This window comes from Xyrauchen texanus, chromosome 19 (assembly GCF_025860055.1).
Source record: "Xyrauchen texanus isolate HMW12.3.18 chromosome 19, RBS_HiC_50CHRs, whole genome shotgun sequence".
In the NCBI taxonomy this organism is placed as follows: Eukaryota; Metazoa; Chordata; class Actinopteri; order Cypriniformes; family Catostomidae; genus Xyrauchen; species Xyrauchen texanus.
The window spans coordinates 33,309,896-33,598,253 of record NC_068294.1 but is presented as its reverse complement, the minus strand read 5'-3'; the positions used below and the strand labels follow the sequence as shown (position 1 = coordinate 33,598,253).

Below are 288,358 nucleotides of genomic sequence, written 5' to 3'. Positions count from 1 at the left end.
TCTATATTATATATAAATTATCAGTGGATAGGACTCTTGAACTGGAAAGTCAGACGTATGACGCCATTTAATTTCCTCCTCCTTGGTAAGTCTGACATTATTCAGTTCCTCATGCTAATGTGTCTCATCAGTCCCTGTACTGGCTTCTACCTCAACCTCATCTACTACGTCAAGTTGTTCTGTTGTGCAAGAAACCTAAACCAGTGAAAAATAAGTTGCCTTACTCACTTGTAAACTATTTTAATATTTAACATTGATATTTACTGCTAACTTCTAAACTTACTATCTATTTCACTCATTGTCTCATCATCTGCTTCATCTTCTGAATCCAAGCAGTCATTATCTGATAGTTAATATTCTACCCCTGTATATTCTAAAAGTACATTTAATAAGAATTTTATCAATTTTAAATCAATGACAATAAACATGTTGTCAAATAAAATTTTGTCCACAAATGTCCCAACCTTGGTATACTGATTCTAAATAATGAGGTTCCTTCTGACGTGTTTTAATACGTGATTCCATTGGGATGGAAATTAATCTTTAAATAAATTCTATGCTCTAGAACTTTTAATTATCTTCAAATTTACCTTTGATATCATCACTTGATTATGTTAAGATTATAACCTGTGTGAATTGATGAAGCAACCATGGACATAAATAGTATTTAAAAGGTGAAAAGGGTGCTTACGCCTCCTCTTGTCTAGTCAGTGAGATATGGCTGTGTTGTGTGATTCCTGAAGCTCTCTCAGATTTAGTTAGGGGTGATAACTTCATTGTGATTGGTTGATTAGGGACTAATCAGTGACCTGGCATTGTTCAAATTATGAAAGCATACATTTTTATTGGTTTACAGAGAAAAACATGCCATGTACATTCCAGTGGATGCAGGGTCTGAAGGGTTTAAAGAAAACAAATTTAAACAGTTACTTAAATAGTGGCACAATCTAACTGAACAGAAATGGAATCAGAAATTATTAAATTTGATAGGTGTGGGTGAGAAACAGATCAATATTGAAGTAATTTTTACTAGAAATCTGATTGTCAAAAAATGATTCAAATATTGATCTGTTTCTCACCCACACCTATCATATTGCCTCAGAAGACATACTATGTTAAACCACTGGAGTCATATGTATTAATTTGATGCTGCCTTTATCTGATTTTGGAGCTTAAATGGTCTGGCCAGCATTCAATTGCATTGAAATGACCCACAAAGCTGAGATCTTCTAATAAAAATCTTTATGTTCAGCAGAAAAAAAAAAAGTCAAACACATCTGGGATGGCATGAGGGTGTAACGAATCCCGCCTCTTCGGCTCAACCCATTCCCTCGTGTTCCCACACTAGTTCAGTTTCCCCGAGCGTTCATGCTCGCTCGCATTCTCCCCCCTCGGGCACTCATGCCCGCTCCCTATCGCCAGAGTATTAGACGCTTCCGCACTCGCCTCTCAGCCCCTCATTGCACACACCTGCCACAGTCCCAATCACCTGTCATTCGTTTCACCTGCACCGCTGCTTTGGTTCACTATATCTACCACTACACATTCATTTCGCATTTGTTGGTTATCGTATAGTTTACCCCTGCACTTTGCCAGCTACTAGTGATCCCCTAGTTTATCCTTGTCCTTTCTACTTGCTAGATTACCCTGCTATATATTTGATTACCCGGCTTGACCCCTCGCTTCCCTTGACCACTCTATTTGTAGATTTGCCCTTCTGTTTCATCCTGATTACCCGGCTCTCGACCCTACGCTTTCCTCGACCATTCTCTCTGGATTTTCCTTATTGTACCTTCGCCTGCTCTTATAAAAATAAAAGCAGTTTTGATATACATTGTGACTGTCTCATCTTGTGTGTGCGAGTGTGGGTTACAGAATAACCAACCCCACCGCAGGCAGTCACAATGGAAACCGCTGAAGATTTCCGCAGCTCATTGGAGCGGATTTGCACGGCGCTTTCCGCCCAGGGATCTACGGTCGGCCAACACGACCGAACTCTCGCGGCTCAGGGACAGCAGATTCAGGAGATCCTGCAGACGGTACGTGCTATTTCTACTCAGTTTTTATCTGTTCCGCCTGCACCTGTCCCTGTGTCCGTTGATGTTCCCACTGGTGATGTTCCCAATGCATTCCCCAGCGCCGCGAGCTTTCAAACCCCGAGCGGTTTGACGGTTCGTCGGACGCTTGCCAGGGGTTTTGATGCAATGCTCTGTGTACATGATGTATCACCCCTTTTGCAAACCGACTGTGAGAAGGTGCACTTTGTTATTTCACTGCTCTCGGGCAAAGCACGGCAATGGGCCACCGCATTGTGGACGGCGCAGAGTCCCCTGTTGTTATCATACAGTCAGTTCTGTCACCAAATTGCCGTGGTCTTTAATCACCCGTCAGCTGGCCGAGATCTCGGCAGCCGCCTCATGTTTTTAAAGCAGGCGTCGCGCACGGCCGCCGCCTACGCACTCGATTTTCGCACCATTGCTGCGGGTAGCGGGTTCAACGACCCGGCATTATTAACTGTTTACCGCCTGGGGTTGAATGATCGACTCCAGATGGAGTTAGCGTGCCGCGGGAGTCGCTGTCACTGGAGGACTATATACAGCTCTCTATCACCGTGGATAATCTGCTTCGGGATCGTGCTTTCGGAGCCCTTCTGTAGTCCAAGAGCCTCCAACAGCTCGCAACCCATCGAGACCCGTAGCTTCCGACGCTCTTCCGCTATTGAGCCCATGCAGCTTGGCGCGCCCCACTAACTCTGGCGGAGCGAACCAGACGGCTGAAGCTGAACCTCTGCATGTACTGTGGCAACCCGGGCACAGCGTTAATTCCTGCCCGCTCTGCCCTCGGGCTCTCTCTGGAAGCCAGGTGAGAACGTCTGTTTTTCTCAACATTACCCAAAAACAAGTCTGCCTCCCAGTAACGTTGATTTTTAACAATGTCTCTTTCCCTACCCCAGCCCTAGTGGATTCCGGGCGGCAGGGAATTTTTAGACGATGGCTTGGTCCAGGAGCTGTCCATCCCCCTCTGTCCGGTCGTACCACCCCTCAGAATCAATTCTCTGGATGGGGCACCCCTCGGAACAGGTCTCATCACCCTCCGGACCATGCCATTGTCCCTCCAAGTGGGCCTTTTCCACACGGAGGTAATCCAGTTTTTTATTATACACTCCCCTAGGGACCCTGTGGTTTTAGGCCACCCCTGGTTAGCGCTCCATGACCCCCATATTTCCTGGCGCACGGGGAGCTGTTGCGCTGGACAAACCACTGCCTATCCCACTGTATTTCCCTTCCTGTGTCCTCCACCTCCGTAGAGAGCCCCGAAGTGGAGTCGTCTGTTACCATCCCACCTGACTATTCTGCGTTTGCAGACGTGTTCGCAAGACCCAGGTACGCCTTCCCCCCACCGTAGTAGTGACTGTGCCATTGAACTCCTCCCGGGGACTCCACTCCCCAAGAGCCGAGCCTACCCTCTAACATTGCCCGAAACCAAGGCCATGGAGGATTATATCGATGAAGCACTCAAGCTGGGCATCATCCGGCCGTCCACATCCCCGGTGGCGTCCGGTTTCTTCTTCGTGGGCAAAAAAGATGGCGGACTCCGCCCCTGCATCGACTACCGGGCCCTAAACAAAGCCACTGTGAAATTCGCCTACCCCCTACCTCTCATCCAACCGTCCCTCGAGCAGGTCAGTAAGGCGAAAGTCTTCACAAAACTTCGACCTCAGGAGTGCGTACAACCTCGTGCGCATCCGCAAGGGGGACGAGTGGAAGACGGCGTTCATCACCACTAGGGGGCACTATGAATATTTGGTGATGCCGTATGGCCTCGCCAACGCCCCCTCAGTGTTCCAGTCGTTCATGAACGACGTCTTCCGAGACATGCTAGACCGCTTTCTTCTCGTCTACATCGACGACCTGCTGATCTACTCCGCCACGCTCTCCGAGCACACCGTCCACGTCTCGAGGGTGTTGCAGAGACTACGTGAGCATGATCTCTTTGTTAAGGCCGAAAAATGTGCCTTCCACCGCCCCTCCGTCTCATTCTTGGGCTATGTCCTATCAGCAGGAACCATGGAGATGGAGACCGACAAGGTGGCTGCGGTTCTGTCTTGGCCCGTGCCGAGCACGCTCAAGGAACTACAGCGGTTCTTGGGTTTCGCCAACTACTACCGGCGTTTTATCAGGGACTTCGGCAAAATCGCCGCACCCCTCACGTCCCTCACACGGGGCAACCCGAAGTTCCTCACCTGGAACACACCTGCCCAGCAAGCCTTCCAGGCCCTTAAAGAGGCCTTCACGACCTCGCCGGTCCTTCAGCAGCCCGACCCCACTCTCCCGTTCGTGGTAGAGGTAGACGCCTCTGAGGTAGGGGTGGGGCTGTACTCTCCCAACCCCACGGAACTCCTGCCAAGTTAAAACCGTGTGCGTTTTATTCCCACAAGCTGTCTCCCCGAGGAAAACTACGACGTCGGGAATCGAGAACTGCTGGCCATCAAGCTGGCCCTGGAGGAGTGGCGCCATTGGCTGGAGGGCTCAAGGTTCCCCTTTGTCGTCTTCACTGATCATAAGAACCTTGAGTACCTCCGCGCAGCCAAGAGGTTAAACCCTCGGCAGGCCAGGTGGGCAATGTTCTTCACCCGGTTCAACTTCACCGTAACCTTTCGTCCGGGCTCCCAGAACCTCAAGGCGGACGCCCTGTCTCGCCTGTTCGACCGTGGTTCCGAGACTCCCGGGTCAGAGAACATCCTCCCCATGTCGTCCGTCGTAGCACCCGTCCAGTGGGAGCTGACGGAGGCCATCCTACAGGCCCAGGGTGACGAACCGCGCCTCCTCAGACCCCCCAACAGAGTATATGTCCCCACTGCTATCCGCCCCCAGCTCATGCAGTGGGTACACACCTCACTTTGTTCTGGCCACCCGGGATTACCCGATCCACCCAACTGCTCGCTAAGAGATATTGGTGGCCCTCACTCGTTGACGACATTTCTGACTTTGTTCTCTCTTGTCCAGTTTGTGCCCAGTCTAAAACGCCCGCCACCTTCCTGCAGGTCTCCTCCAGCCATTGCCCGTACCTGACCGTCCGTGGTCTCACATAGCCATGGACTTCATCACAGATTTGCCCCCTCCGACGGCCGGACCGAGATCCTGGTGGTCATTGACCGTTTTCGAAGATGTGCCGTCTTATCCCTCTGCCCGGGTTGCCCAATGCTACACAGCTGGCCGACCTGGTGATAACCCACGTCTTCCGGAACTTTGGCATTCCCGAGGAGATCACCTCTGATCGGGGCACCCAGTTCACATCCCGCTTCTGGCGAGCTTTCAGCGACAGGCTGGGCATCCAGCTCAACTTCTCCTCGGGATACCACCCTCAAACCAATGGCCAAACCGACGCCTCAACCAAGAGGTAGGCAGGTACCTAAGGTCCTATTATGCCCAAAACCAAGGCAGCTGGCACACCTACCTCCCTTGGGCCGAGTATGCCCAGAACAGTCTGGTCAGCTCCTCTACACACCTCACCCCCTTCCAGTGCGTCCTCGGCTACCAACCACCTCTATTTCCGTGGGAGGCTAACCCCAGTGACGTTCCAGCGGTGGATGCCTGGGCCCAGAGAAGCGCCCAGGTCTGGAGGGCCACCCATGACCGCATACAACGCTCGGTCCAAACCCAGAAAGCTAAGGCAGACCGCCGACGCCGTCCCTGCCCCCTGTTCCATCCGGGCCAAAGGGTTTGGCTCTCCACCCGTGACATCCGACTCCGGCTGCCGTCCAAGAAGCTAAGTCCGAAATACATTGGGCCCTTTAAAATTATGTCACGTATTAACCCCGTCACCTATAAGTTACTTTTACCACCCCGCTACAAAATTTGTCCTGTGTTTCATGTGTCCCTTCTCAAACCAGTGCACTACAGCCCTATGTTTCCACCCACGGCAGCCCAGACACCCCCTCCACCACTTTCGATGTCGGTGGCCAGCCCGCCTATACAGTCCGGGCTCTACTTGACTCCCGACGTCGAGGAGGCGAGTTGCAGTACCTGGTCGATTGGGAGGGCTACGGACCTGAGGAACAGTCATGGGTGCGATCTAGGGATGTCTTGGATCCAGCTCTCAAACTGGACTACCACCGCCAGCATCCCGATCGCCCTGCACCACTTCCTAGAGGTCGCCCCTCGTAACCGAGCGCGCCGTCAGGAGCCGCCCGTAGCAGAGGGGAGTACTGTAACGAATCCCGCCTCTTCGGCTCAACCCATTCCCTCGTGTTCCCACACTAGTTCAGTTTCCCGAGCGTTCATGCTCGCTCGCGATTCTCCCCTCGGGCACTCATGCCCGCTCCCTATCGCCAGAGTATTAGACGCTTCCGCACTCGCCTCTCAGCCCCTCATTGCACACACCTGCCACAGTCCCAATCACCTGTCATTCGTTTCACCTGCACCGCTGCTTTGGTTCACTATATCTACCACTACACATTCATTTCGCATTTGTTGGTTATCGTATAGTTTACCCCTGCACTTTGCCAGCTACTAGTGATCCCCTAGTTTATCCTTGTCCTTTCTACTTGCTAGATTACCCTGCTATATATTTGATTACCCGGCTTGACCCCTCGCTTCCCTTGACCACTCTATTTGTAGATTTGCCCTTCTGTTTCATCCTGATTACCCGGCTCTCGACCCTACGCTTTCCTCGACCATTCTCTCTGGATTTTCCTTATTGTACCTTCGCCTGCTCTTATAAAAATAAAAGCAGTTTTGATATACATTGTGACTGTCTCATCTTGTGTGTGCGAGTGTGGGTTACAGAGGGTGAGTAAATGATGAGAAAATTGTCATTTTTGGGTTAACTGTCCCTTTAATAGAACAGAAACAGAAATATACACAAATTAAATTCACAAATTCTGTTAGTATTTAAGTGTTTAAATAAGAATATTGTACAGGAAATAAATGGGATGTGTTGGTTGGGAGAAAAGAGGATAATAGTCTTTTGAATATGTACAGAAATCACTGTAGCATATTTTTCACAGGGAACTCAAATGCTAATATAAATCAAATGTTGGCGTAAACCATATTCGATCATCTTTAATTGCATGTCATTTTTTAAATCTGTTTCCTGTCTTTTAAAACAAAAACAAAAAACATACAACATTTGATCACACTTGAATCCCTTGGATTCAACAAACAGATTGCTCTCACAGAATAATTAATCCGATCATTGCTTTCGGACATCATACATTTTGTGACTTAAACTATTGTTTTCTTGTTCTGCACAAGCACCAAAGGTTTTGCTCTGTTACCATGTTTCTTGATTATTGTCATCCAAATCATAAACCCATTCATATATCCCATCCTGCTCTGCACAAGACTCGTGATAGCAGGCCTTACAATTGCTGCATCTGATCCACACTTCAGAAGCTTTTGGATCATCATCAGAGCCACATTTACTAAAGCAGCCCCTGCATTTGTAGGAGCATTTTGTCCTTTTATTCAGAATTGTTTTATTCTTTTGTTTTGAATTTTCATAACAAAGAAAGTGATCTATGCTTGAATGTGTTCTGATACCGTCTCTTTTTGGCATAACAACAAAGTCTTTGAAGGATGCCTCTCCAACAACAGAGCTGTTCTCAGCGCTGGAATGGCCGTTTGCTTCAGTGGGCACTGTGTTACTTTGCAAATGGGAAAGGATGCTATATGAGGCAGGAGGAAGTTCATGTTCAATTGTGGCACTTGGTGTAAACACTTAATTCGAGACCACAAATGGATTTATTGGGAACATTCCCATTGCACTAATCCCATATGGGAATTTTCCACAGTGGCAGTCTTCTTCCAGGCCTCCAAGAAAACATAATGATAATGAGCTTTGGGCAACTTTATACCTGCGCATTGCTGATTCAATTTTTGATGTACCTCACACCAGTTGTGCTTTAGACTCCCAAAGAGAGCTCTGTTTGCTGAGTTCAATACAGGATAGCATATGACTTCCACATTGTTTTCCTTCATGAGACTGAGGAAGTTGAGGTTGAAGACTTTGGCCATCAAGCAGCAGTAAGTGGCGCCTTGAATCTTCCTTTTGAGAGCTGTGCAATAAACATCCCCCCCACTCAATGAGCATCTCTGCTGTTATCCAGCCATTATCAGATGCTCTCACGCACAAATTTTCCAGGCAACCATTCAACCACTCAATTCTCACATTGTTTCCTTTAAAAATTATAAGTGGAGGAGCAAATGTACCAATGGCATTGAATGCTGTCAGTAAAGTTATGGAAGTTTCTTTCCTCCTCTTCAGCTGTGGTCTCAAAGCAGGGCTTTACATTGGTCTATGAAGAGAAGCCTTGAAGACCTTATGTCACACTTCCAAATGTATGATGGGACATCTTTAATTCCCAAAGCATCGAAGGAGGATTCATTAGTTCTGAACCATGCTCCTCCTCTTTGATCTTTAATGTAGAAGTTGGGGATAAAGCATATTGATTCTTTATTTTCAGACCTGGGATTCTCTTCATAAAGCCCTCGAACCAGTAATAGCCTGCCTTTTGTTTTTCTTCAGAAAACCCTTGGATGCCATTTTTCTTGGCAATCTTGAAAGCAAAAGACTGAACATTAGTCTTCTTCAATGGGAAGTCTTTCTGTAAGAGCGAGGTGAGAAGGATGGCTAAGCCCTTTCACTCGCCTCTGAAGGGTTGTCTTCTGCACCTTCCATGTCCTTGCAAGTAAGCGTATAGCGCAGGCTTCCTCCCTGACTCGACCTGCTCTTTATATGCTTCTATTGCACCTTTCATTCTGTCCTCTGTCCATTGATTAAGACATCTTGAGACATTTTCTTCATTTTTGCTCTCTGTCCTCTTTCCAATTTTACTGACTGCTTCGGGTTATGTGCCATTTTTCTATGAAAAGTTAAAAAAACTAAGAATTATCTTCACACAACAGCTTACTAATGCAAAACTTCAATACATAAAACAAATCATATAGGCCACATTGGCATGGTTGCTTGTTGTTGCTACATCACACTGGGGCTGGTAACACAGTACATTTAAATAAATGTAATTCCATTTGCTTCAATATACTGCTAAAATTATGATCAAAGACAATCTTTAGACAATTAAAGTTAATTAAATGATTTTGACAACATATTTTAAAGATTTATCAGTCACAACTTAAAGGGGACCTATTATGCAAAATTCACTTTTACATGGTGTTTGAACATAAATGTGTGTTGGCCTATAATGTTAAAAATCCACCCAGTCCTTTTTTTTTAATCCCCATTAATCATAAGCACAGTCTCAGAACAAGCTGTTTGCAGATTCTGTACAAAGTGACATCACTTTGTACAGGCCCTGCCCACAACTGTTGACGAACACTGCTGACAGACATGTTTGTTTGTGTGTTGTTTCGTTATAGCGAATGTTGTAACAATATTTGTGTGTGTGTGTTGCTCATCCATCATTGCAAAACTGTTCAACTGCTCTACTCTACAACAAATAAATAAATGTATCCAATCGGAAACTGTCAGTCATATTGCTTATTATGTCTAGTTATTGCAAGCAGAGACGTCAAAACTCCGCCCTCTTCTGGATATAGGGCATGGAGCACCAGCTCATTTGCATTTAAAGAGACACATACATGTCACATGGCGTCTCCAATTTAAGAAATATTTAAGATTCCACATAATTTTGCGATCAGTAATCAAATAAGCAAATTTGTGACATTAACTGTTTTAACTCATTTTGTACAAAAGAACAGGTTTTCTTTCATTAAAACACTTTCACAAGATGGTTCACAAGGTGGATGTCAGCCATTAACCAGGAAAATAGAAAATGGCTCTCCATGTCAAAAAGGTTGCCGACCCCTGCTCTTGAAGAACCCTGCTGGAAAAACAAAAATATAGCTGCAAGCAGCAATTCCTCCTCAAAATGGCAAATCATTTAAAAATTGATGAGTAGAGTGTTGGGGTTAACCCCCCCATAACCCCCAGATGGAGGAATCATAAAAAATATGTCTTTCTGTCTGAATTCTAAATTATAATTTATGGCTGTGGCAGAATTTGAACCACTGACACTTCACTTAACAGAACAACATCTTAGCCAAGTTAGCTATTCACATTGCTGAGTATTTCTGCTTTAATTTTATATATAAAAAGCATTGTCAGATTTGGTCCAAGTTCAAACAGCAGTAATTCAGTCAGCTTTTGACATAACAAGGTGAAATTGAGTGATGTCAGGTTTGAAAAACCATTATTCAAAATGACATTTGATTTATTGACACATATATATTGAGGCAATGTGGACATTTACATAAATATGCCCATTTCAGCCATTTTGTATTGTATTCATTTTTGCTAAGTAACAAATTGAAAGACTTCAATTCTACACATGGGTTCCAAATATCAAGTCAATTGGATCTACAGTTCAAGAGAAGAGGATTTTTGTAGGTTTTTCCCAAATTTCAGTGAGAAATGTACACCAAGTTTCAGAAGAATTGGACAAACTGGGTGGAAATTTCATCATTTTGAAAATGGAACTTTTTTTAGGTGTGGTCTGTAGCGCCCCCCTAAGGGTAAATGTTGTCCATTCTTGGTGTGGGGGTTCCTGGTGGCCTGTAGTATCAATGTGCCAAATTAGAACCATCAATAACAATAGGTTTCCTCCTACTGGAGGAATCCTAATAATAATAATAATAATAAAACGACCAATAACAATAGGTTTCCTCCTAATGGAAAAATCCTAATAAAACCACCAATAACAATAGGGAATCCTAATAAACAACTAAAACTAGCTTGTTGGTAGGTTATATTCTCCGAGCCTGGCCAGGCTAGTACTCATCTTGTTTTAGTATTGCTCAACCCCTCTAAAACAAGCCTTAATCCTAAATCCATCAACCTTGCTTCCATTCAAAATAATTTATCCTGAATTAAACTGCAACACTGACATTAAACATAAGTATTAACCTGCATGATCTAATATGTATACTTTTAGTTTGCAGGAATCCATTTGAATATTATTATTTTTATTACACCTATTGTCTCTTTCTGTTCCTTGTCATTTGTCTTCTTGGTGTATACATGTATACAGTTATGAATTGTAAAATTTACTGCAATCAAAATACCATTCCATAATGCCTGAAACACAGTATTCCTTTCAGTACAATTCTGGCAACCACAGCGGTCAATTTTAAACTATAAATTTAGCAATATTTGTTTTTGCAGTCGAATCTACTCTTAGTTAAACTTGATTGTCATCAATAATAATAATGGAGTGGTGGTAGCATAGTGGGCTAAAGCACATAACTGGTAATCAGAAGGTCGCTGGTTTGATCCCCACAGCCACCACCATTGTGTCCTTGAGCAAGGCACTTGAGCAAACTCCTGGTTGCTTTTAAGTTGCTTTGGATAAAAGCCTCTGCCAAATGCATAAATGTAAACGTAATAATATAAAGTTGCTTTGGTTACTCTGTCTTGAGGGGTATCGAATGTATGAGATTAGCATGGCTGTTAATTAAAATGTGATTTATACATATCACACAATATTATAAAAATGGCCGAACACTGTCTGTAAACATGAGTATTTAAAAGTGACAAAGAATTTCTGTCAGAGACTTTTTAGAATTTTTAAAGATTTTTTAGCTAAACCGACAGTAAACATAATGGTCAGCAGATGGCGCAATAACACTTAACTAATAGTTGTATTAATGCTGTTTTAGAGATGGTCTTAGGATCCACTGAAATAAATACAACTGGCTTCATAGCTTATAGTCATTCTCTGACTGAAATTCTATGTCACTTATAAATACTCATGAATTTAGAAGTCATCAGCTCTGATCTAGGACAATAACCATCTAGACATTTTCAGAATTGTGGTCAATCAATAATTAATGTTTTTTTTCAATAAGGTCGATCAATTATCAATCCTACTTTTTCAAAAGATGATTCCCAAAGTTCTACATTTGGTCCTTCATTCATATTTGTTTATTTCATTGCTCTGATCTATATTATCCTTCAGGACAAAGTTAAATTCAGGACATGGGATTCTCACTCATGTAAAAATAATTCAATAAATAAATAGCACATTAGAAATCAGTGTGAGAAAATCTTCAAAACCATTCTCAGGAGAAGGCCATTTCAATTTCAAAATTTATGGATTACACTCCACATTCAAGACATATTTTTCAATATATTAGTCACAGTCAGAAATTCTCACACTTGTTTACAGTGAATGCAAAGAGATCTGAAATGTACACTTGTTTGAACAGTTTTCCCCACGCCTAAGAGAGGTGTATAAACTAATGTAATTCACTGACAGTCACTGATGTGTCACAGAAAACAGAACAGAAAAGGCCCATCTCAGCCCAAAACAGACAAAAAGCAAGATATGGGGAAAACTGAATTTTCTCTGAAAGCATTAAAGCTCAGGTCACAGATATAATAAACCTTTGAGAGGATAGAAACAGCCTATTCAGTTTCCATTCCCTGTGTGCCATGGAAGTTACTCTATTATACCTGATGAAGGAGGCACTTCACACAGCATTCAGAATGTAATCAGTGTTTCAGCCCCTTCAGATAACTCCCTCAGTGCAACTTCTGTAATCGACCACAAACCCAAGAATCACAAAAGGAAATGGTGGGTCAACCCGATTTAGCGATAATGGCCACAATCGTGCTTATAGCATTCTTCATGCTTGAGTTAGCAACTTGAATAAAGTACTATGTAATGTGCACTCATACAAATGTGTCATGAAATATTCAATCCCCGCCTCGGATAGTTTGTAACGTCTTTGATCAGAAGTTGTAGCTGATCACGTAAATACAGTCAGTAAATACTCTATTTTTTGTGCTAAATATGTTAGCTATGTATTTTAATCTTGCTGTAGCTTTGGTTTTATCGTGTAATATGTCATATAGCACACCATTAATAGATTGATGTATTTTCATGCATTAGTCTGCATAAATCTTGATGCGATATTGTAGGATTTCTGACAAGGCACCTATAGAATAGAATGCCCAAAATAACTGCTTTTAGCCAATGGAATTGCTTAAGGGTCCAAGGGGGACATGATTTAAATTGGGTACTGAATATTGCTTGACACCAGCCAATATGGCATTCTAACCCATACTGACATCTAGTGGTGTGGATGCAGCATCATGCAAAAGCATTTTTTTTCTGTGACTGGTGCCATTGTAGAAATATTGTCTTTATAGTTAGCCATGTTTAATTTATTCTGTGAGTGAAATTGTTTGATAGTAGGGGGGTTACCAAGATTTTTGCTGGTCATGTGATCCAACGTCTTTCTAGCAAGTCACTGGTCCACTGGTGGCCAACTTTAAAATGCTCCAGGAGAACACCAAAATCTCATAAATGGTTGGTCAAGATTACAATCAAACACATTCAAATCAGCAGTAAAAATTGACAACACTGGAATACAAAATTGTGCTTCTTTATCTCAAATTACTTAAAAAACATAAAATGTTCCTGATTTATATATCTAATGCGCATGAGCATTCTCTAGTTCATTGACAGGCGACGTCTGTATCTAAAAGGTGAATGTCTCTTTTACCTGTAAGGCGAGACATCCTTTCTACATCCGATGACCACTGGGCATTCCAATTTCTCCCATTAATTTTAATAGAAGTGGCCCATCTCTGCTAAACATCTCTGGTGTGATATCAAAATGGCAGCCTCCATGAGGCAACCCGGCTCCATTTAAAATAATCAGCTTTTATTGGTTTACTTAAAAGACTGCAGTCTTCATCTCATGTGTACATGATTTTAAACATTTTGAAAATAAACATCAAAAGTACCATTCATTTCCTAACTGGTAAAACTTTTTTAATAACGAAACCATTATTGAGCCTTTTATTCAGTAACAATTATTACCATTACGCACAGACTTGGAAATGTTGTCGCATGCTACTAAAATATCCATAGATGCCATAATGTCAAGGTTAAAATTCAGAGAACGAGACACAGGGGAGCTTTTAAAGCAGTTTATGGTCCATCAGATTGGTTAATGGTCCATTAAATTGTTTAACTTTGGTCAAACATTTTGGTAGCCTTCCACAAACTTCTCACAATAAGTTTTGGAGCATTGGCTTCTTTCTTGCTGAGCAGCCTTTCAGGTTATGTCAATGTAGGACTAATTTTACTGTGTGTGCGTGTATATTTATATATATATATATATATATATATACAGTGAGGAAAATAAGTATTTGAACACCCTGCTATTTTGCAAGTTCTCCCACTTAGAAATCATGGAGGGTCTGAAATTGTCATCGTAGGTGCATGTCCACTGTGAGAGACATAATCTAAAAAAAAATCCAGAAATCACAATGTATGATTTTCTAACTATTTATTTGTATGATACAGCTGCAAATAAGTATTTGAACACCTGAGAAAATCAATGTTAATATTTGGTACAGTAGCCTTTGTTTGCAATTACAGAGGTCAAACGTTTCCTGTAGTTTTTCACCAGGTTTGCACACACTGCAGGAGGGATTTTGGCCCACTCCTCCACACAGATCTTCTCTAGATCAGTCAGGTTTCTGGGCTGTCGCTGAGAAACACGGAGTTTGAGCTCCCTCAAAAGATTCTCTATTGGGTTTAGGTCTGGAGACTGGCTAGGCCACGCCAGAACCTTGATATGCTTCTTACAGAGCCACTCCATGGTTATCCTGGCTGTGTGCTTCGGGTCATTGCCATGTTGGAAGACCCAGCCTCGACCCATCTTCAATGCTCTAACTGAGGGAAGGAGGTTGTTCCCCAAAATCTCGCAATACATGGGCCCGGTCATCCTCTCCTTAATACAGTGCAGTCGCCCTGTCCCATGTGCAGAAAAACACCCCCAAAGCATGATGCTACCACCCCCATGCTTCACAGTAGGGATGGTGTTCTTGGGATGGTACTCATCATTCTTCTTCCTCCAAACACGGTTAGTGGAATTATGACCAAAAAGTTCTATTTTGGTCTCATCTGACCACATGACTTTCTCCCATGACTCCTCTGGATCATCCAAATGGTCATTGGCAAACTTAAGACGGGCCTTGACATGTGCTGGTTTAAGCAGGGGAAACTTCCGTGCCATGCATGATTTCAAACCATGACGTCTTCGTGTATTACCAACAGTAACCTTGGAAACGGTGGTCCCAGCTCTTTTCAGGTCATTGACCAGCTCCTCCCGTGTAGTTCTGGGCTGATTTCTCACCTTTCTTAGGATCACTGAGACCCCACGAGGTGAGATCTTGCATGGAGCCCCAGTCCGAGGGAGATTGACAGTCATGTTTAGCTTCTTCCATTTTCGAATGATTGCTCCAACAGTGGACCTTTTTTCACCAAGCTGCTTGGCAATTTCCCTGTAGCCCTTTCCAGCCTTGTGGAGGTGTACAATTTTGTCTCTAGTGTCTTTGGACAGCTCTTTGGTCTTGGCCATGTTAGTAGTTGGATTCTTACTGATTGTATGGGGTGGACAGGTGTCTTTATGCAGCTAAACAGGTGCATCTAATTTAGGATAATAAATGGAGTGGAGGTGGACATTTTAAAGGCAGACTAACAGGTCTTTGAGGGTCAGAATTCTAGATGATAGACAGGTGTTCAAATACTTATTTGCAGCTGTATCATACAAATAAATAGTTAAAAAATCATATATTGTGATTTGTTTTTTTTTTTAGATTATGTCTCTCACAGTGGACATGCACCTACGATGACAATTTCAGACCCCTCCATGATTTCCAAGTGGGAGAACTTGCAAAATAGCAGGGTGTTCAAATACTTATTTTCCTCACTGTACATATATATATATATATATATATATATATATATATATATATATATATATATATATACATATATATATGTGCTTTATGAATTTTGTACTTTTAAATAATCAGTTGGTAATATACAGTACCATACAAGTCTAAGGCCCATAAGATGTTTCTCAAAAACATTCATCTTAAGATGGTTATTTATATCTTCGCTTTAGTGTATCAATAGGAAATATACATTTTAGACTCCCAAACATTCCAAATAGAATAGAAGAACAGGGAGCTCTGCAAAAGATGGCATGGCACCCACAGATCCCCAACTGAACATCAAATCAGTCTGGAATTTTATGAAGAGACAGAATCAATTGAGACAGCCTAAATAGATAGAAGAACTGAGGCAAAAGCTTGAAACATCCTATCTGCCAACAACCAAGGTGTTACATTGGATAATTCATTTTTAAGCACCAAATAATAACTTATGCCATTATTTTGGAAGAAATACTTACTATGCAATTTTTTTTCATAAATGTGATAACCTAGTAATTTCAGGCTTTCCTGGCATTAGTGGCTCTCCATACTCACTGATGTATGAAAATGGGAGCAGCTATAACCTAAAACTAGTTAGATCTGAGCTTTACCGTCTGCCCAGTTATGAGCAACAAGTTAACAAGGAGTTAAAATTTCGTAAAGTGAAAATAAATGACCAACAGTGAAAAAATATGTAGAAATGAATCACAATTATTGGTAGGGAGAAATATAGGATTTTGTTTTACATTGATGGACATTTTCCTTCCAATGTTTCCTCTAAGCAGCATAAGTTCAGCTCTTCTGATTTTGCTCCCATGAAGACATTCTATGCAGAAGGCAGACTTAAAAATGTGTGCGAAAAGCTAGAAATGTCTTGAATCAATGCTAAATGAATGGACAGCAATTGAACTGGAGTCCATCTACATGTCCACTCTGTAACAAGGAGACAAAGAGACCCAAGAGCAGACCAGTTCAAATAATTTATTAACAATAAATTATAACATAATCTGGGCTGGTGAAGCATGGAGAACCCGGCACTGTCTGCAGTAAGAAGGTGATAGGTGTGTTCATCAAGGTGTGTGCGCCATGGCCGGGCAGTGAGCAGATCCCTGAGGAATCCTCCGAGAAGAGTACAAGAGCACAGCAAACAGGAAGGTAACCACATTCCCGACATGCGGGCAGAGATGGGCAACCAAAACAGATGCAAGAAACAGGATCAACTAGGCAGAGAGTGAGGTGAGTTACTTTAACACCAAACATAAATCTAGTAAAGAACATGACACAATGAAAGGATTAAATGGGTAGTGTATCAGTGGAGAAACAGGTACTGCACGCAAGCTAATAAGTGGCATGGAAATGCTGATCAAGCACGCCGACTGCACCTGAGACACACGAGGGAGAGAAATATCAAAACAAACAGAACAGACCAACGAACTCACCAGAACCGTGAGAGTAGCCTACCCCCACCCCAAGCGATGCCTCCTGCCAAGCAGGGAGAAGAGTGCATAATCCAAAGGTTTTGTCCAGGGGTGTTGCACTCGCCAGTAACCCCCTGCCTACTGATGAGCGGTGTCATTTACTGGACAGGAGGCTTTGACATGACCAGACTGGCCACAATAAAAACAGAGTCCTTGAATGAGGCGTCGCCGCTTCTCCTTATGAGAAACCCGGGCCCTCCCGTCCAGCATGGGCTCTGCGTTGGACCGTGATTCCAGTGATCTGGCTGAAACTGTGGTATGGTGGTCAGCTGCCTGGTTAGGTGGAGAATGGCAGCGGCGTAGGGCCAGACATTGATCCACTCGGATGGGACAGGCTTCGGAAGGCTGCCGGAGTTGTTGAACGACAGAGGTGAGCTGGGCGAGCTGCGACGCCATCATCTCCAGAGCCCGGTTAGAAGCGGAGATCTGATCCTGCTGACGTCCCAGTAAAGCTTCCTGCTGAGACAGGGTGGAGCGGAGAGTGGATTCCTCCACTGGGTCCATCGTGGCTAGATTGTTCTGTCACAAGGAGACAAAGAGATCCAAGAGAAGAGGAACAGTTCAAAGAATTGATTAACACTAAATTATAACTTCAAGTGGGCTGATGAAGGAGAAATACACAACCTGGTTGTCTCCTTCCTTCACAGGTGTAGTGTATCTGTTTGGCCTTCTACATTTCTGAATTGATAAAAGAAATAAGCATTATTGACGAATTTAAAAGCTAACTGGTTGATCTTCTTAGCTTCTTTCTAATGTTGAAACCCTAAATCTTTTATGCCATCTCACCTTTATTACCATCAGTTCCTTTGACAAATAAATCTCGATCTCTTTCCCGTTTAAAGTGGCAGGATTACGCTGGTAGTAATTTGCCATGGCCAAAGCTTCCTCATGTGTCTGGAGCTCCAGGAAAGCCTTTGAAAAATATAGATATAATGAGTGCAAAAAAATAATAATGTAATTGCATTATGTTATTAAGGATATACAGAGTGCCCAAAAATTATTTGGGTACACAACAGCAGAAACACACTTTAAAAATAGTTACAATCAATAAAAGAGGTCTGTTTGGTTTCACATTCTAAAAAAATAGATGTGTAATGAACTACAACTGTGGTCACTCAGCAAGAGCACCTGTGTGAACTTGAGGGGAAGTACTAAAATTACCTTGAGACCAGTAGATTCAAAGTAATTAAAAAGCAGCTAAGAAAGAGGGAAATTTGAGGATTTTAAAGATATGTGGTTGCCTTTCTTGCGCCTTGTAAAAGCCTGTGACATGTAAACTATATTTGTTTTTGATGGAGTGAGCATGGGGTTCTAGGGTGGGGGGAGGCTTTGTCTTTTTTTCTTTTTTCTTTTTATGTTTCTCTTTGTACATCCTTTATTTTGTATGTCCGAAAAACGTTTAAAATTCAATAAAGATATTTGTGGGAAAAAAAAAAAAAAGCAGCTAAGAAAAGTGTAATTAGTTCTCAGAAAAGGTCTAGCATAATTTGCTTGTAGATTCCACTTGGTTTATATTTTGTCATGTAATGCAATGATTCATACATTTTAAATTGTGACAAAAGTGTCCAAATACTTTTGGGGGCCACTGTAAACAGGTTAAAAAAAACCTGAATGAAATACATATACAGCTATGGGCCATTACCTTGTGATTCAGCACAATATGCTTATGGATGGTGCCAAAGGGTTTTGCCAAAGCAAACAGAGTGTTTGATGAAAGTGGTTTCCTGTCATATTTTACCACAACCACTCTACTTCTTATCTAAAATTAGGAAATAAATATTGATGAGTACACAAGTGACAAGTTAACTTTATCCACTCCCATCAAAAGCTGCCATTACTAAAAAGGACACTACAATCAAGTATATGTCAGTGTTTCTAAGCAGCAAAAATTGCAGGTACATTTTCCAATAAAAATAAAATTTAAATAAAAGTAAAAGGTGAAAAATCAATTTTAACATTTAAAAACAAAGTAACCATAACTGGAATAGTGCCTTGACACTTGCCATAAGATAACTTTCAGTATATTATTACCTTTGGAGCTGCTGCATATGATGAACTTTTATTTGTCATTCCCATACTGGAATCAGACCCTTAAAAAGAGTGATAACAATTAGCCAATATTTCATAAGAAAAGTATTTGTCATCTTGGAATTCTTCAGAAGGTAGCTGTACAAGTTTAAGTAGAATATGACTTCTCATATAGCTGTAAATCTTTTCAAACATATTTGTCAAAAGTTCATTATTTTAGGGATTTTCTTTTTTTTTTTTAGTAGTAGAAAAAAGTTGTAATAAACATTTTCTAAATTCTGCAGTTTGACAATTTCATGAAAGTGAATTGCGGATTCATCAAAACAGTCCTTTTGTAAAAAGATAGCAAAAGGATGTCCGCCAAGGAAAATAACTGTTGCTTTATCAGACTACATTCTCAGAAAGATTTATTACCCCAGTTGGAGCTCATCCCTGATCTTTGTTGACCAGCACCCATTGGAGCTACTCCCAGCAATGCATCTTGACGACTCTTTGTGTCCAGTGAAAGGGAAGTTGCCCTAAGAGAAATTACATTTTAATGCTCTTTTCTAGGGGTGGGATAACGTTATCTAACAAATCCGAGCGATGTACGATATGATGTTCACTATTCAATATAACAACAAATAAATGACAAAGTATGACAGAAATAATTGTATTTTTGAGGACATTTTTAATTGTATTTTCTCATCATCAGAATAAAGTTCTGTAATATACATTATAAATGCTCAAAGTTTAAACAATATTTTTTCATATGCCTTTCGCTGTAAGAAAGATCACAAATAAATAAACCTTAAAATATATTTCAGTACATTAAGGCTGATCAGGTGCAGGAAAAATATGATGGGTTGAACTCCAAAATCCTCTATAACATGCAAGGGGCATCTGTAAATTTTTCTATCCTTAGCCTAACTCATATTAAAGCCCAGGAGTGCCAATTAAAAAAGAATGAAGGAATAAATGATCAATCTATTAATTTGAAAATACAAACTTGAATAGTCAATTTATAAACGGACAAATAAAAAGATACATTTAAGTGTGTTTATTTATGGCATTTGCCAGTGGCTTTTCTTTTTCATTTTCCTTTTCTTTCTCCAATTGATAAAAAATATAATTTGTAAAAAAAAAAGAAAAAAAGAAAATGCCATTAGGCTGTTGACTCATTGGGAGCTGGTATTCCTGATGCTGTAAAAAGAACCAGCCACCCGACCCATAGCCTGAACTGAAACACATGCAGCAACCGCCACTTGCCTCACCCTACTTAACCACTTGAGGTACAGAACCAATGATGAATAGTGCCAGATCCTGTACTAAAGCACCTCTGAGAAGTTGGCACTAAAGCTGAAACGATTAGTCTACGTTATCGACAATAATTTGTCTACAAAAATTTTCATTGTCGAACAGTCATTTGATCTCATTTAACGTAACATGAGATCACATTTAACTCTGATGACGTGCGAGAGCAGCACTGCAGTTCACGCCTGACTGAAGAGAGGAAGAATTACATAGCTCACAGCCCAGATGCACTCTAAACTTTCCAAACAGCTTCAGGTGTTGTAGATACCAAAGTATGAGGGAATTATAATGCAAAAAATACAAAATGAGCAAATACAGCACTCTCACTGTGGAATAAGTGGAACTGGAGCTGGAGCTGCCACTCCGCTGAAGTGAAACTTGCATGTTGAGTGTGAAGTATTATACATGCAGAAGAATTGCAGCAACTTGATTTGAATCTAGGAAAACCCCAATCTTAATCCTGGAATTCCACAACGACATAAATTAAAAGTCAGTGAGTCTCACATCTGGCCAATAAAATTAACAAAGAGACTTGTCTAGATCCCATATGACTTGAAAACTTCTCTGCAAAGAGGCCGTAAGTTCAAAGGTAAAAGCAATAAAAGACAGAGAACACACACTCTTGGAGTTCCTGAGAGACTCGGGACACACAAGATTCTGTCCTCAGATATAAACAATTTGCTTCACTTAGACTCACCAGATCATGTGACATCGTGATCATTCAGCAAACAGCATCTTAAAAAGGACATTCCTTAATCCAGAAACATCTCACACAAAGTCACAGTACTTTGCTGAATCAATCCTATAAATATACAAGACCGCATGGACCCACAGGATAGCCAGCCTTGCTAGATAATTCTTAAAATTGCTTTGAAATGTGGTAACTTGTATAACTGACAATTTAATGATTATAGCCCGATATAACTCTTTAAAATGTGTGTAATGTTTTATCCATGTTGTATAACCAATAAATTAACCAGTATGATTTGTAACCAGGGATTTTCATGTTTTGTTAGCTACACATATAATATGTATGAAAGAATGTCATATTTGGTATGCAAACGCTTGCTTGGTTACATAGAGGAAGCTGATGACAACGAATATCATGTCTCTTGTACCATTCTCAAGATTTAAAAGTTCATGATTAAATATACACTATTTTTGAGCGGGAGATTTGTAAGAATCCGAAACAAAGGACCATAAAATCAACTGTCAGAAAGGACAGCCTAGTCGACCATGTGACTCTGAAAAGTCACTTCTGATTGGTGCTGGACACCTTTGGAGATGCAGACAATTTCAGTTCAAATGTTTCCAAACAGGAAGAACACACTCTCTTCTCTTGTCTCTTCTTCTGACCACTGTACTCTCTGCTCTGACTCTTCGTTTGTGGTCTTCTCTGGATCTCTTCGGAACCAGATCCATGCCATGTGAGGTCCAAGGAAGAGGATGCCTCTCACTCTCTACGGTTCACACATCCAACGGAACGTAGGATTATTTTCTCAAATAATCTCATCCCTGTTTCTAAAAGATTTCGCTTCAAAACTGTACTTAAATACGTGTGATATTATTTTCAATAAGCCATGATAATAATATTACTCCAATAATTGAATTAATCATAATTTCCTTATTAAAAATAATTTCTTACAGTAGAAATTGTGAGCGGATACAACAAGATTGCATTAACTTATTTTATTGTATTTATTGTTGCATTACGATTTTAATGGTGGAGAATTTTATTTATATGATTTAGTTATGTCATTTATTGAATTTATAATGGTTGTCGATTGCGACTAATTATATATATATATATATATATATATATATATATATATATATATATATATATATATATATATACACTCACCTAAAGGATTATTAGGAACACCTGTTCAATTTCTCATTAATGCAATTATCTAATCAACCAATCACATGGCAGTTGCTTCAATGAATTTAGGGGTGTGGTCCTGGTCAAGACAATCTCCTGAACTCCAAACTGAATGTCAGAATGGGAAAGAAAGGTGATTTAAGCAATTTTGAGCGTGGCATGGTTGTTGGTGCCAGACGGGCCGGTCTGAGTATTTCACAATCTGCTCAGTTACTGGGATTTTCACGCACAACCATTTTTAGGGTTTACAAAGAATGGTGTGAAAAGGGAAAAACATCCAGTATGCGGCAGTCCTGTGGGCGAAAATGCCTTTTTGATGCTAGAGGTCAGAGGAGAATGGGCCGACTGATTCAAGCTGATAGAAGAGCAACTTTGCCTGAAATAACCACTCGTTACAACCGAGGTATGCAGCAAAGCATTTGTGAAGCCACAACATGCACAACCTTGAGGCGGATGGGCTACAACAGCAGAAGACCCCACCGGGTACCACTCATCTCCACTACAAATAGGAAAAAGAGGCTACAATTTGCAAGAGCTCACCAAAATTGGACAGTTGAAGACTGGAAAAATGTTGCCTGGTCTGATGAGTCTCGATTTCTGTTGAGACATTCAGATGGTAGAGTCAGAATTTGGCGTAAACAGAATGAGAACATGGATCCATCCTCTGATGGCTACTTCCAGCAGGATAATGCACCATGTCACAAAGCTCGAATCATTTCAAATTAGTTTCTTGAACATGACAATGAGTTCACTGTATTAAAATGGCCCCCACAGTCACCAGATCTCAACCCAATAGAGCATCTTTGGGATGTGGTGGAACGGGAGCTTCGTGCCCTGGATGTGCATCCCACAAATCTCCATCAACTGCAAGATGCTATCCTATCAATATGGGCCAACATTTCTAAAGAATGCTTTCAGCACCTTGTTGAATCAATGCCACGTAGAATTAAGGCAGTTCTGAAGGCGAAAGGGGGTCAAACACAGTGTTAGTATGGTGTTCCTAATAATCCTTTAGGTGAGTGTATATATATATATATATATATATATATATATATATATATATATATATATATACTATATCTCACTACATAATAATGTAATAATAAAGGACAGTTTAATTTAGTTCGTAGCTCACATATTTCAAGACCCTAATTTCCCTTACATATAATGGTGTGAGAATGAGGGCACTTTAACTGTTCCCTTCTAAATTTAGCATATCAAATACCCTACAAGCATTTTTAAAGGAAACATACAGGCGTTACATCTTAAATGCAGTTATATTTAATGCGTTATTGTTACATCCCCCTGGAGTAGGACGCAACAAAGTAAAGGGAGGTGTGCTCCCCACACAACCGTCTAACCTAACCCGAGACAAGATCATAGATACAATATTTATTTTTATTGGAAGAAGATAAAGCATTTAAGATGTAATGCAGCAGGTATTTGGGATTCAGGGTGACCCCTAGCCCAAAATAATAAACAAAACAATCTAGAGAGTAAAAGGAGAAAATGGAAATACAATTAAACTAACCTGACTTCACTATCAGAAACAGAGCAAACAATATCAAATAAACGGCAGGTCACCCCTACAATCCTAACCGCTATAGTTCAGAAAACACTCACTATGGAACATAACAGTTATAGCTTTATTAAAGTTCAAATAATACAGAAGCAAAGCATGTAAATAACTACAAACTCTGAAACTGGCATTTCTCTGTGCGGTCAACACCTCTTCCATGTGAATGTCCCGATCTAAGGGTAGAGAATTAAACTACATCCGGCTGATTTACACAGGCAGCCGACCCGCTCTACCACCTGAGCCACAGCCGCCCCATGATATCACTTCATTTATGATCACATGGATGGAAAACAATGTTGCAAATTCCAAAATATCAAATTTTACTTCGATATGGTTTGTCATTTATTTTGGTTCATAAAATTTCTAAATTCTATATATTGTCCCATCTCTACTCCTTTCTACACAGAGATTCAAAAAAATTTATCAAACTCAGTATTTTGAAAAATAATATGACAGTGACATACATGCGAGTCAAGGGCAAGTGAGGATCCCAGTCTGGGTACCTGTAAAACAACAGAAAACTGTTTGCAGTTGCTTTACAATGCTTGCTTTAAATCCTGAAGACAGAAATTTCAGTGGAAGCATCCTCTTTAATACACTTAATAGTTTCAAATGGGATTTGATCCCAACAAACAAGTACCAAAATAAAAATTCTGTCATAATTTACTCACCCTCATATTGCTCTAAAACAATTATTTAAAATAATAATTATTATATATTTTTATATTCAAACAATGAAAGTGACAGGGAATGGATGCTAAAATCACCATAAATGAAATGGCTTTGTGTAAGGAACAGACTGAAATTTAACCGTTACTCACTGAAAGACTTGCTCTCAAATCTTTTTTGCATTTATTTATATGTTGCATAATGAGATGTGAGAGCTATATTGGAGGAGAAGATAATAACAGAAGAATGGCTTAATTTAGGTTCCACACAAAGTGAGTCATTTGGACTCTGTATTCTTTCATAGCATAAAAAAGGTTGCAAATCAACATTCTGCCGAAAATCTCCTTGTGTTTTCTACCAAAGATTATTTGGGATTGAAAAGATATGATGGTGGGTAAAAAGGATGACAGAATTTAGTTTTGGTTTAACTGTTCCTTGAATGATTAATCCAATGGGATATTGTAACTAGAAAAGAACAAACTGGAGCTGAAGCCAATTTGAAACCCCCAAACAGATAAGAGTTTATGATTGTAACATTGTAAAATGCTTCCAAAAGTCTATCAGCATGGCTTAAACATTTGAACAGTACAGTTTACAAACAGCAGTCCACTTACATTTGCAGAAGGAGTCTGCAGTTTTCAGAATGACGAATCCCAGTTGTGTGCTGAGTCCATTCCTTCACAAACACAGGAAAGGATAAAATAAATATCCTGAACACTGCACCAATATGGATTGTATAATTACTGCTAGAACTAAACAAGTGAAAAATGTTTTCTATTGGATAGGGATGCACAATTAATCGTATTTTAATCGCGATCACGATTTCTGCCTCTCATGGTTAATTAAGCATAATCGTCTGCGATATTAATGAGCTAGCAAACACCTTCATTTTCATTATAGGCTGTGTCTATGTATGTTTGACCAAATCACAAGCTCTTTCGTAGTTCATTTTCACCTCAACTGACCAATCACAATCTCTTCAGATGTTCGTTACTGACCAATCACTGTTTCTCTTTCGAGCATGCACTTGTTTAAAATGAGAGTTACTGTTTAATGTAATTTTATGTTTTTTGTTCTTTTAGATTTGTTTGTAATTAACAAAAGTTTTCAAATAACAGAATAATTGTGATTACAACTGAGCAAAATAATCATTATGACAATTTTCTCCATTATTGTGCAGCCCTACTATTGGAGTAAAGCTGCCTTGACAAGATAAAGTTTTTGTCAAATTATCCCTCAGCTCCACTTCAGCTTTGATTATCGTCTTTAGGTGTTAATGACAGATGAGTTCAGAAATGAGGCAAGCAACTTTAAGTACTCACCATGTCAGAGTGAACATCAAAATCACAAAGGGCACACACACAGGGAAACATGGAGGGCATGACTCCCAATAAATCTTGCACTTTTCCCTGGGACAGGGAACCCATTCTTCTCTGCATGAACATGTCGTCAGATGCCGATGACGTGGACATGCCAAGGCTGCGGTAGGAGTTCTGGGAAAGCTCAGAATATTGTCCCTCTCTGCTGCCACAATCTAACATGTCATACCCTCGATCAGAAGTATCGCACATGGAACCAAAGTCACCTTGTGAACGGCTTTGATTCTGACCACTGGAAATGTCCAGTCTTCCACCCTGCATGTTGCCCCAATCCTCTCGGCTACCTCGGTAGGAAGTAATCTCTGAAGAAAATCTTGAGAGTTCGCCACCCATGCGGTGGCCTGCTTCCATCTTGCCGCTCTTAAGTTGCATGATAAGTTGGGGCAAGGTCTCCATGCTGATGTTATCCTCTGGAACCTGTGCCAGGGCATCCAGGTCAGTTGGTGACAGACCTAGGCTGGCGATGAGTTTCACTGTATTGCTAATGTGACTGCCTGCTCGGTGGGGCAGCTGAGAGTCCCGGTAATTTCCCTCCCCTCCAATCAAACCAGCCATGCCGCTATGGGACTGGGAAGAGGAGGCATAGGGATCAGAGTGCGTCTCACCCACACTAAAGTTTAAAGTCTCAGTGGCTACCAAAAGTCCACGTCCAACAGAAAATCCTTTTTGAGCTCCATCATTGTTCAGTTTCTGGGACATGGTTTTGAAATGACGGAAATTCAAATCAGTGAGAAAAGAGAGGAACAAAGCAATTTAAAAAGTCCCCAGAAGGACAATCCGTCAATGCAAGTCTGGATCTCAAAGACACACAGAAATCATTGGCCCTCCAGACTGAAAGAGGTCTGCAAAAACACAATTGGAGCAATGATTTCAAGGATGCTCGCAAAATGGGTTAGCAGTGGCACAGGAAAGCAAGACAGTGAACTCCAAATGGTACAATGCAAGTAATAGAAGCAAAATATTATTTACAATGAAGACTGTTTGGTCTTCATTGTAAACAATTAGACCATAAAATGAAGATATACAAGTGCCATGAAGAGTTATTAGCACCATTTATTGGGAAAGTACAATTGAGCTTTGAAGGAAAAATTAATAAAAATCTAATTTAGATCCTTAAATGTGGATGTAAAAGAAAGGGATTGCACTGCACTTTCTTTTCCAGGAGAGAATTTAAACATCAAGTTGTACTATGTGACTGAAAACTACAAATAAAACAATTAGGAACAGAAATAAATTTAATGGAAATTCATTTGAGGTAGAGCTTATCCTTTTTGGAAACAATCTTAGAGCTTAACTGAACTTGATTTGGTATTAAAAGGTCTTCTTAAAACAGACAAGACAATAGTCGGGCTACAAGTGAAATACATGGGGTCGCAAAGAAAGAGTTGAACAACCTGAACAGAACAAAATTGGTGAACAAGATTTGTATCTTCATCCAAAGAAACACATTAATGGCTAGTGGTAACTGTGGTCGATTTTATGGAAAAGACTATATAAAGGTGGCCAAAAAATTACATATCTTCACACTTACCAAGCTATTCTGAAAATATATATATATATATATAAGTAAACAAATCATTCAAAAGCTGTTGTTTTGGAAAATTGAAATGGCATTGTTTAAAAAATAATACTTCTAAGAAAACAGGCAGATGCTTCAATATTATAACTTTCTGGATGCACCGATTACAGTTGTTTGTGATTACTGCATAAATATTTTAGAATTTTCATTTGTATCTCAGGTACAATCCTCAAAATTAATAGATTTAAACAGTTTTTTGTGTACACATTTTTTTTCTATGTGAATTAAAAACATCTTGTTTATCATACAGAGCATTTAATGGAGGATTCAGCTTTTATGGCCGGTGAGTGTCCACTCACCAAATTTGTTTTAGAAACCTTGTAACTCTTAGCAAACACTTAAGGTGAAGTTTTACAACCCTTAAAGTTTACTTAGGAAAATGGCAGTTAAGGGGCTTTATGCACTTAAGGGAATACTAGTAAAAATACATATTTAAGGGAAATTGTAGGGGATTATGACATTTACCTAAAGACCATAAAGTAAAACTTAAAAGTTGTTTTCTGCAACACCATTCAATTTAAAGGAACCTTTAGGGCAATCTTAATGGAAAATTTCACTTAAGGTGCTTTATCAGGCCCGGACTAGCCATCGGGAGCACCGGGACAATTCCCGCTGGCCTGGCGACTAAGTTGGCCTGCTGCCAGCCAGTGATCTTTACCAGTGATCATTTTGGAATTCGTCATTCAATAAAATTATTATTAATATTAATAACAATAAAAAATAAAAAAAATCATAAATCTGTTAGTCTTGACTGGCAAGGCTACGATTCGACTTTACGCCTCAGACAAACGGTTAAACAGAAAATACGAGCAGCACCCGATGATGGAGAGAAAATGGCCATGTGGAGCAGAGAGGGAAAGGACAAAAAAAAGAAAGCACTCAAGAAGAAGCAGCAAAATGTTGCAAAATTACTGACCTGTTCAGGGCTTCAAGTGCAGGTCAGTTTCATCTGTAAATACTGTACTTTTTTCTTCGTTAACTTAGTATTGAACTGCTAGCAAATGTAAGCGGTAGCGCCCGTCTAACGTTACATTCGTGGAGAAATCAAAGCAAATGAGTGCACACAGAAAACTCACAGAAGAAATGTACTGAGGTAAAAATTCTAATTGTTGTTTTTTTTATTTATAACATAAGATTTAGTTTAACATAACACAACTAAGGGAGCTGTTTTGCTGAATATTATCAGGATTGAAAATGTTACATTGAATTTATTGTTCAATAAACAAGTAGTGTAGTTAATATTTATAATTAAGTTACTTACATTTTAGACACAAACCATATTAACTGTTTTTGTTCTATTTCACCGACTAAAATAGTTCCAAAGTGAAAGCTACAGCAGTTACTGAATGATTCAGCGTTTTGAACGAATCTTTTGTATGATTGACTCACTAATTAAGACGGTCACTTGCCGCCACCTATTGGCGGTTTAGTTTAATGTTTAAGTATTGCATTTTTTTATATTCAAACATTTATTTAAAACATCAATCTCATAACATTATTTATTGCAGTTGTAATTGCAGTGCACATTTTTTAATTTGATGGGTAATAGCCCTATAGTGTCTTATTATTATAACTGAATTTATTGATCAAATGTAAGAATTTGACATAAATGCTTGTATGTACGTTATGTGCAGACCCATTTGATATTAGGACTGCTTTACTTCTAGGTTGGTTGTTTATGTTTTTATGTTATGGTCATGCTGTGAAATAAATGTAATTTAGGGGGGAAAAAAACAAGGTTGTCCATGTTTCTAAATTTTATTTGGGTGCATAAGATGGCCTGGATGGGTGTAGGATTTCCCGGCCTGAAATTGTGTCCCAGTCCGGCCCTGTGCTTTATGCAACCAGGCACAAAATGAGGGTGGACAGTGATCATGTTTTACAAATGTATTACTGTTTTAAGAGCAAAAAAGATAATCAAAATAATATAAATGGCACATCATGACGCCCTTAAGGGAATGATATAACACAGTCACTTCTCAGTTAGTTTCTAATGATTATTCTACATACAGAAATATGAATTGTAATATGAATTGCACACTATAAAGAATAACAGCATTGTAGACGTGGCATTAACACTGAACTATCCTCAGTTTCGGTACAGATTAGGGAAAGGAAAAAAATATAAGGGACAGCAATGAGCGAACTGACAAAAATTGAATCTTCATCCCACAACCTTTCTACACGAAGCTCCTTTACTTGACTGAACATGCCTTCAAGTTTAATGAACATGTTATCAATTTCTAACAACAAACAGCTTAAATAATTAAATAAATTGTTAAATAAGAAGCTGCATAACGATATTCCTGCGAAATATTTAATTTAGGCGAATATTTCTGAAATATGAGAATATGCCCAAGAAAACATCCACGCAAAATACCAGATACGCACAAAGAGTAACGAAAGAAACAGCAAGGCGCTGCAGGAAGGACTAAACATGCAAGAGTAGGCCAATGTATTTGTTAGTTTTTAAGTAGATCAAACCACAACTCAAGTTTATTATAGCTTGTTCAAATAAGTGTATTATGTCCTATCTGTCTTTGGACTGGAGTGTTCATACTTACATTGTTGCTTTTCTTCGCGTTTTTATGTAATTAATATTTCGAACTGCAAGACATGAGTCTCTGGCTGCTGCTACTATGACAACGGCGAACAACATGAAGGCGGAAGCGATCATGATAACATTTCTCTAACTTCCGATATACGTTTCACAGTAATCAAAACAATCAGACTTTAAACAAACATTTGTTATTATACGTAAAACAAAAAGTCTGCATGGTGGTCTAAAAAGGGAGACATGACAAGGCACCAACAGTTCACATTTACAAGTATTTCTTTTAAAGAATAAATGTAAACAGATACTTAAATAGTGCACGGAAACAGATATAATTAAATATGATATGTGTGGGTGAGAAACAGATAAATATTTAAGTCATTTTTTATTTTTTACTACAAATCTTATTAATAGTAAAAAAAAAAAAAAAACAGGATTTAAATATTAATCTGCTTCTCACCCACACCCATCATATTGTATCAGTAGACATACTATATTAAACCACTGGAGTAGTATGAATTACTTTGATGCTGCCTTTATGTGATTTTGGAGCTACAATAGTCTGGCCAGCATCCAACTGCATTGAAAGGACCTACAAAGCTTAGATCTTCTAATAAAAATCTTTGTTTATGTTCAGCAGAAAAAATAAAGCCATACACATCTGGGATGGCATGAGGGTGAGTAAATTGTCATTTTTGGGTGAACTATCCCCATAATATAACAGAAACAGAAATGCACCACACAAACTCAAACTCAATTCACAAATTCTGTATTCTTACATTCTAGTATGTAAGTGTTTAAAATTTGAATATTTTACAGGAAATAAATGGGATGTGTTGGCTGGGAGAGAAGAGGATAATAGTCTTTTGCAAATGTGCAGAAATCACTGTAGCATATTTTTCACAGGGAACTCAAATGCTTAGTTTAAATCAAATGTTGACATTCAATCATCTTCAAGTGCACGTCTCTGTTTTCTGTCTTTAAAAAAAAAAAATACAAAATTTGATCACACTATTCTCTGGATATAATACAAATACATAAACTTTGTTAATGTGTTAAAGCTGTTTTGCATCATGTGATTATTTATAACAAATGCATTCCCTTAGTTTCAACAAACAGATTGCTCTCACTGAAAAATTAATCTAAGATCATTGCTTTCGGACATCATACATTTTGTGACTTAAACTACTGTTTTCTTGTTCTGCACAAGCACCAAAGGATTTGCTCTGTTATCATGTTTCTTGATTATTGTCATCCAAATCATAAACCCATTCATATATCCCATCCCGTTCTGCACAAGACTCGTGATAGCAGGCCTTACAATTGCTGCATCTGATCCACAATTCAGAAGCTTTTGGATCATCATCAGATCCATGTTTACCTGTATTTGTAGGAGCATGTTGTCCTTTTATTCAGAATTGGTTTTTTATTTTTTTATTTTTTATTTTTCATCACAAAGAAAGTGTTCTATGCTTTAATGTCTTCTGTTCTTGTCTCTTTCTGTTATGACAACAAAGTTTTTGGAGGATGCCTCTCCAATAACAGAGCTGTTCTCAGCGCTGGAATACGTGTTTTCTTCAGTGGGTACCGTGTTACTTTGCAAATGGGAAAGGATTCTAAATGTGGCAGTAAATACTTCATTGGATACAGCAAATGGATTTATATGGAACATTCCCATTGCACTAAACCCATCTTGGGCATTTTTCACAGTGGCAGTCTTCTTTCATGCCTCAATGAATACAGAATGATAATGAGCTTTGGGTAACTTTATCCCTGCACATTGTTGATCCATTTTCAACGTACCTCACACCAGTTGTGCTTTAGACTCCCAAAGAGAGCTCTGTTTACTGGCTTCGATACAGGATAGCATATGACTTCCACATTTTTTTCCTTCATGAGACTGAGGAAGTTGAGGTTGAAGACATGTCTACTTTGGCCATGAAGCAGCAGAAGCTGCAATAAATATTTCCCCCCACTCAACGAGCTTCTCTGCTGTTATCCAGCCATTATCAGATGCTCTGACGCACACATTTACCGGGAACCATTCAACCACTCACTACTCACATTGTTTCCTTTAAAAATTATAAGAGGAGGAGCATATGCACCAATGGCATTGAATGCTGCCAGCACAGATATGGAAGTTAATTCCTGCTTTTCAGCTGTGGTCTCAAAGCAGGGCTCCCCTGCTTCTCCAATAAACTGGTCAGAAGAGAAGCCTTGAAGTCCTGATATGTCACACTTCCAAATATGTGACGGGACATCTTTAATTCCCAAAGCATTGAGGGAGGTTTCTGAAGTTCTGAACCATGGTCCCAGTTCCTCCTCTTTGATCTTTAATGTACAAGCTGGGGATAAAGCATCTGGTTTCTTTATTTTCAGACCTGGGATTCTCTCCTTAAAGCCCTCAAAGAAGTAATAGTCTGCCTTTTCTTTTCTTCAGAAAACCCTTGGATGCCATTTCTTTGTAAACTCAGAAGCAAAAGACTGAACATCAGTCTTCTTCAATGGGGAGCCTTTCTGTAAGAGTGAGGTGAGAAGGATGGCTAACTCCCTTCAATAGGGATGAATGGCTTTCTTCCAAATGCATGCCAAGATCCCTCAGCTAGCCCTTTCACTTGCCTCTGAAGGGTTGTCTTCGGCACGTTCCATGTCCTTGCAAGTAGTGCAGGCTTCCTCCCTGACTCGACCTGCTCTTTATATGCTTCTATTGCATCTTTTATTCTGTCCATTGATTCATCTTGAGGTCTTTTCTTCGTTTTGGCTCTCTGTCCTCTTAGCAATTATACTGACTGCTTTGAGTTATGTGCCATTTTCTATGAAAAGTCAAACAATTTCAGAATTATCTTCACACAACAGCTTACAAATGCAAAACTTCAATGCATAAAACAAATCATATAGGCCACACTTGCATGGTTGCTTGTTGTTGCTACATCACACTGGGGCAGGTAACACAGCTACCATATGTATCCTAAAGTAATAAATTTACTGATTTAATACTTATTAATATTCTGAATCTTTATATGAAATTAATAATTTTAGAATAATTATAAAATAGTAATAAATACATTTATGGCAAAGTGAGGCCCACATTATACAAAAACAACCTTTGATAGAAGCTACAAGTGGGTCGTACTTTAAATATAATTAAAAGCAATTTTGCAACATTTATTTGAACACGTACATTCCAATCATCATAATTTAAAATAAAATTACAAAACGACATTTTATCGAAAAATATTTTCGTGGAGGGTTTTATATGCATTACTTACCACGCGATGTTTGTTACCGTAAAGTGCGCATGCGTCAGCATCCAGGTGGGAATTCATCAGTTTCAATGGGACCCGAGAGTGTCGAGCTGCTGGAAAGATTTTTGTTTAACGTGTTGCTGTGTATGATATAATGAACGCAAATGTTGACTTATTTAATGGTAGGATCTTTTACAAGATGTGTAGTCGGTGTGCTTCTGTGTTAGACCAGGAATGTAAGTTTATAGCCTTCTCTACAATTTGTTGTCGGTCTGTAGGGTCCAAAATTGGCACCTGCAAATGCCTGTAAAAATCTACATGGGTGATTATTATATAATCGTAATCCTTTTATTGTCATTGTAACCTGTACAACGAAATTTAAAAGTGCCAAACAGTTGGTGCATCAATAAAATCAATATCAATATAAAAATACACACACACACACACCACCATTCATTCTGTCATAGTTATTGCACAATCTAACTATATAGTATTGTTTTATGAATGTTTTTTTATGGCATTAAGGGTGGTTATTGCTGTTGGATAAAAACTGTTTTTAAGTCTGTTTGTTCTTGATTTGATTGTCCTGTATCGTCTGCCTGATGGCAACAGTTCAAACAAGAAGTGACCGGGATGGAAAGTGTCTTTAATAATGCTCTGGGCTTTTTTGGCACAGCGAGCACTGTGAAGGTCAACCATTGTAGGGAGGGGGCAACCGACTATCTTCTGGGCCATGTTAATGACCCGTTGGAGAGCCTTTTTCTGGGCTACTGTGCAGCTACTAAACCACACACATAGGCAGTATGTTAAGATAGATTCTATGGAACACCTGTAAAAGGATAACAGCAGTTTCTGGTTGATGTCGTTTCTCCTGAGGACCCTCAGGAAGTGCAAACGTTGTTGGGCCTTTTTTAGCACCTTCACACTGTTTACGCTCCATGTCAGACCCTCCTCAATGTACACACCCAGAAAACAGAAGTCCGACACCTGCTCCACCCGATCCCCGCCGATGATGAGTGGTGTGATGTCAGTCTTTTCCCTCCTGTAATCAATCACCAGCTCCTTGGTCTTTACAGTATTAAGGAGAAGGTTATTCTCCCTACACCACACCGACAAATGTTTAACCTCCTCTCTGTAAGCTGATTCGTCAGCTCCAGTGATGAGCCCCACCACTGTAGTGTCGTCCGCAAACTTCACTATGATGTTATTGTGGTGGGTGGAGGTACAGTCGTGCATGTATAGAGTGTACAGCAGGGGGCTCAATACACAGCCCTGTGGGGAGCCGGTGCTGAGACTAAGGGCCGTAGATGTATGATGGCCAACTATTACCATTAGCTTGATGTGCATAGCTGAAATTAGTGAAACCGTTAGCGAAGCTGCTTTAATGAATGGCCGGTGGGAAACTGAACAGCAGTTTGCACGCAAACACAGGCTAGCAATTCTCTGTGAAGCTCTCATGGTTTGCTTTTGGGGTCTTTAATTTTTAATGAATCTTGGCTATGAAATTTTTTGCTTATTTTTTCTTGTGGGAGCTCTGCTAATTCATGTTGGCCTTTTTGCATATTTGAAGCTTCCATGTCCTTCATGGGATGATAATAATTAATGTAACATTTAAACGCAGGGAGAAATGTAGGTATTAAGCCCAAGACATAACTTGTTGTCTTGTACCGAGCGAAGAGTTGAAAAAGTTGAATGCAGTTAGCATTGTTTGAAACACACCACATTCCATTTGCCCTTTGAGTCAGATAAGGGCTTAAAGGACTTTTCATGTTTGTATTGTTTGAGATGTCATGTCCTCGCTGGATAAGGGTTTTCACTTAATAGTAACTTCCATGGCACACAGGGAATGGAAACTGAATAGGCTGTTTCTATCCTCTCAAAGGTTTATAGCTGTGACCTGAGCTTTAATGCTTTCAGAGAAAATTCAGTTTTCCCCATATCTTGCTTTTTGTCTGTTTTGGGCAGCTGTTTGCTACATGAGATGGGGCTTTTCTGTTCTGTTTTCTGTGACACATCAGTGACTGTCAGTGAATTACATTAGTTTATACACCTCTCTTAGGCGTGGGTAAAACTGTTCACAAACAAGTGTACATTTCAGATCTCTTTGCATTCACTGTAAACAAGTGTAGTGTGTGAGAATTTCTGACTGTGCCTAATATATATTGAAAAATATGTCTCGAAAATGTTTAAATTGAAATGGCTTAGGAATGGTTTTGAAGCTTGTCTCACACCGATTTCTAATGTGCTATTTATTTATTGAATTGTTTTTACATGAGTGAGAATACCATGTCCTGAATTTAACTTTGTCCTGAAGGATAATATAGATCAGAGCAATGAAATAAACAAATATGAATGAAGGACCAAATGTAAAAGTTTAGGAATCATCTATTGAAAAAGTAGGATTGATAATTGATCAACATTATTGAGAAATAAAAAGTATTAATTATTGTTCTACCACAATTATGAAAATTTCTAGATGGTCATGGTCCTAGATCAGAATTTTTGACTTCTTAACTGATGGTCTTAGGATCCACTGAGATAAAGATAACTAGCTTCATAGTTTAGGATTAAAACAGCATTTATACAACTATTTGTTAAGTTTTATTGCGCCATCTGTTGTCCATTGTGTTTACTGTCGGTTTGGTTAAAAATCTTAAATTCTAAAAAGTCTCTGACTGAAATTCTTTGTCACTTTTAAATACTCATGTTTACAGACAGTGGTGGGCCATTTTTAGAATATTGTTATGTATAAATCACAATTAACAGCCATGCTAATCCAATACCCCTCAAATCAGAGTAACCAAAGCAACTGTACATTATTGATGACAATCAAGTCTAACCGAGAGCAGGGTACACTGTAAAAACAAATATGCTTGTTAAATGTATAGTTAAAAACTGACAGCTGTGGTTGCCAGAATTGTATTTGAAAGGAATACTGTGTTTCAGACATTTGTTATATATTGAGAATGTTTCATATTTATTAAAAATATGTCAAGGTTGGTCAAGATTACTTTCAAAGAACACATTTTAATTCGGCAGTAATATCTGACCACAACGTTATCATAAGATAACATCAAATATATATATATGCTGCATGAAATGTCTATTATGTTTGCCTCTCGCACTCTTTCTGTACAGACAAGAAAACCGAAGATCTTACACACACCGGTTCCTGACTTCCAAGGTGAGTTCTTCCCTAAGAAGAAACCAAAGACAAGGGAAGCGTAAGTTTTAGTTTCTATAAGTTTGTTTTTCTATAATCAGTTTATAAACTGTCATTTAGATTTTCTCTCTCTCGTTTAGTGTGCGGACAAGAAGAACTGCCTAGTGGACAGCAGATTTTTCACTCATCTCTTCCTAAATCTCAAGGGGATGTCACCAGTGAGAAGAACGTCTTGGCAAGACCAAGAAAAAAGTATGAATTTGCTATTTAATTATTTATTCAACCTGTAAAATGTTCTGTTATGCTTTGTTCTGCAAACCACTCCAGTAACATTTATTTATTAGAGTGAAATAACATAAGATAATGTTGATTTGTCTGTCATTAACTTGTGACTCAATTCTTTTGAATTTGTTCACCAAACAGATTGATTCACTGATTTGTTAAGTGGCTGTTTTTGTTTAAAGGAATGGTTAAAAAGGGAAAATCTCAATTTTTAGGTCCATACAATGCAAGTGATTGGTTATGAGAACCTTGAAAGTCCAAAAAGGACATAAAATTAAATGGTTAAATCCAACAGATCAATATTTAAGTCAATTTTTACTGTAAATCTACACTTTCACATTCTGGTGTGGAAGTCATTCAGCCACATACTGGTCGGGGCTTGTTAAAGGTGGAGATTTATTGTAAAAAATAAAATAAAAAAAAAGGACTTAAATGTTGATATCACCCACACCTATCATATCACTTCTGAAGACATGGATTTTACCACTGGAGTCATATGGATTACTTTTATGCTGCCTTTAATAACTTGTTCTTCAAGTTTCTCATCACCATTCACTTGCATTGTAAGGACCTACTGAGATTAAATATTCTTCCAAAAACCTTCATTTGTTAATTTGTTTTCTGCAGAAGAAAGTCAAACACATCTGGGATGGCATGAGGGTAAGTAATTTTTCTAACCAACTATCCAATTAAACCATTGACAACTTACTGAGTTAATTAATTTTTGCATGTCTATAAATCTACCACGAGAATATAGCAGTGTTTAAGCATTATAATTGTTTTATTTACAGTGGATCCGGAAAGTATTCACAGCACTTCACTTTTTCCACATTTTGTTATGTTACAGCCTTCTTCCAAAATTGATTAAATTAATTATTTTCCTCAGAAGTTTGATTGAAATCTTTTCAAATTTATTAATAATAAAAAACGAAAAAATCTCATGTACATAAGTATTCACGGCCTTTGGTATGACACTCAAAATTGAGTTCAGGTGCATCCTGTTTCCACTTATCATCCTTGATGTTTCTACAACTTGATTGGAGTCCACCTGTGGTAAATTCAATTGATTGGACATGATTTGAAAAGGCACACACCTGTCTATATAAGGTCCCACAGTTAACAGTGCATGTCAGAGCAAAAACCGAGCCATGAAGTCCAAGAAATTGTCTGTAGACCTCCGAGACAGGATTGTGTCGAGGTACAAATCTGGGGGAAGGGTACAGAAAAATTTCTGCAGCATTGAAGGTCCTAATGAGCACAGTGACCACCATCATCCGTAAATGGAAGAACTTTGTAACCACCTGGACTCTTCCTATAGCTGGCCGCCTGGCCAAAACAAGCGATCAGGGGATAAGGGCCTTAGTCAGGGAGGTGACCAAGAACCCGATTGTCACTCTGACAGAGCTCCAGCGTTTCTCTGTGGAGAGAGGAGAAACTTCCAGAAGAACAACCATCTCTGCAGCACTCCCCCAATCAGGCCTGTATGTTAGAGTGGACAGACGGAAGCCACTCCTCAGTAAAACACATGTCGAGACACCTGCGTTCTGTTTCATTTGTTGCGCTGCGTTGATTATTTTTAGTGCATGTGTCACTAAGATTTAACGTTCTGAACAAGTTCAGGCTGCAAAGAGGTGACTGTTACAATTTTTTACATTATTCCAGATTATTCTGCACCAAGCAAAGTTTCAGCGCTTGATAAATGGCAATGTTTTTGTTTTGATTCTTTTTTTTCTTATGCTCTAGTGTGCTGAGGGGCCGCCATGTCTTGTATGTTTACTGTTACAATACCGTAACGAATGTTGCCAACGTTGCTTAGCCTAGATAAAATACAGCCTTTTCCAACATGAGCAATACACTACAGCGTTAGAATATAAGCTCCAGGAGAAAGTAAATAAGAAAGAACTGTATTACTACTTTAATCAACAAATCCTAAAGTAATAATAATAATACTGTATCATATTATAATGACAACCTGGACAACAATAATTAAGTGTTGGTTTATAATATTAATAAATAACAACTGAATTCCAAAATGGAAGTAGTAGGTTTTGCACACCCTGTTCACACACGCGCACACACAAAGTGTTCTGTAAACATATATGTAGGTAAATATTGCTTTTTTTTAATCAATGTATTATAGAAAAACTGGAAAACATGTATGTGGCAGCAGGGCGTGGTAGAGCACCCGTCCGGAGAGAGAGAAAGCAGTAAGGGCAATTGCACCGGAGCTAAAATGTGTCTAACACCTGTCTCTAATTCCAGTGTCAATGGGGAGAGTGGCATATAAATGGCCAGACCACTGCCAGATGGGAGTGAATGAATGACACAAGTGAACAGTGACTGGCGTGTCTTATTGAGGAATTTAGATTATTGTGAAGCTGAAGACTCATTAAAGATTATGATAACAAAGTACCTGTTGTGAAGCTCAAGACTCAGAGAATTTATGTTGACAAATTTGTGTTACACTGATCTGATTAAACTGAGAAAACCACAGATAAGTGTGCATTGCAGTGTTGAAGACAGAGAAATAAAGAGCCTTACTTGACTGCATCACTGCTCTCCGTCTCCCTTCCATCTCCGAGCTTGAACGTTTTACAATGTATTAATTATCTTTAACTTTATTTTAATTTCATTAAACATTTTGAATGTGTTTGGCTACCATGGCTGATAGGAAGAATTTTAAATGATGATTTAAAATAAATGTTGTCTTTTTTTTTTTTTTTTTTTTAGCAAAATCAAAATGGGGCCCGGGTTGGTCGGTTGCTTGGGGCCTCAGAAATCGCTAACCTGTCCTTGGGATTAAGGCTGGTTTTAGAGGGGTTTTGAGCAAGAATAAAACCAGATGAGAACTAGCCTAGCCAGGCTGGGAGAATATAATCTACCAACCAGTTTAAGCTGGTTTTAATTGTTTATTTTGTTTTTCAAGCAGGGTTTATCTAGAGCAGAGGTCGCAACCTTTTTGACATGGAGAGTCATTTTTTTATTTTCCTTGTTAATGGCTTTGCCCCCCAAAGAAATAACCTTTTACTCAAACACATACCTATAAATAGTAAATCCAGAGAAACTAAACATTTGGTGTCTTAATTTTCTCTTAATTTTTTGCTTTATTCTATAAACTACTGACAATATTTATCCCAAATAAAAATATTGTCATTTAGAGCATGTATTTTCAGAAAATGACAACTGGTCAAAATAAAAAGATGCAGTGTTTTCAGACCTTGAATAAAGCAAAGAAAACAAGTTCATATTTATTTTTAAACAATACAATACTAATGTTTTAACATAGGAAGAGCTCAGAAATCAATATTTGGTTGAATAACCCTGATTTTCAAGCACAGCTTTAATTGTCTTTGGGTATGTTAAGCAGGGATAGGAGAAAGTATTTATATATTAGAAATATCACACACTTCACCTTTAAATCAGATGGAAAGCTTAACACCTTGTGTATTCCAGCACCCTGTGAAATGATTTGAAACCAGCTGGAAAAACTACATTTGTGCATCTAGATGACCTATATACAGTATTTCTTCCTTTGTTAAACTACTGACGCAGAACATATTGCCCTACTGTTGCACACTGCTCAGCTTCCTCAGTCTGTAGCCGCACCAGCCATGAACTCCCATTACTTACAGGCCAAGAAAAAAAATCATAATCTCTATTCATAAACAAGCAAACTCAAGGCAATTGGGCATGAAATTTACCTGGGAAAATTCCGGGATTTATAAAGGAAACGTCCAACATCTTTTCAATGAAGAAGAACCCAAAATCTCTGCCACATTGCAGTGTTCTAACAGTACTGTTTGCCATAAGATGGCCCTGCACGAGCCTGCAAACATACAATACTCCCCAATACACTTCAGTAATAATGTATTGATCCTGCTGGTGCATCCAATCTAGAAATTAACTGGCTGTATTAGGAGAGCTCATTAACTTAACATGGGCATTAGCTTTGGGTCTTACACACAAAGAGATAGGATCTACATCACTCATTCGAAGGACTTCATTCTTAATTATGCGTGCCTGATTTCCTTTTCCCCCTTGAAAATATTTTAGGAAATCATCTGTAATAGAAATAATGTGCACATATGCATTTACTTTCTTATAAATCTCTCCCAGCAAGCTAGGAAGCTAAAATTTGGATTTGTTCATGTCAGGGAGCCCTCTTTCTAAAGTTGAATGATCCTGGGATATTCCTACACATCATTAACCCGCCTGTAAATTACACTGAAATATACATTTAAAAAGAGGCCTAAAATAGTTGCTTTGACCTTCATAAATACTTTCCCAGTAAGCTAGAAGGCAGACATTTAAGTATGTTCACCCCAGAGCCATCCTGTGACATTAAAAAATCCTTTTAAAATACTGTATTTGTTGGCAATTTACTGAATGAGCCCTGTTTGTGTTAATTACACTGAAAATAGTTGACACAATGGTGCATTTGTGTAATATTTGGGAAAATTGTCTCAATTGTAATGATATTCCCATTCATATTTTTTAAATTGCTTTAAAAAACGGTTGTGACAATGGGTGTCTGGAGGTCAAACATTACATAGTTTTTTTTACTACATATGAATACTATAATAAATATATAGGTTTATTCACCTAAATGCTGTTATATATACTACTTTACGGTTTATCAAAAAAGACAACAGCTATTGTGTTTCTTATATGTGGTTTATATGACTAACTGAGTCATAAAACGTATTAAATTGATACAGTACTGTGCAAAAGGCACATAAGATGTTTAGCAAAATATGTATCTTGAGATGGTTATTTCTATCTTCAGCTTTAGTATATAAAAATATATTTTAGACTCCCAAACATTCCAATACAATAAAAGAACAGGGAGCCCTGCAACAGATGGCATGGCACCCACAGAGCCTCCCACTGAACATAGAATCAGTCTGGAATTACATGGAGACAGAGGCAATTGAGACTAAAATATAATTTATCCTAAATATATAGAAGACCTGTGGCAAATTTTCTAAGATGCAAAAGTTTTCATAAATGTGATAACCTAGTAAATTTCAGGCTTTTCACAGCAATTGCATTGGAGTCGTATCTGCATGTCCACTCTGTCACAAGGAGACTAAGAGACCAAAGTGCCGAGGAACAGTTAAAATAATTTATTACCAGTAAATTATAACATCAACTGGGCAGGTGAAGCATGGAGAACCTGACACTGACTGCAGTAAGAAGGTGATAGGTGTTTTCGTCGATGTGCGTTCACTGTGGCAGGGCAGTGAGCAGATCCCTGAGGAATCCTCCATGAAGAGTGTGTTTGTAGGCGAGTATATGCATTGTGGTAGTCAGTAGCAGATCCGTGAGGAATCCTCTGTTGAAGAGTCGTGGGTACAGAGAACAAGCACACAGCAAACTAGAAGGTAACCACACTCCCGACATGCAGGCAGAGACGGGCAACCAAAACAGATACACGAGACAGGACCAACTAAGCAGAGAGAGCGAGGGGAGTTAATTCAGCGCCAAACAAAAATCTAGGAAAGAACATGTCACAACAAAGGCATTAAATGGGCAGTGGGACTGAAACGCTGATCACAAATGCCGATAGCACCTGATACACATGAGGGAGATAAATAACAAAAACAGAACAGACCCCCCCCCCCCCGAGATGCCTTCATGCATAAAGCATGCATAAATCCGGGGGTTTTGTCCAGGGGTGTTGTGCTCGCCAGTAACCCCCTGCCTACTGATGAGCGATGTCTTTTACTGGACAGGAAGCTTTGACATGACCAGACTGGCCACAATAAAAACAGAGTCCTTGAATGAGGCGTCGCCGCTTTTCCTTATGAGACACCCGGGCCCTCCCGTCCAGTATGGGCTCTGTGTCGGACTGTGATTCTGATGACCTGGCTGAAACTGTGGACTGGGTATGGTGGTCAGCCACTCGGGTAGGTGGAGAACGGTGGCGACTTAGGTCCAGATGTTGATCCACTTGGATGGGACCGGCTTTGGAAGGCTGTCGGAGCTGTTGAATAACAGAGGTGAGCTGGGCAAGCTGCAATGCCATCATCTCCAGAGCCCGGTTAGAAGCGGAGATCTGATCCTGCTGACGTCCCAGTAAAGCTTCCTGCTGAGACAGGGTGGAGCGGAGAGTGGATTCCTCCACTGGGTCCATCGTGGCTAGATTGTTCTGTCACAAGGAGACAAAGAGATCCAAGAGAAGAGGAACAGTTCACAGAATTTATTAACAATAAATTATAACTTCAACTGGGCTGGTGAAGGAGAAAAGCACCACCTGACTGTCTCCTCCCTTCACAGGTCTAGCGCCTCTGTCCGGTCTTCCAGATTTCTGAATTGATAAAAGAAAATAAGCTTTATTGACCATTTAATAGCCAATCTTTTTAGCTTCTTTCTAATGCAGAAACACAAAATAATTTATGCCATCTCACCTTTATTACCAGCAGTTCCTTTGACAAATAAATGCGCACCTCTTTCCCATTTAAAATGGCAGGCTTACGCTGGTAGTAATTAGCCATGGCCAAAGCTTCCTCATGTGTCTGCAGCTCCAGGAAAGCCTTTGAAAAATAACAGAGATAATGAGTGCAAAAAATAAATAATACTGCAACTGCATAATGTTATTAAGAATACACAGAGGCCCCCAATATGATGTAGACACACAACAGCACACACACGCTTTAAAAATAAATGAATAAAAGAAGTCTGTTTGGTTTTACATTATAAAATAATAGATGTGTTATGACCTACAGCTGTGGTCACTCAGCAAGAGCACCTGTGTGAACTTGAGGGGAACTACTAAAATTACCTTGACACCAGTAGATTCAAAGTAATTAAAAAGCAGCTAAGAAAAGTGTAATTAGTTCTCAGAAAAGGTCTAGCATCATTTACTTCTAGATTCCACTTGGTTTATATTTTGTCAAGTATTGCAATGATTCATACATTTTAAATAGTGACAAAAGTGTCCAAATACTTTTGGGGGACACTGTATACCAAATATGTGCAATCTTATTGCAAACTAAAAAATATAATGTATTGTCATGAGCAAAAATACAAAAAACAAACTGTAAACAGGCTTAAACTGAACTAAATACATGTACAGCTATGGGCTATTACCTTGTTATTCAGCACAAGATGCTCATGGATGGTGCCAAAGGGTTTTGCCAAAGCAAACAGGCTGCTTAATGAAAGTGGTTTCCGGTCATATTTTGCCACAACCACTCTACTTCTTATCTAAAATTAGGAAAAAAATATTGATGAGTGCACAAGCGACAAGTTAACTTTATCCACTCCCATCAAAAGCTGCCATAACTGAAAAGGACACTACAATCAAGTATATGTCAGTGTTTCTCAACAAATTGCAGGTGCATTTTCCATTCAAAAAATTAATAAAAGTAAAGGTGAAAGATCAATTTTAACATTTAAAAACAAAGTAACCATAACTGGAATAGAGCCTTGACACTTGCCATAAGATAACTTTCAGTATATTATTACCTTTGGAGCCGCTGCATATGATGAACTTTTATTTGTCATTCCCATACTGGAATCAGACCCTTAAAAAGAGTGATAACAATTAGCCAATATTTCATAAGAAAAGTATTTGTCATCTTGGAATTCTTCAGAAGGTAGCTGTCATAAGTACAATTTATAATTTTAGGGATATATATATATATATATATATATATATATATATATATATATATATATACATACTGTTTTGTAGTAGTAGTAGGGGAAAAAAAAAAAAACTTAGTGGAGCCTTCACCAAAGAACCCAGTAAGCCATGAGTGAAATCCACAGAGAAAGACAATAAAAATTTTCTACTTTTCTAAATTCTGTAGTTAGACAATTTCATGAAAGTGGATTGCTGATTCATCAAAACAGTCCTTTTGTAAAAAGACAGCAAAAGGATGTCCGCCAAGGAATATAACTTTTGCTTTATCAGACTACATTCTCAGAAAGATTTATTACCCCAGTTGGAGCTCATCCCTGATCTTTGTTGACCAGCACCCATTGGAGCTACTCCCAGCAATCCATCTTGACGACTCTTTGTGTCCAGTGAAAGGGAAGTTGCCCTAAGAGAAATTACATTTTAATGCTCTTTTCTAAGGGTTGGATGATAAAGTTATCTAACAAATCTGATCGACGTACAATATGATGTTCACGATTCAATATAACGGCACATAAATGACAAAGTATGACAGAATTTTATTTTATTTCTATTTTCTCATCATCAGAATAATGTTCTGTAATATACATTATAAATGCTCAAAGTTTAAATAAGTGTTTATCATATACTTTTCACTGTAAGAAAAATCACAAATAAATTAACCTTAAAAAATATTTCAGTACATTCAGGCTGATCAGGTGCAGTTCAAAGCAATTTAACTGAACAGAACATGTCCTGAAAAATATGACGGGTTGGAATCAATATTCCTCTATAACATGAAAGGGACAGCTGTAAATTTTTCTATCCCTAGCCTAGGTCAAAAGAATGAAGGAAATAATTATCAATCTGTTTATTTGAAAATAAAAATGTGAAACCAATTTATAAATGAACAAATTAAGAGAAACATTTAAATGTGTTTAATTTATGTTTTAAAATGTACTTATATTTAGCAATAAAACAGCACATTAGTAAGTCATTTTTAAATGGAGTTTTATAAAACCTTTGGCAATTGCTTTTATTCATTCATCATTTGAAAATTAAAACCTAAATAAATAAGTCAATTTATAAATGGACAACTAAAAAGACACATTTAAATGTTTATTTAATTCATGTTTAAAAATGTCATTAAATTTAACAATAAAAAAGTTATTTCATCGTTAAATTGTAATTAAATATAGCAATAAATGAGTACATTGAGACTTTTAAATGCACTTTAAAAGCAACTTTTAAAATCTCATTTTAAAAAGGTATTTGGCAATTTCTTTTCTTAATTAATTTGCCAATTGCTTTTCTTTCTCCAATTGAGAATCGATTAAAAAAACTATGGAGACAGGTGAGAAAGATTGACATTGGGTTTAGCCTGCATGATTTCATGGCTCCCAAAAGCTATCTCGTTTAATACAAATAAAGGAAAACATTATGATGATTATTTTGACAGCACAAATAGAGCACAAATGAACGACATTGGTTTGGAGTGATCTGGAGTGACGTCACAGCTCCCGAAAAGTTTCTTTCTATATCGAAGTAAGAGAGATACTTAGTGTTTCTTTTAATGGCACAAGTCAGCACAAACCGAGGACAAACAAACGGCAATTTGGAGCTCATGGGCAGGGACGGATTAAGGCTTGAAAAAATGCTTGGGCATGAACAACGGGCGGGGTGGGGGGGCTTGGAGATAATTGGCCTCAGTACCTTTGCGAGTCATAATCTGTCCCTGCTCATGGGGTGGAAAGAAACATAACACAGCCAAAAAAATTATGTCCATCTCAAACACCGAACCAGCACAAAACATTTTAGAATGGTATTGATTTGGTAAAGATTTTATTATATGGGTTGCCAACTTCATGGAGGTGCTTTAGTACAGGATCTGGCAGTATTCTTCATTGTTACCTCAAGCGGTGGCGTAGGGTAAGGCGAATGGTGGTTACTGTGCGTTTCAGTTTAGGCCGGGAGGCTGGTTCTGTTGACAGCATTACGATTATCAGCTCCCATCCTGGACACATTACACTACACGCTCAGGTAGGGCCGCGTTCAGCATTTCACAGCAACAATGAAGCCACCATTAATTTCTGATAAGCTTCACATCCGTTTCTTATGTGCGGGATTCACAGATCCAATAAAGTACAATTGCTTTTACCATAGTCCAATAAAACACGTGGCATGTAGGAGAGGGGGGTGTGTGTCTTATAACTGAGTCGAAAGTTCATTGGTTGCTCCCATGAATTGACAGTCCAATGGCATTTTTTTAACATGATTCTCAATAGGAGAAAGAAAAGAAAAAACTAAAAAGAAAAGCCATTGGCAAACGGATGAGGAAAAGCAATTTCCCAATACCTTTGCAATTTAAAAGGCGCTTTTAAAGTGCATTACAAAGTACATTTAAAAGTCTCATTAATGTACTCATTTATTGCTACATTTAAATGACATTTTAACCATGAAATAAATATGATTTATTAATGCACAATTTTACGTTTAAATATAATTATATTTTTAAACATGAATTAAATAAACAAATTTAAATGTGTCTTTTTATTTGTCCATTAAATATTGACTTATTTATTCAAGTTTTTATTTTTAAATGAATAGATTTATAAGTTATTCCCTAATTTTTGTGAAAATGGCACTCCTGGCTTCCAAAAGCTCAGGGACATATTTTTATGCAAGGAAAATAAGTATTTTTTTTATTATTATTTGTTATCATTATTATAATCACATTTTATATTTTTTTAAATGTTAAGTCTTCATTCTATCAATTAATATTGTCATGAAACTGCATAAATACTAATGATATGAGCGGTCACTGTTTGAAATGTGTACAATTTCCAAGAATTTACATTGAGGTTACATTAATTTGCATTACACCACTAAAATTGTACTGTATCTTTAAGAATGACAACAGTTCAGCGAGCAACTCAGTGCATTGTTTCAGCACACATTAACAAGAGACATTGCACAGTTACTTTACAGCTTCCTCGCTATGTGATATAAAGATTATTTTTTATAATAATTTGTTTATTTTTACTTTCTGATCAACAAGGATATTAAAAGACATTACTCTATGAAATTGGAATGCGTAGATCTAATCATTGATGGACACACATTACACAAAATAAATTCTCCATTTTAATTTCAAGCACTTTTCAGCACTTTTCAACAAATCAAGATGATTATCTAGGTATACCAGTACTTAAAGTTCTAAAAGCTAATTCCAAGCACTTGCAGGACATGTGTGAACTCTGTAAATAGTGTAGAATTTTTTTAGATTTTGATATGTTTGACAGGTCATTTTATTTATGATCACATGAATGGAAAACAATGTTCCAAATTCCAAAATATCAAATTTTACTTCAATATGGTTCCTCATTTATTTTGGTTTGCAATATTTCTAAATTCGATATATTGTCCCATCTCTACTCTTTTCTACACAGATATTCAAAAAATATCTTAAACTCAAAATTTTTAATAATAATATGACAGTGACATACATGCGAGCCGAGGGCAAGTGAGGATCCCAGTCTGGGAACCTGTAAAACAACAGAAAACAGTTTGCAGTTGCTTTACAATGCTTGCTTTAAATCCTGAAGACAGAAATTTCAGTGGAAGCATCCTCTTTAATATTTTCAAATGGGATTTGATCCCAGCAAACAAGTACCAAAAAAAAAAAATACTTGAAAGTTACAATGGATGGATGCTAAAAAATGCAGTGGCTTTGTGTAAGGAACAGACTGAAATGTAACCGTTACTCACTGAAAGACTTGTTCTCAAATCTTATTTGTATTAATTTATGTTGCATAAGTGAGAGCTATATTGAAGGGGAAGACAATAACTGAAGAATGGCTTTAATTTGGGTTCCATACAAAGTGAGTAATTGTGTCCTATTTGGAGCTCCTTAGCCATGGACACTGTATACTTTTATAGCATTCTCAAACATTGAGAATCAACATTCTGCCTTGTGTGTTCTACCAAAGGTTATTTGGGTTTGGAAAGACATGATGTTGGGTAAAATGGATGACAGAATTTAGAGTTTCAGTTGAACTGTTCCTTGAAGGTTATTAAATTCAACACTTATGGTTATCACCATGCATTGGTTAACAATTCATCCAAAGGACATTGTACCTGGAAAAGCACAAACTGGAGCTGAAGTCAATTTGAACCCCCCCAACAAAAAAGAGTTTAGGATTGTGAGATCATAAAATGTTTCCAAAAGTCTACCAGCATGGCTTAAACATTTGAACAGGACAGTTTACCAGTTTACACACAGCAGTCCACTTACAATTGTAGGAGTTGTCTGCAGTTTTCGGAATGACGAATCCCAGTTGTGTGCTGAGTCCATTCCTTAACAAACACAGGAAAGGATAAATGGATAAACCAAAATGGCTTGTATCCGACTGTAGAATTACAGCTAGAACTAAACAAGTAAAAACCTTATCCTATTGGACAAAAGCTGCCTTGACAAGTTGAAATTTTTGTCAAATTATCCCTAAGCTACCCTTCAGCTTTGTTTATTGTCTGTAAGTGTTAATGACAAATGAGTTCAGAAATGAGCCTGGATTATGTACAAGATACGTGACCTTTGCCAAGTGTATACTATAGACATCCATTGTGTTCTTCAATCAAATTTTGTGCAATATTAAGCAACACTGACTCAAATTATATAAAAAGAAAAAAACAATTTCTATCAAACATGTGGAACACTTGGAAAAAAGGAAGTGTGTGCAAGAGGCAAGTGATTTAAATACTCACCATGACAGAGTGAACATCAAAATCACAAAGGGCACACACATAAGGAAACATAGGAGGCATGACTCCCAAGAAATCTTGCACTTTTCCCTGGGACGGGGCACCCATTCTTCTCTGCATGAACTTGTCGTCAGATGCCGATGACGTGGACATGCCAAGGCTGCGGTAGGAGTTCTGGGAAAGCTCAGAATATTGTCCCTCTCTGCAGCCATAATCTAACATGTCATACCCTCGATCAGACGTATCGCACATGGAACTACAACCATAGTGACCTTGTGAACGGCTTTGACTCTGGCCGCTGGAACGGTCCAGTCTTCCACCCTGTATGTCGCCCCAATCCTCTCGGCTGTCTCTGTAGGAAGTCTCTGAAGAAACTCTTGACAGATTGTCAGCCATGTGGTGGCCTGATTCCATCTTGCGGCTCTTAAGTTGCATGATAAGTCGGGGCAAGGTCTCCACATTGATGTTCTCCTCTGGAAACTGTGCCAGGGCGTCCATGTCAGTTGGTGACAGACCTAGGCTTGTGAAGAGTTTCATTGTATTGCTAATGTGGCTGCCCGCTTGGTGGGAAAGCTGAGAGTCCCGGTCTTTTCCTTCCCCTCCAATCAAACCAACCATGCCGCTATGGGACTGGGAAGAGGAGCCGTAGGGATCAGAGTGTGTCTCATCCACACTAAAGTTTAAAGTCTCAGCAGCTACCAAAAGGACACGGCCAACAGCAATGCCTTTTTGAGCATCGACATTGGTCTGTTTCTGGGACATGGTTTAGAAATTACGGAAAAGAGAAGAACAAAGCAATTTTAAAAGTCCCCAGAAGGACACTTCTTCGATACAATTCTGGATCTCAAAGACACTTCAGTGCAGAGAAAAGTTTTTTCCTCCAGAATGAAACAGGTCTGCAGAAACACAAATGGAGCAATGATTTTGAACATGCTCGTGAAATGGGTTAGCAGTGGCACAGGAAAGCAAGACAGTGAACTTCAAATGGTACAATGCAAGTAATAGAAGCAAAAATTATTTACAATGAAGATTCAGTTTGGTACACCGACCAATTAGACCATAAAATGAAGATTTACAAGTACCAAGAAGAGTTACTAGCACCATTTATTGATAAAGTACAATTGAGCTTTGAAGGAAAAAGAATTGGAATCAAATTTGGATCCTTAAATGTGGATGTGAAAGACAGGGAATGCACTGCACTTTCTTTGCCAGGCGAGGATTTAAAACATCAAGTTGTACTGTGTGAACGAAAACAACAAATAAGACAATTAGGAACAGAAACAAATTTAATGGAAATTAATTTGAGAATATATAATATATATATATATATATAAACATAAACTCAGCAAAAAAAGAAATGTCCTCTCACTTTCAACTGCTTTTATTTTCAGCAAACTTAACGTCTACATATTTGTATGAATGAACATAAAAAGATTCACCAACCAAGACATAAACTGAACAATTTCACAGACATGTTACTAACAGAAATGGAATAATGTTTCCCTGAACATTTCCCTGGGGGGTCAAAATCAAAAGTAAAAGTCAGTATCTGGTGTGGCCACCAGCTGCATTAAGTACTGCAGTGCATCTCCTCCTCATGGACTGCACCAGATTTACCAGTTCTTGCTGCGAGATGTTACCCCACTCTTCCACCAAGGCACTTGCAAGTTCCAGGAAATTTCTGGGCCTAGCCCTATCCCTCCGATCCAACAGGTCCAAGACGTGCTCAAGAGATCCGGGCTCTTCGCTGGCCATGGCAGAACACTGACATTTCTGTCTTCCAGGAAATGGCGCACAGAACGAGCAGTATGGCTGGTGGCATTGTCAGGATGAGCCTGCAGGAAGGGTACCACATGAGGGAGGAGGATGTCTTCCATGACAACAAGCTCAATCCAATGATGCTGTGACACAACGCCCCAGACCATGACGGACCCTCCACCTTCAAAATGATTCCGCTCCAGAGTACAGGCCTCGGCGTAACGCTCATTGCTTCAACAATAAACGTGAGTCCGACCATCACTCCTGGTGAGACAAAACAATGACTAGTCAGTGAGGAGCACTTTTTGCCAGTCCTGTCTGGTCCAGCGAAGGTGGGTTTGTGCCCATAGGCGACATTGTGGCCGGTGATGTCTGGTAAGGACCTGCCTTACAACAGGCCTACAAGCCCGCAGTCCAGCATCTCTCAGCCTATTGTGGACAGTCTGAGCACTGATAGAGGGATTGTGCATTCCTGGTATAACTCAGGCAATTATTGTCGCCATCCTGTACCTGTCCCGCAGGTGTGATATTCAGATGTACCGATCCTGTGCAGGTGTTGTTCCACGTGGGTTGCGAGGATGATTGGCTGTCCTTCCTGTCTCTCTGTAGTGCTGACTAAAGCTGCGTACACACTGCCAGCGACTTTATCGCTGCAGGTCGCCAGTGGCTGGCGGTGAAGTCGCTAGTGGGCGTTCCCACTACTGGTTGCCTAGTAACGTTTATAAATGACATTCACGGATGCCTTTCCATTGCTGTTGACAGCGAATCTCTTTTCTTGCCACTAAAAACAAACATTTTGGAGGGAAAAGACTAAATATAAATGGAATCAGTACATAAAATGCTTTATATCAAAGATGAATGAGAAACAAGTCGTGCTGTTTGCCAGAGTGGCTGTTTATCTGCGGCGAAAATGCAAATGTCGGTCTGTCTGGGTCCATAAAATCCCCGCGATCTCAGATACACCTTTCCACGCAGTATTTTTCTTTAAAATGTCCTTGTAAGGGTGAAGAGACATATCATAGAGCACTGGAAAATTTCTAACAGCAAGAATTAGCCTTTCATCCATCTTTCCGTTACTGCAGGAGAGAGAGAGAGAGAGAGAGAGAGAGAGAGAGAGAGAGAGAGAGGATCACGTGAGCTCTCCCGTCGTCTCTCCTATTGGCTGTCGCTTCCGTTAGTCGCTCCAAAGTTGAACTTTTCTCAACTTTGTCGCGTCGCTGGACACGCCCACATCTAGCGCCAACGGTCGCGACAGCTCGTGTCGCCGGAAGTCGCTGTGCTCGCATTGAAAATGAATGGTATTGAGTCGCTGTCGCGATGCCGCTGCCGATGTCGCTGGCGATGTCGCTGGCAGTGTGTAAGCACCTTTAGGCGTCTCACAGTATGGACATTGCAATTTATTGCCCTGACCACATCTGCAGTCCTCATGCCTCCATGCAGCATGCCTAAAGCTGCGTTCACTATGCCATCGACACGCAGCAACAAAACAACCTCATCTCATTAATTTTCAATGAGAGCTGGTGATCATAACACGAGCGACGGCGACCGGATGTGGGCGTGTCCAGCGACGTGACAAAGTTGAGAAATGTTTGCATTTATGCAAAGTAAGAGCAACTTATGGGAGCGACAGCCAATACGAGAGAAGATGGTAGAGCTCACGTGATCCTAATATTTTAAAGGGCACCTATTACGGAATTTTGAAAATTACCTTTCATGTAGTGTGTAACATAGATTTAAGTGAACAAAAACATCCTGTAAAGTTTTATATATGAAAGTTCACCGTAAAAAAAGTTATTGTCTCTCAAAGTAGGAGTCGACTCTGAGTCAATTTAATGAATCGTTTTTCCAATGAGTCATTTTCCTTTTCATTGTGACGTCAAGACAAAAAATGATCAAACTGGCCGCGCCCACTCATTGCGCGCGCAGACACCAGGGAAAACTTGAAAACATCATGTCGACAACAAGACGCTGTGCTCTGAAGTGCATATCAAAAGCGACCTTTTTTTCACTGCCCAGGGACGAGCATGTGAAGAATCAGTGGCTGGAGTTTATATTTACAACTATACCACACAAGTATAGCCCGAACCTTGTGCGGTATAGTTGTAAATATAAACTTTAATGACGATTGCTTTATGAACATGAATGCTTTCAAGTGTGGATTCGCGAGCCGGTTGATACTGAAGGAAGGTTCAGTACCAAGTTTATTTGGATCAGCTTCCTCCTCCGAATCACAACCTGTAAGTATTATTAATAATTGTTGCTTTTATGTGTTTTTTAGCATGCTTAATAAGTATTTGTGTGTGTTGTGTAAGTTACACTCAGCACAGCTTCTAGGTCTCCAATGTCAATTTTTTTGAAATATGTGAAATGTTTGTCGATGTTATTGGAGTTGTCATAAAGAATAGAGCAATAACTTGTAGTAATGCAGTGCTTTACCAATATGTTTATGCTTTGGGCTAACGCATACAATAACTGATTGGGTGTTTACCACCGAACTTTGGGCTATGATCGCTCACATAAATCAACTCAAATTCCTTCTCTGATTTAGATTTTTTTACTACAAAGCGGTGATGGGCGTTCCGTTTCCGACAATCTCTGCACAGAGTATACCGATCACAACTGCTGGGTCATCTGACCAATCACCGCAGATTAGCATCACGCAAAGGAGGAGTCTGGAAAAATGAGTCGTTGAACGAATCATTTGGGAGTCGGTGAGCAAATCAGGTAAACATAAATGCATATTATAAGACAACAAAAGTGTTTTTTGTCATTGCATGCATGTAAAACTGTTGTTGGGGACTCCCAAAACAATATTAGGAACATTTTAAATGCCATAATAGGTGCCCTTTAATAATAATATTAATTGTAAAGAAACAGTGCTGTTTAGACTCCCCATCCACACCATTAGCAACCTAACCACCAGCCACTGGCGACATGCAGCGACAAAGTAGCTGGCAGAGTGAACGCAGCTTAAGGCACGTTCACACAGATGAGCAGGGCCCCATGGCATCTTTTTTGTTTGTTTTCCAGAGTCAGGAGAAAGGTCTCTTTAGTATCTTAAGTTTTTAGAACTGTGACCTTAATTGCCTACCATCTGTAAGCTGTTAGTGTCTTAACGGCCATTATACAGGTGCATGTACATTAATTGTTTATGGTTCAACGAACAAGTATGGAAAACATTGTTTAAACCCCTTACAATAAAGATCTGTGAGGTTATTTGGATTTATGTATACATACACACAAATGTATATGTATATATTCACGCGCCAATGTGAATTTGATTTGTACAAAATAGCAATAAAGTAATTCAGCTTAACTGTTCTTATATTTCAGGAATCACTGTCATTGTTATCGTGTCTGCTCCCGGAAAAAGTGCCGCTCACAGAGGCCGCCAGAGCACGCGGACTTCAGTGACGTCACGCCGGGCAAGTCCCCGCGTGCTTCACCACTACCAAAGAACTCCCCCGTTTTCTGCTTGTGTCACTAAGGGGTCACATGTCCACACTAAAGTGCGCATTCCCACATATCAATATTGTCCAAACAGTGCCGAATACTTCCCCAGCTCCAGCTGGACGTCCCATAAATGTAGATCGTGTGCCTATTGTCATGTATGCACCACTACACACAAGCACTGTTCCCACAGTTATAAACACTTCCCCAGTAAAAGCGGGAAATACTATAAAGGTAGCACGCATGCCTGCTGTCATGCATGCACCCCTACACACAAACACTGTATGCATGGCCAGAAACCCCCCGCCGCGAGCGGGAGGCTTTATGAAAGTGGCGCGTGTGCCTACTACAGTATATGCACCCCCACCCATAAGCGCTGCCCATACAGTTTCAAACAGTTCTCTGGCTCATGCCGCGAGCATCACAGATGCCACGCGCGAGCCAAGAAACTCCCCGCTAAGAGCGGGAAGCTTTATGAAAGTGGCGCGCGTGCCTATTACAATGTATGCACCCCCACCCGTAAACACTGTCGATACAGTTTCAAACATTTCTCCAGCTCATGCTGCGAGCATTATGGAGATAGCACGTGTGCCTGTAATCTCACATGCACCCCTGCACTTGGCACTCAACAAAGCTGCTCAGCGCGCGCCCGCGCTTCTGAGAGCTGTAAGCTCAGTGTTAGCACAAGGCGATTCGCCGGTGGGGCCCATACGTCACTGCGACACGCCCCCAGCCAGCATTCAGCCCATATCTGTGCGAGCAAAAGCCTGGGAAAAAATCCCCGACAGCACAATCAGAGTGTCAGTTGACAACGCACAGATCTTGGATTATCAGCCATCTAGAATGCCTGGGTCTGAGAATCAATTTTGCAAAGCGCGTGCTATCCCCCAGCCAAAATATCTCTTTTCTGGGAATAGTGCTAGACTCAGTGCAGATGACAGCGCACCTCTCATCAGAGCGCGCGCTCTCTATTCGGCGCCTTGCAACATCATTCAGCGCGGGCGCACATGCCCCCGTCAAACGATTTCAAAGGATGCTCGGTCTCATGGCCTCGGCATCGGCTGTACTCCAGCTAGGATTGTTGCACATGCGTCCTCTCCAACGCTGGCTCAAGAGCCATGTCCCCACTCACACGTGGCGCTCGGGCCACTTTTTAATCAGAGCGAATCACGGCTGTATAAAAGCCCTGATGCCCTGGAAAGCCGTCGACTGGTATCAAACCGGCGTGAGTCTGGGCGTGAACACACAGAGAAAAATGATCACGACAGATGCCTCCAAAATAGGATGGGGGGCCCTTTACGAGGGCAGGCCTGTCTCCGGCTTTTGGTCAAACCCGGAAATGTGCCTCCATATAAACTGTCTGGAAATGAAAGCGGTCGCCTTGGCTCTCAGAGCCCTGCTTCCGTACCTGAAAAACGAACACGTCCTGGTCCGAACGGACAACATGACGGTAGTATCGTATATAAATTGCCAGGGTGGACTCAGGTCGAGCTCCCTGCACTCTATGGCCAGGGAGCTCATCTTATGGTCACAGCACAACCTGCGCTCGCTGAGAGCAGCGCATGTGCCAGGCGTCCTGATCCAGGGAGCGGACATGCTGTCCAGAGACAAAGTTCTCCCAGGGGAATGGTCTCTCCACCCCCTGACGGCTCAGTGGTTATGGCAAACCTTTGGCGAGGCAGAGGTCGACATCTTCGCCTCCAGGGAAAATGCGCACTGCCCTCTTTTCTTCTCAAAAAGCACGGACGCGCTCGCCCAAGTCTGGCCGAACCGCCCCTTGTATGCTTTTCCCCCGATGGTGATGCTACCTCAGGTCATCAGTCGGATCAGGGAAGTGAAATGTGCAGTGCTCCTGGTAGCCCCACTCTGGAAGAACCACATGTGGTTTCCAGAACTGATGCAGATGATACAATCTGCCCCATGGCCGATTCCGTTGAGGCTGTACCTCCTCAGGCAGGCCAACGGGATGATTCTTCATCCCCGCCCCGATCTGTGGGCCCTTCATGCATGGCCCCTCAACGGGTTCCCGAGAACCTCCCCAGTGGAGTGTTGAGAACCATCACTGAGGCGCAAGCGCCTTCTACGAGGCGCTTATATGCCCAAAAGTGGAAAGTGTTCAGTGACTGGTGTGATACCAAGAGCTTGAACCCCAAATCGTGCGAGATACCAAGTGTACTCACCTTCTTGCAAGAGCTGCTGGAGGCGGGCCGCACACCCTCCATGCTCAAAGTCTATGTGGCTGCCATAGCGGCGTCACACAATCCTGACAAGGGACGCTCATTAGGGAAAAACGATCTAATCATTCGTTTCCTAAGAGGCGCTAGGAGGATGAACCCTCCTCGCCCCCCCCTCAGTGCCGATCTGGGACCTGGCCACGGTCCTGGACGCACTCAAGAGTGCCCCGTTCGAACCTCTCCGAACCGTGCACCTTAAACAGCTCTCGCTCAAAACTGCGCTCTTGCCGGTGCTCGCCTCAGTCAAGAGAGTGGGCGACCTGCACGCGCTGTCATCAAGCGCTGCTTGCCTGGAATTTGGACCTAACGACTGCAGAGTTGTCCTTAGGCCAAAGCACGGGTATATTCCTAAAGTGCTCTCCACACCCTTCAGAGTACAGGTTATATCTCTGGCAGCGCTATCGCCTCCAGCAGACGAAAGTGACGCTAATTTACTCTGCCCGGTCAGGGTGCTCAGAGTATATTTGAAATGTTCTGCCCCGTTCAGACAGACGGAACAATTATTCGTATGCTTTGGCGGCCGCACTAAAGGTCTCGCAGTTTCAAAGCAAAGAATATCACGCTGGATAGTGGATGCTATAGCGCTGGCTTATGAAGCCAAGGGCCTTCAATGCCCCTTAGGCGTCAGAGCTCACTCTACGAGGAGCATGGCCTCCTCGTGGGCGTGGTCGAGTGGGATACCCATTGAAGATATTTGTGCGGCGGCAGGCTGGGCCTCGCCTTCGACATTTATCAGGTTTTATAACCTACAGGTCCCCTCATGGCATTCCAACATTCTATCAGCCTGACTGTAGTATGAACTGGAGTATGTATTTGCTGAGCATTATCTCCTCCCTTATAAGGTCCGTCTCTGACTGACTTAGAGGGTTTTTTATGCATATCAGTAAGTAAAAAAATCAGTACACAAGATATGTGCTTATGTTTTTACAATGAGCGCCCCACCATGGGCCACCTTGGGGCAAAGGTGCTCTGTATTATCCCATTATATAGCTCGCCGTTGGCCGGCTCGTTGAATAATCACTTTGCTTTAAGGTTCAGGCATCTGCCTCTGGCTTTATAGACCGAAGTCAGCACGCACGGCCTTTTGCATGGTGTTCCCATAGCGTAAGCTATTTACGCAATAGGAGAGACCTCTCGAGAGGGAACGACTCGGTTACTAACGTAACCTCGGTTCCCTGAGAGGAGGGAACGAGTATTGCATAAGCTGCCGTGCTTGTGCTTGGTCAGTTCGCTTCAGTCGATTGAACCTAAAGAACTCTCATGACGGGGCGCCTAATATAGCCCTAGCCACGCCCATCTTGGCGGGCTCTGAGAACTTGAGCGCGAAGCGCGCGCCCATTGGTCGCGCGTTCAGAGTCGCCCCGCCATTGGTTCGAGCAAGTAGCCGCAGCACAGCCAATGACCGAGCTGCCTCGCTCATTGCATGTGCAGCTGCAATGCGTTTTACATAAAGACTTCAATATTTCTCGAGAAACTGAGTTTTCCCATAGCGTAAGCTACTTACGCAATACTCGTTCCCTCCTCTCAGGGAACCGAGGATACGTTAGTAACCGAGTCGTTTTAATCGACATTTACAATATCAAGGGCAATACTCAACAATGATGATTTTTGCTATAATCGTGCAACCATAATACACACACACACACATACACACAAGAATATACTTATTACTGGTGGTCTTAAAACACTACTAAAATACTACTTAAAATAGCTACTAAAATAACCAAGCAAAAAGCAGTGAAAAGTTGTCTCGTTTTCTTGATATTGTTGTTTGATTATTATTAATGACATAATAGACAGAGGTAGAATTGCAAATGTATAATTTAAATATTTTGATAAAACTCAGCCTTTTTCCCCACTGTTTACATTTAATTTAGAAATAACTCTCTATATTTACATTCATACCTCGATAAGTCACCAGCGTTTTTGAGCATTCTTGCGCCAATCCGCATCACGAGCACCCTTTAAACGCACACACATAACTGCTGGCTAAAGAGCCAAGAAAAAGTTGTACTCCGTCAACATGTGCTACACGGACGGATTTAGCTGTTACGCAGCATCTCCGTGTTTACATCCGCTTCTCCTGCTGTAACGTTAGATGCACCCCACTCGTAAAACGCCAACTGGGAAGAAGGACGTCACCCCTGATCAGCACATTGTTTTGCAGCGCCGTTCATGCAAAAAAAGCTGAGAGAGAGAAACCTAGTAATAAAAGGATTCACGTTAATCAGACCCTATCCATTGCTGTTAAGAATCGATATTGAATCGACCAAATAAAAAAAATAATTACTTTTGCCCAGCCCTATTGTTACTAAAGGTTATTATAAAAGTATATTTATGGTTTACATTGAAGAAATGTATGTAGGTTCTTTCTGAACTATTCCTGTCATTTAACAGGTTGATGTATACACATCCTGGCACATTTAATGCTTCAAATGCCTGAAAAATTTGGCAGAAAACTAACGTAAGACAAGCAAGGTGTCTTTACTGCTTACATTTTTGGTCCACATACAGTAAATAATAATATTTTACATATTCAATAGTCAAACTGTACAGGCGATTTAAATTGAACTTCTTTACTGCAATTAAAATCCTGTATTGTGATCTTGATAACATAAGATGATGCTTAAATCATATTTGGCCTCCTTTCAAAGCGGTTGCACTTTGGAAAGTAACATCAGCCTGTTTGCAGTTGTGTGATTTGTTCAAATTTCAATCTAACAACAGCAATTGTGGGTCAAATAGGCATTTATTTGAGAAGACATGATAATGATGATGGTCTGTGTAATTTCAAGACTTTTTCTATGTCCAAAACAAACTGACTTCAAAACTACTTTGTAGCTTGTCAATACAAAGTATTGATATCATCAATACAATTATTATTCTTTTTTTGTACATACAAAAATTGACCAACCCAACAATATTCAAACTCTCCTGTTCTGCACTCACAAATGCTCTTATAATAAATATAGCTGTTTAAACAACACAATAAATCACTTATTGATTATAACAGTCTGGTATCATTTTAGTTGTTGCGTTGCTCGTTAGTGGGTGGTTTACCTATGATAAATAAAATGGGGCGACATTTATAAAATTGAAAATATATTAAAAAAAAAACTTTGTTCTACAGCTTTTTTTCGAGTGTCATGTGAAGTTTCTATGCACTAATTGTCGTGTGCCATCGCAAACCGAAATTAAATGCACTGAAAAGCAAGTATCTGGATGTCAGATTATTCAAAACTTGCTCATAAGGATTGGTTGTCATTACTGATAGGACTGTACTGTAGACTCGCTGCATCTCTGATTGGTCATTGCCATTTCATTGTTCAAAGCACATATTTCTTAGAAAACAGGCAGATGCTTTAATATTATAACTTTCTGGATGAACCGATTACAGTTGTTTGTGATTACTGCATAAATATTTTAAAATGGTCATTTGTTTCTCAGGAACAATCCTCAAAATTAATAGATTTAAACACTTTTTTGTGTGTACACATTTTATTTCTGTGTGAATGAAACAACATCTCGAGTTTATCATAGAGCAATTAATGGAGGATTCAGCTTATATGGCTGGTGAGTGTCCACTTCAGGAAGTCACCTTTTACAGTGAGTAGTGTTGAGTAGTGAATTTGAGGTGCTGAATGTGATATTAGATTGCCTTTCATCATATGTTAACGATTCCCCATAGTAGTCCTGCATATGTTTATTATTGCTAAGATGGTCCAAAATGCTCTCCCTATTATGAAACATTTACATTGGTATACTGTACTCTTCAACTGGTTCTAGAAATTTATTTTTTGGAAAACATTTAACTCTTAGCAAACACTTAAGGCGAAGTTTTTCTACCCTTAGAGTTTACTTGGGAAAATGGCAGTTAAGGGGTTTTATGCACTTTAAGGGAATACTAGTAAAAAAATTATATTTAAGGGAAATATGTGGGGATCATAGACAGTAAAAAAAGATGGACGACGCCCCTTCGCTCTTTTCCATTGGTGACAACTGAAGCCGTCAGTGTCCCGATATGGCGCTGACATCTTGGGACTCGAGTCTGCGCAGTTGCGATTTCGGGACCAGACCTGCGCAGTAGTTAGCAGGAAGTAAAGCCGCAAAATCAAGGCCCCGACCTCACTCTCGCTGAATCAATCGCAAGCACACGCCCCTGCACTTTTGACTTATGATGGTGTGAAATAATTAATTATAGAAATTTTGATATAAAATTTAAAGCTCCAATCTCCTCAGTCCTCCGAAGATCCCGAAAAAAAAGTCAGTTGGTGCTTCAGTGACTACTTCGCTCAGAGAAACTGTCAATCACAGCTGTCAATCATGATGTCACAGCACCGTTTTGATAGCAGCAAATAACTAACATCAACGAAATTACATCAATGTGATAGAAACTACAGTAAATGACAGAAACTATCTTTGGGAAAAATATATGTGAAGTGTAATTTAATTGTTTAGTAGGTCTCACGTCCCGTTGAATAACATGGGGAGGCGGGGTTTATGACCTATACTAGGACCAGTCACCGGGGGGCGATCGAGACGTTTTGGCTTCACTTTTGAGGGCTTGTGCGGCACACTTGGTGGGGATTATGAAGTTTACCTATAAAGACCCTCAAGTAAAATTTAAAAGTTGTTTATGATTCTCCAACACCATTAAATTTGTGCTTTAAGCAACCGGGCACAAAATGAGGGTGGAAAGTGATCATGTATATGACTGTTATAAGAACAAAACGAATATAATATTTATAGTTATATTATAACTAATATAATAAGTGAGACTCAAAGAACATCAAAATAATATAAATGGCACATCATGACGCCCTTAAGGGAATGATATAACACAGTCACTTTTCAGTTAGTTTCTAATGCTTATTCTACATACAGAAATAGGAACTGAAATATTAATTGCACACCACAAAGAATAACAGCTTTGTAGACGTGGCATTAACACTGAACTATCCTCAATTTCGGTACAGATTAGGGAAAGGAAAAAAATATATGGGACAGCAATGAGCGAACTGACAAAAATTGAAGAAACATCCCACAACCTTTCTACACGAAACACCTTTACTTGACTGAACATGTAATCCTACATTTCTAAAGACAAACAGCTTAAATAATTAAATAACAAGCTGCATAACGACAACGAGTATTTATGGCAAAATACTTTATTTAGGCGAAAATTTCTGAAATATGAGAGAACATGTCCAAGAAACATTCACGCTAAATACCAGATACGATACGCACAAAGAGTAACGAAAGAAACGGTAACGTTAGTTATTAAGTAGATCAAACCACAACTCAAGTTTATTATAGCTTGTTCAAATAAAAGTATATTAAGTCCTATCTGTCTTTGGACTGGAGTGTTCCTACTTACATTGTTGCTTTTCTTCGCGGTTTTTAGTAATTAAGGTTTCGAACTGCAAGACATGAGTCTCTGGCTGCTGCTACTATGACAACGGCGAACAACATGAAGGCGGAAGCGATCATGATAACATTTCTCTAACTTCCGATATACATTTCAAAATAAAAGTAATAAAATAATAGTTTCTACGTATAAAACTCCACAGTAATCAAAATAGACTTTAAATCAACATTTATTATTATATGTAAAACAAAAAGTCTGCTTGGTGGTCTAAAACAGAGACATAACAAGGCACTGACAGTTCACAAGTAAAAGTATTTATTTTAAAGAATAAATGTAAACACTTACTTAAACAGTGCAATTTAATTGAACAGAAACTGAAAAAGAAATAATTAAATATGAAAGTTGTGGGTGAGTAACAAATCAAAATTGAAGTAATTTTGTTTTACTATAAATCTGATTAATAGTTAAAAAAGTATTTAAATATGAATCTGTTTCACACCCATACCTATCATATCACCTCAAAGACATACTATATTAAACCACTGGAGTCGTTTGAATTACTTTGATGCTGCCTTTATGTGATTTGGAGCTTCAATGGTCTGGCCAGCATTCAACTGCATTGAAAGGACCTGTGAAGCTGAGATCTTCTAATACAAATCTTTGTTTATGTTCAGCAGAAAAAATAAAGCCATACACATCTGGGATGCATGAGGGTGAGTAAATAATGAGAAAATTGAAATTTTGGTTGAACTATCACTTTAATAGAACAGAAACAGAAATACACACAAACTTAATTCACATATTCTGTATTCTTACATTATAGTATGTAAGTGTTTAAAATGAGAATATTGTACAGGAAATAAATGGGATGTGTTAGTTGGGAGAGAAGAGGATAATAGTCTTTTGTAAATGTGCAGAAATCACTGTAGCATATTTTTCACAGGGAACTCAAATGCTTAGTTTAAATAAAACGTTGGCTTAAACCATGTTCAATCATAATCAAGTACATGTCATTGTTTAAATCTGCTTCCTGTCTTTAAAAAAAAAAATACAACATTTGATCACACTATTCTGTGTATATAATTATAATATATAAACTTTCTTAATGTGTTAATTCTGTTTGGCATCATGTGATTATTTAAAACAAATGTGCATACCCTTGGATTCAACAAACAGATTGCTCTCACAGAATAATTAATCCGATCATTGCTTTTGGACATCATACATTTTGTGACTTAAACTATTGTTTTCTTGTTCTGCACAAGCACCAAAGGCTTTGCTCTGTTATCATGTTTCTTGATTATTGTCATCCAAATCATAAACCCATTCATATATCCCATCCTGCTCTGCACAAGACTCGTGATAGCAGGCCTTACAATTGCTGCATCTGATCCACACTTCAGAAGCTTTTGGATCATCATCAGAGCCACATTTACTAAAGCAGCCCCTGCATTTGTAGGAGCATTTTGTCCTTTTATTCAGAATTGTTTTATTCTTTTGTTTTGAATTTTCATCACAAAGAAAGTGATCTATGCTTGAATGTGTTCTGATACCGTCTCTTTTTGGCATGACGACAAAGTCTTTGAAGGATGCCTCTCCAACAACAGAGCTGTTCTCAGCGCTGGAATGGGCGTATTCTTCAGTGGGCACTGTGTTACTTTGCAAATGGGAAAGGATGCTATATGTGGCAGGAGGAAGTTCATGTTCAATCTTGGCACTTGGTGTAAGCACTTCACTGGAGACAGCAAATTGATTTATTGGGAACATTCCCAATGCACTAAAACCATCTTGGGCATTTTCCACAGTGGCAGTCTTCTTCCAGGCCTCCAAGAAAACAGAATGATAATGAGATTTAGGCAACTTCGTCCCTGCACATTGCCGATTCAATTTTCGACGTACCTCACACCAGTTGTATTTTAGACGCCCAAAGAGAGCTCTGTTTGCTGGGTTCATTACAGGATAGCATATAACTTCAACTTTGTTTTCCTTCATGAGACTGAGGAAGTTGAGGTTGAAGACATGGATACTTTGGCCATCAAGCAGCAGTAAGTGGGGCCTGGCATCTTCCTTTGGGAGCTGTGCAATAAATATTTCCCCCCACTCAACGAGCATCTCTGCTGTTATCCAGCCATTATCAGATGATCTCACGCACACATTTTCCGGGCAACCATTCAACCACTCACTACTCACATTGTTTCCTTTAAAAATTATAAGTGGAGGAGCATATGTACCAATGGCATTGAATGTTGCAAGCACAGTTATGGAAGTTTCTTCCTCCTCCTCAGTTGTGGTCTCAAAGCAGGGCTCCCCTGCTTCCCCAATAAACTGGTCAGAAGAGAAGCCTTGAAGTCCTGATATGTCACACTTCCAAATGTGTGACGGGACATCTTTAATTCCCAAAGCATGGAGGGAGGTTTCATAAGTTCTGAACCATGGTCCCAGCTCCTCCTCATTGAGCTTTAATGTAGAAGTTGGGGATAAAGCACCTGGTTTCTTTATTTTCAGACCTGGGTTTCTCTTCATAAAGCCCTCAAACCAGTAATAGCCTGCCTTTTGTTTTTCTTCAGAAAACCCTCGGATGCCATTTCTCTTTGCAAACTCGAAAGCAAAAGTCTGAACATCAGTCTTCTTCAATGGGAAGCCTTTCTGTAAGAGTGAGGTGAGAAGGATGGCTAACTCCCTTTCAGCTTCAATAGGGATGAATGGCTTTCTTCCAGATGCATGCCCAGATCCCTCAACAAGCCCTTTCACTCGCCTCTGAAGGGTTGTCTTCGGCACATTCCATGTCCTTGCAAGTAAGCGTAGTGCAGGCTTCCTCCCTGACTCGACCTGCTCTTTATATGCTTCTATTGCACCTTTCATTCTGTCCTCTGTCCATTGATTCATCTTGAGACCTTTTCTTCCTTTTAGCTCCCTGTCCTCTTGCGGTCTTCTTTGCAATTTTACTGACTGATTTGGGTTATGTGCCATTTTTCTATGAAAAGTTAAAAAAAGTCAGAATTATCTTCACACAACAGCTTACTAATGCAAAATTCAATACACAAAACAAATCATATAGGCCACATTTGCATGGTTGCTTGTTATTGCTACATCACACTGGGGCAGGTAACACAGCTACCATATGAATTCCAATGTAATAACATTACTGATTTAATACTTATTAATAATTATGAATCTCTATATAAAATTAATTATTTTAGAATAAATATTCAATAATAATAATAAAATGCATTTATGGCAAAGTGAGACCCACATTATACTTATTTTAAATAAGTTTAATTCATTTTGCTTGAATGCATTGCTCAAATGATTATCAAAAACAATATTTAGACAATTCAAGGTAATTAAATAATGTTAATAACATATTTTAAAGATTTATCAGTCATAACAACTTAAATTTCATAATGGTTGCATATTGCCTGTTTACTCTACCACAGCTACAATTAGGTTCATATGAAATATCAGGTTGAATAATATTATTCACGACATACTTCTCACAGTAGTATAATGAATGATCCTAATTAATCAGAAAAGCTCTGAAGTGTCCTATTTTATCTAGCATGTTATGCTAAGACAAGTGTGTCGTCCTTTAAACATAACCTTACAGATAATTAAAAGCAATTTTACAAAATGTATTTGTAACTGACACTCCAACCATCATAATTTAAAATAAAATTACAAAACTAACGTTTCTTCATCGAATAATATTTTCGTGGAGGCTTTTATATAGAGCATTCCTTACCACGCGCTTGTTGTTACCGGTTATGTTGACGCATGGCCACGCCCACCATGGGATGTCAGGCGAATGAAAATATTACGATGTAGAAATTGTACTAATTATTCATTACTGTCCTAATTTGATTGGTTTCCGATATTTAAAGGGCAACCCAGTATGAAATGTAACGCGTGACCAATTATCGTATCCCCATTAGCGGAACTCACTTTAAACATAGTCCTGCGATACGGGTTTCTGCAGCGACAGGAAACTAGACTGCAAGACGGCAAGTCCATTCGTAAGGATTTCTAAATTACACAATCAATGTATCGGCCAGTGCACTATTTGCACGGAAAGTCCTTCTAGAACAGTGCACTGTAAAATATATTTTTACAGGAAATGTTCTGTATGTTTTTACAGATTTTCCCTTTTTTCCATAAAACAAAGAAATGTCTGTTGTTTACAGATATTTACCGTAATTTTAAATTGTATCCTGCAGGTAATTAAGTATAATTTAAGATTACATCCATATTATGTTTTTAATGGCAATTTATAGTACTTTTACAGAATCATATTTTACAGATTTTCCTGTTCGTGATAACAAATAAATTAATGTAAAATTACAGAAATTAGTAGTCGTTCAAAGTTTTTTCCTTAAAATAGCAGGTCATTAAGCAGGTGGGGTTAAAGTGAGTTTATGTTTTTAAGGATAATTAATAGTATTTGTACAGAGACTAAAGTAATTGACTATAAATCACTGAAAAGACAATTAAAAGATTATTTTACAAAGAGCACTATATTATTTTACAGTTTTCTTTCTGTTTTTCTAGATATTGAAGAAATTACATAACTTACAGAAATGTGTGGTGATTACAAATATTTTCCTTAAAATTTACAGATGAGTCATAAACTGAGATAAATTAATCTGTTTATATTTGGCTAGTGATTAAGCACATTATCCCAAAGCAAAATTCTAATGCTTTTGCACTGATTAACTATTGTGATAAACCAGTTTTTCCAAGCTCACTTTCAGTACACATATGGTGATCAAGTTGCCTATTTCCTTCTTTATATTTAAACACATACAAAATAAATTAATCTGGAATCACAGTCCTATTTCTCTTTTGGTCATCAAAAATACCAAAATTGTCCAGAAATCTGAGTCACCAGGGCCTTGTTTTCCAAAAGCATCGTGAGCCTATGTAAGTAGATCGTAGAATCCATTTTGCGGCCTGTTTCCCAAAAGCATCGTTCATAGTATTTGAAAATGTTCGTAGATTAACGAGTGCTCTGGAATAATTGTACAGCATTAAGAACATCACATAGATTTATGCACAACACGAAATTACACCTGATACAATTTAAACACATATATACAATTTATGCTAGTTTAACCTCAGTATACATACGTTTTATTTTATTTATTTTCTAACCGAAAAAGGTTAATAATAATAAATGCATAAAATGGTTAGCCAATATTGGATGAACAAGATAAATTAATAAGTAAACAAATAAAAGTTAAAGTTAATTGTATACTAGTTGGTAACAACAAAATGGCGGCATGATTTTTGCAGAGAACTGTAAAAATTGCAAGTAGAGAGAGAAGGGAAAAGTCAATAACTTGCTGCTGTGCATGAAAATCGTCTGTACAGTGGCCTATTGGCTCCTCGTCTCATCTACTATGGCGGGTTATGGTGCTTTGAGCGTCCTACACTGCGTAACCCACGTGATGACCTGACGTGATGTCAACGTCTTGAAATTAGCTTGTTTTTAACTAGAAGCCAAGCTGTTGTTTAAAGACTATAAAAAAAACAATACAGGCACACGATGTAGATATTTTATATCTAAAACAATACTCAACAATTTTTCCTGCATCCTGCTGTACTTCCCTCAATAACCATTCTGAGAAAGGTGTTGTAGGGTATTCTATGTCATTCTGAGTGATGATCAGATAGCTATGAAAAAGCTACCACCTGTTATCATGACTTTCTCTGATAATTTTGAAAGAAACTTATCACGTAACACATTCCTCGACAGAAGGATCTAAAGTTCTATTTTCATTTTTCAAAGGCAACCTGTGTCTGTGTGTGCTTGTGAGTTACTTAAAATACTGTGCATACATACATACTAATTTCTTTCTTTCTATTTTTTTGTATTATTTTATTATTCATACATGTATAATTTTTATAGAATCCTTTTTACTCATTTTTCATAATGTTATTTAAAAATGTCTTAATTTTATGTTATGTGCTAAATTGTCACACAAGTTAGAGACAAAGAGTTTCAATTTCAAGGTCTTCAATGTCATGGGATGATGTTGTGAAGAAGTAATTGTCCATTGACTTTTCTTGGTATAGTAACGCTTGTTGAATTAGTGCTAGTCAGACTGAGCATTGAGAAAGACACAATTAAGATTATTCAATAAACTTTGCTAAACCAAGGAGCTTGTGGTGGACTTCAGGAAGAAAGATGGAGAACACAGCCCCATCACCATTAATGGAGCATCGGTAGAGAGAGTCAGCAGTTTCAAATTCCTCGGTGTCCACATTACTGAAGAACTCACATGGTCTGTCCACACTGAGGCCGTTGTGAAGAAGGCTCACCAGCGCCTCTTCTTCCTGAGATGGCTGAGGAAGTTTGGAATGAACCACCACATCCTCACACGGTTCTACAACAGCACTGTAGAGAGCATCCTGACTGGCTGCATCACCGCCTGGTACGGCAATAGCACCGCCCACAACTGCAAAGCCCTGCAAAGGATGGTGCGAACTGCCAGAAACATCATCGGAGGTGAGCTTCCCTCCCTCCAGGACATATATACCAGGCGGTGTGTGAAAAAAGCTTGGAGGATCATCAGAGACTCCAGCCACCCGAGTCATGGTCTGTTCTCACTGCTACCATCAGGCAGGCGGTATCGTAGCATCAGGACCTGCACCAGCCGACTACATGACAGCTTCTTCCCCCAAGCAGTCAGACTGTTGAACAATTGATCTCCCATGATCAATAATTTGCACTGCACTTTATTAACCTATAATCTCACACTGGACTGTCAACATATTCTCCTCAATACAACTACTTTATATATATATATATATATATATATATATATATATATATATATATATATATATATATATATATATATATATATATATATATATATATATATATATATATGTATACTCTTTACTTATTGTATTGTATATTGTGTATTCTATATTGTGTGTATTGTTTACTGTACATTGTATATAATTATTGTGTTGTGTAAGTATGTGTACATCTGATATGTAAATTGTGTTGTGTAAGTATGTTGTTTACTGTAATTGGTATATGTCTCGTCACTGTCATGACTGCTATGTTGCTTGGACACAAGAATTTCACCTACTGTTGCACTTGTGTACATGGTAGTGTGACAATAAAGTGATTTGATTTGATAATTTTTACCATCACGGCCTTCTGATGTATTCCCCCTGGTGATTCTTGGGCTGGTAGGTGAGTGAGTTAACATAACAAGCTTATGATGTTGACTGGTTTTGGATATCAGACAGAACTCTGACATATTGATATCTTCTGGCAGAGAGAGAAGTCTTGTGAACACTGTATCTAACATGCATTTTCTCTGCCTCATGTTTTCATATTCTAAACATATCATTGAATGCTGTACATGGCATCACATCTCTGTCTATAGGCTATATACATAGGTGGTGGGTGAATTATTTGCAGGATAAGGGTACATAAATATATTAAGTAAAAAATAAATAGATAATAATTAAAATGCAAATAAAAAATTACCACCTGTATATCCATAAATTAATTAAATTCAAGATTTTCAAATGGCAGGTTCTGCCTCCTTTACAATGTTCACACTCCATACAAAACACTCCAAATGAATACATTTTTGATTATTGTTATTTGCACATACACCAGTATTCATATTGATAATTATATATCTCAAATTGATGCCTATCAATCCATCGTTCTTTATATAGTCAGTCTCTGTATCCCTCTTTCCAGGAAATCTAGAGAATATCCAAATCATGTCGTGCAGCTTTAAGAGAACATTTAGAGCCTTCTTTCACAGTTTCTTGGTCAGACAACCTTTCCTTCCTCATGGATCTCTTCTTAACTTCCGAAGTTTTGTCTGTAAAACATATTCATATATACCCCCATTTAAAAAATAAATAAATAAATCAAATCCCTTTATTGTCACTCAACCATATACTGTATACAGGTGCAACAGTGGGTGAAAGTTTTGGGTGCAGTTCCAAGCAACATAGCAGTATGACAATTACAATAAACACACAGTTTACACATATACAATATAGTTTCTGCCTGTAGGGAACGGATGAGTGGTCAGATTTGCCAAATGGTGGGTGGGGGAGGGATTTGCAGCCATCCCGGAAGGGAGAGTAGCAATGGTCCAAAACCCGGCCCTCTCGTGTGTTGAATCTGATGTGTTGGATGTATTTCGGTGCTATTGACTTAAATTGGCTTTGTTAAAGTCCCCGGTCAGAATGAACGTGGCCTCGGGGTGCACGGTTTCCTGCTTGCTTATAATCTCATACAGTTCCTTGAGTGCCCGGTCTGTGTTGGCTTGTGGGGTGATGTACACAGCTATGATAATGACCCCTAGGAGTTCCCTAAGTAGCCAGAATGGTTGACACAGAAGCATGAGAAGTTCCAGATCAGGAGGGAAGAAAGACTTGATAGAATGTACATTCCTCTGATCACACCAGGATTTGATGATCATAAAACATACACCACCTCCTCTGCTTTAACCTGAGAGGTCTTTTACTCTGTCCACTCAGTGCACTGAGAAACCCATGGTTTCGATGTCTGAGTCTGGAATCTCCGCAGACATCCAAGGTTCTGTAAGGCAGATAATGCAGCAATCCCTCATCTCTCGTTGGAAAGAGATCCGTGTTCTCAGATTGCAGAGCTTGCTGTCCAGAGACTGAACATTTGCCAGTAGAATGCTGGGTAGCAGGGGTCGTTTTGCGCAACGTCTTAGTCTGACAAGAACGGCGACTCTCCTTCCCCTTTACCGGCTGCGTTTCCATGGCCGGGCAGCGCAGACAAAGGGATCCACTGTCGTATTTGAAAACAGCAGGTTGGCATTGAAGTATTTAAAGTCTGGTTTTCGGGGTGCTATTGAAGAACCAATGTCCAAAAGCGTTTGTCTATCGTAGACAATGTCTTTTATTTTGAAAAGTTTAGTTGCTGTTCATGTCATGTGTTCCCCTAGTCATGTGATGTCCTGTTTTTCCCTCCATGTTCATGTGTCTTGTTTTCATTGGTTTATTGTTTCATTATGTTGTTATCAGTTCTAGTTATTTCATTGGTTCATGGTCATTGTCTTGTTATCTTGTTTATTAGTTCAGTCTTGTGATTGGTTATCTTGTTCATGTGTTCTCCCAAGTCCATGTATTTATACCCTCATGTTTGCCGTTGTCCTTTGAGTATTGTTAATGTAACACAATTGTTTTATTCTAATCATAGTCAAGTTTATGTTTAGTTCTCGTTTATTGTCAGGGTTTTTGGAATTCATGTTTTGTTTAATAAACTGCACTTGGGTTCGTCTACACTTCATGTCATCGTCTTCGTCCTTGCCAGCAACGTTACAATCAGTCCTCCTTTCCTGTTTAATTAATCAATCGCATGATCATGCAGAACATATCAGGTTTTTAAATCCATAAGGATCTCTTCTCAGTGGCGATACCAGCAGTGATGACAGCCAACTTGTTGCTTTCAAATTGCATACATCACTTAAAGCATGATTGCATCACTCAAGGCCAGCTAGAAGGCCTGGACTGGGACATATCCTAAAGACCACACCCACAATTACAAATAAATAATTTTGATTGGATGATGTATCTGACTTTAGATGCTATTCCCTTCATAGGGTGGAGCTCAAACTCATGCGCTGCTTTGGCATCGGGCATGCAATTTGTGAAACAGTTGTCACACTTTGCTTGTAAGCATCGATGAATAAATTCTGATTGGATACATTTTTTTTGTTATTTGCTATTCATTTGTAAATTAATTAGGAGTGGATAGCAGTTGAAAATACATATGTAAAAAGGTCAATGAGATTGAAAGGATGAAAAAATATTATATTTATTAGGCATGTTGCCAGCAGAGAAGGCTTTGCTGGCCCTGAGAAATCGCCACTGAGTTTAAAGTAGTTCAGAATCTTTTCAGGATTAATATCAAAGCTAATAAATACATTAACACCATCTTCTGGACAATAAAGGCTCTACATTATATAATTGAACAATAATATAATTCTTAACTACAGTATATCATATTCATAAGGTAAAATGGTAATATCCCTGCTAATGCATGACATACCAGCAGTGGCAGATTTAGACTGCCCAGGGCATCTTGCACCACCACCACCCGCAAAACCCCACCCACCCGTGGTCAACAACTTTGGGGGCGTGTTGAAACGGTTTTCGCCCAGGGCGCCAAACAAGTTAGAACCGCTACTGTGTACCATTAAGTAATTTATTCGTCCTTTTTGTAATTTCATGACTTACTAATAGGCAACTTAACTGCATTTCCTTACCATTAATTTCCTTACCATTATATTACCAATTCACAACATTGTCTCCTAATGTTGCAAGTTTACCCAGAATGGCCCAGTTACATAACATTTTGCAGGGTTTGGAGGGTTACTTTTGAAATGTATTCCACTACAGATTACAGAATACATACTGTAAAATGTAATTTGTAACGTATTCCGTTAGATTACTCAATGTTAGTTATGTTTTCTAAATACTTTGGATTACTTCTACAGCACATATATATATATATATATATATATATATATATATATCACACACACACACACACACACACACACACTGGCAGCCAGAAGTTTGGAATAATGTACAGATTTTGCTGTTTCGGAAGGAAATTGGTACTTTAATTCACTAGAGTGGCATTCAACTGATCACAAAGTATAGTTAGGACATGTAAAAAACAGCACCATCACTATTTAAAAAAAGTATTTTTTATAAAATCTAGACAGGCCCCATTTCCAGCAGCCATCAGTCCAACACCTTATCCTTGAGTAATCATGCTAAATTGGTACTAGAAAATCACTTCCCATTATATCAAACACAGCTAAAAGCTATTTTGTTCATTAAATGAAGCTTAACATTGTCTTCGTGTTTGTTTTGGAGTTGCCACAGTATGCAATAAACTGGCATGCCTGAAGGTCAATATTAGGTCATAAATGGCAAAAAAAAAACAGCTTTCTCTAGAAACTCATCAGTCAATAATTGTTTCAATTGAGGAATCAATTGAGGAATGAAGGCTCATAGTATGTTATGTTTAGATTTGGCATTTTTAGAAACTGTCATCTTTTTGCACTATTGTGTACTGGTTGGCGCTGCACTGTCTCTCACTGTGCCCATTTTCCTGTTAATTTTTAGCAATTTATTGTACTGTCCCGTACTTTTTGCACACATTTGCACATGCACTTTATATAGGTATGTTATTTAGTCTGTGTAGTATCATGTGGTTCTGTGTTTGTCATATGTTGTTTTTATGTAGCACCATGGTCCTGGAGGAACGTTGTCTCGTTTCACTGTGTACCGTACTAACTGTATATGGTTGAATGACAATAAAAACACTTGACTTGACCTACAGGTGAACAAATTAGTAGTGTTAGTGTGAACTTGTCATGTGATCTGGCTAGCTCTTTGAATACCAGAACCATGAGGAGATGCACACAGATGGAGGAGGACAGTTGGTGACGGCTGGATTGTGAATGGAGCGCTGATGAAATGGTGGATGCGGATAAAGAAGGAAATGCATGTAATGAATGGAAGGTGGTAGAAGCTAGGAAAAGAAAGAATTGTTGGGGACAAATATCAGAAACGGACAGTGAAAAGGTCTGATTTTATAAATATCATCAACCCTTTGAAATGAACAAAAGCACTGAAAGAAATAATAGGGACGATTGAAAGTGTTAAGACCTTAAGGGATGTAAAGATGATGCTGTAATTGCGAAGGTGATCATAGCGTGGGATATGGAGGTAGTTTAGTGAGGAAAAATGCAGTGAAAGTTCAAAATGTCAGAATGGAAGACGAAATATCAAACGCTGAAGCTCTCAAGAAGGTAAAACAAACAACCAAAGTAATAGAAGCTGAGGCAACAATTCCATAACAAAAAGTTAAGCTGCAAGAACAAAGTAAAGAGAAAGAAGTGATTGTAGATGAAGTGTCATTCATAGCATTCATGGCAGAAGTGGTGAATTGTTCTACACAAACCGAAAGTAGGACAGAAAGAATTCAAATCATTATCAGAGCTGCTGAAAAGTACTTGGAATTAGAGGATGTTAATGTAGATATGATAAACGAAAGGCTTAAGATGCAAACAGCAAAGAGTCAGACAGTAAATAGTCAGACAGCATGTGGTGGTTCATAATGGTGATTACAATCTTGCAATGGAACGCAAGAAGTTTAATTGCCAATGGACAAAAATTCAAGAAATTCATAACAAACCAAGAAAATGATTCTGACATTATTTGTGTGCAAGAAACATGGATAAAACCACAATTACATTTTTTAATGCTTGGATACAATACAATTAGAAGAGATAGACAGAAGGGAAATGGTGGTGGGGTGGGGTAGCAACATTTATTAAACAAGGTATTGGGTATAGAATAGTTGAGGTAAATGGGGAACAAGAGGCAGTGGTGGTGGAAATTTTGGAAGGATCACAGAGTATTAGAATAATACATTTTTATAATCCATGTGACAGGCTAAGTAAGGATACATTAGAAAATATTGGAGGGAATGGAAATTATAAAGTAGTGTGGTGTGTTGACTTTAATGCACACAGTATATTATGGGGTAGTGCAATAACAGATAATAACGGACAGATAATAAAAGACATGCTAGAATGGAGAGGGATTGTATGCATTAATGATGGAAGCTATACAAGAATTGATTTGGCACAGGGAAAATATTCAATGTCAGACTTGACACTTGTTTCTGAAAATTTAGCAGAAAAATGTGATTGGAAAGTTTTAAATCAAAGTACACTATGTAGTGATAATTTTCCTATCAGTAGTAAAATCGGTGTGGACATAGCTCAAACAGTGGTGGAAAGATGACCAAGGTGGACATTTAAAACAGCCGACTGGGATAAATATAAGGAATTATGTCAAAACAAAATGGCAGAAATTAGCAATTCTATAGAGGATGTAGAAGTTTTGAATTATAAGGTAAATGAAGTTCTTCGGAGTACAGCTGAAGAAGTAAGAAGAGGACAGGAAGCAGGAGAAAAGCTGTCCCATGGTTGAATGAGGAATGCAATGAGGCAATTAAAAAAAGAAATAAAGCACTTAAGAGTGTAAGAAGATCTTTAAATTATAATGATTTTATTAATTATAAAATAGCACAGGCTATAGTGAGAAGAGTAATACGAACATCTAAGAAAATATATTGGAGGGAATTTTGTAATAATATAAAAAGTTTGGAGTATGATAAGAAAGACAGGAGGGAAACAAAGAAAAAGTAACATTCCTGTCTTAGTATATAAAAATAGATCAGTCATATCAGACAGTGAAAAAGCAGAGGTGTTGGCAGAAACATTTGCTAATGTACTGTACATAGTAATTCAAATATAAAAAAGAAATGAGGAGATATTGGAATCTGAGCTTGAGTAAGAACCCTCAAATTCTGGAGGAAAAAGGACCATCAGGATGTATTTTAGATTGAGAGTTTACCCTGTTTGAACTGAAGAAAGTGCTTGCTGGGGTAAAACAAATTTCTCCAGGTAGAGATGGCATCTGTTATGAGATGGTAAAACACCTATCAGAAACATCTCTAAATATTATTTTGAATCTTTTTAATAAGGTGTGGGAATCAGGGAAATTACCAGATGACTGGAAGCATGGGATCATAGTGCCAATACAAAGCCAGGGAAGGAGCATTCGCAGCCCACTAACTACAGGCCCATAGCATTAACGTCAAATTTATGCAAACTAATGGAGCGTATGGTTATGAACAGATCGATATATGTTATTAAAAAGAAAAACCTTTTCTCTGCATTCCAGAGTGGTTTCAGAAAGTATGTTTAGACGTTGAAAAAGCACAGCACTTTGTATACACTAGTTGTTCTTATATGTGCGACATAAATATATTGACCTTGACCTTTTTAACAATTTTTTCGCAATTCACTCAAATGACTTTTCCCCTTCTGTCACTCACTCAAAGTTGTGTCGATGTAGTGACACTAGGCGTCACTCTTGAGAGACCCAAACACCTCCCATTCTTTGAGAAAAGGCCAATGAGAATTGGTGAGTGGAATTTGCATGCCACTCCCCCGGACATATGGGTATAAAAGGAGCTGGAATGTCATTCCATTCAGATTTATTTCTTCGTAGCCGAGCGGTTGTACTATCAACGAGCTGAATACTACTGCTGTTCCACTCACCTCTTAAGAAGCGTATGCTTTTGGATATATGGCGCATTTCCAGCGGCTTTCTCTCCTTCTGCACATCGAGTGCAGATTTCACCCCTGGACACTTCGACAGCGCTAAAAGTGTGTATATTCCTGCTGAAGAGTATATTTTCTCTATTAGTGTGTCTTTATAAAGATACCTTTCCGTCTGTGGCAGGGCGGAGGGCGGGGGCGGGTGGTGATTCTACACACCCGGTTCCTTATCAGGCTAATCAAGCCTCCAAGAGGGATAAAGGCCGACTGCAGAAGATGGTGCGGGAGAGAGAGAATGTTTACAGGCATCTGTGGGCATTACACGTTTGTGTCTTTAGTTGAAGTTTCTCATTAAACTATTATTTATATTGTCAAGCTGGTTCTCGCCTCCTCCTTGCCCATCCAATTCCCTTTACACTGGTGCCGAAATCCGGGAAGGAGGAGGGATGCCCGACGCGGAGTCCTCGACACTGCCGTCCACCCGTAGGAGCCGCTGCCGTCCGCCGGGGGATGGAGTAGCCCGACCGCCCGGACGCGGTGAACGGCTGCCATCTGCGAGGCGAGTGGGGACTGGACTCCCTGACTGCCTGGAGCGATGGAGCAGCTGCCAAGGGCGGAGGTGAGCCCTGCCATCCCCCAGAAATGCGGAGGGGTCAAAAGAAGACCACCGTCCGCGAGGGGAGGAGGGAAGTGACTACCGACCGCCTGGAGTGGTAGGGCCACTGCCAGGGGCGGAGGAGTGTCCCCATGAGTCGCCGGGAACGCAGAAGGGTGTTCTGTCCACCGGGGGTCGTGGGTCTGACTCCGGTCCACCCTGGGAGGAGCGGCTGTCGTCCACCTGAGAGGGTGGAGGAGTGATCAAGGACCATGCGACAGTGTATCAGAGAACCGGCGAATATGTTTTTTTTTCTATCTCTCTCTCCTCTCTCTCTCTCTCACTGCCACTCCGCATTGGCCTTTTCCCTCTCTTTTAAATTTTACAGAGATTTTTGGGGGTACTACGATGTTACAGGTAGTACCCCCCTTATTTTAATGATTTCTATTTTCCTCCCCTTGTCCCCTCCCTCATACAGGTAGACAGGGACGACCTGCCGGCAGACGTGGCGGAAGAAATCCCTCCCCAGGGAAAGGGGGTGTACGTCATGACGGGGGTTCCCCTGCCTGAGAGAACGAGGGAGGAATGTGGTAGGGCGGAAGGTAGGGCCGGGTGGTGATTCTACACACTCAGTACCTTATCAGGCTAATCAAGCATCCGAGAGGGATAAAGGCCGACTGCGGAAGATGGTGCGGGAGAGCGAGATCATTTACGGGCATGTCCGTCGTGTGTTTGTGTCTTTTGTTTAAGTTTCTCATTAAATTTATATTGTCAAGCCTGTTCTCACCTCCTCCTTGCCCATCTAAATCCCTTTACACCGTCTTTGTGTGATTCCTGGATGTGGTCGTTATCTCTCTGCTTCCAACAGTCACGGGCGCTGCCTCACGTGTCTGGGCAACGATCACAATGAGGCAGCGTTTGTGGATGGTTTATGTTCTCATTGCAAGTGTATGACCATGACCGCGGCTTTCCTTCCATGGGAAAGCCACTATAGCAGCCCCCCGTGCTGCGCCTTCAACCCACGGGAATGAGGCTGGCCCGGCTGGTGGGGGAGGCGATTTGGGGAGTTCAATGGGTGCGGTTTCACCGGGTAATGCCCCGTGGACCTCCCATTCCCCAGCATGATTGTTTGCTCCTGTCTGGTCCTGAAATGAGACCAGCCTGCCTCACGGCCACCATGACATGTCTTTCGGAGCATTGGAGCATGATGATGCTTCGATCGCTCCATCGGAGTACACACTGGCAATGTCGGACTCCGATAACTCGAATAGGCTGCCACCTTCGGGTCTGCCTGCCCAGTCTGAGGCTGATGCAGAGCTGACCACCATGCTTGCCCAGGCCACCATGAGCATCAGGTTGAACTGGAACCCTCCACCCTCCACCCTCCCCTGAGCGTTCATAGCTTGATGATTGGTTCCTCGGTTCCCCTCCGGTGCTCCCACCAGAGCCTGTAGGACTATGTTATCTCTGGCAACCAAAGCCTACAGTGCCGCTGGACAGGCCGCCTCCGCCCTGCATGCCATGGCCATCCTGCAGGTACACCAGGCCAAGACACTAAAATAACTGCACGTGGGTAGACCTGGTCCCGATGTGCTGCAGGAGCTCCCCGGTTCAGCAGCATCCGCTTCACTTCGGTGGAGGGCGAGAACGCCAATCTTGGACCAGCAAGTTCTGAACCGGACCTTACACAGACTCCCGTTCAAGATGCTAACGCAGAAACACATTTTGACGTGCATTCAGCATCAAGATAGGTTTGCGGCGGTAGACCTGAATGATGCGTACTTTCACATCTCGGTTCTACCTCGACACAGACCCTTCCTACGGTTTGCCTTCAACGACCAGGCGTATCAGTACAAGGTCCTCCTCTTCGGCCTGTCCCTGTCCCCTCGCGGCTTCACGAAAGTCGCTGAGGCAGCTCTTGCCCCATTAAGGGAAGTGGGCATCCGCATACTCAACTATCGCTAACACACTCTCGAGAGTTGCTGTGCGTGCACAGGTATTTGGTGCTCAGGCACCTCAGCTGTCTTGGGCTTCGGGTCAACTGGGAAAAGAGCAAGCTCTCCCCGGTTCAGAGCATCTCTTTTCTCAGCATGGAGTTAGACTCAGTCTCAATGATAGCGTGCCTCACAACTGAGCATGCAAAATCAGTGCTGAACTGCCTGAAATCATTGGCTTCCTCAGCTGCAGTAAAGCCGCTCTGGTTCATACCACTTCAGCACTGGCTTTAGACTCATGTCCCGAGATGGGCATGGTGCCGCAACACATTTCGCATAGCTATCACGCCTCTCTGCTGCCACTTATTCAGCCCTTGGTCAGACATTGCGTTTCTACAGGCAGGAGTTCCCCTACAGCAAGTGTCCAGACGTGTCGTGGTCACCACAGATGCCTCCTAACTGGGCTCCTGATGCGGCCGCCGGTTCCTGGTCAGGACCACGACTGGATTGGCACATTAACTGCCTAGAGTTGCTGGCTGTACTACTCGCCCTACGGAGGCTATTGCCATTGATCCAGGGCAAGCATGTGTTGGTCCAGTCCGACAACACAGCGACTGTAGCATATATAAATCGTCAAGGCGCAGTACGAGCACGTGGCATGTCACAACTCGCTTCCACTCGCTAATTCTCATTGGCCTTTTCTCAAAGAATGGTAGGTGTTCAGGGCTCTCAAGAGCGAACCCTAGTGTCACCATAATCAAGTAACCAAGACGTTTAATGCCATAAATTAAAAGTAAATATTCAGTGTTTATACATTGTGTTGTAGGTAGATGGGGTAGTTGCATAAAGTAACTACTGAATATCCTTAATTTACAGAGAATAGCCTTAAATGTAGCTATTTTTGATGCATTATGCTTGTTTTTCTACTGTCCAATCAACTTTTACAAATATAACAGTTCTGAAATGACTGATTAATACTGTAAATGTGCCGATATTGTCTTTGATTTGACTTATTGTGTTTTTATACATTATTTCTTAGTTATTGTTTATGAAAAAGGAAATTACAGTAGATAGTCTGGGTAGTTTCAAAAAGTAACATATAACTACCACTTTTGATTAAACTGAAGTCATCATGTGGCCTTTCAATGCACCACATGTGTTATTATGGTGATCATCGTTACATTTAATTGTATAAAGCAGATTTTGTAGTCCAAGTTGGTTGGTATATTTACATGACATCATGAAATAATGTATACAGTTATGAATTGTAAAATTTACAGTTATCAAAATACCATTCCATAATGCCTGAAACACAGTATTCCTTTCATTAAAATTCTGGCTACTCTCGGTTAATCTTAATTGTATTCAGTAATGTACAGATGCTTTGGTTACTCTGACTTGAGGGGTACTATGTATGAGATTAGCATGGCTATGTGATTTGTACATAACAATATCACACAATATTCAAAAAATGGCCCAACGCTGTCTGTAAACATGCGTATTTAAAAGTTCTCCCATTTTCTCCCAATTTGGCATGCCCAATTCCCAATGCGCTCTAGGTCCTCATGGTAGCATAGTGAATCGCCTCAATCCGGGTGGCGGAGGACGAATCTCAGTTGCCTTTGCATCTGAGACAGTCAATCTGCAAATCTTATCATGTGGCTTGTTGAGCTCATTACTGTGGAGACCTAACGCTTGTGGAGACTTCATGCTGTTCTCCTCGGCATCCATGCACAACTCACCACATGCCCCACTGAGAGCGAGAACCACATTATAGTGACCATGAGGAGGTTAACACAACATGACTCTACCCACCCTAGCAACTGGGCCAATTGTTTGCTTAGGTGACTGGAGTCACTCAGCATGCCCTGGATTCAAACTTGCAACTCCAGGTGTGGTAGTCAGTGTCTTTACTTGCAGAGCTACCCAGGCCCTCTATCAGAGGCTTTTTATGATTCTTAAAGATTTTTAACCAAACTGACAGTAAACAGGATGGACAGCAGATGGTGCAATAATACTAAACTAATAGTGGTATCAATGCTGTTTTAGGCCTAAGCTATAAAGCCAGATGTCCTTATCTCTGTGGATCCTGAGCCCATAAGTTTAGAAGTCAACAGCTCTGATGTAGGACCATAACATCTTGTGGTCGACCAGTAATTAATATGTTTTTTCAATAATGTTGATCAATTATCATCCTACTTTTACAATAGATGATGCCTAAACTTTTACATTTGGTCCTTCATCAATATTTGTTTTTTCATTGCTCTGATCTATATTATCCTTCAGTACAAAGTTAAATTCAGGACATGGTATTCTCACTCATGTAAAAAAAAACAATCAGTAAATAAATAGCACATTAGAAATCAGTGTGAGGAAAACTTCAAAACCCCCTTCTCAGGAGAAAGCCATTTCATTTACAAAATGTATTTATTTCTCCACATTCAAGACATATTTTTTTATACACAGTCAGAAATTCTCACACACTACACTTTTTTTTTTACAGTGAATGCAAAGAGATCTGAAATGTACACTTGTTTGTGAACAGTTTTCCCCATGCCTAAGAGAGGTGTATAAACTAATGTAATTCACTGACAGTCACTGATGTCTCACAGAAAACAGAACAGAAAAGCCCCATCTCATGTAGCAAACAGCTGCTCAAAACAGACAAAAAGCAAGATATGGGGAAAACTGAATTTTCTCTAAAAGCATTAAAGCTCAGGTCACAGCTATAAACCTTTGAGAGGATAGAAACAGCCTATTCAGTTTCCATTCCCTGTGTGCCATGGAAGTTACTCTTAAGTGAAATCCCTTATCCAGTAAGGACACGACATCTCAAACAATACTCACAATAAAAGTCCTTTAAGCCCTTATCTGACTCATGACAACTCCAGAATAAAGGGCAAATGGCATGTGTTGTATTTCTAACAATGCTAACTGCTTTAAACTAGCATTACATTATTCTACCTACAGTGACTTTTTCAACTCTTTGCTCGGTACAAGAAAATTAGTTAAGACTTGGGCTTAATACCTACATTTAACCCCATGTTTAAAAGTTACATTCATTATTATCATCCCATGAAGGACATGGAAGCTTCAAATTAGCAAAAAGGCCAACATGAATTAGCAGAGGTCTCACAAACACATTAAGAGCAGGGAAAATAAGCAAAATAACCTTATAGCTAAGTTGCATTAAAAATTAAAGACCTGCAAAGCAAACCATGAGAGCTTCATACAGAATTGCTAGCCTGTGTGTTTGCGTGCTAATTGCTGTTCAATTTCCCACTAGTCAGCTAGCACTCTGCTTAGGCTTTCATTAAGAGAGAGAGAGCTCACCAAGCACAAAGGCCGTTATCCCACTTGACATTTGGGGTTGTGTAAATAACGCATTCTGAGATTTTCACCTAAAAACTGCCAAAGTCTGTTCTTCATGGCTGATGAAGGAGGCACTTCACACAGCATTCAGAATGTAATCAGTGTTTCAGCCCCTTCAGATAACTCCCTCAGTGCAACTTCTGTAATCAACCACAAACCTAAGAGTTGCAAAAGGGGGCCATGGATCGCCCCGATTTAGCGATAATGGCTGCAGTGATGCTTTTAGCATTCTTCATACTTGAGTTAGCTACTTGAATAAAGTACTATGTCAGTTTTCTCTGTGAAAATCTGAGATAAATGATCAATTCTACAAAACAGAAAGCTTCTGTCCTAATTTTAAGGTGCACTCAGAAACAAAGGTGTCATTAAATATTCAGTCCCTCCCTTAAATCATATTTCCTTTGGATAGTTTGTAATGCCTGATCAGAAGTTGTAGATGATCATGCAAATACAGTCAGTAAATACACTATTACTTTTGCTGAATATGTAATTTTCTTGCTGTAGCTTTGGTTTTATCATGCAATATGTCATGTAGCACAACATTATTTGATTGATGCATTTTCATGCATAAGTCTACATAAATCTTTATGCGATATTGTAGGATTTCCAACAAGGCACCTACAGAATAGAATGCCAAAAAGAACTGCTTTTAGCCAATGGAATTACTTCGGTGTCCAAGGGGGACTGAATATTGCTTGACACCAGCCAATATGGCATTCTAACCCATACTGACACCTAGTGGTGTGGATGCAGCATCATGCAAAAGCATTTTTTTTCTGTGACTGGTGCAATTGTAGAAATATTGTCTTTATAGTTAGCCATGATTAATTTATTCTGTGAGTGAAAGTGTTTGATAGTGGCGGGGAATAACAAATTGGGCTTCTATAACTCAGATTACTTTAAAAAACACTATTTTCCCAAGTTATATAGCTAATTCGCATGAGCACCCTTGAGTTGATTGACAGGCGATGTCTGTATCTAAAAGGTGATTGGCCCTTTTACCTGTAGTGCAAAACTCCATTGACCATTGGGCGTTCCAATTTCTCCCATTAATTTTAATAGAAGTGGCCCATCTCTACTAAAGATCTCTGATGTGATCTCAACATGGCGGCCTCCATGAGGCAACCCGGCTCCATTTAAAATAAACAGCTTTTATTGGGCTACTTAAAAGACTGCAGTCTTCATCTCATGTGTACATGATTTTAAACATTTTAAAAATAAGCATCAAAAGTACCATTCATTGCCTAAAGGAAAAAACTTTTTAATAATGAAACAGTTATTATTATTATTCAGTAACAATTATTACCATTACGTAAATACAGACATTGAAATGTTGACGCATGCTCCTAAAATATCCATAGATGCCATAATGTCAAGGTTAAAGTTCAGAGAACGTGACACAAGGGAGGCATGAGGGAAGCTTTTAAAGCATTATATTGTCCATCAGATTGGTAAAGGGAAATCAGCACTGGCATGGCCAAAGGTGAATGCTGAGCTGTATACTCTAAAGGGAGTAGACCTGAGCAGTCTGCACCTCATTATTGCAGGGCTCACTGCCAGTCCGTTGTTTTTCAGAGTAAAATAATTCAAAGCTGTGCTTACTTATCTGAACAAGATAGACACATAGTTTGAAAATCTTGTATGTGATAGAGCATAGAGAGAGGAAGACATTGCAGACTTTTAGAGGGTGAAATCTAAAGGAAATTGGCAGGATGTTTATAGGGGTGACAGACAGGAATAATGAGCAATAAATAAATATGAAAATTAGGTTAAAAATTACATTCTCTTTAACTGAGGAAAAAATTGAATGCTTTTCCAGCTGTTTCTGCTCAAGATCACATGAAAAAATCCAGAGCACGATTATCTATTTAGTCTACTCTGCACATGCGGAAAACAAGATGTTTCCTATACATATCCTATATACAGTATCTGTCAATGTCCGTGAAAATAAATAGGACCATGTGGAGAAGAGGTTTACTCTCATGATTACTGTCAGATTTCTCACTGTGGGGTTCAAAAATACTATTCGACTTTATTATGAAAATGAGAAAGTTGCATGTTGTCTGTCTGTCTGTCTGTCTGTCTGTCTGTCTATCTGTCTATCTATCTATCTATCTATCTATCTATCTATCTATCTATCTATCTATCTATCGTCTCCCCTCTTTATATTCATCTTGCACAGACTCATTAAATAACACTTAATTTTAACAATAGACCTTTTTCACATATATTTTTTAAAAGAATTGCCACAGCTGCGAGGGGTTTCTATTACAGCTCCTGAGAGAGTGACAGTAAATTTGGCATCTTCTCCCAATTTACTGTCTTAATCCATCACTCTCTATTTTTGTTCCTCTTCTGGAAAGTCATTTCAAATTAATAGTGTGTTTTTTATTTTGGTCTTGGAGCAAATGGGTAAGTGATGTGTTGTGATCTCCCATTCACTGCTGTCGAAGTTACCCTGCAAAACATTTACTTCCACATTCCAAAACGCGGGGTGTGAAAAAGGTCTATTACTTTCCATGTCGAGTCCCATGCCAAGCATGCTGGGAACTAGAAATCCTCTGCCCAGTTTCAGTTAATCAAACAAAATGTTTTGTCCAAACACTAATGAATTAAGTAAAGCTGACAATACACTTTTTAGTTGAATCAGCTTTTATTTAAGTTCCCTTGGTTACTTGAATATTTTGGGTAATATGAACAAGGGAAGATTGAGTAAAACTGATGATAGTAAAAATTTTTTTTAGTGTAGCTTCTGTAGTTAAAGGTGCTGTAAGCGATTTTGTTCATGGAAACGTAAGCAAAACATTCCTACTCCCTTAAAAACATGAATGAAATAAGTGTCCTGAGATATCTCACAGGTCTCTAAGACAGCTTTAGACTTTGTAAACAGCAAACAAAAATGTGTCCGTGGACCACTGTAATTGGCGATTTTCACCTGTAAATAATTTTGCTCGTTTTCATAGGGTTGTATTTAATGTTGTTTGTCAGTTGAGGGCGCTATTGTGCCACTGTATAATTTGACAGCCACAGGAACAAAAAATCCTGCTCTTTTGCTCAGTTTTGGTCTCAGAATTATCTTTGGAGGGCGGTGTTTAGGAATGAGGGGGCGTGGCTAATTCAATGGCTCAGACATGTGAAAGCTTCAGAATGATATAATCGCTTACAGCACCTTTAACTCTAGCTTATTCGCTTGAATCTCAGCATTGTGGTCCTATGAATATTGATGTTGCCTATATGGTTGTACATTTTTTAATCACAATGGATGAAATTGTCTGTTAAATGATTAAAATGTCATTGTGAATGATAGTATATTGGTTTGACGATTCGATGTGATATTTTGATTAAAAAAACAACACACAAAGGTTAATAACATCTTGTAGTCTTTAATTAGCTTTTTTTATTTAGAGTTGTCACATAGCAACAGAAAAAGTTATACACATAGCTCCCTGAAAGAGAAGCCTTACATGAAAATATCGATCTTAAATCCACCAAAATAAATACTGAGTTTACAAAAGTTCTACAACTTGTTGGGAGATTTACAACACATTTATGCCTAGAACTTTTGCCTTCAGGGCTTTGAGGTGTTATAGAATGGTTTGTATGTGAGGCTGTGCATGAAAGTTCTAAGGAGGCTGGGGGCATTAGAATAGGGAACAATTTCACATGAAATTCTGACTTCAATTACTACCCTGAAGGTCCAGTATCTGGGCATGAGGGTTTTGGGAGAGCTCTGAATGATACTTCTGTCATACCTGACACACCACATCTTTTGGCCCACTCTTTTAGAAGCAATAATGAACGGCTCATATAGGAGTTTTTTTAAGTACTGTCATGGCTAGGAAGTTTAAATTTTTTCCCCAAATCCACACATATCCGGGCTCATAACACAATATATTCCCTTTTCATAACTCAAAGGAGATCTACTATCTGCTCTTAGTTCACTTAGTCACAGTTCCAAATCCTAATTTAAACAAAGTGATGAGATCCAAACAGTAATTGACAGGAAATTGTGCAAGCTGTTTGCTCCTGTAACCAACAAAGCTGCTTACAGTTAAAGGAATATTGCACCCAAAAATTAAAACATTTTGCCATCATGTATGTTTTCTAAAAACAAAAAACATTTATGCTGTTCTAAAACTTTTGGGGGGGGGCTGGGTAGCTCAGCGAGTAAAGACACTGTCAACCACCCCTGGAGTTCGTGAGTTCGAACCCCAGGGCATGCTGAGTGACTCCAGCCAGGTCTCCTAAGCAACCAAATTGGCCTGGTGGCTAGGGAGGGTAGAGTAATATGGGGTAACCTCCTTGTGGTTGCTATAATGTGGCTCGCTCTCAGTGGTGAGTTGTGGGTGAATGGTGCGCGGTAACACGCTAAACAAACCACGTGATAAGATGCACAGGTTGACAGTCTCAGATGTGGAGGCAACTGCGATTCGTCCTCCGCCACCCGGATTGAGGCGAGACACTATGCCACCATGAGGACTTAAGAGTGCATTGGGAATTGGGCATTTCAAATTGGGGAGAAAAAAAAGATCAGCTTAGACATTCAACTAATGTTCACATAAGGCATTCAACAGAAGTTAGAATGTTTTTAAGTTTGGAATGTCATGAAGGTGAGTAAATAGTGACAGAATTGTAATTTTTAGGTAAACAATAATGGCACATTTCCTTTAAATCAAAGGATGCTACATAACTGAGAGTGTAAAAATGAAAACTGAAGGTCAGTAATTTAGACATTAAATATCTCTATCAGACCCTTGTGGGTGATAGAGATACAATCCTTTGATTGTATGTTACAACCTTACAAAAAACTTTTTCTGCAATATTTTCAACCACTACCAGCATTTAATTGTGTTAACTTGCACAGTTTCACTGCAAATCACAAAGATCATGTACATCCGTGAGATGGTCGTGAAGGCATGACCATCCACGTGTTGGATTGTTAAAAATCTAGAAGCCTGACAGCTTATCTGGACATTGCTTTGAATGGCATTGTGGAATTCATGGTCAGCGTTTGCTGATATACCAACTGGAAGAAGAGATGCATCAGACAAAAGCATTTAAAGGAACACACAGACCATCAAATTTCTTGCATAAAAATATATTCCTATGTACAACAAAATCTAAACAGACTTCAAACAAAGCTCTAGCTTTAGAAATTAAATATCAGTTGATAAAAACATATGAACATGAAAAAAGAAACCAAAAGTTGGCATTCCCTGGAACTGGGTAATGTAGCTAGCTTTGTTTGCAGTACAGGTCAGAATTAAATATAAAATAAAGCCATAATAGATTCTTCCATTGGTTGAACATATTTCTCTCTTTCTCTCGTTCGGTCTCATTTGTTACTTCATCGCATTACCACGCATATCACTCCAACAAAGGATTACAATTATGAAAACTGATCACCGATGTCATATTCATTCAACTTTCATATTCTTCAAATATTAGTTTGGTCTGCAATAACATATTTGTGACCAGAATACTGAATGACTTGTGGATACAATAATCTTTATATTATAAAAGTGCTACAATGCTTTCTTTGCAGGAGAGGTCGCCGTTTGAAAATAATAAGGACAATGATGCACGAGGATAGTGCTGAGATGTACATGTTTGATATTTTTCTGTTGTTGTTGTATGTATTATTTTGACGTTATTGTCATAGATGTGTAGCTGCTAGTACTTCACTGCAAAATAATGAAAACCTTCACTTTTCCATCATGAAACTTGCTAACATATAAAACATAACTTTTTAATTTTAATTGTACAATTCTTAGATCAATTCAAACAACAATTTGTGTTCTGTAAGGCAAATGCTAAAATTAGAAATTGTTCTGTGTCAGTACTGATGTGTTGGACTCTTTAAGGAACAAATATATTGAGGCCCTCAGCTCTGGACGTCAGCTTTATTAGCACTGCTTATGGAGTACTTAGTTTAAGAAAAAATGTATTTGTGAAATGTATGTATGTATATATATATATATATATATATATATACTGTATATATGTATATATTGATAGCTCTCTATTTAACAAGTCTTTTAAGGGCATTCAATAGGTTTGTGTGAGGAACAGGCAGAAATTTGTGTCATTATATGCACAGAAAATCTCCCCCTCAATCACAGCTCTTAAATCACATTTGCACTTCCACATATTCAAACTTAGCATCTCAAGACGTGTCGCTAATGCCTATCTTTGGTGTCTCGTGACTAATTTGAATACAGAAAAGAAATTTGGTCACTCTCTATGGTCATTTTATGTAGAAAAGTGGCTTGGAAGAATAAAGTCAGTCAGACAGAATACAATTTTTGGCTGAAAAATATAATTCATTTATCCTTTTAAAAATGTCTGCAATAACAACTTCAGATTTCAGTACATATTTTTGCCCAAAACCATTGCCACCACCTCACGGTAACCCATGGTAATTTTTGGACGAGGCCAGTGCAGTTTAGTTGAAATTTGGCCCTGGTTGCTGTCACCAAAAGTTTTGTTTGGAGACCCTGACACATTCTCAGTAATAGAGAGTCACCAGGTATCATGTAGCTAAAGCACTCTTATAAATACTGTGCATGCTAGTGACTTGTAATGCATGGGAAGCACAATCCTGACCTGACTGAGAATGGTTTAATATCCAAAAGCATGACATTTTTGTCTGTGACCTGTACTGTACACCTCATTGCTCAAAGAGCCTTAGATGTCTTACAGTACATAAAGGAGCTTTCAATTCATATCAAGGATAAAACATTTCTCTCAAAAGCCATTTTCATGCCTAGAAGAAAAATATGTTAACTTGCCAAAATCCTAGGTAAAAAGATGATGCGTTTGTGTCTAAAACTAAAAAAAACAAAAATATACTTAACATTATATTTTTATAAATTAATTTGGTGGTGCATCTTTGGAATAGATTGTATTCACCAACAGGTATAATTTCTGCCACATTCCTCGTCATGCAAGTGTGCACGCAGACACTGGAAAAATCTTTCCCCACCAACATACAGAATCTCAAAATTTAATTAGATTTTTTTGTCATTAAAGGCCTTTATTTTGGTGAAATTCCATATTTTTTTTAAAGCATCAACTGTTGGTTTTAGATTCATTGCTGAAAAGATGAAAAACCAATCCCTTATCAGTGCTCCCAGCTGTACCTCTTAATACTGTGGTATGAAAGTTTTTGAGCCTTAACTATCTTTTATTTAAAGAATAAACTAATCTGGAACTTTTGAACAAATTATCCTCTTAACTACTGAGTTTTTGTGCAGTACCTATTAGAAAGTATAATCCTGACTCTGGATCTAATGAAAGCCTCTCCAGATAAAGCTTGTAAGATGTTTTTGGTTTGGAAATTTTATTCCCAGGAGAACCAAAAGGGGGGAAAAAAAATACATATTGGGGAATTTTTCACCACCATTCCTTTACAATGGAAATACTCATATCCTAAAATATAGACCAAATACCTTTGGCAACATTGTTCTTTCCTTTATTGCTCACCAGCTCTTTGAGCAAATACTTTAGTCTGACTCCCAGAATGTAAGTCCTGAAATACTCAGATCAGGTTTGAGCTGCAGGCAGGGCGGTATGTAATGGAACCTTCCAGTGATGGTCCTCATTAGAGGGTGATCTGTGTCAGAAACATGATTCCTGGGACTCTGTGTCATTCTGTACTGACAGTTTCTCATGTTCAGTGTGGTTTCCATTGTGAAGAACTGAATACCTGAAAGGAAAAAAAAGAGACATTACTTAAATTCAACTGTAACATTTATAAAAGCACCTTCCAAACACATTCATCTCTGCTTGCTTCTAGAAGAATGTTGAAGTGAACTGGAAGAGTTGATCAGCAGATGTGTGGCATAATATAATAAATCACATAACCTCTACATTGCTGAAGAGCTTTGTTGACACTGACAAAAACCTCAAATATATCTGAGACAGTTGGTTTTGGCTCTGGTATTTAATTATATTTTCCTGAAGAGCTATTGTTGTAAATATAATAGCTCTATAATAAATAAATAAAAAATGTTTTTTCAGCAAGTATACAGTCATTAATGCAGTCACTATTGACAATGGTGTTCATTATATATCAGTATAAGGTGCATATAAGAGCTTTCCATATTAAAGGGATTTATTCAGTAGCTATACAGGGATTCAGATCAGATAAGTGCATAGAGTGTAAATATTTATTTGTTATACTTACAGCTGAAGTGTGTAATTTTTGTGCCACTAGGATCATCAAGTGGAATTGCAAAAATAATGACTGCATTCAAAGAGGTTTCACAAATACTCGCCTTCGCTCTCATTGGTCATCTAAATAGATTAGTTGAGCCAATGTTGCTGTGTCGATCTGGTTGAGATGCTCAAACAAACAGAGCAATGTTTTCATAGCACCACAGAGCCACACTCTGCGTCTGAAATCGAGTACTGTGAGAGTATGTACTGTATTTGATGGAGAACACACTTCTCGGCAGTTAAATATTAATTTCTTTTAGATATGCATGCAAGTATTATAAATAGATAAATAGATAGATTGACATAGATGACATAATAACAACAATCGTGAAAATAATCAACTCTGGTTTTGTTAAACAAGCACCATTTAAGCACAAGAAACAACTTTCTTTGTATATACAACTTAAAGTTGAAAAAACCCATTCGACTTGAAGTTCACCTCCTTTCTTTTAAATCCAGCAGAGTCCTGCTCAGTGGTGGGTACCCGCAGGCACTCAACAGGTGAATTGCTAATATTTGATGTAACAGGTAGAAAACTATTTACATTGTCCGTTGCGGTGTGGGCGGGTCATATACCCAAGGCTATTTATTTTAAATGTCAAATAATGTTAATCTTTCTCATCTTTTTCCTGTTAATTATCACCACAATGTTGGGCTATATGTCTATTTTTCTTAAATGCTCCAACTAAGATTGCCTAATGTTAGTTTGATATATTTTTTGTCTATAGTATATTTAATTTAATGTGGGTGCGTTTCGGGTCGCGGTACTTATGTTAAACGGGTCAGGACAGGTACGGTATTAAATTATTGCTGCTGTTGGATAATGGGTCAGGTGTTCTGTTAAGCACTGCGGGTGCAGGGGGGTGCGGGTTTATAAAACAGGACCTGTGCAGGACTCTGACGTAACGTCTCCTCAGCTCCCGATTGATAATGGAATAATAAAGTGTCCAGTCAGTCTGCTCTTCAGAATCTCACCAAAAAAAGCAGGTCTTTCAGATATCTCTCACATACTGTTTTATGAATACTAAGGATTCGGACATACTACTCCATTGGCATACTACATACTGTAGTAGAGAAGTATGGATATACGGACACAATGACAGGGTTTACAATTTTGATAGAATCAACATAAAATTGTATAGCTTCTAGCTGGGCATGTTCAGCGGGGATAGGAGAAAGTATTTTTATATTGGAAATATTAAATACACACTTTGCCTTTAAATCAGATGGAAAGCTTAACACCTTGTGTATTCCAGCACCCTAAAAGAAATGGTGAACCTGTGAAATGATTTGAAACCAGCTGGAAAACTACATTTGTGCATCTAGATGACCTATATACAGTATTTCTTCCTTTGTTAAACTACTGACGCAGAACATATTGCCCTACTGTTGCACACTGCTCAGCTTCTTCAGTCTGTAGCCGCACCAGCCATGAACTCCCATTTCTTACAGGCCAAGAAAAAAATCATAACAATCTCTATTCATAAACAAGCAAACTCAAGGCAATTCCTGTGGGGCAATTGGGCATGAAATTCACCTGGGAAAAAGATTAAAAAGAAAAAGCTCTCAAAAGTCACCAATGTTCCGGGATTTATAAAGGAAATGTCCAACAGCTTTTCAATGAAGCAGAACCCAAAATTGCTGCCACATTGAAGCTTTCTAACAGTACTGTTTGCCATAAGATGTCCCTGCACGAGCCAAGAAAAGCCTGCAATCATACAACACACTTCAGTAATAATGTCTTGATTGTGCTGGTACATCCAGTCTAGAAATTAGCTGGCTGTATTAGGAGAGCTTTTACATGAGCATTAGCTTTGGGACGGACACACACACACAAACACACACACACACACACACACACACACACACACACACACACACACACACACACACACACACACACACACACAGGGAAACTGCAGTGCTAGTCACACAAGCAAGACTAAATAGATCCCTGAAGAGTGACAGGAGAGAAACAGTGGTGTAAGTTGGACTTAACAACCAGAGACACAATCATTGATATTAATTACATATTTCATTTTCCCCCTTGAATTGTTTTTAGGAAATAATCTGTAATAGAAATAATATTTATCCATCATGCATATGTTGTAGTGAAAATGGAAAAATGGGTTAACATGGTTACAAAATTTCACTATTTTTATAATTACGTACACAAACACATATGCTTTTACTTTCTTATAAATCTCTCCCAGCAAGCCAGAAAGCTGAAATGTGGATTAGTTCATGTTAGGGCAGACCTCAGACACTCTCTAAAATGTAATGTTCCTTGGATATTCCTACACATCATTAACCCGCCTGTAAATTACACTCAAATATACATTTAAAAAGAGGCCTAAAATAGTTGCTTTGACCTTCATAAATACTTTCCCAGTAAGCTAGATGGCTGAAATTTAAGATTGTTCCCCCCAGAGCCATCCTGTGACATTCAAAATCCTTTTAAAATACTGTATATTGTAATACTGTAAATATTTGTTGACAATTTAATGAACAAGCCCTGTTTGTGTGAATTAAATTTGTTGATCGCAATGGTGCATTTGTGTAATATTTGAGAAAATAGTCTCAATTGTAATGTTTTATTGAGATTTTGCCTTTCGCTATTCACGGTTGTGATTTTGCTAGAGTGGGTGTCTTGAGGTAAAACATTACATAGATTTTTACTACATACGAATAGTCCTATGTACGAAAGGATATGAATACTATAATAAATATATAGGTTTATTCACCTAAGTGCTGCTATATATTACTTTATGGTTATCAAAAAAGACAGTAGCTAGATAGTTTTCTTGTATGTGCTTTATATAACTAATTGAATATTTATAATATTTACAGTAATGTGCAAAATCTTAGGCACATAAGATGTCTCACAAAAACCTTTGTCTTAAGATGGTTATTTCTATCTTCAGCTTCAGTGTCTCAATAGGAAATATACATTTTAGACTCCCAAACATTCCAAACAGAATAGAATAGATGAACAGGGAGCCCTGCAACAGATGGCATGGCACCCACAGATCCCCCTACTGAACATCGAATCAGTCTGGGACTATGTGGAGACCGAAGCAATCGAGGCGATTTGTGGTTTACTGGACTTTGTATGATGTTAACCGATAAATGAAAACTATTTATGGCATTATTTTTTAATAAATCCTCACTATGCAAAAGTGATGAGCAGCTATAACCTAAAACAAGTAAGATCTGAGCTTTACCATCTGCCCAGTCATGAAGAGCAACAATGTAACAAAGAGTTACAATTTTGTAAAGTGAAAATAAATCACCAACAGTGACAAAATATGTATGAATATATCAGTTATTGGTAGGGACAAATCTAGAATTTTTTGACATTGATAGGCATAGGACATGCCAAAATATTCCCTATAAGCAGCATGTGTCCGTTTGCTCCGGTGAAGACTTAACAATGTGTGGGAAAAGATAGAAATGTCTTGAATCATAGCTAAATTAATGGACAGCAATTGAACTGGACTCTATCTACATGTCCACTAATTTTCAGAATGGAACTGAAGCTGTGAGCATAGATATGCAGCAGCAATGATTCATTTGTGCGACATGGACCTCATCTTCAACAGTTAGAAGACTCCAAGTTCATAGCAGCACCATACCTGAAAACTAATGATTGTGTCCAAACATACAGGCCACAGAGGCATGCATTATTATTTTTCTGCCTTGCTTTCTCGAGGTCATTGCTTATTTTTCTCGTATTCTCGATGAAACAAGTTTGCGACAAGGACGAGGGCAGGGCTGGGCCATGACTATGCACGCCCGGCCCTTCATCGTGGCTATTCAGCCGAGGAGAGGGATAAGTGCAGCGAGATGTGGCAGTTCGAGAGAGAGAGAGAGAGCCACATGCAGCTGAAGTGTTTGTTTTGTTGTTGTGTGTTGTTGTTTAAATTAAATATTATTTTGACCGTTCAGCCTGTTCCCGGCTCCTCCTTTCACATTTTTAACCTTGTGCCGAAGCCCAGGAAGGAGGAGGGATGCACTGTATTGGAGTCCTCGCCACTGCCATCCGCCCAAAGGAGCAGCCACCTGGAGTGGTGGAGGGGCTCCCTATCGGCCGCCAAAATGTGAAGAAATACTGGTCTGTGTTTTGCACATGCTTTGCGATTTAGAGTGGCTCACTGTTGCTTTCGACATATTTAAACCCTTTATATGTTATACACATAGAAACTTTGTGTCAGAAATGTGGCATATCATTATTTATTTTTCATTATATTCTTATTTGCATGCTTATATATATATATATATATATATATATATATATATATATATATATATATATATATATATATAGTTATGTTATTTATTTATTATGTTCTATATTTTTATTAAGATTATATATAGGTATACCTAATAGCTCCCAGTTTAGTAAATATCAGAGACATTCTTAGTATCAAAAACAAAACAAAAAACTAAATACTTAAAGGGGCACTCAGTAACTTTTATTTTAATTAAAAAAGTTTAACTCCTAAAGACATGAATTGCAATATATGCAATACATGAAGGAAATCATGACCACTCACATTCAAATGAAGACTCCAGTCATATCAGTAACTTTATAAAAGTTGTTTTATTCTACACAGACAGGGTCCCCTCATGGGGGCAGCAATGTTAGAATAACATGACCAGCCAAATACTACTCACTTAATCTCAGTAACAGTTCTGTTATTTGACACTTTCACTCATTGATTAAAGTAATTATGGCTGACTGTGAACACTACATTTCTGAAACTGAAAACTATTAATTTTAAATTATGCTGCATCCAAGCCGCTAGGTGTCAGTGTAAGTCCAAGATGACACAAAGACAAAAGTTACATATACATTAATGAGGGTTTATTACAGCCTGACAGTACAAGGACTGGTACAACAATCTGGTTCAGTGTTTATGCTTCTGTTTCTTTCATTTTTAATTCATAATTTTGTGCCTGGTGCTGCAGAGAAAGGTGGGGTTGTTCATTGTGGGGACATTGATAATATAACATATAACAGCATACAAGAGCTGATCAAATAATGTCTATATAAATAGGTAATTAAAGTCAATCCTCTTCTTTTACTTGTGAGTAATGCTTGTAACCATATTGTTTGATAACAAAAGTAGGCGAAGACCTTGTATTGCATATTGAAGCATTTAATTTTCATTCTTAACTGTTTGGCATTTTGGGACACTCCTACTGCTTTTATTCTCTTATATATGAGGTAAACTCTCTGGTTCAGTCCAATGGACCTTATTGACATAAGCACCATCTTTAATTTTTGAAGAGAATTAGGACAAGGCTGTGAGTGACAGACTTACAGTCTCTTCTTTGGGTTGTACTGTTTTTTTAAGTGTTTAAAATCATTCCACTGAAATTATAATTTGTTTTTCTCCAAGAAATGTTGTTAAAAAATCTCCAGAAAACATGGAAAATTAGATGTCATCTAGGAACTTTATACAGCTTTACAGTGCATGCCAAGAGATGGTAAGTATATCCCTCAGAGCCTCTTTTTCATTCACGTCAAAAATAAAACAAGGCGCTACTGTGAATAAGGTATATTCAGGTTTGTTTCTTTCTCCTCAAACACTTAACATTCATTTTGTCTTACTCTCCAACCTCACAACACTGCTATTTTTCTACCATTTTCTGTGAGGTTGACAGCTCTAACATTAGTGATTGACAGCAAATGAATAACCTGTAAAGTGTCTCAGGCAATACATATGTCAATCATGCAAATGCAGATAATTTCATACAGCACACATGAACCAAACTCATTCACAAAATTTGCTTGTAACTCCTTAAAATTGAAGGGAGTCACTTTGCTTATAGAATGCTGTTACCAAACTGTGTGAACAGATGTGTATTCAGAACTCAAAACAGGCCTGACAATCCTATTTTACTGCAGTGTGAATGTAGCCATAATTTGTGGTCTTGAAAGGACATGGCGTTTACAGAGGCAAATGTTGATACAAAGTGAAAATGTCAGAATAGGTCTGCTCAATTAAAATCCCCCTATTGTTACAACTTAAACAGTACAACTGAGCACAGACTAAAATGAATGCTTCCATTAAATAACAGGCTATTGTCTCCATAATATATCATTATAAGTAGAGCAGTGAAAGAAAAGCAGTTCTTCTCTTTAAAACAAATACACATCTCACAGAGGTGGTGATAACGGAAGACTTATTTAATTGAATCAGTAAACGATGTTTATCAAGCCATCTCATCTGATCAAATTACCTCTTTGTTATATAGTTTGTGACATGCACACTATCATTTTATAGTGATAGAGGACGCAATTCAGGAAAATCTCCCTCCACTGAACTGTTTAGGATTAACCAGCAAAGGCAGGGCAAGATAACTTTCTTTGCTGTCTGATATCATCTGCAATTCTAGGCTCACTTTACAGGAAGAAAGATTGGGCAATCTATTCAAATCAAGTCAGTGCAAGGCATGAGTCCAATCTCAGTGGCTGATGTATCACTGCTCTCATTCAGTGACAAAATAACTGGGCCTAATTCTGTCAGACCTCAGAAAATACCTAAAAGTCTATTCATTTAATACGTTAATACAATGTTGTCATTGATTGTGATCTGTGCCACTTGCTATACTACTTCCAAATGGCTTCCCATGCTGCTACAATGAGTGCTTCCAAGGATGAGATGGTTGCCCTTCCTCGTACGGTATATGTTATTCCAGGACACGACAGCACTCGTGGAACACAGACGATTCCCTTGCAGCTCGCATCGCACCTTCCCCCCTCCCACGCCATCTGAAAATTGCAGAGCTTGTAGGGTATCAATTTGACCAGCACCAGCCATGTTTAAGATACTTAGAAACAAGCAAACAACACATCAATGAAGACACCTATACATTCCTACTTGGCCTCATAGAAACATATTACTATAGATACATTTTTGCAAAATATTTTTTTCACGGCAGTTTCCTTGTAAAACGAACACTAGAGGCACTGCAAAAACAATGATTTTATTCCCTTTCACACAAATCATGAGTAAAAGAGCATATTTCATAAACACACAAACCCAAAAACTGCTTTCTTTTGACATCAAAACACTTTTCACAATTTTCGTGAGATTAGGCTTGAATAGTCTAACGCGTTAAGCCTGCTTTCAGATATACCCGACCCTTGTAGTGGTGGTTCACTTTACATGTCGGTCAGATGGCCCCTTCCTGTTTAATTGCATTCTGGTTGATTTGGTCTTTTCAGTAAGGCTGTCAGCCAAAGGGTGGTATCAATCTACGCTGGAGCATGTCATTTCTTCAAATGGCATATATGTGTGTGTGTGTTTGTCTGGACAAACCTCTCTGAGGAAAAGCGCCAATGCCAACGTTTACCTTAGAAACAAAACCTGTGTGTGTATTCCTGTGCAAGTCTGTCAGAACTCAGGCAAAGAACCAAGACCACAAGGCAGCGAAAGTCCATTTTGCTCAATGTTGGATTAATTTTCCATTACATGGAATAAACTTCATATTAGGCAGAAAAATCTACTAATAAAATTTCAAAGGCCCCTCTGAGAAAAGCGAAAGCTAAAGTTAAGGCAAGGACAGCATCGATAAAGAATTGCACTCACATCTCTCAAAATACTGTTTTGTTCAAAAACACTACATAGCAGAGATTACTTCCAATCCAATCATGCTTTTTGTGGTGAAATTCTTCACATCAGACCGTGATAAATTCCATTAGGTTAGAATAAGCAACTAGCACATGAATAATGGAATTGGCTGGACTAGTCTCTGATCAGTGGGGAAAGCCCTGTAAGCCAGACAGAATAAGATAGCAGCTGGTGTTTACCTGCTTATTCTGTCTCAGGTGACAGCTTATTCTTGGTATTCATAATTCATAATGATGCATGTGCATGTGCATGCTTGTTTTGCATTTGTGAAGTAATTTCAACCATTAAATCACTTATTATATAAGGTTAATATATTTTTTCCAAAATAAAATAAATCTCCTGTTGCTTGATATTATTTTATCAATCACCCCTAGAGGTATTCCTTATCATTCAAAAAGTTATTTGAGAAAGCATCCATATACTTTAAAAATGGACTATTCCCATAGCAAAGACAAATCACAAATGAGATCTATTAAACATCTCCATATCTAAATGACTCATATCGGAGTTTACATTCCCCCCAGCGCTAGCGCTAAGGAAGCGCTCTGTGAACTGTATGGGGCTATAAGCGAACTGCAGAACGCTCACCCCGACGGACTGTTTATTGTCGCCGGAGAATTCAACCATGCGAATCTCAAGACAGTGCTCCCTAAATTCCATCAGTATGTGGACTTTGCAACGAGAGGGGCGAACGCGCTTGATCTTGTTTACACAAACATCCCAGGCGCGTACATCCCCCGCCCCCACCTCGGCTACTCAGACCACATCACTGTTATGTTCATTCCAGCATACAGACCGCTCGTCAGACGCACAAAACCGCTTCAGAAGCAGGTGAAAACCTGGCCAGCAGGAGCCATCTCTGCTCTTCAGGACTGTTTTGAGTGTACTGACTGGCACATGTTCAGGGACGCTGCAACATATGGCGATTCTACCAACTTGGAGGAATACACAGCATCAGTGACCAGCTACATCAGCAAGTGCATTGATGATGTCACTTTCTCCAAGACCATCACCACGCGCTCCAACCAGAAGCCGTGGATGACTGCGTAGGTGCGCACGCTGCTGAGGTCCTGAGACTCCGCCTTCAGAGCAGGTGATAAGGCAGCCCTAAGAACAGCTAGGGCCAAACTGTCACGGGCAATCAGAGAGGCAAAGCGCGCACACGCCCAGAGAATCCACAGTCACTTCCAGGACAGCTGTGACACGCGGCGCATGTGGCAGGGCATCCAGGCCATCACCAACTACAGGACAACATAAGTTGCCTGTGACAAAGATGCCTCCCTTCCAGATGCGCTGAACGACTTCTACGCTCGGTTTGAAGTGCAGAACGACGTGGTGGCGAGGAAAACCACCCCTCCTCCCAACGACCAGGTGCTCTGTCTTACCACGGCAGATGTGAGGAAAACTCTACGTAGAGTCAACCCACGGAAGGCTGCTGGACCAGACAACATTCCTGGCAGAGTGCTCAGAGGATGTGCAGACCAGCTAGCCGACATCTTCAACATCTCTCTGAGCAGCGCCGTCGTTCCAACGTGCTTCAAGGCCACCACCATCATCCCCATGCTAAAGAAGTCTTCAGTGTCCTGCCTCAACGACTACCGTCCCGTCGCACTTACACCCATCATCATGAAGTGCTTCGAGAGGCTCGTCATGAGGCACATTAAGACCCAGCTGCGCCCCTCACTAGACCCACTACAGTTTGCGTATTGTCCAAACCGTTCAACGGACGATGCCATCGCCACAACCCTCCATCTGGCCCTCACCCACCTAGACAATAAGGACTCATACGTTCGAATGCTGTTCATAGATTTCAGCTCAGCATTCAACACAATCATTCCCCAGCACCTGATTGGAAAGCTGAACCTGCTGGGCCTGGACACCTCCCTCTGCAACTGGATCCTGGACTTCCTGACTGGGAGACCTCAGTCAGTCCGGATCGGGAACAGCATCTCCACCACCACCACACTGAGCACTGGGGCCCCCCAGGGCTGTGTGCTCAGCCCACTGCTGTTCACTCTGCTGACTCACGACTGTGCAGCAATGCACAGCTCGAACCACACCACATCATCAAGTTCGCCGATGACATGACCGTGGTGGGTCTCATCAGCAAGAACGACGAGTCAGCATACAGAGAGGAGGTGCAGCGGCTGACGAACTAGTGTAGAGCCAACAACCTGTCCCTGAATGTCGACAAAACAAAAGAGATGGTTGTTGACTTTAGGAGAGCACAAGGTGAACACACTCCGCTGAACATCGACGGCTCCTCTGTGGAGATCGTCAAGAGCACCAAATTCCTTGGTGTTCACCTGGCGGAGAACCTCACCTGGTCCCTCAACACCAGCTCTATCACCAAGAAAGCCCAGCAGCGTCTCTATTTTATTCGAAGGCTGAGGAAAGCACATCTCCCACCCCCCATCCTCACTACATTCTATAGAGGGACTATTGAGAGCATCCTGAGCAGCTGCATCACTGCCTGGTTTGGGACTTGCACCGTTTCGGACCGCAAAGCCCTGCAGAGGATAGTGAGGACAGCTGAGAAGATCATTGGGGTCTCTCTTCCCTCCATCAAAGACATTTACAAAAAACACTGTATCCACAAAGCAACCAGCATTGTGGATGACCCCACACACTCCTCACACAAACTCTTTACCCTCCTGCCGTCTGGCAAGTGGTACCGAAGCATTCGGGCCCTCACGGCCAGACTGTGTAACAGCTTCTTCCCCCAAGCCATCAGACTCCTCAATACTCAGAGACTGGTTTGACACACACACGTGTCCTGAGTTGCACTTTAATTACTGTCACTTTATAACTGTCTGCTACCTCAATAACTGCTATGTGCATAGAACACTATCTCATAGTATGTTATGTGTACATTTTTAGAAACTGTCAACTTTTTGCACTACTGAGTACTGGTCGGCGCTGCACTGTGTCTATTGTCCTGTTCATTGTCAGTAATTTGTTGTACTGTCCCGTACTTTGCACATGTTTGCACGTGCACTTTATATAGGTATATATATAGGTATTTTATTTCGTTGTGTTGTCTCATGTGGCCCTGTGTTGGTCCTTTGTTGTTTTTATGTAGCACCATGGTCCTGGAGGAACGTTGTCTCGTTTTGCTGTGTACTGTACTAACTGTATATGGTTGAAACGACAATAAAAACCACTTGACTTGACTTGAAATGGATATTTTTGGATATAATATTAAGTCTCCTTGATCTAAAATTTTTCTCCTGGAAAAACAAAACAAAACAAAAACTGTAATATCACAAGTGTCTCCAGTAGAATTTCAGAAGATATCAAACGTCTCAAACTGTGCTTAAATCTGACAAGATTTAAGAAAGTCTACTATCAAAAGTCAATTTCAATATTAACTCCACATTTCTCAATTATATTATTTCAAGATCCAATTATCTGAACGTTAAATTAAACATATCTAAGAGCTCCATTTAGTCTACAAAGAGAGCAACTTGAAAGAGGGAAAAAAGCATTTGGGTTTACATGCCACAAAAAAATGAATATACATCACAGGGGTTACCAGAGTAATTGGCACCTGTGGAGCACCTATCCCAGTACAGAGCTCCAACCTCTCCTGCAGGAAGGAAAGCACTGACCCGACTGTGCATCTCAGGGGGTCTTAGCTTGGAAAAGAACACCAGTTCGCGAAAAGGTGCCACTTCAGGGCATAAAGCTGCCTTGTAGAGGGAGCTCTGACCTGAGTGATCGTGTTTACCAATGCTGGTGGTCGGGCACTTATATCTTCCGCATCCCATCCAGGGGCCAGACGTGGAGGTCCCAGAGGTCTGGGCGTGGATGCCAGAGGGTGCCTGTCCCTGAGAGAGAAGGTCCTTCCTCAGGGGAATTCGACAGGGAGGGGCTGTCGCGAGGAGCACGAGATCCGAGAACCAAGTTTGAGAGGGCCAGTAGGGGGCCACCAGAATGACTTGTTCCTTGTCCACCCTGACCTTGTATAGCACCTGTGCAAGAAGGCTCACTGGGGGAAATGTGTACTTGCGCAGGCCCCTGTGCCAGCTATGTGCCAGCGCCTTGGTCCCGATTGGAGCCTCCGTTCGGGAGTACCAGAGCGGGCAGTGGAAGGTCTTCCTGAAGGTGAACAGGTCTACCTGTGCCTTACCGAACCGTTCCCAAATCAGCAGGACCGACTGGGGGTGGAGCCTCCACTCTCTGCTGGGCATACCCTGTCGCAACAGAGCATCCGCTGCACATTGAGGCTGCCCGGGATGTGAGTGGCACGCAGTGACTTGAGTTGTTACATGTGACGGGAGGGACAGGACATGTGACCTTGGCGATTTATGTACGCTACCGTCGCAGTACTGTCTGATCAGATCAAGATGTGCTTACCCCGAACTAGCAGGAGAAATCTCCGAAGGACAAGAAGTACAGCCAACAACTCTAGGCAATTGATGTGCCACTGCAGCGGGGGCCCTTTCCAAAGGCTATTTCGAAAGACATTTGTGGTGACAAGAACGTGATGGGACACCTGCTGCAAGGGGACTCCTGTCCGTAAAAACGGTCTGTCCAGGGTTTGAAAGTCTAGCGGCAGGCAGGGGTGATAAACACACGATGCGTGCTGCGGCGCCATGCCAGTCTCATATGCATCAACCCCAGCAGCGCGACTGCCGCGGAGGACGCCATATGCCCCAGAAGCTTCTGGAAATGTTTTAGAGGGACTGCCATGCCTGGCCTGAACAAGGTGAGGCATTCCAGCACTGACTGCACGCACTCGTTGGTGAGGCACGCTATCATTGAGACTGAGTCTAACTCCATGCCAAGAAAGTGATGCTCTGAACAGGGGCGAGCTTGCTCTTTTCCCAGTTGACCTGAAGCCCTAAGCGGCTGAGGTGCCTGAGCACCTGGTCCCTGTGGACGAAACAGTAACTCTTGGGAGTGGGCCAGGATGAGCCAGTTGTCGAGGTAGTTGAGTAAGCGAATGCCTGCTTCCCAAAGGTGACAAGCGAGGGGATAGGGACATGCCGAAGGGGAAGACCTTGTACTGATACGCCTGGCCATCGAATTGTAACTGCAGAAAGGGTCGATGTCGAGGCAAGATCGAGACTTGGAAGTACGCGTCATTGGCTGGAGTGGAGTTCATTTTTAGGAATGAAAGTCGTGGCTGCGACGTTGCCATGGTAAGGTTCTCACAGTGAGAACACGAACCATCCACAAACGCTGCCTCGCTGTGACCATCAGGAGCGGAGAGAACCCGACCACATCCAGGAACTACACAGGGGCGGAAGGGTATCTTTATAAAGATGCACTCTGAAAAGGACGTTCAACACCGCTGTGTATTGCTCTTTTAGAGAATCAAACTCTTTTACAACATTCTCTTTTAGAAAGCGCAGTCGTAGCGCCCAGGGGCAAAGCTGCGCTTTCAGCAAAGCTGAAAATTTCTGAATGAACAGATGCATTTCCCTCCCTTTATACCCATATGTCCGGGGGTGGGACATGCATGCACAATTCTGTCTGCCAATTTCTCATTGGCCTTTTCTCAAGTTCAGAGATGCGTGAGGCTCTCAAGAGAGACCCCTAGTGTTGCTTTTTCAACACAAAGTCGAAGTGAGCGACAGACGAGGAAAGGAGGATAATAAACAATATTTTTTTTTTATAAAAAACAACTTCAATGTTTGGCTCTAAGTAACTCTTAGAAAAAGTATTGTTTAGAAAAAGTATTAGTGGATGAAAGCAAGAAATGCTGGGCAAGGCTGGACTCTTCTAAGTGCCCCGTTATTCCCATGCAACGATTGCTGTTACATAATCTATTAGAGCTAATAATAGATCTGGGGGTTTGTTTTTACTTTATGACTTGATATAGAAGCACTCAGCCACAAAAAACCTCTTAGTCTATCAAATTTCATTCCATTCTGCATGACATAATGCACTCAGTGGAAATGAAGAGAATTTAACATTTACCCCAAGTTCCCGTTTTTTAACTGCGGAGACTTTATGTCATTTTGGGCTGTTTGCTGTGAGTGATCCTTACGTCGCATTGATCTGTTCCTCTTGAATACATGTTTGTTTACATTAGTGAGCAACAGCATTTAACACACTCACAAAAACAAACATGTTTGTTTTTCTATCACCCTCCTGCAAAAAACAAACCCTCACTTCCACGACTTTAACTTTCAATTAAGACACTATTTATTATGTATATTAAGACACATCTTTGGAGACTGTGCCTAATGTGAAGTTTATTTCAATTTTACGACAGCATACAAGTTGTTTCTGACAATATAAGCAGAACCTGATACATACACATGTAGACTCAGCTTCTGTAACATTGGCTGGCAACAAGGTAAACGAAGAAACTATGATGAAGTGAGATGATCCCAAGTGGAGTTTATTAACAAGGTGTATTCCAAAACATTAATCCAAACATAAACAGACTAAACTAGACTTGACTAAACTTAACTTGACATAACTTGGCTTGACTATGAAACAAAAAATAAACTTAACTTAACTTGAATTGACTTGACTTGACCATGGAACCAACATTACATGAACAATACTCAACCGCAAACATGAGAGTTAAATATTAGGACTTGGGAGAACATATGACAATGATAACCAATGAACACTTAGGACTCTAAACAAGATAACAAGACTGCTAACAACCTAATAAAACAATGAACAAATGGGGACAAGACACAAGAACATGGAAAACACATGACAAGGTCACATGGCACGGAAACAGGAACAAACATGACATGGAACTAATTTAAAGTAAAAGACATGAACAAAAACACATACAATCCTGACAGCTACAGTAAAAGTATGTGAACATATCATAGATTTCTACCGTTTCTATATAAAGCTATTTATAATTAATACTATACACTAAACATAATCCACATGCTAATTCTACCCTTAAAATAAAGAAAAAACGTTTTGCCTGTTATACAGTGGCAAGAAAAAGTATGTGAACCCCTTTGAAAGACCTGCATTTATGTATACATTTGTTAATCTAAAGTACAATGATGAACAAACACAATCGGTTTCACCTAGTAACACACATAATATTGTACTGTTCTTGCACATATTGAATACATCATTCAAACTTTCACAGCATAGGTTAATGATGTTAACAAAAGCTAATTAGTGTCAGGAGTTGGCAAACCTGACATCCAATTAAAGAAGTGATGTGGGTTAGAGCTACTTTGACTTATAAAAAGCACTCAAACATTCGACCCGAATGTTTGAGTTTGCTATTCACATGAAAGCATCTGCTAATGTGGACCATGCCTTACAAAAAAAGATATCTCAGAAGAAAAAAATTTGCTTTGCATAAAGCTAAATAGGGTTACAAAGTTATCTTGAGATCTTAGATATTCAACAGTCCACAGTTAGACAAATTGTCTATAAATGGAGACGATTTAGTACTGTAGCTCCTATCTCTAGAAGTTGTCGTCCAGCCAAGATGACTCAAATGGCACAACGTAGAATGCTCAGTGAGGTAAAAAGAACCCTAGAGTGACAGCTAAAGACTTGAAGGAATCATTGGAACTAGTTAACATCTCTGTTCATGAGTATACTATATGGAAATCATTAAACAGTCATGTGTCCATGGAAGGACAGTTAGACAAATTGTCTATAAATGGAGATGATTTAGTACTGTAGCTCCTATCTCTAGAAGTTGTCGTCCAGCCAAGATGACTCAAATGGCACAACGTAGAATGCTCAGTGAGGTAAAAAACCCCCTAGAGTGACAGCTAAAGACTTGAAGGAATCATTGGAACTGGTTAACATCTCTGTTCATGAGTATACTATATGGAAATCATTAAACAGTCATGTGTCCATGGAAGGACACCCCGAAAAAAGCTGCCGATTTCCAACAATAACATTGCGGAGTACCTGAAATCTGCCAAAGACCACCTTGACACTCCACAACATTACTGGGAAAATGTTTTGTGGACTGGTTAAACAAAGGTTGAATTGTTTGGGAAGAACATGCAGCACTACGCATGGTGTAAATAGGGCACCGCAAATCAACATAAAATCTCAATGGTGATGAGGACAATTTTGTCCCCACACAATAGCTAAGTGTTATGCACCTGTGGAATGCAGGAGAAGGCAGACGGGTGGTTTGGATCCAATTGCGGTTTTATTAAATAATAATAGAAGGAACACAAAACACTGGAACAAAATAAAAGGTCCACAATGGGAAAAGGAAACTAAAACACAGGGAGACCTCGAGCGAACAAGATACAGGAGCAGCGAACATGAACAAACATCAACATTCAAACAACGATCGACAAGGACTGAACAAAGAACCAGGGTTTAAATACAAGAGGAACAAACAAGGGAATGAGGGACACCTGGGGGAAATAATCAGGGAAGGAGAAGCAGTCAGGGGAACACCAATCATAAAAAAAGAAACTACAGAGGACTACAAAGACCAAACAGGAAACAGGAACTAAACTAAACTTCAAAATGACAGCACAAAACAAAAGACAACAGTGAACGTGACAGAATCCCCCCCTCAAAAGGACCGGATTCCAGACGGTCCTAAGAAACAAGAAAATAGAAAAAATAAACAAATTTTCAAGGAGAGAGGGGCTAGAAAAGGGGGAAAACAGACAGACAAAAGGGGGCACAAGGGGCACAGGGACAGTCCAAGGAGGCACAAGGGGCAATTAGGCACTCCATGGGGGCGTAAGGGGCAATCAGGCAGTCCACGGGGGCATAATGGGCAATTAGGCAGTCCACGGGGGCATAATGGGCAATTAGGCAGTCCACGGGGGCACAGGGGATAATTAGGCAGTCCACGGGGGCACAAAGGGCGGGCAGGCAGACCCGGGAGGCTGAAAAGGCGGGCAGGCAGTCTATGGGGCCAGGGTCAGGTGGCCTGGGGGGCATCCATCGGGTAGGGACAGGTTTAGGAGGCCAGGAAGGTGGCCACAAGGTAAGGACCGGTTTAGGGGGCCTGGGAGGAGGAGTGGCCACTGGGGAAGTTGGCAGAGCCAAGGAGGATTTTGAGGCGGAGCAGTCGAAGACTTGGGTGGCGGAGCCGTAGAAGGCTCGGGAGGCGGAGCCCTGAAAGACTCGAGGGACTTGAGAGGAGGAGCCCTGGGAGGCTCGGGAGGCTCTGGAGGCGGAGCCGTAGGAGGCTCGGGAGGCGGAGACTTGAGAGCGGAGCCCTGGAGGGCTCGAGAGGCAGAGCCCTGGGAGGCTCGAGAGGCGCTGGCTCCTGGACGGGCACGACCACTGGCGCTGGCTCTTGGACTGGTGGACTGGTTAAACAAAGGTTGAATTGTTTGGGAAGAACATGCAGCACTACGTATGGTGTAAATAGGGCACCGCAAATCAACATAAAATCTCAATGGTGATGAGGACAATTTTGTCCCCACACAATAGCTAAGTGTTATGCACGTGTGGAATGCAGGAGAAGGCAGACGGGTGGTTTGGATCCAATTGCGGTTTTATTAAATAATAATAGAAGGAACACAAAACACTGGAACAAAATAAAAGGTCCACAATGGGAAAAGGAAACTAAAACACGGGGAGACCTTGAGCGAACAAGATAAAGGAGCAGTGAACATGAACAAACATCAACATTCAAACAACGATCGACAAGGACTGAACAAAGAACCAGGGTTTAAATACAAGAGGAACAAACAAGGGAATGAGGGACACCTGGGGGAAATAGTCAGGGAAGGAGAAGCAATCAGGGGAACACCAATCATAAAAAGAAACTACAGAGGACTACAAAGACCAAACAGGAAACAGGAACTAAACTAAACTTCAAAATGACAGCACAAAACAAAAGACAACAGTGAACATGACAGAATAAAAGAAACTACAAAGGACTACAAAAACCAAAACAGGAAACCGGAACTAAACTTCAAAATAACAGTACAAAACCAAAAGACAACAGTGAACGTGACAGAATCCCCCCTCAAAAGGACCGGATTCCAGACGGTCCTAAGAAACAAGAAAATAGAAAAAAATAAACAAATTTTCAAGGAGAGAGGGGCTAGAAAAGGGGGAAAACAGACAGACAAAAGGGGGCACAAGGGGCACAGGGACAGTCCAAGGAGGCACAAGGGGCAATTAGGCAATCCATGGGGGCGTAAGGGGCAATCAGGCAGTCCATAGGGGCATAATGGGCAATTAGGCAGTCCACGGGGGCACAGGGGGCAATTAGGCAGTCCACGGGGGCACAAAGGGTGGGCAGGCAGACCAGGGAGGCCGAAAAGGCCGGCAGGCAGTCTATGGGGCCAGGGTCAGGTGGCCTGGGGGGCATCCATCTGGTAGGGACAGATTTAGGAGGCCAGGGAGGTGGCCACAAGGTAAGGACCGGTTTAGGGGGCCTGGGAGGAGGAGTGGCCACTGGGGAAGTTGGCAGAGCCAAGGAGGACTTCTGAGGCGGAGCAGTCGAAGACTTGGGTGGCGGTGCCGTGGAAGGTGTAGGCGGTGAAGGCACGGAAGGCGGAGCTGAGGGAGCCACTGGAGGCGGAGCCGAGGGAGGCTCAGGAGGTGGAGCCGAGGGAGGTTCAGGAGGCGGAGCCGGGAGAGGCTCGGGAGACTCCGGAGGCGGAGCCGTGGATGGCAGAGCTGTGGAAGGCTCAGGGGGCGGAGCCGTGAGAGGCTCAAGAGGCAGAGCAGAGGGAGGCTCAGGAAGCGAAGCCGAGGAAGGCTCAGGAGGCGGAGCCGAGGAAGGTGGCGCCGTAGGAGGCTCTAGAGGCGGAGCCCTGGAAGGCCCTGGAGGCGGCGCCGTAGGATTCTTTAGAGGCGGAGGCCTGGAAGGCTCTTGAGGCAGAGCCGATGGAGGTGGCGCCGCAGGAGGCTCCAGAGGCGGAGGCCTGGAAGGCTCTGGGGGTGGAGCCCTAGAAGGCTCTGGAGTTGGAGCCGTAGGAGGCGGCGCCATAGGAGGCTTTAGAGTCTCTGGGAGCAGAGCCGTAAGAGGCTCCGGAGGCGGAGCCGTAGAAGGCTCTGGAATCTCTGGGTGAAGAGCCGTAGGAGGCTCGGGAGGCGGAGCCATAGGAGGCTCGGGAGGCGGAGCCCTGAAAGACTCGAGGGACTTGAGAGGCGGAGCCCTGGGAGGCTCGGGAGGCGGAGCCATGGAAGGCTCGGGAGGCTTGAGAGGCGGAGCCCTGGGAGGCTCGAGAGGCGGCACCCTGGAAGGCTCGAGAGGCGGCACCCTGGAAGGCTCGAGAGGCGGCACCCTGGAAGGCTCGAGAGACTTGAGAGGCGTGGCCCTGGAAGGCTCGAAAGACTTGAGAGGCGGAGCCCTGGAAGGATCGAGAGACTTGAGAGGCGGAGCCCTGGGAGGCTCGGGAGGCGGAGCCCTGGAGGGCTCGAGAGGCAGAGCCCTGGGAGGCTCGAGAGGCGCTGGCTCTTGGACGGGCACGACCACTGGCGCTGGCTCTTGGACGGTCATGGCTACTGGCGCTGGCTCTTGGACGGTCATGGCTACTGGCGCTGGCTCTTGGACGGTTGAGGCTACAGGCACTGGCTCAGGGACGGTCGAGGCTACAGGCGCTGGCTCAGGGACGGTCGAGGCTACAGGCGCTGGCTCAGGGACGGTCGAGCCTACAGGCGCTGGCTCAGGGACGGTCGAGCCTACAGGCGCTGGCTCAGGGACGGTCGAGGCTACAGGCGCCAGCCCACTGACATCGGGGGCTAATGGCTCTGGCTGGTTGACCATGGGTGACGCGGGCTCTGGCTCGCTGACCATGGCTGACGTGGGCGCAGGCTCGCAGACCGTGGCTGACAAGGGCTCAGGCTCGCTCACTGTGGCTGACGAGAGCGCAGGCTCGCAGACCGGGGCAGGCGTGGGCCGGGAGGCGGAAGCCCGTCTTCTCTTCCTCCTCCGGGCAGACGAAGTGGACCGTGCAGGCTCATGGGAAACGACTGGTGTGGGGGTTTGCTCGCTGACAGGTGGGGCAGGCGTGATGGGAAGAGCCATGGGCGCGTGGAAGGTCACCACTGCGGGAGGTGAGGTAGGGTCCTCCTCTGCCACGCCCACAGTGAGTGGCGAGTCGCTGACCAGCAAAGTCTCTTCCATGATCTCCTGCAGTGTCCAGCCGCGCGACGCAGGTGGCAACCGCTCCTTCAGTGAGGGGTTCAGGTTACCCCAGAAGAAAACCACCAAGGCCGAGTCCGGGAAGTCAGAGATGTTTGCCAGCTCAAGGAAGTCCCGGACGTGGTCTTCTACCAGTCGGTCCCCCTGCTTCAAACAAAGCAGCTGGTAGTTGGCCTGCTGGACCGCTGGATCCATTTCTTGGTTGATCGTTCTGTTATGCACGTGTGGAATGCAGGAGAAGGCAGACGGGTGGTTTGGATCCAATTGCGGTTTTATTAAATAATAATAGAAGGAACACAAAACACTGGAACAAAATGAAAGGTCCACAATGGGAAAAGGAAACTAAAACACGGGGAGACCTTGAGCGAACAAGATACAGGAGCAACGAACATGAACAAACATCAACATTCAAACAACGATCGACAAGGACTGAACAAAGAACCAGGGTTTAAATACAAGAGGAACAAACAAGGGAATGAGGGACACCTGGGGGAAATAGTCAGGGAAGGAGAAGCAATCAGGGGAACACCAATCATAAAAAGAAACTACAGAGGACTACAAAGACCAAACAGGATACAGGAACTAAACTAAACTTCAAAATGACAGCACAAATCAAAAGACAACAGTGAACATGACAGAATAAAAGAAACTACAAAAACCAAAACATGAACTAAACTAAACTTCAACATAAAAACACAAAACAAAAGACAACAGTGAACATGACAGAATAAAAGAAACTACAAAGGACTACAAAAACCAAAACAGGAAACCGGAACTAAACTAAACTTCAAAATAACAGTACAAAACCAAAAGACAACAGTGAACGTGACACTAAGTACGTACACACACCTAAATACACACTGGAAGTGCCCCTTTGGCTGGAAGTTGAGTTTAAACCCACTAAGCTGTTGCACAAGAACTGAAACATGTTACAGTTGTATATACTTTTGAGCATGTGCTCATTAGGAGGAAAACAGGAACCTGTCTCATGGAAACAAGTTGTAGGCAAACTGCACTTCAATAATAATACTTACTTCTCTTTTTAATGTTCTGATTCAAAGTGATGTGTGCTAAAATATTTCTGACAAGATTTTTAACACCAATGGACATCCTGTAATTATGTCTGGGTTGTGAACTGATTTTAATTAGAGAGACCTGACACTAGCTAAAAAAACAGACATTTCAACTTAACTTTAAATCGCTGTATGCAAAATAGTTTACTAAACAAGATATCTACATTTTCGGAAGATAATAAAAGTGGCATATGCCTGCGCAATACTCGGCGCCATGATGCATAAGTATTGTATAGGTATAGGTGGTTGCCAGGGCATTGCTTTGCAGTTGCTAGTGGATTGCAAAGTGTTCTGAGTAGTTTCTAGGGGATGATAAAGTGGATTCTAGGTAAGTGAGTTTAAACCCACTAACCCTTAGCACAAGAAGCTCTGAGAGATGTTACTAAAAAAACCTACTTTCAAATAAAAAAAATTTAAAAGAGAGAAATAAACTAATTAAGGATGACAGAATCAAATAAAGTAAGATATAATATACAATTATTTCCAGAACCTTTAGAATAAGATACAAAATGTGGAGTTGTTCAGGATTGAGATGCTGTCAGTTCAGAGCATATGGCAGTACCATTCAAAGAGCTATGACAACGATCATGCTTATAGCTCTGTAAATGGCGCTGCTATCTGCACCACACAAGTTCTTCCTGGGCACCTTCCTGTGGGTCTTTGCTGTATCTTGGGTGCAAAAAAATTAATTAACAGCCATGAAAACAAAAAAACATAAATCAAGTCTGGTACACCAAGGTTATGTTTGCCCTTTCAAATCTATTGGAGTTTCACAGAGCTATAAGAGAAAAAAGTTAATGAAAGCTGGACTTTTCCCAGTTGAGGAAGTGAAAATGAAAATTTGTGAGTTATTTTTAATCTATCATGTACACCGACTCTAAGGCTCCCAAAATCCACACTGCATTCCCAACTGTTTACAGGTGCAAATGCACAGAGCTGAGTGTGGAATTATATTCTGCCAGAAAATATTCTAGCTTGTATTAAACAAATACAATTAAATTATTAAATATTTTGTGTTCACTTAGCACTGTTACCAATTATTTTACCATAAGAAACCATCAAATACCACCCACCCAAGTCAACATGTAAGCAACTGAGCAGTACTTAAATTTTTCCAGTTTAAAAAAAAGGTCATATTTTTTTAAAGATGTAGTTCAACAAATCTCATTCTATAAATTGTGACTTTATTATACTGACAATTAAGCACATACACACTTAAATTGTGAAATATATATATTTATATACAGTATATTTTATGTGTGTATGGAGAACCTGGAGCTTATGTGACCTGGACATCTTTCTGACAGATTTTGTGAGTTTCACACAAGATGATGTTTGAATGGTGTAGCACAGATAATGGAAAAGAAAGCACTGCTGTATTTTTCATAGATGTCTCAAAGGCAACTGCAGTATGGGGTTTTAATTGCCGTTATTAGACAATGTTTTGACCAGTGGGTCAGATTCACCCACTATCAGTTTTTTTCATGACCCTAATGTAACTCTCCCTCCTGAAAAATAAAATCTAGTGGTTTCCTAAAGGAGCACCTCTTAGTTGCTACACTTAATTACTTGAGCACTTTATACAAGCCAATGTTCTTCTACAGTCAAGAGATAAAATGCAATTTTAGAGTGAAATGTGTCTTGATAAACAAGTCACTGGCTCTATAGTCTCATAGTGAATTTCCTGAATGTTACTACAAATATTATGAAGTCTATGATTGAATGTTGCTGTTTTTGGTGGAAAACAAAGTGGTTTATTGTTAAACTATCAGGTATTTATTAGGGATGGGTCAAATAGTTTTTTCTAGCACCAATCAATATTTTAGCGAAATATTGCCTTAAATATTGCACAATAACTTAAACGGAATTAATAAAGAAAATTACTAAGTTCCGGAATGAAACTGAATGGCGCAAACTTATTGATCTGTTTGCCAATCAGCTAACTCTGTGTGATGTCAAGTCAACTGGCTCATATGGAGTATGCATTTGACGTGTAATCAGGTAGCCAATCAAATTGTATACTCTCTCTTTGCCTACATTTAAATTTGCTCAGTTTACAAGTAAGCAGGTTTCACTGCAGCACGCTGTGAGAGATTACTATTAAAATGCTATTAGCTGAGGTGGTTGCAGGGGCTTTTTCTAGGGGTAATTGTGGAGAAGCATGTCATACAGCAGCAGCAACAGCAGCAGCATGTCCATATGCTTAACTTATTATGTCTATGTATGTTCTAGCAGAAGCAAGTCTCTGTAATTGCTCTGTTGTTGCAATATCAATGTCCTATCAATACGTCTTACCCACAGTAACATTCTAAAAGTTGTAATTATTGAAAGTTCAGGCATGAAACTCTGGATGGCACATGCTGAAAGGTTGTTTGTACTTCTTATCTGTTAGCCAGTCAGCTCGTTCACATGTGATATGTCAAGCCAATCGCCTCATATGTTGTAAGCTGATAGGTCATTTGAAGTGTAATCGGGGAGCCAATCAACTTGCATACTCTCTCTTTGCCTATCCCAGTCTCCAAGTGATCGCAGGGCTGAATGATCTAACTCTAAGAATCAAGAGAGTAGTATTGTTTATTCAAGGAGATTGGGATTTTTTTCTCTTCATCCTGTTCAAACTTTTAAAAACACATTTTGAGACACCAGCAATGTTTTTCTTTTTATTCTGTTGAACTCCGCCTAGTTGTTTTGTATGTAAGAACGCATCATATGTGAATGCCCCCTAACAAACACCTCTATTCTCAAATGACACACTACATCACTCTTAATAAGACATTTGCCTCACCGAACATCTTATTAGGTGTGACAGTCTCTCGGCTCTGGTTTGGTTTAGATCCTTTCTCTCCAATAACCTGGGTAGCATAGCCATTGATTTGCTATAATAATGGTCAAATTACCACAAGCGCAATGCTCTGAATGCTTCATAGCTCTTAATACATCAGCCTAGACAATTAGAAGAATATTGACATCTATTGTGGATACACCAGCAGCCCTGCAAGGTGCTGCTCTGAGGTAAGTTTGTGCACGTCATGTTGAACAAAGCCAGTTCCTGTGGTACAGGGAAGAAATAATTCACTCTCGATGCAGAATAATAATGCTCTCATACACCAGCTGCATCTGAGAATTCCTGTCTAAAAGCCACCTCCTCAATTTATTGCACCTATTGATTTTGAGAAATTTGGCAACTGAGAAGAAAAGCCTCAAAAATTTCAGAGGTAAAGAGACATCATTTCTGGATGTAAACATGAGCGAAACTCCAATTACTGGTGATTGATAATTTACTGCAATGTGTATGTGAGGACTGCAGTCTTAACATGGTGGACCAAGCGAATGCATGCTCATTAGTAGGAAAGCCGGAGCCCGTCTCATAGAAACAATTTATGAGCACACAGTACCTCAATTATGACATCATGTAATGAGTTATTAACAGTAAATATTACAAATTAATGAAAAGTCTGGCATCGGTACAAAAACTGCTGCTAAATTTATTGATCACTCGAGTTAAAACACAAAACAGTTCCACTCCTGAATGTTGATTCGACAACATAGACTGGTCAAGGGATTGTAAAATAGAGGATTTACACATACAAATATGTGACCACACATCAGTGGAATTCTATATTAATGTGTCCTATATGTTCAGTCATTGAAATCCAGTAAAGGCACGGTCAATTTACCTTTACGGCAAAATTCCACAGGGTGAAGAAGACGTGGGCGGATGTTGAGCGTGTGTGAAACCAACAAAAAACTGCCACACAGCAACTTTTTGCTGCACATTATACTCTGGGAGAATTAAGTTAAAAAGAAACTCGCTGCTAAAATTATATCCTTGTCTTCTGGGAATATTTCAGGTAGCTGTGTACTAAGCACTATCCACACAGAGGCATTACCAAACCAAGCAACTTCCTATTGGTCACACAATGAATTCACCTGTTAAAGTTCACCAAACTTGAACTCGACACGAAGTCCGCGAGGGGAATTTCTTTGCCACCGGAACTCCTTTGCGCGAATTCGCGAACACGTGGATTTCCATTTAGAAGACTGTATTTATTATTAAATACAATACTTTTTTCTATTTTTTTTTCCTATTTAATTTTCTCACAATTTGGAATGCCCAATACCCACTACTTAGTAGGTTCTCGTGGTGCCTCCGCTTCTGAGACTGTCAATCCATGCATCTTATCACGTGGCTCGCTGTGCATGACACCGCGGCGACTCACAGAACGTGGAGGCTCATGCTTCTCTACTCGATCCACAAACAACTTACCATGTGCCCCATTGAGAACGAAAACATCTAATTGCGATCACGAGGAGGTTACCCCATGTGACTCTACCTTCTCTAGCAACCAGGCCAATTTTTGTTGATTAGGAGACCTGAGCTAACCATGGTCCCTATTAAGTAGATTTTACATTTTCTGAAGAAAATTTCATCATGAGTACTTGCTCATGCAAAAATTCCAAAATTCCAAAATTCAGTTGCATCATTAGTGACTATGATTCATATGTTTTAGTATACTAAAATAATTGCCATTCACAGAGCCAGCTGTAAACAAAAAAGCTAACCAACATAAGTGTCATTATTTTCCAGGCTCACTAAAACATGAACGATATGTGATGAGTCACTGGATCACACAATGTACACCCAGCATAGAAAGATTTGCAGTGATGGGACAAGAAAGGACTCACTTGAGAACTCCCTATAGAGAACTAGACAGGAACAGGCTTAGTGTTGCAGAACCAGAGAAGCAGTTTGGAGGCAGAGGAGCAGCCACTGGAGAAGAAAAGGGCAGCGGGGAAAGGCAGCACACATGGAGGACAAAAAGGGAGAAGAGGAGAGAACAGGAAAGCAGGTTATTTCAGTTCCAGTTGATTAAATCCATAATCAAACAATGAGAAACCAATAACTAGAAAAGGAAGAATGTAAGTTAAATGTAAGTTTAAGAAAAGACTAAGCTAGAGAGAGAAAGACAGACAGACAGACAGACAGACAGACGGACAGACAGACAGACAGATAGATAGATAGATAGATAGATAGATAGATAGATAGATAGATAGATAGATAGATAGATAGGAAAGTTTGAGACTGAAAGTAAAAGTAAAAGAGAAATCGGTTATAATTAGGAAAAACCTGTTTCACTGTAACAGAAAGAAACTACACCACTTTCACAAATTCTGTTGATCATGAAAATAGCTTGACAGTTTGAGGTCAAAGTTTGAGATCGATTTTCAATTTACACAAATAATTTGAGTGCTAGTATATCCATAAATAAGAAAGTTAACACATTTAGCACAGTTTAGCCAATATTTGTAATGTAAACAATTTTCAGTAACCAACTGGGTTGACAGATCGCAGTAGCTTTTATGTACTATGTCAATACAGCTTTTTTCCTGGTTTTAAGTAGTTGACAGAATTACAATTACAATTTACTCTATCTATGGTTCCTCGTTTGTTGGCTTGATAACAGGTTCACAATGCAAATTAATCAAATAGACACAGAGGCACGCAATAGCCTCAAGAATGATTGCATGACTCACTGTGCTGCCTCTCATAAAGGTTCTGGATCAACATTCACTCTCCAAGCTTTGAATAAAGACACCATTTATGTGTGTGTGCTATAAAGCAAACAGAGCTGACGTGTAAACTTCTAGACCCTTGTAATGAAATCCTAACCTCAGTCTTTAAAAGTCCAGCATCAATAAATACAAGTGCAAATCAACTATTCCTGCAGAAACTATACAGGTGTAATTAAAATCAGAGGGCACATGCACACTAAAATATTCTAAAGGTGCATTGAGGGTAAATTCCTCCATCTCAGATATCACACATTAGATTGGTGCACTTTAATACCAGGTGAAAGCATGGCAACTAAATTTGCATTTCAGGAAGGAAATACCAGTGCTTGCAAAATGAAATAGTGTTAGGTTTAGGTTTAGTTAATATAGGTTTTAGGTTTTGATTATGTGTCAATGAAATGTTGCAATGGAGCAACCATAGCTGTTTTTATGAATATAATATAAAGAACACAAACACAATTCAGTATGCAAATATTACAATGAATGAATTACTGTTGGTCAGATTAGAATTTTATTTCTAGGTAAATCTGACAAAATTTGTGAAGAACATGTCTGGTTTATATTTCACAAAATAAACAAATAAATAAGGAAAAAAAATAAAATATATATATATATATATATATATATATATATATATATATATATAGAGAGAGAGAGAGAGAGAGAGAGATATATATATATATATATATATATATATATATATATATATATATATATATGTTTTTGAGCTGTAGAGGTGGTCATGAACCTTGGAAAACTTGCTTTTTTCCCAGTTGACCTGAAGCCCCAAATGGCTAAGGGGCCTGAGAACCAGGTCCCTGTGCACACACAACAGGTCCCACGAGTGAGAAATGGAAGTACACATCCTTCAGGTCTACCGCCACGAGTCAATCTTGATGCCGAATGCTCTCTAAAATGGGTTTTTGCATCCTCATCTTGAACAGGAGTCTGTGCAAAGCCCGGTTCAGAACTTGCATGTCCAAGATTGGCCGCAACCCGGCGTCTTTTTTGGGTACGATGAAGTACGGACTGTAAAACCCCTTCCTCATCTTGGTTGGAGGAACAGGCTCTATCTCCACATGCAAGGCATTGCCGTTCTCAACTTTCACTGCAGTGAAGCGGACGACGTTGAACCTGGGTGGGCGCCTGGTGAACTGAATCGCATAGCTGAGTCGGACAGTCCTGATCAGCCATCGCAACGGGTTGGCAAAGGCGGGCGGTGCCTCGCGAAAGGGAGGAGCTTGAGGTACCACTTTTTGCCGTGCCGAGTCCAGGGACATCAAAGAACTTACCTGGCTCCTTGTGACCACTCCCAGAACAGACTGGGATGGGAGAAGAAGAAATTTGTCCTTGTGAACTGTGGAGGATTTGTGCCATAGCTGGGCGCGCAGGGCAGGAAATCCGCCTCCAGGGTGCCGAACCTGCCAGAGAGAAACGGTGTCTGGTGCTCGTGATAAGGACAGCCGTGGACACCGAGTGTGGGGCCCAGGAAGTTAGGAAACTGCTTTTTCTTCCCGTTGGGCATGCAGCAAAATCAAAAGAAAAGAAAAATAAGGATTCTCCACCCGACCCTCCACCGGGGGAAGGAGTGGTCTTCGGAGGGTTCCACTCCAGCCCGACACACATGGCTGCCCGGGCAAGCATTGCGACTGGGCAACCGCACCTGAGGGTGGGAGTCCAGCCGAGTCTTCCACGTCAGACATGATGAGCCGGCTCTCCGATGTTGCGATCGTTAGATCATCCTCCTCGCGAGCCCCTGAACTCGCCCTGAGACGGGACCGCAGTCTCATTCCAGAACTCACCTGGGGCATACAAGCGTAGCCATGGTCATGCTCTCGCAATGAGGGCATGAACCATCCACGACACTGTGAGTGACAGAAGGGGAAAGGGCATTTGATGGCCCCTTTAAGAATAATGGAGGAACTCAAAAGTAAAATGCCTCGATAATGTCACAATAGAAAAAAATATTAATATGTTTAATTAAAACATTTTAAATGGGGGTAAAATGGACCTTGACATATTACAGTAATAAGGTCAATTCTTAAATCATCTTGATTAAGGAAGTAGTACATGTGACAAATATTTACCAGATTTAGTAAGAGCACAAACCAAACGATAAATTCAAAATCGCATCAGATTAACCATTCACTATAAAGCCATGGGAGTGTCTGGTGGAGCATGTGTACAGTTAATCAGTTTTTGTAGCATTACTGCACTGACAGCACCAATCTGAATAAACTAACTAAAAATGACAGAAATTATTTTCGTCCTCTATGGGCATTTAGTTTGATCTGTTCTGCCAGTTCCTGCTTCATTTCGAGGAAGTTTATGGTCAAAAAACAAAACACTTGTGGCGTGCTGCTCAGCTGTATCTGAAAACTGGTAAGAGTTGACATATGTGCGGTAATGCTTCAGTCTGAGGTTTGTTGAAGAAAACATCCTGTCCCAAGTGAGACAGTGTTGAGTGATAGCGTATGCCAGATAACATGTGCTTATCATCAAAATCTAGAACCAAGTTTGGCAATAGCGGGAAAACCCTTCATTAAATACAAAACCAATACGATGGCCTAAAGATAAGGAAAATCTATGCCAAGGACCTGTATGGCCTATACAAAGATTTTATAGTTCTCTCTTATAATGCACAGTGATAATCTGTTGCATAGTCCATGACGTAAGTCATCAAAAACATATTTTATAATTTTCCTTCATGAAAACCGTGGGTAATACGTCAATATAAATGTAAAAAAAATTACAGGGAAAAGCACTGCAAACTGGTCAGTATTTTTGGGGGACTAGAGACAAGAATCGTAATTTTTAAATATGAGGCATGAGTTTGAACTGGCATGCACTCGGTGGACATGGAATGTTCCATTAGACAGAGTGTTGAGTTTGCTTCTGAATGGAAAATGGCATGAAAAAAGCCAGCTTTCATCCCCATGGTGGTGTGTTGTGACCTGAAACGCAGGTCCATCCTTTCAGATAGGACTCATCATACTTGCGCACAGAAAGGCCTCATTAAATCCCATAAATTAATGTAGCTCAAGTGCAGCTAACACATAAAACTGCTGTTAGTTTTAGAAACACAGGTGTTGTGTAGCTAACCTCTGCTTCACATGCACTCCTTGTGCTAATGTTTGCACAGGGCAAAGCTTCCCGGCCCATCAAGACACAAGCTTTCAGATCTTGGGATATGCACAGGCCCTTAGGAATCAACCTCCTCCTCTCCACATGCCTTAAGTGTGGCATCAAGATGCATTTTAAAAGTTGAACTTGACATGGAATCTTAAAAACTGTTATGCTTATGCTATAGCCACTGAGACTTATTGCAACAGTCAAGGATACCTAGCATGTGTACTTTACTTAGAAAAACAATAAAAAAAAGATTTCACCAAGCTTGTTGCCATGCATTCAGGGATAGAAATTTCTGGGAAGATTACACGCAATTGCTGCCTAAAGGCCATTCAAACAGAACATGCTCTGGTATTAAAAAAGCTAGACACTGCACAACAAATGGAACAGAATGCAGGTGTTCCGAGAAGAGTTTTAAAAAGTTTAACTGTTTTTAAGTTGACAGGGCGAACGTGTTGAACTGTTTTTAGCTTAACACAGTGATTAAAAATGTGCCGCTCATGTACAAGATGCTGAAAAAACAGCGAGATGCAGCACAGTGGTCAAAGACATCTGTCTAGTGCATGAAAACTTAGATAAACTGTTATAAAATAGTGCAGATGGATGCAAAAATGCCACCTGTGTGAAAGGCCCCTCAAAATTTGGATACCTTATAAATATTCCGTCAAAAGTTTGGAACAACCTTCAAGTAAGGAGTGTGCCTATGATGCCATTAAATGCTGTACAGGTAGTTAGCAAATAAGTAACTAGCAACTAAATAAGTTTTGTCTACTTTACAAAAAAGCAAGCAGCAAAACTAGAATGTTTATGTATAGAATCAATGCAGTTGCATGCCATCAGTGTAGGCAGCTTCATTGATTGTAATGAGAATGTTCTAGTTTTGTAATTTAGATTGGGTGTCTCTCTAAGAACAAGACACATCCTTCAAGAAGAAAACTGCCTTTAAACAGATAAGAAAGAGTCAGTGAAATTTGCTGACTGGTTCATTGTGATGTGCCCTATCAGATGTTTGATGAATACCAGCAAACTGAGTTAAGAATACAGGCTCCTGTGTTATGTCTAAGTCTCATGCCTCTCTAGACCTCATTTCAAATACACGTCAATGGCCTCATCTCTCACAACCCGCTAATGTGATGAGTGCATAATGTGTTTATACAATCACACAATCTCTCTGCAAGTTGCTTTATGGAGTAGATGTTGCGGTAAACAATCAGTGGAACAAACTTCGATGCAGTCTGTCAGAAATGATTGGCCTTCCTCAGTAAGCCAACCATAACTTTCACATATAAATCTTAATAGGGATAATTTATGGCATGCTGTAAGAGCCAGAGACCATGACTCAACACAAACAGGCCCTTTCAGGGCAGCAGACACAACTCTGCATTTTTCTAAATCACTGTTGTTTTCTTTTATAAGAAAATATTATAAAATATTATAAGAATATTTATAATATTTATTTGTAATTAGCTGCTCAAACATTGCAAGATGCAAACCACATCTTTCCAAGCAGCAAGTGCTAACTCAGTGAGTATTTTTACTTTCCTTGTGCTCGATCAGTTAAAAAGCATAATCAAATTAAAAAAGAGCTACTCAACAGAAAAACAGAGCCAGAATGTTTTGTATGTAAAAACGTCTTCATAATATTTCATCAAAATTACTACCTCTGCCTTTGACACTATTTAAATTTACAGCTGATGTCACCAAATCTCTTACTGTATTCAGCCGCACTGCTCCAACCACCTGGCTCCATTCTGTTATGTAACTTCCCCTTTCACAATGCAATCAATTCCCAATAGAAGGCATTTACATTTTTTTAGTAAGCCCTAAAATCATACAATTAGTTAAGACAGAGGATGGCAGTCTGGATCGCTTAAACAAAAAGAGCAATGTTTTGAAAGCACCTTAGTATTTCAAGGAAACCATGAATGCCTTGCTATTATTAAATTGGGAAAGGATGAACTACATTCACTTAGCACTTTTTTTTAGGAACACCTATACACTGACTTATTCATGCAATTATCTAATCAATCAATTGTTTGCTGGTAGTGAAATGCATAAATCATGCAGCAGAATGGGGAAAAATGTGATATCAGTGATTTCGACCCTGACATGATTGTTGGTACTAGATGATCTGGTTTGAGCATTTCTGTAACTGCTGATCTCCTGTGATTTTCACACACAACTCTACAGTTTACCCAGAATGGTACAAAAAACATCCATTGAGCAGTAGTTCAGCAGACGGAAATGCCTTGTTGATAAGAGAGGTCAACGGAGAATGGCTAGACTGGTTTGAGTTGACAGAAAGTCTATGGTAACTCAGATAACCACTCTGTCCCAAGGGTGTAGGTTTGGTTTGAATTATCATGGTAATATAGATAACAACATTTTACAAGGTAATAAAAATAACATTATTATCTCATAAAACAAGTAGTTTCTTATTTCTCTGCCCCACCATACAAAATATTAGCCTTTTAAAAATAATAATTTCTAAAGAATAAACAAATTAAGAATTGACCACTAGGGCTGCACGGTTATGAGGGATGCAATACACCTAGTTCCCCTTCTGTAACTCACTCAACGTTGTGTTGATGTAGTGACACTTGGGGTCTCTCTTGAGAGCCTCGGTTACCTCTATCTTTGAGAAAAGGCCAATGAGAATTGGCAAACAGAATTTGCATACCCCTCCCCCAGACATACGGGTACAAAAGGAGGGAAGCGTGCATCTATTCAGACAGATTTTTTCTTCTAAGCTGGTTGTGTTTCAAGGAGCTGAAAAAATCCACTGCTGTTCCACTCACCTCTAAAAGAGCGTATGCTGTTGGCGATATTTACGCTGCAAATCAGCGGCTTTTCTCTTCTCTGCACCCCAGTGCAGACTATGACCTTGGGCGCTTCGACAGCCATCTAAAAGAGTATACAGTCAAAAGAGTACATTTCTCTAAAAGAGTACAACACTTGGACGTTGAATGTCTTTTTAAAGATGCATCTTTTTCAAGATGCCCTTCCGTCCTTTTGTTATTCCTGGATGTTACCTCTCCACTTCAGACGGCCACGGGCACTGCCTCACGTGTCTGGGCAGAGAACACACTGAGAACGGACTCATACGCTGAGGACTCGACTGGGCTGGCGCCTTCTTGTGTGCCCGCTCAGTCTGAGGCAGATGCCGAGCTGTCCGCTATGTTTGCCCGGGCTGCTGCGAGTGTTGGGCTGGACTTGAACCCTCCGTCTTCCCTTCAGCCCTCACAGCAAGACGATTGGCGCCGCTCATAGCCCCCCCCAGTTCGTTTCTTCTCAGAGGTGCACGATGTGGAGGACACCTTTTACTGCCCGAAACCAACTTCCTCAATCATCCACTCTCACTACCCTTGACAGCGGGGCATTCCACGGGTACACGGAAGTCCCTCAGGTGGATAAGCCTGTTGCGGTGCACCTATGCCCGTAAAACGCCACCACCTGGCAGGATCGCCCGTCACTCCCCTCTAAGGCCAGTTGGTTGACGTCGTCTCTGGCAACCAAGGCCTACAGTGCCGCTGGACAGCCTGCCTCCGCCCTGCACGCCATGGCCCTCCTGCAAGTCCACCAGGCCAACACACTAAGATATCTGTACTTGGGTAGTCCTGATCCTGATGTGCTGCATGAACTGCGCTTGGTGACAGACCTCACCCTCCGAGCCACGAAGGTCATGGCGCATGCACTCGGACAGGTAATGGCCACCCTCGTGTTCCAGGAACGCCATCTATGGCTGAATCTGGTCGAGATGCGGGACCCTGACAAGGCTCGCTTTCTCAATGCCCCCATCTCTCAGATTGGCCTATTCGGCGACATCGCAGAGGACTTTCCCCAGCAATTTTCCCGCATGTCTTATGCTTTCCAACCTGTCGCGGTGGCTGGCCCGAACCATCCGACTCGGCTACGCGATTCAATTCGCCAGGCTCCCGCCCCATTTCAGTGGTGTCCACTTTAACTCTGTGCAGGACAAAAACGCCTCCACCCTGTTTGCGAAATAGCAACCCTTCTTCGCAAGGACGCGATAGAGCCTGTCCCTCCAGGCGAGATGGAGAAGGGTTTCTATAGCCCATACTTCATCGTACCCAAGAAAGGAGGTGGGTTGCAGCAATCTTGGAGTACAAGGTCCTCCCCTTTGGTCTGTCCCTGTACCCTTGTGTCTTCACGAAAGTCACAGAGGCAGCTCTGCCCCATTAAGGATAGGGCCCTGGCTGGGTTGGCACATCAACTGCCTAGAGTTGTTGGCCATATTTCCTGCGCAGATTTCTGCCATTTATAAATGGCAAACTGGTGTTGATTCGTTCAGACAACACAGCGACAGTAGCATATGGACACCACTCATATGCTGGGCAACCTCAACGCCACAGTGTATGCACTGTTATAGCAGGTAACGCTCAGCGGAGAGTGGAGACTCCACCCCAGAAGGAACAGCTGATTTGGGCTCGGTTTGGCAAAGCATAGGTAGATCTGAAACACTGAAAATATTTCAGAGGCTCCTGGGGCATATGGCATCCTCAGTGACGGTTGCGGCGCTCGGGTTGATGCATATGAGACTGCTTCAGCACTGGCTTCTGACTCGAGTACCGAGATGGGCATGGCGCCACGGCACATACTGTGTGACCCTCACCCCTTCCTGCCGTCACTTATTCAGCGCTTGGACAGACCTCTGTTTTCTACGGGTAGGAGCACTGAGAACATGTGTGCCATGTGCCACGTTTACGCGCAGCTTCAGAAGAGTTAGGACAATAATTACACATTAATAATTATACTAAGGACATTTAATAGTTGTTGAAATTAAAATAAAAACATAGTATAAAGTATTTTTTGTGTGGTAAATTGCCCAAATGTTGGTCGGGACATTTCCGATTAACTGTACAGGGACATGTCCATATCATCCCAAAATAAAATTATGCCTCTGCTCTGTACAATTAGAGTGAGCAGAATAGCATCTCAGAATGCACAACACATCGAACCTTAAGGCAGATGGGCTACAACAGCAAAAGACCATGCCAGGCACTTTATTAGGACCATAGTGTTCCTAATAAAGTGCTCAGTGAGTGTATTTTAACATAAATAAAAAAATTACACACTTCAACTTTAAATCTACATATTGAAGATGGAAAATACCTGCACTTTGATCTGAGAATGTTGAATTGAGATTAACAAACTAAACCCTTACCGTTAATCCATGGCAGAGCACAGGACAAGCATTAATTTGATCAGGACTTGAGGACTCCCCATGTGATCATAGACTGATCTACATGTACAGTAATGCTAATTAACATAATTGCTGCTGATGGCCAATTATTACACAGATATATTAGTAACAAAAAAAACATAAGAGTATTAGAGCATTAAGTTTACACATGTATTTATTATAAAAACAGATGTTGAACAGCAACACCACGCTTACAGTGCAATAACTCACTATGTGTACAGACAAGTTATTTTCAGTCCACTGCACTGCGAGAACATTCAGTGCTCTCAGATTATAATCCATCAAAAAGATGTCTGTTGTATGTCTTTACAAAATAGCAAGATTTGGAATTACAGAACAGTAACTGAGAGAAAATATTGAGACAATTTTCAACCATCTACAAAACAGTGAGAGTCTGGGGAAGTATTCTGGAATGCGGGTGTTGATATACTGTTGCATTATTCTAATTGCACAAAATTATGTTTGTGCTTGGTTAAATGACAAGTGAGGATTTAAAATTTTTTACGAAAAATTAAAAAGGAATGTGTCAACTTATGTGTTCTTAGAAATCTTTCTATTCATGTTGTTTCATACAAAAATGTTCTTATTTAATCACTCTAAACATTTAAAGTGGTATATATTTCCTTACAGGTTGAATACACATGAATGTACATTACACATTTTAATCATTATTTAAAAATATTTTTTTAAATAAATGTTTTTTCAAGGTAAAAATCAGCTTTTGCAAATGGTAGTATAAATATTGAAAGTCTACGTTACGGATGTTACGGAGGGAACGAGGCGTTGTGTCGAAGAAGCAACACTAGGGGTCTCTCTTGAGAGCCTTTCGGATCTCTGATCTATGAGAAAAGGCCAATGAGATATTGGCAGACAGAATTTGCATGTCCTGCCCCCGGACATATGGCTATAAAGGGAGGAAAATGCATCTGTTTCATTCAGAATTTTTCTGAGGAGCTGACAATGAGGTTCGGCCGCAACAGTGACATGGCCAGGAGGACACAACGTCTCGTTCCCTCCATCAGGGAATGGAGGTTACATCTGTAACCTAGACGTTCCCCGTCTGTCACTCACTTCGACGTTGTGTCGAAGAAGCAAAAGGTGTCCAATTTAAATCACTCCATGCGCTGAACCATGTACGTGCGCCGCTGACACAGGTGCGGGCAGGTAGCTTGCGTGCCAAAACAACAGGCTGTGTGTGCCTGGCTGCTCATCAAAAGGTTCTTTACACCCCGATAGGAGGAACAATGTGACATGCCAAGCATGGGAGCAAGCTGAGCCAGTCGTCCCTTTTCTCTCTCTACATTTCTCGCATCGAGTAAAATCGGCTGGGGCCATCTTAACGCTATCACACGCATCGGGGAAGGTGTATTTTCCCAGTTTTCCTATTCTTTCAGGGGGGAAAGACTCTGCGGAGACCACACCTTCCCAGACTGGACTGGGAAGGTAAAGAGTGGTGAAATACATCACATGGGCTTTTAGGTCACATGTGGAGAATGGTAGATCCTATGTCATTGGGAGGGAGGAGTTGCTACAAACACGGCGACCGGGGGTCCGTGAGGACTGCCCAAGGGAGATGCGTGTCCGCTCGCAAGGGGACCGTACCGCGGAAAATACACACAGGGGGAAAAGAGGGTTCCAGTCCAGCCCCACGCTGACGGCGGCCCGGGCAAGCATGTCGGACATCTGGGTGTCAGCCTCAGACTGGGCGTGCTGGCCCGAAGGAGGCAGCTCAGTCGAGTCATCCGCGTCAGACGCCGGACCACTCTCCGATGCAGCGGCGAGCTCATCCGGCTCGGGGGGCTCAAGAGGATAGGCAGGCTGGCCGTGAGGTGAGCCGCTGTTGCCTCGAGCCTGGACGGAAGTCAACGAGAGTGTAGGGGGCGGGTGGTTTGTGGGGACGTACCCGGCAAAACCGAGCCCCGCTGCCACCCCAAATCGCCTTCATCGCCAGCCGGGTCGTCCTCAATCCCGTGGGAAGTATGAGCGACACGGGGGGCGGCTGGAGTGGCGTTCCTTATAGGCAGGAAAGCCGTGACCGCAACGTTGCCATGGTAAGATTATCGCAGTGAGACCACGAACTAACCACAAACGCTGCCTCGGTGTCATCGCGGCCCAGAAACTTGAGGCAGCGCCTGTGACCGTAAGGAGCAGAGAGCACTCGATCTCATCCAGGAATTACACAGGGGCGGAAAGGCATCTTTATAAAGACGCATCCTGAAAAGGACGTTCAACGCCGCTTTGTATTGCTCTTTTAGAGAAAATTTCTCTTTTACTAGCGCTGTCGAAGCGCCAAGGGGCAAAGCTGCACTGCTGTGCAGAGAAGGAGAAAGCCGCTGATATGCACCATAGATCCAACAGCAATCGCTCAGAGATGGGAGGAAACAGACTGTGACTCGCAGCTCGCTGCATACACAACCGATCGGCTCCGAAGAAAATTTCGGAATGAAACAGACGCATTTCCCTCGATTTATACCTGTATGTCCGGGGACGGGACATGCAAATTCTGTCTGCCAATTTCTCATTGGCCTTTTCTCATAGATCAGAGATGCGAAAGGCTCTCGAGACCGACCCCTAGTGTCGCTTCTTCGACGCAACGTCATGTTTTAATAAAAACTATGTATATTCTAAAAAAAAATATAAGGGTTAAATTCCTATTTGACAACCTAAACAAACCTGGCCATGACATAAAGAGGTCAAATAATCAGATATTTTTAAGAGACCTATTGACCATTAAATGCGGTCATGAGGGTCTGCAGTGGTTCTCACTACAAAGTAATTTCCTTTTGATGATTTTCTTGTCGCAAGACAACAAAATGGATTCCTGCCTGTTGGCTACAATATAGACTTGATTTGGCAGACAAAACCTTTCAAAACCAAGACTAAGAAAGACAGCAGGCCTGTGTTTAGATCTATGTCATCTGTGTTAATCTGCCTGGATCCTCCAAAAACTAATTTGCCTGTCCCAGAGCTCATGTCTCCGGCGCCTGCAGCAGAGCTACAGTTCTTCAAATCAGCTGCCCCCGAGATCCCTACATACTTTACTCCAATGTTTATCAGCCATATTAACATGCTGACAGTTAACTGTTCCACAATTTATGTCCCAGGCAGGTTTCCAAGGGCTGTGGAAAACAAAGAATAGTAGGACAGAGTAAAGGGCCTACATGGTCAAAATGTAATCTGGACCTGTTTTCAGTAGGTATGCAAACATTGTTTATTAAAGGAATATTTCACCCAAAATTGAACATTTGTTTGTTATTTAAAGTTATGGTAATGCTTCAGAAGACTTGGAATTTATGTTTCAATGTTTAGTGCAATTTATAATTTATTTTTAATCAAGATGTTGTTGTTCATGCATAGTGCTAATTTTTCATACGAATAACAGGTTCAAATGTTGTTCAAGCTTTTTTTGAAACCCCTATGAGGGTAACTGTAGTGACTTTCTCAAGGAGGACAGGAACACAGGGGGTCTGGCACAAGGTAAGTCTTTTTAATTGTTTTTTTATAACGTGCACACACACACACGTAAGCACAGAAACGCTGAGTGGCTGTACGTCCGTCTCCCTCTGCTCTGTGGCTGCTGGCTCTTTATCCGCTCTCCTCGCTCTACTGAAATTAGAGACAGGTGTTAGACATAATTTAGCTCAGGTGTGAGCGCCCTTACCGCTTTTCTCTCCCGGACGGGCGCTTGACCACGCCCCCGCTGCCACAGTAACATTTGCGAAACCCCCCACAGACAATACATTTCATGTGTCATAGGCTTTATTTACTAATATAAATGATACTACTTTTTGAATAATCGATTAGTTAGAGTTCTCGACTATAAAATTACTTGAAATGCCCATCCCTAGTTTTCAGTGGGACATGTTTAGACAACAACTGCTTTGGTGGAGAGGCCTTTGAAGAGTTTGAAACATCTGTAGGTTCATTGTTCAAGCTGCGACTACATCCACATTAATCTGCATACGTTTAAAAAAAAACATATTTTTTTCTACCTTTTGGTCTTCTGTCTACACTGAGACTATAAATCATTACACATGCTCAGAAAGGGGATTTAAAGGTTTTCAGAAGTTTCAGTGTGGATGAGCAATTTTTTAAAAACATTTGAAAACGGCAGTGTGGATGTAGAGCATTTTCAAGCACCTCATCTTGAATGTAGACAAGAGTAGGCGGTTTAAGTCATGGGAGGACAAAACTGTTAAGTGGGAGTCTTCCCACTTCTCGTAGCTGACCAGCAATCTACGCATGCAAAGGCAAATGTTGCTGCTGATAAAGCGGTTGCAATTGAAACGCATTGCTTTTACATGAATATGGATTTTAATTGACAAGAAATTGCTCTACCTATTATATATTTCTGAAGAAATATGTGTCTTTTTAAATTCAAGAATTAAGTTCAATAAAGATACATATATATTTGTCTTCCTAAACAAGCAGTGCAGTAACTAAAGTCTTATTCATATGTGAGAGTGTACAGTTTTAACATATTTGTCAAAAGCACTTTTTCTTTCTTTAGGAGAAATGTTTTTAAGTGGAACAAAAATTATGTGCACTTTTAATTTGGGTATCCAGGATGGAAAGGACAAGGAGAAAATGTTTTAAGTAAATTGCGACATGAATGTTATGACATGTAAATGACAGTGACATGCCACTCTGTAATTTTTGTCCATCTAAGACCCACACTGTTGACATTGCAGTGTGTCTCATTCCCATGAATCATTTGATTGGAGATGGAGAGTCCTGAAGCAAGGACATTGGACAATATCAAAACATGTTATTCTGACCATGTCGAACAAGTGTGTCACAGATAAGGGAAATAGCAAATACCTTTCCTGGACATTGACGATGTGCTGGAGAATCAAACAAACAAAGAAATATCTGGGTCATATTTCACCCAAAAAACCTAAAAGAAAAACTATAAATTATATTTTACACAAAGGAAATGTTAAAATTTGTGAATTGTGACATTATTTTCATGATATTTGTGCACATTTTCCTCCAAATTCTCATCACTGTAAAGCAAAAAAACAGCAAAAAACAAAACAAAAAACAAACAAAACATCTCATTCTCATAATTTAATACAGTAATTAAAATCATTCATTTCTGACACAATGTTTAAAAATGAAAATCAGCAAATACCTGTTTTGTTTTCGGGCCTCCAGTTTTTACACTTGCATTAGCTTGTGTTCTTAGCAAATAATATGACGTTTATATGATGTCTTATGACAGCCAACAACTGCACAAGTTGAGCCTGAACTCATTTTTACTCCAAATAACATTACACTAGGCTCATGTGTTTTATTGTCATGAAAATAATGTCACAATGCAACAAATAGGTTTTAAATGGTCATAAAATAGGTTTATATTTTCTTTCCTTTCTTTGTGCAAAAAGTTATTTCTCCCCAATTTGGCATGCCCAATTCCCAATGCACTCTAAGCCCACATGGTGTTGTAGTGACTCGCCTCAGTACGGGTGGTGGAGGACGAATCTCAGTTGCCTCTGTGTCTGAGACAGTCAATCTGCGTATCTTATCACGTGGCTTGTTGAGCACGTTACTGCGAAGACATGGCGCGTGTGAAGGGTTCACGCTATTCTCCGCGGCATTACCCACCATAGCAACCAGGCCAATTGGTTGCTTAGGAAGCCTGACTGGAGTCACTCAGCATGCCCTGGATTCGAACTTACGACTCCAGGTGTGGTAGTCAGTGCCTTTACTTGCTGAGCTACCCAGGCCACCCTTGAGTGTGTAGTATTGTGTTATTCATAATTTTTAGTATTAAGGCCCAGATATACTTCCTATGAAATTGAAGAACGAAGTAATGAATGAAGAATGAATTAATAAAATAAAAAGAAGGCCAAAAATAATAATTTTTTGCGTTCCTTTTGGCGGCTCGTAACAGCTCACTGGGGTGAACTTTTAGGACAAATTCTTACCAGCTTCTAACACCTTCTTACTGCCATTGGTCCATGTCATCAGAATGTGACCTGGAACTCCACCTACCTTGAGGCTGACAACTGATCTTGTTTATGTTGTTTAGTCAATTAAAATCAGTCAATGTGAACAGTAGATCAGTCAATGTCAAGGTGTAGAGAAATTAGCGAGCTGGTGAAAATTTGCCTACATCTGTTCGATAATTCGCTTAGAGACATTTTCCAAGACCATGTTATGCGATTTTTGTTTTTGTTTTATTGTTTACAAAAAGGAATTAAATCTACTCAAATAGAATTTTATAAAATGTATATACTGCTTTACTCAAGTGCCATCTGCAGCAAAAGCCATTCATCTGCCTCTATTATCATTCTTTTGTCTTTATTCTCCACATTAACACTTTTATGCACTCATCTTTGCAATAGTATCAGGGTCATCATAAATTATATTAACAGAGTGTAATCGGCACATAGTATAGCATGTTAGTGCATTAACATCTTGAATTAATAATGTAAACAAGACCAATTAAACTGGTAGATTTTCTTTTCTACTGCATATTACTTTAAATCATCGGGTTGTTAAAATAACTTATTTTACTGACATCATGTGAATTCTGCCCATAGAATAAGGCATTATGTCACTGATAACACATTTTAATGCCACGTTGGTTATGGTTGTACTGAGTGTCCTCATATTTAAATATTTAACTTCTAAATGTCTTCTACAGTGGTGTGGTGGGTGTCTGAATATTCGGAAACAGTATACTGTCGTTCAGTTGTTTAGAACTTCTTTTTACCTCTGAAAGAAGATTGAAGAAGAACCTCTACGGAAGTATATCGGGGCCTTTATATCTGCTGACCAAATTCTGTCCATTTGGTCTCAGAATCATGTCAATTTCATCTGGGCACACATTCCATTTCACTTGCTCTCTTTAAAATTTTAAATGTCTGTAGATGTACAATTGCATTATGACTCCTTCTCTGTGACAAAGCGTACTGTGAGATGGCCAAACCCAAAGGCATTGTCTAAATGGAGGTAATCCATTTGTGTTTCCATGGAAACAAAATCCACAGATCACTTTTGAGAAAGTGATTTAAAAGACTTGCATCATATGATTAGGATGAGAAGAAACAGCACACCAATATTCACTGTGCTCATTAACCTACGAGTACAAGAATCTGTCAGAACTGCGAGGAAAATGCGAAACCCAAGCAACTTCAAATTAAACTTTCGGCTCTACAGCTCTGGTGTCGATGACAAAGCTCACAGAGTGGGATTTAATCTCACCTCTATATTTAGTCATTTGCAAGAATGACTATGCTTCAAAAACTGCAGCACATGAAACATAAAAGAAACTCGTTGAATCAAATTGAAAGCACTAGCAGTGAAAACAGAGCAGAGAGGCACTGATCAGAGGATATGTTTACATGAGGTGCTGACATCAGAATATTTTTATTTGGCCTCTTGAAAGTTTGTCTTCTCTTCCCAGCAGGATCACCTCTAAATGTCACCAACAAGCCATGCATAAAAGCACTCTTATAAAAATGGCAAACTACAATAATAAATTATTTAAAAAATAAATCATCTTTTATTGATAGTTTGCTTATGCTTTCTTAAGCATCTTGAATTGTGGCTTAGAATGGCTAAAGTGTAATATTACAATTCATAATAAAAGTCTAGAAAGAGGATCAGTCAAAGCATATAGTAATAGATAATTTGAGTATCTATTAAATGCATGAATGTGAGTATCACAAAAAGTTAGAGATCTTTTCACCTGAATATTTGTGGAACACTGTAATTTCTACAACCCGAAAGGAAAGTATCTGCAGAGCAAAATAAGCATGAAATGTGGTGAGAAATGCACTTCAATCACAAGAAAAATGTAAATATTTATATTTTAAATGGAAAATATTTGTCTGTTGTTGCCACTTGGTCAATATAATTGTATTAATTCCTCTCAAAAATGTTACATCATATTAATGTCTTTTATATATACCTTCTTCAATTGTGCTCAGCACATTGCACATCTGTTCTCCATGTCTTGTTGAATTAATAACAACAGACACATGCTTGCATTTTAGATTTCCCTTGAGGGTTATGAGATCACATAGACCAGCTGGCTTAAATCTTTAATCTTCACTGTATCAGAAATAACATGCTATGCTGTGGTTAAAGCCTGAGGGAGATCCCCTCAGTAGACCATTTACAGCAGAGCATCTCTCTCTCCTCTACAAATCTCATCCATCAGAGCACTTCAGCTACAACGTCCAACAATCACAACCATGTTGTGTTAGGTGAAGGTAATCTGGGAATCATTGTGTTCTGTTAATGCTGACACTGTAACCTACATTACCAGATGAACATTTAAGTGGTCACATCACATCATGACAAATCAAACTCTCCTTGATCTTTTGTGATAAGAGTTTATTGTACTATGAAAACTTACTATATATAAAAAAGTTATTTAAGCTGCAAAAATGGCTTGTTCTGTACTTCGGCAACTTGTTCATGTCAGACAGAATAATACTCTTGAATGCTTGAACACACGTCTGCCCACATTTACACATCAACAACACATTCAGTATTCAGAAACTTGGCTCGCCCATTTACTTTTAAGTAATACACAGAAAGCTGGATAGACACTAATATTTCTAAGCGGCAGAATAACTAAGAATTAAGAGTAAAATATAGGAAAATTCAGCCAAACCTTGAGCTGTTCCTGGCTGTGTGTAGAACCTCCCAATCTGCATTTCTTTCTCAATAATCCCAACAATAGACACCTTAACAAAGTCCCTGAACATTTCAGTCCATCCTTCACAGTTTCAAAAGCACATTTCAGCATGGATTGTTGTGTCACCCTGTCACAATGTACTGCAGGATTTGCATAGAGGCAGTAATTGAAGGATGAGTTAGTTAAAACTAAACTCAGCAAAAAAAGAAACATCCTCTCACTTTCAACTGCTTTTATTTTCGGCAAACTTAACATGTGTAAATATTTGTGTAAACATAAAAAGAGTCAACAACTAAGACATAAACTGAACAAGTTTCACAGACATGTGACTTACAGAAATGGAATAATGTATCCCAGAACAAGGGGGGAGGGGGCTCTTCGGGGCTCTTCGCTGGCCATGGCAGAACACTGACATTTCCTTGCAGGAAATCATGCACAGAATGAACAGTATGGCTGTTGGCATTAACATGCTGGAGGGTCAGCTTGCAGAAAGGGTACCACATGAGGAAGGAGGATGTCTTTCCTGTAACACACAGTCTTGAGATTGCCTGCAATGACAACAACCTCAGTCCGATTATGCTGTAACACACCGCCGCAGACCATGACAGACCAACCACCAAATCGATCCCACTCCTGAGTGGGTGTAACGCTCATTCCTTCGATGATAAAAATGAGTACGACCATCACCCCTGGTGAGACAAAACCACAACTCGTCAGTTAAGAGCACTTTTTGCCAGTCCTGTCTGGACCAGTGAAGGTGGGTTTGTGCCCATAGGCGACATTGCTGCCGATGATGTCTGGTAAGGACCTGCCTTACAACAGGCCTATAAGCCCTCAGTCCAGCCTCTCTCAGCCTACTGTGGACAGTCTGAGCACTGATGGAGGGATTGTGCATTCTTCCTTCCTGTCTCTCTGTAGCGCTGTCTTAGGTGTTTCACAGTATGAATATTGTAATTTATTGCCCTGGCCACATCTGCAGCCCTCATGCTTCCATGCAGCATGCCTAAGACACGTTCAAGCAGATGAGCAGGGACCCTGGGCATCTTTCTTTTGGTGTTTTTCAGAGTCAGTAGAAATGTCTCTTTATTGTCCTAATTTTTGTGACCTTAATTGTCTACCATATGTAAGCTGTTTGTGTCGTAAAGACCGTTCCACAGGTGCATGATCCTTAATTGTTTATGGTTCATTGAACAAGCATGGAGAACATTGTTTAAACCTTTTACAATAAAGATCTGTAAAGGGATTTTTACAAAATTATCTTTAAAATAAAGTGTCCTGAATAAGGGACATTTCTTTTTTGCTGAGTTTATATTGGACCTGACAGGAAGCCTGTAGCTTGTGAGCAAAAGTGAGCTCACATATATATATATATATATACAGTATAATTTTTATTGTTTTAAAATATTGCCTTAGTCTTTCTTTACTGTTACCGGATGGCTCCAGACGCAGAGACTACAAAAGTGCAAAATGAATGAAATCCCAGATGCAGTTTAATGGGCAACTCCAATCCCAATCAATAGTTACCAGTTGAAAAAAAAGATGCCCAAAAATAAACATGGAATTCTTATTTTGAAATGTCTGCGCTCCCAGTTGTGAGCACACTGACTGCTGAGAAAAGGAATCTGATTCATACTGCTAACCTAAGGCTCATTTGTTCACAACTCTCTCGCGCTGGGTTTGATGCTGTATGCATTGCAGTGAGCTCGTCAGAAACAGAACAGGTGAAAAGCAGTGGAGGCACTGGTTGTGCACGTTCTAAAAATATATTCTATAACTCACAAGATGATATCTGATGAAACCGCATATGAACGCACACATCCTGACTGTCGCCAGTGGTGACTAGTTTTTAAATTATTGTTGCAATCAATTATTTTTGGTTGCACTTGCGACCATTTTAGTTGCAGTCTGGAGCCCTGCTGAGTTCATTGTGGTGCATTCTGGGATTGCTTACCTGGGAAAGGATACATAGGATACTACCTTAGGAGATAGCATTATTAAGTTACCTACCTTTTAGAACTTTTTTTGTGTCAGAAGCATGCCTATGATGCGTGATATTGCTCTCTCTGGAGGCAGCTCATTAGGTTGAAACTAAGATGACCAAAGTGGAGCTATATGCTCGCACATGATATTTAACAACAGTATTTCCAATATACAGATGTTTCTTGTTTGCTCTTTTCTGAGTAAATGTTGTAAGGACATGGAGGTGAACAATCTAGAAAGGTAAAATTAAGTAGTACCAAGGAAGAAAATTACACATGACAGTGAACGTAATGTATAGGTGCACAAGGCAAAACATTGACTTGATTTAGCTGCCTGTTGCACAAAGAACTTTTGAACATGCAAAAATGACCATCAGACATTAGATAAGGAGATCTTCTATATTGCTGCAAATGAGGATTGATTTCAAAATTAGGAAGGCCAATGAGAAACAGAGTAGAGAAACAGTAGTGAGCAACAATAGATTTAAAATAGAGAGAGGTAGAAGAACAGTGCTTGACTCTGTACCAGTGATTGTTGGCACAATGTGAAAAAAATGACAAAATGAGAAATGTTATCTGTTTCTGGTCCTTTCTTAGTACTAACACCATCTGAACACCTAATTGAAGCTTTGATGTCATATACTAGTCGTAGTTCTTTTTGTGTCTTTTTTGTAATATTTTAGAGCTGAGCATTACTAGAAAAACATACATAACTATAGAAATTTCCATGGCTTTTCAATGACATAGGAAAAAAAATATAAACCTTGTATCACTTACTTCAGGACGTGTGTAGAGCCGTTGATCTGTGTGGCTGCGCAGGGTGTTCCAGGCCCCAGGATGGAAGGTCGACGGTAACGCTTGTGTCCACAGCAGAGAATGATGAGGAAGGCACGACGGAAGGACTTATTGAGGAAGGCATAAAGGATGGGGTTGAGCATGGAGTTAATGTAGCCCAGCCAGAGACAGGCTGCCCACAGCTGCTCAGGGACACTGTAGTCTATGAAGGGATCAACCACATTTGTAATGAAAAAAGGTGCCCAGCAGAGGCAGAAGCAGCCCATAATAATGCACAGAGTCTTGGCTGCCTTAGTCTCTATGCGCATTCGGTGGTTGCGTTGGTGGTCTGCGCTGTCAGAGGCTGCGTTCCCTGCTCCTCCGGCCCGCTGCAGCATGTTGATCTGCCTGGCATGTTCCCGTGCCGTGACATAGATGCGCTGGTAGGCCAACACCATCAGGATGAGTGGTAAGTAGAAGGCCACAACTGAGCAGGTCAGCGCGTAAGGCTTGTTCACCATGAAGACACATACTGTGGAGTTGCCAGAAATCTTCCGTTTCTCTATCTGTGGAGGGGGAGATGTGTACACATTCAGCTTACACAAACATTAAGAATGTGGCTTTTTTATTTCTAGCACTTCTCCCTTTGCGTATATTCTACCACATGAATGTCAGTCCATACCAGGAACAACTGTGGACCAAAATGACTGAATATCCTGCATTTTGTTCTCAAAAACTCCAAAGTGTATAATGATTGTGTGAAAAAAAAAAAAGTATTTATATATACTGAATATTGAGTAAAATAATAAAAATAAAAAAAGTTTAAAAAGGATGTCTCACTTTAAGTTTATTTGAATCACTTTTGCCATTTTATCATATTTTAACTATATTACAACAATTTCTGATTTATTCTTGAAGAAATTCAACTGTATACATTATAAAGTTACAAATGCCTATTTCACAAATTAATCACAATGGTCTTTTCCAGCAGTCAAAATGGGCCCACTTTGCATGTCCATTGCAACAAATCTATTCATTCCCACTAATGTAAAAAAATGTGTTACAGTGTTATTGGGGTTTAGAAATGTGCAATAATAGTTCTTTCTGCCATCTAATATTTTAAGAGAAAATTATATTCAATAGGACTTTTAGCCCCATTGCACCCTACAATAAAAAATAATGTTAGTAAAAACACATTTACTTTACATATTTACACAGTGAGTGTAAATTGTAAGTATTTATATACATTATAGCAGATGTTTTATTAGTTACAGCTTGTTTTTTGGAAAAAATATAGGTCCATTTCACGCTTTTAAAAGCCCTTTCTGTTACCATTGGTAAGTGATCAGAGCGGCCATAAGCAACCTAATATCATGTACTCGGGATAAGCCGAGCACTGCCATAGAGATGAATGGACAGCTCTCTCCAGTTATATTAAAACTCCTTGGATGCAACACACACTGACACAGGCATCTGTTGACCACTGAGAATTTTAGAGCGGTGGGTCCAGGTGTGCTTTCAGAAAGCTATCTGACCTGGCTCTTTTCACACTCACAAAATGTATCTTATGCATTCCTATCCATCAAACACTGCATCTGAATGTTCTCTAGTGTGTAGGTGCCCGTCAAACCCATCTGCTAGAACACTACATTCACATGTGCATGTAAAAACTGGAAAGAAATTCTTTCTTGACATCATTCCAATTCCATTTCCTTTTCTCCAGCATGAATTTAATTAAGGTTCATCAGTCTCCACCCTGGACCAATTTTATTTTCTTTTTTTACTGAAAAGTAATGGATTAAGTTCCCTACCTGAGATTCTGACATTTAATTTCCCACTTAATCATTCCACCCCTCAAAGAAGGTCTTTATGAGAGCCCCTTCATACTGCACTTGTTTTCCTAGATACATGGACAGTGGCTTGGGTTTCTACAAATGGATGCATAATTGCCTTTTTCAAACTGCATAAAGAATGTAGAAATAATATGAAATGCTTAAAGATTTGGCTTTTATGATGTGAAAACACATGCGTCACAAGTTTGATGGAATTTCTCATAATCACTCCATGCACTTTTTATAGAGCAATTTAATAATCCAATCATACTCATGTTTTTGCTCTTACTGTAGACAAGGTGACAGAGAATCAAAGAAACATCATTATTAAAAGAACCAAAGTCAGATTGCATTCACAAGCCTTATCAACACAAACAGTCTGTAACATCTAAGGGATGTGACTCACCAAATCATTTATTCCAATACTGTTCCAGCCTTGCATTATGGGCAAGAAGGAAATAACGGTTGGGATTATCCAGCATCCACCGATCATTAGAGCCACTCTCAGTGGTGTCATCTTATTCCCGTAGACTAGTGGCTGGCAACAGATGGCATAGTACCTGTAACAACAGAGGAGCACAAGTTATGGTAAAATTATCTTGTGTAATCTTTATTTGTTCAGCATACAGTAAAAGCTGCTTATGTTGCCTGCAAAATAATTGTACAAAGCCACACATAATATGTTGCTGGAAAATATTAGTACATAAACATACAAGACACACAGGTGACATTTTTCTTGTATATGTTTTCTTGAAAACTGTATCTTTAATACAGTATGCATGTAAAAGACAAAAAGGCACCATGGTAATCCTGAAGGATGATGTCCTGTCAATGCCCCTGGCTGACAAAATGTCAACAGTTCAAGCATCTGGATGATTCTGTAATCAGAGATTCTGTCAATCTGCTAGAGTCTCTTAATCTTTCTGATCCATCGGTCTCTAGATAACCAAGGTCATCTGGTTAAACGGCACCATCTGTATTCTGAGGTACCCAAGATTCTTAAGAACACATGTTAAAATCTTTTAGTGTAGAACTCTGTGGAGTTTTCTGCTGGGTTCTGTGGGCACAGATTTGGCGTGGGCACTGCCAATAACACAATAAAACAGATATATATAAATATTTATAGCTGTGCTACAATGCCTAAGATAAGGAATATGATTAAAAAATTGTTTTAAAAAATAAAAAGTTTTTTCTTTTTTTTTTTTATTATCTATTTCACGCTATAGGTCACAAGCAAAAAGACAGACAGAGATAGGGCAGGCATACAGTAAAGTTTTTAATTACAGAATTGAAAAGGCAATAAATCAACTCTCTGTATAAAACCATATATTGGTTTAAAGTAAATGGAAAATCAAAGCATATGACACTCTTGATGAATGACTGAATGGTTGAATGAATAAATGAATGAATGGATGGCACTCATCTAACCAAGAGTGCTCTTACACAAGTGTGCGTTTACAAAACAACAATGTACAAAGTTTTTCCTTTGCGTTTTTGAAAAGTTTCACGTACAGACGACAATGTTGTCAAAACGATCCCTATTCACACAAAATTACTAAAAATGCTGTATTATGCTAGTCAGGCCAGTAGTTGCTGATGTCACTACGTAAACACTACACGCCTGCACACATAAGCATTCTTCCACAGAGTATTGAATACAAACAACGAAGATGGGACAGACGATGAGGTTGCTTTATTACTACAATTACTTTGCTGGAGAAGCGGCAACAAACTCAAAATCTTGAGCAGCACAAACACAGTCCTGTAGTCCGCAATTGTAGTTTTGAATGTCACACGCAGATGCCTATAGACTGAACAAGTAATACACATGTGCATGACGTCATCGTTTTCACAATTTGCATTTTTGTATGTTTACATGGAGACAATAACGGCATCGTTTTCATAAACTTGCACTTTGAAACCCGTGTTCAAAAGTTTGCGTTTTCAGGCCCCAAAACGCTGTTGTCGTGTAAACAAACTGCCAAAACGGATAAAAAGTTTTCAGTTTTTAGTTGAAATTGTTGTAGTGTAAACGACCCCTTAGTTTGAGAATAAATAATGAAATTTTAAGGTGAAAAGCAGGCCTTGGTCTGCAAATAAGCATAACTTAGTGACTCATAAAAGTGTCACTATTTAAAAATGTGAGTGTACATAAAAAAGTCAAGCTGCACAATACAGCCACTCAAAAAACTACTGCATAACACTTCACCATTTTGTTTATTTATATTTCAATAATAAATATTCTGTAGTCAACATCATTCAACATTATTTCCATCTTAGGTGATGTGAATTTAAGGCAGAGGAATTTATTTCTTTTTCATGAAACATTACAAAGAAAAACAAATATATTTTTTAATATGTGCAATAAAACCAGGAATGTGAATTAAGAATGACAATAGGGCCAATTTCACTTTACCTATTCTCTATATGAAATATTAATCTACTGTATATTACTCAAAGAAGTACATTGCTATAATCTGTAAATCACACATGCTATAGTGATACCAGTGTAAATCTCGTTAATGAAATCACTGACAAAAACATTTGTTGATGAAGGGTTTTTTGATTTCCCAAACGGTAACGAATATGAGACTAAAAATATGCATCATGACGGTTTTATTAAAGCATAGAATTGACGAAAATATGATGAGAAAAAATAATACTACAAGATATTAATAGCTCAAGATCTAAACAGAAGAAGAAACATCTAGAGAAAAATATTTTTATAGATGAATATATTAGATGGATTCATCTAATCTAATAATCCAGTGTGTTGGGGATTTTTCTTCTTGAGCTGCGTGAATTAAACACACTGAACATCAAAAATGATTAATTACCTCACTCAAACACATCCTATGTATGTCTATAGTACACAGTATCACTATATCCACAACATATATGTAAAATAATAACATACATCTGCACAGACAATGGAAGTGAATAAACAGATTAATTTGAACTTAGTTATGCACTAGTCATGAAATGTAATTTGTGTTGTAAGTGTGCTGTTTCTGAAAATATTATGCAACATGCACTGCAATATCAAAAATTGATTAAACAATTAATCTCTAAATCATGAAGAATTCATAAATCCTTCATTATTTTAATCATATGCTATTATTTCAGGTGAAATATATTTCATATGTTTGATACAGTATATGTTTAAATTAAGAAAATGTTCATACATCTTTTCTAAATGTTTGAATATTTGATTAAAGTGTGGTCTGTTACAGTTTGATATACTTGTTTTCTTCTAATTTTGCACATTATCATCAACTAAAATATATATTTGTTGACTACAATAATATGCCAGTCAGAGTTTCATGAATATAACATGATGAAATATTGACTAATTTTAAGACATTTGCATCAAAAAACTAAAACTATGAAACAAAACAAAAAACAGTGTAAAAATTAACACTGTGTGATACTAATTACTAAAGTTCAGGCATGAAACTCTGAATGGCGCAAGCTGATGGATTCTTTGAACTCAAATGTGATATATCAAGCCAATCGGCTCACATGGTGTAAGCTGATAGGCCCTTTGAAATGCATTCGGGTAGCCAATAAATTGCAAACTCTTCTTTGCTTAACATTTAAATTAGCTCAGTTTGCAAATAATCCAATTTAACTAATTTAACTAATTTTTTTATCCCTCCACCTCCCCAGGTCCAGTTGTCTATATCTGTTCTTTTTAAGAAAGCTCAAATGTGAATACCCTTTCTTTGAACATAATTTCTATTGGCAGTAGAGCATGTTTGCCCATGACTTGTTTTGTTCAAAAGGAAACACTTAATAGATTTTCTTGTAATGTTAATAATCATATCACAGTACAAATCTCAATTGCAATATTTAAAATTAATAATAATCCCAATTAGATTTTTTTGTCTGAATCATTCAGCCCTAAAACCTTCCAACATTTACTTCCAATCAAATTCTAACCCTCACACTTTGCCATCTAGTGCGAGAAAGGCAGAGGCGTGTAGACATTTTGTGCCTTTCTGTCAAGGATGTGTAGTTGGACAGGCCAGGTAATTCAAAGACAGAGAGAGAGGCAGGAATGAGGGAAAAGCCACAGTACCAACAATCATTTAGACCAAATGGGACAAATCAATCTTTCCTTCTCTCTTTGACCCAGATGTGTCAATGCTTCAGTCTCTGTGTGCTGAGGTTCCTGTTTATATCATGCCTCTGGTAATGAAAATCTGCCATTCCTACCATGTGTTCACCACAGAATGTTTATAGTTGCCAAAGAGTACTAAACTCTGCTCTATGTCAGAGGAAGTGCAATGCGTCAATGTGACCTTTACCCCTCCAGGTGAGAGTCTGGCCTTTAAGCACCTGAGCATGGCACAAATAAAGGCTGTGTCTGAAATCTGAAAGATTCAGCCTTTGCAGGCAGTATAACAAGAGTATAACTACTGTAGTGGTCTAAGCACATAACTGGTAATCTGGTAATCAGGTAATCAGGTAGGACGCTGGTTCGAGCCCCACAGCCACCACCATTGTGTCCTTGAGCAAGGCACTTAACCCCAAGTTGCTCCAGGGGGATTGTCCCTGTAATAATTGCACTGTAAGTCACTTTGGATAAAAGCGTCTGCCAAATGCATAAATGTAAATGTAAATAACAAGGTATCAAGACACATTTGAACTGGGTCTAACAAAATGCCTTCATCTAGTCTGTGCCTTCATTATTTTTAAGAGCAGCATAGATTTACATGTTCCTCATCTGCATGACACTTTGGCTGATAATTAAATCACAAGATACTTATACACAAGCCAACAATTTGGCAGAATCTACTGCAAAAACAAACTTGTGAGTTTAAATGTTTTATTTGTGGTGCATTTAAATTTGAATGGGCTTTTGCATGTATTCATTTCATTTCATTTTCATTTCATTTATTTATGTATTCTCTTTTCATGGTAATGCAACAAGACATGCCACAACAGCAATTTAACAAATCCAACAAACACAACAAAAATACATTCCATGACAAAAAGAACAGGAGTAGGAAGAAGAAAAAAAAAATCTTATAAACTCCTACCCCATTCTTATAATAAAAAAATGTACAAATTAGATGACCTCACCAACATGACAAAAGATAACAACAACAAAAAATAACAAAATAGCCCAGACCAGATAATCTACTTTCAATTTTAACAATTTTCTTATTTTTTTTTTTTATTTATTTTTTATTATTATTAATTCTGCTTACACAACACTAAACAAACAAACAAAAACAACAATGATGGAATGATGACAACGAGACCATTGTTGTTGTAATTTTATCAATTTTCACAATCATCTTTATATAAATTAAGTATCTTCTGTTTATACTTGTATTTAAATTGTAGAATGTTTGAACAACATTTTAGATCATTTTCTAAAAAATTCCATCTTTTCACACCAGAAACTGAAACACACATTTGTTTGAGGGTATTTCTAGCAAAAGGGTGTTTAAAGTCTTTATTTCTTCTGCTTATCCCACTATTTACAGTAAAAAGAGTTTGCAGTCCATGCGGTAACAAGCAGTATTTTGCTTTATGAACAACTAATAAAGTTTGTAAAGCAACCAAATCCTTCAGTTTGAGTAGTCCTGACTCCAGAAACAGTCCTGTAGTATGTTCTCTTGGAGCAACTCCATTAATTATTCTTATGGCTCTTTTTTCCAAAATAAATAAGGGCATTAAATTAGTGAAATAAGAATTATCCCATATTTCCAAACAATACATCAAATATGGCAAAATAAAGGAACAATATAGGATTTTCATTGCCTTATAATTTAACATAAACTTTACTTTACTCAAAACGGCTATGTTTTTACAAATTTTATTTCTTACATAAGATATATGTGACTTCCATTAAAATGTTTCATCAATGAGTACTCCTAAAAACCTAAATTCTTACACTCTCTCAATAATTATTCTATTTAAAGTCAAACAAACATATACAGGGCATTTTTGATTTGTAAACAACATAAATTTAGTTTTACTTAAATTTAATGACAGTTTATTTTTATTAAACCATTTTTGAAGTAGAACCAATTCTTGTTCAATAGTTTTCATTAATATTTTGATGTTCTTTCCCGATACAAAATAATTAGTATCGTCCGCAAAAAGAACAAAACGTAAAATCTTTGATTCATCACAGAGATCATTAATATATAAAGTAAATAATTTTGGCCCCAGCACAGAGCCTTGAGGGACTCCACACTGTATTATATCCAACTTAGATTCATGGCCTATATACTCTACATATTGTTGTCTATTTTCTAAGTAACTAATAATCCAGTTTAATACTACACCTCTAATTCCATATGTCTGTCATTTAGATATCAATATACCATGATCAAGAGTGTCGAAGGCCTTTTTAAGGTCAATAAAAACACCAACTGTGTGATTTTTATTCTCCAATTCTGTGGTAATGTCTTCTGTGATTTTCATCAAAGCCATAGCTGTTGAGCGGGTGCTTCGAAACCCAAACTGATTATCATGAATCAAAGAATGTTTTTCAAGAAAATAATCCAATTTTTTAACAAAATGCTTCTCCAGAATTTTTGAAAATTGCGAAAGCAAAGATATAGGCCTATAATTTGTGAGACTATGCCTATCACCAGATTTAAAAAGGGGAATCATTTTAGCCACCTTCATTTTATCTGGAAAGAAACCTGTATTAAAAGACAAATTGATTATATATTTTAATGGTCTACTAATGCAACTTATAGTTTCTTTAACAATATACATATCTAAGCCATCACTATCGCATGAATGTTTACTTTTTAATTTAGAGACAATAGAAATAATTTCACTCTCACTAACTTCATCAACAAAAAGAGATTACATGACTCTGCTTTCACCTGTCCTGCTTTTATTTTCATTATGTAGTGGTATAGTTTTGGCAAGATTTGGACCAACATTGCAGAAAAATGAATTATATTCATCAGCCATTTTTCACCACTTATCTCGATGTTCTGTTCATTCATTAAGTATAATGGCTGACAATATTTCATTTCACTGCCCATAACCTCCCTTAAGACTTTCCACATTCTTTTGATATTACTTTTATTATCTATCAACAAGTTTATATAATAATCTTTCTTTGCACGTCTCATTATAGTAGTCAGCTTATTTTTATAGGCTTTATATTTATTTTCTGCATTTACTGTCCGATATTTTACAAAGTCCCGATAAAGCTTATTCTTATTTTTACACAATTTCAATATACCCTTCGTTAACCGAGGTTTTTTATTATTTCTGACTTTATCATTCAATATTTTTATTGGACAATTTTTATTATATAACCATAGATACTTTAAAAAAAATGATTAATAAGCCTTATTAACATTATTTGTACTATAAACATTGTCCCATTGTTCTTTCATAAGATCATCCCTAAATCTATTTAGTCTTTCCTCCGTTCTTAACCTAATAACTTTACTAGACTTTCCTTTCTTTATTTTTACTTCACAGAGGTGAGTTACAAAAATCGGTAAATGATCAGTTGTATCATTTAACAAAAGACCACTTTTGACCATTTTTTCAAATATATTTACAAAAATGTTATCAATTAATGTGGCACAACTGGAAGTTATTCGACTAGGCCTAGTAATGGTAGGATAAAGACCTCTGCTATACATTAAATCATAAAAATCTAAACTACCAGTATGATTAGACACATTCAAGAGATTTATATTAAAGTCCCCGCAAATTATAGATACTTTATTTTCATTCAACCCAACTAATAATTGCTCCAGCTTGTTATTAAATGCTGTAATGCTAGACCCTGGAGGTCTGTATATGCACGTTACAACAATATTCCTCTGTTTCTTCATTTCAATCTCAACAGTTAAACATTCCATTAAATATTCTGTTGCAGTAGTCATACACTCAATTGTTTTACATTTCAGATCACTACTAACATATAAAGCAACCATTATCAGCGTAGTATCTACAAAAAAGTTGCATCTTAATTTGTTCTCTTTATATAAAGCATTGCTTGTGTACAAATTCCCTGAATTTAACAATAATTTTCAATTTTATTCAATCCATCCATCCATCCATCTTCAACCGCTTATCCGAAGTCGGGTCGCGGGGGCAGCTGCTCCAGCAGGGGGCCCCAAACTTCCCTATCCCGAGCCACATTAACCAGCTCTGACCGGGGGACCCCGAGGCGTTCCCAGGCCAGTGAGGAGATGTAATCTCTCCACCTAGTCCTGGGTCTTCCCCGAGGCCTCCTCCCAGCTGGACGTGCCTGAAACACCTCCATAGGGAGGCGGCCAGGGGGCATCCTTACCAGATGCCCAAACCACCTCAACTGACTCCTTTCAACGCAAAGGAGCAGCGGCTCTACTCCGAGCTCCTCATGGATGACTGAGCTCCTCACCCTATCTCTAAGGGAGAAGCCCGCCACCCTTCTGAGGAAGCCCATTTCGGCCGCTTGTACTCGCGACATAGTTCTTTCGGTCATGACCCAACCTTCATGACCATAGGTGAGGGTAGGAAAAAAAATTGACCGTTAGATCGAGAGCTTTGCCTTTCGGCTCAGCTCTCTTTTCGTGACAACGGTGCGATAGAGCGAGTGCAATACCGCCCCCGCTGCCCCGATTCTCCGGCCAACCTCCCGCTCCATTGTCCCCTCACTCGTGAACAAGACCCCGAGGTACTTTTTTAATCAATATCAGATGTTAAATCACGTGCTGTAAGCAGTTGTACTGTTATTATGCATAGTCCATGTGTGTATTTGTGAGGTGTGAGGTTTATTTTTATTGAGTCTGTTACCGATTCTTATAGTATGGTGTCTAACAGACAAAAAGAGGAAAAAGCTGTTGGATGCCGTGAAATATGAATGCAGAGAGAGGATTGTCCTCTGACTCGAAGCATTCTGGTTACATTGAAGAGCAGCATGCTGCACACGAGACGTGCATAAGCAGTGTTGTGCCCTATACTGTAGCATCTCTTCCTATTTATTTGTACCTTCTATTTATTTGTTGTGTATTTATCAGTTTTCCTATTGTAGGGCTGTTGCATATTAAGAGAATTTGCTAAATAATTGTAAAACTGGTTAACCACTATTTTTTTTCTTATCTCAGATGGTAATCTAACATTTAAAGGGTAACTAAACACCTGCTCAGAGTCTGACGCCACCCACTAGAAATATTTGAAAATGCAGGAAAAGTGGGCAGACCCCGGCGGGGATAGAGGGAACGAACCGAGTGCGGGGCTGAGCGGGAGGGGGTGGGGGGATTACCTGAGACTCGTAGTGACGGATTAATTGACAGCTGCTGTCAGACTCTATGTTATTATTATTCCTCACACGGTCGCAAGATGACATGTACATGAATCTGGCGTGGTGAGCTGGAACCTGCTTACGTCAGCTGTCACCGCTTACGTCACGAAGTACCGCAACAGCCAATAGGAAAATTCAACTGCAGTAGCCACCGTTCAACCAGAAGAGGGCAGCACTCAGATGTTTTTACATCATATATTGTAGAATTAAAACACTTTATACACAAATGTCAAAAAAATTACTTGAATCAATGACCAGTACTAATAAAGCCCCATGCTTACAGATCATTAACTAAAAAAAGTTGGTTTAGGGTTTAGTTACCCTTTAAAAATTCACACTGTGGCATTCCTAACTACAATGTTTGTGCTGGGTACCCCAAATAACATCCTGAAACTGTTTACTGATACTTTTTATAAGGCTGTTTGAATGGAGCTCACATATCATTCTTCTGTAACAAATTTTGAAAGGATAAGCCTTCTGAGATTTGCAGAAGCGAGGGCGAGAAGTGTTTGTTAGTGGGTCCGTAGAAGCTCTTGCATTATTTACAGTACATGTCTTAAATCATTCTCGGTTAAAGTGTCAAAACACTTTCTGCTGTGATAGGGCATTGGCTTCTCTGCAAATTGGAGTTGCATGCCATTGTCCATAGCATTGGATTGGCAAGTTATTTAAGGTGATGGTTCTGTTTTGTAAACATACAGTTTAGATAAAGTGTCCTTTGTGCTGGGTATTTACTAAGCTGACTTTGAAGATTGTATATGGCAGTTTTCTCATTTATTGTTAAGTTCTTTTCCAGATTGTTATCAATTTGGCCCACAATAAAAGCCCTTAATGCTCTATAGTATTCAAGTCTCCTCACAGCTGGATTGTATGCATATGCATAATATGTTTAATTTTGTCACATTTTTCTTCTGATTTAACTACTGATTTAACAATGGGAAAAACATAATAATAATGATTTGATGCAATTGCTGCAGTTGCGTTTGTGTACACACACCACAGTAGGTAAAATGCTCATTAAAATAATTCTATAGCCTAAATCCACAACAATTTGGCTCTTATTGTAACATGTAGGTGCTGGACAGAATGACCCAGGAGCAGATGTAACAGTTCCAAAATATTTATTCACATAGTTAGTAATGCGCCACCATGCAGAGTAGAGAGTGGAGTGTGTGTGTCGTGGACGTCAGGAGAAATTTGGCAGAATCCTCCATAGAAGCTAGGTGATGAGAGAGATGTCCAGCGGACAATGCGAGCAACGGTAAAAGTGTAGATTCCCGGCACACGGGCATAGACCGGAAATCCTTCGTGGATTACCAGGCTGAACTCAGCAAAGACTGAAAGGCAAACCACAACCCGAACAACGTGGACAACCAACAGAGTGACAAGAAAAGGACCAGCTAAACAAGGAGAGTGAGGTTAGTACTCAACTTAGTATAACAATCTGGCAATGAAACAGAGAAACATGAGGGCATAAGTAGGGAGTGAAATCAGGCTTGAACAGGTGTTGCTTGATAAGCTAAACAGTGGCATGATCAGCACCACCCTGAGAACAATAAACCCATGGAAACGCTGATGAAGCCAGTTGAGTGCCCCTATGAAACATGAGGGAGATAAAATGACAAAACAAACAAAACAAACCTGCTTGCTCACCAGAACTGTGACAGTACCCCAACCCACCTCCCAGGGACATCTCCTGGCATCCCCAGCAGATAATCATCAATGAGGGTGTGGTCTAGGATGTCCCGACACAGGACCCGACTCTGGTCCATAACCCTCCCAGTCGACCAGGTACTGGAACCCTCTGCCCTTCCACCTTACATCAATCAGTCTCCTGACTGTGTATGCTGGAGAGCCATCAATAAGATGCGGAGTAGGAGGGATGGGAGTGGCGGGATGTAACACTGAACATAAAACGTGTTTGATTCTTGAAATGTGAAAAACCGAATGGATACGCTTAATGTGAGGAGGTAGTTTGAGACGAACCACCACCGGGCTGAAGACCTTGGCGATGGGAAACGGTCCGATAAACCTGGGACCAAGCTTACGTGAGGGGAGTCATAGAGGGACGTCCTTAGACGACAACCAAAAATTCTGCCCTCACACCTAAGTTGGAATCTTAACATGGTGGCGATCCACATGAGGGCTTCTCTGGTGGCTTTTCAGGTGCATCGGCAACTCTGCAAAAGGGCATGAACTGACAGAACCTGGATGTCAGGTTCTTAAGCGAGGAACAGAGGGGGCTGGTACCCGAGCTTGCACTGGAAGGGTGATATGATGACTGCATGGAGTTATGGGCATACCCAGACCCAGACTAAATGATCGCTCCAAGAAGACGGATTACGGGAGGCCACACAATGCAGTGCTTTCTCCAGCTCCTGATTTGCCCGCTCAGCTTGCAGATTAGTCTGGGGATTGAACCCAGAGAACAAACTCACTGTAGCCACCAGCTGTCAGCAGAACTCTGCCCAAAACATGACACAAATTGGGGGCCTCTGTCAGAAACCACATTGACCGGGAGGCCATGAATGCGGAAGACGTGGTTAATGACTGCTACATGTGTCTCCCTCGATGAAGGTCATTTAGGGAGGGGAATAAAGTGAGCCGCCTTCGAGAAGTGGTCCACTACATTCAAAACAACTATGTTACCATGGGAGGGGAGACCACTTACAAAATCCATGGCTATGTGTGACCAGGGTCTCAAAGGGGCTGGCAGCGGTTGGAGGAGCCCGGCTGGGGGTTCACAGGATGTTTTGTTAGTCTCGCAAATGGGGTATGCTGCAAAGAAGCGAAAATACGTCCCGGCAACGAAGCAACATATGCGTTAGTGATGGCCAGCAGAATCGTTGTCTAATTTATGTGAACGAGTTACCCCAGGATGACAAGTGACATTAGATGAGTGACCTCACTCTAAGACATGCATCTGGACAGATCATGGAAAAAATAACCAACCCACTGGGCAAGCAGCTGTAGACGTGGTGTTGCGTAGCCTCCACCTCCCAGGATACCATGCCCACCATGCGATTGGAAGGTAGAATGGTATCAGGTGGGATGGTCGATGTCTGGACTTCAGAACATCGTGAGAAAGAGTCTGGCTTGATGTTTTTAGAGCCCAGGTGATACAAAAACATGAAAGTGTGTGAAAAATAATGCCCAGTAGGCCTGCCTAGAGTTAAGATGTTTGGTGCTAAGAATATACTCTAGGTTCTTATGAGTGGCAGACCACGAAAGGCACCCCCGAACCCTCTAAAGAGTGATGCCACTGGATAGCCAACAATTCTCGGTTGCTGAAGTCATAATTCTTCTCAGATCGGATCAAATCAGTGCGAGTGGAGGTGATATCTGTGACGAGGTGTGACGAGCTGACTGTAATTTCTAATAAATCTCAGAAAAAAGTTAGCGAGCAAAGCTTTTACCTCATTTGGGTCCATACAAACTCCCTCGGGTGAAACAATGAACCCCAGAAACAGAGCTGACTGTACATGAAAAGCGTACATCTCCACCTTGATGAAAAGCCGATTCTCTAACGGTCACTGGATTACCCGCCTGATGTGCTGCACATGGTCCTGTATATTCTAGGAGAAGATCAGAATATCAAGCATGTTATTCATGAGCTCCTGGAAGACAGTGGGGGTGTTGACCAATCTGAAAGGCATAACCAAATATTCTAAATGCCCCCTTTGGCTGTTAAATGCCATCTTCCACTCACCTTACTTTAATTCGGACAAGGTGATAATTGTTGCTTTGGTCCAACTTTGTAAAGACTGATGTCCCCTGCAAGAGTTCGAACGCTGAGGACATCAACGGCAAAGGATAACGATTCTTTACTGTGATGTCATACAGCCCCAGATAATCTACATAGGGTCTAAGCGAGCCATCCTTCTTCTCCATGAAGAAATACCCCTCCCTTACTGGCGAGGAGGAAAAGTGAATGAGACCGGCTGCCAGAAACCATTGATGTACCTGTTCATGACCTCCCTCTCAGGAGCCGAGAGCGAATACAGCCATCCCCAAGGTGGAGAAATGCCAGGGAGCAATTCGATAGTACAGTCGTGTGGGTGATGAGGAGGAAATGTCGCAGTGTGGGACCTACTGAACACCTCCCTCAGATCAAGGTATGTCAACGGCACTCCGGATAAGTCCCTTTGTTCATCCTGTAACAAAACACAAGACTGGACAGGGGAAACAGCAGCATTAAGACAGTGTGACAGACAATAAGGATTCCAAGCAAGAACAGTGCTAGTTGACCAATCGATGTGTGAGTTGTGCTTTACCAACCAAGGAAGCCTCAACACTACCAGAGCTGATGGAGATGGAATAAGGAGGAAAGACAACTGTTCTTTATGATTCCTGGAGATGAACGTGACCGGCTTAGAAGAATGAGTGATGACGGACAGTGGTGTTCTGCTCAGGGTATGGGCGTTTATAGGTTCATCCAGCCGAAACGTGGGAAGTCGCCATTTGGATGCTAATTCAAGGTCCATAAAGTTACCCTCAGTTCCAGAGTCAATCAAAGCAGAAACGGTATGACAGGCTGATCCAAGCTGCAGTCAAGCTGGAAGAAGTGTCTGAAATCTAGGGGATTTATCCAAAGGTGCCACGCTCACCTGTAACCCCTCTCCTACCGATGAGCGATGTCTTTTTAATGGACAGGCAGCAGCAAGGTGACCCAGGGCAGCACAATACAGACAGTCCATTAATAAGGCGCTGATGTTTCTCCCTAAAGGAGATTTGAGTCCTGGTGACGTGCATGAGTTCATGATCGGGTTGAGGTTCTGACGGGTTAGCTGGAGAGGCAGAGTGGGTAGGATGCCCATAGCAGGTGGAATACAGCGTCAATGGTGATGGCAATGTAGAGAACCATGACACTTATATTTTCACTTCCGTCTCTGGCTGAATGATTAACAACCAGTCATCCTTTTTACACCTACCTACATCCAGATTCTTGTGAAATAAGACTTCCAATTTTTGGGTTGATTGTCAGCCATGGTCTATTGCAGCTAATGTCAATGTGATATGTGCATAGTGTTAATGGAGCAGGGAGCGGATTTGTGTGATTTTGCCTGAAGCAGTTTCTATGTTTTCTCTCGCTCCAAGATACAGCTCCATTGCGAGCATAACACATGCTAAAATATACTGTACTGCTAATTCAATTATATGTCAGCAGGAATTCACCACACAGTATAAGGATGTTAGAATAAATGCAAGATGGAAGACAACAATAAAAAATACAGTTAAAATGATGGAGAGAGTGAACACAAGTGTGGGAATGAACAAAGACTCATTGTGGAATTTTAAAAGACGTGTCAGGAAAAACATGGGAGTGCCTGAATCCAATAAGAAAAAAATCAAATAACATAATATTAATGCATGACCATCACAGCTGTAGAAATTGTGCAAGCATGTGTTTTATTTAACTTATGATGTGTCCAAATGTTCATAATATAAAACGGAGGAGTGGTGGTGGCGTAGTGGGCTAAACACTGAATTAGTAAGCAGAAGGTTGTTGGTTTGAGCCCCACAGCCACCACCATTGTGTCCTTGAGCAAGGCACTTAACTCCAGGTTGCTCCGGGGGGATTGTCACTGTAATTGTGCAAGCATGTGTTTTATCCGGGGGGATTGTCCCTGTAATAAGTGCACTGTAAGTCGCTTTGGATAAAAGTGTCTGCCAAATGCATAAATGTAAATGTAAAACAAAACATACTGAAAGATCTTTATAATGAGACGGTAACTGGGCACACTGTATGCAACAGAGGGAACTTAAGGGGGAATTCACAAAGAATAAATTGTGCCATGTAAAAGTGCTGTTTATCTGCACCAGATCCCTTTGCTGGTTTAACTGATTTATGCAGATCAGGCAACAGTGCAAATATGCTCAAAAAATCTATACTGAGCACAATTTAAATGACGCGATTCCAATCTTGTAGCAGACTGCGATCTGGTTCACTCTATCGGGACTGTACAGCATCACTCTTGTACTGCGATGCAGGTACGTGAATCATCTGTTTACCATGCGGGGTGTGTGTCTAACTACACCATGCATCTGTATATATGTCAGGTTATAACAGACATCTCCATCACTTGATCACTATAAAATGAATTACTACTGCTATGATTAATAGGAAATGTACACAAACATCTCTTTAGAATAAAATTCAGTTTACCAACTGCTTTCCTCAGGCGGTAATAGCATGATATTAATTGCGTAAGGCAAATACCACAGAGTTTTGTGAATGAAATGCAATCTATAATGAGTCAAACTTACAGTACATAGAATGGAGGCATGTTTGCACAGAAAGGAATGATAATGACTTAATTTAAATACTCAAGATGCAGCACTATTTCAACACTGATTGCGGCAGCTTAAATTAGATACCAGGGGGTTAATGAGCAATAATATTTTTGCTGAAATACCACGCAAAAAAGTGGTGCAACTGTTTAGTGAATTTGCCCATCAGAGGCAAATTCTCTCACCAGTGAGTGGAAAGCGGGCAAAGATCATTTAATAGAAAACCCGTAGTGGAGTTGGAACAGAGTTATTACAAACTGCTTTGAGTGGGGAGTGCAAATTGATTTTGCTACGTTTGCCCTGTGGGGAAAATAGCATTGTGAAAGTCTGCATGAAAATACAATTCAGTGCTTTGGAGAAATTTACCTTCAGTCAAATGAAAAACAGACGTCTGGCCTGAGTGGGCAGACACCCAGTTCTAATGACTTTAAGCCTGTGAGCAAGAGCCACCTATATCACAGGCTCATGCCTCTTTTGACGCTTACCCCACATTCACTGGCTCTTTGAAGTAAATTTAATTGATCAGGGGAGGAATATAAATGCTGTGGTGAGAAGTGCAGCTATTGTTAGTAGACTTTATAAACCGACATGCAAGCAATAAAACCTCTCTAAAGTTACAAAGACTCTTCCTCGTGCTATAAGTCAGAAATTGTTCTAGAGATGGTAGTCTGGACAGAAATCCCATGTGATGTGCCTACAGAGTCAGCAAGCGAGTCCTTGCAGGGAACAACATATCTCTGGCAGTAAAGCAATGTGGTAAATCGGGCATGCCTGGAGAACACTCTTTATTGTTGTCATATAAAGAGCATGACAGTAAAAGGTCAAAGTTCTTTGTGATATAGCTGGTTGAATTTGGAAGCTGATATAGCAGCGGAAGATAACATATTCATGCTAGTTTGCCAAAAAAAAAAAAAAAAAAAAAATTTAAAGGGTGCACCTTTATTTAAACGATTAAAACAGCAAATCTTACAGGAATGCAACTGTTAAAAGAGGTTCCATCCACATTACATAACAGTATACGAAATTTCAAAACCGCAGCCAAAACAGCTGAAAAACTGTGACAGCTCCCCTGTTGATCTTATATTCCCCGTTTGGAGGTCAGGTGCGACACTCGACATTTTATCTCTAGAGTTCCATCTCTCTCTGTTCTGCTGAGGTGTGCAAATAGTCATGACAGCAACAGTTCCTATATCAATTTAAAACTTACACCGTATTCATGATCGGTCAGAGATTCTGTGACAAAACTTACAGCACAGGGTATTTTGTCTGAGTAATGCAATGTTTTCAGTATGTACTACATTACATTCAGCATTTTTATTTTGTTTTCAAGTAAAATTATCTTAAATATCCTTAAAACTAGATAAATTCACCTGAGAAGCAAAATTTGTTATAAGCGTAACCTTCGCTAAATTCAACTAATTCACTAAGTTAACATGAAATGGCATTCAAAACCAATATTTACCAATACAATATTTCTGAGCAAAACAGGAAATTAAACGATACACATTTTGGTTCACATTATGTTTAAAATAATAAAAATTTTTTTACTACATTTTCAATTATAATAAAGTGTTTGCTCAACCACAAAAAACAAAAACAAAACAGTTTTCACTCCTTTAAGGGTCATTGTAACTAATAATAGTAATTGTGTAATATTGTATACCGTGATATTTTCTGAGATGGATATTGTACTGTGAAAATCTCATACCGTTGCAACCCTACTGTGTATTAGCCATGGCTTGCTTTGATGTAGGCAAAATTAAAGCATGCTTAATGACTTTGGCACACCTTTGGGACAATTTATGCATGATGCATCCTCTAACTGTACCAATTCATAACACCATAAAGTACATCCTTAATTATCATAGGTATTTCACAAGTCTTAATGTCCCAGAAGGCTTCAATGAATTTCTCACTTGCTGAAATACACAAGTGTAGAGACCTGGATAAATGTTTGGGTTTCTAAATGTATAACTGTCGGTGTTTTATGAGAAGAGGATTTTATTATTTGTATTTGGGTCTGAAAAGATACACACATATGCAATCAAAGTGTTGATGGACTTTGTTTTTTTTCATGTTCATATATGATACATGTTTATAAAAAGTTTTTTTTTTTCCAACGTGTGTGTAAGGGAAAACAAATCATACAATGGCTGTTTTTTTATTGTCTTTTCTGTGAGCATCAGTTTGACGATGAGACCTGGGTACTTTGACCTCGGAAGTTCAAGGTGCAGGGAAGAAAAAGAGATTCATCTCTCCTCGTGATGAATGAGTGAAGTTCGAAGCTGAGAAAGCTGACCGCAGTCAACATTCACAGGTTATTATTTTTATTTTTTTTGAGTGGCAGCTTGGTGACAAAAGTTTGCGCGAAAGTATGGTGTGAACTGGAAAAGTTCACGCATAAGTTTGTAGTGTACAGCACGGGAAAAAAAAAAAATTGCGAGAGAGTTCGGTGAGCGACTGGGCACTTCAGTTTCGTGTGAGTCAGATAGATGGAGGAGATCTAGCACGGGGATTCCATGTGAGAGAATCTCTGTTTTTTTTTAATCACGTTGATTTGTTTTATTAGTTTTAGATTGTGAAATTACCTGGAAGAATATTCCCATGTTTATTTTATCAAGTTCAGTGTTGCAGTTTATGTTTTAATAATTCATGTAATTCGTTTGAAATCCAGAAGAATATACCCATGTTTATTTGGTTAATTTTGGGTAAAAGTATCGCAGTGGTGTATGTAGTTGCGCGTTCATGTCAAGTGCGAGTTTATTGTCTTCAACACTGAGAGATCATCGAATTCAGGAGATCTGTGTGGATTTTCGTGGATGCATCTACCCAGTTCGAGGAGGACATCTTGTTGAGAACTGAGGATTAGAGATCACTATTCTGCAATTGGAATTCTTGTTTTTCCTGATTCGTGAGTACACTGGTTTTGCCTCAAAGAGCTCCAACTAACGTGCCATCTGTGTACTGAAAATCCCAGCTGGGTAAAATTACAGTATTAGGCTACATTGACATTTGTTTTTTTCCTTTTGGGTTATGGTGATTCTTAGATTCATTGCTGTTAGGCTGTGACTTTGTGAATTTAATTATTTGGTTATTCAAAAACCAAAGAGTACTGAAAAGAATAAATACATGTTTATTGATCTGTTATAATTTTGTGTGATTTCCTGTGGAAAGAACTGTTTTGTTCATTTGTTTTTTCTTTGAGGGATTTATATTTTTCAAATTTAAAGGTAAACACAGAAGTGTATTTCTTATAAACAAATCGAAACATAAATCTGACACTATCAGGTGAAGATCTGAGATCTGGGTTATGTGTTGATACTGTAACTGAAGAGAAATGTGCCTTTACCGGGGTAGGGGGTAAATTTAAGTTCCCCTAGAAAGACTCCTACTTTGTGAGCCACAACACTCTACCAGGCAGGAGGGCTACACAAGTATAGTGTAAAACTACTGAAGGTTCTGAAACATATGTATGTGGCTGCTCATGACGCTCAAATAACACAGCTAACAAGCACCTACAATTAGCATTCAATTGGAATGAGTCAGATGAGCGGAGGCATAATAGAGAGCACTAAATTAAGCATTAAATCAACATGAGACAAAGATTCATGTGAAGGGATTCACGCTGTATCAGAGACTTTAAATAAATGCTGCTAGTTGTGTGAGGTTTGCATGAGGAATGAGTCTTAGTAAAATGTTGAATATTCATGATTTATCTGGAGATCTAAAATTAAGGAACATTGTGAATATTGCAATGATTTTAATGTGCTATTTATTTGGTCATTAAGTTTTCTAAACACCGTGTAATTTTAGTAGTTGTAGATCATTCCTTTTCTTATGAGAGCATTAAAGGATAGTTCACCCAAAAATGAATATTATGCCATCATTTACTTCTCTTCAAGTTGTCCCAGACTTGACAAGACCATGACTTTCTTTCTTACAAGACACACAAAAGGAGATGTAAGACAGGATGTTAGACTCAGTCGCAACTCACTTTAATTCTATGGAAAAAAGATGTAATAAAAGTAAATAGTGACTGAGGCTAACATTCAGCATAACAACTCAGCATTGTGTTTCACTGGAGAAAAAAGTATGATGGGTTTGGAAAAGCATGAGGGTGAGCAAATGATGACAGAATTTTCATTATTGGGTGAATTGAATCCATTATTGGATTTTTTTATTACTGTGTATTTTTATATTGATTCATAAACTGCAAATTAGATATAATAATAAAAACAAAATATTTAAAAGCTTAAGTGTGGGAAAACATGCCTTGATTTCTTTTAACTTGGTTTAAAGTAAACATTTTGAATGTACTTTTTTATTTTTATTTTGAATGTGGCAACATTGGCTGTTTTCTTTGAAATGATGGATCCTCTTATTGAATTTTTTTAAATTACAGACACATAAATATCAAGATATATATATATAAAAAATGACAAATAGGCTTAAAAATACTTTATAAAGATATCCTATTTTCTATCCAGCCCTATTGAGAAATGAGAGAAGACTGCTACTAAACCCAACGGCCAAAATAAAAGGAGAAAGCAGCTTTTCAGAAAGCGGCAGAGCATGTTTGACACATTCTTAAATGAGATTACATGCCTATCATAGCTCTATGTGCTAAGTGACTACCTGAAGGACACCTGGCCAGCCTCTTCAGTCAAAACTTCGAAGTGTGAAATAGCTGTTTCCCTTCCTTGAGATTCATGATTATAATAAGTGCTGCCTGTAGTGGAGTTGACTGTAGCTTTGGCATTCCTCCACACTCAGAAAAACATTACTCTCCTTATGAAAACAGCAAAAGGGCACACCAGTAGATGCCAGCGGAACTGTGAATGCAAGGCACATTAAATAGAAAATAGAAAAAACTGATGGAGAGAAATAAACTGAGATAGTGAAGTCACGACCATAAAAAGTTGCTTGCCGGCATATTTTAATTTTAAAACCCTAGAACAATAGCAGACCAAAAGAAGCGAGACCACAACAACTTTAAGTGCAGTCCTGTTATAGACCATCTTCTGGAGGAGTCACATAACACTATGCTAAGGTTAGTCGCTTAAAGGCGAGCTCTGCTTAAACTTTGCTGCAATTATCCTTTTAGGCAATATTAACCTGTGAGAACTGTAATAGATTTGTTTGTTAATCTGTACTGGCATGGCAGGATGTCGAAAAATTTGAAGTTGTCAGCCTATGGGGACATTAAAAAGCACTTATGTTCTCACACGTCAGATGCCTCGGTGGATCAGGATGGCGGAGGTACATTCGATGGTGGCAGAGAGCTTTGTGAAGTTCGAGCTTCGTGAAGGCTACACTCAAAACATTCGGGACTGAAGCCCCGGCAAAATCGGCTGCCGCCGACTCTGCTCAGAGCCTTTGGAAAGGGGCATGAAGCTTCAGTGTATTATTCCTTGTTGATTCAGAGTCTTGGAATGGGGCATTGCATTCTCCTCTTCATCTCTTAGGAGGTTATAAGAAAGAGATTTGAACTTGGTAGTGGAGGATGGAGAGTGGGAAAGAATTAAAAAATTCTGTGTATATATATATATATATATATATATATATATATATATACAGAAAAAGAAATTCTTCTAAATATATGAATCAATAAAAAATTTTTATAACAAAAAGACCATCTGCTGCACTGCCATTAGCATTCAAGGGCTAATCTTAGAAATCTATCTCTCAAATGAGGTTAAAGCACACAAAAAGAGAGGACGATAAAGATAGAATGGGATGAGAAGTTGAAGGAGATGGCAAAAATAAATAGATTAACATTCCCTGAAGGAAATAACAGTGCCAGCAAGGCAGCAATAGAATAGTGTTAGTTTTAAGTTAAGTGAGGTTAGGTTTTAGACTATGGTTTCTTTGTAAATTAAATGCCATATCAGACCCCTGATCTTTGTAGTTGTCATAACACTCAAGAATCTTAAATAGCTTGAATATCAATAAATAAAACAATACCATCTTTGCAGTTTAACAGTTGCTATAGATAGCTAAAAAGATGCAAGAAAGAAACAATCACAATTTAGTATGCAAAAAGATTAGAGGTCGACCGATAGTGAATTTTGCCAATACCGATAACTAAGATAAATTGGCTGATAGTTAAAAAACTATATAAATGTATAGAATGATACAAAGAAATCTTAGTCATTCCTTATTATAAATGGCTCATACACTGAGGCTACAAGAGTCAAAAATAAATAAAACAACAAAAGCAGTTAATTGTGCAAACAAAATCTCAATAATAACTAGAAAAATAAAGATGTATTATTATTTTTCACATTCTGATCTGCACAAAAACAATCGGACCGAGACCACCCAGTCCAGGTGCAAACGACCTCTGAAGCATTTCACTAGTGGTGAAAATTCAATACGACCAAAGGACCAACGAACCAAACAATATCCCTAAAAACCATGAGCATACCTGATGGATCCACATAAAAGAAATATGTAGGTCAGCACGTCACTGAAATTCATAATCAAAACATGGATATAGCTTTTGGCGACTATGTTAAATATAATTTAACGTTTAAAGTAGGAGTTGTTTAGTAAGCCCTGAGGTAAATTAAGTATGATAGCTTCTCTCTATTGGATAGCAGGATAACAGACACAGGTAGGATGGTGTTAGCAACTTTTTGAGAGATAAAAACTATCTTTACATGGCTGCACTCTTTCTGCTGTTTGTGTGTGTGTGAGTGTATGCGAGTGAGCGAGAGAGGGTTGGGTGGTGTAGATCTCTGTGACTGTGAGAACGAGCACTTTTCAATGCAGAAACAGTACAAAAGCAACTAATGAAGGATAAAAGTAACCATGATGTAAATTTTACAACTCGTATCCATGGATAACGTTTATTACCTTTGACTGGAGCTTTGATCTGTACCATGTGGTGACATTTTGCATAACCTTGACATTTTTAACATGTCCATCATTTTAACCGGTATATGGATTTATGAGCTCCCATAACTCACAAACATTCTGACCAATGAGGGGACTGTTTGCTCAGATGTGACTTTTATTAACACAGTTTTAGTCAGTTTGCGTTGCAGCACAAGTTAAAATCTTCTCAACAAACCCTTGCATTTTTCCTCTATAATGATAATAATAATACATTTTATTTGTGGGCGCCTTTCAGGACACTCAAGGACACCTTACATGTATATTAAAATACACAAACACTAGTTGAATTTTGGGCCAGTTGAAGTTTGTGCAAAAGTTTTTGTGGGACACAGCTAAGAAGAGAATTGCATTAGTCTATAATGCAAAATAGCCTACAGATGTGACTAACGCATGTACAAGAACAGCAGTGCCATTAGCCGTTAGAGATGGTCGAAGGCGATTTATGTTAAGTAAATTATAATAATATTGTTTATTACCGAATAATGTTATTTATGTGTGCTTGAAATGTTAGATTTCTATCTAATATGACACGCAGATTCTTAACATGAACTGAAGGAAAAACAACAGAATTTTCGATAGCCAGTGAGAAGTTGTCATAATTTTTACATTTAGGCTGGGTGCCCATTAGTAGGGTCTCATTAGTTTGTCGCTGTTAAGTTTAAGAAAATGACATGTTAACCATGTTTTAATTTCTGTTAAACAGGACAATAGTGACAGAGGCTGTACAATTTAATTTGGCTTAGAAGACAAATACAGCTGGGTGTCATCAGCATAACAATGGAAATGTATTAAAAATGTTCAAAAAAATGTGTCCTAAAGGTAAAAGTTAAATAATAAACAAAAGAGGTCCCAAGACTGAGCCCAGAGGCACACCAGTAATAATCTCTGAGGTCCGTGATCTAACTTTTCATTTGAACAAACTGTGTTCGACCCAATAGATATGATCTAAACCAAGTCAAAGGAATACCATTAAGTCCAATGGAAGCCAATCTCTCCAGTAGAATGCTACGTTAAACTGTATCAAAAGCAGCACTTAAATCAAGAAAAACAAGAATTGATAGAAGTCCTGAATCTGCAACCATCAATAGATCATTGGTAACTCTAATTTTTCACAGTCTCTGTGCTGTGAAATGTGTGATTGCCAGACTGAAATTGTTCAACAACAATAAGTGAACAAGATGAGCATATACTGTACCTGCTGAGCAACAATTTTTTCTAACAATTTGGAAATTAAAGGTAAATTAGAGATGGGCTGGAAATTTTCTTTGTTATTATAATCTGCACCAAGTTTCTTAAGTATAAGGGTAATAGCAGCTACTTTAAGAGATGAAGGAATAGTACCAGTAATAAGAGAAGAATGTATAATTTGAATTTTTAGCGGTAACAAAGACGGTAAGCAAAACTTGACCAAATGTGTAGGAATGGGATCCAAGTAGTAGATTTACATTTTTGAACACACTTATTTATCTCATCCATAGTAGGCAGATAGAAACTAGAGAGATAAATTAAAGAAGAATCTAATTTTATAGAATAAAATGCACTACATGCCCCATAATTTTGTGTCATCAGTTGTTGGTGAATGTTTTCGATTTTATTATTAAAATGAGCCATAAAAGTATCACATAAAACAGCAGAGTGCAGGTGTGATGGTATAAAATCAGGTGGTCTTAGAATATTATTCACTGTGGAGAATGTCCTCATTCTATGTCCTTGGGATGTACTATTATTCCTGCTGAACCCGAAGGATATGCAGGGTTTTCTGATGCAGAGTTAACTCTGAAGGCACCCATTATGATGACATCTTCATTGTCAGTAACATTATGAATGGCAAACATTTTAAGTGAATGGAATATTTTCCAACATTACATTTCGTATCTTAAAGTTTAAAGTAAAAAAAAAAAAAGATTATCAACCAAAAAGTTTGAATGGTGTCTGTACAGGAATGAGTTACTGACATTTAATACATAGGTTTAGGTTTTAGAAAAAATGCTAACCAAAGCACCGTAATACATAGAAAGAGGCAGAGTGTGAGACATAAGAAAGAGGTAGACATTTTATAACAAGCCAAATATTATCAGTGACTCCCTCCTGGTGTGCCCTCATTACCCTTTTTTACAAGCGAGCCATTGGAAGGCAGTCTCTGTGACTGCAGGGGCCGAGTAACATAAGGGTGAACTGAACACTCAGACCTCATCTTGAATATCAGCCCTGTGAGCTAATGCATCACTCTAGGGTAAAGGGCCAGAGATGAAAGGGAGGGAAGTGCAAACTAAGGCTTAGCGCTTTATTGAACTGCTAAGTGGCTTTACAGGGTGAGTAGCTTTACAATGTTGTAGTGTCACACAAGATGCTTGAGATACTAAACCATGTCCGAGTACCACTTGTTTTCTCCTTTTATCATTCTCGATGGAGAGTTTACTTCCGATAGAAAAAAAATGCCAGAAACTTTAATAGGATGTCAAAGTATAAAATTAATTATATCTGATTGCCCATTCACAATGTTTAGACAAACTGTACATCAAAGTCCTACACACCAAAAAGAACATGATGATGCAATGGATGTCCTTATAAAAACAGCTCCTCTTTGAGTTCTTGTATTTATTTGTCTTGTGGCAGTATTACAGTAATTATTTAAAAGCAGCAAGTGCCATCCAAGAAAATGGAAGCAGCCTGCCAGATCAAAAGTACAGGCACTTTACCAAACAACCCTCGTGTTTCACTAACAACAACAATCATTTATGCAACATTCATCATTTATGGACAGGAAATACTAAGAACTAGTGAATGTATGCACAACGAAACTAAATAACTGTACATCCTTGGGGGAGGGTGGTGCAAAAGGCTGGGCGAAATAGGTAAAAAATGATATCTTAAAATGTTTTAGGCCTTTTATCTGAACATAAGGAAGAATTATTTTTTATAATTTTCTTTGATAGGCACCAAAATAAGAAAACAAGTATTACACAGCTACAATTACAATTATTTTTACTATGTTCTGTAATTGAAAAAAAATTCTATGCAGAGCCTTCTATGAACATGTTTAAGTGATAACGCAAACTAATTGTTGTTAGTCCCTGTAATAAATGTAATTTACCTTGGAAAAAAGCATCTGCTAAATGACTACTTGCTTTCTGTAAGATTGTTCTGGCATCCAGATGTTTCTCGATCTTACTTAAACACTTGATGTCCTTATGGCTTTGCCTGTTGATCAGCTGTAAGACTTGAATAGGTTTGTGATCACAGTACTGGTGGACGATTTATTCAGCAAAGGACTATGTGTGGCCACACTTATATCGCCATGGAAACAGCATTACCACACAAAGTGCAAAACTGTACTCTCAACTGCCTGTCCTCAGTGGCGAAACTGTTTTTGGCTGCCATGACAACAGCAACTGAAGGCATGTGTCAAGACTATACGTTCACTGAATTTCAATTAATATCACTTAATTAACACCCAACAAAAACACCTCATAGGCAATGGTATAAGCATTCTGAAATTAAAGGGCATGACTTTTTGTACCTGTCTAGGGATATGCAGCACAGGTGTAGGATGGAGGCGGTGGTCAATAGCACGTCCAGAGAGGTGCGGACCAGGCAGAAGGTCTCACCATAGATCCAGTTCTGATGGATCAGTTCTATGGCACCAAATGGCATCACCAGCACTGACACCAGCAGGTCAGCGAATGCCAGTGAGACGATGAAGTAGTTGGTTTTGATTTTCCTGCAGGAGAAACAGAGAATGTATTTATTTCTCCTCATTTATGAATTCAAATGAATAAAAATATGAATGTTCCTCTCTTTTTTTGAGTTTAGGGTGAAATTATTTGAAAAGGAGCAAAGTGTAAAATAAAACAGAAAATTCTATGAAATCTTAAAGCTAAAGAGTGATTTTTTTGTTAAAATAATATTTTCTAATCCATTTTAATATGCAGAGACAACTACAAGTAAGATTTCCCCGAAAGGTGTTAACATTATTTGGTTATCAAATTGCTGCTTTGTTTGTTTGAGCACCCTGACCAGCCCAACACAGCAACATTGGCTCAACCAATGGCATAAGTTTGAGGAAGGACTTATCTGTTTGTCCGACCAATTAAAGGTGGATTTGAAAACAGTCACTATTTTTACATCTTTTGTTTGGTGACACTAGCGAAATACATTACAATATAATACATTACAAATACATTTATGCATCTGGCAGATGCTTTTACTCAAAGAGACTTAGTACCTCATTTGTGCATAGTATTTCAGCGCAAAAACCTGCATCTTATTTACAAACCACTCGCAATCTATTTTGGCATTGGCAATCACAACTGAAATTGTGCTGCATCTTGACTATTTAAATTAAGTCATTGTCATTCCTTTCTGTGCATACATGCCTCATTTCTGTGTCAGGCTCATTGTAGATTGCACTTCATTCACAAAAATAGCCTGCCACAATTTAGATTGTGCGAATGAAAGTAGGCGGTAAAATGAATGTTTGTGAACATTTTCAACTCATTTCAATTTATTTGTTTCCCTGTCTCAACCTCAGGACTCCTAACCTGAGGTCAACAGAACCGGATGGATCCAGCTCCATTACTGCTTCATGTTGGACTCCACTGCTACATGTCGCTAAGTGAGGACGACTAATAGCAGCTGGACAATTGGAAGAGTTTTTGGGGTAGACCTGACCTGCTAAAAAGAGACGGACTCCATCCCTCCAGGGAAGGTGCCGCTCTCCTCTCTAGTAATTTGGCTCATAGTCTTAATAATAATAGTATTTGACTAACTGGGGCCCAGGTCAGGAAGCAGACAAACTGGTTAATCTGAACTTCTGCTAGCCGCCTTGAGATGTCACACAGGTAACATAAACTACACCACATAGATACAGTATCTCCTAGATATCTCATAGAGACTGTGCCTGTTCCCCGAACTACCAAACACAATACCCTCACTAAATCATTTAGAAAAAATTTGATTAAGGTCAAACTTGAACAAAACAAACAAGTTAAATATACACATCATATAAAAATAGGGCTACTAAACATTAGAATCTCTTTCTACCAAAGCACTAATTGTTAATGAAATGATTACAGATCATAGATTGGATGCGCTCTGTTTGACTGAAACCTGGCTTAAACCGGATTAATATATTCGTTTAAATGAATGTACTCCCCCAGGTTATTGTTATAAACATGAGCCTCATCTGAAGGGTCGAGGAGGAGGTGTTGCTACAATTTACAGTGAGGTTTTTGGTGTTACTCAGAGGACAGGATAAAAATGTAATAATGCTTAATGTGACACCGTCAGATATAAATAAAAAATCTCTGTCGTCTTTTGTCCTTGCTACAATGTATAGATCACCTGGGCCGTATTCTGATTTCCTTGGTGAATTTGCAAATTTTTTATCAGATCTTGTAGTTACAGTAGATAGAGATTTAATTGTTGGTGACTTCAACATTCACATAGATAATGAAAATTATACATTGGGATTAGCATTTATCGATATTCTCAACTCTCTTGGAGTCAGACTAATTTTAACAGGACCAACTCATCGGCATAATCATATGCTAGATTTAATTCTGTCATATGGAGTTCGCATCGCAGAGCGATGACATCTCGGATCATTACCTCGTCTCTTGTATTCAGCTAAGGTTATTCAATCTACACCACGCCATCGTTCAGGTAGAACTATTCTTTCGACAACTAAAGATAGCTTCACTAATAATCTTCAAGATCTATCTCATACACTCAATAAACCCCAAAGCCCAGAAGAACTTCAATCCTTCTCTGTCAAAGGTCATGAAGAGCTAACAAAACTTATCGAAACATCAAAAGCCACAACATGTTTGTTAGATCCTATACCAACTAAGCTCTTAATAGAGGCATCTCCAGTAATTTCAGAACCTCTTCTTAATATTATTAACTCCTTGCTATGCTTAGGAAATGTCCCAAGAAACTTTAAAATAGCAGTTATCAAACTGCTTATTAAGAAGCCACAACTTGATCCTGGAGAACTGGCTACAACCCTGACCTTGGCGCTGCTAGCACCAGCTCTTCTATTTGAGCATCAGGAACACCTTTACACACTTTAAATTAATTTAATAAATGTAAAAACACAGACAACAGCTAGGCAAAATGTGTTCCCTCATGTGTGGAAATTCATATTCCCTATTAAATCAATAATTTGTGGAGAAAAAATACAGGATACCGAGTCAATATGTGTGCTTTGTGTGTGGTACGTTGATGATAGGCTGTCATAATGTTCGCTCCCTTTGAGTATATCCAGAGCTCTGGGCACCTATTAATGAGTAATAAAACTCTTGCTTGAAAGTCTGAACACACAGCTCTATTTATAGCTCACTGAGAAACATTAATGGGTTCAAATCATTCTGGCACTTAACCATAACATGGCATAAAATCCACATACCAACTGCCTGCGAACAATATATATCTTCGAACGAATGCAGAGAGGGGCACTGATTGGCTTTCAATGCAATTTGATGGCAATTCAGAAGAATAAAAGGAACAGGCATCCGATAATTATGCTATTAGATAGTGTGTCAGTATTTACAAATCCCTTTTGGATTCATCTATAAGCAAAATGGCACCAGATGTTTCATTTGACCCCACAGGAGTTGTGTTTGGACATTGATCATTACCATCATGACTCTCATGACATTCAGCATGTGACACTTGGGTGAGCTTCTTGATAACCCTTGATGAATGAACATTATTTTATTAATGCCATCTATTATGAGACAAACATTACACAGGTGGTGGAGTGGAAACATGCTGCAGTGCATATGTCTAGGTGGTATGCAACACAATAAGCAGTACATAAATCAAACGGATGTACATGAAAAGCATGCAGGAATGTATTTAAGTGTCGTGGTGCATGAGGTTTGAAAAGACAATGAGAATACCAGATTTTTCAGTCTAGAGAGATAAAGGGACAAGGGAAGCTATATCCTTTACAGAGCTTAGATGGAACTCTCCAGGTTGTACAGTAACTTATTTTTACCATTCAAAGGGTTCATTTGTGAATTTTTAGGGCCAGCAAAACCTTGTCTACTGGTGATGTAAGGCACTGTAATGTGCAATGTCCATAGGGTGTCCTATTCATTTTGAATGATGGGGCTATTTTTCTAAAGGAGTTTTCTTCTCACCTTGGGCTCTGTCTGAAACCTGAAAAATATTGCATTTGCAGGCAGTTTACAGAAGAAGGAAGGCATCAAAACACTTACTCAATGTTTGTGTAACATTCTGTCAACTAATATGCCTTCATCAGATTGCTTTTTGAAGGCAGCATCCTCTGCTGCCTATGGTATTACACAATCCTGTGTGTGCGGTTCGGTGTTTTGTTGAATAGCAGGGCTTGCATGACCACTTATTTTTACTATACTACTAGTCCTTCAGAAATGTAGTCGACTAGTTAGAACACACAAAAAAATAGCTGATTAGCTGAATTTGATTCAATCATGAACAGTGATTCCATGTGTTTGAAATAACTTTCTAAATCTAAAATTACTGTTATCTCAACACAATCACTTTGTGTAGAAATAACCTAGTTGATTTGGGTGAACCCAACAAAATTAGATGTGTCAATGTAACTCAAATAAATCTAATTTCTTTTATGTACTTACAAGTGAAAGTGAATGTTAACATCCTAAATACATGCTGGTTGGAATCAATACAGAGTGTGCTCTGTGTTAGGTGTAACAATGGTTAGCACAGCATATGCTCAATGAATCGAGCAATCAATTTCATATGCAACATCTATCTGTCCTTATTGTTAGCTCAAGCTTCACTTTTCACCATAATGGTGACCCCTCCAACATAACAGAAACTCTTCTATATCTCAATATAACAAAACTTTAAACACTTACAAGCTATGCCGGTCCTACCTCATTTGGCACCCTAGGTGAGACCCTCAAGTCCTAGGGTGCCAAAATAAATAAATAAACAAAGGTGTACAAAGATCTATGCATATGGTACACTTCACTGGGGCACATCAAGTCAACAATCTATTGTCCCATGATGTTGTAGGGGGATCTAAGGGCATGCTCTCCAGGGAAATTTGTATTTATTTATTTTTGCAAAAACCGCACCAAAGCATTCATTTCTGGTGATTTTAGGAGCATCATTTGAAGATTTTCTTTAGTAGCCTACATATATTGTGTAGCATTCATGAAACTATGGACTAAAAACAGATTGACACCTTTTCACATTACACAGCACAATATTTTTACTCAAAGTTTATCAAAGTTACCTTTCTCAAAAGCCTGTTGTAGCAGTATCATGGTACAGTGATGGTACAATATGGTAAAACCTTGTTTTTTTATAATATATAATATATTTATATAGTAGGCTACTCCAAGGAACATGTCCAATACACTTGGTATTGGCTTGGTAATTTTTGTTATTTTTAAGTGCTTTCCTGTAATGTTAGTATATTTGACACTATTATTTAGAACATGTCTTTACCTGAAGCAGACAATCACTCACAGGCTGCATACGAACATGACCTTCATCATCACTGACATATTATTGAATGCAGTTGCAGGTTTTGTTTCAATGAATTGTAAGTAAATATCCACTTCATTCAGCAATGTTTTTGTTCTCTTTTCTAAAGCATCCCATAACTATTTTACCGACAAAGCGCATATAATGATTCAGCCCGCATGTTAGAAAACTTTATTGAGATGAACCGTCTCAAAAGAGTGATTTTACGCATTGGGTGTTGTTTCCGATTTACGAGCCCCATGTTCATGAGTCTATGGCCTTGTTCACAATGGCATACTATTCATACTTCTATCACTGTGTGGTAGTGGGGGCACGGTTGAGTGCCGATTTGTGAAGGGAGAGCAAGATCAGGAGTTGTGAAAGGTAAAGATCATCACCTGTCATTGATTGTCTCTAACAGTTGTTTCTCATTGCAGTGAGAGAGGAGATGGTTTAAAAGAGTGAGCCAGATGTCAGTGGAGAGAGAGACCCATCCTCAGAGAGACTCGTTAGAGTACAGTGCTGAAAAGCAAATCATGTGTGCTGAAAAGAAAAATCCTTTATGCTGAGACTGAAAAGTTGTAAAATAAGAAATTCCTTTTTGAGTTAGATTTCGCCATCTCCCGCTTCCTCCTCACATCCCATCCTTGAACATTGTTACACACAGTTTTTACCAAACATAGATATAACCGAAACAGTACTAGAAGTATGGTAGTAAGTAATTTAGTTCATGGACTCTATGTTCCGAAGAGGGTGCCACACATTATCAGAACACACAGGGTGTGTTTTGTTGGACACAGTTTGCTGAAATTGGCTCGGTAGATCATGCCCCTGAAGCGATGTCACCTAAAGGGCTGACCAGCCCTGCTAACAAGTATCCTCCTTTATATTCATCTTGCACAAAAACGTATTAAATAAAACTTAATTTTAACATTTACTCTCCCTATTGAGTCCCATGCAAAGCATGCTGGGAAATGGAAATACCCTGCCCAATTTCATCAATTCTAATTAACACCATAAAAATTATTAATGTCATCCTAACTTCTGGATTAAGAAAAGTTCTGTTTTACCAATTAATATGGAATGCAATTCAATTTCAGTGAAGTTCAGACAAAATGTTCGAGAACAGTTTTGCTTTAGTTAATTTAGCATTACATTTTTTATTTAAGTAAATTGAACTTAATTACATGTATTTTTGAGTGTGGGTTAATGTTCACCTTATTTAAATGCCTTGTAAAATTTAAAATCAAAAATGATTTAACATATTTGCTTGTATATGTCTACAGCTCAGTTGAATGTGTTCTGGATCATTAGACTTGACGTTATCATGACTGTTACCTTCAGTTTCAGACACAGCCATCATGTCATCATGGGAATCAGCTGCCCCAGAAAATAGACTTTGATTAGCAGCCATCTCAGTTCACATCAATGAAGGCTTTCTTAGATAGTCACATTCTTGGTGGTGTTGGCACGATCTAGACATACTGAGATGATGGTGAGACTGTGAGATACAATGTGGGTGGAGATCTGGGGCTTATGCGAACAACCACTGTTTTTTCCTGTCAGACTATTTCTGTTAATAAAGGACTCAAAGCTCCACTCAGCCAGTGGCTTTCATTGATGCAAAAACAATAGCTGCATAGTTTTCCAAGAACACACCAGGACTACAAATGAGTAATTAGCAAGCTGCTAATTACCTACTGAAATGGAGCCCAAAGAGAAAATATTTAAGTGCTTATGAGCTTGTGAACTGTTAAACTAATAAAAAAAAATCACCTAATGTTGCCAGAGATACTGTACAGCATGTTAACTAATTTGACAATAAACTGTGTATCATGTTTAAAAGTGAATAATTTAAAACATATACTGTTCAGACAACTTTTAATCTTTGGAACAACAAAAAGGAGCCATCCAGTTTTTAAGAAATCCACGGTTAAAAACCCCTATCATCCCTTTCACCCCTGAAAACAAGACTAAATATCTTAGGTCAGATTTCTTCTCAATAATTATTTTATGTATGTTTAGACATTTTTACCAGAAAATAAAACAAGTGAAGTGAGTTCTGAATAGGGATGGGAATCATAAGGAATTTATCGATTCTGTTTCCAATTCTGGTTCCAGATCAATTAAGCATTTAGAGTCAAAAAGTAATGTAATCATTGACTTTATTCAGTGAGTGAGTGAGCCATTTTAGACTGATGAGTTAATTTGTGAATCATTTGTGAGTCATTTTGAGCAATACATTAAAAAGAATGTGCAATTTTGCAAATAGGAATACACTGGGCTACACCACTTTGTTGTTACATGTAATCAGCATAGACAAATCAGCAGTATCTATTTATTTTTAAAATTTTACTATTTTGCTGTGCCTGATTTCATCGCATTCAATTCAGTCAGCACGATCTCATTTTAAGTATCATTTGTTTTGCTGTGGCACAGAGTATCAGAATTCCAAATCCTCAATTCACAGCCCTAGAGTTGAACAAATAAAATGCTACAGGAGGTTTTCTCCTGATGTGAGAGAATAGTGGAGAGTAGTGGGCAGAGATAAGAAGAGGTACAGGAGGGCAGCTTTTCTGACCTGAGCTGCCGGTCCTTGCAGACGGCCACCATAACCAGCAGGTTGCCCAGGACGCTCATGAGCATGACCAGTGACAGGAAGCTGATGAGAGCAACCCTCTTCGCCAACCAGTTGCTGTGGTAACAAGAGAAAGGACACAGACTTATTGAAAATCAGTTTGTATGGATCAGATCATGTGGAATGAAAAACATACTGAAGTGAGGCGGTCAAATGATACTGATTGACAAGTTGTCTTCTTTAAGACGAAGAAATTCAGTGAGGCTAACAAGACCACATACTGTTACATTTTAGTATTTGAAGACATTACTAGACAATTGTGACTACGGAAATGCTTCCCTTTAATTGTCTTTTTAAGGCAACTAAGTTTTAAATGCTAATTGTGAAATGTTGACATTTAAGAAAGGTTTCATCACCTCTATTCTCATGGAAACAGCAGTTTAGAGAACTGCCCAAGAATAGAAAGCACATTGCCCACACAGCGTGGCCAAAAAAGTAAATTCCTTCTTGCAAAAAAAGAAAATTTCTTGACGAGTACAAATCATGTTATATTAATGATGTCAATCTCATGACACAAGCAATATTTCTCATCAAAGCTGCTATAATCATTTGCAATGATGCCTGAAATGTTTATATGTCTGCCACATACATTTGTTTGTATTTGTCATTAAAACAATATCCATATCACATTATGAAACACAAATTGTAATGTACATCAAAGTGGGACCGTAATTCCTACATCACAAATGCCTCTTGCACAACCTTTTAACTTTAAAGTAATTCATATCTGACACAATTTTTATCCTCAAGACTGACAGTGACTATGAGATTGCAGGCTCATGATAGAGGGTAACTTCCTGTCACACATTACAGACAAATGAACGACAGACTGAGGACGATTGTCTTAAATGTCCTCTGTACAAGTATAACACAACATTTGCTAACATAATACTATTTTTAATGAAAACCAGAGATTTATCAACCAAAACAGATAAAAAAAATTAAATGAATAATAATGATTAAAAAGGCTCATTACGAATATTAAAACAAATTTTCTGGGCTTGCCCACATATTGCCATGCTGTTATTTAGAATGACACATATGGTAAGAATTAGTCTATTGCGTAAAATTAACGATTTATCAAGATTAGAGTATAGGTTAGAATTACACAGCTTAGAATTTATCCGTTATACAGGTCATGTCAATGGCCAAGATTGTCTCCATTTCTAAACATTCTAAACTTCACTAGTTAATTTGAAATGGTGTTGGAGTTTAACCAATACATTTATAGAAATACAAATAGTATTCCATGTAAAATCTCAATTATATACAGTGTACACATTTACTGACCTAAATCTGCATGACTTTATGCATTGCACTGCTGCCACAGGATTGGCTGATTAGATAATTATATGAATAAGTAGGTGTACAAGCATTCCTAATAAAGTCATCAGTGAGTGTATGTATAATAATAACACAAAAATTGGAAAGCCCAATGGTCAATGGATGAAGAAAAGTCCTGCCTTACAGGTAAAAGAGCCAATCACCTTTTAGATACAGACATTGCATTCAATCAACTCGAGATCATGCATGCACATTAGCTATACAAACCTAGACATTTTTATTTTGTAGTGTAATCTGAGGTAAAGAAGCATGTAAAGCTCTTTGGTTTGGCAATGGAGGAGTCAGGAGACAGCGAAGCAGGTTTGAGGTCAGTTTTTTTAATTATCTTAATGCAGGGACACAAAAGCAATAAACGTAAACAACAAAGTCGGCATTAGCAACGTCAGCCTTCAGGTTTCTCTCTCCCCCTCTCTGGGTACTCTGCGTTCCTTTTATGTCTCTCTCCGCATCACTATAACAAGACACAGGTGTTATTGTTGATTATAAACCAGGTGACAAGCCTTACCGCTCTCTCCGCAGACTGACACACGACCACACCCCCATGCCACATGCCCCCACCGCTGACTCAGGCCGGGGCAAAACTGCCTTACACCCTTTTTGGTCTTGGGTGCCGGGCAGGCTGCGATCGCTGCGGTTTTGTCAACCTGTGGACGCACCTGCCCGTGACCCACCCAATTGCACACTTCTTCAGGTTGGCCGTGAGTCCCTCCTGTCTCAGCGCTCTCAGGACATCCCTCAGGTGTTGCATATGCCGCCGCCAGTTATTACTGTAGATTATGATGTCATTTATATATGCGGTGGCATACGCCGTGTGCGGTCTGAGGGTCTTGTCCATAAGGCACTGAAACGTGGCCGGGGCTCCAAACAGCCCGAACGGAAGTGTCACAAATTGGTGTATTCTGAACGGTGTGGAAAAAGCAGTTTTTTCTCAGGACATTGGAGTTAAAGGGATCTGCCAATACCCCTTTGTTAAGTCCAGCGTTGAGTAAAATTGAGCCGCGCCCAACCGATCAAGTAACTCGACAATTCGCAGCATTGGATAAGCGTCAAATTTGGACACCGCGTTCACTTTCCGGTAGTCAACACAGAAATGGACCGAGCCGTCGCTCTTCGGTACCAGAACTACCGGGCTGGCCCAATCACTGTACGACTCTTGTATTACGCCCATTTCGAGCATTGCCTCTAATTCTTCCTTAACGACCTTTTTCTTGTGCTCAGGAAGACGATAGGGGCAGCTACAAACCACCACACCCGGGGTGGTCTCGATATGGTGCTCTATGAGGTTAGTGCAACCGGGCAGGGGAGAAAATACTTCTGCGAACTCTGCTTGCAGTCTCACAACATCTGTCAGCTGTGACAGTGAGAGGTGGTCTCCGCAAGGGATCTGGGTGAATTAATTTGCTTTGGGAGAAACCTCTGGCCCGAGCTCCGCCCTCTCCGGAACCACCATTGCCAAGGCTACAGGTACCGCCTCCCTCCATGGTTTGAGGAGGTTGAGGTGGTAGGTTTGACGCGCCCCTCTCCTATTCGTTCGCTTAACCTCATAATCTAGATCTCCAACTCGTCGTGTGACCTCAGAGGGTCCTTGTCACTTGGAGAGTAATTTGGAGCTCGAGGTGGGCAGCAACACAAGCACTTTATCTCCCTGTGAAAATTCCCGTAGTCGAGTGCCCCTGTCTTACAGTCCGCGTTGACGTTCTTGTGCTTGGAGCAAATTCTCCTGTGTTACTTGTCCCAAAGTGTGGAGTTCTGCTCAAAGGTCAAGAACTTATTGAATTTCATTTTTACAATCCGAAGGTCCTTCCTCCCAAGCTTCCCGTATGACGTGAAGCACGCCCCGTGGCTGGCGTCCATACAGCAGCTCAAACGGGGAAAAGCCGGTGGAGGCTTGCGAGACCTCTCGTACTGCATACAGCAGGGGTTCGACCCACTTATCCCAGTTTTTAGCATCTTCGTGTACGAACTTACGAATCATGTTTTTTAATTGTCTTAATGCAGGGACACAAAAGCAATAAACGTAAACAACAAAGTCAGCATTAGCAACGTCAGCCTTCAGGTTTCTCTCTCCCCCTCACTGGGTACTCTGCGTTCCTTTTATGTCTCTCTCCGATTCACTATAACAAGACACAGGTGTTATTGTTGATTATAAACCAGGTGACAAGCCTTACCGCTCTCTCTCTCGCAGACCGACACACGACCACGCCCCCACGCAACAAAGCACATTATATGATGCCAGATTTGTCAGATTTTACTGCTGATTTTAAATATATATTTTGATTGTAATCTTCACCAACCATTTTGGAGATTTCAGTCTTTCCCCATTCAAATAAATAGAAGCTGCACATGAATGCTACTTGTTTACACAGAAAAATAGCAGCCCAGCCTGCCTGGGAGCATTCCACAAATGGCCGCCAAGTGGACTGACTTGCTAACAAGACCTTGGTTATACATAAAAAAACTACAACCTTTAGAATGTGAAAAAAATTTTTTAATAACAAAGGCAGTTAAGACAGAACATGCAAGTAATTTGAATGAATAATTTGACACCAGCAACATTTTTCTCAGTGTGTGGTCTTTTCAGATGGTCCTTTAAGCATGTAAGCATAAAGGCGGATATTCAACGAATATCAAATTTAAAACTAACTTTACCTTGCTTCTTTTTAAGGGTCCCCTTTAAGAACCACTCCTGAATTTAAGATCTTTTGTTCATGAGCTACAGTATAACGCTGCACCTATCTAAAGCCTTTAAAAAAATATGAACATTTCTAGCATTGCTTTTCCATGCCAGTCCTCTCTTGGCTTAAGTTCATTTGTTGAAATAAAACAAATGAGCATAAATTAGATAAGGCATCCTTTTTGCAACATACAAAATTTAATTTAATAGCCATTCATTTCATCTTTGCAACTGACCAATTGTGATTTCTTGACTGCCTCATATCTTATATTATAAATAGCCTATTCAGTGCTGGGGATGTTACTTTGAAACTGTAGTTTGCCAAGTTGCAAACTTCTCATAATTTAAATTAGTTACATTTACAGTCAAGGTAATGTAGCTACACTATAACTAGGAATAAAAAAATACTTCACTGAATCTATTTAAGTTGCAATATCTTTTTAAATACTGTAAAATATTAAGAGCAGTTTTTAAATGACACAAAAACATGGATCTCAATTAGGGTGCAATGGCATACTTTGAATGCAATTCTTAAAAATCGCATGAAAAATGTAACTAAAACACACTAGTTTTTTAATGCTATACTCCCAAAGCTGTGGATTGTTAAAGCAGTATTGACTGAGGAGATCAGTCATGAGTGGAAGTCTCACAGAGACTAGTCTTCAGTCCCTCTTCAGTGTACATGTGTGTATTTGTGTGTGTGTATAACGACTGGCGAAAACTTTGACCCAGAGTATGTAATTGAACAGAGGGTGCAATCAGAACATAGCTGCTCGATCAGAGCACTCAGCGAGATGACCTTAGGTCAGTCGGTACACACTGGCCCTTTCATTGCTTTCCATCGGAAAATGGCACATTTCTAGACAGTGTGACGGAATGCATTCTAATTTCTAATTTAAATTAATTAGTAGCTTTTGTGCGACAAGTGCATATTATTTTAAAAAGGGACTTGAAATAAAATCTATCCACTAAAGTAAGCTATGAGAAAATAAATACTGTGAAGAAAATCTGATTTAATGTTATCAATGATGTAAATAATATACAATCTTTTTTCCTTTTTGAGAATGATGAATTGGTTCCAATTTAAATTGCAGTTGATGAAGGTTTCTCATTTCTCTCATCTATGTTTCGAGGAAAGGGCACACAAAAAGTTCTCAACATTTTTGGAAAGTAAGTTAGTTTTTGCATTGATAACATCTTAAAGAGCGTTTGTGAAGTAGGCATACTTTAGTGCATAATGTATTATAGTATTAAAGGTCTTAATTAATGCTTGTGACATGGACATGGGCAAAAGATGCACAAAAGACTCGCATCTGCAGAGAGTCAGCAAGGGGATTATAAAGCAATGTGGTCTACCTGTAATATGATGTCATGTAATTAAGCCACATGTTCCTCAAGTTCTACATATTTTCTTTTTAGTGAGAGAGCTGTGTCAAAAATTCCAGACTCTAGATTGCACTCTAAGTGAAAACATGCTTTTTCCAGAGAATGATGGCAGCAGCTCAAGTTAAATTTCAGTCCTCCTGAATCTACTCATTATATAATACACGATAATTATTAGATTAATAAACACCACTATTTTTTACATTCTGCGCATACTCTTTCTGCTAAAAGAAAACATGTCTGAAATATTGAGGAATCAATAGCCAAAAAGGGGGAAGTAATAGGTTTAGCTGGTCTCAACAGTTTTATTTATTATATATTGAATTTTAATGCCAAAACAAAGTGAAGTTGTGCAGCCCTGTGTACTATTTCTCAAAAAATATCATTCACCAAAAAAGAATCAAACAGTGCTGTTGAAAAAACACATAGGTCTTTGAATCTCCAGCATTGCAGGATGGCTGGTTTGAGCTTTTCTATTGTCTGGCTTGTCACGCATTCAGCCATACCTGTTGTTATTCAGCTGCTACTGATATGAAGGTTGGAGGAAATTTGCCTCAATTGCTGGGAAACCGTCCAACAGTCAAACTGTTGACAATCCAAACTAAGGCCCTTCATTTTCATTAATTCAGCCCTGTGCAAACTTCATGGCCACTTGTGAAGGACAAATATGCTAATTAAAAGGCACAAAGTGCATAGTGTGAATTTACCAAGATCAATGAATAATTGACCCTTGCTGAAGTGGGCATTTGCAATTCTAGATTTGGAACTATAAACGTTAATGAGTACAATCTGTAATTTTAAACATAAACCACATAAACTTTCAGCTTGCCTTAAAACTCCTGCAAGTTATGGCAGGGTTAGACTGGGAGTAAATGTCGGCCCTGGAAAAATCCAACCCATCCGGCCCACGCATTTCCCTGTGATTGTTTCACTGGTCAGAGCTGTGTGGGTGAGAGACACAGTTACCGCTCTGCTTTCGCTTTGCGACCGGCAGTGGATATGCTTTGCGGTTTAATCGGGTAGTGCCGTTTTGTCACACTTTGAGGATTCTGAGTGGCCAATACTCAACCGGCCCACCAGCAAATGTTCTGGTTATAGTGTGGATAATGAACAACTTTACAACATATATGAACATAACATTTTATAATTACACAAAAATGTCCAACATCATGGGTTAAATTTATAACAAGGCTTTAAAATCATACACGAAAACTGCTTTGTTTGGATGTATGGCTGACTTTCAACCCTCCTGGGAAGTTCCTACTTGTAAGTTTGGATTCAGGCTTCATAGTTTCATAATTCTTTCTCTCTTTTTTATTTTCTTACAAAGACAGGAAACTTGCGTTAGTAAAGAAAAAGAGCAAAGCATGAACATTAGACCTTATCTATGCATTTTATAAATCTTGTGCTGAATAATTGTGGGAAATGTAGTTTTTGTCACTTAAGGGGCAGTTCAGACCGAACATGTTCTTGTGCTAAAATCCAATATGGTGTCTCGGGTCGCATTTTTGGCTAAGTGCAGCGCTATGCTATATGTCATCATAAGCGCAAAGTCAGTGGGCATGGCCATGAAGTTTTGATTTTTTCAATCAAACATGCTGTGGTGATGGAGGCGTGGGCATGTATCTGTCTGTGGGAAAGGGAGAGGAAAGGTTCCACACCAGCGTTATCATTATCTCTAACACCTGTTTCTTGTTGTAGTGATGGTGGAGGGAGACATAAATAGGCGTACAAGGCGTCAGAGTGGCAGAGAGAGACCAGAGAGAGACTATACCTGTGTGTGCACAACAAGAAACATTTACTTGTTTGTGTGACTACTTGGCCACTGAGTTCCCTGTTTGTTTAAGTTTTGTGAACAATGCTGAAGAGTAATAAAAATACTCATGTTGACAGTTAGCTGCCTCCTGACTCCTTCATTACCAAGATAACAAACTTGCCACATGTAACCTCGATTATGAGGTTACTTGAATGGACAGGGTGGGGTATGTCAAGTTAACCACCTCAACCTCCTAAAATCATGGAGGGAGGTGGTCCCTTTGGCCTTGGTGACATTAGTGCTGGTGAGGGTGGAGCTTGGGCCGGAGCTGACTCTCAAACCTAATTCATTCACCCCAGTCCCATGTGGAGACCACCACTCACTGTCACAGCTCATGGATGTGGCCAAGTTGTAATCGGAATTCGTTGACGTGTTCTCGCCTCCCCCGGTCGCACAAACCTCATAGAACACCATATCGATACCACCCCCTGATTGATATGGTTGGTTCGTAGACGCACACCTATCGCCTTCCTGAACACAAGAAAAAGGTTGTTCAAGAAGAATTGGAGGCAATGCTTGAGATGAGCGTAATAGAAGAGTCGCACAGCGATTGGGCCAGCCCGGTGGTTCTGGTATCTAAGAGTGACGGGACGGTCCGGTTCTGTGTAGACTATTGCAAAGTGAACGCAGGGTCCAAATTTTATGCGTACCCAATACCTTGGATTGACGAGTTGCTCAATTGGTGGGGCACAGCTAAATTTTATTCAACACTGGACTTAACAAAGGGTTATTCGCAGATCCCTTTAACTCAAATCTCCTGAGAAAAAAAAAACTGCTTTTTCCACACCTTTCAGCTTACACCAAATTGTGACTCTTCTGTTTGGTTTGTTCGGGGCCCCCACCATGTTCCAGGGTCTCATGGATAAAGTTTTCAGACCACATACAGCATATGCCACCACATATTTAGACTATATTATTTTTTATAGCAATGACTGGAGGCAGCACATGCAATCTGAGAGCTGTCCCGAGGTCGCTGCGACGGGTGGGGCTCACGGCCAATTCGAAGAAGTGCGCAATTGGGTGGGTGGAAGTTTGGTATCTGGGGTTCCACTTGGGCCATGGGCAGGTGAATATAAGGTTTACAAAACCGCAGCGATAACAGCCTGTCTGAGGCCCAAGACCAAAAAGGAGGTGAGACATTTACTGGGGTTGACTGGCTACTACCGAAGATTTGTGCCTAGTTACTCTGACATCACCAGACCACTGACTGATCTTACTAGAATGGGGCCTCCGATCCGAGTCGTGCCATATGTCGCTTTTACATGCTCCTAATTTCTCTCTCCCCTTCATTTTACAGACAGATACATTGGAAAGAGGGCTGGGGGCGGTGAGAGTGTAAGTTCTGTGTAAGTTTTGTGAACGATGTTGATGAGTAATACAAATACTCACAGTGACAGTTTGCTGCCTCCTGACTCCTTCATTGCCCAGATAACAAACTTGCCACAAATGTGCTATGTCGAGGCACAAGTGGGTTTGATGAAATCATGCGTTCAAGGTGCTAATTTGGTCAAGTGCAATTTAAAGTAAAAATCAAAGGTTCTTATTTATCTGTGTCCTATTATATAGACCAAGCACCATTGATATAAACAAACAAAAGCACATTTATACGAAGTTGGTAGAGTAAATGGAATATATGCAATGAAATAGAAGAACAGAAATATTGATTTACATTATTTTGTGCATTAAAACTACATCCTTGTTAAAAGAGACACAATCCTTTTATACGAATGGAAAATGTGGTTCAGGATATGGATGCAAACTCTGTTAAATTATAGAGAATGTACTGTAAGTGTTCTTATTCATTTTTATCTACTGACACAAACATAATGTCAAGTATTAATAGCGATTGCATCAGCAAGCACTTCACTTCTAATGGTCGATTTTGATTTTGATAAATTAAATGCATTTATTTAAACAAGAAAAAATGTAACCAAATATTTCTGAATTCAAATTATACTTAAAACAAAAATTAATTTGGTAAAGTGGTAAAAAAAATCATACCAAATCCAATCATTTTACTCTCTCAGTCTTCCAACGGCCCCTTTTTTAGATCATAGATACAATTGTATATATACACTCACCTAGAACTTTATTAGGAACACCTGTACACCTACTTATTCATTTGATTATCTAATCAGCCAATCATGTGGCAGCAATGCACTGCATAAAATCATGCAAATATGGGTCAGGAGCTTCAGTAATGTCCATCACAATAGGGAAAATTGGTGGCATGATTGTTGGTGCCAGACAGGCTGGTTTGACTGGTATAACTGCTGATCTCCTTGGATTTTCATGCACAACAGACACTATAGTCTCTAGAGTTTACTCAGAATGGTGCCAAAAACAAAAAACATACAGTCAGCGGCAGTTCTGTGGACAGAAACACATTGTTGATGAAAACGGAGAATGGCCAGACAGGTTTGAGCTGACAGAAAGGCTACAGTAACTCAGATAACCACTCTGTATATTTGTAGTGTGCAGAATAGCATCTAAGAATGCAAACACATTGAACCTTGAGGCGAATGGGCTACGACAGCAGAAGACCATATTGGGAACTATTTTTAGGACCATACTGTTCCTAATAAAGTTCTAGGTGAGTGTATAAACATAATAATAATTGAAAAATAAACCATGACCTATAGATATTTTAACGCAAATCTCATAAAATTTTGTTTGATAAAAAGGCTATAGTTAGGGACATAATAATGTTCCACCATATTTTCAGAATTTGGACATGAACTTTATTACCAACTGCTGGTGGAATCTCCAAACTGCAAATGCAGGAGCTTAATTTGGACTTTGTGTTGAAAACAAACATGGAATTGAAACTTCAGTTGTCTTAACACAATAACCTATTTCTAATGAAATTAGTATATTGCACTTTGCGCCACTTCATTAACATACAATACACCCACAATTTGCACGCATACACCCGCAGTTAGCGCAAACATTCCCACCCATGACCACTTGCGCTTTGAACTGGCACAAAAATTGCAAATAGCATTAGTGCTCTCACGGAAATTGCATAAGAAATAGCGCACTGTCTTGCGCGTAGTCCTGCACTTTGTGCACTTATGTGAGAAAAAAAAATAAAAAAAAAAAAATGCAGTGCTTTTTGCATGAGATTCTGAAAAAATAAATACATTGCAGCAGCCAAAGATGTCCATCTAGGGTACAAATATGTAGCCTAATATTTTATAACAAGCTTGATTGCTATTTGTCATTAAATGTAAACTAAATTGTACTGTCAACACTGGCAAAGAAAACGTAATTGTGCCCCATACCAATTTGCTTCTGCCATGATTCTTTAATTGTCATGCCCTCGACTTGATAAGTCAAGACTCAAAGAAAAGAGCTTCCCAATAGTAATTTTGATGTGGCATTCTTGTGTGTCTAGTTGTTACGTTTGAGCAGCGAGGCAGACGAGGAGATGCGGATCCAAATGCAGTTTAGACTTTTATTAAATGAACAAACGAATAAACAAAGGAAAAACCCACAAGGGGGAAATAAACTTAAACGGAGAACCAGGGCAAACATAAACGGAGAACTAGGGCAGAAAACATTCATGCACATACATCAAACAACGATCGACAAGGACTGAACAAGAAACGAGGGTTTAAATACAAGAGGAACAAACAAGGGAATGAGGGACACCTGGAAGAAACAATCAAGGGAACACCAATCATAATAACAAACTACAAAGGACTACAAAAAACCAAACAGGAACCAGGAAACAGGGGCTAAACTAAACTTCAACATAAGAGCACAACAACAAAAGACACCAATGAACATGACAGAAACCAAACAGGAAACAGGAACTAAACTAAATTTCAACATAAAAGCACAGAAGCAAAAGACAACAGAGAACATGACAGCATAAGAGAAACTACAAAAGGACTACAAAGTCCAAAACAGGAACTAAACAAAACTTCACAATAACAGTACAAAAATCAAAAGACAACAGGGAACATAACACTAGTAAAAACGATCATTCTAGTAAATCATTCTAGTAAATACGATCATTCCAACAAAATATGACAAAGTTTTTGCCAGACTTTGCACAGCAATATTAAAATGAAAAAACTTTTAAAAACATCTTGCAATTTATTTTGACATGCTACCCAAATAAATCATGCACAGCTAGCTCTTGCCTTTCCTGACATTCATGCTTATTCTTATTTTTAAATTGACAATCGTACCTGTGCTCTCTAATAGCACTTTTCCACTGCACGTTATGGTTCGACTTGTCTCGACTCTGCTTGCTTTACTTTTCTGAGTTTGTTTTTCCACTGCTGTTTATTGCTGCCTCAATGTGGGTGGGATTATAGGCTGATGGTCATAGATGTGCCGCCTCTACTGCTGAGACATCATCTTAAACGTAACACAAACATTACTCACATATATAAACTGATATATGATGTCACAGCATCCGTGAGTTCATCCAGGTCGGTGGCTGCAGCTTCAAAAACACTTCAATCACTGCATTCAAAGCAGGCTTTTAGTTCCAGCTCTGCTTCATTGGGCCATCTTTTTATAGTCTTTACTACAGGTTTAGCTGATTTTAGTTTCTGCTGAATTTCGGAAGAAGATGAACCAGACAGTGATCAGAGAGTCCTAAAGTAGCACGAGGGACAGAGCAATATCTATCCTTTATTGTTGTGTAGCAATGATCCAGTGTATTTTTGTCTCTGGTGAGGCATGCAATGTGCTGTCTGTATTTGGGCAGTTCACATGTGAGATTTGTCTTGTTAAAATCTCTTTAACAAGGCAAAAAAATAAAAAATAAAATAATAATAAGTGAGCCAGCTGTTGCAGCGCTGTGTTCATGCACACGTGTGGAGGAACATAGACACTCACAGGAATACACAAGGAAAACTCCCATGACAAGTAAAAAGGCTTATAGTTTATGAAGAGCATCTCTAAATTAGGACAGCACATCTCCTTCAGCATTGTTACATCTGTACACCATCATTCATTCCCCTTCCTCTCATTTCTCTGATAACTCTGGAAGCCCTGCAGATGTAATGCGCTGTCTGGAATGGCTTTACTCCAGGTTTCCAAAGCAGTAGAATTTGCAAAGTCCTAATTTTTGCATGTGAGGAGAAGTTATACGTCCACTTTGTTAGGAAGAGAGCAGGGATTCACTAGGTGGATGCTTGGCAGTGCGGTTCGAAAGCCGCACTGTCAGAGCTTGACCAGCACACCGGCTAGCTTCCCATGTTTGTGTCTTTTAGGGCACTTGTACAGCACCGCAGCTCCTATGACTAAAATGTCCAAAGAACGTCCGAATAATCCAAAAACCGATAAAAGACTGTCTGGTGTGTGCTGCCAAATATTCAGCATCACGTCTATGGTAAAACTGATTGAAAAATAAATGACTAAACACAGGACAAACAAACAAAAACAGCAAAAGAGCTGGAGAGATCCACACCAAGATGGCCATCCGCAGCACCATCTTAGCAGTATTATATACTGTAAATTAAGTTATATTGAAATAACTATATTGAATGAACTATATTGAAATATTGAAGTACTGTAAATCAGCATTGATTGTATGTAATACATGATATACTGTAGATGAAAAAAGCAAAGTCTTCTAAAATAAAGTTTATTGTGGCAGGGCAGAGGGTGGGGAACGGGTTGTGAATCTACACACCTGGTCCCTTATCAGTCTAATCAAGCCTCCGAGAGGGATAAAGGCCGACTGCGGAGGATGGTGCGGGAGAGAGAGATCGTTTACGGACATGCCCAGCCACCTAGAAGTGGAGGAACGGCCGCCGACCACGAGGGGAGAAGGGGCTCCTAACCGACTGCCTGGAGCAGTCAGGGCCACTATCAGGGGTGGAGGAGTCCCCTACCAGCCGCTGAAATGCGGCGGTGTCTGAGACCGCCGACCGCGAGCGGGGAGGGTCTCGCTGCCGACCGCATGGAGCGGAAAAACTGCTGCCAAAAGGTGCCCTTTTGGTCATCCAGAAAAAGGGAATATTGTGTAATAATTAAATTAAAATAGTTAAATAAAACAAAATTAAAATGCCGTCATTACCTCACAATAACAGTACAAACAGTAATGTGTTATTATGAGATTTCTTTGTAAATCGCTGGGATATTAAAGAAAATAAAGCAGAGGTGCTTTAAGAGCGGGCTACAGCAGACAGGGCGCAGATTCCAATCGCAAGTGATCCTCCCTATGCCCTATACTCACTCTGAAGTGCAGAGCCCTTGAAGTGGGTACTCTGAAGGAAACATGGCATTACTGTATTACTCAATAACAGTCTTGTGGAAAGGCCCTCCAAGAAAAGAACAATTTTCTGACTTTTGTTTTGAACTAGCTTTCGAGTAGCATCCCCTAAATGCAGTTTTGAATTCACCCCGGAACAGTTGCTATTACCTGAGATGAGTAACAGGTCGGATAAAATGTCCACTCCATGTAAGTTCAACAAAAGCATAATATTCGATTGCTACTGCATTTCCGATATTGTGCACCTCTAGTGTACACAGCTTTATTAATTATAATGGGAGTGGTTGCGTCACTTTCAGTGATATAAATTAAATTAGTCTTTAATAGAATATTGATATAAACTGAAGGAACTGTCTGGTTCAGCCAAAGCCATTTTGGTTCTGTTGAAACTAATTAGCCATTAGACTAATCACTTTCAGAAAAATACCATTAATCTTCCACAGTACTGCCGCTCCCTATACACATATTACGCAGTCTGCTTAAGGCACCAACTCCCTAGGGGGCACCATCATGTGCTAGGGGGCACCAGAAACTCAACCAGCTGCCCTTACTCACATATTATAGGTTATTCAAGGCCCCGGTAGCATTCTCAGAACATGGCCAATCGCCTCACGCTTGCACTTTTTCATCACGCCTTCATACTGTGCACCATGTTACCAGGGTAATGCCATGGTACTATTTGATTGATCATGTTCATGTTTCAAAATACTGCCATGGTACTCCAAGTTACTTTAAAAATACTATGGTTTTACTATGACACATGTCAAAAACATGGGGTTATAACAGACCATGTCTGAAAATAAACAAGTGTAATACCATGTTGCTTTTTGTGAGAAATAAAGATAAAGGGGAAAAAAGATGTACAGTATATATATATATATATATATATATATATATATATATATATATATATATATATACACAAACAAGAAAATAGTTAAAACTCAAAAAGCCAAGAAATTTGTTAAGTATGTATAATTACTAGGGCTGTCGATTTAACGTGTTAATTCAGTGCGATTAATTTTACAAAAAATAACGCAGTAAAAAAAAAAAAAATGTATCCTTCCACCCCTATCCCTGCTAAGGTTTGTGCATGTCACTGACTTCAAGGTTGTTCATCAAATGATATGCATCAAACAGACACATCTCTGGTTTCACTGAAGCACTGCTGCTATTTGTTTAATTCCTCAGGCGAAGTATGTCATACGAATACACATGAGACAAAGAGTGTATGTTTAAATACGTAAATATTCTGCTTAGCTTTCATACATCTAAGGTGTCATAGAATTCTTCCCATTTGCAGATGAACGCATCTCAATGGAGTTCAACCTCTTCGACTTCATCCAAATAGACTCACATCTGTAAATGTGTTTCCTGACTATTATAAGTCTTTTTTCCCCCTCCATCCTGTTCCATGGATTGACACTAATTAATGAGAAATCTGTAAATAACTTGCACCTGGGAATGGGTTGGGCTATGTGTCAAGCTTTGCCTTTTCTCCTTGCGCATGTGACTCTGCCATATGTGAGGACAAAGAGTCTTTTGGGAGGAATCTGCAAGAGCGCAGATCTCCACAGGATGACAGGCATAAGTTCAAATGTGGATCGTTTAGCACTTGTAAGCATTGTATTTGTTATAATAATTTAAGGGTATTTGCAGATGTCATATCGTCAACACAGAAATGTATTTGAGGTGCTGTCAGAAACCTTTAACTGTGATGAGGTGTTTGAAAACATGTCTCAGATCCCCACTCCCCATTTCGACATGTGTAGGCTCATTTGAGAAAGTAAATGTGTTTTGTAGCCTATAAAAATATGTACTACATTAAATGTGTTGAGCCATTTTTCTTGTGATGCTGAATAAAACCTCTTTTAGAAACTCAGTGTTATCTGTACATGTAACATCCATTGAGAATATGCTGAAGGTAATATATCTTAGTTCTCTATTTCACATGGTGATACAAGACATGAGGTACTTACAGCACAACCTCTAAATTCTGTAGTAATTGTGCATTATCCTTCAAGCACCAACAAGGCCAGATTCTTTTCATTTCTCTTTACTCCTGTATACAGTACATGAGGCTCGGTCAGTATGTAGCTTTCTCCACAGCAATGTAATTTCCCTGTGATGCTTGTGTAAATAACAAACATGGGCTGCGAGGAAGACTTCGCTATTTCATTTCCTGTTGCTTCGCTTTATTTCCAGATATTCCAGAGTTGTCGCTGTGTTTGTTTTTTTTAACTTTCCATCATGACCTGCAGCAGATAAATGGATATACACTCACTGAGCACTTTATTAGGAACACTATGGTCCTAATAAAGTGCCTGACATGGTCTTCTGTTCTATCCCATCCTCCTCAAGGTTTGATGTGTTGTGCATTCTGAGATGCTATTTTGCTCACTACAATTGTACAGAGTGGTTATCCGAGTTACCAAAGCCAGCTCAAACTAGTCTGGTCATTTTCTGTTGACCTCTCTCATCAACAAGTCAAGTCATTTTTATTTGTATAGCACTTTTCACAACACACATCGTTTCAAAGCAGCTTTACAGGAAATCATGCATTAACACAAAAATTTTTTTTAACTGTAATATCTATAAAGTCTTCAAATGATCATTGTGTAGTTTGATTGAACATGATTGTAAATTGTGTATAAAATGTTTCATAATTAAATAATAATTGTATTTAGAACCCCAGTGAGAAGTTGAAGGCAACTGTGGCAAGGACCATAAAAATCCATTAGATGTTGGATAATAGAGAAAAATAACCTTGGGAGAATCCAGACTCACTGTGGTGGCCAGTTTCCCTCTGGCTAAACAACATGAATATAATGCCAATATTAGTTATTTGTGTGCAGTGCAAGTCATGGTATAAAATATGTAAATTGAGAAACGTTAAGGTCCAGTGTTTATAAAAAGAAAAAAAAAAAGATTAATGATGAATGTCTTTGAAGTCCATCCTGGATTAACTGCATAAGTTCACATAGTTGCATTGTCCTTTGTTAGTTGGCTGATGAAGGCTTTTGTTGGCAATTCATTGATAGTCTATGTATTCCATTTTAAGAGTATAGTTCATCAATATACAAAGGTGATGCAACAAGGCATTTCCGTCCACAGAACTGCCGCTCACTGGTTGTTTTTATATTTTTGGCACAATTGCTAAATAGGGCTTATTTTGATAATTGATTAATCTAATGATTATTAGAATGATTATTCTGATACCATTCATATTTAAAAAATATCTCTAAATGACATTCACTCAAATAAAGGAAAAAAAAAACTTCTTATTAAGTTTAATTCAGTAAAGAAATTCACTGCAAAAAAAACTATTGTTATCAAGTGTTTTTGTCTTGTTTTCCATTTAAAATAGTCTAAAAATCCTTAAAACAAGATATACATACTTGAGAAGCAACATATAAGTTATTTAGACTTGCTTTAAGAGAATGTATCTTAAATATAAGTGTATTTTGTATACAAGTATATTTTTTCACTTGATTATACTTTTGCGAGTGCAATAAAGACTAAAATATATTCAAGATCTATTCTCTGAAATAAAGTGTAAATATATTATATCCTGCTGCTCAGGTGAATGCATAATTCTTAAAGGATTTTTAGATATTTTAAAATATTTGTATTTTTAATATTATATTCAACATTCTCAGATAACAATTTTTGCTTCTGTAGGGTAGCTGCTAAAGAAACCGCCCCAGTGTTTTAAAGAAGTTTTAGATATTTATAGTGGAAAACAAGCCAAAACAAAAACATATTTTGTTGCAGTGTATAATGAGGCAAAGACTACACTCTCTCACCTTTCTGTTCACTTCAATCCATCTTTAACTCACAAAAAAAAAAAAAAACTCTCTCTTATTAATAAAGCTGCGTATTGCCAATTTTCTTCACGATAAGATATGCACAGTGACATACACTCACCAAAAGGATTATTAGGAACACCATACTAATACTGTGTTTGACCCCCTTTCACCTTCAGAACTGCCTTAATTCTATGTGGCATTGATTCAACAAGGTGCTGAAAGCATTCTTTAGAAATGTTGGCCCATATTTATAGGATAGCATCTTGCAGTTGATGGAGATTTGTGGGATGCACACCCAGGGCACGAAGCTCCCGTTCCACCACATCCCAAAGATGCTCTATTGGGTTGAGATCTGGTGACTGTGGGGGCCATTTTAGTACAGTGAACTCATTGTCATGTTCAAGAAACCAATTTGAAATGATTCGAGCTTTGTGACATGGTGCATTATCCTGCTGGAAGTAGCCATCAGAGGATGGGTACATGGTGGCCATAAAGGGATGGACATGGTCAGAAACAATGCTCAGGTAGGCTGTGGCATTTAAACGATGCCCAATTGGCACTAAGGGGCCTAAAGTGTGCCAAGAAACCATCCCCCACACCATTACACCACCACCACCAGCCTGCACAGTGGTAACAAGGCATGATGGATCCATGTTCTCATTCTGTTTACGCCAAATTGTGACTCTACCATCTGAATGTCTCAACAGAAATCGAGACTCATCAGACCAGGCAACATTTTTCCAGTCTTCAACTGTCCAATTTTGGTGAGCTCTTGCAAATTGTAGCCTCTTTTTCCTATTTGTAGTGGAGATGATTGGTACCCGGTGGGGTCTTCTGCTGTTGTAGCCCATCCGCCTCAAGGTTGTGCGTGTTGTGGCTTCACAAATGCTTTGCTGCATACCTCGGTTGTAACGAGTGGTTATTTCAGGCAAAGTTGCTCTTCTATCAGCTTGAATCAGTCGGCCCATTCTCCTCTGACCTCTAGCATCAACAAGGCATTTTCGCCCACAGGACTGCCGCATATTGGATGTTTTTCCCTTTTCACACCATTCTTTGTAAACCCTAGAAATGGTTGTGCGTGAAAATCCCAGTAACTGAGCAGATTGTGAAATACTCAGACCGGCCCGTCTGGCACCAACAACCATGCCACGCTCAAAATGGCTTAAATCACCTTTCTTTGCCATTCTGACATTCAGTTTGGAGTTCAGGAGATTGTCTTGACCAGGACCACACCCCTAAATGAATTGAAGCAACTGCCATGTGATTGGTTGATTAGATAATTGCAATAATGAGAAATTGAACAGGTGTTCCTAATAATCCTTTAGGTGAGTGTATACAATGATTCAATAAGTCAAGAGCCATCACGTTATAATCTAGAATGTGCATCACCCGGATGCAGTTTCAATCTCTCCTTAGATCGGGACATTCACGCAACTCATAGAAGAGCCTCTGACCGCACAGAGAAATGCATGTTTTGGAGTTTGTAGTTATTTACATGATCTGCTTTCATATTATTTGAACTTAAATAAAGCTATTACAAATTAAAAATAACTGCATTAAAGATGTTACGCCAGGGTGTTTCCTTTAAAGATACTTGACACCCAGGTTTTGCTTCAGTGAAGTGGTAGCTCTAGATCCACTTATTCCACAACGAGAGTGCTTCTGTATTTACTTATTTTATATTTTTGCATTATAATTCCCTCATATTTTGCAATCTACATCACCTGTAGCTGTTTGGAAAGTTTAGAGTGCATCTGGACTGTGAGCTGTGTAATTCTTCCTCTCCTCAGTCAGGCAAGAACTGCAGTGCTGCTCTAGCACGTCAACGTTACAGTTTAATGCGATCTTTAAATGATATCAAAGGACTATTCAACAAGTAAAGTTTTTGTCAACAATTTTTTTATTGTCGACTAATTGTTTCAGCCCTAATTCTGAGAAAACTCTAGAGACAATTATGCATGAAATCCCAGAAAATCAGCAGTTACAGAAATTCCCAAACCAGCCTGTCTGGCACCAACAACTGCCACGGTCGAAATCACGGAGATCAACATTTTCCCCCATTCTGATGGTTGATGTGAACATTAACTGAAACTTCTGATCCATATCTGCATGATTTTTGCAATTGCCCTGCTGCCACACCATTGGCTTATTAGATAATCACAAGAATATGTACGTGTACCTAATAAAGTACTTAGTGAGTGTATTTTTAAGTGTGTGCTTTTCCCTTAACCCACTGTACTCCCAGAAATGCTAAATTCTTTCCGTTGTGTTGACTTGTTGATATGATGTATGGCTCCATCCTATAACATTATTTATGTGGTCTGTTACATGCGCACTCATCAAAAACCTGTAAGAATGGCACTAATGCATTTATATAAGTTCACATAAACCATGTTCTCAAGGAGAAACCTGAATATGTGAAAAACCGATATCTCTTAATCCCTTAAACGGTGTTAGGAAAATGGTGTTCTCGTTTACACAATGTTTCAGGATGCCGCTTTCTGCAGAAACCCTGGAATAAACTGTTTTCTAAGTGCATGTAAACGTGGTCAGTAAGCTTGTGCTTAAACATCTCCCATATATCTGACATCTCAAAGTAAACAGGGCTAGAATTTGTTTCTTTACCCTACCAATCAAAAGTCTGGAAAACATGATGGAATTAATCAACCTTCTCAACAATTAATTTCCATGGCTTTTCCATGGCGTTTGTGATTACTTGATCATTTAATAATTGATAAAACAAAATATTTTACAGAGATTGCACTCACAATTTCAAGCCGTTAATTATTTTTAAAGCTGACCATAACTAGACAAATACATATTCAGAACAGAAAGACTTTTTAAGACTTTCAGACCTGGAAATCACAATTTTAAAATTCCCTGATACTTGCTGTAAATCATTCGGCCTAAAACAGCATCAAGTGTTCATAGTTTTCTGTTTGTTCTTGAACATGTTATCATTGTTACATCTGGTAATTTCTGGGGCAAGGTGGGCTACAGTATGTGCCCTGGTAGATGAATTGCTGCCAAACAGAAGATAATCCAAGCATGCAAGGCTACTGTTTGAGAAGCGCTGTGCTTCCCTGTCCCCTGGAGCCTGTGCTCTGACAGCTCAGAGCCACTGGAGAAGTGCCAGCTAACACCGAAATGCCAGGTTCATAGTTTGCTTCTTCATAACACACAAGAGAATTTGCACCTATAGTTATAGAAATACAATATATGGCAAAGTCATTCTTTTGTAACAAATTGTTCATTTGTTTTGTACAGAACGTAAGGGTTTGAATACTATTCACATAGGGGCCATAAAAAGTGCATCTCATTAGGGATGTCATCAGGATGTCTTTATCAAAGAGATTCGTCACCCTGCTCATAGTAGCAGTTCACAGGTCGGTTCAATAGTAAAGTTCACAGCAGTGGGGTGATTTTCAGGTTGATTTGCTGAGATCAAAAGGCCATGACATCAATTTCCCTGAGACAGGGACATATGGCTGATAAGAAACTGAAAGTAAGGGATGTGGTTTATAGTGATAGCTGGCACTCTGTGATCAGTGATGCTTGCCGGTATGAATTAAAATGTTTTGAGAGACAATGCGTTCATGTGGGTACAGTGATGATCACACACTCAGACTGGTGTGTTGCATTTCCTCAATGGGGTATTTGACAGCTTTGTTAGACACACTAGAATTCAGACTCACCAAGAGCTAGATGGCTGCCGACACGTCTAAGCTTTTACTGGGGGTTGTAAGAATTGCAATGGACCTGAATAAATCTCTCCAAGGCATCACTCTGTTGATCTTCCTGAAATATTTTTGTTGGTGTTCTATGATGCCTCTATGTACAGTATTACACTTCTGTAATTAATTCAGCCTGAACTGCTTAATGTACATTCAAATGTTTTTTGTCTTAGGTGTTTTACTATTTACTTATAGGTTTTACTTTATACGTTTTAAATTGATGTTTGAAAATATCCCATTGATTTACATTGATAGAATGTAACTGATAAATATTTGCATACAAAATTGAGACTAGTCTTCTTACAAATATTGAAATACTAAATTATAATTAGTATAGTTTCGTTTTTATTTATCCATTCTAGTTACCTTTATATGGCACACTGACTATGTGTTGATTCTTGTGTGCAGCTAAAACAAACTGTGTGCTAACGTTCAAAATGATGCAGAGACAAAGCCTAAAAATCTAAGCTTACCTAAAACTTAGGTTACACTATTTCTTTTGCTGCCTTGCAAGCACTGCTATTTCCTTCTGGAAATGTAATTCTAGTTTTCTTTCTTTTTTGTTTTCACATCCAGCAGTGGAATTTATACCATCAGCACTAAGGATGTAATGAATTCCGTAAAAACTAAAAAAACATAAATATTAAATGTGTAAGAAAAATATTAACATGTCCATTTTCAAGAGTATAGGCTGTACAGTTATACAGAGTGGAAAAGAAACTGCAGAAACTGCAAGGGTGTAACAATGTAAAATCTAAACATCAAACAAAGATGCAAATACTGTACAAATCTGAGTAAACATGATGAACATGAGTGTGAAAGTTAGACTGCATGCTTCATCTAAAAATACTTAAAAAAATTATTCAAATAATAAAAAATACAAAAAATACAAATCTAATGAATATCATCCAATCATGGGGGCCTGGGTAACTCAGGGGCTACCACCCCTGGAGTCACGGGTTAGAATCCAGGGTGTGATGAGTGACTCCAGCCAGGTCTCCTAAGCAACCAAATTGGCCCAGTTGCTAGGGAGGGTAGCCTCCTCGTGGTCGTGATAAGTGGTTCTTGCTCTCAATGGGGCACATGTTAAGTTGTGCGTGGAGCCTCCACATGCAAATTATCCACGGTGTCATGCACAACGAGCCACATGATAAAATGCGTGGATTGACTGTCTCAGAAGCAGAGGGCAACTGAGTCTTGTCCTCCACCACCCAGATTGAGGTGAGTAACCACACCACATAATATTCCACAAGAACCTACTAAGTATTGGGAATTGGGCATTCCAAATTGGGATATAAGGGGATAAAACATAAATAAATATCAGCCAATCATAGTGATAGAATTTTGGATATTGGAATTGTTTTACTCCTTGTCGGCACCTTGAATGTAAACAGCATGTTTACATGGCGTAACATTTCACTGACAGCAGCAGACCTGACAAAAACATGAAGACGCTTCCATGAGCAATGCACCCTTAACGCTATTTATAACTATCTTTACTGTTTTGTTTAATGCTGAGACTCCAGTGATGTTACATGATATTAACTGAGTGTTTGGGGAAAATGTAAGCAAATACAGGAATGGAGAAAGTTGATGCCAACAAAGGAAGACCATATTTCCTCTGTCCTGCTGAGCAAACAGGCCCAACCTCTCTGGAGACCTTCAAGTCCCCCTATTCCTGAAGTAGCTTCCCATAAAGCTCACATTCCTTTGGATTCTTGAGGGAACCAGTTGTATTTACAGCAGTGACATTTAGAAAAAGCAGGTCACTAAGGTGAACATATAGTAGTATGTTGTGCCATTTGAGTGAATTCCTGCAAAGACCCCAGATGGGGTTAAATGTTTTTAAATGATTTATGCATGAACCGGTTCTATTTATAATCTAACTTTGGCTCAAGGTTGGCTAAACCATGTTAGGGAAAAGACAGATGATGGTGGAGGAGCTCTTACCTCTCATTGGTATCTACTTCCTCCATCTCAGGCATCTGGCCGGTGGAACTTGAATTCATGTACCCATAGATGCAAAGCGACCCTGGAGAACAAGGAGAAACAGAGGTTACGGTGATCGTGTGGTCGAGCATATCAATTACCAAAGTTATTTTCTTCAGTGTTTTTGTCTTGTTTATAAATCTAAACCCTTATAGTAAGACAAAAGTACTTTCTATTTACTGATTTCAAAATTGCATATGATTTGAATGGGATAGTTCAACCCAAAATGAAAATTCTGACACCATTTACTCACCCTTATGCTGTTCTAAACCTGTTATACTTACATTCTTTGATGAAATGTTTTGAAAAAACTTTTCCCACAAAAGAAAGAAAATCATACAGGTTTTGAAAGACATGAGGGTGAGGATATAATGACAGAAATGTATTTTTGCAAGAAGATTTTGAAAATTTAGCAAGGTTTATGCTTAAACAAAGAAAAAAACAATCTGCTAATATAATTATTTAAAGATATATTCTCTTAATTTCTTAAACACTTTTTCTTCTCAAGTAAATGGATCTTGTTTTGTCCTTGTGCGGCCCCACCTACACATGCGTGGATGTTGTATTTTGGCTTCGCTATACCCAACGCATAACTTAAATTAATTTAAACCAACTGAACTCAGTTAGTAAAGGGTTAAACTTTTGAGTCATGGAACAAAACAACATGGGACCATTCACATCATAATTTGTCTTAGGGAGAAACACACTGGAGGTTAAGACATACACTAAATAGGGAGCAAGGGATTATCCTATAGCTTTCATATTCAGCTAAGTGCATTCACTCCTAAAATCTGACCAAAAGTTCAGTTTCAGGCTGCAGATGATGTTTGGACCACTCAACATGTTTGGCAGACATGGAACAATAATAATCAAAGCATAGATTCAGAATTTATAATGATTCATTTTATTTGAACATTGTTGGCAATGGTTGGAAGATGCTGGCTTTTACTTTGAATCAGAATTAATTATGCAAATTTCTGAAATGTCTCAAAAACATCAATAACCAACACTCCTTGGTTTTCATTTGATCAAAAAAAATATATATATAATTGATAGACATTCTAAAGCTTGGTATTATTTAAAATTTCCCACTGTCTACATGTTGCCATATATTTTTAGGAATTATTTTTTTGGCGCTACCAGTTACAAGCCAAAAATGGAAAAGGAAAACGCACACAGTAGTCATGCTGTGCTATCAGAAGGTTAAGGATTTTTTTTGCAGTGTATTTTACTACATAACCCATCCAAATCACAAACACTTATTGATTTTACACAGGCTGTTCTGGTGATTTGGTGTTGTGCTGTTGTCGTTTCTTTACACAGATGACAAAAATAGCTGCACAAAAAATTGGGTCAAACCTAAATTTAAAAGGAAGGAAAATATATTCAGCACATCATGTGTGTTATCTATTAACCCCAGAAACAATGTGAGAGACCGACTGTAGCGTGGCAAAGGAAATGTATTGCTGTTGTTGTCATATGTCAAAGAGGAGGGTAAAATTACAGATGCTCTCAGGAGCCTATTTATATGAAAACATGGAACACGCTACCAAAGTAAATAGGAAAGAATTAAAGGATGGGGCTTCTTAAAACATCAGTTGTTCTTGATTTAACTTAATTACTTAACAAACATTGCTGTTGCAGGTAGGTGTGGAGAATGCAGAGTTAAAATAAGTTCCAGTGCAATACATAGACAATAAATTCAAGGCTTAAAGCCATATTTGAAACCAAGTTTAACTACCATGGAATACAAAAAGTGATGTTTAGCAGTATGTCCACACTACTCTTTTTCATGCAAGAAAAGCATACTGTGATCAGGGGCAATCGAATTGTGCTCTATAGAAGTCTTTTGAAGCCATAAGATATGCATTTTTATAAACATAACAAAATTGTATTTGCCAAATCATCACTAAAATCTATATGATATGCAGTCTGTTCCTCATCCAAAGCTGCACAGCATGAAAAAAGCTGTATGCGGGCCAGCAGACTCCTGTATAAACCAATGAACTTCGGACGTTTTCAGAAATTTACTGGCCTTGAGTCTAAAGTGCCACAGGCTCGTACACATCAGATTATATATATCATTTTAGAAGTATAGTGACTGAAAATACCTTCCATGTTATGTCAATTTGTTGCCATGTTAAGTAATCCCCTTAAAGCCCATCGTATACTTCCATTTTGACTCAGCATCTGTGTACAGTGAAACACAAGCCTGTCAAATTATATTCCATAAAACTGTGCACGCATACACAGGCGGTTGACACAAGACTGCTTTGAGGCATCAGACTTTCTCTTCAGGAGTTTAGACCAATAAAGACGTCTATATATTCTTTCAGTCTCGAGTTACAAATGCAGGTATCTCCAGACCTTTTCACAAGCATGCTATTGATCTGCACATCCATTGTTGTGGTTTTTACCTTTATCTCCTGATGTTGAGAGATGATTACATATTCCTTTTGCGCATCTTCGTGGCAGCAATGGCTCAAAATGTAAGTGTTGCCACCTTGTGGACCCACTAATTAGTGTAAAGAACTCCAGACGAATGTGCATTCTGCACATTCAAAGACGCACGGTTAGAAAACTTGGGATGCGCATGTTCAGTGCTTGTGCACTCTGCTGATGACAAGATTTGCGTCATGTCCTGTGTGCGAACACTCAGCATTCTTCTAAACATCTCATTGTGCCCTCCACAGTAAAAAAAATAATGCAGGTTTGAAATGACACAAGTGTGAGTAAATGATAATATACATAAAGCAATGATAAGATAAACTTTTTTTTCTGAAACCATGTATACCGTGGTGGGTCTGAAATATAAGCTCTTGAAAGTTATGAGGGCACATATGAGAGGTTTGATTTATTTTGTTGGAGAGAGCTCCTTGTCATATGAAATGCCTCCTGTTTTCTTTCACATTTGAAGCAAAGAGATTTGCAACTGCGATAAGCTTCTGGGTTGCCACACGCACAGATGTATAAATCCATGCTGGTACAAGGAAAATATATTTTTTATACTGGTGGGATTCTCATTCTCAGCACCACTGCAGTTGGGAAGCATGCCCACACTGAAGCAAAGAAAGAAAGGGGGACTGGTGGGATTCTCATCACTCTCCGCTTTTCCTTGGAGGAGAATTCCAGCAGGAGCCCACCCGCAAGGATGCTAAACCTCTAGATGGGATACAAATCTCCTGGTTGGTGCTCAGACAGTCTTTTACATTCTCCTGAGAAAATAAACAACCAGTCACACAAAAACAAATCAAATACATTGAGATGATACATTGTTTCCCACTATTCTGATTCCTGTGTAAATCTTTCCTCAATGGTCCTGCTAATTGTAGATCTAAAAAAATCGAATATCAGACAATGTTCTGTTCTCAACTGATTACTCAACTATGAACTAAGTTCTTAAGCATTTCAATGGACCACAAACATTGGCACTTGCCTTAAAGTTTAATAAGATAAAAAAACTAATTGTGCCTTTCCTCTACTCTACCACATTCTTTGTTCTTCTCTAGCTTCTGTACTACTCTAGCTTATTCTTGAAACTTGGCATTGCAATACTGCAAATATTGTTGCTTTGGATGAAAATCGCCAGCTAAATGATTTAATGCAAATATAAAACTGAAGCTTGAATATAAAGAAATAGAAAACCAATGCTGAAACTAATTGAAACTAAACTAAAATGTAAAGTACATTTGAAAACAGTATTAAAATAAAAACAAATTTGAAAATGCAAAACTAGATTAACCCTGGAAGAGAGTCACGTTTCTGTACTGGAACGACACCTATTTAAGATCACAAGTGCAATCATCACTGTCAGGTTTAAATTAGTGTGCTTCGATCGCTACATGTCCAAAAAGTACAAATAAGGTGTGACACAATCTAATAAATGTAATAAATACTGCAGCTAACAGCACCTGAAATAGTTTGCCAAATGGCATTACATTCAACAGAACACATGACCTATCAACGTCATAAAGCACAACATGTCTGTCTCACTCAAAGTATCATTTGATTTATTTTTGCTTGCAAATTACTTCCAAAACCTGTTTAAAATTTAGCAAATTAAATAAACCTGATGTTTATTAAATCTGAAAAGCTACAAAATGTGTTTGCCTCCAAGGGGCTTTCTAGCATTAGAATGACTTGTACAAAAGGAGAGAATAAAAAGAGACCTCATCATTTACACTCATAACCAAAACTTGAGACGTGAGGTTGTCAAAATCAAACATAACAATTTAATAAAACATATTCTTGTTATAACTTTCAAAGAGTGCAGAACATTCACAAAGGGCATTCGGATGATTTACAGGACATAAAGGATGTAAGAGGTAGAGGTGTCATTGCTACTGTTAGGTGATCCTGGAAAAATAATAATATTTCAGTTTTTTGCTGTGATCAATGTCCTATGTGAATAGATATGGAAGAGGATGATTGTGGTGGTGAACGTTTGCTTCTTTCTGTCTTTATCTTTCTCAAGTTTCAACTGCAGAATGTGGTTTCAGCTTCAGATAACATGCCTTAAATACACCTGAATAAAAATGTTTTCCCTCAATATGTCTGATTTCAGATTTATGTAAAATGTAAAAAAGAAAGAACTGTGGTTGGCCATTTAGCATGTTGGTCAAATGGCCCTTTCCTTTCCAAACGGCCAATTCCTGGCTAGAATAAGCTGCACAATTGACCATACTTTATGCCAGTCATAATAAATCTGTCTGAACAAGACTAGGTTGGATTAAAATAATTTATTTGAAAACGTTTATTTGAAATGCCATTCACAACCCATTTTACTCCCACAATTGGTTGGATTTCAGAGTGAAACAAGATGTTCAAAGAGAAAGAAATGTAGGTTGCAAATTGATGTTATTCATCAGATTTGATTATATCCCACAATGGAGTCAGAAATTTGAAGGGGAGGAGTTGAAAAAGGAACATTTTTGATAAAATCTTTTTGATAAAAGATTAATGTAAATGGATCGGAGTAATGTGCACTGATGAATCATTAAGAAAGTGCATTAATAGAGTGAAAAGGGTCCATATTAAATTAACAGTGATTATAAAAGCAATGAGCACAGACTTGAAGTCAGTAAAGCTTATTAATGTTTTCTTCATTATCACCAAACATTTGGAAGGGATGTGTCAACATTTTGGCACCCATTCACTTGCATTGTATGGACCTACAGAGCTGAGATATTAATCTAAAAATCTTCATTTGTGTTCAGCAGAAGACAATTATACACATGTGGGATGGCATGAGGATGAGCATATGATGAGAGCATTTTAATTTTTGGGTGAACTATTGAACTTTTAACACCTGTTTTCCAATAGTGCAAGAGAGTAATCAGAGTGGCAGGAAATTCTTTTTCACACATCACTGATATATCACTCCTCGCAAGGTACACTCAATCTCGCTGGCTCAAAAATGAGGAATCCATTGGAAGTTAGGCGCCGACTCAGCCACCTGAAAACTGAGAGGGTCTTTCAAACTTTCCCGATTTTTGAAAAACAGGTCTCACTGAGTCAGCAGTCTCCAGTGTTAAGATTGAATTAACACTAGAGACCGTCTCCCAGATGAGAGGAGGGTCACCACCAGCACCTAAGTTTCTCCCAGTATAGTGCTTTAAGTCTAATGGAGAGAATAATAAGAACAGGGAAAGGTTCTTTTAAATGAGCCTCATCGCTAGGCCATGCAATGCTCTAAGGAGTTTCACATTTGATTTAAATGCAAATTTGGGGTTTAATGTTGATCTGGGGAATCTACTTTTTAAACCTGTGCATCTGCCGTTTCTATGGATCCTATTTTTTAAGGCCATCCGTTTGTCGGTGGTGTGCTCTGTATAGCTCAGATTAAGGCAGCGGAGTTATGTATTTAATTTTTTTATCCTTTAAAGGTGAAGTGTGTTATTTCTGCACCCCTAGCATCACCAAATGGAATTGCATAATTAAATCAGCTGCTGTGTTTGGCTGGCGAGATGCTCAAACAAACAGACCAATGTATTAATAGTGGCAACATTTATTAAGTCAATCAACCTATGAATGGCGTACATCTTGTTGTTTCTGCATATTAAGCTTGGATAGGAGAAAGTATTTTATTATAAAATAATTACACACCATTAACAAATGCACTTCATCCAAACTTTATTTAGAACCCTTTTGCTTCTTAAACTATTAATTGTTTACAATGTAATGCCTTACTTTAAGTAATGAGTGACTATTAATGGTAAATCACTGAGTATTTTTGTTAAGAAACTCACAAAGCATGACTAAGCGTTTGCCAAAACCACTTAATTTTAACAGGTAGTTTGTTTACTTTTTAGAGTATGCACTGAATACGAATGAAATGTTGTGCTAAAACACACGTCTGTTCAAAAATTGTTATGTAATATTTCCTTGAAGTCAAACAATAATGGTGAGTGCTGTAATGGGAAATAAACACTGTGAGGTAAATTTCCCACAATAGCAGGTACAATCTAAACAGCACTTTTGCAGCTGTCACTCTTTAGGAGGGAAATATGAAATCACTCCATGAAGCAAATAATTTCACAGTGACATAAGCTCTTTGAGTGGTAGAAAAAGCCCACAGGAAAGGAAAATCACCTATGGAATCTCAGCTGATTCTAGACAGTAGTAAGATATAAAGGGGTATTGTCATGCACATTTCCTTTTCTTCCTTGAGGTTCACTTATGATGTTAGTAACGTATTTTTTGCAAAAACACAGTCATCCTTCAGTATTACTTCACCTTTTCCAAACGTCTTTGGCCTTCTGACTGAAATGCTTGGTTTTATGTATACTTCACCTAACATTTTGAAAAGCTTTGAAAAAGTGTGGAACTGTATTTTACAAGAATGAAAGAATGAAAATGTTACATTTTACAGATATACAAAATCCCCTACAACACTCAGTCCAGGCAATAATATATATGAACATACAGTAAGAACATATGTTCTAATTAACACTGTTGGCAAAAACTTTGGAATAATGTACAGATTTTTATTTTATGGATAGAAATTGGTACTTTTATTCGTGGTCTGTCTTATGTATTTAATTTTTTTTATCCTTTAAAGGTGAAGTGTGTTATTTCTGCAACACTAGCATCACCAAATGGAATTGCATAATTAAATCAGCTGCTGTGTTTGGCTGGCGAGATGCTCAAACAAACAGACCAATGTATTAATTGTGGCAACATTTTTTAAGGGCAATCAACCTATGAATGGCGTACATCTTGTTGTTACTACATATTAAGCTTGGATAGGAGAAAGTATTTTATTATAAAATAATTACACACCATTAACAAATGCACTTCATCCAAACTTTATTTAGAACCCTTTTGCTTCTTAAACCATTAATTGCTTACAATGTAATGCCTTACTTTCAGTAATGAGTAACTATTAATGGTAAATTTAGAGTATTTTTGTTAAGAAACTCACAAAGCATGACTAAGCATTTGCCAAAACCACTTAATTTTAACAGGTAGTTTGTTTACTTTTTAGAGTATGCACTGAATATGAATTAAATGTTGTGCTAAAACACACGTCTGTTCAAAAATTGTTATGTAATATTTCCTTGGCCAAAAGTTTGGAATAATGTACAGATTTTTATTTTATGGATACAAATTGGTACTTTTATTCACCAAAGTGGCATTCAACTGATCAGAATGTATAGTCAGAACATTAATAATGTGAAAAATTACTATTACTAATTGAAAAAAATTGTCAGAACTTCTTAAACTACTTCAAAGTGTTCTCTTCAAAAAAAAAAAACTCCACATGCTGCAATGACAGTGTTACGATGGGTAGGTAAAGGCAGATGAGGGTGAGGATCTAAATGCAGTTGGTTTTTATTAAATGTGAAAACAGACAAAACAGGAACAAACGAAACATCCACGATGGGAAAATAAAAATAAAAGCACAAAAACATCAAGGGACCACGAACCGGGAGAACAGGTTGAACAGGGCAAGAACAAACATCCATACACTTCAACAGTTGACAGGGGAATGAAGAAACAGCAGGGTTTAAATACACAGGAGACATGACGATGACAAAACGAGACACAGGTGAGAACAATGATGCAAAGATGGCAGTGATGAGATCAGGGAATTGTGGGAAGTGTAGTTTAGACAGACAAGTGAAACACGGGGCAGACAACAAGGAAAACGTGACATGGAATGTGATCAGTGACGAGTGAAACAGAAAACACGGGGCAGACAACAAGGGAATTGTGACAGACAGCTTTGCAGATCCTTGGCATTCTAGCTGTCAGTTTGTCCAGATACTCAAGTGACATTTTACCTCACGCTTCCTGTAGCACTTTCCATAGTTGTGGCTATCTTGTTGGGCACTTCTCACACACCTTTCAGTCTAGCTGATCCAAAAAAGCTCAATAGAGTTAAGATCCATAACACTCTTTTCCAACTATCTGTTGTCCAATATCTGTTTCTTTGACCACTCTAACCTTTACTTTTAGTTTCAAAAGTGTCTTTTACTTAAAAATTCTTCCAATAAGGCCTGCACCACTGAGTCTTCTCTTTACTGTTGTACATAAAACTGGTGTTGTGAGGGTAGAAATCAATGAAGCTGCCAGCTGAGGAAATGTGAGGCATCATCTCTCAAACTAGAGACACTGATGTACTTATCATCTTGCCTATGCAGCTGCTAGAGAGTATGGCCAGCCAACACAGTGTCTCGTTCCCACTCAGGCAGGGGCGAAAATTTCATCAAAATGTTGGGGGGACAATAAACATAACAATTCTCAAGAGCAATTTTTGAAGGGGACACCAAGGTGTTTTTTGTTGTTGCCCCGTTTGCATTTGTATTATTTTATTTCTTAAACAATTATTTTAAGAATATATCATTATATTATTTACAATACACATATTTTAATGATATTTTAGGGGGGGACAATCCACAGATAGACCCCCCCCCCCCGCGCATAGTTCGAATTACAGGGGGTACTGGGGGGTACTATACCCCCCAATGAAGACCCAGTACCCCCCAAAGGGACAGAAATATCAGTTTTGGGGGGGGTCAGATAATTTTTCTGATATTGTGAAAAAATATATTTACGGTTACAATATAAGTCAACTCCTATTTTCACTGTAGGAACATTTTAATGTAAAGCGATTTCAGACACCCCTATAGTGGACCGTACCATTTTTAACCACCGTGGCGGCTAGAAGCAATGGAGATAGAGAACGGTTTGCTGCTGACGTGCATGGATAATTATAAGTTGCTAGCTGACGTCTAGCTTGTTGATTTTACAACCTTCATTTATTAACGTGTTTTGTTCTTTCATAGCTCATGTCACGTCTTCATACATTGAATTACCGGCTACTTACCTGTAGGGATGGGCCGATTACGGTTTCACTATAAACCACTATAAAATATATTGACTACATATGGTTACACGTTGGCCTTGTTGACATGCCCTGCTTTTAACCTTTAGTGACACATCTTACTGGAAACAACAACAGTTTACTTTGCTCACCCAACAACAAAACGAGTCATCGCCCATATTTCTGCTTGCATCATCTGATTGTGGAGAACTATGTTGTGGTTTCTCTCTTCAGGTATGTTTCCACTCAAAAAAAATTCTCTTGACCTTTTTTATGCTCAAAGCGCACATAACAAAACAGTTGGAATGTAAGGGCTGGCATATTGAGGTAAACTCATAACAATGTTACTGTGAATAAGACCCTCGGTCATTGTCCATATTAAAACAGAACATGTAAAGAATAACCTCCATGTGTTGACTGAGCAAATATAAATGTCCTTAAAGGAATAGTTCACCCAAAAATTACAATTCTCACATCATTTACTCACTCACTTTGAAGGAAAATCTTCATTTGAGCTCAACAGAAGAAAGTCATGTACATGCACAGCTCTGTAGGTCCATACAATGCAAATGAATCGGTGCCAAAAAGTTGAAGCTCAATAAAGCAAAAAAGGTAGCATAATAGTAATCCATACGATATGAAAGGTGTACGTGAGAAACAGATCAATATTGCAGTTGCTTTTTACTATAAATATCCTCCCTGGCCAGTAGGTGGCGTTATGCATGAAGAATTTGAATCGCCAAAAACAAAAGAAGAAAAAAGTGAAAGTGGAGATTTATAGTAAAAAAAGGACTTAAATGTTGATCTGTCTCTCACCCACACCTATTATATAACATTTTTTTATCCCTTTTTCTACCAATTTGGAATACCCAGTTCCCACTACTTAGTAGGTCCTCGTGGTGGCGAGGCTACTCACCTCAATCCGTGAGGCACATGACACCACGGAGACTCACAGCATGTGGAGGCTCATGCTATTCTCCGCGATCCATGCACAATTTACCACTCGCCCCAAAAGAGTGAGAACCACTAATCGTGACCACGAGGAGATTACCCCATGTGGCTGTACCCTCCCTAGCAACCGGACCAATTTGGTTGCTTAAGAAACCTGGCTGGAAGGAGCAGTACCCCCCAATTATGGTGGGGTAATTCGCACTCTGCCCCCGCGTGATTTCCGCCTATGCACTCAGGGAACCAGGGTTACATACCAGGTTAACCGAGACATTGCTTTTCGTAGGAACTCAACTACATCTGGCCTTCCACATCTCTTTCTGTCCTTGTTAGAGCCAGTTGTCCTTTGTCTTTTAAAACTGTAGTGTACACCTTTGTATGTTAGTATCATACAATTTAAAGCATTTTGGCAATTTCAAGCATTGTATAGCATTCATTCCTCAAAACAATGATTGACTGATGAGTTTCTAGAGAAAGCTGTTACTTTTTTTGCCATTTTTTTTACCAAATATTGACCTTAAGACATGCCCTATCCTCCCGAACTCTCTGCAGAACTGCGTGCAACAGACTGAATGGTGAGAATGCGTAAAGATGCAATGTCAGACACTGATGCTCCAACGCATCGATACCCAGCGGTGCCGGGGGTGAGAAGGAAAACCAGAGAGGACAGTATGACATCTTGCTCAAAGGGAACAGGTCCACTTCCACTCTGCCGAAACTTCTCCAGATTTGTTCAATAATCTGAGGATGTAATATCCACTCTCCGGGCATCAAGCCCTATCTGGACAGGAGATCCACCATCAAATTCAACTGGCCTGGAACATGCACAGCTTGTAGAGACAGCATATTCTCCTATGCCCAATGAAGAACGTGACGTGCCAGCCTCAGAATGGCATGAGAACACACTCTTCCCTGGTAATTTATGTAGGACACCACCATCCTGTTGTCTGACCAGATGAGGACATGGCTGCCCTAAATCTCAGGGAAGAAAATATTTAAAGGCAGCAGCACCGCAAACATCTCCAGACAGTTTATGTGCCAATATTGCCACTGGAACGTCCAAACCCATAGGTAGGATGGCCCTCGTAATATACAGTGCACCAACCGTCTGTCGTTATAACTTTGTGGTGTAAAACCTGTCCCAATGGAATGCCCAACATCAAACGGCGGGTCTGTTTCCATGGTAACAGATTTCGGTAGCACACCCACGTCACTTTGAAGAGACGGAATGCAAGGTTGTAGTCCCTTTGTGGAGTTCATCCAGCACTGAAAAGGTCTTGCATGCAACATGCCCAGGTGAATAACAGTGGAAGCAGTGATCATGAGCCCCAAAAGCCTGTGAAATGTTTTTGCAGGGAGAACGCATCCAACTCTGCACATCGCAAGACACTCGTCAATATAATTCAATACGCGGATGCCCTAAGGCCTCAAGTGTGTCAAAGCTGCATCCATGCATTTTGTGAAAGTGTGTGGTGCCAGTGCAAGTCAGAATGGAAGGATGCAAAAATGATACCCCCAAAGTGAATCTGAGAATGCACCAGTGTTTTGGCGCAATCTGAATATGGAAATAAGTTTCCTTCAAATCTATTGTAACAAACCAGTCCCCTGGCTACACTTGTGACATTATTTGCTTCTGCGTCAGTATTCTAAATTGAAATTTCATCAGGCTGAATCATTGGTTCTCTGAAGAATTTATCCATGAATCCAAAAAAATCCAAACATATAATCTCACATTGATGGGTTAAGGAACTTTGTTTAAATTAGCCACTCATTGTTAAGTTGGGATCCTTTAGAAGGCTAAGCAAAGATTTTCCACAACCAGTTACAGAACAACTTTTCTTTTTGCTGGTTAAAAGCAAACTGCCGTTACAATAGTACCACTTTCAGTGTTGCAGTATTCCAGCCACTTTCACTCTCGGTCAACTCACTGGCCGCAACGAGTACATATGTTGTGGAGATGGGAACTATGCAAATTACTCCTATCTTGTACATCACAAGGGGGTGGTCATTTCAAAATTATTTGATTTTGCAGGGTGGAAACAATAAATGCTCTTTTTGAACTGGAGAGGATATTTTAAGTTCTGAAACTTGCAGTATGTTTTTTATAGCACAATGACCAATATATGATTGAATATATGTCAAAATATTAAGGAAAATGTTATTCCTCATGACTTGCCTTTAATTGAGAGCAAGCGGAGACTCCTGCTTCTCGGATTTCTCTTGAGAAAAAGAGTGCAGTAATCTCCCATGTGTCTCCTTTAGAGTTACAGAAAAGATCGGAACAATATCAAAAAGTGTGCTCAGATTTGCCAAGATTCCAAAGTCATAGATTTCAATATGACTCCAACATTTCTAATATAATCAAATCCTTTCTTATCTTCTTATCTAAGATAAGATGCTTAAAAAATCTCCCACAACCCAATTATCTGTAGTTATGCTATCCACGTATGTCATATCATATGTATATTGTTTGTGTGTAAACAACTGCCTCATTTGTGGTTACTTTTATTTCTACAACGGAATTTTAGGTGAAAAATATTAGATACAATTTGTGTAGAATTTGTGAAGATGGCAGCCTTTAGGATGGAAAACAACACATTAGTATAGGGCAAAATAAATAGATAATTAATTAAAAAAAGACAATAAAAACACCCATTTGACAACCTGCTAAAGAAAGCACATTCTGTTTATGACAATTAAATAAAATCCCACTCACCAACAAGTGATATTCGATAAAAAAAATTGCCTGACAAAAATGAAGAGTCAGGCCATTTTGAACAGTAGCTAACAACTTCAAATCAGTTCCCTATAGCATTTCAGACATATTATACGCAGCCCTCAGCTGAATGTTTAAATGAACCAGGTCATTTCTCCAGCTTGTGATTAAATACAGTGGTTATTAATCCTCCCAGTGAGGTCTTGGGCACAAATCCTTCCTTTAAAATACTTTTATCAGACATGCAGCAATTAGTCTTGTCTTATCATCTTCTCAAAGCATCTTCAAAAAGTAAAACAACAACTAAAAATATACATAAATAAAATGAAATTAGGCTCTTTGTGTTTTTAGTAATCAAGTCCAAGGACTCCAATATGGTTTACCATTTCATTTGTGCTAACCACCGCCACCAACCACACACTCTACTACAAGCCACAAGTAGTTATTTTTATCATTAACAATTTTTTATTGATTCCAAATTCAAATTAAACACAAACAACTCATGAAAACATGGAATCAACTTTTATCAATATATGTGCCCCCCAAGAAAATACTCCATTACATACATTTTTTTGCCACATTTTAATAAATTATATTTATTTATAATTATATATATTTATTTCACCAGCCGACTTCCATCCCCCAAGAATCACCTTCCTGCCGATCATCGTACTGGTTTTTGTCACCTATGTTAATACCCACAGACATAACCCTCGACCAAAACTCTTGAATCTTAGTACAGAATAAAAAAACATGGGCTATGTCCACATCCTCCAACTGGCATCACCAGCAAGTATGTGTGTCTTTAAGGCCAAGCCTATACAATCAAGAGGGAGTCCAATAAAAACTATGCAGATTCTTACATTGAACGAGGCGCACCATTGCATCCCTAGACATAGACTTGACATTTTTAAAAATCCAAACCCATTCCTCATCCTCCAGTCCTAAATTCAAGTCTCTCTTCCATAACTTCTAAAGAGATGTTAAAACCCCATCCCCTAGACTCTGAATTAGCCCAGAAGTGACCCTTTCCAATAGCTGCAAGCACCATCTCAAGAGAGTCTGCCGCTTCAGGGAGCTGCACACTACACCCAAATTTGAAGCAAAAGGGGACTTGTTAATGCACAATTTAGAGTTTAACCAAATAGTTGCAGCAATGTTCAGGTTGTAACAGGGTTCAATGGAAAGGAGGAGGTGGGAAACGGATGAAGCATCAAAGTAATACCTTTAATAAACTTAAACACAAAGACACAAAAAAATAAAAGCATACAGGGCAGCTGCCTGTAACTCTCTCTCTCCCGAACTGCCTCATCTCGCTGCACTTACCCCTCACCTTGGCTGATTAGCCCGATTGGGGGCACAGCCCAGCCCCACCCTCCTCCTTGTCACACACCTCCCTCCTTTGCCTCAGGCCAGGGAACCCCCGCCATTACGTACATCCCCCCTCCTTTCTGGCTGCCCTTCTGGCCCCGCTTACCGCAACCTGGGAGGGAGACAAGGGGAGGTAAAAACAAAACAACAAATAGAGGAGAGGGAAAGGCCAACGCGGAGAGGAGAGAGAGAGGAAAAATTTACTCGCCGGTTCCCAGACACGCCGTTGCCTGGTCCTTGATCACTCCTCCACCCTCTGGCGGACAACAGCCGCTCCTCCCCAGGCAGACCAGAGCTAGAAGTAGTAGTGTTGGCGTAGTGGGCTAAAGCACATAACTGGTAATCAGAAGGTCGCTAGTTCGATCGCCACAGCCACCACCATTGTGTCCTTGAGCAAGGCACTTAACTCCAGGTTGCTCCAGGGGAATTGTCCCTGTAATAAGTGCACTGAAAGTCGCTTTGGATAAAAGCTTATGCCAAATGCATAAATGTAAATGTAAATGTAGTCATCCGACCCCTGGTGGACGGAACACCCCCCTCTGGGTTACGGCAGCCGGTAAGGAACTCCTCCACCCCTGGCAGCGACCCAACCGCTCCAGGTGGCCGGCAGTGAGCCCCTCCTCCTCTCGTAGATGGCGGCTGTTCCTCCGCATCCAGGAGGCTGGTAGCAACTCCTCCATCCCCCGGTGGATAGACACGGATGCTCCTTTGGGTGAATGGTAGTGGCGAGGACTCTACGACGGCACATCCCTCCTACTTCCCAGTCTTGGGCACCAATGTAACCGGGTTCAATGGAAAGGAGGAGGCGGGAACCAGACTAAGCATCTGTAAAGCAGTCTATGGAAAGGAGGAGGCGAGAACCGGCTTTACAATATAAATAATATTTTAATGAATAACTTAAAGACAAACACACACATGACGGACATGTCCGTAAACTATCTCTTTCTCCCGCACAATCCTCTGCAGTCGGCCTTTATCCCTCTCAGAGGCTTGATTAGCCTGATAAGGGACCGGGTGTGTATGATCACGACCCGGCCCCGCCCTCCGCCCTGCCACAGCATCAAATTAATCTTTTAATAAACTCAAACTCAAACACAAAAACATAAACGCATACAGGGCAGCTGCCAGTAGCTCTCTCTCTCCCAAACTGCCGCGTCTTGTTGCACTTATCCCTCTCCTCGGCTGATTAGCCCGATTGGGGGCCGGACGTGCGTGCTCTCCTCCTTTTCAGGTAAATGTCCGATTTTGAATATGCGGGAAACTTTTGTCCACACTAAATGCATGTGTGAGATAACAGGATGTGTCTTTACTTCTCCAGGCAGCTTGGTAGAAAGACGTTACAATCGCAAGATAGGGGCAATAAAAAGCAAGGGAGGGGACGTGGGAGGTGGAAGGGACCAAAAGCATAATAGTAAAATAAAATCTTGGGGAAACCTAACCCACCTTTGTCAATTGGCCTGTCTAACTCATTAAAATGCATCCAAGGACGTTTAGCATTCCAGATAAAGGATTTAGCTATACTATCAAATTATTTAAAATAAAAGAGGGGAACTTCAATGGGGAGAGACTATAGTAGGAAGATTAATTTTGGAATACAATTAATTTTTATAACATTAACCTTCCCAGTCATAGATAAATATAGTGAAGCCCACCTGTCCACATCGCTCAAAAACCTTTTTATTAAAGGGTCAAAATTAACTCTGACTAAATAACACAAATGCAGTCAGAGCCAAAGCTTCGGATTTAGACCAATTAACTCTATATCCTGAGAACTTAGAAAAGGAGTTAATAATTCTGTGGAGGCAAGGCATAGATCTAGTGGGGTCGGAGATTAATAATAAAATATTATCTGCATAAAACAAAACCTTATGCACCATACCTCCCGCCACCACCCCTGGAAAATCATCTTCCTTTCTTATCGCAGCTGCTAATGGTTCCAGGGCAAGACAGAACAATAATGGGGAAAGAGGACAACAATGCTAGGTGCCCCTATCCAGAGTAAAATAATCTGAAATAATCCATTTGTTTGTACCACCGCTAGGTGTCTATAAAGTAACTTAATCCATCCAATAAATATACTCCCAAACCCGTACACTTCCTAAATCTAAAGAAGATAATCCCATTCTACCATATCACACACCTTTTTGGCGTAAAGTGAAATTGCAGCAACCAGAGTCTGATCGTTCATCGCTGACCACATGATATTGATGAAACGCCTAATGTTATCAGAAGAGCTGGGGCCCTGAATAAACTCCACCTGATTTATATGTATAATGTCATATCTTCACTTAATCGATTAGCCAAAATTTTTGAAAATATTTTAACATCTAGCTGGATCATGGACATTTGACGGTAACTCTTACACTCGCTTGGATCTTTGTCCTATTTAAATATCAGACTGATCCAGGAATAAGTAATGGTTGGCGGAAGCTTTCCATTCTTTAATGATTCTGTATAAACTTCTATATAAAAAGTGGATCCAGTTCTGTAGCATAAGATCTAAAAAAATTCAGCGGCAAGGCCATCTTGTCCTGGAGCCTTGACTGTCTTGCCCTGAATAGCCAAAACTCCACCTTCTGTGACAAAATAGTATTATATCTGTATTTCAATCGGGTCAATTCTCAGAGTCCATCAGACGACATTCGGCGCTTCAGCTCTGCCTCTGCACTTTTAATATTCCCTTCCAACTCCACAAGTTCTCGTGCTTTGGACATTATGATGAATGAGGCATACTGTATGATCCGACCCCTAAGAACCACTTTAAGTGCCTCCCAAGCAATGCCCAGAGAGGATACTGAGGACCAGTTGGTCTCAATATAAACATTGATTTCAGCCTTTAACATTTGTTGGAATTCAGGATTTTGCAAAAGGGATACTTTAAGGCACCAACTAAATGATTTCTTTTTCTCCGTATGAGACAACACCTCTAAACTCACCAGGGCATGATCTGAGACAAAGATGTTTCCAGTTGAGCAATCCACAACAGGTGAAATGAGGGACTTGAGGTGTGCCAGCGGCTTGCAACATCCCTTCAAAATCTATAAAAAGCACTGATCATCATTTCCTGCAGGGAAAGATGCATTTCTTTGAAGAAACACTATATCATATTTCTTGAGTGTAAGAAAATAAATAATCCTTCCTTCTTTTTATGGAGTGCCCCAAGCCATTCACATTCCACATGGAAAGAGACAATCCACTCATACTAACATTGGACATTTTGACATATTATAAAAAATAGATTGTGTGTCAAAAATAAAATTATAAAGACCACATTCCACATTAGTGCAACAATCAAACCTTCGCCCAGAATCAAACAAACAGAAAAAAAAAAAAAAACATGTGACCAGCGTCCAACTCAAACAGTCCATGTATGCCGACGGGAGTCCCTGTGACAAATTTGCCGTCGGATTGCTTAAGTCCGGTGCTTCTATACAACACTGTGAGATAGAATTACACAACAGAAAATTATCTATATAACAAACTCCAGCCAATAGGCAGAATAAAACACAAAGAACATGCAGATTCATCCACAAACTGTCCCAGAGGAGTGTTATTCCACAAAACAGCTGCTAGGCAGAACCAACACCAAAATTGTTTTTTTTGCACTCTATATATATATATATATATATATATATATATATGTATGTAACGGAGGTATTTTTCTCTATGGGGACTTTTAGTTTGACGGGTTTGTTTCATTCTCCGGCGTTTTCTGACTGTAAGAATTTTGAGAGTCCTACTGTTTTTCTGAGTCATCCATAAACTGTCAAAGCAAGAGACATTGATTTTTTTTCTGCAAATCATTTAAGTGCACTTGCTAGTGCGCGAGAATGCGTCCGTGAGCTAAACGATCGGTTTTGAAGGAGAATTTCGTTTTTCTTTTTTTTTTAAGAGACTGACGATCGTCCATGATCAATATTTGTTTTTGAGAGACATTTTTTGTGTGATTCAGATCATTTGATCTATGATTGCCACACGCGCGCAAGCTGTGCTGAGCTGCGCCTCCATTTTGTTCCAGAAAGTTCCTGAGTTTTTACTGGGCCTCGCTGAAACTTTTCTTGTGTTTTTTTATTACCCTGCCATCCTTACAACATCTCACTGTCCTGTCTCAGCTGTTATTCAAGTCATCACAAGTCATCGCATCAAAGTTGTCGTTGCCACAGACTGGTACAACAGTTTAATACACACACACACAAACATTTCCCTGATATAGAGTTAACTGAACTGAGTGTTTGAATGAGGTATTAAGAGTTTTTTTAAGAGTTAACCATTTGAAGGTTTTCAAGGGATTCAGAATAACTATTTTATTTTTGTCACTTTTTGTTATTTTATTCTATTGAAATAAGTCCTTCCTGGAAAAATAAATTACTAATTGTTAAAATTAAGATATTTGATAGTTATTTCACCTCGAACCATGGTTTATATTTCAGTGATTATTATCATCATTATAATTACGTTTACATTTATAATTGCTTTTATGTCTTCATTTGTGTAAGAGAGAGGTTGTTCCTCTTCTGTCGCTCACTTCGACGTTGTGTCGAAGAAGCGACACTAGGGGTCTCTCTTGCTGTTGGATCTACGGCGCACTACAGTGGCTTTCTCCTTCTCTGCACGGCAGTGCAGTTTGCTTCTGGGCGCTTCAACAGTGCAATTAAAAGAGTTATTTTCTCTAAAAGACCTTTTCAGGACGCGTCTTTTTAAACACGTGTTTCCACCTCTGTGTAGTTTCTGGATGCGGTTGATTTCTCCCCACATCTGACGGTCATAAAAGCTGCCTTGCGTGCCTGGGCTGCGAATACACACAGGCAACGTTTTATGAATGGTTCACGTTCTCAGTGCGAGAACAAAGCCATGACAGCATTGCGGTCGCGGCTTTCTTTTGTCATGAGAGAAAGCCACTTCTGCCGCACCTCGCCTCCTTCCTCCCTTGGGGCAGGCGCCGTGGGCGATGAGGGCGATTTGGGGACAGTGACGGGCTCTGTTCGCCGGGTAAAACCCCTGGAACCACACGCCTCCCTGGCACGATTGCTTGCTTCCGTCCGACCTCAGGATGAGTGATTTCTCTCCAATAGTTGTTATGTTCTCAGTGCGAGAATGGTAACCAAAAGGATTACGATGACTCTTTTGGGGCATTGGGGAAGGGTACGTGCAGTCTGACACAGCTGGTCGCCTTTGCACGTAAAATAACTGCCCACTCCTGTGTCAGCAGAACACGTACAAGGCTCAGCGCATGGTGTGATTTAAATTGGACCCCTAGTGTCGCTTCTTCGACACAACGTCGAAGTGAGCGACAGACGGAGAACGTCTAGGTTACGTATGTAACCTCCATTCCCTGATGGAGGGAACAAGATGTTGTGTCCTCCCGGCCACGTCGCTGAGCAGAGGAACTGTAGTGGCCGGTCCATTCTTGCTCCTCAGAAAAATCCTGAATGAACTCTTAACATTTCCTCGCCTTTATACCCTTATGTCCGGGAGCGGGGTATGCAAATACTGTCTGCCAACCTCTCATTGGCCTTTTTTCATAGATCAGAGGCATATTCGGTGCTCAAGAGAGACCCCTAGTGTCACTTCTTAGACACAACGTCTCGTTCCCTCCATTAGGTAAAAGCACAATAAGGGAGCATAAAGTTATCCATAATACTACAGAAGTTAAATCCATATCCTCTGAAGTAATTCAGTTGGTTTTGGGTGAAAACAAACCAAATTGTAACTCATTTTCACTGTATATCTTGCCATTCCAATCTCTAGGCACGATCATGATTTCAAGCTTGATTTCACTTTCTAGTGCTTGATGCATGCGCAGAGCCCTAGGTGGCGCTATTGGAAGTGTAATCAAACTTGAAATCCTGATCGCCAAGAAGACTGCTATTGTCAAAATTTGTAGTCGAAAAAATAGTACTATTTTGGTCTATTCTCACTCAGAAACCAATTTCATCCATTCAGAAGACATTGATGAAACCGCTGCATTTATGTGCTTTCTGGAGCTTTAAAGGTCTGGCCACCATTCACTTACATTGAATTGACCTACATAACAATAATATTCTCCTGAAAATCGTTTTTTGTTTGTGTTCTGCAGGAAAAGAAAAATTAAGTCATGCACATCTTGGATCAAATGAGGGTGAGAAAATTATGAGAGAATTTTCATTATTAAATGAACCATCCCCTTAATTAGGGAGTAGTGGTTGCGTAGTGAGTTAAAGCACAGAAATGGTATGCAGAATGTTGAGGTTCGATTCCCACAGCCACCACCAATGTGTCCTTGAGCAGGCACTTATCTCCAGGTTGCTCCAGGGGGATTGTTCTGTAATAAGTGCACTGTAAATCGCTTTGGATTTATTTGAAATTAAAATAAAATTAATTAATGAGTGTGTGTTTGTGTGTATGTGTGTTAACAATAATTTATTTGCACACAAAAAAGTATCATGATCAGTTTTTCGGCTGTGTCTGATGATGACAATGGTTACCATGGAAACTGTTGGTAGCGGCAAGACCGGTGGTAGAAGATAGTGTGAAAAAAAGAGAATTGAGGACATCGAAAAAACAAACAACATGGATAAAAATTGGTGGAGCAGTGCAGTCACAAAACGGAAAGCTAAAAGGGAGATGGAGAGCAGAGAGGAAGTAATAAGGAGAAATATTCCAACCATCTCCACTTGTGGTGCCTGCGGTGATGCTAGCGAAGAGGAGTTTAGCACAACATCTAGCCTTGCTATTTCAGATTAACCTGAGCATCAGCACCAGTACAACAAGACAGAGAACCACAGCCCGGCTGGAGTGACAGACACCTGTTCAAGTGCCCACCCACCACCACTCCGACACCGCTTGAGACCGAAACTGAAGCAGGTGCTTCAGAAGCCGCTGAAGGCGGCAGAGACCCGGCGGTGATGGGTAGGTTAATGTACATTACCAGTTTGACAGCCTCAAAATGTAGGTCTATCTATTACTTTTTCCCCTTATTAAAAACCCAGATTATTATAGATGCCCGGATCGGCGCTGAAGCCTTCCGAATCTGGTTGCACCAACCCACCTAAATAAATATTTTTTCTGATTTAGCTAGAGTCCACCGTATGATAAGTTGCTTTTTAAATCATAAAACGTTGTTGTATTAATGTTGACTGTTAATTTGTATGACCAGATATGTGGCCTAGGCTTATCAATGCATATGTGGGAGTCATTCTCTAGTTCAGAGTACTTTCACGTAATATTTCACATAATATTTTAAAAGTAGCCTATATCTTTCGTCTTTTTCCATCAGTTCACTGCAGAGAAGATCGTTGATCATCTGTTTCTCCGTGAAGGGGAGAGACAGTGAGAGAGAGAAAAAGAGGTGCTCAACAATCAGCTGTTTTTCCGAAGTCAGCTCTTTAGATAAAATTGTGGTCACTGTGGGAAGCTAGTTCGATTTTGACAGACTGTACAGACATGACTATAGTTATTCTTAGTTATGTTATTAGGCTGTATTTTCATAGATTTTAATCTGCTTTATTGCAATAAATTTTGTTGATTTTGTTCTGTGATAGTTTCCATTTTGTCTTTTGTTTTATAGATATTTATAGATCTCCTTTGCTGTCACAGTTAACATCACAAGAAGTTGGAGAAAGTGTGTTGTAACCCTAGTTACAACACACTGTAGCATAAATGTGCTACTAAGCAAATATAACACTTTAGCAAACAACAGAAAACTAGATTTGCTTCGGCAAAGACAATTCACATCTTCATAAAATATAAAAATAAATATTGTTGGACATTTTTATGAGCGCTGTTAATTATTCATACACAATATATCTTGTTTAAATGTAAAATGTAAATGCATGTGACTGACTTTTATATTAACAGGTCTCCTGGAAAGGCGGGAGACTGATCGCACATAACTTCATTATTTCACAGCTTTCAAAATGTTTAAGCATAAACATATAAATTGAATTTGTCAGAAAAAAAAAAATATTAACTCATATGAGCAGTTTGTTGTCTTCCCCAGAGCAGACAGACGGAACACAAAATCTGGCATGCGCTTCGCTTGTGAGTTCAGTCGCAAAAGTTACGAAAGGGTCTGGAGAAATATCAATTTCTTTCTTGTAGGAAAGTGAAAGTAAAATTACAAAGATATATTTATACTCAAGTAAAGTAGAAATATTAAATAAACTGTACTTAAAGGTGCAGTATGTAAGATTCAGAAACCCTTGTTATTAATGATACTTGTGGCCGTTAAGTGAACTGCAGCCAGCTACCTGTTGCTCATGATCGCGCGCACACACTCCATAGGGACACAAGCATCAACCAAAATAAAGAGACTGAAGGTGATTCACTGGAATCATGCTGACAGATGAGGCATCATCATTAAAATTACACAGTTATGACTGTTTTACTAGAAACTTTGAATCTGCATATTATATTTGATTCTCCAGTGCTGGAACAGGGCTAAAACAAAGTGTGGATATAGGTCTGATTATGCAAGACTGTAGTTTGAAGTAATCAAAAGTTGACAATTCAGTATTGATGTGATTCCATAACAATTGTCATTTTGATATATCGATGTGCTATTGTTTTATAATAATAGAATGTAGGACTATATATTTTCTGTATAACCAAGTTATGTTACACTAATAACATTGTCTAGCATTCATTTCATGTGTTATTGTAGTTTACCTCGCTGAATAATAACAGATTAACATTGACATTAATTAACCTGACTTTTAGTATAAAGAGAAGATCGTTTAAATTATTTGAAAGTTACAATGCAAGGTAGCTTGCAATTCATCAGCATTAACAGGCAAGATCAAATGATCTAATATTACACAGACCAATCCTTATGGCACAATAATTCACATGTTTTGCAGTTATGTAAGCTTACCTGTCCAATAAGAAAGACGCCCAAAACCGAATGAAGGTCCCTTCAGGAATCAAATGCCCAGCCGATGTTCACTCTAGTTTTCACTTGACCATGATCACATTAACACTTAGAGAGATGGGATTCAGTAGATACATTTTTTATTTTTTTGGCTTATTCGAAGCCAGTGTTGTGCTGGGAGCCGGACGTTTGCTGGATTCCATCTCTAAGATAACGAGTTGTAGTCTGTCTGTTGACGCTGTTGAATAGCGGAAACACTGAGGCAAGGCTCTCGGGAGCATGCATAATCATCACATCCTTTGGATTTTCCCGGCAAAAGCGACCCGCTCCCTTCGCATGCAAATCAGTCTCCAGGCTTTAATAGGCAACCTAGGAACTCCGGGAAGGGCTAATTTTTTAAGTTGCGTTACAAGCCGTTCACACATTGGCAAAAAAAAGGTGAATATAACGTGAAAAATTTTACATATTGCACCTTTAAGTACAGTAATGAAGTATTTGTACTTTGTTACTATACACCTCTGTAGGTTACCCCATGTGACTCTACCCTCGTTAGCAACTGGACCAATTTGGTTGCTTAGGAGACCTGGCTGGAGTCACTCAGCATGCCCTGGATTCGAACTCATGACTCCAGGGGTGGTAGTCTGCGTCAATACTCACTGAGCCACCCAGGCTCCGCAATATAATAGTTCATTAACATTTTCTAAACAAAGCACTCTAAACCCTCCACTTTCCTACAACACTCGTGAAGCCGTGTTCATGATTCGCATCAGGGAATCAGCACCAGTGCCGCATTGAACTCCACATGAAGAGCATTTGCAGACAAAAACATCTCAGTACGAGTTCTGGTGATAGTTAAGACTTGACCCAGTTCTGTGATCATTAAATAAAATGTGCCTTACATAGGTAGAAAGCTTCTATTAGAGGTAGACCCATATATCAGTTTTACTGATTAATCGGTGACGATAGTTGCTTTTTGGAACTATTGGTTATCTGAAAATAATCCATGCCGATAGTTACCAATAGTTATTTTAGATTTTTATCCCCACATTGTTTTTATTCCTTATTAATAAACTTCATTTGGTGAATAAAGTAGACATATCTGGTGAAAATATTGGCTATGAAAAGCTTCATTTGGTAAATACTTAAAAATAGAGCATTTTAACGAAGCAAAGTCTCTGTTATTGCAAAATAAGAGTCCCCAGTCTATATTGGGCTTGTTTATAGTTAAAAGTCACGTGTTATGTCATTTTTTTTATTTTATGATTTTGTGTTACACAATAAACTGCTTTTTGGATTTATTAATTTTGGACTCTTTTAGCCTCAACGTCTGTGCCGTTCTTAGTCAGGAAAGACTGAGATAAATATTTTTTATTATTAAATGAAAGTGTTAGTCTCCTCTCCACCAGTAGCTAGTGTGTGGTGGGCATTTTGGTGCACTATGGCTGCTGCTGTTGCATCGTCTGGGAGGATGTTGCACACTGGTGGTGGTTGAGGAAATTCCCCCTATACTAAGTGCTTTGAGTGCCTAGAAAAGCGCTATATAAATATAAGAATTATTCTTATTATTCTAATCAATAAAAAAAAAAAAATATTAATCGGTTCTGTCTTTTCCACCAGCTTCGTTATCAGTTATCAATCGACCTCTAATTTCTATCACAAGTCCCATCTGGGCTCGGTTTGTATATCAAGTAGCATTAAGACATCCTTTCTCCATAATTTTATCATGGAAGCGCTGTTGTGTGTGCAGAGATTCTTTTATTTACTGAGATGAATACCTCCTCTATCATAGGAGAGATTGTAAAGGTCAACTAGAGTGTTACGACAGTACATCCAATAGAATGTCTATTGGAACCACATTATGCTATTTTATGCTAAGCTTGACTCCTTTGATAGAAGGGCTCTGGTGTGTGTGTGTGTGTGTGTGTGTTGTAAAGTGTGACACACTACAAAGGTTCTGCCCTTCAAACCATTGTTTATGCTGGTTTTGTTGTATTAACGGTAAATGCGTTAATCGAGATTAAGAAAAATGTATGCTTTAAACTTAAATTAATCACATGCATTAACGCATCATTTCTGACAGCTCTATTGTTTATATAACAATTGCAGGACTAGTTGAAGTTACACACAACAGAGTTTTGTTTGTAAAATGTGGTATTTAAAAAAACAAACAAAAATGTTGATCAGTTATTTGTATCTGCAAAATCCATTAATCGTTTAACCTCTACCTACCCAGACAGCATTTTTTTGGGATCATTGTCACATTGTGATGCCCAAATATGTTGTACTGTTAGGCAGCTCACTTGGTTTTGAAACAGCCTCTGACTGCAGGGCCACTAAACTGCATGAATATGACAAGATCCAGAGAAATTCAAGTAAAAATATAAATGAGGGGCTCTCCTGGTGGCTGAATTATTTATCAGAATGGCAAGTCATTCTGAAACATGTCCCCTCAGAGGGTTTTAATTGAAATGTATTGTCATTCTGTCCTCAAAAACAAGTTACTTAGTGTCTTGCAATTGCTACATGGTTCAGTCACCTGAAACTGGTCAACACAAAAGTGTCCATGTTGTGATAAAGTCACCTGCCTGTGCATGAACTAAAGGCTTTTTATTTTGATCTTTACTGACTTATATGTCTGCTGAACTAAAGTAACTGCATTTTTAGATCATATTACACAAACAGACACAAAATAAATGCCTTAGTAATACAATTATAATCACAGACAAATATAATTTTTCCACTGCTGCAATGACAGCACAGAAAATGAAAAAGATGCTGATTGGCTTCTATACTTAAATGAATAAAGCTGATAAGATGTACCAAAAGAATAATGCTCTCACAATCTCCTCTGGCCAGATAATGACCTTGCAAAATGTGAGAATGAATGAGCGTATCACATTCCCCAGTGCAGTTGACAACTTTACCCACACAGCTATTCTGTTAGCCAACTGAGCGTGTCATAAGAATGAGAATGTTGATGAAAATAATTTCTGAATGTTTGCAGTGATTTACCATTGGCGGTATGGATATGTTGTTATATGAATTATGAGTTTAGATACATAGTAAATTAATGTCACAGAAATCCCACACACATTCTCTAGCTACTATCCAGAACTATGTTACCTTGCAATTTACATTTTCATTAGCAATTTACATAAATATGTTCTGTACATTTATATTTGTTTTGAACGAACTGCATCACCATCTCTACTTTGTCCAAGGGTAGTCCAATTTCTTGCTAATACTGACTCTAACAGTACTTTTAATTTCAGCACAGCAAGAAATAAATCATTGCAGAACAAATCATAGTTCAAAGGTACTGTGTTACTCCAGATAAAAGAAACTAAGTTACACCATTATTTTTATGGCAAAGTCTACTTATGCATTGAAAGGACAACCGTTTTTCTCACCGTCTCTCTTCCAATAGCTGGGTTTATCTTCTTTATGCTAATTTGCAGGTTAATCATTTTATTTTGGGGGTTTACTAGTATAGGTTTACATGCTTTAATGTTCAAAAAACACATTATTTTTCACATACTATACATTTATTTTCCCCTCTCTTCATCTTCTGGCTCCAATGCTCTGATTTACCTCCTGTCTTTTTAAAGCCCCTGTTCCGAAAAGCCCAGTTTGCTCTGACTGGTCAACTGGCCTAGTCTGTTGTGATTGTTTAGCCACATAGAGCATGTATCGGAAAAATAATGCTCCTTACCATAACGGAGTTTCAGCTCCCAAGTCTTCCTGAGCAGCTCTGTAAATACTATTGTAACTATGGTAACAGTGGTGTCAAATTTTACCGTACCAGTTTTAAACCAAGTCTGATAATGAAAGTGTGGAAGAACAAGCTGATCAACCCAAACCACCTTTGCAACCCGACGTGAATAGGACATTTCAGAGTGGTAAGTTTTAATTTTGTAGCTTTCTTACAAGTATGCTGTTGATTATTTTGAACCTAAAATAGCTTCAAGTCAAATTAATAAATCCATCTCCACACTATCACTATTCATGATAGTAATAAATGTTATATATATATATATATATATATATATATATATATATATATATATATATATATATATATATATATATAATTTATATATATAAATAAATATGTATATAGGAAGATATATAAATATATATATAAACGAAGTTATGCTGCTGAAGCGACCAGGGGTGTGTGCTCATCACAACGCAAAGTGCGAGGGGGAGAACCACTGGAAAGTGCCGTAGATCGTGTCGAGATGAATGGATGCAGAGGAATTCAGCTTGTGGCTTACTCGCTCGGTTCTGAAGAAGATATCTGATGCAGCGTCACTCCTTTTATACCCGTATGTCCGGGGGAGTGGCATGCAAATTTCACACGCCAATTTCCACTGGCCTTTTCTCAAGATCAGAGATGTCTGGGCTCCGCAGGTGCGACCCCTAGTGTCAACTCATCGACACAACGTTGAGTGAGTGACAGATAGGGAACAGCATCTTGTCAACATGGCAACAACACTAACCCAACTCATCCTGGCCTCGGCTAAGAATACGTTTGTTTGAGGGCTGGCCAAAGTAGTCCTTAGGCAGACATAGTGAAAATGTATTACATAGTGATGTAGATACTTTACAGAAGAAATGGCTGGACTACAATCCCGCCATTTCTTGTAGTTCTTGAGCAGTGTTGTCTATGGGAGAGAATAACTCCCTTTTGTGTGGACTTTGTGCTTTGTAACATTGCAGGCCTTTTACATGCACAAAGAGCTATGCTACACACTAAAGGAAAAGGAAAATCCCCAAAAGCATAACAGGGCCTCTTTACTAATATAAACGTTAATGAACCGTAAAATACACAGGCATCAAAATTGCATTCCTAAGAATAAAAGTGCAAGTCTCTGTCTCTTTCTGACAATCGGTATAGGTCCCTTTCAAGTTTAAGCAATATGTTATCTCTAATAACTGTAATTATTATAAACATCTTTAGTAATGTTATGTCATTTCATTTCACTCCAAGGAAGGTTAAATAATAGTAACCACGTTGGTCTTCTTGACTGGGTAGATGGAAGACATCACATCACAAATTGAAGCCATTCTAGGTGAGCACCAGCCAGTTTTATACATCACTAAGCTTAGAGTACTTAAATTGCTTAAGCTAGCCTGTCTGTTCCAACTGCCTGACTGAGTTGCCAGTAACAGTTAGATACATTTTAAAGGTGAAGTAATTTACTTGCCACTAGCATCCCCATTACACATTTAATGACTGTTTTCAAACAGGTTTTTTCGAAAACTCCCCTGACTTGCCTTTGGTCAAACAAGCAGATAGTCCCCACCCTAAACTCATGCCATTGGTTGAGCCAATGTTGCTATGTAGGGCTGGGCAGGATGCTCAAACAAACCGAGCATTGTTTTGAATGCCACATAGCCGCAGTGTTTCCTTTTTTGGAGGAATCAACCTACAGTATAAATGGGTTACTTAAGGTCATCTCTGCATATTAAGCTTGGATAGCGCAAAGTAGTAACATTTAACCATACTGTACAATATATCCTTTAAAATCCCACTGACATTACACTCATTAACAGTGTGCTTGCAAATGGCTGAGGCTGATGAAACATCATAGATCAGCAAAAACCTATTTGTAACCGGTACTTTCACAATTTTCTGATGAAAGGAGGAAACACATCAAACTTAATAAAGCACCTGAAAGACAGACACCCGGATTAATTCAAGCAACCAAAGCAGGTTAGTTTAAAAGCATATTATAATTTGCATTAGGGCTGAAACGATTAGTCGACATTATCGACAACGTCGAAAATAAAAAAATGACGAGAAACATTTTCATTGTCGAATAGTCGTTTGATCTAATTTAACGTAACATGAAATCATATTAAACTAATGACGCGCGAGAGCAGCACCACAGTTCACGCCTGACTGAGGAGAGGAATAATTACGCAGATCACAGTCACGATGCACTCTAAACTTTCACAGCTTCATTTTATGTAGATCCCAAAGTATTAGGGAATTATAAAAAAAAAAAAGTAAATTCAGAAGCAGTCTCGTTGTGGAATAAGCGGAGCCGGAGCTCTTTAAAGGAAAAATCCCGGCATTACAAATGCAGTTATATTTAATGTGTTATAGCTTTATTAAAGTTCAAATAATACAGAAGCAGGTCATGTTAATAACTTTAAACTCAGAAACTGGCATTTCTCTGTGTGGTAAGCGCCTCTTCAATGAGTTGCGCGAATGTCCCAATCTAATGGGGAGAGATTGAAACTGCTCCTGGCTGACAGGGACTGTGCCTCGGGGACGCTCATCCCTCGAGTGCGGACGCTTAATGCAGCTAGATTAGAACGGGATTGCTCGCGACTTATTTAATCATAATATATGTCACTGTGCATTTCTTATCGTGAAGAAAAATGGCAATATGCAGCTTTATTAATACGAGAGCACTTTGCACATTAGTTTGGAAATTGTCTTTTATTAATTCTATTGTATGCTTGTTTATTTAGTTTTTTTTTTTAGTACTCAAAGTAAAAGTTGCAAAAGTTGAAGCAAATCTTATATAAGTGTTCAAAAATACTTTAAGCATACATTGTACAATTTTGTTATAATTCAAAAATAATATATTTAAATTAAAGTGTTGCTCAATGGCATATTTCTGTTCTTAGTTCTGCTGCTAATGTTTTGTTAACTTTGTTAATAAAAGAGTGTTGTTTAGTAACCTGTTTTTGCTTTGGTACCGAAAATGGTATCGAGTACCGTGGAATTTCAATGGTACCGACTACTGAAATTTTGGTACCGTGACAACACTATATATATATATATATATATATATATATATATATATATATCCACACACACATACACATAGACACACACACACACGCCCCGATCAGCCACATTACATTAAAACTTTGTCAGTTCGAACCAGTCTGGCCATTCTCTGTTGATCTCATCATCAAAGCATTTCCATCCACAGAACTGTCACTCACTGGATGTTTTTTGTTTTTGGCACCATTCGGAGTAAATTCTAGAGACTGTTGTGAGTTAAAATCCCAGGAGATCAGCAGTTACAGAAATAACTGGGATAACTGGGATTTTCACGCTCAGGGTGAGTGGCAGTTCTGTGGATGGAAATGGCTTGTTGATGTGATAGGTCAACAGAGAATGGCCAGACTGGTTCAAACTAACAAAGTCTACGGTAACTCAGATAACTGTTCTGTACCATTGTGGTGAGAAAAATAGCATCACAGAATTCTATTCTGGGTGCAGTTTTGGCGGCACAAGTTGGACCTACACAATATTAGGCAGGTGGTTTTCATTTGGTGGCTGATCAGTGTTATATACATATAGAGAGAGTATATATACACACACATACCACACATACACACACAATATCAAGTCTACTGGACAACCTCACATTTTTACAGAGATTCTTTTTTTTTTTACTTCTCTTGCATATTTTGATAATGTAACTAAATAATTTTAACAATAATTTAAGGGAATTAATTTGTATCTATTTATGTAAATGTGTTAAGTGAAAGAAATGTTTGCACAAGGCTCATACAAACATTGTAATCCCCAGCAAATACCTATGTTCCTTTTATTTAGAATGACTGGAGGAAGAAACCCAGATTCATTTCTATATATTATATTGAAGTCAAAAAGCAAAAGTTTACAGTTTAAAGTTTCTTTATATTTATGTATAAGAACTACAATAATGTAGTAGGAATGTCTGGAAAGCAATAAAAGTTTTCCTTCTTGGGTAATATTTTTGGGGAGTATTTTGTGTCTCCTCTAATCAATTGTACAAATCATTAATATGTTCCAAGATATCATTTTGTAAGCATTAAACATTTTGTTGAAATTCATTCATCAAATCAAACGTATTTTAATGAATTTGCACAAAGCAGAAAGCATGAAAAAAGGCAAGCCCACAAGCTCCATTCGTGCTGCACATCAAAACGGATTTAATAGATGAAACCCGGCAGGGAAAAAAGCTTAGGGGAATCCATTTTCACGTTGTGAAGTGGGCTGTAGCTCTACGTGTTTATTTTCTAGAGTCAGCGGGTGCAGCGGACGCATTGGCATCTCATACAGGTGTAATAAAGCTGGTGCACCTTTGCCAGGGTAAACTATGATGATTTCTCTCTCGAGTTTCTTCTGAGTAAATACTTCACAGTTTGCTGTCTGGGTTTCATGCACTCCTAGTCTAAGTGTCAGATGTGGAGTTTTGGATTGCACCAGACCTGGAATTCAGACTCTGTGCAAACTCATGCAGAGCAGACACGACGAGAGGACTTGGATGGATTGTGGAGTGCTGCTTTTGTTAGTGTTAAAGCCGGTCTCCCTCATCTGAGCTAAGTGGGGTTGTACAGACAAAGTGAGGTGGAAAGGGGCTGTACGAAACCTCTGGCGCAAATAGATCCACAGTGTGCTGGACAGGCAGTTTGCCAGATTTATCAGTCAGGTGGCAGGCTGCTCCCTAACCTTTTAATTCACTACAATAGACTGTAGCATGGATTTACATATCACCCCAAAATGATGCGTTTTCTTGGATTCGGCTGAGATAATGTGAGCACATTGCTCAGTGTGCAGCAATATGGCATTTTCTTTTTGTCTAGCAATGCACAAAAAATTTATTCAACTATGGAGTGTTTGCACTGGTCACTTTCCAGACTGGGCAATTCATATGCCAAGGACTGAGAACATTTAATCAATTATTTGGCGAACAAATTAAACTGGCTCTTTTGTGGAAATACAATGGTAAAAAACCTGATTAGAATATCAATTTTGTTAGCTTTGGAGAGAAAGTTAGCTTTGTGTAGTCCTGGCTAGTGTATGCAGTAAAGCTACTGGTAATAAAAAACAACTTATCATTAAGGGCAATGGCTGTTATTATGCAGAACAAATATTATCTGTACTGTGTCAATATCCTTGTCATGTCACACACACACACACACACACACACACACACACACACACACACACACAGAGTCTCATCTGCCAGCAATTAAATTCCATAAGTCATCTCATGTACTTCGGCAACGCTATGCGAGACAAATTGATCTGACCTTTAACATATGGAATGCTTTAACATCCCAGACCACAGATTTCCACAATCGACTCTAGAAAAGAGTGACAGAGACAAAACAGTGACAGGGTCGGCCACATTCACTCAACCCAGGAAAGCACACAAAAGAGCAAGCACTCTGTTCCTGGGATTGTTTTCTGTCCATGGGCAGACGAGCACTGACAGAAGCAAGCCTGTTTTTTTTTCATATCTCCAAGTAGTCTCGTGTCATAGGTGCACTAGTTTCAACGTTGCGCCTCTGCTTTAAACGGCTGTGCCAAAGATCTTTGCCTTACATTTCATTCATTCATTTTTTCTTTTTAATAAACAAAATAAAAATCATTTTGCAACTCTGGGAAATATCCACGAGTGTTTTACACACAATCGAAATATATTTACTTAACTAATATGCACACATCTTAAGGGAAATCAATATAATTAACTTGAAACATTATCATTATTATAAGGCCATAATGCATACAAACTAAACTTGTTTAGTTAAAAAAAAAAAAAAACAAGGTTTTAAAAGCTCAGATCTTCGAAACAGGTCCAGATGCTACCAAATACACTAACTGAGCACTTTATTAGGAACACTATGGTCCAAATAAAATGCCAGATGTGCATTCTGAGATGCTATTCTGCTCACTACGATTGCACAGATGTGTTATCTGAGTTACCGTAACATTTCTATCAGCTCAAACCAGTCTGGCCATTCTCTGTTGACCTCTCTCTTTCTGTCCGAAGAATTGGTGTTTGATTTTTTTTTTGGCACTATTCTGAGTAAACTCTAGAGACTGTTGTGAGTGAAAATCCCAAGAGATCAGCAGTTACAGAAATACTCAAACCAACCTGTCTGGAACCAACAATCATGCCAGTCAAAATCACTGAGATCACATTTTTCCCCATTCTGATGGTTGAAGTGAAGCTCCTAACACATAACTGCCTGATTTTATGCACCTGCACTTTTGCCACATGATTGGATGATTAGAGAATTGCATAAATAAGTAAGGTGTACAGGTGTTCCTAATAAAGTGTTAAGTGAGTATATGTCCTATCAATCCAGTTCACAGTGGGAATGGAGGATTTTAAAATGAAATAAAGACTTACTAATTAAATTTAGTGAAGAAAAAGAACAATCTGAAATGTTTGAAGTAATGGTGTAATTGTGTAAGATGTGAGTTAACAAATTCAGCATGTACCGCTTTAGTATGAATGTCTCTAACCTACTGTAAAATGTACTTTCTCAGAAATAACTAACTGGAGCTTTTTTCTCCCCTAAAAGTTAATAACAGTGCTTTCGTGGTTATAGCACTGCAAGTTATGGACTGCCCTGATCTACACTGAGATGCGGTGTAATACTAGTGGACATCATGTGGGTAATAAAGAGAAATCCAGGTGTTCCTTTGGTTTCATGCCTCCTCTGAGTCCCACTCTAATAATGTGGCCATCAGTCTTCTGATAACTCACACTAGGCACCAGAGCACCTGGATTTTTTTCTGTAAATTACTGTAAAACTGCAAAGTACTGTGAAACTGAAATTGGAGTGTTGTTCAGAAACATCAAAACCCTACTGGAGAAGGTGCCTTTCTTTAAGGCAAAGGTAAATCAGAATGATATGAATATTTATACAAAACATTCAAGATAACAAACGCAATGCAATTTTTATAACAAGGAACTTGTAATGGGGTGTTTCTTCTAATACTGTAAACTGAGGTGCAGCACGAATGTTCCTATGTAAACCTTATCCAATGTGATGCTATCAGTGTAACTACTGTTGGATTAAGATATGCCACATACTTGGCCATCATGCAGTTTTATTAGGCTGTTATGTTATTACACGGCTCTCTGGAATAATTGATTCTGAGGCAACCAATAGTAATGCTAGTCTTATGTCTCTTGGATCAGTCTGTGGTCTCTTTCTTCAAACATGATCATTTAAAAATATTTATTGCCCATTTATTTTTTCTATGTGCTTTGTGTCAGGAATCAACCTAGCAGGGTTTATTTTGTAATATTGACTGGCTGATATACATGATCCCAAAACTAAATATAATGCTCAAGCCATTCTTTGATGTAAAGTACAATGTGTTATATACTATGGGTTACAAAATATTTCACCCATATCATAATTTTATATGTAATGTTTAGATATTTTATAAAGTGTTCCTTATAAATGCTCTGAGAGATTGAAGACCTAGTATGATATTTTATGCAATTAAAGGAATGTTCTGGGTTCAGTACAAGTTAACCACAATAGACAACATTTGTAGCATAATGTTTATTATCACAGAAAATAATAGTACTCACACCTTGTTAACTTTCAATAAAATTCACTGAATGGGTGTAAATGGGGCCAAAATTTACTGTTATTTATTTTACTGTTAATATAAATTGTATACATGCTATTGCTAACATAATTTTAGAGTGATAAAATCTCTGTTATACATTATTTATAGTGTCATAAAAGTGCTTGCAGTGTTTAATGTAACCCGGCATTTGGTTATCATGGTAACAGAGTTGTAATTTTGGATATCATTTTACATAGATAAGGCTAGTAAGATATATTATCAAACTAAAATCATGTTTACATGTCAAAAGGTTAGATTTTAAGGCTAGACTTTTGAAGTAATGTGTATTTTAGTGTTTGTTGACTGGCCCCATACACTTACATTGTAAGAGCCATACTACTGTAACCACGATTTTTGCTTCTTTTTTCTTTTCTTTTTTATAAATGAGGAACAAGACAAAATATTTTTTTGTGTTAACAACATTATGGCACAAACGCTGTTGATTGAACTTGTACTGAATCCAGAACATTCATGTAATTATTTAATTAACCTTGGTATTTCCCTAAGTTTTCTGACATACACCTCAAATGCAACTTGGACACATCATCAGTTATAGAACCTGGGGTCAACAGGTGTTTAAATGAACAATCATTTTACCTGACATATATCCATGTGATATCACTACAAGACAAAAAGTCCAGCTTTGAACCCAAAAATGTGATCTTAGGTCAGATGAGGTGGAAACAGGATAGGCGGGGTAATTGTGCATACAGCATTTATCCCACTCTTTGTGTCTGGGGTCAGTGCCCATTTTTAGTCAGTGAGGCAAAACAAGAGCCCTTGTTCACATTGAGAGAACCTCATTAAAAACCTTGATTCCTAAACACTTTATATTGCTGCAGTAATCTAAAGATTTGCAGAGGGCTAAACTCTGAGATACAAATGGCATTTACCATTACCTGTTAATGCATTAACCTCACAACTGACAGCAGCTCAGCGAGTAGATAAAATGTTTCTCCTCTCAACCAGCATAAGATGTTTCCTCAACAAGCTTCTAAACTTCCAGGGCAACACAAGGGATGACAATGAATCACCCCAATCACTGTGGTGTCCCAAACTCATTAATCCTTTATGACAAAATCGAACATTGTTGAACATGGCTCCCATTGAAAATGTAAAACTCCAGGTCTACCTACTACTGCATTTTATTTAATCAATGGATTTACACCTTGGGTCCATACAAAGTGATTAAACAAAAGAGGAAATTGATTGCGGTGTTTCAGGAAATGTAAAGAGAGCTGCATGTTTGCAGTTGCTCTGAGATTCACCTTTGGTTTTGGTCTCGGAATAGGGGCCCTAATGCAATGTAAAAGAGCCCTTATTGATCTTCTGGCCAGTGTTCCCTACTAAGCTATCTATCAAAGCACATTCGTTCCATGCTTGGCACAACAATATTGACAGCTCTGCACTCACTATGGCATAAAAACAAATTGACCTAGCAGCACTCTGGATATGTGATGAACTCCTCCCATTGCTAATGCTTAGTACAGCAATAAAGAACAGTCATATGCTAAGACATTACAGACAGTACAGCTTCATTTTCTGTTACAGCATAATTTTCTGTAAAGCTTCTTTGAAACAATGTATATTGTGTAAAGCACTAAACAAATAAAAATGACATGACTTGACAGTCTTTGCTCTCTATTTAAGGATCACTACCTTAGCATTCCATCAGAACTTTAATTTTTAAAATTTTTTTGATTTTCATTTGATCTTCGTTTGAACGTACTTGTTATTGATTATTAAATACCAAGATCAATATTTTACTCTATGCGCAACCCTCTACAATATCACTTGCACGTGTGACCAAATTTCATGCTATGCAACAAAAAAGATTTGTGATTTGCCTCTTGCTAGAACATTTTCAGATTTTACTCGTCAGTGATTAAGTAGTATGGTGAAGAAGTTCTTTCGCTCCGTGTTAAGAGTAAAAAGTTTAGTTTGACTCTTTCCGTATGTGTCCAAAGATTAGATCCAAGCAATCCATTTGTAATAGTTTTTTTATTTTTAATATACCTTTCTGTTCTTTACAGTGAGTTGTTGACCAGAAAACAAAAAATAAATAATTAATTTCAATCAAGCATAAGCACGGATGGGGTAAAGACGTAATTTACGTTAATCCTGATTAATTGCCGGTATTCTTAAAGAGGCAGCATCATTTAAGCAAGTGTTGTACAAATCAATGGAACTACTTGTAAATAGTACAAATTATGCATGTATAAAATTAACATGTAACATACATATATACATTATATATATATATATATATATATACGTATATATATGTGTACAATACAATATATGCAGTATCAAGATATTTTATTTATTGTTAGAATGCATTGATTTGTACGTGACCAAAAAGATTAGATTAAATGATAGACATTAGATGGTCCCCTGTATAATTAACAGTATTAGCTCAGGGAGAATATATTGCATATGTAAGCAAAATGGAAATTATAACTGAAATTGTCAGCGTATATTGGAATAGAATTTAATTGAAATTAATTTCAATAATTTAATTGAAATTGGGCCTCGAATCAAATCTGGAAATCTGTATCAATACCCAGCCCTAATATGTAGTCCCGTATTCATTATTTTAACCTTAATTATGTTGCCTATATTCACAGCTGTATTTTTTTTTTTCTCCAGTATTTTCTGTTTATTGGAAATGCATACATTCTGACTGATTAGCAATTGTAAAATATAATGGATATCCTTAGCTATGAATCATTAAAACCCTTTGGCCAGGATTTTTGCTCTTAGTGTGATATTAGCAGAACACTAACAGGAGGAAAAAAATATGCTGTTGGATATCCATGTTTTAACACTGTCTTGTTGACCATGAATATTTAAGACTAAAATCTTTCATTTTTCAATGGCTGATGCCAAACCCAATTTCTAGAACGCAGGTTGGCCGATTGTCATTATTTGTAAAATTGCCAAAATTAAATGAACACTTTTACACAAAATTTACTCAACAATTTACTGCAAAATATTTGAAAATAGAAAATATGCATTATCCAATGAATAGGCCTACTGGCCAATGTTAGTTAATAATGTAAAAATGGGCAAATTATAGTTGATAAATCATCCTGGCCAATATACTGAATATCAGTCTATATTGCTATTCTTAAGAATGGTTTAGTACCAACTGCATTTTGAGCCTTGATAATATTGACAAATCTTTTTCTTTGGTTTTTAGAAGTCTCACTTAATCAGGGCAAGTTTGACATCATAAACCTGTCATTCAGAGCATAGTGTGAGATAGCAACAGCCAAAGTCTGTGTTTGTTTTATGGGGAACGGCACTCAAACTCACACTTCTTCCAATCACATTGATTGGAGCATCTGACAGAAATTACTCTCTTTATAGAGCCCATTATCCTACAGGTTTACATAGATTTTCCTGCAAAGATTATGAATGACGTTTCAATATGTTCAATAAATAATCAAGGAAATGTGCCTATTTTGTGTTATTTCTTTAGTGAGATTGGTTTCTATTACTTAGATGACGATGACATTTGAAGTCACATTAATAAAGGACTATGGATAATACTTAAGGATTCAAAAATAGTCTGCCACCACTGTACCATGTTTACAGTAGATCAAAAACTCATCAGACAAATCAAAACTATTCATTTCTAACGCTCTTACTCTCTTTATATTTTCTCACTCCGCATCACTGGAGAACTTCAGAATTGCAAATTATGGAGAAGGATTACTGCCTGGTGATGGACAGAGAACACTTTCCAAATGTGACAACCATTAAATTATCTTGCCGTAACATTTACCATCGGCATCTAGTCAGCACAGGTGATTTTCAAATGTTGATTTTAAAGTCACTAAAATCCACACAATGCTGAACAAAGAGTGGGCAAATGAAGATATTTGTAAAAAGAGCTAAAGAAAATTGATATACGATATTTTAGAGCTCAGGGGGCCTTCGGCTAAAACACATCACAGCAGAACAATAATATAAGGCTCTTTTCAAGTGCCAGTGTTTTTATTACAAAATTGTATATTTAAATATCATAATATATCAATATTTAATGGAAGCTTTAAAGGGCCTTAATTAATTCACACATAAAGAACTTGATATTCTCACCATCAATCAAATCAAGGTGCTTCTTGCACCTTTGGGCAAGGTACATAGATTCACTCTGACCTTAGAGATACATGGTGCAGTTTATCTAGATTACACAATGCTGTGCCATATGAAGAACGTCTTGGCCTATTATGCGATTTGTATTTATGAATAATAAATGATGACACGTGAAGCCTTAACAAAGATCATGATACAGCCAAAACACTTGTTGAGAAGACTCATTTAAATCAGTATAAAAATAAAATAAAAAAATTCAGAAGAGTTTCAAAGGGGGTTTCATGTGTATTTTGATTATGAACCGAATTTCTAAGTTGATCAGCTATGAATCTATGAAAAAACCCTGAATTAAAACAGAAGTTTGAATTAATTCTGCTATTATAAGAACAGACATATTAAACAAATGTGAGAACATTTTTTCATACAGTACAGCATTATTTCAGACGTATTTACAGCTAATATTTCCCACACATTCTTTTCGGAACAGACTTTAGTCTACATCAAATACTGTTGGACAACTAAGTAATTTATTGGCTACATACCCAACATATAAAGATTATTTTATGCACCACATGTTTTTTTTTTTTTTTAGCAGTTTAAACGTTGCGGTGCGGCCAGCTTTACCACAGAAAGAGAGACTGGTGAGCTTTCATTATTTTAGCGAAATTACAAAGCCGTCAAGTTCGTTAACGATAAAAACAAAACAAAACAAAAATCACTCACCATTTCTGAGTGGAGCGCGCGGGTCAAAACCATGGCACGGCTTTAAATCCTGTGGAAATTCACGTCATTCACACGCCTGGAAAGAAACGGACAACTTCTAGGATTCGCCGGGTTTACTGAATACCCACGGTCATGTGTGAGTTTCAAGCGAAGGTTATGTCAGCGCAAACTAGACACGATACGCGCGCGGCCAGTTTCGTGGCTCAACGGTCAGTCCAGCAGAAACAAGCGCCAGCGCCTTTCGATTTCCACAGAGAAACGCAAACTGAAGTCTCAAGTCCCTCCTCTTTCACACCACTTCCACCTCTGTGTGTCTGTTGCCCTTTTCAAGAAGCGTTTCTGTGTCACCCTGAGTCCTGTGTCGTTGTCAATTGTGCGTAAAACTGTGAAATGAGCGCGTTTACATTTTAGAATAAGACGTTTGTTTGCATACAGGTCGCTTAATTTCAGTCTATAGAGATGTCAACTTTAAAGGTGTGTTGACATCTCTATAGACTGAAATTAAGGTGACCTGTACATAATGAAATTGTAATGTGGTCTCTCATATAAAATGACTAACACTGCTGATGTATTGTTGTATAGTTGATATACTGCATATGTATATATATATATATATATATATATATATATATATATATATATATATATATATATATATATATATATATATAAATCTATTTTTCTAAAAAATAATGACATTTTGGTAACACTTTAAAATACTGTATCTTACTTAATGCATAACTAATAAGTGTTAATGAAGAATTTCCTATTAGTTCTGCAGTAATTCCTTATTAGTTATGCATTAAGTAAGATACAGTATTCTAAAGTGTTACCGACATTTTAAGCACATGTTGCTTGAATTCAATAAATATTCATTTTTAAATAACAGTAGCAAAATAAACGTTAATTTGACTTTATCAAAATCAGCAAAGATTTCACATAAAAAACATGAAGGTAGCTATTTGGGAAAATTATATTACTAGTCTACTACTTCTATAAGAGTATGGAAACTTTCACCAGGAGACAGTAGTCATCTCATACAATTCGTAGTGATGTCGAGGCTTTAGAAAGTCATGTATCAGATATGGTACATGTGCCGTTATAAGGTTAAAGAGTTGCTCATAAAATGTCATTAGAAACAGGAAGGCAAAAGGGTCCTATAAGAGAGCTGGGGGCCCTCATATTCACATTCACAGTGGGACAGACGTTAAAACACACTTTGTAGTATTTGGTAGCATTGCCTTTAAATTGTTTAACTTGGGTCAAATGTTTTGGGTTGCCTTCCACAAGCTTCTCACAATAAGTTGCTGGAATTAGACAGAAAAGGTGTAACTGTGTCAGGTTTGTAGGCCTCCTTGCTCGCATAGGTGAATTACGGACCGGGCCAATTGGGCCAGTGCCCAGGGGCCCTTGACTACTAGGCACATCAACTTTGAAAACAAATGTTTAAATATGCTTAAATATGTGGGCCCCAGAGCGTATAAAGGCCCCCTCAACAGGGCCCTGTGACTTTGAGGGCCCCCAGCCCTCTTATTTAACTTATTTAACTCTTTTGACTTCTTGTTCCTAATACAAATTTTTTAGAAACTCTGTAACCTTATAACGCCGCATGTATCATATTTGATACGTGAATTTCTAAAGCCTCAACATCATTATGACATGTATGAGATGTCTACTGTCTCCTGGTGAAAGTTTCCATGCTCTTAAAAGTAGAATATTATTCCAAAATAGCTACCAACATTTTGTTACTGATATTTAAAAATTAGTATTTATTGAATTCAAGCAACATGTGCTTAAAATGTCATTATTTTGTGGGAAAATAGGTTTAAACAGGTTTAAATAACATAATGTTCTGCCTATTATTTAATATGCTGGGCTTTATATAATTAAGCTTTATTCTTTGTATAAAAGGGCTGTTGAACAAAAAAAATGTATTACACTACTCATTGCTGCATGTTTGTATACATATATATACACTATAAGTGCATGTTTGCTCTACATTACAAAAATAACTTGGCTTAGGTGGTTGGGAAAAATAAAAACATTGTTATTTTACTTTGTGTGGTTCAGAACTACTGATTAAACTAGATATGTAAAGTTTATTTAGACAAACTATAATGTTGATCTGACAAGTTTAAAATAGTTTTAAATGCTTGATGTTAGAAATGTATACAGATTTTAGCAGGGGCGTGTCTAGGGGGAGGCTGGGGGAGGCAGTGCCTCCCCTAGGATAAGTTCTGCCTCCCCTTAGAATTTGAGAAATAATCTGTCCATCTGATCTGAGGCGGCGGCAGCCGATTTTGCCGGGGCTTCAGCCCCGAATGTTTTGAGTGTAGCCCCGAATGTATTTTGAACAGTTGACTGACAAATATGAAACCGGACAATAGCTTATGTAAACCCCTGAAATCATAAGTTGCCTTATTTCATTGTGCTTTGGCTTTGCACATACTGCATACAGCCTATAAAAATAGACATAGGCATAATCTAGCCTATAGAATAAGTTCCTTTGCTGTCGGTAGCCTATGGGCGACTCCGTTTCTTCCTCTCTGTTGAATATGCAGCAGGTAGAGGAGGAGCTTGCACAGTCGTTGACATCAACTAACGTTACTTAGTGACGAGTTAACGGCAATTAGCAGGAAAGACAGCAAAAATTAAGCAAATGAGGCTTTGGGGATTTTTCTGAAAGAAGTCAGTGGGTAAGAATTCACATTTGTTAAAGTCTTAAAATCATCATCTAGCCACAGTAGGCTAAACCTCAAGAGTTGTTACCTCTAACCTCCTTGTTTAAATTGATGCAGCTTGGTAGCTCTGAGTTAATGCAGTCACCTCTCACGCTAGAGACTGCGGTTCGAGCCCTGTTTGGAGCATACCTTTCTTGTTTATCAGGTGTTGTTTTCGCTAAGGATAACCAATAAGCATTAACATAAAATGTATTTGTGACTTGTTTTGTGATATTAGTTTGTAGGAAATATACACTTTGATTTGATTAAATGGTTTTGTAGAGTGTAGCAAAGACGAGCAACAGACTGAGGAGCAGCAGCAGCAGCTGTGCCAGAATCAGGCATGGAAACTGGTAACAATTAATAAGTCACTTTACTTTAGAGAAAGTTAAAAGTGAAACATTGTTTATCTCAATGATCCTAATGAAAGGATTTTGACAGATGAATTATTCTCATAGAGATGATGAGAATTATATACAGTTCGATGCCATGGTGTGTCAATGAACTTAGACTAAAGTCATTCATGTATTGCTTTAACTTATGATCTTATACATCATTTTGACTATTTATGTCAAAAAATATAAATTATTTATATTCAATATTTTTTTTTACCTCACTTTACTCACTATAATATAACTCTTTTGTGATGACTTTATGTTAATGTACATGAAAATTCAAGAATCTTGATAGATCTTAGGGCAATCCCACTGATCTGCTCTTCCCAATACATTTTCTTCAATGGTATTGGTCTACAATTTGACATATGTAGCACTTGATGAATTAGTTGTTTGAAGCTGATTTGCAATGCGTTATGTGCTGTATCTGTTCTTTTGCATCACAGATGATTCAGGGAGGAGAGAGGATGTTGAGGATAGTACTAGAGTGGAAGATTTAGGAACTGTAGAAACAGGCACAGCCAGAGCAAAACTCAAAGAATACCCTCTCACTAGCTTTGGACTACAGGGAAGTGGTTGCTAGTGTGAAAATAAAATGGTCTGGGCTAAGCCCCGGATGTCCTTCAATGCTGGAAACGCATCTGCATCTGATGATAAATTACAATTTAAAAGTGGATTGTTTTGTGCATATTTTTCCATCGCTAGCAGATGAGTGAGGTCTGACACAACAAAAATCCAGTTTAAGCCCTATGGTCTAATAGGGGCCCTGTGCCTATCTCTGGGTTCCTGGCTTAGAAAAAGATATGCACTAAAACAGATTGTGTGTAGTATAGCTTAATTTTGCCACGATTTTTTCAATTGTTTATGTTGCCCCCCCAAACAAGCCAAATGCCCCCCCAAACATGATATCCTGGTAACCCCTCTGGATTTTAGAAAGAAAGAAAGAAAGATAGAAATTAAGTATCTTAAAGCAGATTAAAGGTCTTGTGTGGAAGTTTTTACAGCTCATAGCTCATGTAAACATTTGATCAATGTAATGTAGTCTAGGGGACTTTTGGACACTTTGAAAAGGCTTAAATAATGCCTTCGCAGGGCTTTTTGATGAAAGAAAAATAATAGTAACCAAGTTGTAAGGTTGTTCCAAACAGAATTTCCCAAATAAATGACTAAATTAACACTATTTTTGAGCCCCACACCTTTCAGCCTCAGTCTACAGTATTTATTGAATTCATAAATATTTAAAGTGTTTGATGAAGTTAAAGTATTTAATCATTTATTGTGGTCCCTGTATATATCAGAATTTTGTATGCCTAAATTGTAGTATTTACACTGAGATTACATTTTGTATAACAAATGTTAAAATAAGTTCAGCAAACATGTTTCGGTTGATTGGTTTCTTTACCACATCTGTGAATAACAGAACAGGTATTAAAAGAGACTTAAATCAATGAAAATAGATTGCTTAGATCGCAACTTTAAAAGATAATTGGCCCTGGGACCCTTGCTAGTCATGTCCGCCCCTGCTTGCAAATGTTCTATTGGATTGAGGTCAGGGCTTTATGATGACCCTTCCAATACCTTGACTTTGCCATTTTTTCATAGCTTTGTGGATATGCTTGGGGTCATTGTCCATGTGGAAGTCCCATTTGTGACTGAGCTTTAACTTCATGGCTGATGTCACCTCCACAACATGATGCTGCCACCCCCTTTCTTCACGGTTGGTATGGTGTTCTTTGGCTTGCAAGCCTCACCCTTTTTCCTTCAAACATAACGATGACCATTATGGCCAAAGAGTTCAATTTTTGTTTAATCAGACCAGAGGAAATTTCTCCAAAAAGTCTGATCTTTGTCCCCATGTGCACTTGTAAACTGTAGTCTGGCTTTTTTATGTTGGTTTTTGAACATTGGCTTCTTCCTTGATGAGCAGCCTTCAGGTTATGTCGATATAGGACTCATTTTACTGTGGATATAGATACTTGTCTATCTGTTTCCTCCAGCATCTTCACAAGGACCTTTGCTGATGTTCTGTGATTGATTTGCACTTTTCGCACCAAACAACATTCATCTCTAGGAGACAGAATGCGTCTCTTTCTTGAGCAGAACAATATCTGTGTGGTCCCATGGTGTTTATACTTGTGTACTATTGATTGTGCAGATGAACATGGTACCTTTGGACATTTGGAAATTGCTCCCAATGATGAACCAGACTTGTGTAGGTCCACATATTTCTTTCTGAGGTATTGGCTGATTTCCAATGATGTCAAGAAAAGAGGCACTGAGTTTGAAGGTAGGCTTTAAAATACATCCACAGGTACACCTCCAATTCAGTACACCTCCAATCAGAAGCTAATTAGCTAATTGTCTAAAGGCTTGACATAATTTTCTGGAATTGTCCAAGCTGCTTAAAAGCACAGTTAACTTAGTGTGTGTAAACTTCTGACCCCACTGTAAGTTTGGAGGAACTTCTGACCCACTAAAAACATATATATATATATATATATATATATATATATATATATATATATATAATGATATTATTATTATTATTATTATTATTATTATTATTTGTTGACACCCAAAAAATTGTAAATCCTGTTATTTTATATATTTTCTCCCCATTTTAAAGAATGATTTTTCTTCATTGGAATTCATCACGGATTTGTTATTTTTTTTCTAGATCCTCCATATATAACCTTTATAATTGTAATGTTCCGGTGTTGTCTGTCCTATGTTCTCTGTTTTCACCCATCACGTTTATGTCATGTTTCCTGGTCTGCTCCGTGTTTTCCGTTTCACCTGTCACCGCTCCCATTCCATGTCACGTTTTCCCTGTTGTCCGCCCGTAGTCTCACTGTCCGAGCGTGAAACTGCAATTCCCACAATTCCTGGCCCCTCTCACTGCCTGCACTCTTCATTGTTCTCACCTGTGTCTCGTTGAGTCTTCATTGTGTTTGTGTATTTAACCATGTCTGTTTCTCCTTTCCCTTGTCGGTCTTTGTTGTATGTAGATGCCTGTTTCCCGTGTTTCCATCGTTGTTTCCATCGTTGTTTCCATCGTTGTTTCCATCGTTGTTTCCATCGTTGTTTCCATCGTTGTTTCCATCGTTGTTTCCATCGTTGTTTCCATCGTTGTTTCCATCGTTGTTTCCATCGTTGTTTTCACCACAGTTATCCCCTTGTTTGCCTTCCGTGTTAAGTTAACCCTTTGTTTGCCTTTCGTGTTTTGTTTACCTTTTCCCATCGTGGATGTTTCTTTTGTTGGTATTCTTTTGTGTTGCCTTTTATTTTTAATAAAACCTTGCTGCATTTAGATCCCGTCCCGTGTCTACCTTCACCGTCATTCGTGACAGAAAGACCGACCACAAAAATGGATCTAGCAGCGGTTTTCACCACACTGGCCCAGGCAAATTTTCCCATTCGCGAGTACTCACGGCTCTTCTCCACGGTCGCCATCCACACCGGGTTCGACGACGCTTCCCTGAAGCTCATCTACCGGGGCGCGTTATCATCAGCCCAGTGTCGGGAAGCGCCAGAATTCGGAGAGCACACGTGGAGGGAGTACGTGAGTCTCACCCTCAGAAAACTCGCACCCGAGGAACCACCCCTCGTGATTCCGGCTGTCGAACCTGAGCCCCTGCCTACTCGGATCGATGAGCCAGCGCTGCCAACTTCTTCCGCCCGGAGGAGGAGGAGAAGGAAAGCCTCCGCTCTCCAGCTCACGTCAGCCACAGTGAGCGAGCCTGCACCCACGTCAGCCACAGTGAGCGAGCCTGCACCCACGTCAGCCACGGTGAGCGAGCCTGCACCCACGTCAGCCACGCACATGTCACTGTGAGTGAGCCAGAGCCCACGCATGTCACTGTGAGCGAGCCTGAGTCCTCGCCAGCCACGGTGAGCGAGCCTGAGTCCTCGACCGTCCCCGAGCCAGCGCCTGTAGCCTCAGACGTCAGTGAGCCAGTGCCTGTAGCCTCAAGCGTCAATGAGCCAGCGCCTGTAGCCTCGACCGTCCCTGAGCCAGCGCCTGTAGCCTCGACCGTCCCTGAGCCAGCGCCTGTAGCCTCGACCGTCCCTGAGCCAGCGCCTGTAGCCTCGACCGTCCCTGAGCCAGCGCCTGTAGCCTCGACCGTCCCTGAGCCAGCGCCTGTAGCCTCGACCGTCCCTGAGCCAGCGCCTGTAGCCTCGACCGTCCCTGAGCCAGCGCCTGTAGCCTCGACCGTCCCTGAGCCAGCGCCTGTGGCCTCGACCGTCCCTGAGCCAGCACCTATAGCCATGACCGTCCAAGAGCCAGCGCCAGCAGCCATGACCGTCCAAGAGCCAGCGCCAGCAGCCATGACCGTCCCAGGGCCAACGCCAGTAGCCAGGACCGTCCAAGAGCCAGCGCCAGCAGCCATGACCGTCCCAGGGCCAACAACAGTAGCCAGGACCGTCCAACAGCCAGCGCCCCTCGAACCTTCTAGGGCTCTCCTTCCCGAGCCTCCCAGGGCTCCTCCTCTCGAGCTTTCCAGAGCTCCGCCTCTCGAGCTTTCCAGAGCTCCGCCTCTCGAGCTTTCCAGAGCTCCACCTCTCGAGCTTTCCAGAGCTCCGCCTCTCGAGCTTCCCAGAGCTCCGCCTCTCGAGCTTTCCAGAGCTCCGCCTCTTGCGCTTTCCAGAGCTCCGCCTCTTGAGCTTCCCGAGCCTTCCAGGGCTCCGCCCCTCAAGCTTCCTGAGCCTTTCAGGGCTCCGCCTCTCAAGCCTCTCGAGCCTTTCAGGGCTCCGCCTCCAGAGCTCCTCGAGCCTTCCACGGCCCTTCTCCCCGGGCCTCCTACGGCTCCACCTCCTGAGCCTCCTACGGCTCTGCGCTCAGAGACCCCAGAGCCTTCTAGGGCTCCGCCTCTAGAGCGTCCTACACCACTTCGCCCCGAGCCTCCTACAGCTCCGCCTCCAGAGCCTCCTACAGCTCTGCTTCCAGAGACTCCTGAGCCTCCTACGGCTCCGCCTCCCGAGCCTCCTACGGCTCCGCCCCTAAAGGCCCCTACGGCGCCACCTCCCTCGGCTCCACCTACAGAGCCTTCCAGGCCTCCGCCTTTAAAGCCTCCTACGGCGCCGCCTCCCTCGGCTCTGCCTCCAGAACCTTCCAGAGCTTCGCCTCTAGAGCCTCCTACGGCGCCACCTCCCTCGACTCCGCCTCCTGAGCCTCCCACGGCTCCGCCTCCTGAGCCTCCCACGGCTCCGCCTCCTGAGCCTCCCACGGCTCCGCCTCCTGAGCCTCCCTCAGCTCCGCCTCCTGAGGCCCCAGAGCCTCCCTCAGCTCCGCCTCCTGAGGCCCCAGAGCCTCCCTCAGCTTCGTCTCCAGAGCCCCTTGCAGCTCCGCCCCCAGGGTCTCCTGCGGCCTTGCCAGCACCTCCTTCGGCGCCACCACCCAAGTCTTCATCTGCTCCGTCTCAGAAGTCCTCCTTGGCTCCGCCAGCTCCCCTAGTGGCCCTAGCCCTATGGCCACCGCCTAGGTCACCTAAGCCTGTCCCTGTCCTGGAGCCACATCCCAGGTCCCCTGAACTGGCCCCTGTTCTGCGGCCAACTCCCAGACCTCCTAGATCTGTCCCTGTCCTGAGGCCGCCTCCCAGGCCTCCTGGACCTGTCCCTGTCCGGTGGCCGTCTCCCAGGCCTCCTCGACCTGTCCCTGTCCTGTGGCCACCTCCCAGGTCCCCTGAACCGGCCCTTGCCAAGTGGCCAGCTCCCGGGCCATCTGAACTGGCCTCTGTCCTGTGGCCACCTCCCAGGCCCCCTGAACCGGCCCTTGCCTTTCGGCCAGCTCCCGGGCCACCCAAACCTGTCCTTGCCCGTTCGAAACCTCCCTGGCCTCCTAAACCTGTCCCTACCCGGTGGACACGCCCCAGGCCACCTGACCCGGTTCCCTTCACCCCCAGGCCACCTGAACCGGTTCCCTTCACACACCCCCAGAAACTGCTTACCTGCCCTCTTGGCCTCCCTGGTCTTCCGGTCTGCCCCTTGTGCCCCCGTGGACTGTCTCATTTCCCTTCTTGCCCCCGTGGACTGCCTTTCCCCCTGTGCCCCCATGGACTGCCTAATTGTTCCGTGTACCTCCTTACTCTGTCTTTGTGTGCCTTGTGTCCCCTTTGGTCTGTTTGTTTTTCCTCCCTTCTAGCCCCTCTCGCCCTGTACATCTGTTTATTCCTGTTGGTTTTTTCCCTCCTGTCTCTTAGGACCGTCTGGAATCCGGTCCTTTTGAGGGGGGATTATGTAACATTCCGGTGTTGTCTGTCCTATGTTCTCTGTTTTCACCCATCACGTTTATGTCATGTTTCCTGGTCTGCTCCGTGTTTTCCGTTTCACCTGTCACCGCTCCCATTCCATGTCACGTTTTCCCTGTTGTCCGCCCGTAGTCTCACTGTCCGAGCGTGAAACTGCAATTCCCACAATTCCTGGCCCCTCTCACTGCCTGCACTCTTCATTGTTCTCACCTGTGTCTCGTTGAGTCTTCATTGTGTTTGTGTATTTAACCGTGTCTGTTTCTCCTTTCCCTTGTAGGTCTTTGTTGTATGTAGATGCCTGTTTCCCGTGTTTCCATCGTTGTTTTCACCACAGTTATCCCTGTGTTTGCCTTCCGTGTTAAGTTAACCCTTTGTTTGCCTTTCGTGTTTTGTTTACCTTTTCCCATCGTGGATGTTTCTTTTGTTGGTATTCTTTTGTGTTGCCTTTTATTTTTAATAAAACCTTGCTGCATTTAGATCCCGTCCCGTGTCTACCTTCACCGTCATTCGTGACAATAATCTGCATGTCTCAGAACCTCTGTCATTTTCTCTAATCTATATTTAGCTTCGGTAAAACAAACAAACAAACACACAAACAAAAACAGACATAAATAAGGCATTGAAACCTATAACATACTGTATGTTATATTTTAGAGGCTGGTGTGTATGACCAGCAACAAGCAGTGTAAATTAACCTAGACCTACATTGCCATAGTTTTTTTTATTTGTTTTGTTTTTTGTCTAAACAGATCTTTTCAGCAAGGAAGAGGAACATTTAATTTAAAAAAAATTTATCGTAATTTATGTGTTGACCACCACCAAGACCTCTCACAGTCCATAGAGCTTGATGACACTCTCGTGTCATGGGAGCATGAGAATTCTAGGTTTCCCTAAATTGTTTCTTTTCTGGAGGACAGAATTAATTATATTTTTCTAAAAGCTTAATTAAGGCAGCATATTCTTTCCATGCACTGAGCCTCGTAAGTTTTCCTTGTCTCTTGTCCCAATCCTTGTTCTCTGTGCGAAAACTGGTAATGCTGTCCAAAAAGTCCAGTCCAGAGTCCATTATTATGCCTCTGGTTTGCCATGTGCAAATTGGAAGGCACTTTGCACTATATAAACAGAGAGAGTTTCATTGTCGAAGGAGCATGGTTTCTTTAAAGTCGTCATCTAATTTCTTAAGCTTTTTAATTTGCGTTCACAAAACATAGACATTGAAAAGGCTACATGATCTATAATGGTGGGCTACAATTAAAAAACGGGACACATTTCTGTTCTGAAAATCTTTTAAATACATAAATAAAATGCAACTATTCAGATAATTGTGTATGCTATCCATAATTCAAAATGAAAATAAATAGACTTATCAACTTTTGAATGAAAGGACAATATGTTTCTCATACCTTTTGTTTTTGAAATTAACGGCTGTGCATCTAGTCAAATTATACTATATTTTATCATAAATTAATCTGTCACTTGGTAGAAGCTAGCCAAATTAGGCACATGCCAACATCTGGACAGATTGCGTGACCTGCCCTAATCCTTGAAAACCATGAACAAAACTATCTAAAGTAAATGAAAATATGACTACACTAAATACAGGTTATATGTGACTTGATGACCACTGTAAAATGTGAGTCCTGAAGCAAAACCTGTTAAGAATCACTGCTCCACACAATATACAATTTTCTTGCATAACAGTTTGGTGTGCTGCAGATATGAGACAAAAAATTCCTTAACATGCAAAGAAATAGGGATCTCCTAGCTCTTTCATGTGTAGAGAAAAATTACTAAGGTATCTAGTCATTGTTCCTGTGACATCACACTCCCACTCCACCCACAGAGTGGTAGCGAAATTGAAAAAAGATTAATCTTTAAAACAGTAACTTTTCTGTTCTGCTTCCTTGTTTATTCCCACTTGTGTTAGGAGAGAAAATTTGCAAGTCCTGGTATTTCTCTTCAATATGAAAAATAGGTTGTCTGCTTCCCTGTAGGTAGGCCTATATTTAAAGGGTGAATGAAAAGCCATTACAATTAAACATTAGTCATACATTTTTCATAATTATTTTTCATTATTTTCTGAAAATTGTAATTGGATTACTAATTACTCCATTGAAAAGTAATCAGATTACTTATTACTTTTAAGTCACTTTCTAAAACACTTTTCCACACAACAAATTCAAAATAATGTCTATTTCTTTCTTGTTTATTGTTATATAGCTAACAATTCTCCTTCACAATAGGAGGCCATAATTAATGTATTCTACATAAATAATTTATTAGAAATAAGCATAACCCTGTAATCAGGATTTGATATGAACTTTTTGGCTCACCAGCCTCTGTGGCTAGTAGTTTCCAAGGCCACTATTGCCACTCAACTGTCACAGTCTGGCCTGACTGTGCCTCCTCTGACTGTCAGTTTGTCTTGTCTGAGTGTTTTTGAGTTGGTTTTTGTCTCTCACTCCCTCTTGTGTTTTGCAGGTGCCATGTGGAGAATGCCAGCTCCATTATCCGGACAACAGCTCATTCTCCAATTAATAATTATAAGTGGCACACGCTTCCTATCAACCCATCTTTTCTGACGCTCCTCTCATGTTGAGTTCTTTGTCGAATCGTTTGTTATGCTTGTAATGTTTGTGTCTCCAGTCTGTTGGTTCTAGAGCAATGCTAGCTTCAGTCTGTTTTCTGGTTTGTTTATTTTGCATTAAAGCCCTTTTAAAATTGCCTTTGCATTTAGCTCCTTCCTTGCTCTCCTGTGACAGTACCTAATTGGACCCAGCAGAGGCAATGGATATTTTTTTATCCAGCCCCAGCACAAAAGGAATCAGTCTCTCAAGGCACTGCCCAGCACAAACCCCCTCTGGTCAGCTCCCAGAGAAGTCTGGATTTTGGCATCTATGCTATGGAACTGGCCAGTGAGCCCCACAGTTGCTTTGATGTGACCCAGTGAAAACAACTCTTACTTTCAGGTTTGGACAATCAGCTTAGTATGGAAGTGCTGGGCGATATTTTTGTTTTGCCTTTTTGGGATCTGGTGGACCATGTTTGCCATTTTGCAGAAGTGGAGATTCTGCTGCATAGATGGAACTCCAGACCCTAGAACCCCTCTCAGCCTGTGCCCTGTTCTCCCCCTGGGCACTTCTCAGGCTTCACATTGCCGCAGGAGTAGGAAGCTTGCATCTGACCACCAGGAGGTGGAGGAGCCTGCTGTGACTTCCAGAAGGTGGAGGGGCCTGCTGCGGACCGCTGGGTGGTGGTGGGGCTCGCAACTGACTAAAAGAAGGTGGTGGGGCTCGCTACTGAACGCCAGGAGGCAGAGGAGCCTGCTGGTGACCACCAGGAATTGGAGGGGCCCACTGGTGACCGCCAGGAGGCAGAGGGGCCCGCTGCAGACAGCCAGGAGGTGGTGGGGCTCGCTGTTGATCGCCAGGAGGTGGAAGACCCATCTGCTGTCTGCCAGGAGGTGGAGGGGCCCACTGCAAACTACCAGGAGGCAGTAGGGCCTGCTGCGGACCTCCAGGAGGCAGTGGGGCTCACTGTTGACCTCCAGGAGGCGGACGAGCCCTCTGCTGTCCACCAGGAGGTGGAGTTGCCCTCTACTGTATGCTCACGGCCACGGAGGCTGTTCCCCAGTCGCTGTGTGGGTGCACAGCTTCGTATTCAGTTTACTTGCCGTCTGTTCTTTGTCTGTTTTGTGCTTCATGTTTGGAGCATGGTGCCTGGATCCTGACTTTCCTGTCGCGTTCGGTTCAGTTCTGGTGTTGGATCCGGACACTCATGCTCCATGTCTTGTCTTTCTTCCCACCCTCCCTCCATTGGTCTATCCCTCCTGTGCTGGTGAGTCTGTTTAGGAAGCCAGGAGGCCCTGCAAAAAGTGATCAAGGTTACTGTGTGCTGTAACTGAATGCATTTGTTTGGACATTATTTAAACAAGAATTATTGAATTATTATTGTTTCATGTGATGTCACTGTATAATCGCACCACCATGTCTATGACCAAAATTCCATGTACCTTCAATCTGCTGTGCTGTGGGATGCGGAAAATTCAGCAATTTTTTGTTTCTATTTATAAATCTCGAAAAGGTGATACTGCTGTTTAATTACCACAGCAAACATTTTTTTCTTTAAATAAAGTTTTATCTTTTAAGTGGCATGTCTTCATGAAGGGGGAGAGCAGGGATGAAAACACTTGTGGGTCTTTGCTCATTTATTTAGACATGCCAGTTATCTGTACATGTGTCAGTTACATTTATAACATCATCTATTTGGAAACAGTTAAACTGAAGATGCAAATAGGATGATGTTATGTTGTTCACAAGTTAAAAGCAGATCTTACATTCATACAGAAGGGACTATCACAGACGTTTTATAATATTTTGACCAAAGCAGAGCACAAAACAACATTTGTAAGTTCTGAATGAGAGATGATTACGGTGATGTAGTCAGATCAGACTCGCCAGCGTACAGAGGTAAATCTGGGATTAAATATATTTAAAGGTCAGTGAAAGTCAAATTTGGCACTGAAGTCACTGAAACAGGTCAATAATAGTTTAGCAGGACACAAGCCTGATTTAAGTCACCTTTAGAATATAAATGTCATGGAAAGTTAGAACAGGAGGAAAATCTGTCAGTAATATGTCCATAATTCTTAGAAGTTATAATCCCTTAATTTTAAATTGTACTTCCCTATATGAAAGTTTACCATGGACCCTTTTCACACTTCTGCATTCGCGAAGCAGAAGTGGTCATAGTTGGTATAACTATGGGTTGACATGGTTCTCTCTATTCCTTCACATCCTGTGTCACCCTCCATCAGGTATTAGTTTCACTGAGTACAATTCACAGATTTGTTAACTGTGCATTCTTTTTCCATTTTTGGGTCAGTGTAATTCCTTTGATGGATGTAATCAAGGGCTTGTGATTCGCTTGATATGAGAGAAGTTAGTGATTCCCCAGAGAGAGTGTGTGAAAGGATAGGTGGAGTAAGGTAAAAACTGGTGCATACTTCTCTAGCCCCTCTGCCCTACCACGCCATTTATCCATACCTGGCCAAAGTTTCAGAGAATGCGCCTGCCAATGCTTAACACAACAAATATGCCTCATGAATAATGCACGCAGACCACAAAGTGAAGAGCGATCTGGAAAATGTGTTTGTATATGCTTGCCTAGACCATTAAGTGTCCGAGTAGCTTGTTCTTAATGATGTTTAATGTCTCTCCCAGATAAATGCATTTGGATTAGTGGATATTAGCTTTTACACCTATATGACAACTGTGGCATTTTTATGGAGTGCCTTATTAACAGACTACCTTCTTGGAGATTTAACTATGGAATCTTTTATTGTACAACACTAGTTTGCAGGGTCTAAACCTTCTGAGCATTTCATACTCGCAACTAAACTCAAAAGGCATGTTTTGTGCATGTTTATGTGAAGACAAAATTGTAAGTAAAGGCATTTAAAGAACCAACATCTTGCATGTCAGCAATCATGACTTAAATAGTGTTTTTTTCTTGAACAAAGTTACTTTGCAGTATGCATGAGCTCTAATTTCCCACAGAGTGTCATAAAGAGAATAAATCATGAAAATATGTATACATAACTTACACAAGCCTACCCTATGATGTGCTTGAATGTCAGACGTATTCTCTGATATAGATTTTTTTTTTTTCAAATGTTTGTTGTGTCGGGCAGCCCAGATGGCTTTGATAATATTTTTTTCCTTAAGTTCACAGCTGTGTCTGCATCTACAATTCTGGCCTTTTAAAAAAAGCAGATCAACATCAAACAAATGACAAACATATAACAAATAGCCTCGCTTCTCGGCAACCACCCACATATGGCAGTTTTGTTTATGTTTTCTGTCTGATTCAAATTGATGCACATGCAGTGTGTGTTTGATACAAGTCTGGAGCCAAACAGATACATACATTTTAGTAAATTGATGCAGGGATGTAAATACAGCTTTTGAACTAAGATTTCTGTATTTTTTAATTCACTTAACATATGGAGGAGAGTTGGGCAGACCACTTTAATGATTTATGTTATTTTGCTGTTTGGGATTGTCATGTGTGGTCTGAATTGGCAGGCAAGAGTAGTGGTCTAATTAAAGTTTCAAATACAAAATGATTTATGCAAATGTAAGGGCTCATTTCAAACATGTTAAATCTTCTATTTTGCAATGCCATGGTGACTAAAAGGTGGCGTGATGTTAGGGTTCCCCTCTTCAAAATCTTAATTTAACCCCTGCTCAACAGACTTATAGGAGTTCTTCTTTGTGTGTCATTTAAATGGATAGTTCACCCAAAAATGGTATTTCTCTCATAATTTACTCCCCCTTATGCCATCCCTGATGTGAATTACTTTCTTCTGCAGAACACAAGCAAAGATTTTTTTTTTTAAATATTTTAGAAGAATATGTTGGTCATACATTGCAATGAATGGTGACCAGACCTTTCAAGCTCCAAAACTCACATTAAGGCAGTATAAAATTAATCCATATGACTCCAGTGATTAAATCAGTATAATAGGTGTGGGTGAGAAACAGAACAATATTTTGCTTTGTTACTATAAATATCCATTTTCATTTTCACATTCTGAAAGTGAAAGTGGAGATTTAGATTAAAAAGGACTGAAATATTGATCTCTTTCTCACCCAAATTGATTGCATCACTTCAGAAGACATATATTAAATCTTATGGATTATTTTTTTTATGTGGCCTTAATGTGATTTTTGGAGCTTCAAATATATGGTCACCATTCACTTGCATTGTATGGACCAACATATTCATAGTCTACAGAGCAGAGATATACTTCTAAAAATCTTATTTGTGTTCAGCAGAAGAAAGAAAGTCACTCACATCAAGGATGGCATGAAAGTGAGTAATTTATGAGAATTTTCATTTTTGAGTGAACTATCCTTTTCAGAATCAACTTTGTTTTAGATGTTTTCACTCGCTGTAAAGAGACTGTACTAGAGAAACAAGACAATTGTTCACATGCAATTGGAATATCTTGACAATCTTGGCAGTTCTGGCAGGTCTTAACAATGGAAAAACATGTAACATAAGAGGGCATCCCTCTGTAGACTACTCATGTTGTTCCAAAACTGTAAGTCTTTATTTCTTACATAGAACACAAAAGGAGCTTTTATTGTTTGGAAAAATATGAGGGTGAGTAAATGATGACTAAGACTGCATTCCAAATGGCATATATGATGCATTCGCAGGGCACTTAGAAGGAAGACTAAGCATTGTAGCCATGCTGTTGAGTTGTTCCAAACAGAATTATAATAAAACAACTTTAAAAAAGTTAGTTCAGTCCTCCAAAGCTCTTGTGACAAAGAGTAAAGACTTGGGGGATGGTCACATCTGAATATAAGGCACCCAGAATTTTCATTTCAGGAACTGTCCCTTTAAGCAAAAATCTCCCTTTGCTCCCCATTTGCATCTGAATGGGCTGTCATCAAACAGCCATTTGATTGTTAAATTTAACATGCTATTAAAAATTAGCTTGTCAACACAATGTTAATCAATCACTGACAGAAACTAATTAAATGTCTATAATTTCCTCTTGACAACACCTTATGTTGATAGGGAGTAAGAGAAAGAGAAACCCTTAACTCTGTTAAAGGATAATAAACTGCATTCATTCATAAAAGTTTAAATACAAAAATACCACACCGTTATTGTAAAAGCAGAGCGAAATACTTGATTACTCCTTTACTGCTGCTGCAGTGTGTATTAAGAAGTCAATCACAAATAAAGACAATCATTGTCTGACTGAGCACAATTTGAGATACATTAGAAACAGTAAACTGGCACCTTCCTTTGTGATCATTTAATGGTTCTATCATTAGACACTATTGTGTGGTTTTTTTTCCATTCATTTAGTTGTAGCATTACTTAGAATAAATACTGGCCGGCAGGTCATTGTTTTCAATGAAAAATCTAATAATCCTACAATAATAAAATGTGCAAGCAGTCACGTCCACTTACCATATACGTAGTCTTCTAAGTATGTGAAAAACAATGAACAAGCTGTATGCCTATAGAAATGCAGTTCTCCAGACCCTAAAGCTTTCAGCAGATTCTGATGGTGGACAGGAATGCATGGGGATAATTAACTCTATGATCTAACTGTGCAGGGATCACTAAGATCTGTAAAAATACCTTCTATTTATGAGACCTGTTAGCTTCGTACTGAATTTACATAATTGTTCAAGAAATTAGAGTCACTGCACATGCACTTTCAAAGACTACAAATATGTTTTCTTTTTGGTCTCCTATGTGTCACATAGCTTAGCAATTTAAACAGTTCTGCTTTTTTAAGATTGAATTATTCAAAGTGTTTTATTCAATGACTGCTGATTGACGTTTATTTTGCTGTGGGGTTTTCCTTTCTCTTTTAAAAAAACGTATGTATTATACTTTTTTTTTTCAAACAAACCTCTCATTATCTTTTGTGAGATGAGTTGTTGTCAGGTTCATCATATACACTCATAAAGCTTGCTAATACATTTTCTTTTATTTCATTAGCATGGAAATAAATAAAGTTTGCAGACAATGAACAGGCTCTAAGGAATGACAAAATGCTATTTCGACAGGGGAGCAAATTTGGTTAGAAATGCAGAACAAATGGTTATCTATGAAATTATCTGGGAGACAAAGTGTTTTGTTCTGCCGAATTAATTGGGTGTCATTCATCAAGCGTAGACAAACAGCTGCACTGATATAACAAGTGCACAGTTTTGCCAAAAGACATAAAATAGAAGTCTCAAATTCATATTCAAGAGTCGTGTCCACACAACAAAAGGTTTGAGTGGATTCACAGGGGGGCTGTTCAGACCAAATATATGTTATATTTTCCTGTTGAGTTTGTGTAACCATTTGGCTTATGTGAACACTAAATCTGACCTGACATTAGAACAATGATTTTCAAACTGTGGTACACACAATGGTACACTACATGATTATCGATAACCAATTTTAATATAGCTTTCTGTGTCTAAGACTGTAACGGTACTGTGCGTTGATACGGACGTGCTGGTCCGAGTGTGTGCACCAATATTTTATTCTGCATTCTTAAAAGAGATCAACAAAAAACAACATACAATTCTATTTAACTACCAAGCATGCATCGAGAGGGTTGATTTTGGTGGAAGTCAAATTTTAAGAGTGGTGATATGGCATTGATAATGGAACCGCCAGTCAGACAAGTTTTAAGAGGCAGAAGATTTAAGACCAAATTCCAAAATATATTTAGCAGTCATGTGTTCGAATTAGATAGATGAGGATCTAGCAACTCTATCATTTATCTTAAAGGAATATTCCAGGTTCAATACAAGTTAAGCTTAATAGACAGCAATTGTAGCATAAAATTGATTACTACAAAAATGAATCGATCTGGGTTACAGTGAGGCATTTACAATGGAAGTGAATGGGGCCAATTCGTTTAACATTAAAATACTCCCTTTTCAAAAGAATAGCCACAAAACATAAACAATATGCGTGTTAACATGATTTAGGTGATAAAATCACTTACTAACCGTTTCTGCATAAAGTTATAAACAATTTTACAATCTTGTTGCCATGACGATGTAATGTCAACAAACCCTAAAACTACTAAATCATAAGAAAGAAATGCTTTTATACATTTATAAACTTTACATTTATGCCTTTAAACCCGCCAAAATTTGGTCCCATTCACTTCCATTGTAAGTGTCTCACTGTAACCTTGATTTTTGCTTTAAAAAAAAACTAAAATAAAATAAAAGGAGGGATGAGACAAAATAATTTTTTGTGGGAATAAACTTATGCCACAAATTCTGTTGATTGATCTTAAATTGTATTGAACCCAAAATATTCCATTAACTACAGTTATATGCATATAAATAATCATATGGCATTATGTTGATCACAGCTTTAACTTGAAAATATGTCAGTCTCTTGAATTCTGATGAAATGTTTAAGCATATCTGTGAATAAAAATTGTAGTTCCATAAATCAGTCCCTCCAGGATTTATTAATTCAAATTCAACTACTCTCCGCATTTGTTTGCTGTAACTTGCATTTATTATATTCTTTTTCACATTTCCGCATAAATTGTGAATCTGGTGTAATCCCATCACCAGTCATTTGGAGTGCTCACATAATGCATTGTTGCACTAGAAAATGAGACACAAAAACAAAACCATAAAGTTATAAAGTTAAAACCGTAAAGTTTACATGTTATGGTTCCATATTTGCTTAAAATTGCCTTATTTGGATAGTAAAATGTGATTAAAATTTAAAGAGCTCAATAATCGCAGCTATTTTAAATAATCAACCGACCAAGTCCAGGTGGTGAAATAATTGGGACAGACCTAATTTTGGAATCCTTAGTTGTGTTTTTAGTTTGCAGTATTGTTGTAGGTCTACTATTTTACCCTTACCAATGTTAGCTTGCAGAATGTTTTAATATAAAAACAATGGTTTTCAGTTTAATAAGTATTTATAATTTTTTCCTTGCTAGCTGAATATTCAGTTACTTTGCACTAAAACATTTAGCGGTACTGACACAAACAACACAAGTATACTATGATTATTTGTGAATTTCCACTGCAAAACAACACAAAAAACACTGCAAAATGCATAGCAATTTTTTAGAAAAACTGCAGCAACACAATTATCCTGGGCTACAACAATCAAGAAAAAGTGCCACAAAAAAACTGGTGGAGACGAATTTAGCAAAGGCAAGTGCAAAATGCATGGCATAGCTTTTAGGTTGACCAATGACTTGCGTATTAGTATGTTATGCACAGGGACTAGAATTACAGGAAGGCTCTGAAAGAGTGGATATCATAATTCAGATCTTTCTTGAGAAAGGAAATTATGTCATGACGGCTCCTTGACAAGTGGTTGTTTAGTTTGTTTAAAGAACTCTTGTGCTCTAATATACTCATCCATCATTTAAAACAAAACAAAAGCTACCAGTTGAGATCCCGAGCTAATTACGCGACTTGACCTGAATTGGTGCCAAAAGACAATGTTTGCACAGTATACCATACCTTTATCAAACTAATTAAACCTAATGAGCCAACAGGCTCTTCAGTAACAATAACTGATCAAATACATGAGAGTTTGGCAGGTTTTCAAATGTAAATTTGCATATAGGACATCAAAAGAGAGAAAACTAATCTGGTACAATTCAAATTAGCTTCTTTATTATTATCATTATTATTATTGAAGCACCTGCTTCAAATACACCTGAAAGAGCATCAAGTCTTCACTATTGAAGTCCTCTGACGTTCAGCACTGAGAAGGAATTATCATCTGAACTGCAAACACTATTCAGAAAATAAACATTTAATGGGTCATGTTCTCCTTTGATAGAAACGTCTAGGTTACGGATGTAACCTCCATACCCTGATGGAGGGAACGAGACGTTGTGTCGAAGAAGCGACACTAGGGGTCTCTCTTGAGCACCGAATATATCTCTGATCTATGAAAAAAGGCCAATGAGAAGTTGGCAGACAAAATTTGCATGTCCCGCCCCCGGACATATGGGTATAAAGACGGGGAAATGCGTCTGTTTCATTCAGGATTTTTCTGAGGAGCCGGAAATGGTCCGGCCACAACAGTGGAGGGCGGGGAGGAAGCGGCCTGTCCGGTGGCGCTGTAGGCTTTAGCGGTCAATGATGATGTCGTCCTACAGGCCTTGGAGGGGAGTACAGGGCAACCCTGCCAGGTGGCGGCGTTCTCGGGGCACAGGTGGATCGCAAACGCCCTATCCACCTGGGGAATCGGCGTGTACCCGTGGGCCGCTCCGCCGTCGAGGGTAGTGAGAGCGGATATATGAGGGGCTTTGTGACGAGCAGAGTGGGGTGCTCTCCATGCAGTCTTCAGATCATCATGCACCTCCGGGAAGAAAGGGACCGGGGGGTGCGTGGCTGTGAGCAGAGTGCAGACCCCAGGAACCAATCATCCAGCCGCGACGGCTGTGGGGAGAATGGAGGGTTCCAGTCCAACCCCACGCTGGCAGCGGCCCAGGCAAGCATCTCGGACATCTGGGCGTCAGCCTCATCCTGGGTGTGCTGGCCCGAAGGCGGCAGCCCAGACGAGTCCTTTGCATCAGATGGCGGACCGCTATCTGATGCAGCGGCGAGCTCATCCAGCTCGGGGGGCTCAAGAGGATAGGCAGGCTGGCTGTGAGGCCGGTTGAAGGAAAGCCGCGACCACAACGTTGCCATGGTCATGTTTTCGCAATAAGAACATGAACCAGCATCTCTTGAACTCACCAGCATCTCTTGAAATTAGACAAATATTGGAATGACTTTAAAGTAGCTAAACTTATTGCCAGACTTGTTATCTCAGTAAACTGGCTGCCACTACTGACTCAGCTTTCTAATTTATTTTCTGTGACAACGTTTGCCTGGAACTAATCCCTCAGGTGACAGAAGTCAAGGTGGAGAATGTGAGCTGGTAAGGCACTTGTCTGCCTTCCCAGTTACAGGAAACAGTTCCCCACACTCCAAAAACATATACCATTATCATGTAAGGCTCTCTTGAGTTAGAACAGTGCTTTGGCTAATGCCAACAAATCAATGTCTCTCTACGTGATGGTCAGAAATATATATATTTTTTTATTTAGTGTCAATATTTGCTTACTGGAATTGTTTTGAATTAGCATGTTTGCCTTTATTTGGGGATACTTTAGTTTTTCAAAATATAAAAACAGCCATCATGCTGTTGTCTTTTTAAGTATTTAAGTATTTTTGTCAAATACTTAAAGGGACAGTTCACCAATTAATTTTTTATTCTGTCAATGTCGTTCCAAACCCTTATGACTTATGGTAGGCCTACATTTAAAAAAAAGTCTCCACAGGGTTTACTTGCCATACTGTAAGTGAATTGGGAAGGATGAAAAACACACCATAAAACCACAGTAAAGTAATCAAAAATGCATAAACTCATCCACTATGTCCGAAGTCTTCTGAAGTGATAGAAACTCTTTGTGTGATGAACCAAACAAAATTTAAGTTGTTATTCATTCTCAAATTAAATTATACAAAAGATTACAGCAGGTCATGACATGACACCTCATTTTCTGTGAGAGTATTAAGGCATCTCTGAGGTTGTTAGCACTGTTGCTTCTACTTGGCAGTTGGAAGTAGATCTCATCTGTCTCTGAGTAAACAGGCTGACAAGACCAATCAAGCTGCGTGTCTTCAAACTGCAGGGGAGAAGGAGAGGGCAGGCCAGACGGCTGCTGCACATCAACCAACTACTTCAACTTTGTTAAAAAAAAGAAAAAAGCTAATAGTTTATTGTTATTGAATAAGTGCACTTGGAATTAAATGAATAAAACCAGGTTAGGACAGCATGTTAACACAAAACTCTGAAGGGACAATTTGTTTTTGCTGTTAGTCGATACATTTCTACATTACTACATGACACTCTTTGATAAACTCACTTAAACTAATTCTGGGTGTATTATCCCTAATATTAGAATGCATCTTGTCATCCCACATATATATTTAATGTGAGCCATAATGTGGAAAACACTCGCTACTTAACCCTAAATAGACATGTGAATGTAGATTGCAGAACAGTAATGGGGCAACTGAACTTTCCATCAGCATAAAATGTACAAAGGTGCCTTTTGACTCCCTGCTGACTACACATGCTTCTGTTTCATACATTTTTAAAATTCACTCCACCGTCTCAAGTGTATAAGGTTTCTTCGATTGCACTTGTAACTCAGACTCTCTCCACTCTTTCCAGTTAGACAAATATTTTGATACTCAGAAGCAATCTTTGTCGAGAAATTGCAGGAAATCTTTTCTGGAACTTGACATGAACCATCATTTCTCAAAGCATCTTATACCCATTTTTTCCATGTGATTAAACAGTCTATTGCTCATGATTTCCCTTAAATGGACCTGGTAAAATGATTATGGTGCAGATTTATGCAGACTAGGACTTAAAGTGTGTGTGTGTGTGTGTGTGTGTGTGTGTGTGTGTAGGTTACCATGTAGGTGGCTAGAGCAAAATGAAATGCCACCACCTGTAGATATCATTCTGCTCAGATTTCGAAAATGGTAGAAAGTTGCTTTATGAAACCTTGTATAATCATGAACTCTGCAGGGAGCACAACGACTCATTTTTCACACATCTCTCACACACTGCTCTTCATCTGTCCTAAAGCAAATATTCGCCATAGCTTTTGAATGCCATGAAACAGCAGATTTGTTTGTTTCTCTCTGGCCTTTTGTCACAGGAAAAGCTTGCATGATTTGATAGTGTTCTCATTGCCTTTTAATACATTTTATATATTTCTTTGTTCCAAAACGTAGTGAAATGTCTATGGAGGCAGCATTTAAAGGCATCATAGGCATGCTCCTGATAACTATGATGTTCCTAAAGGTTGGCAGCAAAATTATGATACACCCATAAGATACCTTAATTTACAACATCTGACATTTACATTTTACATTTAGTCATTTATCAGACACTTTTATCCAAAATGACTTACAAATGAGGAACATAGCAAGCAATTTGTCATACAAAGTTCAACAACATCTACAGTGTTGTACTGCCAAGCTCTCAAAGTGGCTGGAGTAGTATTGGTGCTAGCGAAGAAGAAAGAGACAGAGAAGGAGTTTTTTGTGTGCGTTCATTAAGTGCATGTTTAGTTCAATAGTAAGAGCAATTAGTGTAGATTGGTTAAGTGCTCATGGAACAGATGTGTTTTCAGCTCGTTCTTGAATGTTGAGATGTTATCAGCAGATTGTTGGAAGGTTGGAAGCTCATTCCACCACAGTGGAACATTGAAAGTGAACGATCGTGAAGTAGACTTTGATCGTCTTTGTGATGGGACCACCAGGTGGTGTTTGTTCATAGACTGCAGAGAGCGAGTTGGAGTATAGACCTGGAGAAGTGAACTGAAGTAAGAGGGTGCGGTTCGATTGGCTGTCCTGAAGGCCAGAGTACCAACATACAGTATCCTAAAAAAACTATTGCTTTCTATGAATGTAAGCACATCGCCATTGCTGTGCATCGCCATCTCCCAGATACTACGACTACTGGGCTGCTCAAACTTAGTTTCATATAGCTTTATATTAAAACACATATTTTATTTAATACACATAGTGTATTAAATTCGACCCAAAGCAAAACCTTCAAAAATAGTTATGAAGGCACATACATTATTGATTTTAGCTTAGGTTAAAAGATACATTCAGTAACAGGTTTGTCTTTTTTGTTTTCAGAGCTTGAGTAAATCTTAGGTTACATATAGAGAAATTGCATAATAAATGTAACCCTTTCTAAACTTTTAGTTTGGTTTATAAAATGTTCGATAAAAATATATAATTCCATCAAAATAATTGATCTTTATAGGAGAGAGTGTAATATTAAAAGTTCCCCATCTTGAATCTCATCGAGAATTGACTTTGAACATAAGATTGCACTTAAGGAATGACATGTTCTATGTGCAATACCCGGACATGGTATGGCACTTCTCGTTTAGTGTGTGTAACGCTTCCCACAAGAAGGAGGACAGGGAACAGGTGTTCAGCACAAGGTAAGCTTTTAATTCTCTCTACTTTTACAATACACAATATCATGCAAGCGCACTGAGTTGGCTTGTCGTCTCTCTCTGACTGGAGGCTCGGTGTCTGCTTTTATGCTGCTCTCCTCGTGCTCACTGGAATTAGAGACAGGTGTTAGGCATAATTTAGCTCAGGTGTAAGCGCCCTTACCGCTTTCCTCTCCCGGACGGGCGCTTGACCACGCCCCGCTGCCACATACCCCCACCGCCCGACTCAGGCGGGGCACCATCCGGCCTGCCTACCACTCCCCATTTCTGGAGAGAAAGTCGGCGACAGCCATCTGCACCCGGTCTGTGGACCACCTTGAATTTAAAGGGCTGGAGAGCCAGGTACCAGCGGGTGATCCGGGCGTTAGTATCTTTCATGCGGTTGAGCCACTGGAGTGGGGCGTGATCCGAGCAGAGGGTGAAGGCCCGCCCCAGCAGGTAATACCGGAGGGTGAGGACCGCCCACTTGATGGCCAAACACTCCTTCTCCACGGTGCTGTACTTAGTCTCCCTCAAAGAGAGCTTCCGGCTAATGTACAGCACTGGGTGCTCCTCCCCTCCGCCACCTCGCGAGTACGGCCCCCAGCCCTCTGTCTGAAGCGTCCGTCTGCAAAATAAAAGGGAGAGAAATCAGGTGCATGAAGAACGGCCCCCACAAAGTGCGGCTTTAATCTGCATAAACGCCTGTTGACACTGCTCTGACCATTGAACCGGATCTGGAGCCCCCTTTTTAGTGAGGTCAGTCAGCGGGCTGGTGACGTCTGAATAATTAGGCACAAACCTTCTATAATAGCCAGCCAGCCCCAGGAACTGCCTCACCCCCTTTTTGGTCTTAGGTCTAGGGCAAGTCGCAATCGCCGCTGTCTTGTCAATTTGGGGACGCACCTGGCCATGACCCAAGTGGAACCCCAGATACCGTACCTCCACACACCCAATCGCGCACTTCTTAGGGTTTGCTGTGAGCCCCGCCCACCACAGCGATCTTAGGACGGCCCTCAGATGTTGCATGTGCCGCTGCCAATCATTGCTATAAATGATAATATCATCTAAATAGGCAGCGGCATACGCAGTGTGAGGTCTGAGGATCCGATCCATGAGTCGCTGAAGCGTGGCGGCGCCCAAACAAACCGAAAGGAAGCGTCACAAATTGGTGTAATCCAAACGGCGTAGTGAAGGCTGTTTTCTCACGGGACATTGGTGTCAAGGGGATCTGCCAATAACCCTTTGTTAAATCCAAGGTCGAATAAAATCGAGCAGTACCTAACCCGATCGAGCAGTTCATCAACACGGGGCATTGGGTGCGCGTCAAATTTAGACACCGCGTTGACTTTTCTGTAATCCACACAGAATCGAACAGACCCATCACTCTTGGGAACAAGAACAACCGGGCTGGACCAATCACTGTGGGATTCCTCTATTACGCCCATATCAAGCATCACATCTAATTCCTCCCGTACTATTTTCTTTTTATGTTCGGATTAGCGATAGAGGCGGCAACGCACCACCGCGCCCGGCTCGGTCTCGATGTGGTGCTGTATGATGTTTATACGGCCCGGTAGAGGGGAAAACACATCCGCAAATTCCTTTTGTAATTCAGAAACCTCTGTGAGTTGCCGCAGTGAGAGTTGGTCTCCACAAGTAACCGGAGTGTTAAGATTGTAGTTTTTGTTTACCTCCGGTCCGAGCTCCGCCCTCTCCGGAACTACCGTGGCCAACGTCACAGAGGCCGCCTCCTCCCTCCATAATTTCAGGAGGTTGAGGTGATAAATTTGATGTCGCCCCCTCTATCGATGCGTTTAACTTCATAATCGAGATCCCCTACTGGTCGTGTGACCTCAAAGGGTCCTTGCCACTTGGCGAGTAATTTAGAGCTTCGATGTTGGGAGTAATATGAGTACCTTATCTCCGGTCGCGAATTCCGTAGCCGAGCACCCCTGTCATACAGCCGGCGTTGGCGTTCTTGAGCTTGGAGCAAATTCTCCTGTGTTAGTCACCCCAGTGTGTGGAGTTTTGCTCTAAGATCAAGAACGAACTGAATTTCATTTTTGCTATTAGAAGGTCCCTCCTCCCACGCCGCGGATGACGTCAAGGACCCGCGGGCGTCGCCCGTACAGCAGCTCAAGCGGGGAGAACCCTGTGGAGGCTTGCGGGACCTCTCGTACTGCAAACAACAGGGGTCTAGCCACTTATCCCAATTTCTAGTGTCATCGGTATGCAATTTACTGAATCATGTTCTTGAGCGTTTTATTAAATCGTTCCACTAGGCCATCAGTCTGCGGATGGTAAGCGCTAGTGCTGAATCGATTTAATGCCCAAAAGCTTCGTAAAGTTCGCGAAGTGTTACGTGACATAAAGGTCGTGCCTTGATCGGTGAGGATTTCTTTCGGAATCCCCACCCGGGAGATTATCTTGAAGAGTGCCCCTGCAACACTACGTGCGGAGATGTTGCTCAGAGGCACTGCTTCCGGATATCGCGTTGCGTAATCCACTAGGACTAACACGAAGCAATGTCCGCGTGCTGACCGTTCTAATGGCCCGACGAGGTCCATCCCAATTCTTTCGAAGGGGACCTCGATTAATGGTAGATGGCACAATGGCGCTTTTGGGGTGGCCGGTGGGTTTACCAGCTGACATTCACGGCACGCCGCACACCACCTACGGACGTCACCGCCAATGCCCGGCCAATAGAAACGGGCTATTAGACGGAGAAGTGTTTTCCGTTCCCCTAGGTGACCGGCCATAGGATTATAATGAGCCGCCTGGAAAACCATTTCCCGGCGGCTCCGTGGAATCAATAATTGTGTTACTTCCTCCTTTGTTTGAGCGTCCTGCGTCACTCTATATAACCGATCTAATCATGGCAAAATATGGGTATGCAATGGCGATGCCCGGCCAGAGCTGTTGACCATCAATTACACTCACTTGGTCAAGAGCATGTTTAAGGGTTTAGATCCGCGACTGCTCTAGAGGAAGTCCCCTCAGGGAATTCCCTGAGAGGAGGGCGGCCACCTCGCCCCTTCCCTCGTCATTCCGAGCAGCCGAGGGCGGCCCGGCTCCGCCTCCCCTGCCAAAGCATCGCACACCGCACACCTCTTTATGCAGGACCCATCCGCACAAATACCCTCTAAAATATCTTTAAAATTCAGCCAATCGGTACCCAAGATTAGCGGATGGGTGAGGCGGAACTAACCGCTGCCTCCACACTATGTTTTTCCCCTGAATTTAATCGCCAAAGTCACCATGGGATACTTGTGAACATCCCCATGCACACACCTCACCCCCACCAGTTTAGCTAAACCCAAAGCCCCGGGTTGAACCAAGCGTTGGTGGATGGTGGTCTGATTGCAGCCGGTATCCAGCAAAGCTTGGTAAATACCCCCCTGATCCTTACCAGAATCCGGTATGCTCCAGCCCGATAGGGGGCAGCCTGCGGGACATCGGAGACCCGCACCACCGTCCCCACCTCCATCAGCGGACACTGATCCCGGAAGTGGTCCGGGTCTCCGCACCTCCAACAGGCCGGCCCAGGCGTTGCGGCCGCACTTGTGCTGGCGGGCGCCCCCACCTGAGGAGGAGAGCGGCTGAAAGACGGGGAATGGGAGGGTACATTCTCCCAAGGCCGGGAAGCTGGTCTCTGGAACCCTCCACGCCTGCGCGGGGCAGGAACGGGCCCTGGGGAGAGAACAGAAGGAGAGAACACAGGGGAGGGGGTGAGGGCAGGGGCAGACACAAGGGAAGGGGAGAGAGAGAGAGAGACGAAGAAGAGGGCTCGTCCGCCCTCGGGATCGCCGCCAGATGGTCCTCTGCGAGACGAGCGGCTTCCTCCAGCGACGCCGGGCGGTGGCACTGGACCCACTCCGCCGTTTTCCGGGGAAGCCGTTGACTAAATTGCTCCAGTACCACCTGATCGATAACACCCTCGACGTTGCAGTCCCCCGTGATCAGCCACCTCCGACAGGCGTCCCGGAGCCGTTGGGCAAATGCGAACGGGTGATCTGACTTTTCCAACTTCATGCCCCGGAAGAGCTGACGATTCTCTTCCGGGCTCCGACCGACCCGTTGCAAAATGGCTCTTTTTAGGTCTGTATAGGCCAGGAGGTTAGTTGCCGGCAGTTGTTGAGCCGCGAGTTGAGCTTCCCCGGACAGGAGAGGAACTAGGCGGGCTGCCCATTGTTCATGCGGCCAGCCCCAGATTTCTGCCGTTCGCTCAAACAAATCAAGAAAGGCCTCAGGATCGTCTGCTACCCCCATCTTCTGTAACGTGGGCGGGGGCAGCGTGGAGCGGGTGTCCGGGGTTGCGGCTGTGGCCGGCGCGGCCTCCTGGCTATGGAGGCTCCGGATGGCGTGCCGGTCCTCTGCCTGAGCCGCATGATCTCAAAAAACCGGCGATCCTGGTCCTGCCGGAGCTCAAGCAGGGATTTTTGGTGGCTCTGGTGTAGTGTCGCGAGGGACTGGAGGACCTCCGTCAGCTGGGAGGACTCTACGGGGCAACCCATCTCCATACTTGGATGAACAAGTCCCGGGTTTCGGCACCAGTGTAACGCTTCCCACAAGAAGGAGGACAGGGAACAGGTGTTCAGCACAAGGTAAGCTTTTAATTCTCTCTACTTTTACAATACACAATATCATGCAAGCGCACTGAGTTGGCTTGTCGTCTCTCTCTGACTGGAGGCTCGGTGTCTGCTTTTATGCCGCTCTCCTCGTGCTCACTGGAATTAGAGACAGGTGTTAGGCATAATTTAGCTCAGGTGTAAGCGCCCTTACCGCTTTCCTCTCCCGGACGGGCGCTTGACCACGCCCCCGCTGCCACAGTGTGCAACCCCCAGACAACATTGCATTTCATTCAGTGTTGAGAAAGCTAATTTGGAACATATTGGTAACTGATGTAACCTTAGTACCCAAAAAGGAGGGAACAATACATGGTGTCAGTTGCTGTGGGAGCTCTTTCGTCAATCCAATTTGATTGGCTGGTGACTGGTGACACTTGGCTCTACACCACATAGCATCACACCATCAGGATTTTATGACTGAAGGGAGAAGTGCGCAACTCTCGGTCCATTAATGGTTAGAAATAAGTAGTGCAGCACAGCTACGCAGTATCTTGTTCCCTCCTTTCAGGTAGCCATGAACCATAATGCCTTGCTACTGATAGGGTAATGCCCAATAGCAAGCAGGATATTACAACCACCCCTTCATATAAAAAAATAGGAAGGAAAGTGGAGGAACTAAAAACCATAAGGTTTGATACTAAGATAGTGACAATAGCCATACTGTCAATGTTTCAACACATTTCTCTCTTAAGGAGAAATACTTTTGTTGCCTGGACAAGGGCTTTGGTACAATGACACTATTTATTTATTTATTTATTTTGTGAAAAATTGCTCGCATGCACTCATTCACACCAGAGAAAATAGAGAGAGCACAATTTTGATTTAACACCCAAATACAATGACACAAACAAACTGGTCAGTGATCATTGGGAAGCTCACCCTCTTCTGTGAAAATCTTGGAAGATACATGCAGACTATAAAACCTGGCAAAGATTATAGGAAAAGCCCAACCTGCAGCCAGATATATGCCTTCTAGTGACACACTATATGCCCATGCCCCGGAGGAGGCCATACTCATGGCGGAATGAGATTTAATTCCCATGGTACATTGTATGCCTTGCCAATCATAAGCGAGCGCAATGGTATCCACAACCCAGTGGGACATTCTTTACTTGGAGACAGCCAAACCTTTTGCACAGCCCCCAAAGCAAACAAAAAGTTGTTCAGACACCCTGAATTGACTTGTTCGGTCAATGTATATGCGTAACGCCCTCACAGGGCAGAACATAAAAAGGGTCTTAGCTGTCTCGCAACATGCTGGAATCTCCTGACCAGAGGGTGTTATGAGAGGTAATGAGTAGTTGCTATGGAAGCGACGTAAAGCTTGAGCATGGATGGAGTCATGCATCCAAATGCTCCAGGAAGAAGGAGAGTATTGTCTTTACAGGGAACTATGTTAGGTTCCCACCTCGCAAGGAACACCAATCTGCAAAAAGTCATCTTGTTTAGGGGACCCTGGTAGTATGGTGCTATTACTGGTTGTTACAACCCTATTGTGTCAGATGAGCCCTGTATAGAGGCCAGACATCCAATCTCCACAGCTCTGACTGAGGATTCCAGATCATGCCTTGTTCTTGCAAGAGATCCATCCTCAAAGGCATTTCTCAAGGGGGGAGCATCCAACAGCTCTACCAACTCCAGGAACCAGTGTCTGCTGGGCAATTTAGGCACAACTAATGATACGGTTTCCTTGTCTTCACGTATCTTGTACAATACTTGATGAAGCAAGCGGAGAGGGGGACATATCTATTTAATTTAGCTGGATATCTGTGAGCAAAGGCATCGAAACCTAGTGGAGTTCGTTGTCATGGAGTACCAGAGGCGACATTGTGTGGTTTCTAGGGAGGCAAGCAAGTCCACCTTATCTTCCCCTAATACCTCCAAGATCTGGTAACCTGTATCACACCACCAACTCCTTCCCAGCTCACAACATCGGGGAAATTGATAGGCTGCTTTGGCGACATGGAGGTCATATAATCAATTTAATCAAATACACCTTACTAACAAAAAGTGAAGTACATTTAAAAAATAAATTATTTTTAAATATATAAAAATACAATTATTTAATTAGGCTGACATAAATGTATACTAAACATAAACTAATAAAACTAGAAAACACAATTTTATATATCAGCAATTAACAAATTATTTTGCTTCAAAAAAATAAGCCAAAGGCCCATTTAATGCTGTGCAGGGGATTATATGAACTGTTCGGACAAACCAACTCACTGAAAGGAATTGGAGTTCTCAAAGCTAAATATAAGTGAATTTACATGAACTGAAAGAATCATGTAACCTCAATAATTTGGTTTTCCCCATGCTACATAAATAGAAAGAGAGGATGGTGTAGGTGAGCGTGTTTGATGACTCCCTCAACTCAGTTGCTGCATTCTTAATACAATGCGATAAACATATTGTCTTGGGACACTACAGTGTTACTTGTTTAAAAATTTATAGAAATTCATTACTGGAAAAGCTACTCTGTTGAAAAAAATTGCTGAACTACTGTCATGTAACTGAAAAATGTAGTGAAGTTAGTGGCATCGCTAAAATTAATTATTTACTCACTAATACTAATTTCATATATTATTTTACCCAGTAGGCCCTATTTGATTTTTATGCTCATTAAAAGTACAGTGTTAGCTCAGGATTTTAGAAGCTAACATTAAACTCTATTTAAATCAATTGCGAGTCAAATCTCTAGTGCAGAGTACAATTTGAGTGGCACACAGAGTTGCTGTCAATGTAGAGCATTCCAAATCTGTCACTTATTATTTTCTATGATGTTAGCATGTTGCCTTAGAATGCAGCTGCCTATGTAGGCAGTGAGGCAGCTCGCTAGGTTTTGAAACAAAGCTAATGTGCACAATTAAAATACCTACATAGTATTGTTTAACCACCCCATATATCTGATACCAATATGGTCTAGCTCTCATGAGAAAGCAGGACAAAAGGAAAACAACTTTGCTGCAGAAAAACGGCAGTGTGTGTTTATGTGTGTGTTTATGTGTTTTATGAGCAGGAGGTAAAACTACAACCATCTGAACAAGGGTCATGTCTTTACACAAGCAACATGCGTCCAATTCTGTTGGGGTGAGAGAAAAAAAGAGTGTTTCTAATGTATCTTAAGCCCTTGAGGCATTGCTATTCATAGTCCATTCAGACAAATATCACTGATGCAGGGTTACATACAGGCCATTCGGCTACTAATGTCTCATTCCTTTGGGTTAGTTAAAGTGAAAAGAGCAGAATGGAGACTGTACGTTCATGAGAAACTTGTGTATAAGTGGTTTACAAGGTTTTAACGTAATCTAAAGAGTGCATTCCAAAACATTACCTGCCTGCCTCCAACATAATAATGGATTCCTGAAGAAAAGAATATGAGTGCTGTCAGCATCTGTATTGGGCCTGTTTTGCATGTAAAGTAAAGCCACAGGAGAGGACAGCGTCAGACATTCAAAGATAGGACAAGGTGCCTTTGACATTTCTGGATAAGGATTGTGGCTAAATCATTCTCAGTTCATCACACAGTCTACGTGGGAGTATCTTCGTAAGTAGACAAGCCTAAATGTCATGGGTCTTACATCAAAGCCTCACTCTCTGTCCAGTCTGACAAGCCCAACTTAGACCAGAATTTCATTACCATAGATGAGGGCTGGGTTTGGCAGGAGTGTTGATCATGCAGATAATTCTATGATGCTTGATTGTTCTGAATGGGCCACTTATGAATTTACATGACATCCTGCAGTATGACAGGGAGAAGAACATTATTGAATTGCTCAGAGAACAATATGTCAGTTGCTACTGGTGGGGGGGGACTTGGCAAAGGGCAGCCCAATCATATCTTAGACCTTTAGTCTGCCAGAAATAGCAACAGTAGAAAAGGGATTGAAGGAGGAAATTAATATGTCAGGTGCTAAACAAACATGTTGCAGTGGCTTCTAAATGTTGTGTTTAATATCCAGAGCTACTGAACACACAAGCCTCAACGAGCCTTGCACTATCAAACAGTATCTTTGATAAACCACACAATTACCCTTTAAAGGTCTTCATCTCACAGACGTTTCAGTTTAATTGACCTCCTCTCCCTTTATCTGCCATGTTTATCTCATTAAATGGTTTGTAGGGAGAGGATCCTCCAGTGTGGTCACTGTAGAGGGAGTGGGATATTACAAACTTTTTGTGCTTAGAAAACAAACATCAGTGTCCAATGGTGTAGCAACCATTTCAACTAGGGTGGAACCTTTCCCCTTCACTTCTAGAAATTTCTAAGCTCCTCCCCCCCATTTTGGGGGACATTAAACATTATATTTTAAGAGTTTTGGCCACTGTCCAAAGAAATTGTGCTGAAAAATGACTGTCAAAAAATTACATCTGGTGTGATATTTCTAAATAATGACCACACATCTGGGAATAAAGTGACATTTCACCGGTCACCCGGGAAGTGTGACTCATCTTTCATTCTTCTCGGACCACTCTGCGACCTCTAATAAGCTAATAACATTATTTAAACTTAAATCAATATTTCATGTCTATTTATTTATTTAGCAATTATTGTTGTATTAAGTTGGACAATAAGCAGTCAAACTGCCATTTTTGCCAAAAAACAACAAAAACAAAACACCAATAGAACTCTGATGCAAACCAGAAATGAAATTCAACAATCTCTTTTGTCTCACATAATAAAATAATGGCAATGCAAATTGATATTTCACATCCATTTAATTATTTATCTGGCAAGTAGTTTTGTGGGATAATGCGCAGACAGATGGTCATTTTCGCAAAATAAATATCAACAGGAGTATCAGGTGGATTTGTACTGGGAGAGAATAGGTGGCGTGGTTCCTTAATTTGCATTGGCTACATGTTGGGTGTTAGGAAGAGTTCACCACATTAATCATTTTTCCGGCACAGGCTCATGTACATCTTTGTCAGCAGTATAGCAAAGGCAATTAGCAGGGTAGTTAAATTATTTGCGGAGATAACTGAGAATGTAATTACCAGACATTCACAGCATAGTCGTCGAGAAAAAGCTAGATGAAGAGCTTTTGATAAAATGTCATATTTTTTGTCAATTAAAACATCCACAGTAACTGAAATGAATATTGTTTGAACACAATTGTTCATTTACAGGCACTCTAAATGTTGTTCCTCTTTATTTGACTTTGTTTGCAGACATTAAATTGCCACTACATTTTGTGGGCTGTATTATGTTAAATGGTAATAGGCAGCATGTAATGAGTATTACGAAAGAAGTGCAGAACTTACAAAATCACGAAGAAAATAAAAACAATTTGAGAAGCTATGGGTACTGATAGAAAAAAAAACATCAAGTTGAAGTTGGCACATTAAAGTGAACATTAATACTACTACTCTGTCAAAAAGTCTGTTTGAATTGGATCTAAACCTTATTTGATTAAACTTAATTTAATCAGGATAACTGCATAATTTCTTAAAGTAATTGATCCCACATAATTCCTCTGCGTTCTCACTGCTTTTCTCCAGCATCCACACTGAAATGCTTCCACATCAACTTCAAATTCTCTTCATGAACATACAACTGAACATAATGTAAAACAGTGCTACAACAGGAAAATCTAATTTGCTGATTTTTCCTGAGGGCCTTTCTGTCCTGTGGTCTTATGTATTCTCTGCCGCCATCTATAGCTTCAGTAGACCCATTTACAGTACCATAAACCTCATTTAAAAACCTAAATTAGAAATTCAATGCACTGCTAACATCCCCATTTGACCCATAGACAGTATAAAGAGGACCAAAAAAATATGGGAAAAAGGGGGGCAGGATTGGTAAATGTCACTAGATGTATTCAAACTTCACTCACATAAGCTGTATCACTCGAAGTGTTAGAGTACATTCTGTAACCACCATGCCCAACACGGCACAAACAATTTTGTTAGTATATTTAGTTTTATTCAATCAATTGTTTGATAGCATTAGTTCTTCAATACTGTACAGCTAAGAATCTGAGTCCTACCCTGTACTAAAATGCCATTTTGACGACTCATTATGTATGCAAGAGTTAATGGCTCAGATCTGGCGTCGACAGGAAGCAAACAAGTGAATGCATAGCGTAATGATCTTCCAGTTAAGCCAGGCCTACTGTATGCAACCCCTCTTTAAGAGTCCTGCTATTTATTTGTTACAAACCCAACTATTTGTATGTACATCTAGCTGAACCTTGAATCACACGGAGGCTTTCCACATTACACCTGCTATTGGAGAAACCCGGTGTTTTTTCTGTAATTTCAAGCTAATGGCATATGTCAGAAGAGATAAGGAAGGCTGAGCCAAGATCTAAGAGATAGCTATTGGGATGAAAGTACTCAACTCAAAGTTTGCCTGCCTGCAGACATCACAAGGGAATATGATTATGCTACTGTATTGACAGACTCGGACATGGTGAATAGTGACAATGTGTTGTCATGTTCTTCACTTAATGCATAATGAGCTCTTTGTAGCTTATTCCATTTGTAATTTTTTTTTTTACTTTTACTCAGTAAACTTATTCACTATCTCACAGTGCCTCGTGTCACTCTCTCACAAGTAATGTCATGAATGCGTAATGTACATTGAGATTTTTACAGAAAATCGACTTTTGTTTTTTGGGTTGGATTTTAGGTTGTTTCTCACCATCGTATGCTTTCAGAAGGTTTGGAATGTGCCGCTATAGTAACATAAACTTATTTTATGATACTTTTTTAAAGATTTGTAGTAAAACACTATCAACTTTCATTGTATTAAATAGATGGACTAGACTATACATAAATTTTTTCCTTTTGTGCTCTGCATTAGAAAAACAGTCATACAGGTTTGGAACTACACTAGGTTGAGAGAGAATTATGACAGAATTTTCATTTTTGAGAGATTTAGATTTGCACAAGAACAATTGAGAATTCAATATTTCATAATTTTTTTTAATTGGATTAGGGTCAAGCTGTGATGAAAATAATGTAATTATCCTTCATTTTGTAATTAACGTTCTTGCTTTTTCCACACAACATGATTTACACAACATGATTTATTTGCTTTTAAATTTGCATTCGAGAAGATGTTTTCACCCAACTCACTGATAAGTTGATTAAAAACCATACTGTTCTCTGTTGTTTGCCCCATAAAAAACATTTATATCCCTTCTCCTTGTAAAACCAGATCAGAAAACCGTCACAGCTCCCCACCATGCCGGGAGCCAGTCAGATACGGTATGAGCAGCTTTCACAGAATTCAGTTTGGGCATTAAAACAAATGAGTGAACATCGCTTTGCTTTGCTCTGCTCTCTACCTTTTAGTTCAGGAGACTCTAGGCTGTCATTAAAGGGTTAAACTTTCGATGCACCAAGTTTTATGACAAAACAACATGGAACCGATCTCAGAGTTTGTCTTTGGGAGTAACGGCAACAAGTAAAGTCAAGCCATTTTTATTTTATTTGTATAGCACTTTTCACAACACACATCATTTCAAAGCAGTTTTACAGTAAATCATGCATTAACAGAAAATGAAACTGTAATATCTAAATAGTCTTAGAGTCATCAATGTGTAGTTTGATTACTTATGATTGTAAATTATGTATAAAAATAAATAATTAAATAATACTTGTATAGTGAGCAAGCCGAAGGTGACTGTGGCAAGGAACACAAAACTTTGGTTAATGGAGAAAAATAACCTTGGGAGAAACCAGGCTCACTGTGGGGGCCAGTTCCCTTCTGGCTAAACAGCATTAATATAATGCCAATATTAGTTATTTATGTGCAGTGCAAGTCATGGTTTAAAATGAGTAAACTAATAAGTGTTAAGGGCACTGTTTTAACAAAGATTTTGTAGGAATTGTAAGATTAACTCTTTCCCCGCCAAACACGGAATTTTCCGGGTTTTATGAAAAAACGCTTCCCGCCAAACACGGAATTTTCCGGGTATCCGTGTTTTAGGTGGTATCACGGTAAGGAAGACCAGCATGCATGTTTTTGAAAGAGTACGTAACTCTTTGATCAAAGAAACAGACTGCGATCGTCTCAAACGTGAAGTGGAACACCATACTAATACTAAAGCACTTGTTTGATAAAAATGCCTTTTTCTCAGCTTTTTGTCCGAAATGTTGTTTTTGACAAAACCTACCTCTGTTCAAGTGGCAATAAAAAAAGAACAAATGAAGATAAAAAAAAATCGTTTTTTTTGCCTAAAAGCAGAGGCTTTATTCATGGAAGAAAATATTCTGCGGGCCATTAAAATTTATCGAAAATCGTCAAAAACCCTGGCGGTGGCTGGCAACTTTTTTTAAATACGCTGGCGGGGAAAGAGTTAATGACTAATATGGAGGACAAAACCTAAAAAAATAATAAATAAATACATAAATAAATAAATGTAATAATAAAAAAATAAAGAAAGGAATAAACGTCTTGGTAAAACAAATTACAATTAGTTTTTAATTAAAGTTATTCCTGAATTTATTTTTGTAGACTTTTTTCCTTTATTTATTATTTTCTCTTTTATTTTTATTCTTTAAAACTTTTTTATTCCTTCATTTGTTTTTGTTTTTTATTATTATTTATTTATGCATTCATTTATTTTTATATTTATTTATTCCAACCTGTATTTATTTCCATATTTTAAATATTCCCACATGTATGTATTGTTATATTTATGCTTGCATTTCTGTCTCTTGTATGATAATTATGTGGGCGGGTCCTGCTTACCATTGGTTTATCATAGATTGAAGCATGTGCTCGATTACTCTTGACTTGTATTGATGTGACGTTAGGTCATAGCCATATCATGTAAACTAAAACTATTTGTGGGGCTAAAAACATAAGAGCTTAAGTCAATCCAAGATTTATTGGTTATACTACAATCACAAAATAAAAGGGGAGCTTTTTCTTCAACAAAACCACAAAATGAGCAAGTTTCATAAATGATATGATTTAACCTTATGCTTTTCTTTTTTTTTTCTGTGTATATAACTTCATATTTTGATGTCTGCACACTTAATTAAAACATTTAATTAAAAACTAATTATATTTGTTTTATCAAGACATTTATTCCTTTATTTATTTTTTTATTATTACATTTATTTATTTATTATTTTTGCAGGTTTGGGCCTCCATAGACTAATGTCAAGTTCATCCTGGATTAACTGCAGAATTTCACACAAATGAATTGTCCTTTGTTAGTTGGCTAATGAAGGCTTTTGTTGCTGGAGTCTCTATTTCCACATTCCTTTCAATAGAATCTCCTATAACAAGGAGATTCTATAGGAGATATATTTCAACATGATTCTCAGTGGGTGCATCACTGAGTGAGGAGAATCGATTGGAAACCCTAACAGGAATGGGAGAGTGGTGTCGCTTTGCTTAGCGAGTATGATGCTGAGGCATCACTCATACACCCTGCTGCAGGGGCTCTAAAGTGTGTGTGTTGCTCGCTGTTCTGCCCGCATCTGAAATAGTATCTACTGGCTTCTCTTTCTCACTGATCTCCACTGCATTTGGATGCATGTCTCTAACTCATTAACCTTCTCCTTCAGCCTGACTAATTCCTTACATTTATCACATGTAAATACCTCACTGCTGATGGAAGGAGCTATAGTAAACATACCGTAGTTGATGGAAGGAGCTATAGTAAACATACAGTAGTTGATGGAAGGAGCTATAGTAAACATACGGTAGTTGATATATCGCAATGACCATGTATGTGGACTATAGGCTAATTTCCTTAAAATATCCTATATTTACTGTGTATTGTAAACATACTGTGCTTTGCTTTGCTCTGCTCTCTGCCTTTTCATAAAATACTGATCTAAACTCATTCACTCATGCTATTTATAGGGATGAGAACAGATTCCTGAGACCCAGCGTCCACATAAGTAGACATATAATTTTGGTTTCGCTATAAGCTATGCATAACTCATTTAATTTAAACTGACTGATCTCAGTTCAGAAAACATATTAGGTGTCATTAAAGGGTTAAACTTTCAACCCACCGAGTCATGTGACAAAACAACATGGAACTGATCTCAAATGAGTTTGTCATTGGGAGAATTGGCAACAAAAAAAAGAAACCTCATTAAGTTTTTACATGAAAACCTGTTTGAGTCAAAAGAGTAGAGTCTCTAGTTTCATCCATTATGCCATATTAAAAAGTTCACAGATTTATTGCGAAACTGCACACTGTTAAACACAATGACCACGTACCTGGACTATAGGCTCATTTTCCTTTAAATATCCTATATTTACTGTGCATTATCACATTGAGAACAATGGATGCATCCAAAAGCTGGAAAATGTTGCTTTTAGAGGCAGTTTATGGAGTTAGGATGAAAATAAAGTGAATTTGTGAGACCAGTGCAGACAGAGACCACAATGGAGGTTAAGTAATTCATTAAATAGGGATCAAGGGAGTATTCTGTAGCTTGTCTATGCAGCTAGAAGTGCATTCACACCTAACATCTGGTCAAAAGTTTAGTTTCTGGCTGCAGATGATGTTTGGACAACTCAACATTTTTGGCAGACATGGTACAATTTTAATAAATACATTGATAAATAATTTTTCATGCAAAATTCTTTTTTGAAATGGTTGCAATGATTGGACAATGTATATTGTACTACAGATGGTATCAAGTGAATCCTTCAATGATGATTGCAAGTCCATTTTCCTGCATATCTGCATGCAGTACAGAGCCAAAACTCTTATTTCTCAGATCATTTTATGCTGTTTTCACATTGTTTATTAAGATGTACTGGCTTCCCCAGCACATTTATACAGCATTTCCGTATGAATTGCAAAGCTGCAACTCTCTTTTCACAGATCATTATGCTTCTGGTCAATTTATTCTAAATGTTACTAATATATATTTTCTCTTCTCTCTTTCTATCTAGAAAAAAAATTTTTCCCTCTACTGGCGCACTCTCCAGTGGCCATGGAGCTAACTTTTCACAGATTACTTCTTATTTCACAGGGTTGTGAAATGTTTTCCTAGTATAAGTTTCACCTAAATATGACTATTTTGTCTTTTCTACAGCAACACCTGAAATTGTGCATTCCGCAGGGATTCACCAATATTACCTCCAGCAGGTCTGTCATCTGTCAATGACAATTCCTGTCATTGGATTGTATGCATGTTTACCTCTTGTTTTCTCAATCTAGGTGTCTTTCTAAGAATTCACCATTACCTACCGAGGAGCCAAAATGGCAAACATTTTAGTTCTTAAGAAAGCACAACTGCGGAGCTCCTGCCTTTTGGCTCAAAACATCCTTAAGCGGCACAAATGTGCTGTCCATGTGCCACAACTGCAGCGTCTTTCGGACCATGTGACCAACTCCCAACACACCGCAAAGCATCGCAAATGAGTTGTCCAGGTGACACAACTGTGGAACCTTTCATGCCATGCCACTAAATCACCCACACCACTGCAACCATGTTTCCAGTTTCCTCTTATGTTTCTGTGTGGTAAGGAGGAGGGCAAGTGATGACGCACACCTGTCCCCTAATCAGGCTAATCAAGCCCACAAGAGTGATAAAGGTGGCCGGTGGTGGCCGTTTGAGAGAGAGAGAGAGAGATACAGGCAGCTGTCCTTTATGTGTGTGTGTGTGTGTGTGTGTTTTACTTTAAGTTAATAATTAAATTATTATTTATATTGTCAAGCCAGTTCTTGCCTCCACCTTTCCATTTTACCCCATTACAGTTTCCTTTATTAAAATAAACTTATTTTATGATACTTTTTAAAGATTTGTAGTAAAACACTATCAACTTTCATTGTATTAAATAGATGGACTAGACTATACATACATTTTTTAATTTTGTGCTCTGCATTAGAAAAACAGTCATACAGGTTTGGAACTACACTAGGTTGAGAGAGAATTATGACAGAATTTTCATTTTTGAGTGAACTTTTCCTTAAAAAAATACAAGAGATTTAATTTGCACAAGAACAATTGAGAATTCAATATTTCATAATTTTTTTTAATTGGATTAGGGTCAAGCTGTGATGAAAATCATGTAATTATCCTTCATTTTGTAATTAACGTTCTTGCTTTTTCCACACAACATGATTTACACAACATGATTTATTTGCTTTTAAATTTGCATTCGAGAAGATGTTTTCACCCAACTCACTGATAAGTTGATTAAAAACCATACTGTTCTCTGTTGTTTGCCCCATAAAAAACATTTATATCCCTTCTCCTTGTAAAACCAGATCAGAAAACCGTCACAGCTCCCCACCATGCCGGGAGCCAGTCAGATACGGTATGAGCAGCTTTCACAGAATGCAGTTTGGGCATTAAAACAAATGAGTGAACATCGCTTTGCTTTGCTCTGCTCTCTACCTTTTAGTTCAGGAGACTCTAGGCTGTCATTAAAGGGTTAAACTTTTGATGCACCAAGTTTTATGACAAAACAACATGGAACCGATCTCAGAGTTTGTCTTTGGGAGTAACGGCAACAAGTAAAGTCAAGCCATTTTTATTTTATTTGTATAGTACTTTTCACAACACACATCATTTCAAAGCAGTTTTACAGTAAATCATGCATTAACAGAAAATGAAACTGTAATATCTAAATAGTCTTAGAGTCATCAATGTGTAGTTTGATTACTTATGATTGTAAATTATGTATAAAAATAAATAATTAAATAATACTTGTATAGTGAGCAAGCCGAAGGTGACTGTGGCAAGGAACACAAAACTTTGGTTAATGGAGAAAAATAACCTTGGGAGAAACCAGGCTCACTGTGGGGGCCAGTTCCCTTCTGGCTAAACAGCATGAATATAATGCCAATATTAGTTATTTATGTGCAGTGCAAGTCATGGTTTAAAATGAGTAAACTAATAAGTGTTAAGGGCACTGTTTTAACAAAGATTTTGTAGGAATTGTAAGATTAACTCTTTCCCCGCCAAACACGGAATTTTCCGGGTTTTATGAAAAAACGCTTCCCCGCCAAACACAGAATTTTCCGGGTATCCGTGTTTTAGGTGGTATACGGTAAGGAAGACCCGCATGCATGTTTTGAAAGAGTACGCAACTCTTTGATCAAAGAAACAGACTGCGATCGTCTCAAACGTGAAGTGGAACACCATACTAATACTAAAGCACTTGTTTGATAAAAATGCCTTTTTCTCAGCTTTTTGTCCGAAATGTTGTTTTTGATAAAACCTACCTCTGTTCAAGTGGCAATAAAAAAAGAACAAATGAAGATAAAATAAAATAGTTTTTTTTGCCTAAAAGCAGAGGCTCAGATCTTTATTTTGATATATAGCATCTTCATATATTCATGGAAGAAAATATTCTGCGGGCCATTAAAATTTAGCGAAAATCGTCAAAAACCCTGGTGGTGGCTGGCAACTTTTTTTAAAAACACTGGCGGGGAAAGAGTTAATGACTAATATGGAGGACAAAACCTGCAAAAATAATAAATAAATACATAAATAAATAAATGTAATAATAAAAAAATAAAGAAAGGAATAAACGTCTTGATAAAACAAATTACAATTAGTTTTTAATTAAAGTTATTCCTGAATTTATTTTTGTAGACTTTTTTCCTTTATTTATTATTTTCTCTTTTATTTTTATTCTTTAAAACTTTTTTATTCCTTCATTTGTTTTTGTTTTTTATTATTATTTATTTATGCATTCATTTATTTTTATATTTATTTATTCCAACCTGTATTTATTTCCATATTTAAATATTCCCACATGTATGTATTGTTATATTTATGCTTGCATTTCTGTCTCTTGTATGATAATTATGTGGGCGGGTCCTGCTTACCATTGGTTTATCATAGATTGAAGCATGTGCTCGATTACTCTTGACTTGTATTGATGTGACGTTAGGTCATAGCCATATCATGTAAACTAAAACTATTTGTGGGGCTAAAAACATAAGAGCTTAAGTCAGTCCAAGATTTATTGGTTATACTACAATCACAAAATAAATGGGGAGCTTTTTCTTCAACAAAACCACAAAATGAGCAAGTTTCATAAATGATATGATTTAACCTTATGCTTTTCTTTTTTTTTCTGTGTATATAACTTCATATTTTGATGTCTGCACACTTAATTAAAACATTTAATTAAAAACTAATTATATTTGTTTTATCAAGACATTTATTCCTTTATTTATTTTTTTATTATTACATTTATTTATTTATTATTTTTGCAGGTTTGGGCCTCCATAGACTAATGTCAAGTTCATCCTGGATTAACTGCAGAATTTCACACAAATGAATTGTCCTTTGTTAGTTGGCTAATGAAGGCTTTTGTTGCTGGAGTCTCTATTTCCACATTCCTTTCAATAGAATCTCCTATAACAAGGAGATTCTATAGGAGATATATTTCAACATGATTCTCAGTGGGTGCATCACTGAGTGAGGAGAATCGATTGGAAACCCTAACAGGAATGGGAGAGTGGTGTCGCTTTGCTTAGCGAGTATGATGCTGAGGCATCACTCATACACCCTGCTGCAGGGGCTCTAAAGTGTGTGTGTTGCTCGCTGTTCTGCCCGCATCTGAAATAGTATCTACTGGCTTCTCTTTCTCACTGATCTCCACTGCATTTGGATGCATGTCTCTAACTCATTAACCTTCTCCTTCAGCCTGACTAATTCCTTACATTTATCACATGTAAATACCTCACTGCTGATGGAAGGAGCTATAGTAAACATACCGTAGTTGATGGAAGGAGCTATAGTAAACATACAGTAGTTGATGGAAGGAGCTGTAGTAAACATACAGTAGTTGATGGAAGGAGCTATAGTAAACATACGGTAGTTGATATATCGCAATGACCATGTATGTGGACTATAGGCTAATTTCCTTAAAATATCCTATATTTACTGTGTATTGTAAACATACTGTGCTTTGCTTTGCTCTGCTCTCTGCCTTTTCATAAAATACTGATCTGAACTCATTCACTCATGCTATTTATAGGGATGAGAACAGATTCCTGAGACCCAGCGTCCACATAAGTAGACATATAATTTTGGTTTCGCTATAGGCTATGCATAACTCATTTAATTTAAACTGACTGATCTCAGTTCAGAAAACATTAAGGTGTCATTAAAGGGTTAAACTTTCAACCCACCGAGTCATGTGACAAAACAACATGGAACTGATCTCAAATGAGTTTGTCATTGGGAGAAATGGCAACAAAAAAAAGAAACCTCATTAAGTTTTTACATGAAAACTTGTTTGAGTCAAAAGAGTAGAGTCTCTAGTTTCATCCATTATGCCATTTTAAAAAGTTCACAGATTTATTGCGAAACTGCACACTGTTAAACACAATGACCACGTACCTGGACTATAGGCTCATTTTCCTTTAAATATCCTATATTTACTGTGCATTATCACATTGAGAACAATGGATGCATCCAAAAGCTGGACAATGTTGCTTTTAGAGGCAGTATATGGAGTTAGGATGAAAATAAAGTGAATTTGTGAGACCAGTGCAGACAGAGACTCAGTAATTCATTAAACAGGGATCAAGGGAGTATTCTGTAGCTTGTCTATGCAGCTAGAAGTGCATTCACACCTAACATCTGGTCAAAAGTTTAGTTTCTGGCTGCAGATGATGTTTGGACAACTCAACATTTTTGGCAGACATGGTACAATTTTAATAAATACATTGATAAATAATTTTTCATGCAAAATTCTTTTTTGACATGGTTGCAATGATTGGACAATGTATATTGTACTACAGATGGTATCAAGTGAATCCTTCAATGATGATTGCAAGTCCATTTTCCTGCATATCTGCATGCAGTACAGAGCCAAAACTCTTATTTCTCAGATCATTTTATGCTGTTTTCACATTGTTTATTAAGATGTACTGGCTTCCCCAGCACATTTATACAGCATTTCCGTATGAATTGCAAAGCTGCAACTCTCTTTTCACAGATCATTATGCTTCTGGTCAATTTATTCTAAATGTTACTAATATATATTTTCTCTTCTCTCTTTCTATCTAGAAAAATAAATTTTCCCTCTACTGGCGCACTCTCCAGTGGCCATGGAGCTAACTTTTCACAGATTACTTCTTATTTCACAGGGTTGTGAAATGTTTTCCTAGTATAAGTTTCACCTAAATATGACTATTTTGTCTTTTCTACAGCAACACCTGAAATTGTGCATTCCGCAGGGATTCACCAATATTACCTCCAGCAGGTCTGTCATCTGTCAATGACAATTCCTGTCATTGGATTGTATGCATGTTTACCTCTTGTTTTCTCAATCTAGGTGTCTTTCTAAGAATTCACCATTACCTACCGAGGAGCCAAAATGGCAAACATTTTAGTTGTTAAGAAAGCACAACTGCGGAGCTCCTGCCTTTTGGCTCAAAACATCCCTAAGCAGCACAAATGTGCTGTCCATGTGCCACAACTGCAGCGTCTTTCGGACCATGTGACCAACTCCCAACACACCGCAAAGCAGCGCAAATGAGTTGTCCAGGTGACGCAACTGCGGAACCTTTCATGCCATGCCACTAAATCACCCACACCACTGCAACCATGTTTCCAGTTTCCTCTTATGTTTCTGTGTGGTAAGGAGGAGGGCAAGTGATGACGCACACCTGTCCCCTAATCAGGCTAATCAAGCCCACAAGAGTGATAAAGGTGGCCGGTGGTGGCCGTTTGAGAGAGAGAGAGAGATACAGGCAGCTGTCCTTTATGTGTGTGTGTGTGTGTGTGTGTGTTTTACTTTAAGTTAATAATTAAATTATTATTTATATTGTCAAGCCAGTTCTTGCCTCCACCTTTCCATTTTACCCCATTACAGTTTCCTTTATTAAAAGTCTAGGGGCATAGCTCATTAATATGGATATCGATGGAGTGGCAGTGGTGTAGTGGGCTAAAACACTAAACTGTTAAGCAGAAGGTTGCCGGTTCGATCCCCACAGCCACCACCATTGTGGCCTTGAGCAAGGCACTTAACTCCAGGTTGCTCCAGGGGGATTGTCCCTGTAATAAGGGCTCTGTAAGTCGCTTTGGATAAAAGCGTCTGCCAAATGCATAAATGTAAATGTAAATATACACATCACCAGCTGCAATTTGAATGCAGTGTGGGCTCTCGTGTTTGGATGCAGAGTGAGCCTATGCAATTTGGCTATGTGTTCTCCTGTTTGAATTGAAGTGTGGGCCCTCCCGTTCAAATGCTATGCAGGCTTTCCGTCGAATTGCAGTGTGGGCTCTCCGTTCAAATTCAGTGTGAGCCTCAGCACGTCGGTCACAGGCTCTCCAGTTCGAATCGCAGTGTGGGCCCTCCTGTTCGATCGCAATGCAGGCTCTCCCATTCAAGTCACAGGGTGGGCTCTCCCATTTGTGTGTAATGTGAAATTTGATTTCATTCACTCTGTGGGCTCTCCCATCCGAAACGCAGTATGAGCTCTCCTGTTCGAGTGCAGTCGTGGTGCAGTAATCTTAAGAGCCTTTAGCATTTCCTGTTAGCCTTTGCATTGGCATTTATTTTGCTCATGGTTGCTCATGAGCCCAACACATAATAAATAGAGCCTGATATAACCTCGAAAATAACCTTGTGCTTTCCTTATAGGCATCTGTAAACATAATAAAGCCATGTGTGCCCACTTGATTCTGTCACAGCAGCGCCCCACTTGATATTGTCCTGCAGCACCCGACCACACTCAATACCACCGCAGCAGCTCCCGCATATGCTTGATACCACCACAGCAGTACCCCTTTAGATTTTGATACTGCCACAGTACTGTAGTGCCATGACATGACAAACATAATAAAGTTACGTTTTCATAACTAACCTTTTTCTTCCCCTTCTAGTGTGTAAAGTTATGTATTCCTAACTAACCATTTGCTTCCCCTACAGGTGGTACAAATGTAATTGTCAAGTTTTTTCCTAACTAACCTTTTGGTTCCCTTGCAGGTGTGTATAAATGTAATGGTTATATTTTTTTAACTATAAATTTGCTTCCCTTACAGGTGCGTACACTGTGTTATTTTTATTTTCTCCACAGGTGCTTTAAATGTCTAAGTTCCACACTTTTATAGAAATGCATCTACAGTAATGGAAACACAGCAGTGCTCCCACAAGAACTCCTTCACTATGCCCCCAATTACTCAATCCACTGCCACAGCAATAGTTTAAACTCTGCTCCCACAGGAGCACCCCCCCCCCTCTCTTTTTACTATTCCATCTCCTCTACTCCCCTGCCACAGCACTGCCGTAACTCTGCTCCCACAGTTGGCCCAATTTACTCTAATGCCGCTGCAGTGTTTTACCATGCTTCCACTAAAGTCAATTTTCTTCGTTTCACAGCAGCTGTAACAGGCATTACAGCTGCAGTCACCATCTCCTCCTGTTAATTTCAAGTACAATATTTATCTGTCTCTGGGTAGACCATTGAATGAGGCTACTGCCGCAAGCGAGTTGATCTGACAGTATACCTTAGGGAACAACTCCCTATCATCATACACAGGCTCTTTAATCTAAACCTTCCACTTGGATACGTGAGGCTGCCTCTGTAAGCTGGCTGATTGGATGCAATATATCAATGGTACAGCCCCATATAGCTGCAAAATGTAATTCGTCTAAACCTTCCTTTTCCCATTTGAATCACAGTGTGAGCCCTCCCTTTCGAATGCAGCACGATCAACACTCGTTCTCACTTCAAATGTCGTGAGCTCTCTCTCTCTATAGAGCAGTCTCCCATTCTAATCGCAGTGAGAGCCCTCCCTTTTGAATGCAGCATGATCCAACTCTCCTTCTCACCTTCAATGTTTAAATGCATGCTGGGCTTGCATTTCCTGTTCGAATTGCAGTGTGAGCACTCTCATTCTCAACTTCCCCGTTCACATGCCGTAAGCCCATCCACGTCTATGACGAGTGGTGGTCTCTCGCTCAGATCGCGGTATAGCCCTCTTGACCAGCCATTGTACAAGAATGCACCTTCAAACACACACATAAAGCGCTCCCTCTATAAAGATTTTGGGGGAAGAACAATTTAGAAGTATCTGCCAAGCCAATTTACCAAAATGGAATTGTTGCTGGCTCACTGTCCTGAATACTTCCTGCCAAAGTCATGGTACCACCATTTCATCTTAATGCCTTTTTGGGGGGTAATCAGGACTCATATATATGTCCAGTATATGGACCGCAAGCAAAATACGTTTACTGCTTCAACACAAGATTACATTGTAAGGGGATTAAGGGAAAGGAGAAGGCGAGAACCGGCTTAATAATATAAATCATATTTAATTAAATAAAAGACACACAAAAAAACATACAGGGAACATGCCCGTAATTCTCTCTCTCTCTATCTGTCGTCACCGGCCGCCTTTATCCCACACGTGTCCCTTCAGGTTGACTGGGGACTGGGTGTGCCTCATTCCAGCCTGGCCCCGCCCCCCTCCGCTCTATATACATTAACATACAAACTACTGAAATAGGTATTTGATAACAAAATTTGTCATTTACCAGCCACTGTGGATGATAAAATTAATTCCAAACTCTGATTGTACCATATTGTAGTACTGTCTCCATTTCTCACAATGAATGTCTACTGGTTTGAAAATCGCAAACCATTGGCCTGCGATGTCACTACAGATTTGAATCGGATGTTGATTGCTTTCATTGCACTGAGCATTACATTTATTTTGTCTATGACTTTTATTGCTGGGATGAACTTGACATTGTCAGTATGCTTAATCTCTAGTGTATGGCTAATCTGAGGGTGCTGTCTATCAGTAAGCACTGATTTGCAAAACCCCTTCTCTGTCAGCAGCACCATCAGGGCCAGTTAGTATCTTGGCTCCCCCTGGGGGTTCCCTGCCCCTTGCTGTCCCTGTCAATCACAGCCTACTCAAGTTGGACTAATGGCTGTCCTTGTAAAGGAGGAAGCGGAAGAGGAGAATGGGTGTACCAGCACACTTTTCAGAATCTTAAATGACTTCTCCCAGTGACAGGCTACACTCCACCCTGCTAACTATAAGCACATCTCTTCAATCCCATTGTGTTTCAGGGACTAGACTGGAGGATCCCTTGAGACTTGAATGCTAGTTGTTGTGTGTTACAAGCGTGAGAATGAAACAAGGAGAAAGAGAGAGACAAAGAGATAGAAATAGTTTCCTGCAAGTATTAGCTGCCCCTATAGAACTTTTTCACAACCCCAAGTTGCATATGTAGGTTACAATTAATGCCTGATTTTTCCACTCATGTGAATTTATTATTTTCATATCTAGTTTGCAATTTTTTATTTCAAAAGGAAGCTTATACTAATACCAATATTTTCCATATGTGGGTTAAAATTGATTAACCCTAATTGGTTAAAAACACAAAAGTCCCAGAAAAGAAGGCTGTCAGATTTAGCTTAATTTTGGGGACAATTTGGTCATAAAAACAAAGATACATACAATCAAATCAAATCAAATCAAATCAAATCAAATCAAATCACTTTATTGTCACACTACCATGTACACAAGTGCAACAGTAGGTGAAATTCTTGTGTGCAGTTCCGAGCAACATAGCAGTCATGACAGTGACGAGACATATACCAATTACAATAAACAACATACTTACACAAAACAATTTACATATCAAATGTACACATACTTACACAAAACAATTTACAAATCAGATGTACACATACTTACACAACACAATAATTATATACAATGCAGAATATAGAACAGAATATACAATACAATACAATAAGTGGGAGTATATGAAATATATATGTGTATATATATATATATAGCAGTTGTATTGAGGAGAATATGTTGACAGTCCAGTGTGAGATTATAGATTAATAAAGTGCAGTGCTAATTATTGATCCTGATAGATCAAGAGTTCAACAGTCTGATTGCTTGGGGAAAAAGCTATCATGTAGTCGGCTGGTGCGGGTCCTGATGCTGCGATACGCCTGCCTGATGGTAGCAGTGAGAACAGCCCATGACTTGGGTGACTGGAGTCTCTGATGATCCTCCGAGCTTTTTCACACACCGCCTGGTGTATATGTCCTGGAGGGAGGAAGCTCACCTCCGATGATGTTCCTGGCAGTTCAGCACCACCCTTTGCAGGGCTTTGCAGTTGTCTGCGGTGCTATTGCCGTACCAGGCGGTGATGCAGCCAGTCAGGATGCTCTCTACAGTGCTGGTGTAGAACCGTGTGAGGATGTGGTGGTTCATTCCAAACTTCCTCAGCCGTCTCAGGAAGAAGAGAGCTGGTGAGCCTTCTTCTAGCTGGCCTCAGTGTGGGCCGGACCATGTGAGTTCCTCAGTAATGTGGACACCGAGGAACTTGAAGCTGCTGACTCTCTCCACGGTGCTCCATTGATGGTGATGGGGCTGTGTTCTCCGTCTTTCTTCCTGAAGTCCACAACAAGCTCCTTGGTTTTACTGGCGTTGAGGGAGAGGTTGTGCTCCTGACACCAGCGTGTCAGAGTGTGCACCTCCTCTCTGTAGGCTCTTTCATCATTGTCAGTGATCAGACCTACCACCGTCGTATCGTCAGCAAACTTAATGATGGCATTGGAGCTATGTGTTGCCACACAGTCATGTGTGTACAGGGAATACAGGAGTGGGCTGAGAACACAGCCCTGCGGGGCTCCAGTGTTGAGGGTCAGTGATGAGGAGGTGTTGCTGCCCATTCTAACCACCTGACGTCTGCCTGACAGGAAATCCAGGATCCAGCTGCACAGCGAGCTGTTTAAGCCCAGAGCCCGGAGTTTCTCATCAAGCTTGGAGGGCACTATGGTGTTGAATGCTGAGCTGTAGTCTACAAACAGCATTCTCACATATGTGTTCCTTTTTCCAGGTGGGAGAGAGCAGTGTGTATTGTAGATGCAATGGCATCATCAGTGGAGCGGTTGTTGCGGTAGGCAAACTGCAATGGGTCCAAAGAGGGGGCAGAACAGAGCAGATGTGATCTCTGATTAACCTCTCGAAGCATTTGCTGATGATGGGGGTCAGAGCAACAGGACGCCAGTCATTTAAGCATGTGATTATAGCTTGCTTCGGTACAGGCACAATGGTTGATGTTTTGAAGCATGTGGGGACTACAGACAGGGAGAGGGACAGATTGAAAATGTCCGTAAAAACACCAGCCAGTTGATTCGCGACACTCTGATGGCGCGGCCCGGAATGCCGTCTGGACCCGCGGCTTACGGATGTTCACCCGTCGGAATGATCGGGTTACATCCACAACAGAGACGGAGAGTGAATCAACCTCTGTAGCGTCAGCAGCGAGTGCTCTCTCCGCGAGGGCGGTGTTACTGTCCTCAAAGCGAGCATAAAATGTATTAAGTTCGTCCGGGAGAGATGCAGCGGTGTTCATGGCGGAGACTTTATTCCGCTTGTAGTCCGTGATTGTGTTAATTCCTGCCACATACTTCTAGAGTCAGTGGTGTTGAACTGGCCTTCAAGCTTGTGCCTGTACTGGCGTTTAGCTGCACTGATAGTGTTACGGAGGGCATAACTGGCTTGTTTACGCTCCTCCGTGTTAGGAGAATTAAAGCGGAGGTCCGCGCAGTGAGTGCCGCGCGAACATCGCCGTTAACCCATGGTTTCTGGTTGGGGTATATCCGTATAGTTTTGGTCGAACAACGTCCTCTACGCACTTCCTGATGAAACACGTTACGCTGTCAGCGTAAACCTCGATGTCGTCATCAGAGGCGGACGGAACATCTCCCAGTCCGCGTGATCAAAACAGTCTTGTAGCGCAGAGTCTGATTGGTCCGACCAGCACTGGATCGTTCTGAGGGTGGGTGCTTCCTGTTTCAGTTTCTGCCTGTAAGCGGGCAGAAGCAGAACGGAAGAATGGTCCGATTTGCCAAATGGGGGCGGGGAGGGATTTGTAGCCTTCCGGAAGGAGAGTAACAATGATCCAAAACCCGGTCCCCTCGTGTGTTGAACTTTATGTGTTGGTGGTATTTTGGGGCGATTGCTTTGAAGTTGGCTTTGTTAAAGTCCCGGCAACAATGAGCGCAGCCTCAGGGTGCTTGCGGTTTCCTGCTCACTTATACACCCATACAGTTCCCTGAGTGCCCGGTCTGTGTCGGACTGCGGGGGATGTACACAGCTGTGATGATAACCGCTGTGAATTCCCTCGGCAGCCAGAATGGTCGACACAGAAGCATGAGATATTCCAGATCAGGAGAGCAAAAGACTTGATGAAATGTACGTTCCTCTGATCACACCATGATTTGTTGATCATAAAACATACACCACCACCTCTGCTTTTACCAGAGAGTCTTTACGCTCTGTCCGCTCGGTGCACGGAAAAGCCCGTGATTTCGATGGCGAGTCTGGAATCTCCGTGAGACAGCCAGGTTTCTGTAAGGCACATAGCGCAGCAGTCCCTCGTCTCTCGTTGGAAAGAGATCCGCGCTCTCAGCTCGCAGAGTTTGTTGTCCAGAGACTGAACATTTGCCAGTAGTATACTGGGTAGCGGGGTCGATTTGCACGACGTCTTACTCTGATGAGAACGCCGGCTCGTTTTCCTCTTTTCCTTCTGCGTTTCAGCGGCCGAGCAGCACAGACAAAGGGCTCGCCCGGCGTGTTTGTAAACAGCGGGTCGGCATTAAGGAATTTGAAGTCCGGTTTTCGATGTGTGATTGTAGAACTAATGTCCAAAAGCGTTTGTCTGTCGTAAACAATAAGGCAGACAACATCCAAGACAAAAAAACAAAGAACTGTAAACAAAACAAACAATAAACCGCAGTGTTGTAACGGAGCTCGCAACGCAGCAGCCATACTCGGCGCCATCTTGAGTCCACACACACTCAAAATCGAAATTGTAATACATTTATTTTTATTTACCAAACATGTAAGCTTTTAAAGAATTTGTTTTTAATTCCTACATAATTGTATTGAATTCTAGGGGGTTAAAATTAAGCCATGCAACTGGCTAACTTAAACTTCTAACCATGAATCTTCAAACATGTTAAAGGAATATTCCGGGTTCAGTACAAGTTAAGGTTAATCGACAGCATTTCTTAATTAACACAAACATTTTTACTAGCCCCACCTTTTCTTTAAAAAAAGCAAAAATCTGGGTTTCAGTGAGGCACCTACAATGGAAGTGAAAGGGCCAATCCATAAACGTTACAATACTCACTGTTTCAAAAGTATTGCCAAAAGACGTAAATAATAAGTTTGTTAACATGATTTTAAATGTGATAAAATCGCTCACTAACCTTTTCTGTGTAAAGTTTTAACCAATTATACAACTAAACTCAAATAAACCTAGAGATCTTAGACTTTAATGAGTGAATACTCATCAGCAAACATTTCATGAGAGGACAATGCCTTTTAGCAGTTCATAATCACTCGAAATTTTAACAACACAATAATGGTAATTTGGAGATATATGAGACTAAGTCTTGCACATTAGCAGGAAATGTGTTGTACTCTAATGGACAGACTTTAATAATTCAGTTTCACTTCATAAAATAGCATAAAGTTTATCCTTTGGTGACCTTGCACAAGAGGTGTATAGGAGCCTTTAAAAGTTATTTAAG

General features: G+C 39.7%; 4 protein-coding genes across 4 annotated transcripts; all 4 read right to left on the bottom strand.

Annotated features, from left to right (window-relative positions):
* Positions 1-16,729: 16,729 nt before the first annotated feature.
* LOC127659680 (matrin-3-like) lies at positions 16,730-30,293 on the bottom strand. Its single transcript, XM_052149602.1, has 10 exons — positions 30,211-30,293; positions 26,011-26,909; positions 25,303-25,364; positions 24,484-24,522; positions 19,677-19,780; positions 19,266-19,324; positions 18,877-18,993; positions 18,021-18,146; positions 17,859-17,912; positions 16,730-17,753 (listed from the first exon to the last, which is right to left on the bottom strand). Exons 2-10 carry the CDS (start codon positions 26,764-26,766, stop codon positions 17,313-17,315), a joined length of 1,758 nt encoding a protein of 585 aa, XP_052005562.1. The 5' UTR covers positions 26,767-26,909; positions 30,211-30,293; the 3' UTR covers positions 16,730-17,312.
* Positions 30,294-41,738: 11,445 nt separating this feature from the next.
* LOC127659679 (matrin-3-like) lies at positions 41,739-62,178 on the bottom strand. The gene is made up of 10 exons (XM_052149601.1): positions 62,095-62,178; positions 49,279-50,171; positions 48,809-48,870; positions 48,021-48,059; positions 44,838-44,941; positions 44,361-44,419; positions 43,983-44,099; positions 43,301-43,426; positions 43,147-43,200; positions 41,739-43,041 (listed from the first exon to the last, which is right to left on the bottom strand). Exons 2-10 carry the CDS (start codon positions 50,035-50,037, stop codon positions 42,595-42,597), a joined length of 1,767 nt encoding a protein of 588 aa, XP_052005561.1. The 5' UTR covers positions 50,038-50,171; positions 62,095-62,178; the 3' UTR covers positions 41,739-42,594.
* Positions 62,179-62,834: 656 nt separating this feature from the next.
* On the bottom strand, positions 62,835-65,865 carry si:rp71-1d10.8 (uncharacterized). Its single transcript, XM_052150225.1, has 2 exons — positions 65,828-65,865; positions 62,835-65,059 (listed from the first exon to the last, which is right to left on the bottom strand). The coding sequence occupies exon 2, from the start codon at positions 65,053-65,055 to the stop codon at positions 63,373-63,375; it is 1,683 nt and encodes a 560-aa protein (XP_052006185.1). The 5' UTR covers positions 65,056-65,059; positions 65,828-65,865; the 3' UTR covers positions 62,835-63,372.
* A 19,676-nt stretch (positions 65,866-85,541) lies between these two features.
* LOC127659668 (5-hydroxytryptamine receptor 4-like) lies at positions 85,542-234,520 on the bottom strand. Its single transcript, XM_052149589.1, has 7 exons — positions 234,318-234,520; positions 194,846-194,927; positions 171,841-171,954; positions 164,296-164,496; positions 138,705-138,858; positions 136,470-137,032; positions 85,542-89,862 (listed from the first exon to the last, which is right to left on the bottom strand). Exons 2-7 carry the CDS (start codon positions 194,902-194,904, stop codon positions 89,775-89,777), a joined length of 1,179 nt encoding a protein of 392 aa, XP_052005549.1. The 5' UTR covers positions 194,905-194,927; positions 234,318-234,520; the 3' UTR covers positions 85,542-89,774.
* Between the last annotated feature and the right edge of the window lie 53,838 nt (positions 234,521-288,358).

Coding starts and splice junctions, on each gene's coding strand:
- LOC127659680 (XM_052149602.1), bottom strand. CDS start 26,766: ATGTCCCAGAAACTGAACAATGATGGAGCTCAAAAAGGATTTTCTGTT. Junction 19,325..19,676: donor AGGGATGAGCTCCAACTGGG/GTAATAAATCTT, acceptor ACTCTTTTTAAG/GGTCTGATTCCAGTATGGGA. Junction 17,913..18,020: donor AGGAACTGATGGTAATAAAG/GTGAGATGGCAT, acceptor TTATCAATTCAG/AAATGTAGAAGGCCAAACAG.
- LOC127659679 (XM_052149601.1), bottom strand. CDS start 50,037: ATGTCCCAGAAACAGACCAATGTCGATGCTCAAAAAGGCATTGCTGTT. Junction 44,942..48,020: donor CACTTGCCCTCGGCTCGCAT/GTATGTCACTGT, acceptor AATTTCTCTTAG/GGCAACTTCCCTTTCACTGG. Junction 44,100..44,360: donor CATATGCAGCGGCTCCAAAG/GTAATAATATAC, acceptor TCCTAATTTTAG/ATAAGAAGTAGAGTGGTTGT.
- si:rp71-1d10.8 (XM_052150225.1), bottom strand. CDS start 65,055: ATGGCACATAACCCAAATCAGTCAGTAAAATTGCAAAGAAGACCGCAA.
- LOC127659668 (XM_052149589.1), bottom strand. CDS start 194,904: ATGAATTCAAGTTCCACCGGCCAGATGCCTGAGATGGAGGAAGTAGAT. Junction 171,955..194,845: donor GAAGTAGATACCAATGAGAG/GTAAGAGCTCCT, acceptor TTGTTACCACAG/CAACTGGTTGGCGAAGAGGG. Junction 138,859..164,295: donor TGCTGCATATCCCTAGACAG/GTACAAAAAGTC, acceptor CTGTTGTTACAG/GTACTATGCCATCTGTTGCC.